Source organism: Vulpes lagopus, chromosome 10, assembly GCF_018345385.1.
Source record: "Vulpes lagopus strain Blue_001 chromosome 10, ASM1834538v1, whole genome shotgun sequence".
NCBI classification, from domain to species: domain Eukaryota; kingdom Metazoa; phylum Chordata; class Mammalia; order Carnivora; family Canidae; genus Vulpes; species Vulpes lagopus.
The window spans coordinates 67,512,719-67,743,117 of NC_054833.1; the positions used below are offsets into that span (position 1 = coordinate 67,512,719).

General features: G+C 47.7%; 7 protein-coding genes and 1 pseudogene across 23 annotated transcripts; 3 read left to right on the top strand and 5 right to left on the bottom strand.

The window, feature by feature from the left end:
- Positions 1-4,281: 4,281 nt before the first annotated feature.
- LOC121500916 lies at positions 4,282-4,995 on the bottom strand (annotated as a pseudogene).
- A 6,741-nt stretch (positions 4,996-11,736) lies between these two features.
- PRPSAP2 (phosphoribosyl pyrophosphate synthetase associated protein 2) lies at positions 11,737-63,276 on the bottom strand. 5 transcript variants are annotated; one of them, XR_005990451.1, is made up of 14 exons: positions 63,085-63,243; positions 57,560-57,655; positions 57,156-57,306; positions 56,106-56,158; positions 52,310-52,376; positions 48,264-48,436; positions 45,732-45,847; positions 36,514-36,569; positions 28,765-28,913; positions 21,263-21,333; positions 18,087-18,233; positions 14,510-14,621; positions 13,684-13,765; positions 11,737-12,670 (listed from the first exon to the last, which is right to left on the bottom strand). XR_005990451.1 is itself a non-coding variant. In XM_041772900.1 (13 exons), exons 3-13 carry the CDS (start codon positions 57,272-57,274, stop codon positions 13,749-13,751), a joined length of 1,080 nt encoding a protein of 359 aa, XP_041628834.1. In that variant the 5' UTR covers positions 57,275-57,306; positions 57,560-57,655; positions 63,085-63,243; the 3' UTR covers positions 13,314-13,748. The 5 variants fall into 5 exon arrangements, 4 of the variants coding, with proteins under 4 accessions (XP_041628834.1, XP_041628833.1, XP_041628831.1 ...); XM_041772900.1 differs by lacking the exon at positions 11,737-12,670 and having other exon boundaries at positions 13,314-13,765; XM_041772897.1 differs by lacking the exons at positions 11,737-12,670; positions 13,684-13,765 and having other exon boundaries at positions 13,889-14,621; positions 63,149-63,276.
- A 56,255-nt stretch (positions 63,277-119,531) lies between these two features.
- SHMT1 (serine hydroxymethyltransferase 1) lies at positions 119,532-146,621 on the top strand. 3 transcript variants are annotated; one of them, XM_041770465.1, is made up of 12 exons: positions 119,532-119,807; positions 126,771-126,885; positions 128,878-129,023; positions 133,301-133,416; positions 133,762-133,922; positions 138,210-138,291; positions 139,210-139,422; positions 140,836-140,952; positions 142,303-142,425; positions 144,585-144,701; positions 145,273-145,383; positions 145,728-146,621. In XM_041770465.1, the coding sequence occupies exons 2-12, from the start codon at positions 126,790-126,792 to the stop codon at positions 145,898-145,900; spliced, it is 1,455 nt and encodes a 484-aa protein (XP_041626399.1). In that variant the 5' UTR covers positions 119,532-119,807; positions 126,771-126,789; the 3' UTR covers positions 145,901-146,621. The 3 variants fall into 3 exon arrangements, with proteins under 3 accessions (XP_041626399.1, XP_041626401.1, XP_041626402.1); XM_041770467.1 differs by having other exon boundaries at positions 119,534-119,694; XM_041770468.1 differs by lacking the exon at positions 119,532-119,807 and adding an exon at positions 120,586-120,736.
- On the bottom strand, positions 146,575-159,645 carry SMCR8 (SMCR8-C9orf72 complex subunit). Its single transcript, XM_041770464.1, is given in 3 exon segments — positions 146,575-151,677; positions 156,952-158,566; positions 158,569-159,645. Coding segments are annotated over 3 exon segments (2,805 nt in total). The 5' UTR covers positions 159,305-159,645; the 3' UTR covers positions 146,575-151,223.
- Positions 159,646-160,032: 387 nt separating this feature from the next.
- TOP3A (DNA topoisomerase III alpha) lies at positions 160,033-187,360 on the top strand. 2 transcript variants are annotated; one of them, XM_041770462.1, is made up of 19 exons: positions 160,034-160,441; positions 164,898-164,957; positions 166,274-166,347; positions 167,161-167,236; positions 168,211-168,319; positions 169,481-169,624; positions 169,767-169,937; positions 170,427-170,527; positions 171,472-171,546; positions 173,091-173,173; positions 174,506-174,713; positions 176,401-176,586; positions 176,776-176,905; positions 179,558-179,671; positions 179,779-179,944; positions 181,722-181,865; positions 183,722-183,844; positions 184,691-185,331; positions 186,681-187,360. In XM_041770462.1, exons 1-19 carry the CDS (start codon positions 160,262-160,264, stop codon positions 186,857-186,859), a joined length of 2,964 nt encoding a protein of 987 aa, XP_041626396.1. In that variant the 5' UTR covers positions 160,034-160,261; the 3' UTR covers positions 186,860-187,360. The 2 variants fall into 2 exon arrangements, with proteins under 2 accessions (XP_041626397.1, XP_041626396.1); XM_041770463.1 differs by lacking the exon at positions 164,898-164,957 and having other exon boundaries at positions 160,033-160,441.
- A 5,036-nt stretch (positions 187,361-192,396) lies between these two features.
- MIEF2 (mitochondrial elongation factor 2) lies at positions 192,397-197,878 on the bottom strand. 7 transcript variants are annotated; one of them, XM_041770472.1, is made up of 7 exons: positions 197,670-197,803; positions 197,164-197,248; positions 196,661-196,994; positions 195,243-195,397; positions 194,871-195,051; positions 192,944-194,364; positions 192,397-192,853 (listed from the first exon to the last, which is right to left on the bottom strand). In XM_041770472.1, exons 4-6 carry the CDS (start codon positions 195,384-195,386, stop codon positions 193,310-193,312), a joined length of 1,380 nt encoding a protein of 459 aa, XP_041626406.1. In that variant the 5' UTR covers positions 195,387-195,397; positions 196,661-196,994; positions 197,164-197,248; positions 197,670-197,803; the 3' UTR covers positions 192,397-192,853; positions 192,944-193,309. The 7 variants fall into 7 exon arrangements, with proteins under 7 accessions (XP_041626406.1, XP_041626408.1, XP_041626409.1 ...); XM_041770474.1 differs by lacking the exon at positions 196,661-196,994; XM_041770475.1 differs by lacking the exons at positions 196,661-196,994; positions 197,164-197,248 and having other exon boundaries at positions 197,454-197,878.
- A 1,100-nt stretch (positions 197,879-198,978) lies between these two features.
- Positions 198,979-211,721, top strand: FLII (FLII actin remodeling protein). 2 transcript variants are annotated; one of them, XM_041770457.1, is made up of 30 exons: positions 198,979-199,133; positions 200,758-200,868; positions 201,183-201,254; positions 202,334-202,414; positions 202,730-202,815; positions 202,941-203,102; positions 203,278-203,381; positions 203,724-203,899; positions 203,991-204,148; positions 204,806-204,890; positions 205,292-205,439; positions 205,594-205,730; positions 205,929-206,141; positions 206,415-206,594; positions 207,194-207,276; positions 207,397-207,471; positions 207,707-207,790; positions 207,885-208,056; positions 208,572-208,676; positions 208,762-208,953; positions 209,211-209,399; positions 209,485-209,624; positions 209,740-209,986; positions 210,125-210,279; positions 210,361-210,421; positions 210,522-210,650; positions 210,736-210,842; positions 210,939-211,044; positions 211,134-211,199; positions 211,285-211,721. In XM_041770457.1, the coding sequence occupies exons 1-30, from the start codon at positions 199,071-199,073 to the stop codon at positions 211,417-211,419; spliced, it is 3,822 nt and encodes a 1,273-aa protein (XP_041626391.1). In that variant the 5' UTR covers positions 198,979-199,070; the 3' UTR covers positions 211,420-211,721. The 2 variants fall into 2 exon arrangements, with proteins under 2 accessions (XP_041626391.1, XP_041626392.1); XM_041770458.1 differs by having other exon boundaries at positions 205,597-205,730.
- Positions 211,683-229,510, bottom strand: LLGL1 (LLGL scribble cell polarity complex component 1). Of its 3 annotated transcripts, XM_041770459.1 has the most exons (23): positions 229,339-229,510; positions 225,870-225,967; positions 223,685-223,766; positions 223,462-223,592; positions 222,283-222,441; positions 222,042-222,204; positions 221,828-221,963; positions 221,445-221,499; positions 221,125-221,279; positions 220,827-221,050; positions 220,586-220,653; positions 219,366-219,519; positions 219,187-219,291; positions 218,178-218,470; positions 217,711-217,858; positions 217,330-217,483; positions 215,131-215,426; positions 214,341-214,605; positions 214,040-214,154; positions 213,771-213,883; positions 213,175-213,295; positions 212,938-213,017; positions 211,683-212,362 (listed from the first exon to the last, which is right to left on the bottom strand). In XM_041770459.1, the coding sequence occupies exons 1-22, from the start codon at positions 229,417-229,419 to the stop codon at positions 212,939-212,941; spliced, it is 3,195 nt and encodes a 1,064-aa protein (XP_041626393.1). In that variant the 5' UTR covers positions 229,420-229,510; the 3' UTR covers positions 211,683-212,362; position 212,938. The 3 variants fall into 3 exon arrangements, with proteins under 3 accessions (XP_041626393.1, XP_041626395.1, XP_041626394.1); XM_041770461.1 differs by lacking the exon at positions 211,683-212,362 and having other exon boundaries at positions 212,572-213,017; positions 223,462-223,560; positions 229,339-229,477; XM_041770460.1 differs by lacking the exon at positions 211,683-212,362 and having other exon boundaries at positions 212,572-213,017; positions 223,462-223,563; positions 229,339-229,477.
- Positions 229,511-230,399: the final 889 nt, after the last annotated feature.

Consider the following 230,399-nt stretch of genomic DNA (forward strand, 5'->3'; position numbering starts at 1 on the left):
AATGTCCTTTGTCTTGAAGCAATTTTTAACTTAAAGTCTATTTTGCCTGATATTTGTATAAGCCATTCCAATTGTTTTTGGATACTCTTTGCATCAAATATCTTTTTCCATCCTTTCATTTTCAACCTATTTGTGTCTTTGGAGATCAATTCTCTTGTAGACAGCTATAAATGGATCGTGATTTTTTAAAATCTAGTCTCCCGGGGCAGCCTGGGTGGCTCAGCAGTTTAGTGCCTGCCTTCAGTCCAGGGTGTGATCCTGGAGACCAGGGATCAAGTCGGGCTCTCCGCATGGAGCCTGCTTCTCCCTCTGCCTGTGTCTCTGCCTCTCTCTCTGTATGTGTCTCTCATGAATAAATAAATAAAATCTTTTAAAAACTAAAAATAAATAAATAAACCTAGTCTCCCAATTTCTCTGTCTTTTGATTGCAGAGTTTAATCCATTTACATTAATATAATTATTGATAAGGAAGCACTTGTGCCAATGTGCTATTTGTCTTCTATTTCATATCTTTTTTTTTTTTTTTAAGATTTTATTTATTTATTTGACAGAGAGAGTGAGAGAGCACAAGCAGGGGAAGAGCCAGAAGGCAGAGAGGCAGAGTCCCCGTTGAGCAGGGAGCCTGATGCAGGCTCAATCTAAGGACACTGGAATCATGACCTGAGCCAAAGGCAGATGCCTTAACCAACTGAGCCACCCAGGTGTCCTGTCATATCTTTCTTGAACCACAATTTCTCCACTAGTCCCTTCTTTTGTGTTGCATAGATATTTTCTAGTCTACCATTTTGATCTCCTTCTTCCTTTTGTTATGTATTTTTTACCTGTTTCTTTAGTGGTTTTCCTGGGGATTACAATTAAAATCCTAGTGTCATGGTTATTTTGTGAGTCAGCTTGCCTAGGTACCCAGTTTTTTCATCAAATCAGTCTAAACATTTTTGTGAAGTTTTTTTTTTTTAATTTTATAGGACATTTTTAGGTTAACAGCAATATAGTTTTAGATCTTTCTTTTTTGTTGTTATTTTTTATTTCGTGTCAGGGGCAGTTTGTTTTAAATGTGATTTCATTTACATTTATAAGCAGTTTTCCTTTTCTTTTATTTCTGTTTCTTTTTTCTTTTTTTTGGTGGGGGGAGAGAGAACAAAGGGGGAGGGGGTGGAGGAAGAAGGAGAGAGAGAATCCCATGCAAGCTCTACACCCAGCACAGAGCTGGGCTCAGTCTTATAACCCTGACATCACAACCTGAGCCAAAATCAAGTGTCAGCCCCTTAACCAACTGACCTTTACTTGGCAGGAATTGTGATTCATTAAGTTGCCTTCGGTTTTAAAACAAACTTCTGTTGCTTTCAAATTTAATGTGCTCTGTCCCCAACAGAACATATGAAAATATCAAAAAAAAAAAAAAAAAAGAAAATATCATTTAAAGCACAGTTTTCATGGACACAGTACAATATATTCACTATATATGGTATAGCAAAATATTCCTATCCTTCCCTGTTTAGTAATAGTGTCACAATGAATAAGTAAATAAAAATTGAATTTGCTTTATAGTTGAAATTTAACATGTACAATGATTATTTTATGACTGTTCTGCTTTTGAACTACTGATCTAATCTACAGTTTCTTGCACTAGAAGGAACAAAGCTAAATAATAATTGCTGGCCTAAAAATTTTTTTGGTCAATTGTAGGTAGATATGAAATAGCCAAGCAGGCCCTTTTTATGCACTAATTAGTTGCTTCTCATGTCTGAATCACCCTTTCAAACATAGAGGGTACACTGTATATTCAGAACCAAGACTACTCTTCAGAGATCTGAGGAAATTTTTAGAGGGTAGTCTTTATAAATACTTTATTTTTTAATATTTTATTTATTTATTCATGAGAATAGACAGAGAGGAGAGAGAGAGAGAGAGAGAGGCAGAGACACAGGCAGAGGGAGAAGCAGGCTCCATGCAGGGAGCCTGACGTCTTTATAAATACTTTAAAATATCTTATTAAGTGGTGCCTGGGTAGCACAGTTGGTTGAGCCTCTGACTTTTGGTTTCAGCTGATGTTGTGATCTCAGGGTTTTGAGATCAAGCCCTAAGTCAGCTCTGTGGTGACTCAGCATGGAGTCTGCCTAAGATTCTCTCTCTCCTTCTCCCTTTGCCCTTCCCGTTTATGCGCTCACTCTCTCTCTCTCTCAAATTAATAAATAAATATTTTTTTAAAAATCCCTCATTATGAGGGATTCACAACTTAAGAATATAGAGGCTTACCCATCTGGCCACCAGAATTGCCATTCTTTCAAACTGTCTGAAAAACTGAGGAAGGACACCTTCCCAGCTGTAAGATTTTCATCAAATGGGAAGATGGGAAGAAAGTTATTTTATAGGCAATTCTAGTTCACTTTTCACCAGTTTTGTAGGCAGTTAGCCATCTCAAAACAATTTTTATTGCATAATGAGACAACTGGTAAACTCTCATGTTTAAGGACTAGCACCTGGGAGAAAAGAACACTCAAGTCATGATGGTATTGTTGAAGAGAAAAACTTTAGAGTATGGCCTAGACGTGGATTACTCTAATGGGTCATATTAGCCACTCTTTGGGCACTTGCTGCAAGAAGCAGTTAATTGTCAGTAAGGCTCAATTTCATATTATGGCAAAATATTTCTAAAGCTAAGCAGATTATTTGCAAAGAGAATACAGCCCTCTATGATGTGATGGGAAAAGTACCTTTAAAAAAGTCTAAAAATAGGGATCCCTGGGTAGCGCAGCGGTTTAGCGCCTGCCTTTGGCCCAGGGCGCGATCCTGGAGACCCGGGATCGAATCCCACGTCGGGCTCCCGGTGCGTGGAGCCTGCTTCTCCCTCTGCCTGTGTCTCTGCCTCTCTCTCTCTCTCTCTCTCTCTCTCTCTCTCTCTCACTGTGTGCCTATCATAAATAAATAAAATAAAATAAAAATTTAAAAAAATAATAAAAAATAAAAAAGTCTAAAAATACAATGAGCATGAAGAAGAGGCAATAGAGGTCTTAACAAAAAACTCTCTTTGAAACGTGCTTGGGGGTGCCTGGGTGGCTCAGCAGTTTGGTGCCTGCCTTTGGCCCAGAGCATGATCTTGGAGACCCAGGATCAAGTCCCGTGTCAGGCAAGTCCCATGTCAGGCTCCCTGCATGGAGCCTGCTTCTCCCTCTGCCTGTGTCTCTGCCTCTCTTTGTGTCTCTCATGAATAAGTAAATAAAATATTTTTTTAAAAAAAATTAACATGCTTGGTATTTTAATTATTTGCAAGCCATGGGCTTCTTAGGGCAGCAGTTGAAAGAATTGGCAACACACACACACACACACACACACACACACAACATTAAATATGTTGGCAATAGAGAACTACAAAGTGCTTTAAAACTTTACCTAAAGATGAAGAATAAAGGTAAATTTCGCACACACAAAATTTGCACTTCAGTATTTCAAAGTGTTTCCTAAAAGATTTCAGAGAAAAACATTTTGCTAAACTGGTATCTTGGTCCACAAATATCATGAGGCATAAACTGAATCCTTTGCACCCAGAAGGCACTCATTGAATGTGTGTCGAATTAATGAGTGAACCAAATAGACTATTTTGTACAAAAAAGCCATTTATAACACTAAGATGATCAGATGGCAAGACTTTCAGTTTTTTAACCAGGGAAAGGATTCGCAAGATAATAATAAACACAGAAAACATATCTTTTATGAATGTTAGTTAGGCATTAAAATATTTTTAGTATATTATGTTAAGCATTCTTATTTATATTTCCATTACCTAAAGTCTTTTGGCTCACAAATACTAACTCCATTATGTAGGGCATGGTACCAAGTTTGATAATGAATGTATTGCTTTGGTTTTGAACATAGTGAGTTGATGTGTTGAAAACCAATCACATCACAATCTTGGGGGGAAATGAAATCTCGGTTCCAGCCCCTTCTCCCCGCAACTGATATCACTGCAACACAACTAAACAATATGCAATATGGCCTCAATTTTATTTTGTTTTTAGGGAAATATGCTAAATTGCCTAGAGCTTTTTCTGTTTAGCACCTTATATCAAAGTAATGAAAAATGGATATGATGATTACATGTTCAAATGTACAACATCATTAACTCTGCAAAGATAAATCATTGCAAAATTTCAAAAAAAAATTTAAAGCATACATTTCATTCTTTAAAGGGTTGCTGAATGCTTTCTGAGAGGCGGGGGGCTGGCTGTTTTCAAAATCAGCAACAGCTGGGTGAGGATTTCTTGGCAGAGTTAGGACCGCATGTTATTGCTGCAACTTCCTGATAATCTCAGCTGACATCTGTGGATGGAAATTGATTGTGTGGTGCCAAGGGTCCCGAGCTATCTTGTAACTCCTACCACAGGGTCCTTAGCATGGTACTTTATACCATTCACCTTGTATCTCTTTTTACATCCAGGAACCGGGCAGACAAAAGGCTTCTCTTCCTCTCTGTTTTTGTGCATGGAGCTGAGGATAGCTTCTGAGCTGATGGCACTCTCTGTGGTCCAGGCTCATCGCTGTCCCATTCCTCATAATCCACCTCCTCCCAGTGGTACTCACTGCCTGTTGGAGCATTGCTGCAGAATGAAGAGGATGGGATGTTGGGCAGAGTAATGGGGGGAGTAAGGCTTCCCCTGCTGTGGCATGGTGGAGTGGACACATTCCTTCAAGACACTGAGCTGGACAAGCTCATCAAGAGCTTTGGTTGAATCTTCTTTAGGGACTGGCTCTCACCAAGTGACAACCGTCATGAATCTATTCATGTAACTGAGGGCAACATAGGTTGGCTGCTATAATTCTTGTTCTAAAACGCTTGGATATGTATCACATTGTGTGAAACTGCTTGACGAGCATTGTCCCCCACCAGCAATTTTTGTTGACTTATTTTAAAAATTTAGGTATAATTAACATACAGTGTTCTATTAGTTTCAGGTGTACAGTATGCAACAGTGTTATACATTACACAGTGTGCATCATGTTTCACCCATCCCTTACCCAGCTCCTCTCTGGCAACCACCAGTTTATTCTCTATATTTAAGAGTCTGTTTTTTTTATTTGTTTCTTTTGTTTGTTCCTTAAATCCCACAAACATGCAAAATCACATGGCATTTGTCTTTCTTTGGCTGACTTGTTTCACTTAGCATTATACCCTGTAGATCCAACCATGTTGTTGCAAATGACAAGATTTCCTTCTTTTTATGGCTAATATTCCATTGTGTATATATATGTGTGTGTGTATATATATATGTATATATATATACAATGCACATATATATATATGCACACATTTCTATCACACATATATATACAATTCTCTACACAATGTGTGTGTATATATGTGTATATATATATATATATATATATATATATACACATTTCTATCTTCTTTATCCATTCATCTATTGTTGGACATGGGTTGCTTCCATATCTTGGCTATGATAAATGGTAAATAATGCTGCACTAAACATAGAGGAGCATATATCTTTTTGAATTAGTGTTTTCATTTCCTTTGGGTAAATACTCAGTAATGGAATTACTAGATCATATGGTAATTCTTTTCTTAATTTTTCAAGGAATCTCCATACTCTTATCCACTGTGGCTGCACCAGCTTGCATTCCCACCAACAGTGCACAAAGGTTCCTTTGCTCTACATCCTTGCCAAAATTTGTGTGTCTTCTGTTTTTAATTTTAGCCATTCTGACCAATGTGTGGTGATATCTCATTGTGATTTTGATTTGCATTTCCCTGATGATTAGTGATATTGAGCATCTTCTCATGTGTCTGTTGGCCAACTGTATGTCTTCTTGGAAAACTGTTCATGTCTTCTGCCCATTTTTAATTGGATTATTTGTTGGGGTTTGGTGTAGGTTCACAGCAATACTGAGTAGTAAGTATGGCAGGCCTTGAAGATGTTGTGAGATCAATTCCAGACAACTAAAATAAAGTGCATATTGTAATAAAGCAAGTCAAATGAATTTTTTGGTTTCCCAGTGCATATAAGTTATGTTTGGGGGCATCTGGGTGGCACACCCCATCTGGGTGGCACAGCCAGTTAAGCAACCAACTCTTGGTTTCAGCTCAGGTTGTGATCTCAGGATCATGAGATCAAGCCTGACATCATGCTCTGTGCTCAATGTGGTGTCTGCTTAAGACTGATGGCACTCTCTGTGGTTCAGGCTCATCGCTGTCCTGGACACCTGGGTGGCTCAGCAGTTGAGCATCTGCCTACAGCTCAGGGCATGACCCTGGGATCTGGGATCGGGTCCCATATCAGGCTCCTTGTGGGAAGCCTGCTTCTCCCTCTGTCTGTCTCTGCCTCTCTCTCTCTCTCATGAATAAATAAATAAAATCTTAAAAAAAAAAAAAGATTCTCTCTTCCCTGACCCTCTGCCTCCCTCCCCACTAAAATAAATAAATCAATCTTTTTAAAAATGTTACATTTGCACTAGCCTGTAATCTATTAAGTGCGTAATAGTATTATGTCTAAAACAATGCACATCTTAACTTAAATATGCTTTATTGCTAAAAAAAAAATGCTAACCATTATCTGAGCTTTCAGGAAGTCATAATCTTGTTACTCACAGAGTGTCTTACCTTAATGTTGATGGCTGCTGAAGGCTGGGGTGGCTGTGGCAATTTCCTAAAATAAAACAACAATAAGGTTTGCTGCATTGATTGGCTCTTCCTTTTATGAATGATTTCTCTGTACCACAAGATGCTGTTAGATAGCATTTTACCCACAGTAGAACTTCTTTCAGAGTTAGAGTCAATCTTCTCACACTCTGGTGTTGCTTTATCAACTAAGTTTATGGAACATTCTAAATCCTTTGTTGTCATTTCAATAATCTTCACAGCATCTTCCCCAGGAGCAGATTCCATCTCAAGAAACCACTTTCTTTGCTCATGCATAAGAAATAATTCATAATTTGTTGAAGTTTTATCATAATTGTAATGCTTCAGTCGCTTCTTCAGGCTCCACTCTAATTCTAGTTCTCTTGCTAATTCCACCCCATCTGCAGTTATCTCCCCTACTGAAGTCTTGAACCCCTCAGAGTCATCTGTAGGGTTGGAATCAACCTCCTCTAATCTCCTGTTACAGCTGACATTTTGACCTCTCCCATGAATCACAAATATCTTTAATGGCATCTAGAATGGTGAATCCTTTCCAGAAGGTCTTTAATTTACTTTGCCCACATCCTTCAGAGCAATCACTATCTATGGCAGCTATAGTTTTATGAAACATATTTTCTTAAATAAGAAGGCTTGGAAGTTAAAAATTAGTCAGTTAAAAATTAGTCTTTGATCCATGGATTGCAGAATGGATGTTACGTTAGCAGGCCTGAAAACAGCATTAATCTCACTGTACATCTCCATCAGAGCTCTTGGGTGACCAGGTGCACTGTCCTTTTGAAAGAAATCTTTTATTAAGCAGTAGGTCTCACCAGTGGACTTTAAATATTCAGTAAACCATGGTGGAAATAGATGTGCTGTCACACAGTTGTTTGTGTTTTTCCACTGATAGAGCATAGACAGAGTACATTTAGCATAGTTTTTTAAGAACCCTAAGATTTTCAAAATGGTAATAAAGCATTGCACTCAAGTTAAAGTCACCAGCCGCATTAACCCCCAAGAAAAGAGTCAGCCTGACCTTTGAAGCTTTGAAGCCAGGCACTGACTGCTCCTCTCCAGCTAAGTTCTAGATGGCATCTTCTTCCAAAAGAAAGTTGTCTCATCTACATTGAAGATCTGTTGTTAAGTGTAGCCATCTTCATTAAATATCTTAGCTCAATCTTCTGGAGAACTTGCTGTAGCTTCTACATCAGCTCTTGCTGCTTCACCCTGCATATTTATGTTATGAAGACAGCTTCTTTCCTTAAACTTCCAGAACCAACCTCTGCTAGCTTCAGACTATTCTCCTGTAGCTTCTTCATCTCTCAACCTTCACAGAATTGAACGAAGTCAGGGCCTTATTCTGGGTTAGACTTTGGCTTAAGGGAATATTGAGGCTGGTTTGGCTTTCTCTCCAGACCCCTAAACATTTCACATCAGTAATAAAGCTGTTTCACTTTCTTGTCATCCATATGTTTGCTTGAGTAGCACTCTTTGCTTCAAGAACTTTTTCTTTGCATTCCCAACTTGGCTACATGGTGCAAGAGGCCTAGCGTTCAGCTTGTCTCAGCTTCTGAGATGCTCAATGATTTATAGTTTTTTATTTCAAGTGAGACATGAGACTCTTCTTTCGCTTGAACACTTAGAAATTATTGTAAGGTTGTTAACTGGCCTAATTTGGATATTATTGTGTAGGGAAGTCTGAGGAGAGGGAGAAAAATGGGGAAACAGCCAGTCGGTGGAGCAGTGAGAACATACGCAACATTTATTTTGTTCATCATATTATATGGGCATGGTATGTGGTGCCCCAAAACAACTACAAGAGTAATCAATGATTACTGATCACAGATCATTATAATAATCATTACTGATCACAGATCATCGTAACAAATATAATAATAATAAAGTTTGAAATATTGTGAGAATTACCAAAATGTGACAAAGAGACACAAGGTGAGCAAATGCTGGTGGAAAAATATGGTGTTGATGCAGGGTTGCCCTAAATCTCAATTTGTAAAAAACACAGGATCTGCACAGCACAACGAAGTGAACTATGTCTGTACATTTATCACTAATCCAAGTCCACTTTCATATAAAAGTGTACTATGTTGGGGCATCCGTGTGTCTCAGTGGTTGAGCATCTGCCTTGGGCTCAGATCGTGATCCCGAGGTCCTGGGATCAAGTCCCACATTGGGATCCCCTCAGGGAGCCTGCTCCTCCCTCTGCCTGTGTGTCTCTGCTTCTCTGTGCATCTCTCATGAATAAATAAATAAAATCTTTTAAAAAAAGTGTACTGTGTCACAAATAGTGTGATTAACTTATAATAAAATAATCCCACTTCTTCTTTCCCATTCTTATATCATTGCTGTTATTCATTTCATTTATAGGCAAGCATACACAAAGCAAATACATTGTTGCTATTATCATTTTGAACAGTTACCTATTAGATCAATTAAAAATAAGACAAATAAGTTTTTTTTTTTTATTTATATTTATGATAGTCACAGACAGAGAGAGAGAGGCAGAGACACAGGCAGAGGGAGAAGCAGGCTCCATGCACCAGGAGCCCGATGTGGGATTCGATCCCGGGTCTCCAGGATCGCGCCCTGGGCCAAAGGCAGGCGCCAAACTGTTGCGCCACCCAGGGATCCCGACAAATAAGTTTTTATTTAACCTTCACTGATTCCTTTTTTGATGCTCTTCTGTTTATGTAAATCCGAGTTTCTGACCTATATTTTTCCCTTCTCTTTACAGAACTTCTTAAACATTTCTTGTATGGCCAATATATTGGCAACATATCCTTTCAATTTTTGTCAAAGAAAGTATTTCTTCTTTATTATTTTTTCATAGGGTACAGAATTCTAAATTGGTTAGTTTTATCTCTCAATGTCACTACACTCTCTTCTTGATTGCATAGTTTCCAAGGAGAAGCTGGATGTCATTCTTATATTTGTTCATCTATAGGTAAAATGTTTCCCTCCCGTCTGGTTTCTTTTAGTTTTTTTTTTAATCTTTGATTTTCTGTAGTTTGAAAATGGTATGCCTAGGTGTACTTTTTGGTATTTATCCTACTCAGTGTTTCTGACTTTTCTGAATCTATAATTTGGTGTCTGACACTAAGGAGAAATTATTATTATTTTGAATATTTCTATTTCTTCCCCTTTTGATATTATTACAGGCATGTTACACATTTTGTGGTTGTCCCATGCCCTTGGATATTCTTTTCCTTTTTTCCAATCTTTGTTATCTTTACTTTTATCTTTGGAGGTTTCTACTAATATATCCTCAAGTTTGGAGATTCTTTCCTTATCTGTGTTTAGTATTAATTATACCATCAAAGGCATTTATTTTTTTTGTTACAGTGTTTGTTTGTAGTATTTCTTTTTGGTTCTTTCTTAAGATTCCCATTTCTTGGGACACCTCGGTGGCTCAGTAATTGAGGCCCTTCCTTCAGCTCAGGTCATGATCCCAAGGTCCTGGGATTGAGTCCTGCATAAGGCTTCCCTCAAGGAGCCTGCTTCTCCCTCTACCTATGTCTCTGCCTCTGTGTGTCTATTTCTCATGAATAAATAAATAAAACCTTAAAAAAAATCTGCTGATAATCTTACTGAGAATCCCTTGTATGTGACTCATCTCTTCTCTTGCTATTTTCAAGATTCTCTCTTTGTCTGACTTTTAAAATTTTGATTATAATGTGTCTTGGTATGAGTGTCCCTGAATTCATCTTACTTGGAGTTTATTGAGCTTCTTGCATATTCATATTCATGTCTTTCATAAAATGTTGATGTTTTTCAGCCACTACTTATCAAATATTCTATCCTTTCCCTCTTTTCTTTAAGAAGGTATGCCACAATACGTATGATGATCCACTTAATAGAGTTGCACAGGTCCTTAGGCTCTGTTTCCCTTTCTTCAGTCTTTCCTCTTTCTGTTCCTCAGACTTAGTTCCATTTTCTTATCTTCAAGTTCATTGATTCTTTCTTTTGCCTGCTCAAATTTGCCTGAATCCTGCTAGGGAATTTTTTTATTTGTTATACTTTTCAGAATTTGTTTTGATTTCTTTTTAGCTTTTGTGTTTATTGATATCTCCGCTTTGTTCATACATTATTTTTTTATCCACAACTGTTTTCTTAGTTCTTTTGAGCATCTTTAAGACAGTTCTTTAAAGTCTGTCTAGTAGATATACCAGCAGGTTTTTCATAAAACACTTCTATTGATTTTACCCTTTGAATGGACTATACTTTCCTGTTTCTTTACATGCTTTTTTTTTTTTATTATTATTTAAAAGCTGGACCTTTGAATCTAATAATGTGGTAATTGGAAATCAGTTTCTCTCCCTTCTTCAGTATTTATAGTAGTAGTAGTAGTAGTAGTAGTAGTAGTAGTAGTAGTAGTAGTATTTGTTGTTGTTGTTGTTATTGTAGGCTGTCCCTATGCCAAGGATCAATCCAAGGGATAAGCTTAGGGTCTCTTCAGTTCTATTCTGAGCCTGCACACCCTCTGGGCTTGTGCAGTAACTTTCAGATTTTCCCTATATATGCAGTTGTTTTTAAATGTTTAAAATGTTTTTAAATGTTCTGTTTTTAAATCTTTTTCTTTTTTAAAAGATTTTATTTATTTATTCATGAGAGACAGAGAGAGAGAGAAGCAGAGATATAGGCAGAGGGAGAAGCAGGTTCCCTGCAGGGAGCCCGATGCAGGATTTGATCCCAGAACCCGGGATCATGCCTTGAGCCAAAGGCAGACACTCAACCACTAAGCCACTCAGGCATCCCCCAAGGATGGTTTCAATGAAGATTATTTTCTGTGTGTGGGCCCAACCCTGTTTGTTTACACATCTGAGTTTTTTTGTTGTTGTTGGAAATTGGGCATTTTTTATATTATAATGTGGGAAGTCTGGAAACCAAATTCTCCTTCCCTGGGGTTTATTGCAGCTTGTAGTTGTCTGTTTGGTGGCCTTTCTAAACTAGTTTTTGTAAAGTCTGTATTTTTCGTTGTGTAGGGGAACTGAAATCCCTGTTCAGTCAACTGAATGGTGAGTCATCACAGATTTCCTTAAGCCTGAAAAAAAAAAAGAAAAAAGAAAAAAAAAAGAGGAAGGATGTAAGGGAAGGAGGAAAAATAATCCAGTCTGCAGATGGGCTGTTTCTCGCAACTCCCCTTCAACACTCACTGCGCAGATTAGAAGTCTGCTTTAGCTTTCATTTCTTGGTTGCACAGAGCCTAAAGGTCTGACACAGCTGAGAGCTTAAAAGCTTTCTTGAGTCTTTTTTAAAGATTTTATTTATTCATGAGCGACACAGAGAGGCAGAAACATAAGCAGAGGGAGAAGCAGGCTCCATGCGGGGAGCCTGATGTGGGACTCAATCCCAGGACTATGGGATCACGACCTGAGCCCAAGGCAGACATTCAACCACTAAGCCACCCATGTGAATCTCTAGCCTTTTCTGAGCATGTGTAATCTCATGCCCATCATATCCAAGGAAGATGTGGAAGCTTTTCAAAGCCCTTTCCCCCTGAAGGATCTCATTCCCTACCCTCCGATCAAGCTTTTAATGGTCTCATTGTTTGCCCCAAGAAGGGTGGCTAATACATCTGCCTCTAAACTTTTTTGACCATTGTCCCTCTGGTTGGAAGAGTTCTCAGTTGCGTAAAATACAGGCAAGTCCTTTTGAACAGGTCCTTCAAGGAGCCAGTAGGCAGGTCCAAACAAATAACCGTAATCTTTTGAGAACAATATTCTACTCCCACTGGTACCAGGAACGCACACTATTGTCTTCAAGGCTGCCAGGAAGCACATAATGGAACCAAGTTGTTAAAGTGCCGCAAAGCAATCTTGTCAAGATTCAGCCATTTTTCTTTATTATTGCTGTTTGGGTTTTTTTGTTTTTGTTTTTACTATATCCTTGGTTGCTGTAAACTTTTGATTATTTCCTTGAGGCCCAATAACGTGGATTCTGTTTTTGCCAGTTTATTCGCTTTTACCGGAGGAAGAGACTTTTGGAGTTCCCCGTTCCACCAGCCTTGTAGACATCTGCCAGCTTATTCATTTTGAAGTAAAAGGAAAACTTGGGTTACTTTCAAGGGTTTCATAAAGCAAAGAGAAAAACCATGCTCACAACATATAAAGGAGAGAGCTTAAGGTCACACAGTTTTACACAAGAGTTAATGTCCCATGGTAACAGTGCAGACTTCTACTTTGAGTAGATCCTAGCATCAGTGTGCATTACTTTTGATAATTAACAAAATAGATTTTCCTTTCATGCACCGCAGGAGCACAACCATCACAGGGTGTCTGGCTGAGACATGTGTCAGGAGGGGCCTGGACACTGCTGGGGTGATGAGTACAGAGAGATACATGGGAGACCATCTGATACCCAGGGCAGCTCCCAGAAACTGGGCCCCAGAACCGCTTCAGGGCAAATCCCCAAGAGTCAGGCTGCTGTCTTGGAAGCACCAAGAAACCCCGATATGGCAAACAGTGAGTGACTAATCTTAATTTTGTGTCAACTGCTATTTTATTCCAGTTGCTAACACAGGTAGAAACCACAGGTTTAACTATTTTTTTGGGGAAAAAAATAATCCTGGGGCTCTTGGTGGGCTCACTCAGTAGAGCATGCGGCTCTTGATCTTGAGATCATGAGTTCGAGACCCACGCTGGGGGTGAGGTTTACTTGAAACAAAAAGAAGAAATAATCCTTTTCTTTGTGAGGATGTCTTAATTTTTTCCTCCATGCATTTGATGGGATTGCCATTACATGACCTTAGCAGGAGAGCATGCTGGCTTAACTCATTGGGACCCCCGTGTTCCAGAGCCTGGTAAAACTCTAATGTACAAGTTTTGAGTTCTGCACTCTGACCTGCAGGGCAGACAGTACTTAGAAGCCTGTCATTAACAAGGTCGTATCACTTGCCCTCTGTGGCCACCCCCCAGCATCTCATCTTCCAGGCCATGCAGGGGTGCATTTTGTTCAGAGAATGGCTGTGCTGTTACACGGGGAGCAGAACAAAGCCATGCCAAGATGCAGGTGGCAGCTCACGCCAACTCGCTGACCTGCCCCCCGTGGCTCACGGCCTGGGACTCGAATTCCTCTCCTGCCACAGCCAAGTGATTGTGCATCAGAAATGTGCAGGTCCTGGACAAACAGAACAGGAAACGTTACGTTCCTGAGAGGCTACTGAGTCACCATGACAAGCTGCAGAGGAGAAGACTCAACAAGCAGACGAACATTTCAACATCCACAGCCACGTATATTCAGCTTTCATTTTATTTTAGTTATAAAACGATTGCCAAAACACAAAGTTTAAAAAAACACACACAACGTAAGTTTTTATTCCTTCTTTTGTTGCAGAAAATAAATAATGGTTGTGTAATAATCATTCACATATGCTTGTCTATAAAAGCATTTCTAAAAACATCATTTGCTGGGATTCAACACTATAATCTTTTTTGGCTTTTCAATCATAGGTATTACACAGTATAGACCACTTGATTTCATTAACTTTTTTAAGCACTTGGGCGCCATCAAGTTTGGAAAAAGGCAGGGTCTGTGAGCTTAAAAATGTTATTCCAGGTTATTGGTGAAATAAACTACAAACCAGGTTGTTAATTCATTTAGGAAGAGAATATAGTTTTTCTTTTATAAAAATCGCCCCCAAAACTCACAAACACTTAAACCGACATAAAAAGTTGGTCTATCTTTGTAGGAATTAACAAAAAGGAAGGAACAAAGCACAAACGGCCCCTGGGAAGTACATCACGTCAGGCGTGACCCCTCACAGTACTCTCTGCTTCCAGTTTGGCCCTCAGGAGTTTTAAGAAAAGAAAGCTGTTCAGTCATCTAAACCTATGTTTCTGAAGAGGTAGGACATGGACTCCCCATTGTGAATCCGACGGATGGCTTCTGAAAGGATCATGCTAATATCCACGGTTTTAATTTTGGGGCACTGGAGCTTCTGGATTTCATGTGGAATCGTATTGGTAACCACCACCTGCAAGTCAAGAAGAAAAAACACCAAGAGCATCAGGAAAGCAGGAAGCTCCCTGGCTGGATCTGAAAATCCCACATGTTCTCAAATCTCTGCAGTTCTACCTGGCAGGACAAGTCTACTATCATCCCTTCAACGATGTTTTCAATGTGAACACTACCTGTGTTTCTTTCTTTTTTAAAGATTTACTTTATCTGAGAGAGAAAGAGAGAGTGTGCGCACAGAGGGAAGAGGCAGGGGGAGGGGGGAAAGAGTCTTAAGCAGACTCTGCTGACTGTGGAGCCCGATTTGGGCTCGACCTCAGGACCCAAGCTGAAGGCAAGAGCCAGATGCTTAACCGACTACACCACCCAGGTGTCCCCATACTTGTGTCTCTTAGGTCAAGTTCTGATATCCTGAGACCCACAAAGCCAACTACAGGCAAAAAAGACAGAGAGTCAGAACTACTGGTGAGGATGTGGGGAAACTGGAACCCTCATACGCTGCTGGTGGGGGTGTAACATGGTTTGGTTACTTTGGGGAGCAGTCTGGAAGTTCCTCAAAAGATTAGACAGAATTGCCATAGGACCCAAGAGAAAAAAAAAAAAAAAAAAAAAAGGACCCAAGAGAAACGAAAACACATCTCTGTTCCGAAACTTGTACGTAAATGTTTATGACACCATTATTTACAAGAGTCAAAACGTGGAAACCACTCAAATCTCCATAACCTTATGAATGAAAAGACAAAATGTGGTATCTCCACTGGATGAAATACTCAACAAACAGGAATGAAGTGTACTGATACCCTGCTCTGGCACGGATTAACTTGCAAACCACACACTAAGTGAAAGAAGCCAGACCCGAAAGGTCACAACATCATGTGATTTCATTTATATGAATTGCCCAGGGGCACCTGGGTGGCTCCATCAGAAAAGTGTCTGCCTTTGGCTCAGGTCATGATCTCAGGGTCCTAGGATTAAGCTTGACATTGGGCTCTGTGCTCAGCGGGGAGTCTGTTTCTGTCAATCCTGCTCTCTCTGCTCCTCCTCATGCTAATGTTCTCGCTCTCAAATAACTAACTAAAAATCTTAAAAAAAAAATGCCCAGATTCGGTAAATCTATAGAGACAGGAAGAAGGTTAGTAGATGCCTAAAGCTGAGTAGATAGAGAAGAAATACGGGGGGTGGCTGCTAATGAGAATTGGGGCTTCTTTCTGGGCAGATGAGAATGGGGGCTGCACAATTTTGTGACTACACTAAAAACCAGCAAATATATTTTAAATAGGTGAATTGCATGATATGTAAATTGTATCTCAATAAAGTTGTTTTTCTTAAAATTAAGATTTGATAAAAATCAAAGACAAGCACTTTTTTCAACAGCTACAAATGGAAAAAAAAAATAACCCTCAGCCTTCTTTAAAAAAAACAGGAGATGGGATGATTTTTAAATTATATTTATAATCTATACTCCCTATTTCTGAAATAAGCCTCAAGACCGCTCATAATAAAGATGCACACACACAATGAGATTGTTGAAATAGAGACGGACAGTCAGGGATAATTCAGAACCAGCACCAGGGGCATGAAAAGCTACCTCATCTGATTCTTGCTGACTCCTCATTTTGAATCTGATATTCCTGGCAACTGAGGCAAAAAATGGAAACACAAGGAGTCATAAAAGTACCATCACTGGAACCAAACACAGACCAGTCTGCACCTCTCACACGGTAGTGCTGCTGTGCCTGCACACCCTGCATGGTGCTCCTTTGTGGGCCTCAGCCCCTCACCAGTTATCACCCTCACTGGGAAATAGATCCTCCAAATTTATTTGAACCACTTTTCGCCAGTACCAGTTTTACTGAGATAATTCATGTACCATCCCATCAGCCCTGTGAAGTGTACATTCACTGGTTTTCACGACACTCACAGTTGGGTTTCTTATGTCTCCCGGAAACAAACCCTGCACGCCCTCGCTGTCAGTCCTCACCTCACCATTTCCCAAAGGCCTGGTGACCACTAATCTACTGTCTCTAGGGATGCCTACTCTGGACATTTCATTCAACTCTTTTAACTAAAACAAAGAAAACCACCTCAAATTTTGGTTTATCAACCCCAAGCAGGGTCTACTGGCTCCTGCTCCAAAAGATGAGGATGGCAGCCTCTCTCTCCAGCTCCTGACTTATGGATTCCGTCATCAATCTTGCACTGTTTATAATCTACTGTACGACCATGCTTTGTCTGGAAGTTTACACGAAAAACCTGAACTTCCCACCCCGTTCCTAACCTCGGAACCTGACTGAGCCACTAGCTACTGGCCTGACTCCCCTGTTCCGGGCATGGGTGACAAAGACCCCTCTCAGGACACAAGGGCGCCCATCAGCAGAGGCAGCCTCTCCCTCAAGACTCCTGCACCTGACTCAGGTGTACTTGTGTCCACTTCTGCTGCTTTTATGCCTCCTCTCCAAAGTCTGGTCTGCTCTAGGAGGCCTGGCCCCACACTCCTTTGGCTTGCTCTTTCAAATGTGCCACATGCAGCACCCGTGGGAACCATGTGGTTGGACCATGGCAGCTGAGGCCTGCCAGAGGCCTGAAGTCTTCTCAGTCTATGTAATATGTGAAGTCCGTGTTGGATTTGTCCTTTCATGTATTCTTGAGCCCTAGGGTGTCTGTCCAGCTGAGTAAGGAGGCTGGATCTGATCCAAGCCACACCAGCCTGGCCTCTAACTGTGCAGAGGCACCTAGAACCCATCAACACAGAGCCAGGCTCAGGAAGGTGTACTGCCAAAGAGTAAAAGTGTGGGATTCAGACAAGTAAAAGGAGTTTGACCAATGTAAGATTAATTTCCCAGGAATCTACAGGGCAAAACACCTCCATTTCTTAAAAGAATAAAAATGCAATTTATGCAGTGAAAGCAGACAAGGAGACAAGCCAGGGGACCTCGGGGGGGGGGGGGAGGGGGTGAACAAAGCAGGGGCAGTAAGCCATGACAGCCTCGCTTCAGCCTCATAGGAGCCACAGGTAGCCTGGGACAACAGCCCTGTTTGCCTTCCTCCCCCAATTTCATACCACAGGTGTCCATACCAGCAAGACAGCTGGGCTTTGGCAGCATGCAAGTTAAGGTCTGATCATAAATGCTCAGCCTACTAACTGTGTGACCTTAAGAAGTTACTTAACCTTTCCGATGCATGGCTTGTCTCTATAACAGGGATACCGACAGGGACCATGCAGGGCTGTGATGGGAGTTCAGGGGATGGAGTAGGGGGACTGTGCACAGCACCACACACTGCATGCTCCACTTATGAGTCAGTAAACTTATTAACTACTACTGTGGGCAGAAGAGCAAGGCTTTGGATCCATGAAATGCAAACACAACCCACATTGTGAATCCATTCTTAACCAGAGAATAACACCCTCGTCACCAACTCTCTATAACCAGGACCCGGAGGTACACAGGTGCCAGGGCATGCTGCCCAGAGTGCTGGCAGTTACCTCGTCGATGGCAGATTCTTCAATCAGCCGGGGAGCATCTGAGGACAACAAGCCGTGAGTGGCCATCACAAAGATCTTATACGCGCCCCTTTCCTTCAGGGTCTCAGCTGCAGCGAGGAAGCTGTCCACATCATCGATTATGTCATCCTGTCAAGTCACAGAGGGAGCATAGGGTATGTGAACATGGGCGCAAAGGTGGGTTTACACAACCAGGAAAAAGAAAGGGTGTGGACATGTCTGGGTGGCATGGTGAACTGGCCGCCGTGCCCCCACTGCATTCCCTGTACACTCCTGGGCCACACCCGAGGCTCCACATCATCCCTAGTGGGTCGGGAACTGCGCCCTCAGCTTGCAGGGGCTCTAGCAATGTTTGCTGAAGGGTTTTTGTTTTTTTGAAATGCAGAATAAAACTGGAGGTGCTTCACTCTAGCTAGCCCTTTCTTCCTTTCCTGTTGGTTTTTCTTATTTTCCATATTTTCTCCACTGGGCACAAGGGAAATATGCTTTCTATGTATGTTTTTATAATGGGAAAGACAGTAATAGTGTTTTAACAAAATACGCAGTCCATGGTTTCCTACCTATGCACCACAGGCTCCCAGTGTGATGGGGTAGAAAATATATAGAGGGGTCTCTGCCCCCAGTTTCTGGCACAGAGTTCCAAAAACCCTTGGAAATTCCTAAGTGATGAGAGCACCAGAAGCATCTTCTATTCTAAAGAGCTGAACCTCAGCAGGCTCCTGAATGGGGGCTGGTCACCAGAGAAACCATGCCATGAGAAGCCTGGGATTCCCAGCCGTCCATTCTCCAGAGAGTGGAGAGGGGCTGGAAATGGAGTTAATCCATCGTGCCTACGTGATGAAACCTCCATAACAATCTCAAAAGTGTAGGGTTTGGAGAGCTTCCAGATTGGTGAGTACACCCACACACTAGGAGGGTGAAGTACCCCAACTCCACAGGGCTCTGTGCTCTGGACCCTCCCAGGTCTTACCCTATGTATCCCTTCATCGGTATCCTTTATGACATCCTTTAATAAACTGGCCAATATTAATGTTTCCCTGAGTTCTGTGAGCCACTTTAGCAAATTAATCCAATTTGATAAGGGGTCACAGGAGCCTCTAATTTGTGGCCAGATTGTACAGAAGCTTGGACAACCAGGGCTGTACTTGCAATACTTGCAAACAGCATCTGAAGTAGGGTGGGGGCAGATTTGTGGGGCTGACCCTTCACCCGTGGGGCTCTGACGCTAGCTCTGGTAGAAACCATCAGAACGGAGTTAAACTGGGGTGCCCAGGTGGCTCAGTCGGTTAAACACCTGCCTTCATCTCAGGTCATGATCTTGGGGGGTCCTGGGATCAAGCCCCATGTTGGGCTCCCTGCTCAGCAGGGAGCCTGCTTCTCCTTCTCCCTCTGCCTTTCCCCCTGCTCCAACTTGTGCACTCTCTCTCAAATTTTTTAAAAAATCAAATAAATGAATAAATAAATAAATCACAGCATTTCTGCCTTAAAAAAAAAAAATCCTATATTTGCAATCACAATGCAACCCACCAATTGTACTTTCAAACATCTATCCCACAAGTAGAACTCCGTTCACACAAAAACTCATATACAAATGTTCATGGCAATTTTATTTCTAATAGCAGAAAAATGGCAACAATCCACATGTTAATGGGTAAGTGGTTCAATTGTGCTACTAACCTAGCAGAAAAATGGCAACAATCCACATGTTAATGGGTAAGTGGTTCAATTGTGCTACTAACCGGCACGGAAAACTGCTCAGCCTGAAAGTATGCATTTAACATACCTCAGAACTTGAGTGGCTCTCCAAAGAAGCACGCTAAGTGAAAAATATCAATCTTAAAGGCTGCCTGACTGTTTACTTCACTTATATGACTTTCTTGAAGTAACTATTATACAGAGGACGGATGAGTCACTGCCACAAGTTAGGGGTCAGGGGCACAGGAGAGGGGTGTGACGATAAAGGAGTAGCATGAAGGAGCTCTGTGGTGATGGAGTAGCTGACCGCGGTGGTGGTTATAGAAAGCTCCATGTGTGATAAGACTGCACACGTCTATATGCACACAGGTCACACTGGTGCTATCGGAAGCAGCTGTGTGGGTTGTAGTGATCTGAATTTCCAGATTATGTTACTGCATCACAGTTCAGCAAGGAGGAAGCTGGATAAAGAGAACAAGAGACTTCCCTATATAACTTGGGGGGGGGGGCTACTTCCCACCAATCAATAATTATTTCCAAATTAAAAGATTGTTTTTTTTAAAGATTTATTTATTTATGATAGACACACACACAGAGAGAGAGAGAGAGAGAGAGAGAGAGAGAGGCAGAGACACAGGCAGAGGGAGAAGCAGGCTCCATGCCGGGAGCCCAATGCGGGACTCGATCCGAGGACTCCATCATCACGCCCTGAGCCAAAGGCAGGTGCCGAACCGCTGAGCCACCCAGGAATCCCCAGATTGTTTTTTTTTTTTTTAATGCAGTTAGAAAGGGAGCAAAAGCATTACTGAATTCACAGCATCTTGTTACTACAGATTTTGTTAACTGAGGAATAAATTAATGAGTATTTATTAAAAGGGTGATATCAGAGATTCCATAATTCAGAAAAAACTTTATAATTCAGAAATTCATAAACAAAATTACAAGCATGGGGGAGCACGTGGGGCCCCCACTATGGAGTCTTGGTTAACTAGTGTGGCCACTTTGAGAACAGTTTGGCACCAGCCAGTAAAGCTAGAAATGTGTGTGCCTTCAGACGTAATGACCACACTCCCAGGCACCAAGAAAATCTTACATATATGCACCAGAAAATAGGCGCAAGATTGTTCAGAGCAGGGCACCTGGGTGGCTCAGTCAGTTAAACATCTGCCTTTGGCTTAGCTTATGATCTCAGGGTCCTGGAATGGAACCCCAGGTCAGGTGTCCTACTCAGCAGGGAGTCTACTTCCCCCTCTCTCTATTCAGTTAGTTAACTCAGTTAGTTAACATTTCTTAATAAACTAATGGTAACAATTTTCAGTTTTGGGACCAAAGTAAACATTTAGCACAAGGTATCAACTTAAATGAGATTTACCTGGCCACACTGCTATCCCGACACAATTCACAAATAACACAAGAGAATAACAATGGCAAATACAATGAATAATAATAAAAGGTCTACCTACCACAATGATGGCGATCCTTCCTCCCACGTCGCCTACAACTGTGATTGGAGGCTTCTCTTTGGGAATCAGCACTGGTCAGAATAAAAGACACACACACGTTTCTAGATTAGAGCCTTTAGAAAGGGAATGTCTCATGACAAAAAGTTCCAAAAAACTCGAAACAGATGGGAACCTCCGCAACCTGCAAGAGGGCAACCATGGAAAACTCACAGCTGACTTCATATTTAATGAAAGACTGAAAACTTTCCCCTAAGACTTGGATCAAGACAAGGATGCCTACTCTCACCATTGCTACTTGAGGTACTGGATGTGCTAGCCAGGGCAATTAGGCAAGAAAAAAAATAAAACATATCCAAATTGGACAGAAGGAAGTAAACTATCTTTATTAGCAAATGACATGATTCTACATATAAAAAATACCAAAGAATCCACATAGAACTACCAAAGCTAATACACTAATTCACCTAAGTTGCAAGGTAACACACAAAAATCAGCTGTTTCTATACACCAGCAACAAGCAATCTGAAGAACAAATGAAGAAAATTCCACTTGTAAAAGTACTGAAAAGGCTAAAATACCTAAAAATAAATGTAACCAATAAAGTGAAAGACGTGTACGCTCAAACTTACAAAACACAGCTGAAAGAAACTAAAAACACAAACGGAAAGACACCCCATGTTCATGGATCACAGCATTTATACTGTATAGATGGGAATGTGCTCCCAGAGTAAGCTAGAGATTCAATACAATCTTTATCAGAATTCCAACTGCTTTTCTGGAAGAAATGACCTGATCCTAAAATCCTAAAATATGGAAATATAAGGGACCCCGAATAGCCAGAACAATCCTAAAAAAGAAAGAATAAAGGTACAGAACTTGGGCAGCATGGGTGGCTCAGCGGTTTAGCACTGCCTTCAGCCCAGGGCTTGATCCTGGAGACCCAGGATCGAGTCCCACGTCGGGCTCCCTGCATGGAGCCTGCTTCACCCTCTGCCTGTGTCTCTACCTCTTTCTCTCTCTCTCTCTCTCTCTTTCTCTCTCACTCTGTGTCTCTCGTGAATAAATAAAATCTTAAAAAAGAAAAAAAAAGGTGCAGAACTCACATTTCCCTATTTGAGAACTTATTACAAAGCTGTATGACTCAAATGTGGTAGCAGCATAAGGTGGAGATACACAGATCAATGGAACAGAAATGAGTGTCCACAAATAAACCCAAACATCCATAGTCAATTGATTTTCCGCCAGCTTTTTTTGAGTTGTCACTGACATACAACATTGTGTAAGTTTAAGGTGTAAAACAATGATTTGAAACATGTACATACTGCAAAATGATTAGCACAGTAAGATTAGTTAACATGACCATTACCTTTACATGATTATGATTTTTTTTTGTATGTGACAAGAATCTTTAATATCTACTCCCTTAGTAACTTTCAAGTACGTAATACAGCATTATTAATTATAGTCACCATACTAGTAGATCACCAGAAGTTGTTCATCTTACAACTGGAAGTTTGTACCCTTTGACCAACATCTCATTTCCTCTGCCACCCCCAGGCCCTGGCAACTACCATTCTATTTTCTGTTTCTGAGTTCGACTTTTTCTTTAGATTCCACATATAAGTGCCATCACACAGTATTCGTCTTTCTCTGCCTGACTTATTTCACTAAGCACAATATCCTCAAAGTGCATCCATGTTGCCATAAATGGCAGTATTTCCTTTTTATGACTGAATAATAGTTTTTTTCATCCATTTTTTTTTATCCATTCAACCACTGAAGGACAACACTTAGAACTGATTTCTGACAAGGATGTCAAGGCCACTCATAAATAAAGAACAGACTTTTCAACAAGCGGTGCTGGGAAAACTCGATATCCACACATGAAAGAATGAAGCTGCACTCTTACCTCACACTATATCAAAAAATGAACTTGAAATGTATCAAAGATCTAAAAAATAAGAGCTAAAGGTATAAAACACTAGATAGAAAACATGAGAATAAATCTTCATGACCTTGGATTTGGCAAAGGATTCTAGCTATGACACCAAAAGATAAGCAATAAACTAAAAACTGGATGGATTTCATCAAAATTAAAACCTTCTGGGATCTCTGGGTGGCGCAGCGGTTTGGCGCCTGCCTTTGGCCCAGGGCGCGATCCTGGAGACCCAGGATCGAATCCCACATCGGGCTCCCGGTGCATGGAGCCTGCTTCTCCCTCTGCCTATGTCTCTGCCTCTCTCTCTCTCTCTCTGTATGACTATCATAAATAAATAATAAAAAAATAAAAAAAATAAAAAAATAAAACCTTCTGTGCATCAAAGGACACTATCAAGAAAGTGAAGATGACTTACACAATGAGAGAAAATATATGTATTTTCTATTGAGTCAAGTGTCTAGAATACACAAAGAACTCTTACAACTCAACAATAAAAGGACAAACAACCCAATTTAAAAATAAGCAAAAAATTTCAACAGACGTTCTCCAAAGAAGACACACAAATGGACAAGCCTATGAAAAGATACATCATTATCCATTAGGGAAACTCAGGTCAAAACTACAATGATGCAGCACTTCAACCCAGTAGGAAGATGATACTCAAAAAATCAGAAAATAAATGCTGGTAAGGATATGGAGAAATCAAAACCTTTAACCTTTGCTGGCAGGAATGTAAAATGGTACACCTGCTGTGGGAAACAGTTCGGTAGCTCCTCAAAAAGTTAAACATAAATTGCCATATGATCCAGCAATTGTAATCCTAGGGATAGACCCTGGAGAAATGAAATCCTATGTCTGGAAGAAACTTGCACATGAACATAACAGCCTTATAGCCAAAGGTAGAAGCATCTCCAGTGTCCATCAGTGCATGAAGGGATAAACACACTGTGGCATATCCATACACAATGGAGTATTATTCAGCCATCAAAAGGAACGGAGTCCTGGTCCATACAAAGACATGAATGAACAGCAAAGACATCATACTCAGTGAAAGAAACTAGACAGAAAAGGTCACAGATTGTAGGATTCCATTTATATGAAATGTCTAGAACAGGCAAATTCATAGGAACAGAAAGTAAATTAGTGGGGGGAGGGGGCGTGGGGAGTGATAATTTAATAGGTAAGGGTGTTTCTCTGGGGTGATGAAATGTTTGAAACTAGGAAGATACGGTGGTTGTACAGCACCGCACATGTACTCAATGCCTTTAAAACAGCTGATTCTGTGTTGTGTCCAATTTTTAAAGATAGATCAGTGTCACTAAAGAAAAAAAGTAGGAGTGCTTTAGATCAGGGATTCTCAACCTGGGCACCACTGATATTTTGGGTCAGATAATGCTTTGCGGTGGGAGCTGTCCTATGTGTTATGGGATGTTTATAGCATCATTGGCCTCTTCCCACTAGGTGACAGTAACAGGCCCCTCAATTTCAACCACCAAAAATGTATGCAGACACCTCCAACTGTGCTCAAGGGACAAACTCCATGCCACCCTCTCCCCGCAGCGGATAACCAATGCTGTGGATTAAAAGAGGCTAAAGACAGGACAAGAGAATGCAATGTGATCCTAGGTGGCAGGGGCGGGGGAGTGGGGATGGCAGAAATGTAAAACCAAACAAAGCAAGGTAAATCCCAAAACTGAAGTCGTTTTTTAAAATTTTCCACACTTGGCTTTCCCAGGCACCTGACCAACACTGGCAAAAGATACAACGTGGTGTATGTAGCCTTTAGGGAATCAACCTGACAAAAAGCCATATGAACAGGCTTACCTCTGGACTCCTAAGTCTCACTCTTAGAATCCTATCATGAATAAGCCCAGGTATAGACAAAGTGTTTACCCACATAGGTGCACTGCAACATTATATATAAAGACAAAGAACAGGCGAAAACATTGGGGTGCTTGCATGGCTCAGTTGAGTGAGCATGCAATTCTTGGTTTCAGCTCAGGTCATGATCTCAGGATTCTAAGATCAAGCCCTGTGTGGGGCTCTGTGCTCAACACAGAGTCTGCTGGAGATTCTCTGCCTCCTCTTCTGCTCCTCCCTCTCATCCCCACTCTCTCTAAAATAAAATCTTAAAAAAAGAAAAAAAACAGGCAAAAACAAATACCTGCTAGACCCTCGTTGGGCTTAGGTTTAAGTCACATCCATAGGGATCCCTGGATGGCTCAGCGGTTTAGCGCCTGCCTTCGGCCCAAGGCATGAACCTGGAGACCCAGGATCGAGTCCCACATTGGGCTCCCTGCATGGAGTCTGCTTCTCCCTCTGCCTGTGTCTCTGCCCCTCTCTCTGTCTTTCATGAATAAATAAAATCTTAAAAAAAAAAAAGTCACATCCCTAAGATGGGATATTCAACAGCCGTTAAAAATGCTCTTTCTACAAGTTTCCAATCACCTGGGAGAAGGTGTGCTATGGAGCAACATATGTATTCTGTACCGTATGCACTACAGCCCCATAACCCAAGGAAGGAAAACATGAAAAGAGGCTGACCAAAAGATGAAAGTGCTGTGTCTCTGGATTTCACACTGATGGCTTCCTTTATGCACTATATTTTAAAAATTTATATAATGTTTCATATTCTGGAAGAGTATTTTCTTTTTTTAGTTGGCATTTTTCGTGTCTAAAAAACACGAAAATAAAAAAAAAACACGAAAATACAAACTAATTTTTTTTCTTTTTTTTATTTTTAATTTTTTAAATCTAATGCTAAATATCAAAATCTTTGGATGTCATCACAATCTCAAAACATAGGTGTGAGATGCCATAGGAATAATGCTTTCTTTTGCTTTCATGTATCTATTTGCTACTAACTTAAACAAGTATTATCCATAGAGCATCAGGCTATGGAATGTACAAAAATGTTCAACATATAGGATCTGTGAAATTAAAATTCTGGCCAAGCCCCCCAAAATCCTCTATAGTGTCCACTACTTGACACTAGTTAAGTAGAGTCAAAACGTAAACACAGAAATGTTATAATTAAAATCGTGAATGAAACTAACTGAAACAGGGTCACCTGGGTGGCTCAGTGGTTGAGCATCTGCCTTCGGCTCAGGTCGTGATCCCAGGGTCCTGAGATTGAGTCCTACACTGGGCTCCCTGCAGGGAGCCTGCTTCTTCCTCTGCCTATGTCTCTGCCTCTCTCTGTGTGTCTCTCATGAACAAATAAATAAAGTTTTTAAAAAATAAAATTAAATTAACTATCACGGTGGGAGAGGACCATCTCCTAAGATGGAATGGGAGAACACAGGTTTTCCCATCCAATGAGCCCACTGCTAGATTCCCAGGGCAGTGATGTACATTAAGCCACAAATGGAAGCCACAGATGTAATTTTAAATTTTCTAGGAGCCACATAACAAAAGTACAAAGAAATAGGTGAAGCTAATTTTAATAATACATTTTACTGAATCCAGTATCTCAAAAATACCATTTCAACATAGACTCAATAAAAAATTAATAAAGATCTTTCACATTATGGTTTTCACATTGAGAGTTCCTGAGAGTTTCACATTCCCGGCATGTCCCATCTCCCACTCACCCCATTCCAGGGGGTGGACGGCCACTGGGTTGGACAGTACTGCCAAGCCCAGCACAGCCCTACATCAAAGCCCTCCCATGGTGCATTTCTGTAATTTCAATAGCCTCCCAAATCTGTCCTCCACATCTCTTGCCTCTCTTCCCTATAATCCATCCTAACATTCGATGCAAGCCTAGACATCCACCCCTTACTACCTGCTCCCATCTTGAGAACTCTGCTTTTTGTAATGCAAGTATATTAACTGGCATTTCTCCAGCAGACTCCTGCTATCTAACCCCCATCTTTTCCCTGAAGGACCTTCTAGCAGTCAGCATGGTATCCTTCCTGGTCACACCACGGCCAGACACAGGCCTCCCAGCTGCCTCCCTGGCACCCTGATTTAACCAGCACCTCCCTACCTCCACCTGCCGAGATCCACAGGCTCAGCCCCAATCTCAGCTTCCTCATGGCCAATGCAATACAGCTTTCCTTCTCTCTTGTCAAATGAACAAACTCCTGGGCAAAGCAAGAACCCGAAGGGATCCAGAATATGCCACAATGGTGTAAAAATGATTCTGAGCTGAAGGCACTGGAACTCCTGAAATCCTGATTGTCTAGAAGCAGAGACCCCAATAGAACTCAAAAGAATTCAAATGTCATAAATCCCCTGCTAGGAACAACCAGGGAAGATTACTAACCTCCCAGATAAGAAGTCAGCACCACACCTAAACAGACACAGTCACAAAACTATCCTACTCCCCTCTGTGCTAGGGGCCCCTTCATCTCTCAAGTCACTTGTTTTCTGGTTTCCCCTGTTAAGATGTCATAGATGTGCCCAATCTTAAACTCTGTCTTTTCTTGCACAAATCTATCTTGTGTGAGTTTTATTTGCAGGACCCTGAACTTAAAGAGGGCAGAGGAAATTTTTGCCTCTCCAACAGACTAAAGGGTAGTATTTTTTTTTTTTAAGATGTTAGTAAAGCACAAAGGAAGTTCTTTAAAAACAAAAGAAGAAAAAAAGCAAATTTACACATAACCGCCCCACCCTGTCATCAGTATTGGGATCTTTTGTATTCCCTCAGGGGCCTCACACAAGCAGAGGTACTCCCATATATTCAGATTTTTCTCTAGTATGCAGACAGTCTTAATTACTTTCAATGGGCTGCATGATTAGTTGTGCTGATGCAAGATAATTTATCAAGGCCTACCCTCTGCTCAGCCATTCAGACTTTTCTAATATTCTGCATTCAAAATAACACTATTGGGATCCCCAGGTGGCTCAGCAGTTTAGTGCCTGCCTTTGGCCCAGGGTGTGATCCTGGAGTCCCCTGATCGAGTCCCACATCCGGCTCCCTGCATGGAGCCTGCTTCTCCCTCTGCCTGTGTCTCTGCCTCTCTCTCTCTCTGTGTCTCTCATGAATAATAAATAAAATCTTTTAAAAAAAAAATAACACTATTAGTGAATAACTTACACAGAGTGTTTGTGTCAAACTTTTGTGTCAAACTTTTCTCCAAAATATATTACTGAGTGAATGAATGGAATTCTCTCAAATGGAAGAACTGAGCCTTTTCATAGTTCCTGCTATGATCACACAGACTGCTTCTAGAAGGCTCTACTGGGCAGCCTGGGTGGCTCAGCGGTTTAGCGCCACTTTCAGTCCAGGGCATGATCCTGGAGACCCAGGATCAAGTCCCACGTCGGGCTCCCTGCGTGGAGCCTGCTACTCCCTCTGCCTCTCTCTCTTTCTGGGTCTCTCATGAATAAATAAATAAATAAATAATCTTAAAAAAAATAATAATAATAGAAGGCTCTACTATCTACAGCACTACCAGAAATGCACTTGTTATGACCGGGCCAGAGAAGGTATTAGTCAATTTTTGGCAACTTAAAAAATCAAAGAGAGAAGAGGCAATTCTCAGTTGAAAAACAATACACGGAGTTAGCCCTAGAAGCAAAGAGTGAAGTGACAAAGAGGGGCCAGCCTACTTACTGGGGATCTCCAGGCTAGGGTGGATGGCAGCTACACTCCTGACCATGGGCGGGGAATGCCGTCCATCCACCAGGTCCGACTCGGCATCCTGCGCTTCTCCGTGAATCACCGCGATTCCCAGTCGCAGGCGCTCCGCGAAAGACTGTGCCCTGAGGGAGAGCATGAGACACAGTTCAGAAAGCACAGAGCCCCTGTCTCCTGATGTTCACAGCAGAAACATTCCAGAACACAAATCCAGTGTGGTTTCCAAAAGGATTAATGAAAAGAGACAGGAAATAATCTTCGCGTCTTCGGGTCCAGGACAAAGCATGGAGACCCCAGGTGATAAGCATGTCCCTCTGGCAATGGGCACCAGTGGCCCGGTGGCAGCTGGCCCGGTATGCATTCAGCCGGCCAGCTGAGCCTGTACTAGTTAACTCCACTAAGCCTAAACCACGGCTTCCTTGCTTGTAATCACTAAACCACCTTGCCACCTACCCAATAGTGACAACCAACCACGGGAGACAAAGCGCACTAAATACTCATCAAAGTCATAAGCATCAATGTTAATGTTTTACCAAGATATAAGTGAGACACAATAAATTGTACATATTTAAACCGTACAATCTCATAAGCTCTGATGGACGCATACATCCATGTCACCATTAGCACGATGAAGATGATCAAAATATTGATCACTGTCAGACGTGTCCTTGTAACCTCTCCTTCCAGCACCTGGCAACTCATAATCTGCTTTCTGTCACCAGAATTTGGCCTTTTCTAGAATTTCATTAGTGGCATCGGAGTATGTAGTCATTTCTTGTCTTACTTTGCTCACTAAGGATAACATTTTGGAGATTCATCCACATTATATGGCACATCAAAAGATTATCCCTCCACATTGCAACAGCCCACTATTTGGGGCCACCATAGTTTGTTCATTTATTCAATAAATTTCTGAGATGTTTCCAATATTGAACCATGACAAAACAGCTTTGAACACTTATGTGCAAATCTCCGCATGGACTCACTTTCTTTTCTCTTGGGTAAACACTAAGGAGTAGAATGGCTGGATCACAGGGTAGACATGTATCTAACTCTCTAAAAAAAAACCAAACTGTTTTTACAAAGTGGTTATACCTTTTACATCCCCCTGAGCCGCACACGGGGTTCCACTATTTTCATGTTCTCATTGACATGTGGTATGGCCCATCATTTCAAATGCTATCCATTCTCATGGGGTGTAGTGGCACCTCACTGTGGTTTCCATTTGAATTTTCCTCTTAAAAAATGGTGCTGAACATTTTTCATGTGCTTATTTGCCATTCGAATACATACTTTGGTCAAGGGTCTGCTTATTTTTTGCCAATTTTTTAGTTGGGTTGTTAGTTCTCTGAGTTTTGTGGGCTCCTGGGTGGCTTAGTTGGTTAAGCATCTGGCTTTGGCTCAAGTCATGATCTCACTCAGGATCCTGGGGTTGAGCCCCACGTTGGGCTCCCCACTGAGTGGGGAATCTGCTTATCTCTCTCTGTCTGTTCCTCCCATCCACTCATGTACACATGCTCCCCTCTCTAATAAATAAATAAAATCTTTTTTTTTTTTTAAACCCTAGGTTTGGGAATTCTTTATATATTCTGAATAGAAGTTCTCTTTTTTATTTATTTTTTTTTTAATTTTTTTTTAAATTTTATTTATTTATGATAGGCACACAGTGAGAGAGAGAGAAGCAGAGACATAGGCAGAGGGAGAAGCAGGCTCCATGCACCGGGAGCCCGACGTGGGATTCGATCCCGGGTCTCCAGGATCGCGCCCCGGGCCAAAGGCAGGCGCCAAACCGCTGCGCCACCCAGGGATCCCAGAAGTTCTCTTTTTTAAAGTTTATTTATTTATTTAAGATTTATATTTACTTATTCATGAGAGACACAGAGAGAGAGAGGCAGAGACACAGGCAGAGGGAGAAGCAGGCTCCCCAGGGGACTTGATTCCAGGACCCCTGGATCATGATCTGAGCCAAAGGCAGATGCTCAACCATAGTTTGGGGCCACCATAGGTGCCCCTAAGTTTATTTAATTTTTAAAGTGATCTCTCCATCCAATGTGGGGCTGGAACTCACGACCCCAAGATTGAGTTGCATGCTCCTACAGCTGAACCAGCCAGGAGCCCCTGAATATAAGTTCTTTATCAGATATGTGCTTTATAAATATTTTCTCCCCATCTATGCCTTCTCCTGTCATCCTCTTAGTAATGTCTTCTGAAGAGGAGTTTTACTTTTGATGATGTCTAATTTAATAATCTTTTTCCTTATAAAATGTACTTTTGGTGTCATATTTTAAAAATTTTTGTCCAACCAAAGTCACAAAGATTTTTCTCCCAAGTTTTCCTCTAGAAGTTTTAGTCTTAGGTTTTATATTTAGTTACAGGATTCATTTTTAGTTGATTTTTGTATATGATGTGAAATATGGCTCAAAAAATTATTTTGCACATGAACATCCAATCATTCCAAAATCATTCATGAAAAGGATTATTCTTTCTCACTGAATTGCTTTTGTACCTTTACTGGAAACCAGTATTCTAGATATGCATAGATCTGTTTTTGGAATCTATTCTGTTCCACTGATCTATTTTTTTCTATCTTTACTCCAATACTACGTAATCATGATTACTTTAGCTTTACAGCTAGTCCTGACTTCAGTGTTAGAGGTCCAACTTTGTTATTCTTTCTCAAAGTCTAAATAGCACTTACATATATACTCAGTGGATGGACAAGTCCACCTCAATCATATTTGGCCAACACTCAAATCCCATAATCACTGGTATGGAAAACATCCTAAGAAGTGACCAGTGGTTCTACTACCTTCCAGCAAACAACATATAGCTGAATCACCGTGGATCACTTTCTTCAACCCTTTCATCTGTGAGAGATAATAAATGTTGACCCCCAACCACAGAAGATCAAATGAGGTAACATAGATGTCTTAGTTTCCAGCTGCTATAACAATACCACAGACTGGAGGTGCTTAAACAACAGAAATGTATTTCTCACAGTTCTGGAGGCTAGCAGCCCAGAAGAGGGCACAAGAGAGCTGGCGCCTGGTGAGGGCCTGCTTCCCGGTTTGCAGACAGCCCTTGCCTCTCATGGTACCCTCACATGGCAGAGAGCAGAGAGCAGAGAGCAGAGAGCAGAGAGCAGAGAGACAGAGCACTATAGCACCAGACTTTCCTCATAAGGGCACTAATCCCAGACATGAGGGTTCCCACCTTCATAACCTAATCAGCCCCAAGGCTTCACCTCTTAATACCATTGTATTGGGGGTTAGGATTTCAAGATGAATTTTGGAGGGGACACAAATACAGTCCACCATAGTGACACTACACATAAGCTTCCTGAGGGAATCTTCTCAGGCCTCATCAGACCCGGCACAACAGCTTATCAATAAACATCTAAATGAAAAAAAAATGTTTAATAAAATAAAAATAAATATCTAAATGGAGAAATGACAAATGCTGTCATACAACTGACTCTTAAACAACACAGGTTTGAACTGCATGGGTCCACTTATAGGTAGATTTTTTTTCTAATAGTAAGAATAAAGTATGTAATACATATGCCATAAAAATATGTGTTAATCAGCTGTTTATGCTCTCAGTAAGGTTCCAGTCAACAGTAGCCCATTAGAAATAAGTTCTGGGGGATCAAAAGTTATGTGTGGATTTTTGAAGGATGGGAGATTGGCATCCCTAAGACCCATGTTGCTCAAGAGTCACAAATGCCAAAAAAACTGAGCCAAAGACTACCACAATGATAAAATCTCGTCAGCAAATGACATTAAATACAAACTGAGTATTACAGAGTTACTAGAAGACTATCCATCTGGGAGAGTCAAAAGAAAATTCATCATATTCTTTTGGTATTTGGTGGGGAAAAAATTTATCAAAATGCACTGCTGTTACTTCTGCTTCTGCTAAGATGGTGTACTCTTCCCACAAAGTAAAACTAAAACCGTGGATATTCTTTATGAAACAAACGTAAAAAGACTACAGGTGGAAAGGAGAAAACAGACTGACTGGGGATCTTGGGACTGCTGGAACAACAAAGTAGTTAGGTCCTCTGGTCTTTTTGTCTCATTATCACAGACTTGCAGCTGGAGAAGCAGGCAACCCAAAAATGCCAATAGGCACATACCCACCCCCCCACCCCCAAAAAAAGCCTGCTTTTTCTAACCAAAGGATTAAGAAAGCGGCAGCGTCTGAAGTCAGAAAACTTTAACATGGTAACTGCCCTACTCCAACCAACTGCCACAGAAAAAACTGCAGCTACCCACTCCCCAACATGAGCAAAGGTCAAGTACGGAGTCCACACCTCCTCCCTTGCTAAGCTATAATGACAAGCCCCAAGCCCTCCAATGGGGTGGTCTAAGAGAAAGCCAAGTAGGGAGCTGGGACTTTCATCCCTACCAAACGGTAATGATCTCCCAGTGCAGAGTGAACCCTGGACTTCCAACCCAACTCAACAGTAAAGAAGTGCCTTTCCCTCTCCCCTACGAGGTGGTGTCAGGGGAGGCCTAGTGGAATCAGGACTTTCACCAACAGTGGTAACAAGGCCACTCCCCACTTGGTGTCAGTAGAGGATTCACAGGGAGTGTTATTCTCACTTCTGTGTACTTGTGAGCATTTTGATCTGATTCTTACTACAAAGCTACAGTAATCAAAAGTGTGGTACTGACATACAGACGACAGAAGATCGGAGAGTCCAGAAATAAACACAAATATCTATGGCCAAATGACTTTTGACAAGAATGCCAAAGCCATTCAAGGAGGAAAGAACAGTCTTTTCAACAAATGGTGCTGGATGACCAGATAATTATAGGGAAAAGAAGCTGGACCCTGACACCTCCCTCCATATACAAAAATAAATTCAACATGAATCAACAACCCAAACATAAAAGCTAAAACTAAACCACTGGGCAAAAACACAGGGGTAAAACTTAATGACCTTGGATTTAGCAATGGCTTCCTACATATGATGCCAGAAGCAAAAGCAGTAACAATATAGCTAAACCAGACTTCATAAAAATTAAAAACTTCTGTGTATAGAAGGACATTATTAAGACAGGTAAAAGATAACCTACAGGATGGGGTAAAATATTTGCAAATCCCGTATCTGATAAGGATCTAGTATTCAGAATCCTGCAACTCAACCACAAAAAGATAACTCAATTAAAAAATGTGCAAAAGACCTAAACAGACATTTCTCTGAAGATATAACAATAGCCAATAAGCACGTGAAAAGATGCTCAACATCCTTCATCATTAGAGAAGTGCAAATCAAAACCACATTTAAAGACCACTTCACACTCACTAGGATGGCCATAATAACAATAAAACATAAAATAAGCACTGATAAGGATGCAGAGAGCCTGGAATCCTTATACATTCCTGGTGAGAATGTGAAATGATATAGCTGCTACAGTTTAGTGGTCCCTCAAAAATGTAAACAATAGAATTATCACATAGCCAGCACTTTCAAACCTTGGTATACACTGACACAGCAACTTGTACACCAATGTTCACAGCAGTACTACTCATAACAGCCAACAATTGGTGGCAACAATTCAAATGTTCTTCAATATACTAATGGATAAACAGTGCGGTATATCCACACAGTAGATAATATTCTGCTGTAAAAAAGGAATGAATGACTGACACATGTTACAGTGTGGATGAACCTTGAAAACACAATGTTAAGTGAAAAAAACCAGACCCAAAAGGCCACATATTGTATGATTCCATTTATACACAATGTCTAGAATAGGCAGAGATAGAAAGCCGGCTAGCAGTTGCCAGGGCCTGGGGAGAGAAGGGAATGAAGGGTGATTTCTTAATGGGTACAGGGTGTTCTTCTAGAGCGATGACAAAGCTTTGAAACTAGAGAGAGGTGGTGGTTGCACGACAATGTGAAGACACTAAATGCCAATGAACTGTATACTTTAAAGTGATTAATTAGGGGATCCCTGGGTGGCTCAGCGGTTTAGTGCCTGCCTTTGGCCCAGGGCGCGATCCTGGAGTCCCGGGATCGAGTCCTGCACCGGGCTCCCTCTGCCTGTGTCTCTGCCTCTCTCTCTCTCTATCATGAATGAATTAAAAAAAAAAAATCCTTAAAGCGATTATGTTAATCACATAATGTTACGTGATTTTTGCCTTAACAACAACTAAAAGCATGTGTACAAGAGAAAAACAAATTACTACAATAAAACTGATCCAGCACCAAAAGCGTTTGACATGTTTATACTCCAAAACCAATCACAGTTTACTACGGCTTAACCAAATAGACAATACAGGACCCCGATGATAGAGGATGTTAGAGCTTCTCGAAGGAAGGGTCGTGTGGGTGTAGCCCTGGCTGCACTGGACATGGCAACTTTGTGTTTTTACCACAAGTGCCAGCCTCATTTATTTAATATATTAAATGTCCTTCTTAACTTATAATGGAAAACTACTTACTGTAATACCTTTTAAATCACCAGCTTAATGTCTGCAAGCTCTCCCTCATCCTTCAATATCAACAGCTTTCAGGGTCCAGGACGGAGGCACTGATGCTTTCTTATATTCTGCAAGAGCTTCACAGGGATCCAGGGAGCAAAGGCATTCAATGGTAGGACATAATTTTAAAAGAGCTTTTTTTTTAAGATTCTATTTGTTTATTCATGATAGACAGAGAGGGAGAATGGCAGAGACACAGGCAGAGAGAGAAGCAGGCTCCATACAAAGAGCCCGATGTGGGACTCGATCCCAGGACTCCGGAATCACGCCCTGAGCTGAAAGCAGACATTCAACCACTGAGCCACCCAGGTGTCCCTTAAAAGAGCTTTTCTAGAGGCCCCTGGGTGGTTCATTTGGTTAAGCGTCTGACTCCTTTTTAATTTTTTTTATTTTTAAGCGACTTGATTTTTGGTTCAGGTCATGATCACAGGGTCATGAGATGAAGCCCCACACCAGGCCCTGTGTTGGGTGTGGAACCTGCTTAAGATTCTCTCTCTCCCTCTGCCTCTGCCCCTTGCTTCCAATCCTCTTTCTTTCTCAAAAAAAAAAAAAAAAAGCTTTTTCAGGAAAAAGCCTTTCTTCCTACATTTGCTTTTGTTCTCTCCCTTCCCAACAAAGTGGCTTCTCCACAAAACACTGGTATATGAAATCCTCTCAACCCCAAACCACTTTAAGTAACTGATTCATCAGTTACTCTAGGTTACATGGAACTCTCAGCAACCCTATCTGTGTGCCTCAGGGTGTTTTTGTTCTAAAAAATGTCACTTTTTTAAAAAATAAAAAATAAAAATAAAATGTCACTTTTTAACACATACTAGTAAGTGGTCTCTCAGCTGGATACAATTCTATTAATAAATTACTCAGTTCTTGTAATAAAAATAAACAACTACAAAGCATATCCACTGGTTATTTTAAACACCATGGATTTTAAACACCTTGGATTTGAAGATCCAGGAGAGGCTGCCAATCTAGAAGTGAGAAAAACACTAGGTCAGGTTTCTCTACACCTAAATATCTTTAACTGGTGGTTATATACTGGGACTGAAAAAAAGAGGAAAATAAATCATCATTTTTTAAAATGGAGTCAGCAGACAATCTCTTAAACTATCGCCCATAGAATAAAAATAAGGGACACCAATGAGAAGCACCGAGAATCCAGAAAGTCCAGGATCCGATTGGGGATGTGATTCTCCACGTGGACCCAAGGGGTAGTCAGGAGCTCCCACCTACCTCTTGGCTGAGGCTGGAGATTTGGCCACAATCACCGCATTCCTGTAATCTGGAATCTGTGACAGACAAGAGGTCAGGGATTACTCCTCTGTCTCCACAAGGCTACCAACACCCAACACTCACACCAACACCCAACAGTCAATAAAAAGGTTAACTGTCAAATTCCAAATCAGTGCAGTCCATAGAAATGACTACCCATGTCTCAGTCACAGCATATTGAAGACACCAATTTGTTAAAGGATGACCAGGATGGTGGGGTTAAATAAAGATATGAAGAACCCTTAAGAAAATAACAACAGTATCAGTCTCTACTTTGGAGTCTTCTACTGGTGGACATTTGAAGTGATCTGTGCTGGTGATGATCATTAATTGAAGATATACCCCTTATCAACTTCTAAGAGTTTAGAAGACTCTTAGAAGACAGAACTCTTTTTAAGCCATGCAGTAATTTGTTTCTGACTTCATCCTGGCCATATTTCCAAATTATGTTCCAGACACATAAACACTAAATTACCTGATTTTATTCAATATATCCTTATTGCTTTTCTCACAATTACTCTAGATCACTGAATTTCTATGTAAGCATTAATAACCTTTAGCACCTCATACAATGTCTAGTATGTATTAAATGATACTTAGTGAGTGAACAAAAGATTAATTTGAAGACAGCTCTAATACAGATATATCCAGCATAACTGCATGGATTGGATGTCTCTACAGGACAGCCTAATAATTCATCCAATACTATTAGGGAGTAAACTGGCAAAAAATATTCTAATTTAGGTGCTTTCCATATTTTTGCTGGAAGTCTGTCTAAACGGTTTTATGTACTTGTCTTACCAATATCATCAAACAGCACCAAACCCAGCCAAGAGAAGAAGTAACAACAAAGGAAACAGTTAATAAAGCAAATTAAAAGGAGGCTTTAAAAGAAAGGACTCTGAGGTGCCTGGGTGGCACAGGTGGTTGAGCATCTGACTCTTGGTTTCGGCTCAGGTCATGATCTCAGGGTCATGAGATCAAGTCCCACACTGCCTCCATACTGAGCATGAGGTCAGCTTGAGTGTCTCTCTCCCTCCCTCTCTGCCCCCTCCCTGACATGCTCCCTGCCTCTAAATAAATAAATCTTTTTTTTAAAGGACTTTTTAATAAAAACAAGTCCATTTGGGGGGCACCTGGCTGGTTCAGTTGGTAGAGTATATGACTCTTGATCTCAGGCTCTTGGGTTTGAGCCCCATATCGGGTATAAACTTAAAAAAAGAAAAAAAAAGAAAGGAAAAGAAAAGAAAACACATCTATTTTCTCATCAGGAGCTAAAAAGGGAAATCGTACCCATAAAGAATGAACTACTTGTTAAGAAAAAGAACCAAAAAGAAATATAGGAGGTTGGAATAATTACAGTCCAAATAAGAAAGTTAGCTGGCTGTCGGGGCCGGTAGAATGGACACAGGTGAACAAACTGAGATCAGGCCAAGAGATTTTCCCACAATGCTGTATAGAAGAATGCAAAACTTGAAAAAAAAAGTTAAACAACAGAAACTAGATCCAAAAATTTCAACATCTAATAGTTCCCAAAGGAAAGAATGAGAAAACAGAAGGGATAAGACACTCAAATCATAGAGGGAAAAAATGCCCAGCGAATGAAAGGGACCCAGTGAGTATCTACTGGAATGAATGGAAACATTCACCCCAGACACATCATGCTGAAATTTCAAAAACATAGCAGAATAATGAAACTCCACTAGATGGGGGAAATTCCTGCCCACCCCCAAAAACATACACAAGATGCCTGATCATACTAGAAATCGAGAAAGGAAAAAATTCAAATAACACAATATTGTTTTGGTCATTCGGTTTGCAAAATGAAGAGCCCAGGGCAAGATACTAGTATATGTACTGTTAGTGGGAGTATAAATTAATACAGCCCCTTAGGACAACTGAAATTTCCTATAACATTAAATTTTCAGGGAACTGTCATTTTTGCAATGTCCATTAAAATATTAAAGATAATAAATAAATAAATAAATAAATAAAGATAGTTTTCAATCAAGCAATTCCACTTCCTAGTATTTTTTCAGAAAAACACCCACATAAGTAATCAGAAAGGTAAGTACAAGAATTTTCAATGCAGTATTATGATACTTAAGTGTTCTCTACACCCATTGTGGGGATCGAACTCACAACCCCAAGATCAAGAGTTGCATGATCCTCTGACTGAGCTAGCCATGCATGCCTTATGATAATTTTCTTTAAATATTTCACTTAAAAGAGTAAAAAATTAGAACAATCAAGAGGAAAATAGTTGGAAAAAAAAAAAACCTGTGGCTCATTTAAACTTGCACACTAAGCAGTTAAACATGTAGCTATTTAAACTTAAATAAACTTAGAGAAGATGATTCGGCTCTCTGGTCACACTAGCCACATGCGCAATGAGCAGCTACCATACTGGACAATAGCTGGAACGTTTTCATGATCACAGAAAGCTCTACTGGACATTGCTGATCTAAACTTTGTACTACTATGTAGCAATTATCATCAAAGCAATAAACCTACATATCTTAGCATGGAAAGACCTCTACATACCAGCAGAGCAAATGAAAGAATAAGCTGCAGAACAAGGCTATAGATCAATTGTTTTTTAAAAAAAAGCATGCACAAATCGGGGGTGGGGGGGTGGCTGACTCAGTGGGTAGAGCATGCGACTCTTGATCTTGGGGTCATGACTTAGAGGGAAAAAAAAGCACACCCCCAACTCAACATCTATAACTATGTGTGTAGATGAGGAGGCAAAAATAAAGAGAAAGGTCAGAGAGTACAGAGGACACAAAGCAAGCTGGTAACAAGGGTTATCCCTGCAGAGAAGCCCAGAATCAGGCTGGGGGGCTAGGGAAGCCAGGGCTTTACCAACATTGTCAGAATTACTATAGATACACATGCACGTCCCTACACTGCGACTGTCAATGTAAAGTGTCATTTTTCATTTTTTAGAAGAGAACCCCTACTAACAAGTGGAGTGGGGAAAAAAACGCCATGTAAGCCAGCTTCCAAACTCTAAAATTTTCCCCTGCGCCATTAAGGGAAAACATCACCAGGACCACTATGGAATCATAAAGAATCAAATGGCGCTACATACGCCCCACGCTCCTTTGCTATACAGGCCTATCCTTGTCCCCTGGTTTCTCATTCCCTCCCGTATCTTGTTTCTGTGATGATAGTGGCTTGATACAAAGACATCCAGAAGAACATGGAGAAAAAACAACAGCAACTCAAGAATCAGAAACAAGATACTCTAGAAGCTCCTACTTAAAAATTAATGGGATGGGCTCTCTACACACACCATAGAAATATACTTGTAGCCCTCTTCTTCATCATTTTCTTAAAAACGCCTGGTGCAGATAGAGGCACCTGGGTGGCTCAGCTGGTTAAAGAGCAACTCAGTTTTGGCTCAGGTCAAGATCTCATGGGTCGTGGTGATCAAGCCCTATGTCAGGCTCCATGCTTAGCAGAGTCTGCTTGCAGATTCTCTCCCTCTGCCCTATATCTCTGCATCCATGCACAAGTGAAGTGCTCTCTAAAATAAATAAATAAATCTTAACAAAATATATACTTGTGGTCTTCCTCTTCATCATTTCCTTAAAAACTCCTGGTGCAGACCAATGATTCCTAGGACTATCACTGTCATACTTAATCATTTCTTAAAAACATGCACTGTATTTAATCAATACCTGGAACAATTTTGGTCATTTTAGTATCTCTATGATTTGTATTTAAAAAAAAAAAATTTGTTTATTTGACAAAGAGAGAGCGTGCACAATTAGGCAGAGTGGCAGGCAAACGGAAAGGGAGAAGGAGACTCTGCTGAGCAGGATCCCGGGATCATGACCAGAGCTGAAAGCAGATGGTTAACCGACTGAGCCACCTAGGTGCCCCGATTTAGATGTCTTGAACTCAGTAGTGTCTTATAGCTGCTGTCAGCCCCACAGCAGCTGTGATGTGCCTTTTTTATCTGGTATGGGTGAAGAAGGCCATGGCATTCTTATGGTTCTCATTTCAAATGAGCCACAGGCACTGCTGGTTCTATATGGGCTGGCTTTACCTGCCACTTAAAATGTCTCCAGCAAGAGTTCCCTATAATACAGCATTAAAATCAACAGTTACCACGCATGTCCACAGACCTGGCATATGGGCAGCAGGGTGTACATTTCACACTCATGAATCAGTCATCGCTGGAGGAAATGGCCTCAAGTCCATATCTTCCTGCAAGGTTTGCGGGACCTACCAATGAGGATCCACACCAGCAGGTGGAGGTTGGAAAGGACTGAACCTCAGATGATGCCTAGCACACGCACTGCAGCGTAACTGAGGGCAGGAGAAATTACCAAGCTCTCAGGAGAGAGCAGCAAAGCTACAAGGCAGTGAGCATCCAATTATCTGAACACTCCTTCCATGTGGCAGAAAGCACATAAATTCCAAGGATGACTTGAGAGAAACAGCGTGTGAGCTATCAAGTAGGAAGATGTCAGCATCAATCTTGCAGAACAGGATCACTAAATGACATGAAGGCACTGTGTTACACTATCATCCATAGTGTTTTCTTCTTTCCTGACAATCTAAATAACGTAAGCCTTAACTGGTGGCATCTTCAATTCTGTAAGACATGGTCTACTAAGACAAGTATGCAATAAAAGGCAAAACAAACAAAAATCCTTTCAAACAGTGAGCTCCCATATTGTATTTCATTTTCGACAGCCTGTATTGATTTATATTTAATTTATATTTATAAAATTTATAATATATGAATGAAGGACAGAGAATTTTAAAACCACATTTGGTGTTATCACTGATAGCTTGCCATCAAAAACAAAGAGCCATTTCCTTTGCTGAATCGTGAAAGGTATAAGAGAGAGTTCAACCCTGAGAGTTCAATTCTTTTCAATAATGAAGCCTAAAAAGGGATTTTCCTAGGGGAAGGCAGTCTTATACAGAGGTAGAGGCCTACACTTAGGGGCCACAACCAGGGCAGCTCAAGGAGACTGAAGCCTGGCCTCTGGACCAGCATCAATGCCGCAGTGCAGACTCAGTAGGCCAACCGGGCACCTCCCAAGAGGCATTACTGCCATTTGTGCCTCAATACGTGAGCACACAACATGCCTGTACCTTGAGTGGACACATCCTAAAAATTCGGAAGATGTAAACATTAGTCTATAAAAGTCTACACCAACTGCTCTATTTCTCCCAAAGCTGTAGGATCCTTCACATGGACAGTTCTTAACTGGACCATGTTCTCCCACATACCTAAGTCTGTCTCATCCTCTGGGGCTTCTCTCTGGATGGACCCACTTCCCTGCCCTATCAACACACTTGCTGTTGCTCTCCTATCCTTTCTTTTTTTTTTTTTAGATTTTATTTATTTATTCATGAGAGACAGAGAGAGAGAGGCACAGAGCCACAGGGAGAGGGAGAAGCAGGCTCCATGCAGGGAGCCCAATGTGGGACTCGATCCCAGGACTCCAGGATCACACCCTGGGCCAAAGGCAGGCGCTAAACCACTGTGCTACCCAGGGATCCCTCGCCTATCCTTTCTATCTCAACTGGGAATCATATTCAGGTAAATTCCATTCTGTATTGTTTCCTGGATTTTTTATAGTCTGTATGCTTCTTGTGTATAACTTTAAAGAAAATAGGCAAACTCTTTTATATTTCTATTTCAAAAATACTTAAATTTATTTTCATTACTGAGAGACAGGGTTAATTGTGGGAGGACAGATGCATAGACCAATGGAATGGAACTGAAGGACTAGAAATAAACACAAACGTATATGGACAATTTTTTTTTTTTTGACAAAGCCATTCAGTTGGGAAATAGCCTTTTCAACAAATGGTGTTAGAACCACTAGATACTATATCCAAAAAAACAAAGTTAGACTCCTACTTCACACCATATACTAAAATTAACTCCAAATGGATCAACCTAAATATAAGATCTAAAAATTATAAGACTCTCAGAAGAAAACACAGAGGTAAATCTTAATGGCTCTGGATTTGATGTTTTCTTAGGGCAAAACCATGAATAACGAAAAAAAAAGAGATAAACTGGACTTCATCAAAGTTAAAACATTTGGGCATCAAAAGACAGTATCAAGATAGTGAAGAGACAAACTACAGAATGGTGGGAAATATCTGTAAATCATATACCTGGTAAGAGTCTAGTGTCCAATATATAATAAGAACTAAATAAATACAATGGAATATTACTCAGCAATTAGAAACGACAAATACCCACCATTTGCTTCAACGTGGATGGAACTGGAGGGTATTACGCTGAGTGAAATAAGTCAATCGGAGAAGGACAAACAGTGTATGTTCTCATTCATTTGGGGAATATAAATAATAGTGAAAGGGAATATAAAGGAAGGGAAAAGAAATGTTGGGAAATATCAGGAAGGGAGACAGAACATAAAGACTCCTAACTCTGGGAAACGAACTAGGGGTGGTGGAAGGGGAGGAGGGTGGGGGGTGGAGGGGAATGGGTGACGGGCACTGAGGCGGACACTTGACGGGATGAGCACTGGGTGTTTTTCTGTATGTTGGTAAATTGAACACCAATAAAAATTAATTAAAAAATAAATAAATAAAATAAAAAAATAAAAATTAAAAAAAAAAGAACGAAATAAAATGGTAAACAGCCCAATTAAAAAATGGGCTCCTCAGTCCTTACAGCACGCAGCTCTTGATCTCAGGGTTGTGAGTTCAAGCCCCATGTTGGATGCAGAGGTTACTTAAATAAATAAACATTTTTAAAAAAGCATAAAGAAGATATGCAAATGGTCAATAAACACATGAAAAGATGCTCAACATCATTAGGGGAATACAACTATAATGAGATGCCACTTTATAACCACAATAACCACTAGAATACCTATAATCAAAATGTAAGTCAGTATGGATGTGAAGAAATTGCAAATCTTATATACTCCTGATTAGAATGTAAACTGCTGCAGGCACCATTGAAAATTGAAAACAGTTTGGCAGTTCCTCAAAAAGTTAAATGCAGAATTATCATATGACCATGTAATTCCAATACTAAGTATGTATCTGAGAAATGAAATATATGGCCACGATAAATGCCTATGTCCACTTAAAAACTTATACAAGAGGGGCGCCTGGGTGGTTCAGTCGGTTAAGCATCTGACTCTTGATTTCAGCTCAGATCATAATCTTAAAGTCGTGAGATCGAGTCCTGTGACTCCCAGAGTGGAGCCTCCTTGAGATTCTCCCTATTTTTCTGCCTCTTCCCCTCTTCCCCCCTGCTCACACATGCACATACTTGCTTGCTCAAGAAAGAAAAGAAAAGAAAAGAAAAGAAAAGAAAAGAAAAGAAAAGAAAAGAAAAGAAAAGAAAAGAAAAGAAAAGAAAGAAAGAAAGAAAGAAAGAAAGAAAGAAAGAAAGAAAGAAAGAAAGAAAGAAAGAAAGAAAAAAGCTTATACAAGAATGTTCACAGCAGCACTATTCACAATAGTCAAAAGGTGGCAACAACCCAAATGTTCATCAACACATGAATGGATAAACAAATAGTGGTATGTACATGCGGTGGAATATTATTCAGTCATCAAAAGGAATGAGGTCCTAATACACATTATTGCATTGATGAACCTCAAAAGCATTAAGCTAAGTGAATAAAGCCAAACACAAAAAGGTTGCATGCTGCATGATCCCAGGTACATGAAATGTCCAGTATAGGCAAATCCAGAGCCAAAGAGCACATGAGTAGCTGCCAGGATATAGGGGGAGGGAGAAATGGTTAAGTAGTTACTTAATGAGTACAGGGTGTTCTTCTGGAGTATGACAAAGTTTTGGAACTAGACAAAGGATACAGACAGTTATACAACACTGCCTGTACTAAATCCCACCAAATTGTCTTAAACTGGTTAATTTTATGTTACATGGATTTCACCTCAATGAAAAAAAACCTGAATACACACATAAAACCAGTGAAGAACAAAGCACATTAGCGCCTTTTCATAAAAAAGGAAATTATACAAAGAGATGTTCAACTTCTTACATCATAAGAGATCTATCCATCAAAGTGATGCCAAGACACCACAGTGCATTTAACTAGCAAATACTGTAAATTCTGGTAACCTAAGTGTTGAAACAAGACGGATCCACAGAGCATCTGATTTACTGCTGGGGGGGATGAAAGTTGGAGTAACTGCTTTGGGAAAAATCAAATACTCACATGCCATTTCACCTTGCAAAACTACAATAGGTATGTGACCGTGATATACTTCTGCTTGTGTGCCACAGGAGACACAGACAAGAGTGCTCACAGGAGCACAATCACAATGGCAACACCCTTACAAGTAAACTGTGGTAAAGCTGCACAGTGAGTAGTTCTCAGTAGTCCAAATGAATGCACTGTGACCCTCAACCTGAAAGAAGCTTACTAATGCAACATAAAGTGAAATATTCCCCCAAAATCGCACAATTTGATTATTTTTCTAATAAAATTAAAAAATATCTATCTTACATGTTTTTGCCTTGGAATAGTATCTCTATGTGTACAAACATATAAGATAAGACCATATATAAAGGAAATTAAAAGAGGAAACAAGATTCAAGATGGTAGCTCCCTCAGTGGGAGGAGGTAGGGGGGATGTGACACAAAAGAACCATCTAGTGGATATCAGTTATGATGCATCAAGTTTTCTTGCTGAGTGGTAAGATCCTGGATGCTGACCACTACAGACAGATGGACAGAGAGCAAGGAAGAGCAATAGATATGAAATGAGGGCCAGGTCTATACATGGACCAATGATGAGAGTTATGTGCCCTGATCACAACTAGTCTGGTCCTAGGCACCTGAGGCCCCAAAGAAAACACAGCAATTTTAAGAGCTTAGCAAAACAAAGAAACTATAGATTAGGAATTTTAAAATACACTGAATTATTTATTAAAGTAAATAGTACTTTATTATTTTATTACTATATTTTAAACAGGCTCCATGCGAGGCTCAGTGGAGCCCAACACGGGGCTTGAATTCATGATCCTGAGATCAAGAGTCAGATGTTAACCAACTGAGCCACTCAGGCATCCCAGGAAATATTCAAGCAGAATACACTAAGTTTTAATCCTTTACAGACTTCCCAGGGAAATGGAAATGTATCTTTTCAACCTTAAACAGAATGTTAAAATGCAGAAGTTTGAGCCAGCTCACCTCTTCTTGAATATACTGTAGTAAGAAGGGAGAAGCTCTTAAATTATCAACAGGAATATTGAAGAAGCCTTGAATTTCCTTCTGGTGTAAATCCATAGTAATGAGATGAGTTAGACCTTTGGAAACAAAGCAGACAAAAACACGAGTGGTCAAATAACCAGTCGATATGTACAAACTAAGCATATATAAAATACAATACTATATATAATAGCTATTTAAAAATTGCTTTCTCATCAAAAAGACTTAGTGTCTTTATTTCTCAGATGTTTTAGTTCAATAAGACGATGAGAATAGAAAACCTATATAGTGGTCTCTACCTGTGTCCCTAATACAGGGCTCTTAGCTAAAACCCTTGTAAATTCCTAAGTGATAAGGGCACCAAGAGAACCTTTTGTTCTAATGAGGGGACTCTGGGTGGGCTCTTGGATGGGGAGACCAAGAAAGACCACGCTGTGATTAAAGGTTTAGCATCAAAAAAAAAAAAAGGTTTAGCACTTCAGCCCCCACCTCCCATTCTCCAGAGACTGAAGAGGGGCTGGGAATGGAGTCAATGATTTATTGCGCCTAAGTGATGAGGCAGAGCCTTGGGAGGGGGGTGGCGCCAGGTTGGTGAACAGGTGGAGGCTCTAGGCAAGTGGTGCATGCTGAGAGTTCAAGGGCTCTGCAGCCCTCCCCACATCCTGTGCCCTCGCATCTCTTCCATCACTATTCTTTATCATATGCTTTTACAATAAAGTGGCAAACAGTGAGTGAGTAGTTCCCCGGAGTTCTGTGAGCTGCTCGAGCAAATTAATTGAATCCGACATGTGGGTCTTGGGAATCTGTGATTTAGAGCAGATTGGCCAGATGCAGAGGTGACAATCTGGCCTTGCAGCTAGCATGGGTGAGTGGGGCAGGGGCAGGTTGTGGGACTGAGCCCTTAACCTGTAGGATTTGACACTATCTCCAGAATTTAGTTGAATTGTAGGATACTCAGCCAGTGTCATGGAGAATTGCTAGGTGTAGGGAAAACCCCTACACCTTTGGTGACCGGAAGTGTCAGAAGCAATCCCCATTGTGTGTGAGTAGAAGAGACACACAGGAGGTGAACTGGGTTTTTCCTTACTCAGAAGGGAAAGAGAGGGTGGTTTTTCCACACACAGATACATGATTTTCACATCAATTTATAGTCTGAAAATAACAAAGATAATAGTAATGAAGAAATGTCTGATAATTCTATTAAAGCAAGTTATATTTCCATGAAGTTTCCTTAATAGGCATAGCAAAGCCATATTAAGATAGATACTTAAGACAAATATTGATCTTAAGACAAACTGCATGGGCCTGTCTCTGGACAAAATGAAAAACCTTCAAAAAAAAAAAAAAAAAAGAACCTTCATCCTCACTGGCTCCTTACAGGATACTTGAAATGATCTCCAGAATAAGGAAAGTCTAACTGGAAAAGTTTTTTAAAAAGCAAAACTTGGGCAGCCCTGGTGGCTCAGTGGTTTAGCGCCGCCTTCAGCCCAGGGCCTGATCCTGGAGACCCACATCGGGCTCCCTGCATGGAGCCTGGTTCTCCCTCTGCCTGTGTCTCTGCCCCCCTCTCTCTCTGTGTGTCTCTCATGAATGAATAAATAAAACATTAAAAAAAAAAAAAAAAAAAAGGCAAAACTTGCCCAGAAGAGAAAGAGAGTCAACCTGGCAGTCCAGCCAGGATCAAGGCCAAAAGAAAAGATGAGCAGAATCTTTCTGGAAGATCCAGTGAGCTAGCCTGCTCCCTTCAGCCAGCTTTTAAAACTCTGAAGACTGTTTAATACATTATACATTAAGGCAGCTGGGCTTCCGGTGTCATCAAATGATGACAAATTTGGGTGTGTGGGTTTTTGAGTGGGTAGGGTTTTTTTTTTTGGGGGGGGTTTTTTTTTTTTTTCGCCTTCTTTGGAATGCAAAAAAAATAGACACAAACTCTATTTCACAGTAAGTATCTGTGTTCAATGCAGTGATATGGGGCTGTTTTGTCCTTTCCCCTCTGTACCAGTGCTCTCAGATATGTGGCTTCTAGAGTTGCATACAAACACACACACACACGTAATAACTCTGAAGGTTATGAGAAGGTTATTTAGAAACAAGAGGGGATGCCTAGGATGTGACCTGAAAACGCACCACACAAAATAATGCACATGGTTTGCAAAATATGCCAATCCATCCTGGGAAGAGACTAAAATAAAAGTTGCCATGTTAAGAGTGCTCGGTTCTAAAATGCCCTTTTCCCCTTCAAAAACAACTTAAATGTGATTGTAAATTGTTGTTTTAATATAATTCTTTAAACAAAGAACTTAGGGAAAAATAAGTCACTCTCCTTAACTTTGTTTTAGGTTGTGGGGAACAGAAGAGAATTCTCTGTGTTTTCTCATTGTAACTTAGCAGTCTTTAAAAATGGTCTTTTTTCTGTTCCACATTCTAATTTAGTTAAGAAAATGGTTTACACTTTCCAAGGTAAACATAAAATGCCCTGGCCCCCAATAAATGTCATGTATCTGCCATTCTCACCAGCTTTACACATCATCGAAGCCAGCAATTTAGAAACAATGGAGCCTCTTTTTCTCATCTTGCACTGTTTGCTGTAAGGAAAGTAGGGAATCACGCCGATAATGCTTTTGGCACAAGAGGTCTTACACGCGTACACCATAATCAGGAGCTCCATGATGGTGGTGTTCACATCCCTGCATTTCAAGAAAGAAAATCCCAGCAAGGAACGTAAGACATGTGTTTAACATCTCCCTGTTCCCACAAAGTGGCAGCAATGTGCTATGTGTGCCTCTACAGACTTAAGGCTCGAGACACAGAAAAGGCACAAACAAATTCCACATTCCCCTCACAGCTACTGACCTACTTCCTTTTTCCCTATAAAAACTACTCAGTCAGAAGAGAGCCTTCCATGAGCTCCCACCCTCCAAGTTGGCCAGCCCTTCACTATCAGGCAGAGAAAACTTTCTACACCAGTTACTCTGCAATTAGGCCTCACAATGACACCCTAAGCACCCCTTGCCCTCCTCTCCACTCCTGCCTACTGGAAGATAGGCTCCAGTAATTCTCCCTCTTGCCTCTGCCATCAATTCTGTACACTCCCTGGGCTTGTACCCATCGGACTATAAACTCTGTTGTTGCATTAGAAACGACTGGTGACCACTCTTCCCACTGGCCTATTTCTTCCCTCCCCTGTGTATACATCTCAAGAGAGTTGTCTACACTCAGATATCTCCGGTTCACCTCATCTTGCCTCTTTCAAACGCATTCCAATCTGGGTCCTCAATGACCTCCATGCACCTAGATCCAAGGACAGTTCTCCTCTCACCTGAGTGTCCACAGCTGCTTGCCCGGCTTCACCCACTGGGCTTCTAGGACTTCCTTGCTGTTCACCTGGCTTCTTCTGCAGCTTCCCCTCCTCCCCACCTTCCTAACACTCATTCATTTGCACCTCTCTTCGACCTCCCCTCATCCCTTGGGCTTCTCATCTAATTTCACAGCTTCTAGAAGTTGGAAACTCAAGGTTACAGTCTCAGTCCAAGCTTCTCAACTCCAGTCTAGCAAATCCAACCACTACCTGACAATGGTGCCACTCAAGTGTCTGTTGAGACCCCTCAAAACTGAACTGCTCTTTGCCCCCCAAAGCCTGCTTCATCATAAAACCTTTTCCATAGTGGTAGATGGCGACACTCCTCCTTCAGTTTACTCAGGACAAAAACAGAGGTGCCCCCTTCACTGTTCTTGTCTCCAGAAGGTCACAGCATCTCCCCACTGTACTGCTGCACAGGGGCCAGGCCAGGTGTGCTCTGCATCAAGCAAGTGACAGGCGCAGTCTGCCACCACAGGCCTCCCTGTTCTTTAGCGGTCCCTCTGCTGCTTGTTCTCCTCAGGGTGGCTGGCTGGATCTTCAAGTGCAAGTCACATCACACACTCCTCTGCTCAAGATCCAGAAATGCTTTCCCATTTAGCCCACAGCCCCATGATGGCTCCCAAAGCCCCTCTATGATTTGCCCGACACCCCACCTCTCTGCTCCGCCCCTCTCATGTCCTCCGCCCCCCAGTCTGGTCACACTAGACATCATGTCAGTCCTCACTCACACTAAGACCCTTCACCCTTGGGGCTCTCCCCAACTGGAAAGTGCTCCTCCCTGGCTGGCCACCTGGCTTCTGCCCCTACCTTCTCCTGTCACCTCCTTGCTGAGCCCTGCCTGGCCTGCCCTCTCTCTACTCCCTCCCTACATCACTCCCAATCCCCTGCCACACTGTTGAGGTCTTTGTCAGCTTCTGACAAACTGGATGATCAGTAGATACTCAGTTACTAAGTCAGTAAGTATACAGTTAACTAATTGCATGTCTCAGAAAATAGACTCCATGAAGCCAAGGGTCTTTATCTGTTTTGTTTTTGTTTTTTTTAAGATTTTTATTTATTTATTCATGAGAGACACAGAGAAAGAGGCAAAGACAGGCAGAGAGAGAAGCAGGCTCCCTGTGGGGAAGCCCGATGCAGGACTCAATCCTAGGACGCCTGGATCATGACATGAGCCAAAGGCTGATGCCCAACCACTGAGCCACCCAGGTGCATCGGTCTTTATCTGTTTTAATCATTCACGCATCTTGAACACCTGAAATAGTGACTGGCATGCAGCTGACCTTCAATCAGTGTTTGTTAATGAATGAATGAGTGAAAGGAAACCCAGAACATGTGGGTGACTGGGTTATATGTTAATATCTGACCTGGTTTCACAAGAGTGAAAAGCAGACTTTCAGGAAAGCACTGTCTGTGAAAGTGTAGAAGGAGAGGACCCAACAGTGGGCACAGAATTACACCAAGGGCCCCACGCCATACCTACAAGGGCACCATTTTTCTGGAGCTGCTGACAGGCTTACCAGCACTAACCTCAAGTCATGAACTTGTCTGAATGACTGGATAAATGGAGCCAAGAGACAGCATTCTCTTCATTTAAAACTTTTCTGATACTTTTAGTGCCCACTGTTAATCTGTCCTAAAATGAAAGATAACACATATCTGACAACATCAAATCTCAACATTAACTATTTCATAAACACCCGATGTCCAGGCTCTCTGGCAAGATGAAGTGAGTTCACACAAGGTCATGGTTCGGAGCAATGAAAAATGAGACATGCAGACAGTTTTAGCTAAGGGAATAAGAAACCAACAAAAGGCAAGGGCAGAATAGTAAGTGTTGAAATAAACCAAATAGAAATAAAAGGACAGGAATGGATGGACCTGGAAACATGAAGGACTATATGAGTCATGCTGCTGAAGCCCTGAATTCTAAGTCCAATTTGGCCTATAAGGCTCACTTATCCCCTTGTATAACATAAGTGACTTCTCTGCATTCATCCAAATGGATTCACACGTGTCTGTGAGGAGATAAAAGCACTGCAGACAGCCAGGAGCAACCTAAGTCATTTTGTGCTCTGCGCTATCCCCACCCCAATGTCAGAAGAGGTAGGGTAGCTGTGGGCACAGGGAGTCCTCCACTAGCACCCCAGCCCTTCAGCCATCTGGGTAAAGAAGGTGGTGGTAGGGGTTCTGAGAACTGGGAGCTTCCTAGCCCAGGTCTGCCGAGAATGCTAAGTAGCACAGAAGAAATGAAAACAAGGGAACTTCGGCAAAGGCAAGCCACCCCCTCCCTTCAAGGCACACACACTCCTGGGAGGGCATGGGATGCAATGACAGGTCCCCTTCAACTCCTCTTCCTGGAAGAGCCAGGTGGCTACAAGATCTCATCCCCATGAACCAAAGACCTGGACAGATGTTCAAAATGTAGATGAAAGTATGTGTGTGCCAAATCTAAATTCTCCTGAAACTTGGCTCTTGTTCCCCTTCTTTGGTATTTATTATACATATAAACACGCAGCAAAATTAGAATCTCTAAGCTAAAAAATTATGCCCTATACAAACTGATCTCCAGACATTATTAAGAATCACTCTGAGTGAAGAACTTTCAAATACAGAGGCATCTGGGGATTTGTATGGACAGAGTGGTCTTTTAAAAAATGATGCAGACCAACCTCATTGCACTGACTCCTCTGCACTCAGATTATACACTTGCAGCCTCAACAATTTCCAGGACACATGTACGTCAAACACCACACCAAAGAGGAATACATATTCCTTCAATACATTCTTTTACCTTCTCAGCTCATTTATCTAAACATAAGAAATGGTGATCATTTTTAAATTACCTGCAGCCAGAGCTTTAAGAACCTCAAGTAAATACACAGCTCTCCTCCTACCTTTTTGGGGGGGAACTAGAAGAGCTTCCCTGGGAGTTTTACAAAATTCTGGTTGAGAGGCAATATAATGGGTTCTGTTCTCATTAAGAACCTCTACTCCAATACTTGGTTACTTCCACCATTCAAAAACATGGAACAAACACGTAAAAGTCAGCAGTTAGGTCAGAAAAATTAGCAAAATACGACACACCAATTTCCAAATGATCATAATTCTTCCTGTCTAGTCAGCTGCTATTATTTTAAACGCTCATGCTTAGAAAGAAAAACCCAGAGAACAACATCGTATCTATTGGATAAGGACTCACTTTGAGACAGTCTGGATGATGAAAACATCTTTTCCCCTCACGGATTCTTGAATCTGCACTCTTGTTTCTGGCAGGAAAAGGAAAGAAGTGAGGGGGGTAAAAAAAAGACACAATTTACATTTTTGAAAATATATACATCAAAAAATCTGCTTCATTCCTAATGTTATAAAATATGAAACTGGAACTGTTAAACTCATTAAACTCATGAGGCTTTAGATGCTATAAAGGATAATGACACACTGGAGTTAATCACACTTTTTTTTTTTTAACTTTTTTTAGAGAAAGGGAGAAAGGGAGGGGAGAGGGAGACAGAGAATCTCAAGCAGGTTCCACGCCCAGTGCAGTCTAACCCTGGGCTCGATCTCACAACCCTGAGATCACAACCTGAGACAAAATCAAGAGTCAGATGTTTAACCAACTGAGTCACCCAGGTGCCCCAACCACACTTTTAAAACATGTCGGGTTACATTACGTGCTTCAGAAAGAATTCAATTTCTTACTTGGAACAAGTAAAGCTACCCTTCTTACTTCTCTTATCCAGGCAGTAAGTGCTGTGCCACACTGAGCACAGTATCTCTATGGGAAATCACATATTCAGTCATAAAACCAGCAACAATTAAGAATTTATTAGACAATAAATGTTATAATAATGCTGTGACAGTAAAGACAAATAAGTTCCAATAACCCTACTCTCAAAAAACTTGCGATCAGCCACAATTAGACAAATACAGAATGAGACATTCTTCAAAGTCAATGTCCTGGGAAGGAAAGAACTGTTCTAGATTAGAATAAAAACCATTATTACTTGAGCCAAGAATCCTGGTTTGGAAAAAAAAAAAAAAAAGACAAAACAGCTATAAAAGGCTCTTCAGGACAACAAGGGAAATTTGAATACAGATTACTAGATATTAGATAATTAGAGAATGGTTGTTAATTTCTTTGAGTATGAGAACAACACCGTATTCATGCAGGAGAAAATGCTTATTCTTGAGAAGCATGGTCAAGCATTTGGGGCTTAAGTGACCTGACACCTGCAACTCACTTTCAAAAGGTTCCACACAGGGGTGCCTGGGTGGCTCAGCGGTCTGGTGCCTGCCTTCGGCCCAGGGCATGATCCTGGAGTCCTGGGATAGAGTCCCATATCGGGCTCCCTGCATGGAACTTGCTTCTCCCTCTGCCTGTGTCTCTGCCTCTTTCTCTGGGTCTCTCATGAATAAATAAATAAAATCTTAAAAAAAATAAAAAAAGGTTCCACACATATTCATATTGCAAAATGTTACCTGTTGAATCCAAGCAGCAGACATGCATATGGAGATTCACTGCACTATTCTTTCAACTTTTTTATAGGTCTGAATATTTTCATTAAAAATGTTGGAAAAAACAGGGCAGCCCAGGTGGCTCAGCGGTTTAGCGCCACCTTCCGCCCAGGGCGTGATCCTGGAGTCCTGGGATACAGTCCCGCATCGGGCTCCCTGCATGGAGCCTGCTTCTCCCTCTGCCTCTCTCTCTCTCTCTGTCTCTCATGAATAAATAAAATCTTTTTTTAAAAAGTTGGAAAAAACAAAATACATGTTTACAAAGGAATATGGTACCAAGGAAAGAAAATGAGCTTTAGAATCAGGGAGACCTGGGCTTAAACCCTGACTCTCCTACTTTGGGACCTCATATGTAACATCATCCCTCAATGCAGCAGTTCCTTAGTATCTGGTAACAGTGAGGAATGCACAAATGTCAGTTCCTGCCTTCCTTCGCAATAAACACCAACTACTTTCTCTGCCCTCATTCATGAACCTGGAGGGTGGGCCAACCTCCTCCTGGGCCTTCCACCACCAGCTCTCCCTTACCCCCTCTTCCCAGACTACACAAAGGACATCACGCAATCCTCTTCGGCAGTAGACCCTTCTCCAAACTCTCCCTGCAGGTTTTCTTTAATTACACATTTTTCCTATGGAAGCCACATGGGAGATCTTGGGAGACAGGAAAGAGAAGGCAGTAATGGAGAAATAAATACTGGAAAAAGAGTTTTGTGTCTTTTCATCAAAGTGTCTTTTAAATTCTCTATTTAAGTAATTGACAAAATCTTAGAGGCACCAGGCTGGTTCAGTTGGTGGAGTGTGCCACTCATGATTTGGGGACTGTGAGTTTGAGCCTCATGTTGGGTGTAGAGATTGTTTAAAAATAAAATCTAAGGGATCCCTGGGTGGCGCAGCGGTTTAGCGCCTGCCTTTGGCCCAGGGCGCGATCCTGGAGACCCGGGATCGAATCCCACATCAGGCTCCCGGTGCATGGAGCCTGCTTCTCCCTCTGCCTGTGTCTCTGCCTCTCTCTCTCTCTCTGTGACTATCATAAATAAATAAAAAATTTAAAAAAAAATTAAAAAAAAAAAAAAACTTAGGTCTAAGTTTAAAAAAAAATAATAAAATAAAATAAAATCTAAAAAAATAATAATAATAAATAAATAAATAAATAAAATCTAAAGGGATACCGAGGTGGCTCAGCTGGTTAAGAGCCTGACTTCAGCTCAGGTCATGATTTCAGGGTCTTGGGATCAAGCCCGTCAGACTCCATGCTCAGCAAAGAGTCTGCTTGTCCCTCTCCCTCTGCCCCTCCCCTTGCTTGTGCTCTCTCTTTCTCTCTCAAATAAATATTTTAAAAATTAAAAAATAAAAATAAAATCGAAAAAAAAAAATTAACCCGGAATCCCAGGATCGAGTCCCACATCAGGCTCCCTGCATGGAACCTGCTTCTCTCTCTGCCTATGTCTCTGCCTCTCTCTCTGTGTGTGTCTCCACAAATAAATAAAATCTTTAAATAAATAAATAAATAAATAAATATCGACAAAATCCTACAGTAGAGAACGAGAGGGAACCAGCATTTACTGAGCACCTACTATGTGCCAAGGACTTTGTATTAGGCACACAAATTATCACATTTAATCTTCAAAATAGCCCTAATCATTTGTAGTTTAGAAAAGTTAAATAACTTGCCAAGAATAAGAGGTCTGACCCTCAAGTCCATGCAAGCTTTCCATCGCTTTTCCTAGGGTAATTTCAAATATCCACCATTTCTAGAGAAATCACAAAGATTAAGTAACATATGCTTTCACAACTTGAGACGCTTATGTAGTAATATAAATCAATTAACAAAAGCATTTCCTAACAAGCATTTCATGAAGTCTTGTCCATGACAGCTTGAGGGAAATAAGAATCCAGCCAACTGAGGCACCTGGATGCTCAGTCAGGTTAGTGTTCAACTCTTGGTTTTGGCTCAGGTCATGATCTCAGGGTAGTGAGACTGAGACCTGCATCAGGCTCCATGCTTAGCACAAGGTCTGCTTGAGATTCTCTCTCCCTCTCCCCCTTCCCCTTCCACTTGTACTCTCTCTTCCAAATAAGTAAATAAATCTTAAAAAAAAAAAAAAGAGAGAGAGAAGAATTAACAACCAATTAATACTGTGGCCACACAGGGTTTTCTCAGCCTGCCCAAAGTGACATAAACTCATATGACTTCTGAGCAGTGTTTCCATTTAGGGTACAGGTTTCATGCATCTCTGCAGTTTTTATTAGAGGAAGTCTGAGAGCTGGAGTCCAAGCTCCCACGTACTCTATATACAGCTGGTATCAGTAGGAGCTAGATAGAGCACTACTCTCACCACCTTGCCCACCCAACTTCCTGCAGGCAGGACTAACCAGCCACTCGATCCAACTGTTTCAAGAGTGGAGGATGAAAGACAGAGCCAGCATGGCACATTCCACAAAAAAAAAAATCAATGCAGTGCATGTCTAAGATAGCTCACCTCTGTTAGGTTCCTGGTAAACCTGCACTTTGCCCATCTCCACCCCCAGCCGCCTAGAGAAGAGAAAGGGGGAGAAAAGTTGGAAAGGTAACAGAGATAGTATCTATCCAACACCTTAACTATTTAAGGATGCTTCATAAATTCATTAAAAAGAAGATAAGGCAAAATGAAATAGAGGCACTCTTTTTATAAAATTAAAGCAGATATGCTACTACTAAGTAAGTCACTCTGTTATCTAATCCCCCACCTGCCATCCCAGGCCTAACCCAAGAAGGCCTCTGGAGTCCTGCTCAGCCTGCCTCACCGACCATTCCTTGCGCCCTCTGCCCTCCTGCCATGCCCCTAGGCTATACCATCATGTCAGAGGTGCACACACCAGGGCCTTTGAACATTCTGTCCCCTTGACCCACAGGACTTCTCAATTCATATACCATACCCTGAGTTTAAAAGGTACCCGAGCAACCTGCCCAAATCATTCCTTTCACAGTGTTTTCTTCACACTACCTACCACTGCCTGAAATTTTGTTTTGTTGACTTCCTTCTTGTCTGGTTGTCTACTAAATATAAGAAGGAAGAATCTTGACTGGTTTGTTCACCATGAGTCCCCAATATCTAGATCAAGACTTAGTACACAGAAGGATGTTCAATATTTATCTTTTATTTTTTAATTTAAATTTTGTTAGTTAACATACAGTGCAATGTTGGTTTCTGGAGAATATTTAATAAATAACTAAAACTATACAGAACTATAACCTAGATAAACTAATTTCATACAGAATACACTCCGTTGTTCTCTATACTCAAGTAATTCTGTATATGTGTGGCACCTAACACAATCCCTGGCACTCCTCAAGACTCCCTAAGTGTCTGCTGAATGAACATGTAGGGAGTTACAACAGCTTACAAAAAGTTAGTCCTTAATATATAGATAATACGCAGGCTAACCACAAAATATCTGCTCTCAAGTTTAACAATCAGTGCTATTCTGATCATCAAATTTAAAACATCACATAATAAATATGGGTTTTAATAGAAATAATTATAACTCACTCAGCAATCTTCTTTGAGAGCTCCATACATGATGAATTAGAATTTGCTGAAAACAACACCAGACCTCCTTTGGTTATGTTCATCTTGGTTTCTAATTCAGGTGGCGCCACACAAAACATCAAAACCTTCTTGGTTTTCCAATTCTCAGAGCCTAGGAGGATTTAAAAGTATATTAAGAACTGCCACAGAATATTAAATTCACCTGAATGAACTTTTTTTTTTTTTTTAAATAGCAAATGACTTAAACTGAAGGAGATAAGTGTTCACCATCATGGAGTCTTTTATATTACATATATGTATGGATAAAGAAAAAGTTCGTTTGGGCTTTATGGCTCCAAATTTATGGAAATACGTTGTTATATGATTTAGTTTTCATGACCACTGGGAATAAATGATAAACTTACAAGAAAGGCGGAGCTGAAGAGCTCAGTGTTTTACTGTTTGCTGCTTAAAGTCAATTATGGACAACCTCCTTTTATTCTCTGACAACAAAATTCCTCCTGGATTAACACACAGAAAAATGGCAGAGCCATTAGCAAGGACATGGACTGATTGACCCTCAAAAATCATGAAGAAATAACCCACCTATGCCCAGCTTTTACTGTAGTCACTATTTATCCCAACACCTCCCCGGGGCCTGCCAGCTGACTCTCTGGGGCCCTGAGCCGGGTCTAAAAGGGACCTTGCCATCTGCATTTTCCTGAACTGAACATAAGGCAGACCAAACAATAACCCTGAGTGGAAGGGAAGTAAGCAGACCACCAATTGATGGGCAGGAGGGCACAAAGAGAAAAGCCCCTGGCCTCAAAATTGTCAGGGCTGAGGCCTTTCACGTGTCCTTCCACCTTCCGATCTCTGAGCTGTGTCCTTATCACCCAAGGACGGTGCAGGACTAGGTGTACCAGCAATAGTCTCGAGGACCATGAGGAACGGGGGCACCTTCCCAGCTAGCCCACTGCACTTCCTCGGTTGTAGCTTTACTTCGATGGCCCCCGCAAGGCCGGTGGAGACTAAGAATGAAGCTATGCGGATCTTTTCTGCTGTTCAATTTTAATTACACAAGTAATACACAAACACATTCTCCTTGGGGGAAAAAAAAACTGAAACATGATAGTTTAGGTTAAAGTCACTAGCCCCAATCCCGGGCTCCTTCCCACCCACCCTCCCGGAATGGACATTTTTATTAGTTTGATATGGGCACCATCAGACCTTTACACATTCATACATGATCCATCCCTCATAAGAAAATATGATAAGAATACACTTCTAACATAGAAAAAGAATCATCATACAAATTTATCATCTTTTTTGTTAAATTATATATTTTGACAACCCAGGGTTACAAAATATAGGTCCATCGTGTCTTTTCTTAACTGATGCCAGTACTCCATGATGCAGAGATGCCACATTTAGCTGGTCAACATCCTAAACAAGCTTCCTAGTGCACATGTAGGTCTCTCTCTGCAGTAACTGTAAAAAGATAACCACTGGGTCTTGGGGGTGGTGCAATTTACAGGTATGGACGCACCAGCAGGCTAGGAAAGCATGTTCCCCCACTGACTGCCTCTTATGGGGCATGTCACAAAGGGAAATATGGACTTCAATGAAATTTACCTACAGCCTAATAATTACAAATAAAAACACATACACACATGACCAAAGCCCTAAGGAGACCAAGGAGGACCAGAGATGCCTACCATGAAAAGCAGCTCAGAAGCAAGGATCGATCAGCCAACTACAGCCCATGGGCCAAACGAGATCCCTCCAAATGCTATTTCTGTACATAAAATTGTATTGGAACACAGCCACGTTCACTGTCTACAGTCTACAGATACAATGATAAGAGCTGAGCGTCGGCCATAAAGCCAAAAACACTGATTATCTGGCGCTCCACAGAAAGTCTGCTGACCCCTGCTTTATGGCATACTGTGGGGGCAGAGTGGCAGGTTACATGAAAAAAAAAAAATCCTCAATCCTCAAAGTTGGAAGAGATCTTAAGTATCTTCCAACGCCGTCTCTCAACCAATGTAGGTCAGTGTTTAAGAACACAGGGTACAAGTCTGGAAGAAGAAATTCATTCTCCTGTAATTTTAAGTACAACCTTTACAGTCAAAATCGTGTCTGCATCTTGGCTGCTACTTCCCCTTAGCTCACTGAGAGGCCCTGCAAAAATTAATCTCTCGGCCACTGTTCCCTCACCCATACAATATATAAACACAGCCCTTACAGGGTCACTGAAAAATTAATTCTGTACAGCACTTAAAGTGTTCCAAACAGAGGATCTGCTTGGTAAATGGAAGCTATTTAGGCATCAACTTTTAATATTTCAGTTTTCTACTGACCAAGCACAGTAATACACTTGGGGTAGACATCTTTTTACATCCTCCAAACTTCAAGTAAGAAGCTTCTTAAAGTACCATAGTGTCCTTGAGAAGGCTTGGAACACTCAGAATGAAAGCATCTGAGGGTAGAAAGAGCTCTTGCAGGTAAACCCGCCCATCTACAGGACTCCCGCCAAGAAGTCACAGCAGGCAGGTGCTTGAACAGCTCCAGAGCTAGATGCCCGTACCCGAAGGGCCCCTCCATTCCAAACACTTCCGTAGAACATGCTAAACTTTCTCTCCCTGCAGTCGCCACCCCCAGATCCTTGTCTTTTCCTTGGTAATCTACAGAAAATGTCAAATTCCCTTGCCACATATCTCTAGATGGCTCTCTTACTCCTGGGTACTCTCTGCTCCAGGATACTTCCTGGAGCCTTTCCTTACTGGTCAGTTAATTATTTCTTTTTATTTTTTTTTTTCCTGGTCAGTTTAAATGCCCTTCACCACTGACTGTGGTCTCTTTTGAGTCCGTCTTCAGATACCAGGTTTCTATAATTGAAACCTAACTTGAGACCACCCTCAGAATGGCATCAGAAGGGGAGTCCATTTGGAAATGGCTATCGATACAGTCAAGTCCTGTTCAAACCCAAGGGCTGTTGCTAGTTTGGGTTCTACTTTTCCCTACTGGAAATGCAAGTTGTGCTCTTTACCAAGCTTCAAGAAAAGTGAGCTTTAAAGACCATCCTCAGGGGATCCCTGGGTGGTGCAGCGGTTTGGCGCCTGCCTTTGGCCCAGGGCACAATCCTGGAGACCCGGGATCGAATCCCATGTCGGGCTCCCGGTGCATGGAGCCTGCCTGTGTCTCTGCCTCTCTCTGTGACTATCATAAATAAATAATTTTAAAAAATAAATAAATAAAGATCATCCTCAGGGATCCCTGGGTGGCGCAGCGGTTTGACGCCTGCCTTTGGCACAGGGCGCGATCCTGGAGACCCGGGATCGAATCCCACATCAGGCTCCCGGTGCATGGAGCCTGCTTCTCCCTCCGCCTGTGTCTCTGCCCCTCTCTCTCTCTGTGACTATCATAAATAAAAAAATAAATAAATTAAAAAAAAAAAAGATCATCCTCAAAAACATAATCACCAAGATGGAGCTAACAGAAGGCTCATTAGCATAAAGCTACAGGGTGAAGTGGAGCCTCTTAACTAGTTGTTTTTACGTTTATCCTAAATTTGCTCTAGAATGTGTGAGGATTATTTATAACGAGTATGACAACACACCCTTTCCAGAGAATCTCGGCACCTTTCTAAAAGCAAATCCTACGCCTCTCTGAATGAGATCTGACAACCTGTTAAGTCTCATGAATGATTCCACACTGAAAGACCATTTGGTTTGGATGTGGCCAGCAGTCTTTTCAAAACCACTTCCCCAGGGGCACCTGGGTGGCTCAGTGGTTGAGCATCTGCCTTTGGCTCAGCTCATGATCCAGGATCCTGGGTCCCTGAATAAAGTCCTGCATGGGGCTCCCCGCAGGGAGCCTGCCTCTCCCCCTGCCTGTGTCTCTGCCTCTCTCTCTGTGTCTCTCATGAATAAATAAGATCTTTACACAAATAAAATAAAATAAAATAAAATAAAATAAAATAAAATAAAATAAAATAAAATAAACCCACTTCCCTGGATTTTGGACAAGGAAGGCTTGCATTAAAGTGTGATGCTTTCCCTCCAAAGGGTCCACTGTACAAACACCTTTTTATCTAAAGATGGTGGAGTAGGAGTGTGAAGTCTTGGGTCTGCCTTCCACGTTACTAGCTACTGGTCCTCGGATAGGTCACTTGGCCTCATAGGGCCTGCGCGTCTTCCTTCCTGACAACAGAGATAGATGCTTGGTAAAATCAGCTTCCTCCAGCAGAATTAGGGGTCTGGGACAGCAGAGATTTTTTTTTTTCATTATGTCCTCCACTGTATAAACCAGTGCCTAGTACCTGGCACATGGAAGAAGCTCAGTATTTGTCAAACAACAAACATTTTTGAATAAAAGCCTGACCAGGTTGCAATGATTAATAAATGGAACTAAAAGGCATCATAAAGTACAAAGAATTACTATTTTTATTAGTGATGTACCTCACTTCAAAAAAAAATTGCTTTATATCTCACTGCTGAAGAGAATTAGTAGGGCAAAACCTAAAGCTGAATTAATCCTCCATGCCTCTGATCCCAGGGACTTTGCTCGTCTCTCTCCATCAGCATGTTTTCTTATGGGCTAACATCATTTTCTGAGTGCTCTAAATTTGGATGACAACTCAACAGAGCAGGGACCAGACAAGGATCCATTTTACACTCGGGGAAATGAGGCTCTGACACGGAAGAAACATGCTCAAGGCTGCATGGCCTCTAAGCTGCAGACATGAGCTCAGTTCCAGTCTGACTTGCAGCACAGACAGTTGTGGGGACAGCTCATCTCCCAACAGCACAAAAAATGCCTGGACTCCCCTGCTGATTCTGCATCACAGTGAGCAGGATCCGACATCCACATTTTGAAAAACATCTACCATAAACAGGCCTTGTTTGGAAAACAACTTATATCTGAGTGTTGAAGAAAGAACACAACACAGAACTTTCAGTATTTCCCCTTTTGGGAATTTACACCAAGAGGAAGAAAGAAAAAGCCACGTTTGTTCAATGATGGTCAGTCACTGCAAGATTTTTTTTTTTTTAAGAGCAACACTGGGCGTGAAGAAAGGATCGATAATTGGTAATTAAGTGAAATTCAGAATATATTCAAGACAATAGGAACGGTAAACGTCTGGGACAATGCAAAAGTGCTTATGTTAAGTGAATAAGAGCAGAATTTCGTCTCCTCCGATCAAAACTGGGTGACAATGGTTTAGACTGGGTCAGGATAGGAACACGGGCAGGAAGAAGGGTATGATTTAGTGGAGTTCAATAATGTGGCTGAATTATTTTTATTTGCGCATTGAAATCTTTTAAACATTAGAAATCACACTTCCTCGTGCCCCAAATCCCCATTCTGCATTTCCTTATTCTTTGCAAAAGCTACACAACCCAAACTGCGCCAGTATCAAAATAAGGGGTGGGGGGAATCCTCATCATCAATGTTAAGATACTAGGGGAAAACATTTTCTAGTAAAAGAATATCTAAAAATCAACATCACGGTCCTCACTCAACCTCCTCTAGGTGAGTTCTGGGTGGAATTAAAAAAAAAAAAAAAAAAGACACCAGGTTACGGGGTAAGAGAAGCGCCTGCGAGCAGCGAGGCCAGTCGACTTAAAATCAGGGGCCGCAGATGGCGGGGTTGGAGGCTGGTTTTCTGAGCCGCCCCGGCCGCCGGTCCCGGAATTAGGGCTCGACTCCCCACGGCGCCTGGAGCGGGGGAACCCCGGGACCGCGCGCCGGCCCGAGCCCCGCGGAGCCCGCGCGGGAGAGGAGGGACGAACAGAGGAGGAGGGAGGAGGGAGGAGGGAGGAGGGGGGAGGGGGCGGCGGCGGGCGCGAGGCCGGGGTCGCCCTGCTGTCCCCCCCAAGCTGCAGCCCCGGGACCGCGCGACCCGTCCGCCAGCCGGCGCCGGGGGGCTCCCCGCCCCTTGCACCTGCGCCCCGCACTGCCGGAGCCCGCCGGTCCGCGCCGCCGCTCGTCGCTGGCTCCCGCCCTACCTGGCCCCGACCCCAGCCCCGGCCCCGACGCAGCCTCGGCTGCCGAAGGAAGAAAGCGCCGTCTCTCCAGGCGGCTTCTCTAGGAGCAAAATGGCGACTCCATGCGCAAGAACGGCGTCCGCGGCGACTGCGAGGCCGTGGGCGGGGCCGAGGGCGGGGCCGGGAGCTGGGATTGCGGAGGCACCTGGCTCGGGGTCGTGGGCGTGGCCCGCCCGAGGGGAGGGGCGGGGAGGTGGGCGGGGCTGAGCCGCCTCGGGGTGGGGCGGGCCTTGCTCCGGGGTAGCCTTCAGGTGGCTGTGAAATTACAGATGTCTGGGCTCCAGTCCTTACCCGCCTGTAACCTTAGGCAAAGTCACTTCACCTCTGAGCCTCGATTTCCTCATCTGAAAAATGGAAATGATAGTAGCATCCACCTCACAGGGCTGTGAGGATTAAAGGACATAGCACCTGCAGGGCTTTTTTAGCTCAGTTCCCGGCATATAGTTAAATGCTCAGTTGTTCCTGTAATTATTTCCTTTCTTCTTTCATTATAAAGCAATCGGTGTTTTTGGTATCTATTGCCCGAATTCTTTAAGTATGTTTACCCTTTATTTTATATATATAACATAATAATAGTGACCACGTATGTAGGTAGCATTTACCATGTGTCAGGCTGAGTCCTCTTAAGTGCTTACCATGTATTAACTGTAATTTATTTAATGCTCACAAGAGTATGAAGTAGGCATTTTAATAGCCGTGGTATCTGAAACACCGACGCTGAATGGCTTGACATATGACTAAGCGGACGAGAATTGCAATCCAGGAAGCCTGGCACCAAACCCTGCACTACGCTGAACCGACACCACACTGCATCTCCAACTCTGCTTTGGATTTTTCACAAGCGTGAAATCATTCACTGAAGGTTGGGCACCTCTTATTTTACAATTGAGGAATACAAGCATACAATTTATGAGTTATAAATTGTGTGATAGTTCATGAAATGGAGTCATTTAAGACATCTCCTTTGCCTGACAACTTTACAGGGATATACTTCTGCAAAGAGCGAGGCCTTTGAGCCCACTGTTACGTTTTGGAACAAAACGGAATCTTCTCCAAACAGACCTTTGCTAGATTTTCTTCACTTCTGCACTGTGATCGACCACCTGCCTGCTTGGGCCAGAAGCATGGGATCCACCCTTCACGCCACTTGTTACCCAAGAATGGATCTGACCAATCAGGACAGCTCATCTCTCTCAGCTCGCTGATTGGCTCCAAGGATAGGCCGCTGAGCCAATGGGAGCCCAGGAGACACAATCTGCAGCTGCGTGGGGAACTGTGGCTGGATGCCTTGCATCTTGCCGCCTGTCAGGATACCTGCAGGGGAACCCCCAGAAGAGATGCTGAGAGAGGAAGAGAGGGGAGGGAATATAGAAGGGCCCCAACTATATGGGTTTAGTCTGCATCTGAAGTCAGTAGTTCCCTGGACATGTCAATACAGGAGCCAATAAATTTCTCCCCTCTACCCTCTTAAGCCAGTGTGAATTGGGTTTCTATCATTCACAGGGGGCGTGTTCTCCTCTACTTGCTTATTGTTCTTTCTCACCAGCCTGCTTCTCCATCTCTGAACTACAGGGCCTTTGCACATGCTGTTCCTGCCTCCTTGAATGTACTTCCTTCTGCAGTCATCTCCCCCATCAACTCCTACTGAAACTGTATCTCAGCTCAGTTGTCACTTTCAAGCCTTCCCTAAACCCTCCCCCCAATCTGCTTCATGTTCTTTTCTTTCATTAAACTTATCATGATTGATAATTATGTATTTACTTGGGTGATTATTTCATAAACATCCCCATCCCAGGCCCCATAGATTGTAAGCCTGTGAAAGCAAGCCCTTTGTCTCTTTTGCTGACTTCTATTTTCCAGTACCGAAAACAGTGTCTGGCACAAGTACAGTACTCAAGAAGTGTCTGTAAATTGGGTGACCTCAGATACACCCCCCCCCTTGGTGGAAAGGTGTGAAATAGCACAGAATTATATAATATTTGCACCACACAGAGAAAACGTTCTGGAAATTTTACAGATTGCCTCTCCTGAGCCAGTATGGCTTGGTCCCATATAGCTCTGCTTCCAGGATTCCAGTGAAATAACTAGTTTCTAATCAGTTTCCCCTCACTGCAGGCACATGGCTTCTAGTTTCCTTTGCTATGTTGGATCAAATACCACTTGTCCGTTTGCCTTCCATTCTCCAAATACTCTTTCGAAATTCCTAGATCTAGTGTCTCATCTCCCATTCTCATTATCCTCAGGGCTTAGGCCATGAGGATAAGCTGTGGTGGGCATCCAGCCCAGGTGACCCACCAGTGACCGCAGCCCCAGTGACCACCAACTGCAACTGGATGAGAGACCCCCAAGTGAGAATTGCACAGCTGAGCCCGTCAAACCACAGACCATTGAGAGATAATAAGTTTTTGGCTTAGATCACTGAGTTTGGAGATGTCTTGTTACACAGCTATGGGTAATGAGCAAGACAGGAACAGAACGAGGATTTAAAGGCTGTGGTCAGTTCCACTTTAATGCAATTTTGGATTAGTCTATTGCCAAGCTTGAGAATCCCTTGCATACTTGGAGGTTTACAGAGTCCTTATATATTCTGGAAATGATCAGTCTGCCTGCATCACATCACAGATCATATTCAAGAGCCAAACTGCTGTAAATAAAATATGAATCAAGACACCCAAGCCTAAGACATTCCCCTTCCACCTTTTTTTTTTTTTTTAAGGAAGAGCATCTTTGCTATAATTTTATAGAAGTTTTTCAGCAGGGCGGTATAGCAGACACCACAGACTTCTCCTTCAAATAAACATTGAAATGAAAACTCAGGGACTTGACTGTCAATCACTAGGACCAGAGTCAGCATCTCACCTCCTCATTGCAGAAATGACCTTAGACAGAGAGGTGAGGGCACCTCCCTGAGCTCCAGTCTCCTCACCTGAAAAATGGGTACTAAGATTAGCAGCTGTACGGGAATTCGGGGTAGGGAATGACCTTTTGTTGGAGTCCAGGAGGAAGCTGCTTTGCAGCTGCCTCTCCACCCTCACGTCTCTGGACATCAGGAATCAATGGCTTTAGGGATCCCTGGGTGGCTCAGCAGTTTGGTGCCTGCCTTTGGCCTGGGGTGTGATCCTGGAGACCCGGAATTGAGTCCCACATCGGGCTCCCTGCGTGGAGCCTGCTTCTCCCTCTGCCTGTGTCTCTGTCTCTGTCTCTGTGTCTCTCATGAATAAATAAATAAAATCTTTTTTAAAAAAGGAATCAATGGCTTTGTTTGTTTTCCAAGGGGAGGAGGATGGTAGCTGGTCTGGCCGTGGGAGGCAACCAGAGACCAGTGACCTGCTCACCAGTCAAGGAGGGGACCTTGGAAGTTTCCACCATCCAGCCCTTTCCCTTATCCTCTGATTTTCTCCCTTTTCTATCCCCTCCCCCCACCAAAAAAAAAAAGCTGCTTAATAGTCTTTCATGATTATTAATATTTACATGTAAAAAAGTGCAAACACGCAAGGAGAAAAAATTAAAAAGGTACTTGCCATTATCTCACCATGATAATATGCTTTTTTAAGATTTATTTATTTGAGACAGAGAGAGAGCGATCAGGGGAAGGAGCAGAGGGAGAGAATTTTTGAGCAGACTCCCTCCTAAGAACAGAGCCCAGCATGGGGCTTGATCCCATGACCCATGAGGTCACTACCTGAGCCAAAATCAAGAGTCAGATGCTTGGGTGGCCTGAACCACCCAGGCGCCCCACTCCTGATATTTTTTAACCTGCCAGGTGCCCTACTCCTAATATCTTTTTAACCTCCCTTCTCCACATCATAATTGATTACAGAGTTCACATTAATGAATTTAAGTCAAGGTCATCATCATGTGTATGGTGGACTAAACAGCACAGACCTTGGGAATCAGATGGCCTATGTCCAAATTCCTTCTGCCCTACTCACCGGCTGTATGACCTTTACGTTTCTGCAACTGCTTCCTCAGCCAAAGGAGGGGAATGACCACAGTGTCTATGTCGGAGGGTCTCATGATGACTAAGTGAATTATTACCTAGCACACACTTGCCAATCATTTTCTATTAGCCACACTTCCTATGAACTATGGTAATATGGATGGACTGTGATTTTTTTTTTAAGATTTTATTTATTCATGAAAGACACACAGAGAGAGGCAGAGTTTCCCATGAATAAATAAATAAAATTTTTTAAAAAAACCTCTAGGTAAACTGAAGAGTTTCAATTTTCCTTACCCCCACCCATCAAGCATAATCCTTTTTTTTTTTTTTTTTAATTTAGCCCACCAGATTGTCACTGTTTCCTGGGCTTGTTTTTTGTTGTTGTTGTTGTTGTTTGTTGGTTTCTTCTTTAATATTTTATGTATTTATTTATTCATGAGAGACACAGAGAGAGGCAGAGACACAGGCAGAGGGAGAAGCAGGCTCCATGCAAGGAGCCCGACATGGGACTTGATCCCAGGTCTCCAGGATCAGGCCCTGGGCTGAAGGCGGCACTAAACCGCTGAGCCACTGCAGCGGCCCTCTGGGCTTGTTAAAATTACTCGTTTGCATCGAGCTGCCTCTAGCTCCCCATGCCACCCTGCTAGCTGACCTTCAGATCTATTCATTCACTCAACAAATATTGATTATCTTTCATGTGCCAGGCCCAGTTAGAGAGCTGGGCAGAGAATGACAAAGCATCTACCTCATGAGATGACCAACAAGTGGGTGAGCCGCTACATGCTAAGTGGTTGGCAAGCACCAGCTTTAGCACCCAGGAAACAATACTATATAACTGAGACCTTCATAAATAAATATACATTTTGTATATGTAAATGATATTATAGCACTACATATAACATTTATTATCATTACATAATAAATTACATTACATACATAAAATGATAATATCAGGGAAGCCTGGGTGGCTCAGCAGTTGAGCGTCTGCCTTTGGCTCAGGACCTGATTCTGGGTTCCCAGGATGGAGTCCCACATCGGGCTCCTTGCAGGGAGCCTGCTTCTCCCTCCCTCTGCCTGTGTCTCTGCCTCTCTTTCTGTGTCCCTCATGAATAAATAAAGTATTTTTTAATGATAATATCAAATATTATCATCATTTTTGGCCATAAGACCTTATAAGTCACTTTTCTCAGGACACCTGGCTGGCTCAGTGGTTGAATGTCTGCCTTCAGCTCAGGGTGTGATTCTGGAGTTCCAGGGTCGAGTCCTGCATCGGGCTCTTTGTGTGGAGCCTGCTTCTCCCTCTCCCTGTGTCTCTGCCTCTTTCTGTGTCTCTCATGGATAAATAAATAAAATCTTAAAAAAAAAAAAAAAAAGAGGTCACTTCTCTCTGTCCCTCAATTTACTTATCTGTAAATGGGCTAATGCCCCCTACCACAGGGGACTGTCTGAGGAGGGGGGAACTATGTATTCACTGTGCTTGGCAGTAGTGGAAGCTACAGTGAGGTTGAGACTGCCTCCTCCTGCTGACAGCATCCAGCCAAGGGAATGTGAAATGGTGCAGCCACTCTGAAAAAACAGCTCGGCAGTTCCTCAAAAAGCTAGACACAGACTTCCTATATGACTCATCAGTTTTCCTCCCAGGTGTCTGCCCAACAGAATTGAAAACAGGCTTTCAAACAAATACTTGCATACATATGTGCATAGCAGTGGTTCTTAAACTTGAGTGCATAACTTAATCAGCTGGAGGGATTGTTAAAACAGAATGCTGGACCCAACCCCAGAGTTCCTGATTCAGAGAATCTGAGAATCTGAGAACCTGCATTTCTAACAAGTTCCCACGGATGCCACTGCTGCTGTCCAGTGGCCATGCTTTGAAAGCCACTCCCTGGGAGCTCTGAGGATGAAGGAGAAGAGTGGATGTTGATGAGCTACTAGCCATCTCCATCACAGACAAGGAGGGGTCCCAAGCCATGTCCCACAAAAGACCACTAACAGAATTAAGACCTTCTACCAAGAGCTTTGCCTTTGCATGCTCACCTCACATCCTCTATCAAATACATAAAAATGCACCCACCTAACAAAATATGAGACTCTTTGCCATAAAATAAAACTTGAAAGGATTTTTTATGATTCCATTTCTGAAATCATTTGGCCACAAGTGATTCACTCAACTTCTGACTGGCTGTGTTTTCTAAGTAATTAGTGTTCATCTTACTTTATGGGAAATTCTTACAAAGTGAGAAAACCTAAGCCACATGTTTTCCGCTGTCCTGAAAAAAGTGTATGAACATTAGATTCAGTGGTGAAGAAATTGAGTATAATGTTACATTTTGTGGGTCTTTAATTAAATGCTTATTAATATTGGCTTTGCAGGGTTTTAAAAACTTGGGGATGTAATTTTTAAAAATTAGGTCTCAAAAATAAATGAAGGCCCTGAAATAGTCCTAAGTCCTGGGTTTGGTGCCATAAAAGCTCGAAAAATAAAGTGGAAGCTCTTCCTGAAAACTCTGGACCCCTGAAGAGGTTTCTCCACCTAAAATCACTGCAGGGCTATCCCATGGGAGGGAGTGACTGGGCACTGTTCCTCACTGAGGCCCGAACTGGGGCCAGGGTAGAGGCTGCCAGGAAATAGCTTTCATCTTAGCTTCAGGAAGTTGGTCAGAGCTGCCAGCAGGAGGCCTGTCCTGTCCAGTGAATGGCAATAAAGATGCCCCTGTAAGTCAGGATGGGCTGGGTTCTGCTACAGTAACAAATGAGCCCCAGATTGCTGTTGGTTTTACCAGTAAACAATTCTTTCTTTCTTTTTTTAAAAAAATATTTTATTATTTATTTGAGAGAGAACACCAGAAAGAGTAGGGGGATGAGCAGAGGGAGAGGGGGAAACCAACTCCCAGCTGAACAGGAAGCCCAACACTGGACTCTATCCCAGGACCTGGAGATAGTGACCTGGCTGAAGACAGATGCTTCACTGACTGAGCCACCCAGGTGCCCCCAAAGAGTTCTTTCTAACACTATGTGTCCACTGTGGGTCATCTGGTCACTCTAATCCATATCATCCACACACTCGATGCCCCAGCATAGGAACAAGTCCTATGCGGGCCACTGTTTATCTCCCAAGAGACAGAAAAAAGACATCCATTGCTAATTATGCATCAATTGGAACAGCTTCTGCTGGGAAATGACATGTGTCACTTTTGCTCATATGAGACAAAGGAATCTCTCCTTGGCCAAACTCTACCCAGGTGCCTCTGAATTCTTTTTCAACTATGCCTTGACTTTTGAACTTCTGTGCTCATTTTTGCGTTATGTAGTTGAAGCAAGAACCTCATTAAGTCAGTTTAGCCAGCATCCCCCATCCTCCATAGAGGATCACCCTCCATACATAACAGATCACTCTCCATACCTTCCCCTCTGCTATCTTATCACCGTAGCCTACCTTCAGCAAAAATCTCATTTGGCCACAACCCACCCTGACATTTTCTTTCAATCCTTTTCCATCCACTGGCCCCCATCCTACACCTTGGTTACAAATTCCCACTGTTCTGTTCCAAGTTGAGCCCAATTTCTCTCCCAGACTGCAAAACCCCACTGCAGTGGTCCCTGATTGACTCCCTCGAATAAAGCTTGCTTTACAATTCTTTAACAGGTGTCACGATGAGTAATTGTCACTTTAACACACCCACAGGCCAGAGGAAGTCATGGGGCCAAGCCTGGTGTGAGGAGCAAGGGAGGAGAGTTCTCCAGCAAGTGGCACTGCAAGCTTGTGAATAATAATGCCATCCTCCACCATTTTCCTTTGAGAAACCTGAGGCAACTATCTGTAAAGCAGACCTCACCCAGAATGGTGGTCTTGTCCATCAGGTGTCATGCAACCTTGTATTGGAGAGAGGGAGGGATCATTCACTTGCCCGGAGGTCATAGAGCCAGGAAGTGGCAAAGCATGAGAAGTTCCCTTCTCCCTAATCTCTTCCTCCACAGTCCTAGCGGATGCAGGTGTGGTCATTTCTGATTTACATCCGTGTTCCTCTAGCCAACTTGGAAGGTCACCTGACTCTGACTCTGACTCAGCTGGGCTTGGGGGTAGGGGAGTCATAAAACCTCTGTTGGGACAGCCTATTTGTAGGGGATGAAGGTACTCAATCTCAGATTCAAAAGGTATTTTATGCAAGAATCTTGATTAACTCCTTTTTTTAAAAAAAAGATTTTATTCATCTATTCATGAGAGACAGAGAGAGAGGCAGAGACAGGAGAAGCAGGCTCTATGCAAGGAGCCTGAGGCGGGACTCGATCTTAGGACCCTGGGAACGTGCCCTGGGCGGAAGGCAGATGCTCAACCACTGAGCCACCCAGGCATCCCGATTAGCTCCTTTAGCTCCCTTTTAAAAAAAGATTGTATTTATTCATTTGAGGGAGAGAGAGAGAGAGAGAGAGAGAGAAAAGAGAGAGAGAGAGAGAGCGTGCACGGGAGCCAGGGAAGGGGCAGAGGGAGAGGGAGAAGCAAATCCCCCTTGGAGCAGGGAGCCTGATGTGGGGGCTCAATCCCAGGACCTGGGGATCATCACTTGAGTCAAAGGCAGTCGCTTAACTGACTTGAGTCACCCAGGCACCCAATTAACTCCTTTTTAAAAAATCATTTTACCACATCATTTATCTGTGAAGGAAATTTCAATTGATGGGGAACAAAGCTAGCTGAGGACTCAACTGCCTCAATGTTAATACTTTGCTAAGGGGAAAAGACAATCTTAGCCTGACCCCCAGGATTCTGTAAGTCTGCTTTAACATATAAAAATTCCTTTAGAAATTTCCTTTATCTCTACCCCCCAATATACATATGTTGCAATCATCCCCCAAGCACATGACCCACTGATAAATATCTGAAGGGTCTCATGACTCGGGTTTTATTAGACGGTAATAAGTGACCTTTTCCCAACAATAGTTAGCTCCCTCAAGGTCCTGGAAACCTTGCTTCCAAAATTCCTTAGAGAGTATGCTATCCTCAAACCCTTCCCAATTCCCAGGTATATAATCAGCCACCCCTCACAGGCCCCAGGGCAGCCGCTCTTCCTGCCCACGAGTCCTGTCCCCATGCTTTAATAAAACTACCATTTTGCACCATAGATATCTCAAGAATTCTTTCTTGGTTGTCAGCTCCAGACCTCACTTCACCGAACCTCACCTATATTCCAAAACTTCATCACAGTGGCTTCTAACTTCCAAGGTAGGAGATCTGATCTGAACTCACTGCCTCCTCTCCTAGCTGTACTGAAAGACTGCATCAATTTCCTTTTGGGGCATAAAAAATTGAGATCATATTAGGAAGGGAACAATGGGTACCAGGGAAGTGACCAGCAATAGCCATTAACATTTACCACTGTGACATGTTCTTTGTACAGTAAAAATAAAGCCTGGTTTTTAATAATACAAGTGCCCTCCTGGGCACTTGTAAATTACATTTCCCAGTTTCCTCGCAGCGAGTCTGTGTAACTGTGTTCTGGACACGAAATGTGAGCAGACGTGATTTACACTGCTTTGAGGCTTGGCCCATAAAAACTTCCCAATCTCAAAATGTCAGAGAAAACCAGAGCCTGCCAGTAGTTAAAGTAGAAAAACACATTCTACTTGGGAACTATTGCAATAGGGTGTTAGAAATATAACTTGGCTAAGTACATTTGAAAATGTAATGGGTTTGTTACAGGATTCATAAAATTGGGCAGCATCCCATCTAGCAAGTAGAGGGGAGCTCCAAGGAATATCACAGAATCAAAGGTTTTTATAGGAAGGAGGGTGGGGCAAGAAAGTTATTAGCAAAAGAAAGGGCTGTTCCAGGCAAGATGGAGTGGGGGTCAGGGGGTCTTAGGTGGGAAATGGAAAGAGCCCTTGTGACAGCTGACCTCTTTGGTGCTTATCAGAAAATTCCTGATTGACAGGTTAACACACATCCTTACATTTCTGGAGAAGGTTGAAACTGCAATTAGGTTAGGTACTAAGCCAGTTTGGTGAGTTGGCTTGGCCCAAGTGTTGCCACCTGGGGCCTGAGATTTTAATAAGACAGAAGAGACATCCCCCCCACCCCATTGGACTGGGCTCGACTCTGAATATGAAAAGGAAAAATCATAATTCACAGCCAAGGAGCAGGGTGTGTGTGTGTGGGGGGGTGTCAATGGATGGAAAATTATTAAAAGGAAATATCAGGGCTAAGAGAGAATTCTGGCTAAATAAAATGCTTGCTAAAAGCAGGCCAGGGTGATCAGCCATTACTTGAGGGATGGCAGGGGATTAAGAATTCCATCAGATATCCAGGGTGGGGGATCCCTGCGTAGCTCAGCGGTTTAGTGTCACCTTCAGCCCAGGGCCTGATCCTGGAGTCCCAGGATGGAGACCCACATCAGGCTCCCTGCATGGAGCCTGCTTCTCCCTCTGCCTGTGTCTCTGCCCCCCGCCCCCCACCGTGTCTCTCATGAATAAATAAATAAATAAATAAATAAATAAATAAATAAATAAATAAATAAATAAAATCTTAAAAAAAAAAATCCAGGGATCCCTGGGTCGCGCAGCAGTTTGGCGCCTGCCTTTGGCCCAGGGCGGGATCCTGGAGACCCAGGATCGAATCCCACATCAGGCTCCCGGTGCATGGAGCCTGCTTCTCCCTCTGCCTGTGTCTCTGCCTCTCTCTCTCTCTCTCACTGTGTGCCTATCATAAATAAATAAAAATTAAAAAAAAAAAAAATCCAGGGTGGGAGATTCTGGCTAAAATGACTTAGCAGTATTCTTGCTAAAATTCTTAGAGGGCAGCCCCGGTGGTGCACCGGTTTAGCGCCGCCTGAAGCCAGGGGTGTGATCCTGGAGACCTGGGATCAAATCCCACATCGGGCTTCTTGCATGGAACCTGCTTCTCCCTCTGCCTGTGTCCTACCGTGTCTCTGCCTTTCTCTCTCTCTCTCTGTGTCTCTCATGAATAAATAAATTTTTTAAAAACTCTAAAAAAATAAAAATAAATAAATAAATAAAATAAAATAAATAAATAAAATAAAATAAAATAAAATAAATAAAATTCTTAGAGGACATGCCCAAGGACAGGACCAAGTTAGGCTCAGAGGAGTTTGGTTAAGGAGAGAATCTTTGCCAATGATCTGCCAATGGATCCTTATGTTTAAACATCAGCTATAAAGAATATTTGGGGGACAGTTGAGAAAACTTGAAAAGGGACTGGATGTGAAATGGTATTCTAGAACTTTCAATGTTCTCATGCTTGCTTTGGCAGCACATATACTAAAATTAAATTTTCTTGCATGTGATAGTATCCCTGGGTTATGTAGGATATTCTTGGTTTTCTTTCTTTAAGATTTTATTTATTTATTCATGAGAGAGAGAGAGAGAGAGAGGCAGAGACACAGGCAGAGGGAGAAGCAGGCTTCCCACCAGGAGCGCAATATGGGACTTGATCCTGGATCCCAGGATCACGCCCTGAGCCGAAGGCAGGCGTGAGCCACCCAGGCGTCCCAGGTATTGTTTTAAGAGGTTCATCCTTGGGGATCCCTGGATGACACAGCGGTTTAGCGCCTTTGGCCCAGGGCGCAATCCTGGAGTCCCGGGATCAAGTCCCATGTCAGGCTCCGGGCATGGAGCCTGCTTCTCCTTCCTCCTGTGTCTCTGCCTCTCTCTCTCTCTCATAAATAAATAAATAAATAAATAAATAAATAAATAAATAAATAAATAAATCAATCTTAAAAAAAAAAAAAAAAGAGGCACATCCTTAAGTATCTAGGGGTGAAAAGTTAGCACAAGACCGCAGTAGTGGGTCTCAGGTTAAGAGTGACAATCAAATCCACAACCGTGGCTCACTCAGCACCTCATGTTCTTAGAAAGGATATGGGGCAGGAAATACAGCAGCCAGCTCCATAGAGAACTTGACTTACAGCTTTCCTTTTCCTTAAACTCTGCATATGGGGTATGTTCTAGCTGCAGGAGACTTCAACAAAGGAAGCCACTGGCTCTGGAATCCCCTGCTAGGTGAGTTGTACTGTAAAGGGAAGAGGCTACTTCCCATTCTTCAGCAAAGCCACAGACCATAAATTATAAGTTATACCAGGAATAACCCTACAAGCCAAGCACAGCAATTGAGGGGGCATTCTTGGGACAATCTAACAGCACAGGGCAGGGTTGCTCAGTGGTTGAGCATCTGCCTTTGGCTCAGGTCATGATCCCTGGTTTCTGGGATCCAGTCCCACATGGAGCTCCCCATGGGGAGCCTGCCTGCTTCTCCCTCTGCCTGTGTCTCTGCCTCTCTCTGTGTGTCTCTCATGAATAAATAAATAAAATCTTAAAAAAAAAAAAAAGTACAGGACAGGTCCTGCAGGAACTCCATCTAAATGTAGACCAAAAATCCATTCTTGAGGGAGTCACAGTTCAGCCCTGAAGGTTTTCCCTCTAGCTGTGATCTCTGCCATTTCTTTTGACTTGCTTTGATTTAAAAGAAACAAAAGAAGTAAATAGGACTAGATGCAAACAACTGTGAAAGTGTTTACCAACTATATGCTTCTGTGGTTGAACATGTTCTTTACAGGAAATCGAAAAAATAAAATCTAAAACGGAGGAGTTTACCCCTTGCTTTTATTTCCTGTGTGGTTTGCGAGTCAATTGTGCTTCTTTAAACCTTCCTGCTCTCATGTCACAGTGCAGAGCTCTATGATTTCACGTGGTCCCCCTGGAGCTCCCGACTACTGATTGTATCATAGTATCCCTCCCTCCCTCCAATGCACGTGCTAAGTCCCTCCAATGCAAGTGCTAATTCTTCTGGAAGCACAAGCCATCAGACTCTTTCTGTTGGCTTCCTTCAATTGCAGGGCACAAAAAAAAAAAAAAAAAAAAGCACTCACAGGGATTGCCTTAAACAAAAACAACAAAAAAAGGAAGCTTTCCCACATAACCAAATAGTCCTAGATTCCACTTCAGTCAGGTTTTATGCCAGAGGCCAGAGGATGAGGCCAGGCCCCCATTTCTCTCTCTCCATCACTGGCCCTTCATCCTCTCAGTGTTGCTGCCTCTGGTATACAGGTGCTTAGAAGGTGGTTTACAGCCTCGGGAGCTGTCTCCTTCCAGAGGAGCATTCAAGCTAAGGGGGTGGAGTCAGCATCAGCAGAGGGCCCGGGAGGGGCGGGGCCCGGGAGGGGCTAGATTCTGGAAGGTGAGCAGCACCTAACCTACTCTCAGAGTTGAGAGCAGAGAGGGAGGGGACTTGGTTGGTGACCTGGTCCTACCCCAGTTCAGAGGACATTTGGAGCTCAGTTGGTTCTCAGTGCTTTTTCAGCCTATAGGTCCCCACAGTGACTCTTTTGCACACTCTGAGGTCTTGGCTGGTTGGGGGGCTTTTTTCTTCTCCCAGAAGCGTTAATTAACCTGCTTTCCTCTCGCGCAGCACGTGGGGTGTAGTAGTTCACAAAGTGACCACGAGATGGAGATGGAGAGGCGAGAAACCAGGCTCCAGTCTCTGGGTTTTGTTTGTTTACTTTTTAGTGAGCTATGCTATAAATACAGAAAAGTGCGCCTTAAGGGCTCGGCTCAATGAATTCTCACAAACTGAACGAACCTGTGTGACCAGCATTCATTCATCTCCAGAGACCGAATATGATCAACACCTCAGGAGGCCCTCTCGTGCCCTCTTCCACTCACCCTCCCCTCCCCCTGCCAATATTACCCCTACCCTGACTCACAGAACCCTAGATTTACCAGTCTCTCTTGTTTTGTCATGTGCTCCTTGGGGTCTGGCTTTTTCACTCAATACTCAGTCGTGAGCTTTATCCATACTGTCCTGTGTAGCTGCTTTTTTAAAATTAAGTAAACATCAACCCCAAGATGGGGCTCGAAGTCACAACCCCAAGATCAAAAGTCACATGTGCCACTGACTGAGTCAGTCAGACGCCCCTGTAGTTGTATTTTCGAATGAACACAGTTTATTATGATTCTATGTTCCATTCTATTGTGCATGGGCATTTGGATGATTTCTGGTTCCAGGCCATTATGAATAGTGCTTTTATGAGTCTCACTTATCTTTTGGTGGAGATTATATATATTTTTGTTGTGTGTTTGCCTACCAATGAGACTGTTGGGCCATAGGTTATATATATTTGTTTGGCATTAGCAGCTCCTGCTTCCAACGCAGTTGAGCTGAGTTATACCACCAGTGGTGGTGCAACCAGGTTCCAATCTCACTGGGTGTTTTCTGTCTTTTCCATTTTAGCCATTCACATAGATTAGGCTTCTTTTTTTTAAGTTTATTTATTTATTTATTTATTTATTTAAGTTTATTTATTTATTTTAGTAATCTTGACACCAAATGTGGAGCTTGAACTCATAACTTCAAGATCAAGAGTCACATGCTTCTGAGACTGAGCCAGCCAGGGGTCTGGAGGCTTTTTTTTTTTTTTTTTTTTTTTATGATAGTCACAGAGATAGACAGAGGCAGAGACACAGGCAGAGGGAGAAGCAGGCTCCATGCACCGGGAGCCTGATGTGGGATTCGATCCCAGGTCTTCAGGATCGTGCCCTGGGCCAAAGGCAGGCGCCAAACCACTGTGCCACCCAGGGATCCCCCCCCCTTTTTTTTTAACAGCTTTATTAGATATAGTTTACATACTGTAAAATTCACCTGTTTTTATGTGTCCAATTCAATGATTTTTGGTAAATTTATGGAGTTGTGCAACCACCAACCATGAACCAATTGTAGAAAATTTCCATCACTCTAGAAAGATTTTTCATGCCCATTTTAGCTTCAGTTTTAACCCTCATTGTTTTCAGCACCTTTAGGTACTTCCTTGGTGCCTGGCCCCGTGCTAAGCAATTTCAGTGATTTAAAAAATCAGTAAGGGGTGCCTGGGTGGCTCAATGGTTTACCGCTGCCTTCATCTCAGGGCCTGATCCTAGAAACCCAGGATAGAGTCCCACATCAGACTCCCTGCATGGAGCCTGCTTATCCCTCTGCCTGTGTCTCTGCCTCTCTCTCTCTCTCTCTCTCACTGTATCTCTCATGAATAAATAAATAAAATCTTTTTAAAAAATCAGTAAGGGGCACCTGAGTGGCTCAGTCAGTTGGGCATCTGACTCTTGGTTTTGGCTCAAGTTATGATCTCTAGGGTGGTGAGATCAAGCTCCCTTTTGGGATCTGAACTCAGCATGGAATCTGCTTCAGATTCTCTCCCTCTCCCTCCTGCTCTCTCTCTCTCTATCTATCTATCTATCTATCTATCTATCTATCTCTATCTCAGGGAAATAAAATCTTTTTTTAAAAAATCAGTAAGACCTGGTCCTTGCAGAGGCCCTTGGTTGGCTCAGCAGTTGAGCATCTGCCTTCAGCTCAGGTCGTGATGCAGGGTCTTGGGATCAAGTCCCGCATCGGACTCCCCATAGGGAACCTGCTTCACCCTCTGCCTGTGTCTCTGCCTCTCTCTCTCTGTGTCTCTCATGAATAAATAAGTAAAATCTTAAAAAAAAAAAAAAAAAGACCTGGTCCTTGCAGCCTAGAGACAGACATGTAATCCAATTGCTATGATTCAGGAGAGGCACATAGCAGCATGGCATATGTGGTGACCCAGAAAGGGTTGAGGGTTTTGGAAGCTTTAATGGCATGTGGGGGGAATCACAGGGAAGGAGAATCAACTTTGGCCACCACCTGGAGAAAAATGTCCCTCCAAAGAAGAGCCCAGCTTTTAGGGCCTTGCTTGGAGAACTTTCCCAACCAGGGGCTTGATTAGGGAGTCTGTGTCCTTTATGTCCAGAACTTCCTGGACTCTAGTACAAGGTTGCCTCCCCCACTGGACAAGAGTTCTTAGCCGACTTTTTCACTGTGTCTCCAAGGCTGATACAGTATCTAGCACATAGTAGGTGCTTACATTAGCTTTGTGGACTGCCATAACAAAACACCACAAACCAGAGGGCCGAAAACAACAGAAATTTATTCTTCCACAGTTCTGGGGCTCAAAGTCAGAAGTCAGTGTGTAAGCAGGTCCTTCTCCCTATGAAGGATCCCTCATAGGATCCTTCTTTGCCTCCTCTGGCCTCTGGTTATCGCTGGCAATCCATCATGATCCTTGGCTTATATATACCATACTCCTCCAATTTCTGCCTGTCCTCACAGGGTATATTCATGTTTGTGTCTTTGCGTCACTTCTCTTCTTTTAAGGACACCAATCATGATGAATTTAGGGCTTACACTAACCCAGTATGACTTTATCTCAACTAAGAATACCTGTAAAGATACATCGTTTCCTTTTTTTTTTTTTTAATGATTTTATATATTTATTCATGAGAGACAGAGAGGCAGTGGTACAGGCAGAGGGAGAAGCAGGCTCCCCACAAAGAAGCCCTATATGGGACTCAATTCCATGACTCCAGGATCACGCCCTGAGCCGAAGGCAGACGCTCAACCGCTGAGCTGCCCAGCCGTCCCGATACACCATTTCCAAATAGAGTCATATTCTGAGCTTCTCAGGTGGACTTGAATTTGAATTTTGCGTGCACACCTGTGTGTGTGTGTGTGTGTGTGTGTGTAAGAGGAAACACTACTCAACCCAATACAGCATTCAATAGGAGTTTGCTGGAAAATGACTGCCATTCTGCATGCTCTGAGCTGGTGCTCACCCTGGACCCTGCTGCTGGCACTAGTGTGACAGCCACTTTAATGGGGTTGGGAGGGGGCTGTTCCAGGACATATGCTGGACCATATCTCCTACTTACAATGGTTTCCTGGGTGGTGGGTCTGTCTTCTTCTAGAACCAGCCCCCATGGATGCTTCCAGACCAGCTGCCCACCAAGGGGGCCAGGCCCTGGACGCAGTAAGTTACTACATCCCAATTCCCTCTCTTTTTTATTTCATACACTTAAAAAATATACAAATAATGCATGGTGATTTTTATACACTAAAAAAATTTTTTTTGTTACTTTCTTTATATATTTTAAGATTTTTAAATGTATTCATTTGAGAAAGAGAGAGCAATCAAGAGCATGGGCAGGGGGAAGGGTCGGAAGGAGAGGGTCAAGAGGGAGAAGGAGAAGCAGGCTCCTTGCTGAGCAGGAAGCCCAATGGATGCAGGTCTAGTCCAGGACCCCGGGCCAGGATCATGACCTGAGCCAAAGGCAGCTGCTTAACCGACTGAGCCACCCAGGCGCCCCTGCTGTTTTCCTTTTAATTTAAATGTTTCATTGTGTATTAACAAATAATGCATGATGATATTTTTATTTTTTTTTTTAAGATTTATTTATTCATTCATTCAGAGAGAGAGAGACAGGCAGAGAGAGAAGCGGGCTCCATGCAGGGATCCCGACGTGGGACTCGATCCCGGGTCTCCAGGATCACGCCCTGGGCTGCAGACAGCGCTAAACTGCTGCACCACCGGGACTGCCCGCAAGATGATATATATATATATATTTTTTATGATAGTCATCAGAGAGAGAGGCAGAGACACAGGCAGAGGGAAAAGCAGGCTCCATGCACCGGGAGCCCGACGTGGGACTCGATTCCAGGTCTCCAGGATCGCGCCCTGGGCCAAAGGCAGGCGCTAAACCGCTGCGCCACCCAGGGATCCCTCATGATGATATTTTTATTATTTTTTTTTATTATTTTTTTTATTTTATTTATTTATGATAGTCACACAGAGAGAAAGAGAGAGAGGCAGAGACACAGGCAGAGGGAGAAGCAGGCTCCATGCGCCGGGAGCCCTGACGTGGGATTCGATCCCGGGTCTCCAGGATCGCGCCCTGGGCCAAAGGCAGGCGCCAAACCGCTGCGCCACCCAGGGATCCCCTCATGATGATATTTTTAAACCGGTAAAACTTTTTTCTTTTCCCTTTTCATTTCAAATATTTTTAAAAATAGGGATCCCTGGGTGGCGCAGCGGTTTGGCGCCTGCCTTTGGCCCAGGGCGCGATCCTGGAGACCGGGGATCGAGTCCCACGTCGGGCTCCCGGTGCATGGAGCCTGCTTCTCCCTCTGCCTGTGTCTCTGCCTCTCTCTCTCTCTCTCTGTGACTATCATAAATAAAAAATTTAAAAAAAAAAAAAAACAACAACAAATATTTTTAAAAATACACAAATTAGGCATGGTGATTTCTAAAAATTTTTTTAATTTATAAAATGAAGACAAGAGCAAGGAAGTAACACAAAGAGTTAGCTAGTTGCTCACCCCGGTATCTGTTCTCTCCTTCTTAAATCTAATTTTCAGCCTATCAATGCGTCATCTGAAAGACACACTGTATTTCTCACCGTCCTGCTTCCCTGTGGTGAGGGTGGCCACGTGACTACATTCTGGCCAATGGGATGAAACCTCAGTGTTCTGACAGTTCCTGGGAGGTTTTCTCTAAAGACAGCTCAAGAGCATCCATCGTCCCTTTACTTAAAAATGGGCTGGTGTGCTGGAGTGCCTTCTTGGAGCATGAGAATAGGGACACACTCTTGCGATGGGAAGGCAGAAAACTAAATCAGCCTGAATTATCAGTGTGGAGACACTATAGCAGTCCTGGACTGTCCATACTCAGATTTTTATGTGTTTTATGTGTTTCTTTCTCTCTCTCTCTCTCTCTCTCTCTCTCTCTCTCTCTCTCGCTTTCCTTCTTTCTTTCTAGATTTTATTTCTAAGTAATCTCTAGAACCAAACGTGGGGCTTGAACTCATAACCCCAAGATCAAGAGTCACATGTTCTACTGACTGAGCCAGCAGGGACCCCGGAATTGTCAACTTCTGTTGTGTTCAAGCCATTTGCATTTGTTTCCTGTGGCTGCTGCAACAAATTCACACACATTGAGTGCTTAAAGCAAGGTATATTTATCATCTTGCAGGTCTGGAGGCTGGAAGTTTGAGATCAGTATGACTAGGCCAGAATCAAGGAGTCACCAGGACTTCAGTCCTTCCAGAAGCTTTTTTTTTTTTTTTTTTTTTTTTTAAGATTTATTGATTGATTGATTTTAGAGAGAGTGAGCATAAGTGGCAGGGGCAGAGAGAGAAGGAGAGAGAATCTCAAGCAGATTCCGAGCTCAGTCCAGACCCCTACCTGGGCCTTGATCTCAAAACCCTGAGATCATGACCTGAGCAGAAGCTGAGAGTCAGAGGCTTAAGTAACTGAGCCACCCAATCATCCCCACCTCCAGAAGCTTTAGAGGAGAATCTGCTCCTCACCTCTTCCAGCCTCTGGTGGCTGCCAGTGTTCCTCAGATTGCAGCTTGATCACTCTAATCTCTGCTTCCACCTACACACTACCTTCTCTGAGTGTGCATCAACTCTCCCTCTGCCTCCTCCTTCAAGGATACATATAACTGCATTTAGGGTCCACCCAGGTAATCCAGAAAAATCTCATTTCAAGATCCTTACCTTCAGGGGCTCCTGGGTGGCTCAGTTGGTTAAGTGTCTGCCTTTGGCTTAGGTCTTGATCTCAGGGTCTGGGGATCAAACCCCACGTTGGGCTCCATATTCAGTGGGGAGTCTGCTTCTCCCTCTGCTCCTCCCCATCCCACTCATGCCTCTTGGTCTTTCTCTCAAATAAATAAATAAAATCTGAAAAAAAAAAAAAAAAAAAGAAGATCCTTAGCTTCATCACATCTATGAGGACATTTTTTCCAAATAAGGTAATATTTATAGGTTCCAGGGATTAAGACTTGGTATTTCGGGGGCCACTGTCCAGCCTATTATGCCACTGTTATTCACATCTCTGTCACTCAGCAATGAAACAAAGTCCTAGTAAAAAGATAAGTAGGCACATAAAGGAATGTTCTGGGCACCATTATTTATTATAGCAAAAAAGATGGAAATGACCTCAATGATCAATTGATAGAGGAGAATGGACAAAGAAACTACGGCATGATATCATGGGATCTTACACAGTAATGAAGATGAATGAGCTCCTGCTACATTTATCAACATGGATAAATCAATGGCAAGAGTAGGTACTGAGCTCTAGTGTAGTTGCTTGGGGTTGAAGGTCAAGAGAAAAATTGGACCCAGACCTTTGCCCTAAGAGTCATCAGTCCAGTGATAGACACAGATCAAGAATTAATCATGACAGTGAAGTGTATGCGCGATAGCAGCATGCCCTGGGAACTTGGGTTGTGCTAGAGATGAGTCAACCCCACCTGGGAGCTCAAGAAAAGATTCACGGAGAAGGATATTGAATGATAACTAGGTTTGCACCAGGTGGGCATGAGGGAAGGGTGTTCAAAGTGGAGAGAGGCCAAATTCAAAGGCTCAGAGGTATGAGAAGAGTTAAGGGGAAAGAGAAAGCTGCGGTCAGGGTACTGTCAGGCTCAGGCAACAGAAATCCTAACAAGAGAGGGAACTTACAGACTCCAGCAAAATGAGTTTCAGGAGTGGTTTGATCAAGCTCTGCTTTTCTCTCAACTCAGCCCTTCTCCATATGTCAGGTTCTTCCCTGGAAGGACTTCTTTCCTGACTGCCAGCAGTCACCAGGGCAACCACTTTCCCTATTCAGTCCAGGGTGGGAGGGTGTTTCTGCAACCATTCTGAGCTTAGCATCAAGTGGACTACCTCTGTTTGCCTCTCTCCCTGCCCCTGTCATTCCCCATCCTTCTCTCTGCATTGTTCTGAGTCCTGGTAAATACAGAAGCCAGAGTGATCAGTTTTGGTTTTGTAACTCTTCTTCTTTTCATATCTGATTTAAAAGACAACCACACTGGGCTCAGCCAGAAGAGCGTGCGACTCTTGATCTCAGGGTCATGAGTTTGAGCCCCACGCTGGGCCTAGAATAAGTAAAAAATAAATATATACACCTTAAAAAAAGACAACTACATACAGCAATACTTATAAATCTATGTGGATGAGCACACAATGTGTATTTACTTTGGGATGATCACAGGGTAAAGGAGGGGAAGACAGGAGCCATACAACAGCGAAGGTATGGTGAGCTATGTATTGAAATGAACATTAACCTTGAAAGTATTACGTTAGGTGAAAGAAAGCAGATACAAAGGGCAACATAATCCAGGATTTTGTTTATGTGACACAGCCAGAATAGGCGAATCCCTAGAGATAGCAAGTAGATCAGTGGTTGCCAGAGGCAGGGGGTGGGGAGAACAAGTGAGAGAGGGGTGGGATGTGACTACTGACTCCTTTTGGGAGTGAAGAAAATATTCTGAAATTGGATGGTGGTGAGGGTGCCAGAACCTTGCAAATATACAAAAAACCACTGAAGTGTACACATCAAAGTACTGCATTTTATGATATGTGAGGTATATCTCAATTTTTTTAAGGTTTTATCTATTCAGTCATGAGAGACACAGAGAGAGAGGCAGAGACACAGGCAGAGGGATTAGCAGGTGCCCTGCAGGGAGCCTGATGCAAAACTCAATCCCAGGACTCCGGGATCACGCCCTGAGCCAAAGACAGACGCTCAACCAATGAGCTACCCCCCCCCCCCAGGTATATCTCAATTAAAATAAACAAACCCACCCTCCTGTGTGTTGCAGTAGGAATGTATTCAGGGCAAGTAACAGAAACAACAAACATCCAGAATGGCTTCACACAGGTGTTCACTCTGAGTGGCTGGAAGCATAAACAGTGGCTGGAGGGGTCGAGCTGCAGCCAGGGTTTAGCCCAAAAAATCTGAATTTCTAAAGATCAACCAGATGCTCCTACTGCTGCTGGTGGTCCTGCTTCCTGTAGCCAGGTCATCTGTGCTTATGTAACAATCCTTCACAAAGAATAGAGGCATAAAACAACATTTTTTTTTTTTAATATGTCATGGTTCTGTGAGTTGATGGGGCTGAGCTGGATGGTTTTCCCATAGGATCTCTCACAGAGTTGCAGTCAGATGGTGGCTGGGCCTGGGATTCTCCAGAGGCTATTTACCCTGGCTCACCTGTGTGGTATCTGGAAAAGGCTGGCTATAAACCGCCAGGAGCTGGCCAGGCTTCGACCTCTCTCCACGTAGCCTTTCCATGTGGCTAGCATGGGCTTCCTTGGAGTAGTCTGACTTCTACACTGGCAGCTAGCTCTCCCCAGAATGGGTTGTTAGGAAGTGAAAGCTGCAAGGTTCTTAAGGCCTGAGCCCTGAAATTGGCACATTATCATTTCCTGGTATTTTAGTAATCAAAGCAGCCATAGACCCCATGCCCTGTGGAAGGGAAGATAATGAGAGGGATTTTTCAAAGATTTGGGGCTATTTTTAATCCTCCAAGAAGATTCTGACAGATTCCCCAGGAAGGGCTCATAAGCACACTGCACTTCATGATAGTTTGAGTCCTTGTCTGCTGGTTTTGTTGTGGATCTAGTCAGTGAGATTTTGATGTGCTATCCTGGTTCAGCAGTTTTTATGTAGGAATTTGGGGATTTTGAAATACTATACCACCATCACCTCCACCATCATCCAAGTCTCTTCCCTCTAGGTTTTAATTTGGATCTGTGTATTTTCTTCATTCCTGAGGTGATACAGGTCATGACCCAACATGGGACCTGCAGGACTCCTAGAAACTGTACGAATGTTCTGACCAGTCAGCCCTCATCTGTATAACCTCAAGTAACTTGAACTTTCCAAGTTTCTTCATTAGTAAATAAAACACTCACTTTGAAAATATGCACTAAATGAGGCGCCTGGGTGGCTTAGTCAGATAAGTGTCTGATTCCCAGTTTCAGCTCAAGTCATGATCTCAGGGTCGTGTGATAGAGCCCTGAGTCAGGCTCCATGCTTGGTGCTGAGTCGGCTTCACATTCGCTCTCCCTCTCCCTCTGCCCCAGCCCCCGATCACACTCTCTTTCTCTCTCTCTCTTTTTAAGATTTTATTGATTTAATTAAAATTTTTAAAAATATTTTATTTATTTACTTATGAGAGACACACACACAGAGAGAGGCAGAGACACAGGCAGAGGGAGAAGCAGGCTCCCTGTAGGGAGCCCCACGAGGGTTTCCTTCCTGGATCTCCAGGATCACACCCTGGGCCAAAGGCGGCGCTAAACTGCTGGGCCACCGGGCTGCCCTCTTTCTCTCTCTCAATAAACAAACAAATAAATGAAATCTCTAAAAAAACAGCTCATATCTTTAAAAAAAAAAGATGCATTAAGAAATAGACAAAGCATTTGGCACATATTAGATACTCAGTAAAAGATAAAAATAACACAGTTGCTGACAGATTGAAGAGTAAAACAAAGATTGGAGGAGTGTGTGTGTCTTGTGTGTGTGTGTGTGTGTGTGTGTGTGTGAGACGGTGAATTAAGCCAATCGTTCTAGAGTGATTGGTAATATTTAACCAGAGCTGTACCACTGTTATTTTCTTTGGCCCAGAATTTCCTCATCTGGGAATAAATTCCAAGGAAATCCATTCACAAAAGGAAAACAGGTCATTTCTCTGCAGATGTGTTTAATAGCACCATCCATGGTAAGAAGTAACTGGAAACAAAACAACTGACTAATAAGAAAGAAAAGCTTGAGGGGTGCCTGGGTTAATCTGTTAAGCACGTGACTTTTGATTTTGGCTCAGATGATGATCTCAGGGTCATGAGGTTGAGCCCCATATTGGGTTCTGTGCTGGGCATGGAGGCTGCTTAAGATTCTCTCTCACCTTCTCTCTCTACTCCTCCCTCCAGCTCACACACTCTCTCTCTGAAAAAAAAAGAAAAGAAAAGAAAAAGAGAGAGACATCACATCTATGAGGACATTTTTTCCAAATAAGGTAATATTTATAGGTTCCAGGGATTAAGACTTGGTATTTCGGGGGCCACTGTCCAGCCTATTATGCCACTGTTATTCACATCTCTGTCACTCAGCAATGAAACAAAGTCCTAGTAAAAAGATAAGTAGGCACATAAAGGAATGTTCTGGGCACCATTATTTATTATAGCAAAAAAGATGGAAATGACCTCAATGATCAATTGATAGAGGAGAATGGACAAAGAAACTACGGCATGATATCATGGGATCTTACACAGTAATGAAGATGAATGAGCTCCTGCTACATTTATCAACATGGATAAATCAATGGCAAGAGTAGGTACTGAGCTCTAGTGTAGTTGCTTGGGGTTGAAGGTCAAGAGAAAAATTGGACCCAGACCTTTGCCCTAAGAGTCATCAGTCCAGTGATAGACACAGATCAAGAATTAATCATGACAGTGAAGTGTATGCGCGATAGCAGCATGCCCTGGGAACTTGGGTTGTGCTAGAGATGAGTCAACCCCACCTGGGAGCTCAAGAAAAGATTCACGGAGAAGGATATTGAATGATAACTAGGTTTGCACCAGGTGGGCATGAGGGAAGGGTGTTCAAAGTGGAGAGAGGCCAAATTCAAAGGCTCAGAGGTATGAGAAGAGTTAAGGGGAAAGAGAAAGCTGCGGTCAGGGTACTGTCAGGCTCAGGCAACAGAAATCCTAACAAGAGAGGGAACTTACAGACTCCAGCAAAATGAGTTTCAGGAGTGGTTTGATCAAGCTCTGCTTTTCTCTCAACTCAGCCCTTCTCCATATGTCAGGTTCTTCCCTGGAAGGACTTCTTTCCTGACTGCCAGCAGTCACCAGGGCAACCACTTTCCCTATTCAGTCCAGGGTGGGAGGGTGTTTCTGCAACCATTCTGAGCTTAGCATCAAGTGGACTACCTCTGTTTGCCTCTCTCCCTGCCCCTGTCATTCCCCATCCTTCTCTCTGCATTGTTCTGAGTCCTGGTAAATACAGAAGCCAGAGTGATCAGTTTTGGTTTTGTAACTCTTCTTCTTTTCATATCTGATTTAAAAGACAACCACACTGGGCTCAGCCAGAAGAGCGTGCGACTCTTGATCTCAGGGTCATGAGTTTGAGCCCCACGCTGGGCCTAGAATAAGTAAAAAATAAATATATACACCTTAAAAAAAGACAACTACATACAGCAATACTTATAAATCTATGTGGATGAGCACACAATGTGTATTTACTTTGGGATGATCACAGGGTAAAGGAGGGGAAGACAGGAGCCATACAACAGCGAAGGTATGGTGAGCTATGTATTTTTTTTTTTTTTTTGAGCTATGTATTGAAATGAACATTAACCTTGAAAGTATTACGTTAGGTGAAAGAAAGCAGATACAAAGGGCAACATAATCCAGGATTTTGTTTATGTGACACAGCCAGAATAGGCGAATCCCTAGAGATAGCAAGTAGATCAGTGGTTGCCAGAGGCAGGGGGTGGGGAGAACAAGTGAGAGAGGGGTGGGATGTGACTACTGACTCCTTTTGGGAGTGAAGAAAATATTCTGAAATTGGATGGTGGTGAGGGTGCCAGAACCTTGCAAATATACAAAAAACCACTGAAGTGTACACATCAAAGTACTGCATTTTATGATATGTGAGGTATATCTCAATTTTTTTAAGGTTTTATCTATTCAGTCATGAGAGACACAGAGAGAGAGGCAGAGACACAGGCAGAGGGATTAACAGGTGCCCTGCAGGGAGCCTGATGCAAAACTCAATCCCAGGACTCCGGGATCACGCCCTGAGCCAAAGACAGACGCTCAACCAATGAGCTACCCCCCCCCCCCAGGTATATCTCAATTAAAATAAACAAACCCACCCTCCTGTGTGTTGCAGTAGGAATGTATTCAGGGCAAGTAACAGAAACAACAAACATCCAGAATGGCTTCACACAGGTGTTCACTCTGAGTGGCTGGAAGCATAAACAGTGGCTGGAGGGGTCGAGCTGCAGCCAGGGTTTAGCCCAAAAAATCTGAATTTCTAAAGATCAACCAGATGCTCCTACTGCTGCTGGTGGTCCTGCTTCCTGTAGCCAGGTCATCTGTGCTTATGTAACAATCCTTCACAAAGAATAGAGGCATAAAACAACATTTTTTTTTTTTTTAATATGTCATGGTTCTGTGAGTTGATGGGGCTGAGCTGGATGGTTTTCCCATAGGATCTCTCACAGAGTTGCAGTCAGATGGTGGCTGGGCCTGGGATTCTCCAGAGGCTACTTACCCTGGCTCACCTGTGTGGTATCTGGAAAAGGCTGGCTATAAACCGCCAGGAGCTGGCCAGGCTTCGACCTCTCTCCACGTAGCCTTTCCATGTGGCTAGCATGGGCTTCCTTGGAGTAGTCTGACTTCTACACTGGCAGCTAGCTCTCCCCAGAATGGGTTGTTAGGAAGTGAAAGCTGCAAGGTTCTTAAGGCCTGAGCCCTGAAATTGGCACATTATCATTTCCTGGTATTTTAGTAATCAAAGCAGCCATAGACCCCATGCCCTGTGGAAGGGAAGATAATGAGAGGGATTTTTCAAAGATTTGGGGCTATTTTTAATCCTCCAAGAAGATTCTGACAGATTCCCCAGGAAGGGCTCATAAGCACACTGCACTTCATGATAGTTTGAGTCCTTGTCTGCTGGTTTTGTTGTGGATCTAGTCAGTGAGATTTTGATGTGCTATCCTGGTTCAGCAGTTTTTATGTAGGAATTTGGGGATTTTGAAATACTATACCACCATCACCTCCACCATCATCCAAGTCTCTTCCCTCTAGGTTTTAATTTGGATCTGTGTATTTTCTTCATTCCTGAGGTGATACAGGTCATGACCCAACATGGGACCTGCAGGACTCCTAGAAACTGTACGAATGTTCTGACCAGTCAGCCCTCATCTGTATAACCTCAAGTAACTTGAACTTTCCAAGTTTCTTCATTAGTAAATAAAACACTCACTTTGAAAATATGCACTAAATGAGGCGCCTGGGTGGCTTAGTCAGATAAGTGTCTGATTCCCAGTTTCAGCTCAAGTCATGATCTCAGGGTCGTGTGATAGAGCCCTGAGTCAGGCTCCATGCTTGGTGCTGAGTCGGCTTCACATTCGCTCTCCCTCTCCCTCTGCCCCAGCCCCCGATCACACTCTCTTTCTCTCTCTCTCTTTTTAAGATTTTATTGATTTAATTAAAATTTTTAAAAATATTTTATTTATTTACTTATGAGAGACACACACACAGAGAGAGGCAGAGACACAGGCAGAGGGAGAAGCAGGCTCCCTGTAGGGAGCCCCACGAGGGTTTCCTTCCTGGATCTCCAGGATCACACCCTGGGCCAAAGGCGGCGCTAAACTGCTGGGCCACCGGGCTGCCCTCTTTCTCTCTCTCAATAAACAAACAAATAAATGAAATCTCTAAAAAAACAGCTCATATCTTTAAAAAAAAAGATGCATTAAGAAATAGACAAAGCATTTGGCACATATTAGATACTCAGTAAAAGATAAAAATAACACAGTTGCTGACAGATTGAAGAGTAAAACAAAGATTGGAGGAGTGTGTGTGTCTTGTGTGTGTGTGTGTGTGTGTGTGTGTGTGAGACGGTGAATTAAGCCAATCGTTCTAGAGTGATTGGTAATATTTAACCAGAGCTGTACCACTGTTATTTTCTTTGGCCCAGAATTTCCTCATCTGGGAATAAATTCCAAGGAAATCCATTCACAAAAGGAAAACAGGTCATTTCTCTGCAGATGTGTTTAATAGCACCATCCATGGTAAGAAGTAACTGGAAACAAAACAACTGACTAATAAGAAAGAAAAGCTTGAGGGGTGCCTGGGTTAATCTGTTAAGCACGTGACTTTTGATTTTGGCTCAGATGATGATCTCAGGGTCATGAGGTTGAGCCCCATATTGGGTTCTGTGCTGGGCATGGAGGCTGCTTAAGATTCTCTCTCACCTTCTCTCTCTACTCCTCCCTCCAGCTCACACACTCTCTCTCTGAAAAAAAAAGAAAAGAAAAGAAAAAAAGAGAGAGAGAAAGAAAAAAAGAAAGAAGGAAAATTTTGAAAAAAGCGGAGGAAGAGAGCAAAATAGCAACAGAAAATAGAAGTATAGGAAGTCAAAGGGTCAGTCCCTCCACTGAAGCAACCATTAAGCAAAAACTGACAGATTCAACTTTTTCTGGAACTCTGGAATCTAATCAAGAGCTTACAGCAACCAGGGGTGCCTGGGTGGCTCAGTCAGTTAAGCATCTACCTTCTGTTTAGGTCATGATCTCAAGGTCCTGGGATCAACCCTGCACAGAGCTCTCTACTTAGCAGGGAGTCTGCTTCTCCCTCTCCTTCTGGCCCTCCTTCCTGCTCTCTTTTAAACAAACAAACTAAATAAATAAATAATTCTTATGAAATAATTTTATTTATTATTTTTAAAAATTTTTTAAAATTCTTATTTACTTATGATAGTCACAGAGAGAGAGAGAGAGGCAGAGACACAGGCAGAGGGAGAAGCAGGCTCCATGCACCGGGAGCCCCATGTGGGATTCGATCCCGGGTCTCCAGGATCGCGCCCTGGGCCAAAGGCAAGCGCCAAACCGCTGCACCACCCAGGGATCCCCTTATGAAATAATTAAAAAAAAAAAAGAGTTTACAGCAACCAGAAAGTGCTTAATGAAGGAAAAAAGTATTAAGTTTTAGTAAGAAAGGGTTGTGTCCATCAATAGATGAATGGATAAAGAAGACGTGGTATATATATACACAATAGAATATTATTCAGCCAAAAAAGAATGAAATATTGCCATTTGCAACAACATGGATGAACTAGACAAAATTATTCTAAGTGAAATAGGTCAATCAGAGACAGAGAAATACCATACCATCTCACTCATAGGCAGAATTTAAGAAACAAAACAAATGAGCAAAAGAAAAAAGCAGAGACAAACCAAGAAACAGATTCTTAGCTATAAAGAACAAACTGATGGTTACCAGAAGTCATGTGAGTAGGGGGATGGGTAAAATAAGAAAAGAAAAAGCAAAAAAAGATTGGATTTTTTCCTTCCTACCTACCATCACTCGTTTCTCTGGCTGTGGGGATGGCAGCCCATATTCTTGGTGTAACTTGCTAGACCAGGGACTTTGTTCTAAATACTGTGCTTGTATGTTTTGTCCAATTTGGCAGTTACTTAAGTAATGGTGCAAGGGTTTGCCTTGATCTTGCTCCCTCAGGCTGAATCAACTTCCCAGGTAGTAATTTTTCAAAACCATTAAAGGCATTGAATACCCATAGTCATCTGAGCCAGGGATAGTGGACAAGTACAGCAGCAGGTGGACTCAAAGGCCTGGGAAGTAAGGGAGATACTGGGAGGAATAAGAGCTTTGAGGGACTGTAGCATATACCAGGCTATTTGACTACAAAAGGAATGCCCAGGGCCAGATGCATACATAGAAAAGATCTGAGAGGATTCTAGGCTTGCATGTTTAGCTGATCCTTGGGCTCTGCACAAGAAGGAGATGAAGGCTAAGGCAGAGTTCTAGGTGGCCTGGTTAAGTATTGTAGGAGCACCCTAAGTCAGATCCAATTTGCAAAGACTAGGAAAAAGGTTTTGGGTTTTTTCTTTTTCCTTCTTCCTCCTCTTTTTGGCTCCAGGCAGTTATGGAAATCTTTGTCTCCTGAGATAACAGAACATGATGTTCAGTGATGATACATGATCAGGAATACAGTTTTGGCAAAATATTTTGGAAAAAATCTCTCTCCCCCTCTCTCTCTTCCATACACACACACACACACACACACACACACATAGAGAAAGAGAGAGAGAATATCAGCCCCCAACAATCAAAAACAACAGACCCTGGAGAAAGGGGAAAATCTGATTTTCAGAGTTACCATATTATAATATTCAAAATATTCAGTTTTCAACAAAAACAAACAAACAAAAAAAAGCAATGTAAAGAAACAAAAATAAGTGTCCCATTCACAGGGAAAAAATTAAGAGAAACTATCTTGAAAGAACCCAGGTATTAAACTTAATAGAGAAATACTTTAAACCAATTGTCGTAAATATGCTCAAAAAGCTAATGAAATAGAGGAGAACAATGTTTGAACAAATAGATATTTATAAAAATATAGAAATTATAAAAAGGAACCAAATCAAATACTGGAGCTGGAGAGTACAATAGCTGAAAGAAAATATTGACTAGGGGGGTTGAGAAACAGATTTGAGCAGGCCAAAGAAAGAATCCACACACAAAGAAAGAAAGAATGAATCCACAAACTTAAATATAGAACAACTGAAATTATCTAGTCTGAGGAGCATAGAGAAAAAATGATGAAAAATAGAGCTTAAGGGATATATGGAACATCATCAAATGTACCAATATATGCATAATGAGAATCACAAAAGAGAGAAAAAAAGAGGCACAATAATATCTGAAAAAAAGTGAAGGCAAAACACTTCCAAAATTTTATGAAATCATGAGTCTACATATCCAAGAACTCAAAGAACTACAAGTATTAAAAAATCCAGAAAGATCCATGAAAAGACATTACAATGAAATTTTCAAAAGTCAAATACAAAGGAGAGGATTTTGGAAAGATAGTGGAGTGGTAAGCATGAAACTCTGTCTCCCCACCTACACAAGAATTGTACCAGCAGAATCTGTCTTGTGTTACTATTTGGGAACTCTGGTGTCTATTAAAGGCTTGTAACTTCTAAGGAAAGCCTTAGACAGAAAAGAGTGATTAATCTCCGTCAATTTTAGGTTTTAGCAGAGCAGTAGTACCCAACCCCTCCCCCTCAGCACCATGGCAGGCAACTGTGCACATTTTCCAGAAGCAGCTTTTACACAGCTGGCAGGGGCTAGGGTGGGCAAAAAGGACCACGTCCTTCAAATGTTGGAGATAGTGCTCTAATCACTGATTGCTGCTTCTGATCACAGAAGTTCAGACAAAAAGACAGTGGCTATTGTTGCTGCTCCTCCCCCTCTGGCTGAAATGACTTCCAGGAAATTTAAAGGATTGGGATTTTTTTTTTTCATCCTTTCTTCTCTCTCTCTTTTTAAAAAGATTTTATTTATTTATTTATTCATGACACACACACACACACACAGACAGACACAGGCAGAGAGAGAAGCAATCTCCATGAAGGGAGCCCAGTGTGGGACTCGATCCCAGGACTCCAGGATCACTCCCTGGGCCAAAGGCAGGCAGGTGCTCAACCACTGAGCCACCCAGGCATCCCTAATCTTCTCTTTTCCCCATTTTTAGAGCCAGACATCGAAGAATAATACGTTCAGAAGCAAGCGCAATGCAAAGGAAATTAGAAAGTCATTGTGAATGTGAAGGATAGATGCAGACTCAAAAAACACCAGAAAAGGCTGTAAATATACACCTTAGGTAGATCCTCAGCAAAGAGATACCAACAACATTAAAAAATCAAAAATCAACGTCAAAAATCAAAACCAAATCCAGGAAGCTCTGGGAAAGGGAGAGAACCAGATTTCCAGAATTATTACAATATTAGATTCAAATGTCCAGTAGTGTTCAGAAAAAAAAATCCACAAGGCATAAAATCTTCTTTGTTGTTGTTATTTAAACTTTATTTCTTTATTCATGGGGGACACAGAGAAAGGCAGAGACACAGGCAAAAGGAGAAGCAGGCTCCCTGCAGGGAGCCCGACGAGGAACTGGATCCAGAATCCTGGGACCTTGATCCCAGAATCCTGGGACCATGACATGAGCTGAAGGCAGACTCCCAACCACTGAGTCCCCCGTGAGCTCCCTCACAAGGCATTAAAAAAAAAGGGTATGAAAAAAAAAAAAAAAGGAGAGGATGGTTCATCTAGAGAAAGACTATAAGCAAGGTAAAAAATTGCTGAAAAAGATTTGATGGCATATTTATGAGACAAAGACTTCAAAACTATCTTAACAATGCTCAAAAAGCAAAAGGAAGATGTGGACAAAGTCAAGAAAACAATGTATGAACAAAATGGAAATATCGATAAAGATGCAGGAAACCTAAAAAGAAAGGAAAAAATATTTTGATGTTGGAAAGTGTAATAACTAAAATGAAAAATTCAACAGAGTGGGGATCCCTGGGTGGCGCAGCGGTTTCGCGCCTGCCTTTGGCCCAGGGCGCGATCCTGGAGACCCAGGATCGAATCCCACGTCGGGCTCCCGGTGCATGGAGCCTGCTTATCCCTCTGCCTGTGTCTCTGCCTCTCTCTCTGTATGTGTGACTATCATAAATAAATAAAAATTTTTAAAAAATTTAACAGAGTGATTCAAAGGCAGATTTAAGCAAGCAGAAGAAAGAATCAGCAAATCTGAAGATAAGAAAAAGAAAAAGTATCATGTTTGAGCAACAGAAAGAAAAAAGATTGAAGGAAAGGGAATACAGCCTAAGAGACCAGTGGGACATCATTAAATGGACCATCATGCATATTGTGGGAGTCCAAGAGAAGAAGAGATAGATAAAGGGGTAGAGAGCATACTTAAGTAAATAATGGTAGGGGGAAAAATACCAATTTGATGAGAAACATCATTACAAACATCCAAGAATCTCAAAGAACTCCAACCTAGATAAACTCAAAGAGACCTATTACTGAGACAAATTAAAGTCAAGTTGTTGAGGGACATCTGGGTGGCTGGTTGAGAGTCTTCCTTTGGTTCAGGGCATGATCCCAGAGTCCTGGGATCGAGTGCCACATCGCGGTCCAAACCTGCTTCTCCCTCTGCCTATGTCTCTGCCTCTATCCATGTGTCTCTCATGAATAAATAAAATCTTTAAAAGAAAATAAAAATATAAAGTCAAGTTGTTGAAAGCCAAAGCCAAAGAAGGAATTTTGAAAAAAGGCAAGAGAGAAACAAATTATCATCCACAAAAAAATATTCCATAAGATTATTATGTCATAATATGTATATATTTATGTATAATTATAAGATTGCATTATATTCTTTTTTTTAAAAGAGGGAACTCTTCCCAACTCATTTTTTAAAAAGATTTATATATTTATTTATTAATGAGAGGCACAGAGAGAGAGAGAGAGTGCGGCACAGACACAGGCAGAGGGAGAAGCAGGCCCCATGCAAAGAGCCCAACGTTGGACTCCATCCTGGGTCCAGGATCATGCCCTGGGGCCAAAGGCGGCGCTAACGCCCCCCCCCACACACACACACACACTTGGGCTGCCCAAGACTGCATTATATTCAATCAGAAGTTTTGCAGGCCAGAGGCAATGGAATGATGTATTTCAAATATTCAGAGCTAAAAGAAAAAAATCTGTCTTACTCTCGTATCCAGCAAAAATATCCTTCAATAGTGAAGGAGAAATTGAGACATTCTCAGATACATACAGTACTCAGGAGTTACTTACCACTAGACCTGCCCTGCAACAAATGCTAAAGGATATCCTTGAGTTTAAAATGAAAGGCTACTAGACAACTCAAAGTATATGAAGAAGTAGAGATTTCAGTAAGTCTAAATATGTAGGCAATTGTAAAAGCTAGTATTGTTGTAACAATAGTGTGTAAGTCCACTTTTTGTTTTCTACATGATTTAAGAGACTAATACTTTTTAAAAAACACTTATTGGGACACCTGGTTGGCTCAGTGGTTGAGTGCCTGCCTTTGGCTCAGGGCATGATCCTGGAGTCCCCCACAGGGCTTCCTGCATGGAACCTGCTTCTCCCTCTGCCTATGTCTTTGCCTTTCTCTCTCTGCGTCTCTCGTGAATAAATAAATAAAATCTATAAAAACCCCACAAAACACTTATTACTCTAGAAGCTAGTATGGTTGTAATTTGGGTTTGTAATGTCACATTTTGTTTTCTACATGATTTAAGAGGCAAATGCATTTCAAAATTATTAGTTTATGTTTTGGACACACAATATATAAGGATATAATTTAGTGATATCAACAACTGAAAGGGGTGAAGACAGTTGTTAAAGGTGTAGTTTTGTATGTTATTGAAGTTAAGCTGGTAAAAATTCAAAGTAGAGTTTATTTCTTTAGGAATTTAAATGTATTTTTATGATAGCTAAAAAAGGAAATAGCTAAAGAATATACAATAAGAAAATGAGAAAAATTTAAATATTTAACCAAAGACAAAAGAAAAAAGTCATGTAGGAAATGAACAATAAAAGCTACAGGGTATGTAGAAAAAAATAGCAGAATGGCAGCAGTGAGTCCCCTTTTATCAGTAATTATTTTCAATGTAAATGGATTGAACTATTCAATCAAAAAACAGAGTTTGGTAGAGTGAATTTTTTTTTAAATTTTTTTTTTATTATTTATGATAGTCAGAGAGAGAGAGAGAGGCAGAGACACAGGCAGAGGGAGAAGCAGGCTCCATGCACCGGGAGCCCGACGTGGGATTCGATCCCGGGTCTCCAGGATCGCGCCCTGGGCCAAAGGCAGGCGCCAAACCGCTGCGCCATGCAGGGATCCCCGGTAGAGTGAATTTTTAAAATGATATAGCTATATGCTATCTTCAAGAGACTCACATTAGATCCAAAGACAAGTTAAAAATAAAAAGATGGAAAAGAGTATCCCATGAAAATAGTGACCACAAAAGAGCAAGGTTGACTATACCAATATCAGACAAAATAGACTTTAGATTTTAAAGTTGACAAGACAAAAGGCAGAACATTGTATATTTATAAAATGTTCAATACAGCAGGAAGATAAAATAATTATAAACAATTATGCACCTAATAACAGACTATAAAAATATAGAAAGAGGGATCCCTGGGTGGCGCAGCGGTTTGGCGCCTGCCTTTGGCCCAGGGCGCGATCCTGGAGACCCGGGATCGAATCCCACGTCGGGCTCCCGGTGCATGGAGCCTGCTTCTCCCTCTGCCTGTGTCTCTGCCTCTCTCTCTCTCTCTCTCTCTCTCTCTCTCTCTTTCTCTCTGTGATCTGTGACTATCATAAAATTAAAAAAAAAAAAACAACAACAAAAATATAGAAAGAAAAATTGAAACAATTGAAGGGAGAAAATAGACAATTCTACAAATATAGTTGGGGATTTCCATATCCAACTCTCAATAATGAATGGATGAACCAGAGAGAAGCTAAGCAAGGAATTAGAGAACTAGAAAAAAACACTTTGGCTCAGGTCATGGTCCCAGGATCCTGGGGTCGAGTTCTGCATCAGGCTCCCTGTGAGGAGCCTGCTTCTCCTTCTGCCTGTGTCTCTGTGTCTCTGCCCCTCTCTGTGTCTCTCATGAATAAATAAATAAAATCTTTTAAGAAAAAGAAAAGAGGGTAGCCCGGGTGGCTCAGAGGTTTGGCACCACCTTCAGGCCGGGATGTGATCCTGGAGACTTGATCGTGTCCCACGTCCGGCTCCCTGCAAGGAAGCCTGCTTCTTCTGTCTGTGTCTCTGCCTTTCTCTGTGTGTCTCTCATGAATAAATAAATAAAATCTTAAAAAAAAGAAAAGATGCTCAACATCACTAATCATTAAGGACTTGCAAGTCAAAACTACAATGAGATACTGCTTCACATTCATTAGGATGGCTACTATTAAAAAAAAGAAAAACCTCAAAAATAAAAAAAATAATATTGGTGAGAATGTGGGTGTGCACTGTTGGTGGGAATATAAAATGGTACAGCTGCTGTGGAAAACAGTATACTTCCATAAATAAAAACGTTTCCCCTAAGATCAGGAACAAGGCAAAAATGTCCACTTTCACCACTACTATTCAACCTCATACTGGATGTAAGTTCTAGCCAGAGTATTTAGGTAGAAAAAGAAACAAAGGTCATCTAAATTGTAAAAGAAGTAAACCTCTTTCAATTCACAGATACTATACATTGAACATCCTCCAAAGAACCCATTAAAAAATATTGTAGCTAATTTAGGGATCCCTGGGTGGTGCAGCGGTTTGGTGCCTGCCTTTGGCCCAGGGTGCGATCCTGGAGACCCGGGATCAAATCCCACGTCAGGCTCCCCGTACATGGAGCCTGCTTCTCCCTCTGCCTGTGTCTCTGCCTCTCTCTCTCTCTCTCTGTGACTATCATAAATAAATAAAAATTAAAAAAAAATAAAATAAAATATATTGTAGCTAATTTATTTATTTTTTTTTAATTTTTATTTATTTATGATAGTCACAGAGGGAGAGAGAGGCTCAGAGACACAGGCAGAGGGAGAAGCAGGCTCTATGCACCAGAGCCCGACGTGGGACTCGATCCCAGGTCTCCAGGATCGCGCCCTGGGCCAAAGGCAGGCGCCAAACCGCTGCACCACCCAGGGATCCCTGTAGCTAATTTAAAAATTCAGTTAAGGGGGATCCCTGGGTGGCCGGGGCCTGATCCTGGAGACTCGGGATTGAGTCCCGTGTTGGACTCCCTACATGGAGCCTGCTTCTCCCTCTGTCTCTCATGAATGAATAAATAAAATCTTAAAAAAATAAAAAATAAAAGAATCTTTTTTTAAAAAAAGAATTCCATTTACCACCATTACCTCCATCCAAAAGAATAAAATACATAGGAGTAAATTTGCACAAAAAGGTGCAACTTGTATAGTGAAAACTCTAAAACATTATTGAAAAAAATTTAAAGAAGACCTAAATAAATGGAAAGATATATCATGCTTATTGATTGGAAGACTTAGTATTGTTAAAATGGAATGATACAGAAGGCAATCTACAGATTTAACACAATCCCTTCAAAACCCAAAGGCTTTTCTTGCAAAAACAGAAAAACCAAATTCATATGGAATATGAAAGGGGACTCAAATAGTCAAAACAACCTTGAAAAAGAGGGACAAGCTGTAGGAATCACACTTCCAGCTTAGTACAAGGCTGTAGTAATCCGAACAATGTGGTACTGGCATAAGAATAGACATTTAGACCAATGTATAAAATTGAGTGTCCAGAGATAAACCCAAACATCATTGATGAATTGATTCTGATGAGTGTCAAGACCATGCAGTAGGGAAACATAACCTTGTTTCAACAAAAATTGCTGGAACATCTAGATATCCACATGGAAAACAATAAAATTCTGTATATCCACACACTATATGAAAAAAAAACCCCTCAAAATTGATCAATGATTTAAGAAGAAAACATAGATGGGATCCCTGGGTGGCGCAGCGGTTTGGTGCTTGCCTTTGGCCCAGGGCGTGATCCTGGAGTCCCGGGTCGAGTCCCGCGTCAGGCTCCCAGCATGGAGCCTGCTTCTCCCTCCTCCTGTGTCTCTGCCCCTCTCTCTCTCTCTCTCTATGTCTATCATAAATAAACAAATCTTTAAAAATAAATAAATAATTAATTAATTTAAAAAAGATTAAAGAAAAAAAAGAAAACATAGAAGTAGATCTTTATGACCTTGGATCAATGATTGCCAATGACCAATTGATTTGTAGATATGACATCAAAAACACAAGCACCAAAACCGAAGTTAACCTAAAGGGACTGTGGCAAGATTAAAAATTTAGTCCATAACAAAGGACAGCATCAAGAAAGTGAAAAAGACAGTTCAGAGAATGGGAGAGCATATTCATGAACCATCTATCTGTAAAGACCTAGTATCCAGAATATTTAAAGTACTCTTACAACTCCACAACAAAAAGACAAAAAACCCAATTAAAATATAAGCCAAGGGCTTGGACTGTAATTTCTCCAAAGAACGTACACGAATTGCCAAAATGCACATGAAAAGATATTTGACATCATTAGTCATTAGGGAAATGCAAATTAAAACCACAGTGAGATACCACTTCACAGACCAGGATGGTGATGAAAAAAAGAAAAAGAAAAAATATCAAGTGTCAGGAAAGAGGTAGAGAAATTGCAACCCTTGTACTTTCTGGTGGGGATATAAACATGGTGCAACCACTGTGGAAAACGGATTGGCTGTTCCTTCAAAAGTTAATCATACAGTTAGCATCTGACCAGCAATTTCCCTTTTAGGCATGTATCCAAAAGAAGTAATTCCATTTTCAGTTATATATCCAAAAGAATTTAAAGCAGGGAGTTGAATAGATATTTGTACATCAATATTCTTAGTATTAGGGCAGCCCGGGTGGCTCAGCGGTTTGCCATTGCCTTCAGCCCGGGGCGTGATCCTGGAGACCTGGGATTGAGTCCCGCGTTGGGCTCCCTCCATGGAGCCTGCTTCTCTCTCTGCCTGTGTCTCTGCCTCTCTCTCTCTCTGTGTCCCTCATGAATGAATAAATAAATCATCTTTAAAAAATATATTCTTAGTATTATTCACAATAGCCGAAAGGTGAATATAACAAAAGTGTCAATGAATGAATAGAAAAAGAAGATATGGTATATACAAATAATGGAATGTTATTTGGCCAAAAAGACTGAGGGGTGCCTGGCTGGCTCAGTTGGTGGAGCATGTGACTCTTGATCCCAAGGTCATAAGTTTAAGCCCCACTTTAGGCATGAAACCTATTGGAGCCTACAACATGGATGAACCTTGAAAACATTACGGTAAGTGAAATAAGCCAGACACAAAAGAACAAATATACCTTGAATCTACATATACAAAGTACCTGGAATAGTCAAATTCATAGACATAGATACACAGAAAGTAGAATGAGAATGGTTGTTACCAGAGCGTGGGCAGACATTCTACAGAATGTAAAGTGTATTTTATAATAAAAAATAAATTTTTGCACTTTGTCTTCAGTTTCTGACACAAAGTTCCTAAATCCCTTGGAATTTCCAGGTGATAGGAGCATCTTTTGTCCTAATGGAGCCACACTTAGTGGGCCCCTAGATAGCATCAGAGTGGGAGCCCGTTCCTTGAAAAACCAGGGCACTATTAAAGGGCTGGAGCTTTCAACCTTAACCCCCAATCTCCATGTAGGTGAGGAGGGCTAGAAACGGGGTTAATCACCAAGGCCAGTGATTTAATCAGCTATGCCTATGTAATGAAACCTCCAGAAAAAACCATAAACAATCTATACTGGAGAGTTTCTGAGTTGGTGCTGGAAGGGTGACATACCCAGATTGGGCAGGGGAAAGTCCATGAAACCTCCCACCCTCTTGCCATGCACCTCTTCTATTCGGCTGCTCCTGAGTTACATCCTTTTTTTTTTTTTTTAATTTTTTTTTTTTATTTATTTATGATAGTCACACAGAGAGAGAGAGAGAGAGAGAGAGAGGCAGAGACACAGGCAGAGGGAGAAGCAGGCTCCATGCACCGGGAGCCCGACGTGGGATTCGATCCCGGGTCTCCAGGATCGCGCCCTGGGCCAAAGGCAGGCGCCAAACCGCTGCGCCACCCAGGGATCCCCTGAGTTACATCCTTTATCACAAACTAGTGATAGTAGGTAAAGAGCCTTCCTAAGTTCTGTGAATCATTCTATCAAATCATTGAACCCGAGGCAAGGGTGGTGGGAACTCCTGGTTTAAAGCCAGTTGGTCAGAAGTATGTGTGACAAGCTTGATGTCACTAAACATACAGTTAAAAATGGTGGAAATGGGGTGGGGCACCTGGGTGGCTCAGTTGGTTCAGCGTCTGGCTTCAGCTCAGGTCATGATCCTCGGATCCTGGGATCGAGCCCTGCATAAGGCTCCCTGCTCGGCAAGGAGAGTCTGCTTCTCCCTCTGCCCCTCCCTCGGTTGGTGCTCCCTTTCCCTCTCTCTCAAATAAATAAATAAAATCTTTTTAAAAATGGTCAAAATGGCAAATTTTGTGTTCTGCATATTTTACCACAAGAAAAAAAGCGTTTAGAAAATCTGGGTATGATTGCTTATGAATAGAAAGAAAGAAGAGTAGCCCTGCAGTGGGGCAATCAGACAGCATTTGTACTGAAGTCATCAACATCAATGTCACTGACGAGCGACAGACAGGCATCCTGCATCTTCTAATGCGATGCCCCAGGAAGCACTCAGGATCACTCATGCAGGCATTCTGGCAGAGAAAGCCTAACCAGAATTTAATAATGAAGAAACAGACAAACACAAAAACACAAATCAAGGAACCTTCTATTTAAAAAAAGAAGCAAGGTCACACAAGTGAGGAAGTTGGGAAGGAGAGTGACTTCACAGTGGAGAAACCTCCCTCAACCAAGCCATCAAGGTCAATATCAACTGTAATAAGTCATCCCGAGGTCACAGACCCTTTGTACGATGTGATGAGAATGGTCTCACTTGGTCTTACCATGAGAAGATCATCAGGCAAACCCAAGTTGAGGGAGTTTCTACAAAATAGCTGACCAGTATTCCTCAAAACTGTGAAGTCACTGATAGGTTGGTTACCTGGGTGTCTCCGTGGGTTAAGTGGCTGACTCTTGGTTTTGGCTCAGGTCATGATCTCAAGGTCATGAGATCGAGCCCCAACACAGGAGCTTAACCAACTGAGCCACTCAGGTGCCCCATAAGAGAATTTCTTTTTTTTTAATTTTTATTTTATTTATTTATGATAGGCACACAGTGAGAGAGAGAGAGAGAGAGGCAGAGACATAGGCAGAGGGAGAAGCAGGCTCCATGCACCAGGAGCCTGACGTGGGATTCGATCCCGGGTCTCCAGGATCGCACCCTGGGCCTAAGGCAGGCACTAAACCGCTGCGCCACCCAGGGATCCCCCCCATAAGAGAATTTCTTAAGGAAATATACTAAATACTTAGGGATACAAGTCTTGATACATGGTGACCTTACACTCCAGTGATTCAGTAAAAATGTACAGTTGACCCTTGCACAACACAGGGGTTAAGGGTACCAACCTCCTGTGCAGTTGAAAAAATATGTGTCACTTTCAATTCCTCCCAAATTTAACCACTAATAGCCGACCATTGACAGGAAGCCTTACTGATAACATAAACAGTCGATTAACACATATTTTGTATATAGTATGTATTGTATTCTTATAATAAGGTAAGCTAGAGAAAAGGGAATGTTATTAAGAAAATCATAAGGGAGATAAAATACATTTATAGTACTGTACTGCATTTATTTAAATATTTTCTCCTTAAATAATTAATTTATTTATTTGAGAGAGAGAGAGAGAGAGAGAGTGCACAAGCAGGTAGAACAGTAGGCAGAGGGAGAGGGAGAAGCAGACTCCCACTGAACAGGGAGTCTGACTTGGGGTTCCATCCCAGGACCCAGAGATCATGACCTGAGCCAAAGGCAGACACTTAACTGACTGAGCCACCCAGGTGCCCCTAAAAATTTTTTAGAACTATGTAAGTGGACCCATGCTGTTCAAAGTCATATTGTTGGGCAGCCTGGGTGGCTCAGCGGTTTAGCGCCGCCTTCAGCCCAGGGCCTGATCCTGGAGTCCCAGGATCGAGTCCCACGTTGGGCTCCCTGGATAGAGCCTGCTTCTCCCTCTGCCTCTGTCTCTGCCTCTCTGTGTCTCTCATGAATAAATAAATAAAGTTAAAAAAAAACCAAAGTCATATTGTCAAGGTTTAACTATATATATAATTATCATATATTATAGCTATAAATTATACTATTAGAAGTAATATATTACATGTAATTACATATGTTTAGATTATAAAACTATATATAATTATAATACATGACATGATCATATATAATATGTGACTACATATAAGAATATATTATTATATTCATACATATACCTATATATTAAAGCTACAATATATACTAATATATAGTAGCTATATTATATACTAAAGCTATAATATATAATTATATATAACATATCCTATTATATATTATAAGATATAGTGTAATAATGATTATTATATGTCATCCTGTTAACATATATACTATTATTTATTATAGCTATATTATTATTTATTAAGCTAATGGGGCAAAATATTAGCAATATGAGACCTATGGGTAAAGGAAAGGGCACACAAATATTCTATCATTCTGATTCTCAGAAATTTTCTATAAATTTCAAATTATTTACAAACAAAATATTTTTATTATTTATTTGTTTTTGAGTAAACTCTACCCTCATCTTGGGGCTCGAACTCACTATCCTGGTATCAAGAGTTGCACACTATGCCACCTGAGCCAGCCAAGTGCCCCACAAATAAAATAGTTCTAAATTATCTGTGTACACGGATATAGTTGCAGGTGTTTGTCCATCCTCACTCATACAGTATGCGCTGAGTATGCCAGCCCCTGTGTCAGGTGCTAAGGATTCCACTGAACGGTCCCAGTTCCTGCCTTGGAGGACCATCACACCTCAGCAGATGTTAACACCACATGACATACCTAAGTGTCTTGGTGGCATTATGGTACATATGTGGCTGTTAGCTTGATTTTTCTTCCTGCTACATTTCTCCCACCCCAGCCTTCCAAAGCAAGAAGTAGTCTTTATCTTCTGTGGCTCGTGGTTAGGGGCTGCTGAACTGAAAGGGCTTGAAAATAACATCTTTCAGCATCTATACAAATTCTAATATAAGCCATATGAGGCGGTGTCAGTGTCAAGGTGAGTATAGAGAGGAGGAGCCAAAGTCTGCCCTAGACAGATGGAGTCCACTACCTATAAGAGAAAAACGTACCATAGGAGAGTTTCTCTCTCACATTGGGGTAGCCACTCCAGGACAGGTTCTGGCTTTTGACCCTCCTCCTATCAAAAGGTAAAATCTGATTCCACAGCGTCTGAGTCTGGATTGGCCTAAGTGACACACTTCTAATGAACAGAAAGCAACGGAAGTGATGTTGTGTGAATTTCGAGGTAAGGTTGTAAAAGGTAGCTGGCCCTCTCCATGGGACACTCACTGTTAGAACCCTGCCACCATGCTGTGAGGGAGGCCAGGCCACACACAGAGGCCACATGCTTATGTTCTGGCTGAAAGCCCACACTGAGGCCATGGCTCAGCCAGCATTGAGCATCAGACAGGTGAGTGAAGAAGCCTGCAGCCCCAGCAAGAAACCTGCTAACTGAGCCCAGTCAACCACCAGAACTGAGAGATATAATACAAAATCAGTTATAGCTGTTGCTTTATGGCATTAAGTTTGGAGTGATTTTTTCTGCAGCAACAGGTGATCAGAACACACGTGTCTGCTAGAGTTCTTTGAAAGGATTAAGACCCAATTACCCACAGCAGTAATTTACTTGATCCATACTCTTTGTTGGCTATATTCTCTGCCCTACTGGTTACTGATGTTTCTCTCTCTCACTCTTTTTTTTTAAATGTTTTTTTTTTTTTTTTGAGTGAGAGACAGCTCAGTCAACCAGGAGGAGCAGAGGGGGAGGGAGAGAGAATCTCAAACAGATTCCACATGCCCCCTTACTGATGTTCCTTAACATCATCTCCCAAATAAACTACTGTATCAAATCCCTAACTTGGGGTCGGCCTCTAGAGACCAGGGTATTACAGAGCAAGAACTCCATGACCACATGGACCAGGTTCAGGGTATGGCTGTAACATTTACCAGCTCTTGACCTTGGCTAAGTTACTATGACCTTCCTTTCTTTAAAATTTGTATTTTTGTATATTTTTTTATTGGAGGTCAATTTGCCAACATATAGTATAACATCCAGTGCTCATCCTGTCAAGTGCCCCCCTCGGTGCCTGTCACCCAGTCACCCCCCCGACCACCTCCCCTTCCACTACCCCTTATACATTTCCTAGAGTTAGGAATCTCTCATGTTCTGACTATGACCTTTCTATTTCAGTTTCCTCATCTGTAAACAGTGAATAAAAAAAGGCTTACCTCCTAAGGTTGTTAAAAGTTTAAATGATTTAATATAGTACAGTGCTTAAAACAGTTTCAGACACAAAATCAGCAGTATAAATATGTTCTTTAAAAAACAAAGGAGGGATGCCTGGGTGGCTCAGTGGTTGAGCTGAGTGGTTGAGCCTTTGGCTCAGGTCATGATCCCAGGGTCCTAGGATTGAATCCTGTATCGGGTTCCCCACAGGGAGCCTGCTTCTCCCTCTGGCTGTGTCTCTGCCTCTCTCTGTGTCTCATGAATAAATAAATAAAATCTTTTTAAAAAGGCAAACTGTTTTAAATAATGAAGAAAGAGCTGCCTGAGTGGCTCAGTTGGTTAGGGGTATGACTCTTGGTCAAGATCTCAGAGTCATGTGATCCAGCCCCATGTTGGGCTTCACACTCAGTGTTGGGTCTGCTTGAGATTTTGTCTCTCCCTCTCTCTCTCCCCCTCCCCACTCTTGCACTCTCTCTCTAAAATAAATACAAAAAAATAAAATAAAATAAGTACAAGAATCTTTAATAATAATAATAATAATAATAAAGAAAATGGGGATCCCTGGGTGGCGCAGCGGTTTGGCGCCTGCCTTTGGCCCAGGGCGCGATCCTGGAGACCCGGGATCGAATCCCACATCGGGCTCCCGGTGCATGGAGCCTGCTTCTCCCTCTGCCTGTGTCTCTGCTTCTCTCTCTCTCACTGTGTGCCTATCATAAATAAATAAAATTTAAAAAAAAAATTAAAAAATAATAAAGAAAATGTATTGGCTCAGGTAACTGGACAATGCCAGTGATCAAGAATGGACTGGTCAAGGCTTCCATTCTTTTGACATCATTCTTTCAGCTCTATCCCCTCCATGGTTGGCTTCATCCTCAGACTGGGTTCTTTCCTGGTAAGAAAAAGGAGAAGCAGAAGTTCCAGAACTTACATCTACCTAGAGGTAATGAAAAGAGAGAGAGAGAGAGAATTTCTGGTACCCCAACAATCTCTCAAAACTCTTGGGTTTATTCTGATTGAATCAATTTATCTCACGTGCTGTCCATAAATGGACCACTTGGAGCCCATCCCACAAGCTGGGGGCAGGGTCAGTCTCCAAACAACTTCCTGCCTCACAGTGTGGGCCGGAAGGCAATGACCTCTGTGTCAGAACTAGGGGACCACAGAGCTTTAAGCTTTAAGAGGTGAAACTCTGCTGCCTGGCATTTTGAAAACAAATCATTCTGCCACAGAGAACAGATGAGACAAGGACCAGAGTGACCAGGAAGGGCGCTTAGGAAATTGTTGTTATTAAGAGAAATTATCCACAACTTGGAGAATGACTCTGTGAACTTTCTGTGTTTTGCAGAGGTTTGTCTAACCAGCCTGGCTGAGGACAGAAGATTTTCTAGGGGAAAGGAAACTTGACTTGCCAAAGGATAGGAGCCAATGGATTTTGCAATCCTGTAAAACTAAGATGAGGTGCTTTTATTTTCTGTCCAGTGTAGAAGATGGCCCCGAGTGTTAGAGGATTGTTTCTCATTTTCGTCTTTTTTTAAAAATTTAATTTATTTATTGGACAGGGAGAGAGAGAGAGCACAAGTAGGCAGAGCAGCAGGCAGAGGGAGAGGGAGAAGCAGGCTCCCCACTGAGCAGGGAGCCCAATATGGGACTTGATTCCAGGACTCAGAGATCATGACCTGAGCTGAAGGCAGATGCCTAACTGACTGAGCCACCCAGGCGCCCCTTGTTTTTGTTTTTTGGTGGGTAAAACATTAACAAATTTTGTACTGAACACAGCACTCTCATCTTGCCCTTCCTTTTCTTCCCCCACTGATTATATGTTCCAGAGCACGAAGAATATAGTGTCCCCAAACTGAGAAGGCCCTTGGAGACTGAAAAAACAAAGCACCCAACTCCGTCTGGAATATGCAGTTTTATTTTGGAGTAACTCACTGACAGGGAGGATCTGGGGGATAAATATCCAAACAGCTGTGCAGCCAGTCTCAGCAAAAGTCCAGTTTTTAACTTACTGGTTTTACAGGAGAGGAGGATGTATAGGGGAGTGTTCTCATATACATGATTGACAACTAATGTTCAACAGATCTGTTGCCTCTGGAGGAGAGGCATGTTTGCCTCTGGAGGAGAAAACTGGATTGTGAGCCAACCGAAATCCAGAACAGACTCCCTAAACATTCTGGTCTTGGAATGTAAGCATGGAGTCTATACTAGGAGGCCTGTAACACGGAGGCCAAAGGGGTTATTAAGCAAACAACAATGAGATGGTAGGTCAAACGTGGAGTCAGTATAGCCAGCATTCCTACATTAGAAAAATCCTGGGTTTTCTTTTTTTTTCTTTAAGATTTTATTTACTTATTCATGAAAGACACAGAGAGAGAGAGGCAGAGACACAGGCAGAGGGAGAAGCAGGATCCCTGCGGGGAGCCTGATGCGGACCCAATCCTAGGATCTCAGAATCATGACCTGAGCTGAAGGTAGATGCTCAACCGCCAAGCCACCCAGGCATCCCAAAATCCCAGTTTTTCTTATGTTCCCTGTAACCATACCAAGTGTTGGTGATGATGTGGAGCAATTAGAACTTTCATAAATTTGTAGGGGAATCTGAAATGGTACAAAAACACTCAAAACCAGTTTGTCAATTTCTTATCCCTTTGTGGTTTGAATTTGCATTTCTCAAATGACGAATGGTGTTGAGCATTTTCTTATGTGTTTATTGGCCGTTGATATATCTTCTTTGGAGAAATGTCTATTCAGATCTTTTGGCCATTCTCTAATTGGGTTGTTTTTTGTTGTTGATTTGTGAAAGACTTTTATGTCTTCCAGGTACAAGTCTTTGGCAAATATAGGTATTGTAAATATTTTCTCACATTCTCCCATTTATCGTTTAATTTTCTCAAATGGATCTTTCAAAAAGTAGATATTTTAAATTTTGGTAAAGTCTAAGTTACACTTTTTTCTTTTGTAGTTCACACTGCTTGTGTACTAAGAAATCTTTGCCATTCCAGACTGAAAGTCTTCTTTTACGCATTTTTCCTAGGTACTGTTACAGTTTTAGCCTTTATGTCTAGGTCTCTTATCTATTTAAAGCAAATGTTTTTATATGGTGTGAGATAAAGGTCAAGGTTTATTTTTGCCCATGAGTATATTCAGCACCATTTCTTGAAAAGAATATCCTTTCCCCATTGGATTACACTGACCCTTATGTTGAAAATTAATTGATCATATCTGTGTGATTCTGTTTCTGGACTTCCTTCCTACTTATACATCTATTCTAATCAAAATACCACACTGACTTGGTTTCTTTACCTCCATTCTAGGTCTGGGCCCCTGGGTAGCACAGTTGGTTGTATGTCAGGCTCTTGGTTTCAGCTGAGGTTGTGATCTCAGGGTCATGAGACTGAGCCCTGTGTCAGGCTCTGTGCTCAGTGCAGAGTCTGCTTAAGGCTCTCTCTCCCTCTCATTCTGCCCCTTTACACTCTCTCAAGTAAACAAATAAATCTTTTTAAAAATTACAGGATTCTTTTAGGTTGATGAATATGAATATGTTCTGAAACTCTAGTTAGTGATGACTTTATAACATAGTAAATGTACTAAATGCCATTGAATTTTACGTTTAAAAATGGTTAAAATGGTTGATGTGTTATGTTCTGTGGATTTCACTACAATAAAAAAATTAGTACAGTGTTTCTCTATACTATTCTCCCAGCTTCCATGGTGATAACAAGTTGCAGTTCCCACAGTGCAATGATTAAAACTAGGAAATTAATATTGGTACATTACTATTAATTAAACTGCATGCTTTATTTGGACTTCACAAGTGTTTGCTCTAAGATTTATTTTTGTCTGTTTCAGTTTCCAATCCAGGATCTTGTGTTCCATTTAGATGTCATACCTCCCTTGTCTACTCCAGTCTATGACAGTTCCTCATTTCTTTCCTTGTCTTTCACAATCTTGACAATTTAAAGGAGTTCTAGCTTGATATTTTGTAGAATGCTCCTTAGTTTGGATTTATCTAGTGTTTTCTCCTGATACAATCAAGGCTATACATTTCAAGGAAGAAAAGCTGAGAGGTAATATGCCTTTCACAGTGTCTGATATGAAATCAACATATATTATTATTGGTGATAGTAACCTTGATCACATCGTTAACGTCATGTCTGCCAAGTGTCTCTACTGGAAAGGTATTGTTTTTCCCAGATAACTAATAAATTACATAGTCTGAGACTGCAAATACCCTGTTTCTCTTTAAAGTGCCAACCTTTTGTGTTAACATTCACTGGTGGATCTGACCTGAAGCAAAATTTTCTAGTGATGATTTTCTATTTCCTTTATTCCTCCTAAATGTATTCATTGGAATTCTTCTGAAAGGAAAAGTCTCTTCTTCATTTATGATCTATTGAATTATTTAGTTACATCAGATGGACTCACACTTGTATTTGTTTTATTCTTTAGGTTATAATCTAATACTATTCTAATATATTTTGTTCCTCAAATTGTTCCAATTTTGGTAATTGGAAACTATTTCAGTATGCCTCCTGTTCTTTTGACTGCCCCCCTCCATCATTTTGTAAGAAAAAAAAAACAAACTTTTTTTTTTTTTTTTTTTTTTAGCACTTCCTTCCTTTTGGCACCACGATACTCCAAGAGCCTTCTGTATTTTGCTTGTCTCAGCTCTGGAACCAACCACTTCTCCAAGATCCAAGAATCTAAGATCAGCACACTATATGTGCTCACTGCTACTGCTTCTCCATAGAAGGAGCTAAGAAATATATCTAGGTATACTACTCTCTGTGTATACATGCATTTATTTATTTATTTATTTATTTATTTATTTATTTATTTATGTATTTCTATGTGCATTTATTTCTTGAGCACCATAGGGTTCATTCTAACTTTCTCCCCTTTGCCTTGTTATAATTTCTCCTCCTCTCCAACAGTAAGGAATCTGGTTCTCACTACCTACAATAAGTTTTTTCCACCCTAGAGTACATATAATGCAGTTTCAGAAGTGCTGACCCATAACCCTGCCAGAAACAAATTTATCCTTAGAGTTTAATATTTGTCTGTAGTTCTTTTTGCCTTTAACTTGACAGTATCAAAATATTGTTTCCACATTTACTGAGGTCAGCTCCTTTTCTGCCCATTCCCTTCAGTGTGGGTATATAATTCGTTTGTGACAGTTGCATTTGTCTATCACAGTCCCCAATCAGCTGGCACTTAGTGCAGCTAAATCTCTGGAAGTGGTCACGGAAAGAGATAAAGAGAGCTCTTCCAAAACCAGTGTCCTCCCAAGGTGCCTCCCTTCCGTAGGAGCAACATCAGGGACTTCACATTGGAGGTGGGAGGGCACTGAATATAGACTTCATTAATCCTGCAAGTCACTAAAATAATTAAACAAGCAAGCAAATGACAACAGGCCCAGGAAAAGGGTGGTAGGGCCATAACTCAGGGTTGTTACAATATATTTTGTAAAATTTCCCATTTCCAGGATGCCTGGGTGGCTCAGCGGTTAAAGCGTCTGCCTTTGGTTCAGGATGTGATCCTGGGGTCCTGGGATCGAGTGCCACATTGGGCTCCCGGCATGGAGCCTACTTGTCCCTCTGCCTGTGTCTCTGACTCTCTCTCTCTCTCTCTGTGTGTCTCTCATGAATAAATAAATAAAATCTTGTTTAAAAAATAAAATAAAATTTCCCATTTCCAACAAAAAATTATAAGACAGGTAAAAAACAAAACAAAACAAAACAGAAAACAACAACCAAAAAACAAACCCCAACAGGGATGCCTGGGTGGCTCAGTGGTTGAGCATCTGTCTTTGGCTTAGGTCATGATCCCAGGGTCCTGGGATGGAGACCTGCATCAGACTCCCTGCATGGAGCCTGCTCTCCTTCTGCCTGTCTCTGCCTCTCTTTCTGTGTGTGTATCTCATGAATAAATAAATAAAATACTTAACCCCCCCCGCAAAAAAAAAAAAAAAAAAAACAGGAAAGAATAACCTGAACACAACAATTTCTGTTGCTTAAAAAAATAAGGCAACAGAAAATGACTCAGAGGGACTAAATGTTAAACTTTTAAAAATTTCAAAGTAGGTGTTACAAATATGATCAAAGAACTAAAGAAAGTCATAATTAAAGAAGCAAATGAAGGTGTGATGGCACTGTCACACCAAATAAATATTGTTTATAAAAAGATGGAAATTATAAAAAAAGACCCAAATGGAGGTTCTGGACTTGAAAAGTACAATAACTGAGATGAAAAATTCACTATTGATTCTCAACAGTAGATAGAAATGGCAGAAGGAAAAATAAGTGAACTTGAAGATAGATTGATAGAGATTATGCAATCCAAAGAATGGGAAGAAGAAGGAAAATGAATAATAGAGTCTCAGAGAAATTTGCAATACTATTAAATGCACCAACATATGTATAATGGAAGTACAAGAAGGAAAGGAGAGAGAGAAGGAAAAAATGTAAAAAAAAATAACGGCTGAAACAAGTGTATGCCAATAAATTGGATAACTAGATAAAATGGACAAATACCTAGAAACACAAACTACTGAAACTGATGGAAGAAAAAAAAATAGAGGATCCAAATAAACCAATAATAAGTAAGAGATTGAATTTTGTCATCAAAATTTCACCCACAAAGAAAAACCTAGGCCCAATGGCTTTACTGGGGAATTCGGCCAAATACTTAAAGAAGAATGAATAATTTCTCATAAACTTTTCCCAAAAATAGATGAGGAAGGAACCTTTCCAGCCCATTCTGTGAGCACACACATGCTCTCTCTCTCTCTCAAAAAAAAAAAAAAATCCAAAACACTGACAAAACCAAATCCTGTAGATCCCTCCTCATCCACCATTTTGCTTTCCATGGTTTCAGTTACCCAGGATCAACTGAGGTCCAGAAGCAGATGATTCTCCTTCTTATGCATCCTATCCTTCTTCTGATGTATAGTAGCCCTGACACTACATCACAATGCCTGTGTCATCCACCTCACTTCATCTCATCACACAGATGTGTTATCATCTCACATTGTCACAGGAAGAAGAGTGAATACAATGAGACATTTTGAGAGAGAGACTACTTTCACATTCACATAACTTTTATTACCATCCATTATTATAATTGTTCTACTTTATTATTAGTTGTTGTGGTTAATCTCTTACTGTGCCTGGTTTATAAATTAAACTTTATCATAGGTATATATGTTTAGGAAAAAATATAGTATATTTAGGGTGTGTACTATCCATGGTGAAGGCATCCACTGGGTCTTGGAACATATTCCATGGAGAGAAGGAGGAGACTACCATATGGATGAGAATGCGATACAACTATAACTCTCATACCTTATTTATGAAAGTGCAAATTTATATAACTACTTTGGAAACAGTGTTGGCAGTTAACTATAAAGTTACGCTTGCCATAGTAGCCATCCATCCATCCTAGATATTTACATAAGTGAAATGAAAAACTATGGCTACACAACAACCTGCACATGGATGTTTATAACAGCTTTACTCATAATAGTAAAGTACTTGGTACTACATCTGAGCAAATGCTATTTCTGCATTTATTGTGATGATCATATTTTTTCACCTTTATTCTATTAAATATGTGAATTGCATTGATTGATATTCAAAGTTGAAATAAACTTTGCATTTCTGGGATAAACTCCCATGATCAAATATATGATCATGTTTATTTTTTTCTGGATTTGGTTTGTTATTATTTTATTAAGGACTTTCATATCTCTGTTCACAAGGGATATTGGTCTGTAGTTTTCTTCTAATGATTTTTGTCTAGTTTTTGTAATAGTGATGCTGGGCTAATGAAATGTGTTGGAAGGTGTTTACTACTCTATTTTTCTGAAAGATTTTGTGTAGAATTGGCATTATTTCTTTCTTAAATATTTGATAGGTAAGAAAACTATATGGTTGTGGGAACCTTTTAAAAATATTAATTCAAGTTCTTTACTTGATATAAGATTATTTATAATTTCCTCCTAAGTGAGTTTTGGTAGTGTGTCTTTGTGGAAATTTGTCTATTCATTTAATGCTTTTACTCTTTCAGTGGTTTTATGGTATGTAGTTATGTCTACTTTTTCCATCCTAATATTAATAACTTATGTCTTCTCTTATCCTCTTGATTATTCTAGCTACAGTCTTATCAATTTTGTTGATCTTATTTGTTTATTAATTTGGGGGAGATAGAGGGAGGGTAGGGGCAGAGGGAGAAGCAGACTCCCCACTAAGCAGGGAGCCTGATGCAGAGCTTGATCCCAGGACCCTGGGATCACAACCCAAGCCGAAGGCAGCCACTCAGCTGCCACTGATTTTTTAGATTTTTTAAAAATTTATTTATGAGAGACACAAAGAGAGAGAGGCAGAGACACAGGCAGAGGGAAAAGTAGGCTCCATGCAGGGAGCCCGACGTGGGACTCGATCCCAGGTCTCCAGGATCACAGCCTGGGCCCAAGGCTGCAGTAAACCACCGAGCCACCCAGGCTGCCCTGCCCCTAATTTTTAAAGAGATTTATTCATTTATTTGAAAGAGAAAGGGAAAGGCAGAGGAAGAGAAAGAGAATCCCAAGGCAGACTCCCCACCTAGCACAGAGCCTGATGGGCTTGATCAAATGACCCTGACATCATGACCTGAGCCAAAATTAAGAGTGGGATGCTCAACAACTGAGCCACCCAGGTGCCACAATTTTGTTGATTTTTCTAAAGCTTTTGATTTCACTGATTTCCCTTCTCACTATATTCATATATATATCTGTAAATGGTTTAGCATGATTACAAAAGCTGTTTTGATGTTCTTATGTGCATGTTTCAACACCTCTATCATTTCTGTATCTGTTTCTATTCATTGATGTTTTCTCCTAGTTATGGGTCACATTTTTCTGCTTCTTGGCATGTCTACCAACTTTTGATTGGGTAGAGGTCACTGTGGATGTTATTTGTTGAGTAACTAGACTTTGTTGTCTTTTTTAAAGGTGCTGGACTTCATTCTGGATGACAGTTAAATTACCTGTGGATCTTTTTGATCTCTAAGACTTTTCCTAAAATGTCTTTTTATTTCAAAATAATTGTAATTCACAGGAAATTTCAAAGATAGTATAAAGAGGGCCTATGTACTTTTCACTCAGTTTCTTACATGGCGACACCTTCCATAACTGTGGTACAATATAAAAATCAGGAAATTTACATTGATAAAATATGTGTGTATAGTTCAATACCGTGTATAGATTTATGTAATTACCATCACAATCAAAACAATATGAAACTTTCCCACGAAGCTCTCTCTCCTATTACCCCTTTCTAGTTCATGCCCCAATTCTACCCCGTCAATGAGCAATTTATTCTCCATCTCTATAATTATGTCATTTCAAGAATGTAGCTTACTTTTTTCATATAGCTTACTTTTTTTTTTTTTAAGACAGAGAGTGAGAGAGAGCATATAGCTTACTTTTTTCATATAGCTTACTTTTTTTTTTTTTTAAGACAGAGAGTGAGAGAGAGCACAAGCAGCAGGTAACGGACAGAGGGAGAGGAAGAGAGAATCTCAAGTAGTCTCCAAACCCAGCATGGAGCTCGAAATGGGGTTCCATCTCATGACCCTGAGCCCAGGACCTGAGTTGAAATCAAGAGTCCAATGATTAATCAATTGAGCCACCCAGGAGCCCCAAGAATGTCATACAAATGGAATCATACAGTATATACCCTATGAGAGTGCCTTTTTTCATGCAGCATGATGCCCTTGAGATCCATCCAAATCGTTATGTGTATCAACAACTCAGTACTCTTTATTGCTGGCTGGTATTCCATGGTATAGATGTTTGTTTAACCACTTAAGCAAACCATAACTATATTTTTATTTAAAATTTTAAATTTTAAAATATTGGTGACAGGGGCACCTGAGCCTCTGCCTTTGGCTCAGGTCGTGATCCTAAGGTCCTGGGATTGAATCCCACATCGGGTTCCCCACAGGGAGCCTGCTTCTCCTTCTGCCTATATCTCTGCCTCTCTTTGTGTCTTTTAAATAAAATCTTAAAAAAAATTTTGGTGACAGTACAGGTTTTTTCTTACAAGTCTACCATTTAATCCCTCAGGATTAAAAAGAAGACAAGTATTAGGATTCTAAAGAATTACACAACAAAGGAATGTCAAGGGAAAGGCACAATTGCCCTGGGGGGGGGCACATTAGCTATTCCAGCTGAACACCTAGCTTCAAAACAAAATGAATTTTAATTTTTTCTAAGTGAAATAATGTACAATCTTTTCCTCTGAATTTATAACTTTCAAACACATAGCTTCATCTTAAACTTGGTTAAAAAAAAACTTTTAATAGGATAATGGCCTGCCTCAGTACGTAGTGTGTACCCTACCGGAAATTTTTACAATAATTATAACACAGGAATAATCCTATATTTTTAAAGATTTTATTTATTTATTCATGAGAGGCACAGAAGGGGGAGGGCAGAGACATAGACAGAGGGAGAAGCAGGCTCCATGCAAGGAGCCTGATGTGGGACTCGATCCTGGATCCCAGGGTCATACCCTGAATCAAAGGCAGCTGCTCAACCACGGAGCCACCCAGGTGACCCAGGAATAATACTATTAACAACAAAGTCCTCAATTTAGAATCTGGAACATCAGTCCTGTGAATCTCTCTCAAGATCTCCATCTCTTCTTTGCTCTTTTGTATTCTCTTTCTGGCAGTGAATTAGTACTTTGAGCCCAAAGTATTTTCATTACAGTAGATTACATGTTGTTTAGTGTTCAGAGTTTTTTTGTTTTTTTAAAGATTTTATGTATTTATTCATGAGAAACACACACACACACACACAGAGAGAGAGAGAGACAGAGACAGAGACAGAGAGAGAGAGAGAGAGGCAGAGACACAGGCAGAGGTAGAAGCAGGCTCCATGCAGGGCCTGATGTGGGACTGGATCCTGGGACTCCAGGATCATGCCCCAGGCCAAAGGCAGGTGCTAAACCGCCGAGCAACCCAGGGATCCCAGTTTTTTTGTTTTTTTAAGTAGGTTCCATGCTCAGCATGGAGCTCAACTCGGGGCTTAATATCACCACCCATGAGATGATGACCTGAGGCGAAACCAAGAGTCAGACACGCAACCGACTGAGCCACCCAGGCACCCCTCTTCTTTTTACCTTCTTGATCATCTCCTTCTTCTTTAAAATCAGGGGCTGATAGGACCCCTGTGTTAGCTGAAATGTTCCCTTTTGACTCAACTTTTGTGTTTCCCTTTTGTTTGTCTGGCTCTTCTCTTGGTTATCTCCTTCCTTCTGACCCCCTTCATCTTTTTAAAGAGCTACTTTTTAGGTTATCATATCACTCTCTGAAGGACAAGGCTGTTTTACCATTTTGGATCTGCCTCTTGGTTTTAGAATCTTGACTTCTGTGAACAGAGAATGGAAAAATAAAAAGCTCACGTAACAGTTGGTTTAACCATTCACCTAATGAAGGACATTTGAGTTGCTTCCAGTTTGAGGGTATTGCAAATAAATATGCTCTGAATGCTCATGTGGACTAAAATTTTCATTTCTCTGGGTAAATGCCTGGGAGTATGATTGCTAGGTAATATGGAAAGTGTATGTTTAGTTTGTTAAGACACTGACAAACTGGGCAGCCTGAGTGGCTCAGCAGTTTACTGCCGCCTTCAGCCTAGGGTGTGATCCTGGGGACCCTGGATCGAGTCCCACGTCAAGTTCCCTGCATGGAGCCTGCTTCTCCCTCTGCCTGTGTTTCTGCCTCTCTCTGTGTGTCTCTGTCATGAATAAATAAATAAAATCTTAAAAAAAAAAAAAAGACACTGACAAACTGTTTTCTAGAGTGGTTGTACCATTTTACATCTCTACCAGTGATATATGGGGGATCCAGTTTCTTAGCTTCTCCAGAATTTGTCATTAGCACTATTTTTAATTTTTAGCCATTCTGATTGCTATGGAATGAATTGTGTCATCCCCCTCATTCTTATGTTGGAGGCCGACCCCCTCAATTTGACTGTATTTGAAGATAGGGTCTTTAGGAGGTAATTAAGGTTAAGTGAAGGCACAAAGGTGGGGACTTGATCTGGTAGGATTAGTGTCCCTATAAGAAGAGACACCAGAGATCTTGCTGTCTCTCCCCTTGTGCACACACACACCAAGGAAAGGCCATGTGAGGGCATAGTGAGAGGCACCCATATAGAAGCCAGGAAGAGAGCCCTTACTAGAAACCAAATTTGCTGGATGGACGCTTGCAGGGTGGGGAGAGAGATGTAGCTGAACTCTGAATATAAGAAGGGCGATTGCGAATCTACAGCCAAGGAGCCAGGGTCAGTGGGTGGAAAATTAGTAAGAGCAAACACCAGGAGTAAGGGGATTCTGGCTAAACTGACCAGGCCAGGGGGATCTGACATCACCAAGGATGGTGGAGGACAAGGAATCCAATCAGATATGGGGGATTTCGGGGGGGGGTTCTGGTTAAAATGACTTAGCTGAATTCTTCCTAAAATTGGGCAAGCGTGAGTAGAGTTTGGTCCCTGAGAGAATCTTTGTCAGCTCTTTTTGTACACTGGGCAGACCCCTGGTTTTTAGGATTCTTAGCAAAGGCTAATATATGTTGAGTCCTTATAACATGTCAGTCAGACGTGATGTGAAGTGTCTCAGATATGTCTATTAGTCCTCCGGAGAGTCCTGTCAGGCAGATAAAAGTATCCCCAACTCAAAGTTGAGAAATATGAAACTCATATAGATAGGCCTCTACACAGAGTAATAGTGTCCGAATTCGAACCCAGGTTTGTCCTATGATCATGTGCTAAACTGTAAAAAGGACAATGCAAATGTCAAATATAAGCAACAAGATTCACCCCTAATTCCAAACGCGCTGGGACAGGCCCTCTGCGGACACCCCGGAACCCCCGCCCCTAGCCCGCGGGCGCCGCAGCGAAGGTCTAGCTCCGCAGCTGCACTGTGCAGCCTTACCCCGCGCCGCGCGGGGAGGGGGAAGCCCCGCCCACCGCTCCGCTGCAGCCAATAGCGCCCGCGCTTCGGGGGGCGGGGCGCCCTCTGATTGGGCGTCTCCGGGGGCGGGGCCCGGCTGCCCGCAGAGGGCACGGAGTGGAGCGCAAGAGCCGCTGCGCGCCAAGCTCTGGGTTCCCGACTCGCGCGGCAGGTGTCACGTGGCGGGCCCAGGGCCGGACGCGGGTCGGCGGGTCTCGGACTCTGCTCGCGGCGGCAGCAGCGTGGTCGGCGGGTCTCGGGGTCGCTGGGCTGTGCGGGACCCTGTGCCGGTAGGTGGGCTGCTTCGGGTGCCAGGACCTCGGTGCCCCCGGCGCTCTCGGGGCGCTTTGTGGTGTGCGCCTGGCAGCCGCGCTTCCCCCGCGGCTCTGAGAGGCCGGAAAAGGTGAGCGGAGGGAGGGCGGCGAGCCCGGATGCTCCGGCTTGGTCACGGGCCGGCCGGTGCGCTAGGGGATGAGGGTGGTTTTTGACTCAGACGCGAAGGCTGATTGCTGCTGGTAAGGTAGCTCTCCACTGAGCGCTTGTTTCGTAGAGCTTTTTTTTTTTTTTTTTTTTTTTAAGATTTTATTGATTTATTCACGAGAGACACAGATCGAGAGCCAGAGAAAGAAGCAGGCTCCCTGCAAAGAGCTCGATGCGGGACTCGATCCTGTGACTCCAGGAGGATTCTGTGACTCCAGAAGGCAGAGCCACCCAGGCGTCCCTTGTAGAGCATTTTAAATTTAAGTACACCCCTTCACCTGAGAATCCCCTGAGCAAAGCTACAGGCGGAGCGCTGTCGCGTAGCCGATTTTACAGATGGGGAAGGTGAGGCTCGGAGAGAAGAGCCGACTTGGGCGCGACCCTGCAGATGGCAAAATGGCAGAGCCCGGAATCAAACGGAAGCTCCCCAAGCCTGCACTGTCAACCACTGCTTACAGGGTCGCGCTACTTTTGGAGTGTGAACAGAGCCCTGCGGGGGCGGAGCTGCGCCTGTTGTCTGCAGTCTGTCCTCCGTCGCCGCCCTCCACCCCCCACCCCACCCCCCCGCCCTCCCGCCCTCCGCCCTCACTGTGCTGGGAGACAAACATTGCACTGTAGGGTTCTTGGCTCTACGCCCTGGCCTTCGAGGTCCTAGAAGCTAAGTGACCCTTGATCAGCTGGGGCCAGCACCAACATGTGTCTTTAATCAGGCAGTTGCTGGACTGGAAACACCAGTTCAGGTTCTTATGGAATCATTTTTTGAATTTCTTACCTGAGGGAACATGCACTGGAGGTGGGCAACCTGTGCTTTTATTTAGTGCAGTGTCGTGAGGATGTGGTTTGGAACTAAAGGTAAACTGGACTTCAGATTCTGACTCTTTGTTGTGGGACCTTAGATCACTTAGCTCCGTGAGCCTCGGGTTCCTCCTCTGTAAGCTAGATAATGAAAAATCTGTGTATGGGACAGACAGATGACATTCAATAGGGTGGTTCCCTCCGGAGACTTCTGGCTGGTTACGCTTGTGTGACAAAGTCCTGGGGAAGATTTGGGGCCATGGGGAGGTTGATGACCTTGGCAAGTAAATTCAGGTCTGTTTCCCTGGGGGGTTGAGGTGAGGATCATGCCACACGTGAGTGACATGTCCCCCCACAGAAATATCCAGCTTTAGAGGCACCTGGGTGGCTCAGTGGTTGAACTTCTTGTCTTTGGCTCAGGTCATTCCGGGGTCCTGGGATCGAGTCCTACATCAGGCTCCCCACAGGGAGCCTGCTTCTCCTGCCTATGTCTCTGCCTCTCTGTCTCTTATGAATAAATAAATACATTTAAAAAAAATATCCAGCATTATAATGATAATAATAGCTGCAGTGAGCTGTATGCTCCCGGGGTGCTCAGCCCAGGTTACTGAGTGGTAACAAAGATGGCCCAAAGTTCCCTCCATTTCTTTAATAACGGTACTAGATGATAGCTTTTGAGTACTTCCTCTGTGCCTGGCACTGTTCCAAGCACTCTGTGTATGTCCGGTAGCTCATTTGGCTCTCCCTGCCAGATCAGAACGGTCTTCGCTCCTGGGTTTTATATGAGGGGACTGAGAAACAGAGGTGTCAGTAGCTGAGCTGCACATTAGGAAGTAGAGAGGCTGGCTTTAGCACAGTTTCCTTGGGTGTGGTCTTCACTTTTGGGACATGAGAGAGTTGGAGGGGTCCAGCTTGGGAGATGTTCACCATCTGCTCTTTTACATAAGGGACCCTGGTCTTCCCCTGTTGGGTTTCTCTAGTTGTTAGTTTCAGATTTCACAGGCAGACTGAGAGGTGATTCAAGACCAAGGTTTCTAGAACATAGTTTGAAACTTTGTAAAATACATCCTGTCAAGGTGAAGAATCTGTTCTCCATCCCTGCTCTCACCCTTGGTCCTTCAGTGTCATTTCTTGTGCCTCTGCTTTGTTCTCCAAGCTTCAGGCATGAAGCCTGATTTCTGACTCTTGACAAGTCAAATTTCTTCCTATTTTAGGGTCTTTGCACTAAGGGCAATAAGGTGAGGAGCACCTTAGGAGGATAAGGTTTCAGCCCAGGTACTTTCGATTGTCTGGTCTAAAGAAGCCCTCTACCCGTTTATTGTCCTCATAGCAATCACCACCACCTGACATTACCTTCTGTATTTCTTATTTACTTGTTTGCTCCTCGTAAAAGCAAGGCCTCTGTCTTTTTTGACGTATATATTCTAGTAAGTTCCTTGCTCAGTGCGTAGGACATAGGAGCTCCTCAATAAATACTTGTTGCAGGAGTGAATGAATTCACTGTAGGCTGATAATAGAAGTAGAGTATAGATCTCCTAAATATCAAAAGCTTGTTTTGAACTAAATGTAGAATTACTATATGATCCTGCAATTCCACTTGGGGTCTTCACCCAGAGGACTGAAAACAAGGTATTTGTTCATCGTTGTGGCAGCATCACTTACAGTAGCCAAAAGGTGGGAGCAACCCACGTGTCGGTAATGGGTGGATGGATAAACAAAATACTGCATGGTGTCTCCATACAGTGGAATACTACCCAGACTTGAAAGGGAGGGAGATTCTGACAAGTCCTGCAATGTGGATGAACTCTGAAAACCTTATAGTACATGAAAGAAGCCAGAAACAATAGGGCAAGTGTGTGATTTTTATTTACAGGGGTACCTGAAATAGTCAAATTCATAGAAAGTAGAGTCTAGTTGTTAACTACCAGCCTGCCTGGAAGAAGGGAATGGAGGTGTTTAATGGGTACCCAGAATTGCAGTTTGGGGTGATGAGAAACTTCTGGAGACGGATGGTGGTAATGGTTGCACAATAGTATGTATGTATTTCATGCCCCGAATTGCACCTAAAGATGGTTAAAGTGGCAGAGAATGACAAAGACCATATTGGTTTCACTTATATGTGGAATTTAAGAAACAAATGAACAAGCAAAGAAAAAAAGAAAAAGTCCAGACTCCTAAATACAGAACAAACTGGTGGTTGCTAGAGGGAAGGAAGGGGGGGAATGGGTGAAATAGAAAAAAAAAAATTTTTAATAAAGATTATTTTTAATTTAAAAATGATTAAAATGGTAAATCTTATGTATATTTTATTACAGTTCAAAAAAAATGAGGACAAAGTTCAAGGCATGTTATTTTTCAGCCAAATTCCAAACCTCAAGAAAAGATGTGAAGTAGGTCTTCCCTAAATATAATATTAGCTAAAAATGATCTTCCCTCTGCATCTTAAAAGGTACACAGTGTCAAGATCTCTTTCTTGTTTTATCAGCTACTTGGTTATCTGTAAATCTGTTCAAGTTGACACATAAATTAGCTGTTTACATTCAAGGTCTTTGTCTTTTTTTTTTTTTAAGATTTACTTATGAGAGAGAGAGAGAGAGAGAGAGAGAGAGAGAGAAAGGCAGAGACACAGGAGGAGGGAGAAGCAGGCTTCATGCCGGGAGCCTGACACGGGACTAGGATCACACCCCCAGGCCAAAGGCAGGCGCTTAAGGGCTGAGCCACCCAGGGATCCCCTGTCTTTGTCTTTCTAAGTGTAATTCAGATTGCCCTGGGATGTGAGAGATCTAATTGACTTAATAGAGACAATAGATCATATCTGTAGTAGGTCTAATTGACTTAATTCAAGCAAGACAAAGAATCTTGAACTCTGTTTAAAGAATTGAAACTTCTTCACAGTTAAAACAAAAAGCTTCATCTGGACTCAAGAAGGCTATGGGTTTGGGATGCCTGGGTGGCTCGTGGTTGAGCGTCTGCCTTCGGCTTAAGGTCATGATCCTGGGGTCCTGGGGTCGAGTCCCACATTGGGCTACCTGAATGGAGCCTGCTTCTCCCTCTGCCTGTGTCTCTGCCTCTCTCTCTGTGTCTCTCATGAATAAATAAATAGAATCTTAAAAAAAAAAAAAAAAGAAGGGTATGGGTTTAATAAGGGTGTGTGTGGATTTAGTACTCCATGTGGGGGGAGAAGACTTGACCCTGAGTGGTTATAGGACACAGGGTAGAAAACTCTTCTGCGTGGGTGGGTCATGAGAGCAGCAGGCCCTAGCAGGGTCTCAGCCACCGTACAGCTCTCCCCTGGGGGGTCAGAGGTAACTGACTCAATTAGCATCTCGGGTAAGGAAAAAATTTGCAGCCAGGGTACAAAGTAGCAGGTGTTTTGCTGAAGGGAAGCCAGTGGGCACAGAGAAGCAGGTGGGGACTTTGTTCCTTGTCCTGAGCAGGGTGCAACTGGGCACCTTTCCCAGAATGATTGTGGATCTGACCTGCCTTGGAGGAGGAGGGCTTGAAATGGACTTTAATTATGTGGCATTTGAGCACTATCTTCTCGATGTTGCTTGCCACCCTCAAATCCTTTTTGAGTAATCAGTATTTAAAGGAAGCTTTGCTCCTCGAGATTCTAGGACCTGAGCAACCTGTTTCGGCTCTTGTGTTTTTAGGGTTTTGTTTTTTGTTTTTTGTTTCTTTTGGTGGGTTTACCACCTGCCAGGGCATGCGTGTTGGCTGATGCAGAGAGCCTTGGGTGTAACGGCCATTCTTGAGCACGGGGATCATCAACACAAAGAAGCCATGGGCACAGTGCCCAAACCATTTCCCGCCTCTCTCTCCCCCTGTAATGGCAACATGGTCTGGCCCGTCACCTCCGAGGCTGCCTGCCTGCGCTTGGCAAGGATAGTCCCACTGTTGCTGCAGAAGTCTACATTACACTGAAGTCAAACTGCTTGCAGACGTGGCTTATTACTAATCTTCTAGTGCTTGAGTTAAAATAATGGCTGCTTTGAAAGCCCCAGCTAGGAATTTCCTGGTTAAAGATTACTGACGGTTTCTTGCTAGCTCTACTGGAGGTTAAGGAGAATCACTGTGATTTGGGATTACTGGGCTGTTTTATTTAGTGGGTACGTTGGTTTGGCAAACGAGAGTGCGTGTGAGCTTGCATAGGAAAAACGACCCATGTTGCTGTGTGTCCCCTTTCCTCGTATTGCTACCACACTCGTGATGCTTCTAACACCAGATAACGTGGGTTTTCTACATGTCAATTCTGTGACACTGGCTGGGGGTCCTATAGTTCAATTAGATTCTGGTACTACTTGAAGTTAGCGCAGACCCCCCCAGATTAAGGGCTCAGTCCCACAAGACTGCCTCCCATTTCGTACACCAACAGCAAGTAATAGGTCTCCAGGTTACCCACAACTTCTGTATGACTTGGGTGCAAATTGGAGGTTCCCATGACCCATCTCCTTGGACTCAATTGTTTGCTTATGAGCTCATAGAACTCAGAGAAACATTTGCTTATCTTTATCAGTTTGTTATATAGTGAAAGAGGATAAAGATAAAGGATACAGATAAAGGAAGGATACAGATAAACAGCCATAAAGAGATACTTAGGGTGAGGTGTGGGAGGGTCCTACGTGCAGCAGCTTCTGTCCCCCTAGAGTGGGGGTGCACCACCCTCTGGGTACGTGGATGTATTCACCAACATGGAAGCTCCCCAAGGCCCACTTGATCACTTACACTTGATCAATTATTAATTCGATTTCTAGCACCTCTCCCCTCTCTGGAGAATGGGGAGTCAGATGGAACATTCCAAGATTCTGATCATGGCTTGGTCTTTGTGGTGACCAGCCAGGAGTCCACCCAGAGTGACCGAAGTAGAACAAAAGGCACTCTTCTCCCCTAGGAAATCACAAGGGTTTTAGGAGCGGAGACCAATCTATATTTCTTATTATTTCACAGTACTCATTGGGAGATAGGCTCTCTCCTGTTTGGCTCTTTCTCCATCTAGCTGTCCTCTGGATTTATGTCGTCTACTAGGCCCCTGACCCAGCTGTCCACGGTGAGCCCTGACCATGCCAGCATCCCGTTCTTGTCCCACATGCCACTTTCCTCATTTTGTCTAGCTGCATTGAGTGCACCTGTTTGCTCGGGGCTGTGCTTCCCCATGAGGGGAGCCATCTGTGTGCACAGTCCCAGTGCTGTGGCTGCCCCGGGGAAGGCCCTCGATAAATAGCTGGCTAATGAGTGAACTGAAATGAAAGCTTAGTAAGTTAACGGAAAAGTACTAGAAAGCTGCCAACTATTGATTAGAGGTGGCTGGTTCCTGTCAATATTTAAACTTTCACACTATTGGATATGCCGCTGTCCAGACATTCTCGTTCTCTGCGGAAACCTGGGTTAAGAATCTTGCATTTTCCACTCAGCTGTATTTTAACAGGATGCTGTTTTCTGATTAAAAAAAGACAGACGTGCGAATCTGACCTGCAGTTTTTACAGGAGGGTTTCTATTTAAGCAAAAGCGTGTGCCTTAACTCGCAGCCATGAGGAAGTCTGCGGAGGCACTCAGAATGTGTGTTTGAGTTTCTTGAGGGCGGCTTCTGTGGCCAACATGCTGTGCAGCCCTGAGCTGAGATACTTTTTCTTTTCACTTTTGTTACGTGAAAAATGGGAAGAGTGACACGGAAGTTTGTTTGTTCAGCCATTTGGCAAATACGTATGGCTGTGTTGGGGTTCTGTGTGGGATTTGAAAAAAAAAAAGTAACACTCAGTTCTTGCACTTAGTTTAGGTGGGGGCCTACCCTGGAGCCAGGAAAGGTTTAGTTGGGAAGAGGGGTACCTGGCTCTCTCAGGACTGGGCTGCCCTCATGGGGAGGGCAGGTAGTTCTCTGTACTCATGGGATCACAAGTGGATGTCTACAGTTCTGAAAGGAACCAGAAGTTCCTTCCACACGGTGGTTTTACAATAGAAGGCCTTCGTGTTTACCCAGCAGCTCTAAGAAAAAGGCCATAAAACATGTCAGTCCTTCAGCAACCTGAGTGAACCAACAGGTTGCCATGAGCTTTAACTAACTAAATTTAATGCTGGGAGCATTTCCATTTTTAGGTAACTTTGAACTGGTGCAATGATGACTCAAGTCAACAGGACTCACAAGGACACTGACCTGTGGTCCTCGCATGATAAAATGCTGGCGCAGCCCCTGAAAGACAATGACACTGAGGTGAGACGCTGTGGGGAGGGTCTGCTCAGATATTGTAAAGCGGAGACTCTTGTTTAAATTTCCAAGTTTGGAGATGCTTGGGTGGCTCAGCGGTTTGGTGCTTGCCTTCGGCCTGGGGCGTGATCCTGGAGTCCTGGGATCCAGTCTCACATCAGGCTCCCTGCATGGAGCCTGTTTCTCCCTCTGCCTATCTCTGCTTCTCTCTCTCTCTCTCTGTGTCTCTCATGAATAAATAAATAAAATATTTTTAAAAATAAATTAAAAAAGAAATAAATTGCCAGGTCTGGGGCAGCCTGGGTGGCTCAGCAGTTTAGCGCTACCTTCAGCCCAGGGCCTGATCCTGGAGACCTGGGATCAAGTCCCATGTCAGGCTCCCTGCATAGAGCCTGCTTCTCCCTCTGCCTGTGTCTTTGCCTGTGTCTCTGCCTCTCGTGCCCCCTCCCCCGTGTCTCTCATGAATAAGTAAATAAAATCTTTTAAAAAATAAAAATAAAAATAAATAAAAATAAATTGCCAGGTCTGGGATGCCTGGGTGGCTCAGCGGTTGAGTGTCTGCCTTCGGCCCAGGGTGTGATCCTGGGGTCCCTGGATCGAGTCCCACGTCGGGCTCCCTGCATGGAGCCTGCTTCTCTCTCTGCCTGTGTCTCTGCCTCTCTCCCTCTCTTGTCTTTCATGAATAAATAAAATCTTTAAAAATAAATAAATAAATAGCCAGGTCTACTCCTAAATAAGTCTTACTCGGGACAGCCTTGTGCTTAGAGTGCCAGATTTAGGGGCGGTGCATGACAAAGAGGCCAAAAGCCCTCTGTGCAGGACGCCTGGGTGGCTCGGTTGGTTGAGTGTCCGACTCTTGGTTTCAGCTCAGGTCATGATCTCAGGGTTGTGAGATCGAGAACCATGTCAGGCTCCACACTGAGCACAAAGCCTGCTTTAGATTCTCTCTCCTTCTGTCCCTCTCCCTGCTTGCTCACACATTCTCTCTCTCTCTCTCAAATAAATAAAAATTTAAAAATCTTTAAAAGGCCTCTGTGGGAAAATATAGATATTCCTGAGTTTCTACAAGTGCAGAACACTGTCCTGGCTGCTCCAGAGGAAAGGGGTATAGGAGGGTCCACTGAGGTCTGACCCTTTCCTGCCAGTTCAGAGGAGTGTATCTAGATACCAAGAAGCATCTTTTATTTATAAGGTTTTATAATAACTTTATATACAAGAGATCATTCACTTACCATACAAATCACCACTGAAAGTGCGCATGTCTGTGGTTTTTAGCATGTTCACAATCATTTTATTTTTATTTTTTATTTTTTAGAGATTTTATTTATTCATATGAAAGAGAGAAAACATGAGTAGGGGGAGTGGCAGAGGGAAAGGGAGAAGCAGGCTCCTGGCTGAGCACAGAGCCTGATGTGGGACTCGATCCCAGGACCCTGAGATCACACCCTGAGCCAAAGGCAGACACTTCATCAACCGAGCGACCCAGGCACCTCACAATCAATTTTAGAACATTTTTATGCCCCCAAAGGGAAACCTCAAACCCATGAGCAGTCACCTCATGCTACCCCCAACCCTCAGCTGCTACCAGCCTACTTTCTAACTGTGTGGGTTTACCAAAGCAACTTTTATTTTAAGGACGAAGAGCAAGGAATAAAGTTCAGGGAGGGAGAAACTCAAAGAAACAGGGATGAAAATAACAAGGTGGCACAAAATTAAAAATTAGGTGGGATACTTATTTGAAAGGTCATTTTCTCTTCAATTATTTATTTTCCTTAATTCATTGTCTTCTATTAATTCCTCCCTGAATGCTAAAATCTGAGGAAGATCTCTATTCTCTAAGTGCTACGGGAGTCTTCTCAGTTGGGTTATTTGGGCTATGGTCAGCTCTTACGGGCAAAATATGAATCTATCATAGTGTCTCTTCTCTTAGATAGGTTATGGCTTTGATCAGAGCAAAATGCTAAGCCAGACATTCACCATCCCTTTTCTTCTCATCAGGTTTACAACATCATCAAGAAGGAGAGTAACCGGCAGAGGGTCGGGTTGGAGCTGATCGCGTCAGAGAATTTCACCAGCCGGGCAGTTTTAGAGGCCCTCGGCTCTTGCTTAAATAACAAGTACTCTGAGGGGTACCCAGGCCAGAGGTATGTAAATGCCGTCAAAGGGCTGCTTCTGACATACTGATGGGAGCTACAGAGTCGGTATAGAGTCTATACCACGTGGGGATTTCTATTCTCTTCCCGTCCTGTCATAACTCATTTTCAATTCCCAGCGTGTGGCAGCACTGATGTTCTTGGAGCAGCTTTAGCAGTCCCTTTTGGGGCTTTCTAGAATAACAGGCTAGTCCCTAAGGAGTCTGGAGCTGCTGGGCCATTGTCGAACCTCTAGGAAAAGGTCAGTGCTCTGAATGATGCCATGGAAATTTGTTGCTCAGTGAGTAATCGAATTTGTATCAGTAGTGACCCAGAAGTGACAATTGAATCTGTCGTGGCTGCATTAGAAACGTTGGATTTGGTCAGTTCCTTCACCCCGAGAACCACAAGAGGTTCTATTCATTTTTGTTTTTTATAGTCATTATCAAAGATGATGATTATAGAATTTGACATATGGTTTTTGCAGATTTGTATATTTGTGTCAAAAGGACACGGCAAAAAGAAGGGTCACCCTCGAGTAGAACTGCCTGCCATTCTGCACTGAAAAGCCCCTGAAGCTCTCCGGAGAAAGGTCGAGAATCAAGTTGAAGGCATAATCTTTGTCCTGCCTTAAATAACTACCTTCTCTCTGCGCCTTCAAGGCTTCATCTGGTGTTTTCACAACCAGTAGCTCATTTGATCCTCGAGGCCACCCTATGGGGCCGGGGGTGCTATTTCTACCTTTGACAGATGAGGAAGCCAAGACCCACTGAGATTCAGTGACGGCTCAGGTTTGCACACAGGTAGACATTTTCATACTGTGGTCTTGTGAAAAATTAACATCTGGTCTTTATTGCTGGTTCCTGGCTCTGAGCTTCTAAAGCCTCTGAATTACCCGGTGGTAGCCGTGTCTTTCTTATTCTCAAGTGACCCTTTGTTGACCACACTTGAGTTTACACAAGGTGACTGTGGGTGGGGCCCCTAGATGCAGAAAGACCAGACAGGAGATTAGAGGGTCAGTGTTTTCAGCCCTCTCCCCGAGCCTCCAGGGCACACCAGGGCGCCAGAGGAGGCTAGACGCAGCAGGGCTTGTACCAGTTGAGGTGCTGGGAGGGTGGCGTGCCCTCCCATATACCTTGCCGTATGCACCTCTTCCTTTGGCCGTTCTTGGGTTGAATCTTCTCTCACAGACCAGTAATCATACGTAAAGGACTTTCTTGAGTTTTGTGAATTGTTCTGGCGAAATGATGAGCGTGAGAGGAGGTTGTAGGGACCCCCAAATTCGTGGCCAAGCAGGACAGTGGCATGGGTAGCATGGGGGCCCAGGACTTGTGGCTGGTGTGCAAAGTGGGGGCAGCCTTGTGAAACTGAGTCCTTAACCTGTGGCGTCTGTGCTAACTCTGGGTAGTTTGTGTCAGAATCGAATGGAATTGTTGGGACATCCAGTTGGTATCCAAGAATTGGTGGTTGGTATTGGAAAAACTACCCACATACTCCAAATTCCAAGCTGTCTCAGGGGTTCCATCATTTCTAAGTTGATCTTGTAAAAGAAACTTTGATGGGTCCCAGGGTTTCGTCCCCACCCAGTGGACACAGGGACTGCTCTATCTGTAGAGAGGTGAAGCTGGTGGTGATATTTGCCCCTCCATGGTGGTAAGAGTTACACTGTATTTACTACTGTGGTTTGAGGGCATCAGTTAAGCACTGGTAGGCATTTCTCCTCTGAGAGTCTTGTCCTGATACACATGAAGAGGATCCACTTTTTTTTTTTTTTTAATTTTTTATTTATTTATTTATGATAGTCACAGAGAGAGGCAGAGACACAGGCAGAGGGAGAAGCAGGCTCCATGCACCGGGAGCCCGATGTGGGATTCGATCCCGGGTCTCCAGGATCGCGCCCTGGGCCAAAGGCAGGCGCCAAACCGCTGCACCACCCAGGGATCCCAGGATCCACTTTCTTATAGGGGAAGTTCTTTTGAAGAACGCGGCCTAGATCCTAGGTCCATATCGGGCTTCCAAATCCCTTGTCCCGAGATGAATCTCTAGTCACTGCTGGGGACAGCAGCAGGGGACCATGCTGAGTCCTCGCTGACTTTCATCAACCCAGAGCACTTACTTTTTGACATTTTAACATCTCTGAAAATGGAATGGATCTCACAGATGCCAAGCCACCATTTCATTGAAAACACTTTTGTCTTTCTTGGAGATCAGTGAGATGACAGTGGCCTTGTCACTGAGGGTAAAACGTAGTGCTGTGTTCTAGGCATCAGGCCGAGTGTGACTACAGTCACCTTCATGTACACTGCAGCCTGACTGCAAAGTCAGAACTCTCACCCCCTTTCCCGATGAGGAGTCAGACTTGAGCAGGTGAAGGAGGCTGCTCCAACTCCCATAGTAAAGAACAGAACCAGGTTTGCATGCTTCAGATCCACATCTGTGTGGCAAATGCTTGGCAGGTGGCTTGGCTCCTCTGTCTGAGGCAAGGCAGATAGGGGCACTGGGGCCCCATCATGACCCTGAATCACTGTCCTGTGTTTACTCCCCTGAAAAATGGCAAAATGGCAAATTGCTACGTCCCCTTATAGCCCTGATGTTCCTGAAGCTCCATAATTGTTCCCCAGTCGGACTGCTCTCCTTCAAACCTGGGGAGACCACATACTTATTTGGTGATAAAGCAGAGAATGTGATGCTGGAAGGGAACTTCCAGATCACTCAGTGAAGCCCCTTTTGATTTCCAGACTTGTCCATTGCAGCATTATTCACAATAGCCAAGAGGTGAGAGCAACCCAAGTATCAGTGGGTGGATGAATGGATAAGAAAAATGTGCTCTATCCATATAATTGAACATCCTTCAGTCTTAAAAAAGAAAGAATTCCCATCACATGCTACATCGAAGATGAACCATGAGGACATTGTGACACCTGCAATAACCCAGTCTCAAAAATATGGGTGGTGTGTTGTGCTACAGTGAGCTGTCTAGAATTGTCAAGATCTTAGCGAAAAGGAGAATGATGGCTCCTAGCAGCTGTGGGGAGGGAGCGGGGAGCTGCTGCTCATAGGTGTAGAGTTTCAGTTCTGCAGGACAAGAAAGTTCTAGAGGTCTGTTGCACAAAATTGGGAATATACATTGCAGTGTGAAGTACTTAACACCACTAGACTATACTTGAAAAGATTAAGATGTCAATTCTATGTTACTTGGTCTTTACTAGGATGAAGAGTGTGTGTGTGTGTGTGTGTGTGTGTGTGTGTGTGTGTATACTTTTTAAAGATTTATTTATTTTAAGAGAGAGAGCAAGTATGTGCACGTACAGGGGCTAGGGGTGGGGAGCAGAGGGAGAGAGAGAAGCAGACTCCCCATTGAGCAGGGAGCCTAATGTGGTGCTGGATCCCAGGACCCTGAGATCATGACCTGAGCCCAAATCAAGAGTCAGACACTTGACTGACTGAGCTACCCGGTGCCCCAAAAAGAGTATATATACTTAAAATTTTTAAGATTTTCTCTGACCACAGGCACAGGTGTTAAAAACATCTACTGGGGATCCCTGGGTGGCTCAGTAGTCTGGCCCCTGCCTTCGGCCCAGGGCTTGATCCTGGAGACCCGGGATCAATTCCCACGCCAGGCTCCCTGCATGGAGCCTGCTTCTCCCTCTGCCTGTGTCTCTGCCTCTCTGCCTCTCTCCCTCTCTCTCTCTCTCTCTCTCTCTGTGTGTGTGTGTCTCTAATGAATAAATAAATAAAATCTTTAAAAAAATCTGAACTGAATTATTATGATTACTAATATACAGATATGACAAATATAAATTTTCACATGTAACTATTAAGTGAGTAAAAAAATTTTTTTAAAGATTTAAAGCCCTGAGCCACTATGGCTGCCCAAATGAGTAAAATTTTATTAGAACTGTAAAAACAAAACGCAGAAGAACTTTCCACTTCTCCCTTCCCCTAGGAACCCCTTTGCACATTCTGTCTCTGGAACTCTGCCCTTGGAACCTCATATAAGGGAAATCACACAGCTGTAACTGGCTTACTTCACTCAGCATAATGACTGTGTATCCTCAGAGTTCATGCACGCAGCCCACGTCAGACTTTTCCTTATAGATGAGGAGGTACTTCCTCGGACACACAGCCGACTTGGCACAAATGGAAGACGAGTGGCGTGAGGTTCAGGGTACTGGTTCTCACCGCTTCTCCGCTTTAATTCTTCCACCCCAGCCAGAAGCTTCTTTGGCCTCTGTAGGAAGCACAGAGGTTTGGAGCCAGAGGGGACCTAAGTCGGCTGTCTCCTGCAGGTATTATGGTGGGACCGAGTTCATCGATGAGCTGGAGATCCTTTGTCAGAAGCGAGCGCTGCAGGTCTATGGTCTGGATCCTGAGTGCTGGGGGGTCAACGTACAGCCCTACTCAGGTAGGTAACTGCCACATCCAGCCAGGTCTGGGCAGCCCCCTGCATTCTCTGAGAGGAGTCCCAAGAAGGACTTCCCATAAATGAGAGTGAAAAATAAGCTAAGCCTCTCCTGGGTCTGTGGGTCTCTTTCCATTGACCTTGGCTTGCCCCTGACTCACCCCTCCTTAACTCCTGTCCCTTGGTCTCGGGGTTTGCTGCAGGGGAACCTCCAGGGAACGGGGCTGCACAGTGGTGCCAGGCTTGTTCTGTCCACTCTTGGTGGATGGCCTGGTGGCCAAGCTCTGGGGTCCTGCTTGGGGCCTCACAGGCAGAAGTCATCATACTTCCTCTGGTCTGGCGTTCCAGGCTCCCCTGCCAACTTTGCAGTGTACACTGCCCTGGTGGAGCCCCACGGGCGCATCATGGGCCTGGACCTGCCCGATGGGGGCCACCTGACACACGGGTTCATGACAGACAAGAAGAAAATCTCTGCTACGTCCATCTTCTTTGAATCTATGCCCTATAAGGTAAGAGTGGGTTTCTGTCCGTGGCTCTGCAGTCCTTTTCCTCAGAAAGTCTCCAGGTCTGCCCTTGTAGGAATAGGTGGTCCTGTTCCTAAGGTGCAAGAGGAAGTGTCCCTACCTTTTGCCATCTGTCACCTCCCTGGCCTGGGGACTCCTCAGGCATTCAGAGCACACCAGGGGCAGCTGAAGCCTAGGGAGACAGGTCAGGGAGGCAGCAGAGGAGGTGGTGGGGGCTGCTCCAGAGCCAAGGGGCAACGCCAGCTGGGATGATGACTCTTGGCACCCAGGTCAGCTGCAGCCAGACCCCTGGGGATCAGGGACAGCCATGCTCGGAACTTCTGGGTCACCAGCTGCATCCCTAGCCCTGGCACCAGCAGCCCCACCATCAGCACACAGCCCACCAGGACAGCTGGCCCCTGCACCCCACCGCCCCTCACCGACCTATCAGCTAGCTGCAGCCTATATGAGCTGTGTGCCTGGCGTGGAGCCGGCACGTATTCCTGTGGGGCCCTTGTCATTATAAACAGTTTGGTGGAACAACGCACAGAAGACCCGTGGGCTCCCAGGGGGCATGGTAGCTGATGTGTAAAGGTGCTGCCAGTGCTGGGGACAAAGGCAGTAACCCTCACACTTGGCTATGGGGCAGTCCATGACCCTGGCAACCCTTTCTCACATCCAGAAACCATTTCTTCCTGGTGTTTTATATGCGGTGGGCCGTTCCAGGTTTGTTCACGTGTCCCACCACAAGCAGAGGTCACGGTGCATCATTGTGCTGGGCTGAGTGTCAGCCACGGGATTTTACTCTTTGGAGAAGGCCAAGCCAGTTTTCCCTCCTGGCATTCTGTGGTCTTTGCAGCCTCCCCTTGACTGTTCACCCGTTGTTAGCCTTCGGCTTGGTCCAGTGACCATGTGAGTGCTTCTGGTGTGCCAGTTCACTTCTTGTTAGGGAAAGCCCAGGCATTTCTGGCCACTAGTATCTTCGTTGGCCAGTGCTGACCTCGGAGATGGATTTTGAAACGTGATCCTAGCGGGACAATGCTCTGTCTTTGCACATAGAACACAAAACCTGGTTTCTACAGTTTCTTTCACTATGGAAAGAACGGTGGCGGAGAGGAATCACAGACTTGTTTTCTGATCTTAGGTGAGGCCTCGGGCAGCCTTACTCTTTAACGCAATGTCCTCCATTACCCCAGAGTCCTTTCTTTTTTTAAATTAATTAACTAATTAATTAAAGTAGGCTCCATGCCCAGCACAGAGCCCAATGTGGGGCTTGAACTCAAAACCCCGAGATCAAGACCTGAGCTGAGATCAAGAGTCGGATGCTTAACCAACAGAGATACCCAGCCCCCTGCACCCTACTACAAGAATCTCTTCTGGGTGTTAGCAAGCTTGGGGCCACATCCCAGTCTCCTTCAGCCGCCCTGCATCTCTGACACATATGCTGTGCAGGCTGCAGCCCCATGGGTGTAGGCTGGAGGCTCAGTGGTGGTAGGCCTGCAGGGATATGGAGTGGTGGGACCCTGGAGCTTGGCCAGCTTGGGCAGCAGGAAGCATAGCTCACCTGCCAGCGGGGTGCCTGTGAGCACCGGGCCTGGTGCAGAGAGGAGGACACAGACCTGACTGGCCTCCAGCAGCAGCTGCCTTGTTCCTCCTCTTTCCCAGCCTGCCTCCCTGCCCGGCCTCTCCCGGCCCCTGCCCTCTCTGTGGGGCTCTCTCACCCTCCAAGCAACTGCAGGCATGCAGAGCCAGGCATTTTATCCTCCTGGGAAACAGCAACTCGAACCTCCATCCCTCCCTCTCTCCCCTGTGTCCAACGAGTCCTCTCTCCAGAGGTCCCAAGTGACAGGGGAGGCCCCATTCCTGCCTCTCTACGCTCCTCTGGCCCCTCTGTGGTTTCTTACAAATACTCATGAATTTTCCCTGGAGCATCAGGCTTACTGTCGAATGTTTAGGATTTTTTTTTTTTTAAAGAGAAAAAAACTTAAAAAAAAAAAAATCCTATAAGTTTAAAAGCCAAAATGTAGAAGAGTAGGAGGAGCAACACATTTGGGGGGGGGTGTATAATGTCTTTAAAAACTTTTTTAGAATTATGGCCATGTTTTTGCTGTGGTCCAGCTGTTGTTTTTTTTCTTTTTTCTTTTTTTTTTTTTTAAGTTTTATTATTCATGAGAGACAGAGAGAGAGAGAGAGAGAGAGAGAGAGAGAGACAGGCAGAGGAAAGAGAAGCAGGCTCCATGCAGGGACCCCGATGTGGGACTCGATCCTGGGACCCTGGGATCATGCCCTGGGCCAAAGGCTCAACCACTGAGCCACCCAGGTGTCCCTGTTGGTTTTTCTCAAGGTAACAGTTTCCCTGCCAAGTTCAGGTGACTGAGAAAGAACCAGTCCATTCCCTCTGAAACAGAACCACAGGTGGTCCTCTGCCTGCCTTTCCAGATGATGTTGGTTGCACATGAGCTTCTGTGACCGTGTGGGATTGGAAGTGCTTCTTTTCATTCTGGAAGGGTAGCCACCACACCTGAGCGTTGCCCCAAGGAGGAAGGGGCTGTAGACCATGAGGCTCCTCCACTACTTCCTCCCCAGAGAGCTCCCATGCCTCACTCCACGAAAATCTTTTGCTTTGATTTTCACTTCCCCTTGGCACAGATGCTTTAACGCAGCTTTAATACGCTGAGTTTGCAAAGACATGCATTGCCCAAGAGGAAAACAAAATTGCTTTATGTTTCCCATGTAGATGGATCCATGGTCTACCTGGAATGATTTCTGTGGGGTGCAGTGGGGTGGGTGTCTATATAACACTGTTTTCCACTTGGACATCCAGCAGACCTGGTGCCACTTACTGGAAGACTATCCTTTCCCTGCAGCATTACCATTTAGCCATTGATCAGATGACCCTCTGTCACAAGGGGTCCTGTTTCTGGGTCTCTTCTGTTCTTTTCCTTCCACAAACATGTGCTGCTTAATCACTGTAACTTTTTGAATTTTTAAATTTCTCTCAGTAATGCTTTGTGTGTGGGCACCTGGGTGGCTCCTTGGTTAACCATCTGACTCTTGATTTCGGTTCAGGTCCTGATCTCAGGGACGTGAGATCGGGCCCCACAAGGGGCCCCACACTCAGCGAAGTTTTCTCTTCTCTTCTCTTCTCTTCTCTTCTCTTCTCTTCTCTTCTCTTCTCTTCTCTTCTCTTCTCTTCTCTTCTCTTCCTTCCCTTCCCTTCCCTTCCCTTCCCTTCCCTTCCCTTCCCTTCCCTTCCCTTCTCTTCTCTCTCTTCTCTTCTCTTCTCTTCTCTTCTCTTCTCTTCTCTTCTCTTCTCTTCTCTTCTTCTTTCTCTCCCCCCCACCCTACCCATCCCCCTACTTGCACACTGTCTCTAAAATAAGTAAGTCTTTTATTAGATATTTTATGGATTTTGAAACTAATGTAATATTAGTAGTATCGTTAAAATTTCATTTCCCTTGGGATGCCTGGGTGGCTTAGCGGTTGAGTGTCTGCCTTTGGCCCAGGGCGTGATCCTGGAGTCCCAGGATCGAGTCCTACATCGGGCTCCCTGCATGGTGCTTGCTTCTCCCTCTGTCTGTGTCTCTGCCTCTCTCTCTATCTATCAAGCATAAATAAATAAAATATTTTTTTAAAAATTTCATTTCCCATTTTTTGCTGCTTATATGCATGATGTAACTGGTTTTTGGCTTTTGACCCTGCATCCAGCGATCTTGCTAAACCTAGTTACTAATTCTAATAGTTTACCCCTAGAGGCTTGTATTTTCCAGGGACACTGTCATAGTGTCTGTAATGTCAGCTTTTTACGTCTTCTGATCTTATGTCTCTATTTCTTTTTCTTGCCTCTTTGTATTTGGACTAGAAGAGCTGAGGGCAGCATCTTGTCTCATTCCCAAAGGTAACAGCGTCTTAGCACCTGCATTGCAGGGGTGCATGTTTGTTGCTCCCATTTCATTCTGCAGTGGCTCTTGGGTTCCTTGTCCTCTGTGGTAGAGGCCCCAGGACAGGGGCTCACTTTTCCTCTGGGGACCCCTCAGGGCATCCTGCCTTCTTGAGCGATAACTTGGTTGTCCACACCACTTTTGTAGGCCAGATACACGGTACCCCATCTCACCCTCAAGTCGCACCCTTAGGACAGCTTTCCTGTGTTTGTGGTAGAGTGGAGCGAACAAGCTTTGGGCAGGTGGAGGAAGTCATCTTGGCCTTGGTAGCTGGCATGAGTTTGGGTGGGAAGGCAGGCACGGTGTGCTGGAAGATGCAGCCCGAACCTGCTGTCTCTGTGACATTCCACAGGTGAACCCAGAAACTGGCTACATCAACTACGATCAACTGGAGGAAAACGCACGCCTCTTCCACCCGAAGCTGATTATTGCAGGTGACGAGTCAGGGGTAAAGGAACTGTACCTGTCAGCAGCTCCCAGGCCTCTTACAAAATAATGATGTCTGGGGGACGCCTGGGTGGCTCAGCGGTTTGGTGCCTGCCTTTGGCCCAGGGCGTGATCCAGGAGACCCGGGATTGAGACCCACATTGGGCTCCCTACGTGGAGCCTGTTTCTCCCTCTGCCTGTGTCTCTGCCTCTCTCTCTCTCTCTCATGAATAAATAAATAAAATCTTAAAAAAAAAAGGTACCAATTAAAAAAAAAACCCCAAAATGATGATGTGGGGATGTTCTCTAGCTCACTGCTAGTCTCTGCCTCAAATAGCTGGGCCTCTTGGGTCTAAGTATATTATTTTCTTTCAGGACAAATATCTGTTTGCCCCCCACTTAGTACAAGGTGGAATAAGATCTGAGGCTGTTCTCAGAGAAGCATCTAGAAATGTTACCACTAACTAATTGATGGAGTTAATAATAGGGGCTGTCCCAACTGCCGTGAAGAGGCACCTGATGTGAAGAGGCAGTCTGAGTGGTTGCCTTTGGCACAAAGATGTTTTCTTTCTTTTTTTTTTTTTTTTAAAGATTTATTTATTTATGATAGACACAGATAGAGGCAGAGTCACAGACAGAGGAAGAAGCAGGCTCCATGCCGGGAGCCCGACGCGGGACTCGATCCCGGGACTCCAGGATTGCGCCCTGGGCCAAAGGCAGGCGCCGAACTGCTGAGCCACCCAGGGATCCCCACAAAGATGTTTTCTAAGGGTCTTTTTCACTTCTGTTCTCAGAGATGCTGAGGGAGAAATTTCCAAGCTTTCAAAGCTGCCTATCCAGAGGCACCTTTGCAGGTTTGCACTTCCGGTGACTCTCAGCTGGCTGTGGGTATCTCTGACTCGATTGTGTCACCTTTGCCATCTCAGGAACAAGCTGCTACTCCCGAAACCTGGACTACGCCCGACTGAGGAAGATCGCGGATGACAACGGGGCATATCTCATGGCCGACATGGCGCACATCAGCGGGCTGGTGGCTGCGGGCGTGGTGCCCTCTCCCTTTGAGCACTGCCACGTGGTGTCCACCACCACCCACAAAACCCTGAGAGGCTGCCGAGCCGGCATAATCTTCTACAGGAGAGGTACACTCTGGGATGTGGGGTACTGGCCAGGTGCTGGCATTGGTCTCCTCTGGGGTTCATGTTTAGTTTGGGAAACTGGGAAAATTCCTTGAAGTGTCCCTGAAAGGGCTACTTAGGAGGGGGCAATGATAAGTCTGCAGAAGAGATCTGGAGGGAAGTCCGGAGCACAGCTCTAGCCTCATTCCTTGGTGTCCAGGTCCTGGGAGAGGAGGAAAGTATGGTGCTGTGGGCCAACCAGTCCTCCCCACAAGACACAGGTGTCAGAGCCAAAGGAAGGTGTGCGTGGCTGGCCAGGGGCCACCAGAGGCCTCACTGTGCAACCTTCCTCTGGTGAACTTACTGTGGTCCAGCATGCCTCTCGCAGAGAGGACGACTCACAGTGATCAAACCACAAGACACTGATGTATAAACCTTAGTTACCACTGTAGTCCTTTTAGTGAGGATTCTCTGTTGAACACCATATCTAAGCACTCCCTTTATTTTGGGATTCCCACACCTGAGGAAGCCAGATTTGTGATCAGATCATCCAGCCCATGGTGAGATTAGATGTCCACACACTTGCAGAGAAACCAGCCCTCGGTGGTGGGGTCTCTCTCCCCTGCAGTCTCCTTGCCTGGCCCCCTGGCCAGGGCTCGACACACCCACATGCCCACTAGCCTCCTCAGTGCGCTGCTGTCTCTGAGGGTCTTCTTTAGTTGTATCGACGTTCTGAGACAGGCAGCCATTCCCAACTGCCTGGGAAATGTTTGTTGCTTCCCACCGAGTATGGCTAGCCCAGGCAGCTCCTGGTCTGCACTGTGTGATCCTGGGCTACTTGTACAGCCTCTCTGTGCCTCGTTTCCACACCTCCTGAGTGGGGATCATAATAATAGCACCTGTCCCTTCAGACTAGTGTTGGGAGCAGTAATTAATGTATATAAAGTGCCTAGAGAAGTTCCTGGCTCACAAGAAGCTCTGTAGACACATTAGTAACTACAACTGATTATTAACTTTTTTTTTTTTTTTTTTTGGAAAGGAATCCTAGTCCCCATTAGAGCCATTATTATATAATTAATATATTTCATTATACAAATGAGTCTTCTCTCCTTCAAAGTAATCATCTTGGAAGACTGCTCTCTTGGACACGTCTTTGAGGAAATACACCCAAGGCATACTCTTTGTTACAGTGTCGGTGGAGGGAAACTTTTATCCTTTGATTTCAACTACAAAAGAGTGGCCTGGCTCTTGCTCTGCCAGCAAGGGGCCCTGTGCTCTGCAGCATTATAGACCAGGTCTTGCCTCCAGGACTAGAGGCCAGGCTTGTGCTCAGCAGCCCATAGCCAGTCTGGATTTGAGTCTGGGTAGGGAGAAGACTGAGGGGACAGCCCATCTGGCCCATCTGCTGTTCCCATTTTATTATTTTCCTTTATCCAGGAGTGCGCAGCGTGGATCCCAAGACCGGCAAAGAGACCCTGTACAACCTGGAGTCGCTTATCAACTCTGCTGTGTTCCCAGGCCTGCAGGGAGGTCCCCACAACCATGCCATTGCTGGTAAAATGTCATCAGAGTCAGGCCAGAGCCCTCGGGTGGCACTTGGGGGTGCACCCTCACCCATGGCAGCCCCTGTGCCAGCTAGTGGTAGAAGTTCCTGCCTTTGCTCATCTGTGGCCCCTAATTCCCACCTCACCTGTCCACCAAATGTGTGCCAGGACTTGCACGTTGGGGAACAGCTAGAGCAAACTCTCTGTCTGGGAAGTGCTAACGAGGAAGAAAAGGGAATCTTGCAACTGCAGCCAGGCAGGAAGGAGGGGGATTGATGACCACTCTGCCCAAATGGCCGCCCCTGGCGCAAAACTGTCAGGCCATCTTCTGTAAAGTAGCTAGGGCCCTCTTTAAGAACCAGCGGGGAAGGAGTTTAACAATCGGAAGACGGCACGGCAAAGGGAGTGAGTGATGAGTGTCCAAGCCCTGCAAGGGCGAGTTGCTTGTGCCAACACCCTGACCCTCACACCGCTGACCGAGCTCACCCAGCAGTCTGTCAGTGGCATTCCTTCTGTATGCAAGTGGCTTGGGAAATCTGTGATCTCGGAGTTGCTCCAATGTCTTCTTTGGAACAAAGCAGTTTGGTAGAGGAGCCCAGGGTGAAGGTATCCAAGCTCCATCTGGAGAAGCACTGTGTTTTTGAGGAGGGAAGGGGGGCAGCAGGGAGTGGGTGAATCTTAGCCCCTGGGGGGAGTCAGGGGCAGGTCCCATTCCACCTTTACACCTCCAAACTCCATGTCTGGCTTCTTCAGCTCTTGGGGTGATGGGATCACCCGCTCTCCAGCCACTCTGGGCCTTTTCCAGTCATTTCCACCAACCCTGACGGGAGGCTTCTGTGCCCACATTTAGGCAGTGCTTATTTTGTCTTCTTCACTTTCTGTGCCCTGTTCAAGCAGCCCTTGGGATTGAACAAGGGGCTGAATGAGTCTAGATGTGCACGTAGAACAGGTCTACACCACTCTCCCGGCCTCAGGTTGGGAAGATGTGGATAATTTGGCACCAAAGCAGAAGCTTTCTATTGGGCAGTCGAGTTCTCATGTTCATATGCTGAGCTTAGAAAGGACGTAAAATCCATCCTGCAGAAGAGCAGCTTCCCTGTGTGATCTTACAGCACAGACTCCCATGCCCGGAGGAGACTACCTTAAAAGGTACCTTAAAAGCAGCTCCTTAAAAAGGAGAGGTCTGAGGTTTAGCCAAGTAATCTTAGGGTTAAAAATATATACCATCTGTGGGGAGGAGTTTAATCTACCCTGGGGGGGGGGGGACAAAGCAAGGAGCGGAAACCAGGGGCTTGGACTCCTGGTCCCCTCTGCCTTCCTGGTCCCCTCTGCCTTCCTGACCCCATCTCTCTCCCGCCAGGGGTCGCTGTGGCCCTGAAGCAAGCCATGACTCCGGAGTTCAGACTTTACCAGCACCAGGTGGTGGCCAACTGCCGAGTTCTGGCTGAGACCCTGATGGAGCTGGGCTACAAAGTGGTGACAGGTACCAGCAGAAACCCCAGGGAGGTGCCCCTGGCTCCTTGGGGTGGCATTGAAGCCTTGCCCTCGGACGCTGTGGCTACAGTGGCCCTGGGCGCTGTGGCAGCAGCCATGGACAGTTTGTCACTGGCACGGGAGACCAAAGGAGAGCTTTGTGGAAGGCGTACCTGAAGCTCACCTGAGGGAGGGCAGGTACCAGTGCTCACATGGCTCGTGGCCGGCAGAGCCATGATCTGGAATAGAGCAGGACCCCGGCACCTTCTCTACAGCAACACCTCATGCCATCCCGCGGGAGTGTCTCCAGGCACCCCTGAAGGTCAGGGGACAGCAGGCCCTCCCACCAGGAGTTCACAGGGAGTATGTTGTGCCCATGTTTGCTTTCATACAAAAGATAGTGGCGCTGAGTAACCTCCTGTGGGGTGGACTTTGCAGGTGAGGCCACTCAGGGTGCCGTCCACGTGCGTCACTGTAGGTTCACACAACCAGGATGGCATTCTTTTGGCCGACTTTGTGATCTTGAGGGACAGCTTCGTTCTTCTGCTCCAAGGCTGCTGTGTATGCTGCAAGTAGGGTGGTCTAGGGAGGTGGGTCCTGGCATTCCGCAGACTCGGGTGCCCACGCCCGGCCTGCTGCCCTTCATGGGGATTTCAGGCCCCAGTCTGAGGAGTGGGCTGCCCGCCAAACTGTTGGTGAGCAGCAGAGCTGGGACACACATTGGGTCCTCAGCAGTCCCAGGGGCGCCTGTTCTCTGGTTCACTTCCTTTTTTTCCCTTCTCTCCTTTCTCCTTCATCCTCCGTATCTTTTGGTAAGAAAGGCCTAGAAACCTCGGCATGGACTCCGACCTTCAAGGTCCCTTGGGTCACTCTTTGTCAAACTTGGCGGTGCACAGCAACCCCCCAGGCACCCTGTTAAAATGCAGGTCTTATTTGGCAGGTCTGGCTTGGCATCTGCATTCCATCCAGCTCCCAGGTGATGCCGGGTGTGGGAACCACACTTGGTCTTGGGAGAGGTTAGGCCAGACTCCCTCTGGTTACAGACAGCACATGGCAGCCCCGCAGCCTGGCTCTGAGGCCTCCCATGAGTCTCAGGAGAGAGGTCTCCACCTTCCTGAGCTCCCAGGCCTGCCCGCACCCCTAGTTCACTCTGCTCCGAGGACACACTGCAACTGGCGGAATTAGATACTGGTGACGGAGAGCCAGCATTTGTGATAACCCACTTTGTGCCCAGTCTGGGCAAAATGCCACAGATGGCACCATGTTGAGACATCACGGCAGCCTTGTGAATTATTGCTCTTATTTTATAAATGGACATCTGGGGTTCCAAGACGTTGAGCTGCCTAAAGCCATAGGAAGTAAGGGGGCACAGCTTCACTTCTAGGCTGTGGGGTCCAGAGCTAGGTGCTGACTGAGTCCAACTGCTGTCTTTGAAGTCACTGCTGTTGGTCAAGTTAATGGCCTGGGATTCATGAGATTTTGAAGCAGAAAGATGCAGGTGCTTGAAAGACCACTGCATGGCCTTGGGCCAGTTGCAGAAACTTTTTGGAGCTTCGATAGGCTCATGTGGACCACTTTGATAACATCTTAACCAGTGTTAACCTGGCAGGATTAGGGTAAGACACATGGCAGACCAGCAAAGCCTGGCACCTACCGTGTGCTCAGTGAATGCTGCAGTCAGCCACCATGACCGTGAATGCAGCCGCTGCCTGCCACTCTGACGCTGCCTTCGAGGGAGCCTTCCAGATGGATCTCGGAGGCACATGGGGGAACTCCCAAGTGATCATTAAGAGCCAACAAGAGCTACCAGGGGCACTGAACAAGCTGTCACTCCCCAGACAAGCTGCCAGGCCCTTTGCCGGCACCTGGTGCCATATCACCAGTGGGCAGCATGGGCTGGGAAAGCTCCCCCAGCCTCACGGTCCTCTGCCCATCTCCAGATACCCATTGTAAGCTACTGTCTTTTCTCACAATCCTGTGGCCCTGGGGCATCCTTTGTTTAGCAGAGGATTGAAGTCTTACAGGACCCACGGTAGGGGTGCTCACCTTCTGACCTTGTCTGCCTGAGCCTCCTTCAGCCCTACCCTCACTTCCTAGGGAGGGAGAGATACCTTCATTTGGCACGGAGTCAGTTTTCCACATTCCTACATGTCCAACTTGGTTTTCCAGGTGGTTCTGACAACCATTTGATCCTCGTGGATCTCCGCTCCAAAGGCACAGATGGTGGAAGGGCTGAGAAGGTTCTAGAAGCCTGTTCTATTGCCTGTAACAAGAATACCTGTCCAGGTAAGAATCCTTGCTGGTCTCTTCTTCTGTACCTCTCCTGACTTATTGCATTTCTTTTGGCCAAGGTTATAGCTGGTGGTAATTTGGCTCTGGGGACAGACACTACAGGATTTTGGAGGGGTGTGTACACCATCATGCAGCATGGGGCAAAATCATGGCTCTCTCCCATCCTGCTCCTTCCGACACAGCTGTAACTGTGCCAGGGACAGGAAGGAGGAACTGCGGAGGATTGCTCACAGGTGCCACAGGTGTGTGGATAAGGGAAGTGGGGCCTCTGGAACAGGCCGGGTTTCTCAGGGAGTTATAGGAAGAGCGTGGGTGATGCATCTAACACAGACGGATGCTAGCCTCACTTTGGGGAGCAAGAACCACACCACTGAAAGCAACCTCCTGTTTCAGTACCGTGACCCTAATGTGCTGCTCTCTCCCTTTGGGCATTTAAATCAGCAGCATGCAGCTTCCTAGATACAGCTGACACCCAAAGGCCACTTTTTTGGCCAAGCGTCTTAAATGCACGGCGGTCAGTGGTGAGTTGGGTGTGGCCCAGGGACAAAGCCTGTTTATCTTGAAGGTGACAAAAGTGCACTGCGGCCCAGCGGACTGCGTCTCGGGACTCCAGCGCTGACATCTCGAGGACTTTTGGAGAAAGAGTTCCAGAAAGTAGCCCAGTTTGTTCACAGAGGTAAGGATAAAGGTTTGGAAGTCAGACATCCCGAACTGTGTATGGATTTCTGATTGCGACTGAGCAGTTGACACCCAGCCACTGAAGGATGTTCCTGTTCCGGGCTGAGGGCTTGGGGACGACAAGAGATAGCAAAAATCACTTTACCAAACCATCTAGGCTGAGAGGTTTGTAAAGTGGTCGGGCCCAAAGAAGGGGGCACACCAGAATCGTTTCTGAGGTCAGCCTTAACACCTCTGGCTGTCCCGCGCCGGCTGCTGGGAACATACTGGCAGCTGAGCCTCGGGTGTGTCTCAGGTCCACTGAGCCGCAGCACGGACCCATTTTGTCTCTTGCCGGCACAGGGATAGAACTGACTCTGCAGATTCAGAACGACATCGGTGCCAGGGCCACCCTAAAGGAGTTCAGAGAGAAACTGGCAGGGGACGAGAAGCACCAAAGGGCCATCAGGGCTCTCAGGGAGGAAGTGGAGAGCTTCGCCTCTCTCTTCCCTCTGCCTGGCCTGCCTGACTTTTAGAGGAGCCGCACCTGCCCTCAGGCACCTGCCCAGGAACCACCTGCTCAAGGACCCGGTGCCCTTCTGAGAAGAGACAGGAGAGCTGCCCTACACGGGACCGACTGCATCGACTGCTTTGTGCCCCGAGGGGGTTTCTTTCTCCGCTTTCCTCATTCCTTCACAAATCAAAATTTGTTTTTAAGACCCATTGTTAATAATTCTGGGACAAGTTACTAAGGCATTTAAATTTTCCTTTCTCTTAGCTGTATAAAAAGTTCTTCTGGAAAAACTGGATCCAGGGCTGACGATTAGAAAGACCCCAGGAGGTGTACTTGCGCTTCTCTGAGTTACTGGCTTTTCCCCACACCCTGCGAGAGACAACCTCCCAAGTTCAGAGCTGCCATGAGCTGCCCCTTCACATCTTGTTAGGTGGAGGATTGCTAAAGGAAGAATGAGGATTGTCATAATTGAGGGAAATTTTGAAGCTTCTGGTGATTTCTATACAGGGTGCTGCCCACTATGGTGGGAGGTTCTCCACAGCAGCTCAGGACATCTTGGAAACGGTCTCTTTCATCCCCCACCCCTGGGGGCTGCCAGGTGTCATCAGGTGTGAGAACCAATGGCGGGGGGGGGGGGGGGGCCTTCCTGCCCTGTGCCAGGTAACCAACCCCCTCCTGTAATCAGGAAACCAAATGTCACCTTCCCAGAGAAACTTTATTTTTCACAAAGCCGAAGTGCAAAACATAGATGACCATTTTTAATAAGCACAATCAAATTTTTAACCACAGAATGTCTACAAGAATTATAGCTTTAAAAAATACAACCAATTTTTATATTTCAAAAATATCTGAACTCAAATAAATTAATTTCTTAAAAAGTACACTTCTCATACTATTTGTTTGGCATTTACTCTGGTTAGACTCTGATGCGGCCACACCCAAGAGCTGCTGTCACGCACGTGTTCGAGGTGTGCGTGCACTGCAATGCCTGCAGCTCCTGGGGTGGTTAGGACTCACATTCACACGCATGGACAGAAGGACATGCAGTAATAAAATAGCTTTCCAAAAATAACAGCTACGAATTCATCACAGACTATGCTTTTCACTGCAGCCTTAAAAGATGGCATGTTTTCAACCCAACCTGTATAGCCAGCCAGCAGTTGGGCAGTCAGTGGGCGAGGCACCCCGTGGTCCTGCCTGGAGGGTGCCCCTGGGGCCTGGGGTCCAGCATGTGATACTGGGGACTCCAGGGGGTGTGGGTGACATACCAGTCCCCAAATCTCTCTGCCTTAATTTTGGGAGCCATGATGTCACCAAGCTAGTCTTCCCTTCAGGGAGCCTGGCTCCTCCTTCAACTGAACACAAAAGGAGAGCCTCAAGACCCTTGCTGAACAATTACTCCCAGGAAGCTGGGGCTCCATGCCCCACAGCTGGATTCACTGCAAAGTGCTCGCTCTGCCCCCACCCCACCCCCACCCCGCTTCTTCCTTCCCCTGGCCGTCACCAAACCTTAACAGGTAGGATTAGATTAGGTCAATGCTCACAGCTTTCTCCTCTGAGGGCTCAGGAAAACTTGGTGTGCTCAGACCTTTTCAGCTGAGACTGGTTTTCTTTCCAGCCAGTAGAAATTTGATGCTTTTTCCTTCTTACAGTCTGTTAATACTGTTACCTCTTTTAAAGATTCCAGTTTTGTCACTTTCTATCACAGTATTGGGGAAAAGCCAGAAAGCTGGCTGGTTGGCTTCAAAGCACAAACCAAGGCACTTTCTTCTGAGCTTTCTAAGGAGATGAGAAATTAAAACTGGACTGCTGGCTTGGGAGACCAGTTCCTCTGAAGGTTGTCCATGCTTCCCCATGGGCTCCCCAGCAGCTGAGGGTTACCAGCTGTGCAGCAGCATGAGAAGCTGACCTGCTTGGCAACACCAGGTTCAGGGAGGTGGGGGCATGCGTCCAGCACTGCTAGAAGAGTGGGTGGTTGGTGTGCACGCGATCTCTTTAAGCCTCTGGAAACCTGTCACAGAGCTGTAGCAGCCTTGGCACTCAGGGTACCATCTGTTGGTCTTCCTAGGATTTGAACTGGGATGTTATTTGAGGTCGAAACCTACAAACAATACCTTGAATGTAGCAACAAAGAAGTTAAAAGCTTGATGGGAAATGACGAGGAAGCTATGACAATCCATTTCCAAATTCTGGTGCAATTAAGAGAATTTCAGCCATTGCGGTAAATTGTGGACAAGTCACAATTTTTAAACTCCAAGGATCCCACTAAAGGAGCAAGGTCCCCAAGGAAACAGGGAGGCGTGAGGCAACAGCTCAGGCTGGAGCGTCCCGAGGGCCAAGGTGCTACAAAGGCTTTGATTCCTCTCTTATACAGAGCTTCTGGAAAGCACGACCGCAGCACCGCTAGCCTCATCAGGCTGCTCTCAACCTGGACCTGCTGAAAGAGGGGTGGTTGGGGATAGGGGAGCGGTACCAGATTGGAAGTAAAGCTGAAATAAACGTTAGACACACTTTTGGTGTCTGGGCCTTCAGAGGGAGTGGGGACTGACAAATTAGTAAGAGGCACTGATGTCCTCTATTTTCTGCAAAGTGTTTTTTAAATGTTTGATTTGAGACAAACCTCAAAGGAGGCTGAGGCCCCACTGCAAAGAGATCAGCCCCACTGCATAGGACTCCCCACCCTTAAGATTTACAGGTGCGGGATTTCTAGTGGGTTCCAGTTCTCCAAAGTGGAGGGGGTCTGGGAAGGGCATCTCCACTGCCTCAAGTGCCTGCCCAAACTGGCTCAGTCCCAGGGCCACAATGAAATCCCTTTGGAAAGAAACATACTTGGCATCAAGCAATCCTTTGAAACGGCCACAGTGAAAAGTTAGACTTTAACCAAAATGTAAAACTTGGAGTCTACCCACTGGTCTGTGTAGCTAACTTCATTTCATGAATGAACGACTCCAGGGAGACACTCATTTGCTCTGAGGCTGGCCCTGGCACAAGGCACCCCTGTTCTGTTCACACCCGACTGGTCCCTTGCCTCTGAATCCTGGGGCCTCCAGAACCATCCCTGAGACAGAGCTTCCACACCAACCCCCTCCAGAGTGACTACTTTAGACCACAGCAGCCAATGGCTTTAGCTTCTGGAAGGCCAAGTATGACTGATCTCCTGCCTCGGTCAGTTTCCCAGGTGATGGCAGTGTTAACTGCAGAGTCCATGATGGTGTGAAACGAGAAGGGAAGCCGTGGTGGTGCCAAGGATCGCCTTCTCTGTCTTGTCCTCTGGACCCCAGAGGCCTTCCTGTGCCTTGGAGATAAAGCGTCATAAGGTCATGTCCCTGGAGGCCTAAGCAGACAGCAGTGAGCCTCCCAGGTAGAAAACACAGCAGCGTCTTGAACTCGAGACACCGAGGCAGCAACGGAGGGGGAAGCCCATGGAGCGCAACAGGCTTCCTGTGCAGCCTTCCCCACATGCAAACACACGTCACGTTTCCAAGCTGCCAAGACGTTCCTGGCAACTCTTCTGTGTGTGAACATATGCAATGGGCACAGATACAAAGAAAACCCATGAGATGTAGACATACCATCTGCCACAGAAGGTTCTTTCTCAGGCATAGCCTCAGAAGTGAACTCACACACCTGCCAGGACAGTGGGCTCTGACCAGGAGCCCATGGGCTGTACCCTCCTGCACAGGACCCAGGCCAGGAGGGGACCATAGGAGTGATGTGACACAAATCCTTCTTGGGCTCCCCTATGTGGCCTCAGTGCTGTGCCACAAAAGCGGACAGGTAGACAGGTCTCAACAGCAAGACCCCAAACTATGCAGTACACGGTGCCAGGAGATGCGTACACACATGCTCAGGAGCAACCGCTTTGTCGCTGCTTCGGGTCTGTTTTATCACAAATGTCTTAGAACAAATTAAAAAGCAGTAATGCTAAGAGTTCTCCCTACCTGGAGAAAAAAAAAGCAGCCGTAAAAAAAAAGTATAAAAAATTCAAGGTTGCAAGAAACCCTCCATTTACAAACCAACAGCAACTGTGTAAGGAGTGTCAGGGAGGTCAAGGTGGGTGACCCGGGGATCTTCTTCCCTGAAGGGAGGACTCACATGGGGCTGGGAGCGAGCTGTGGTGAGGTGCATGTGTTTGAGGGGATGGCATGGGGGGCGAGAGTGAGCAGTGATGAGTGTGTATCCCAGGCCCATGTGGGGCAGATCCATGAAGACAGCCACACAAGGTGGCATTCCTCATTCCTGAAGGAGACCCTGGCCGTAGGTTCTCACCAGACAAGCTGCCTCCCCAGACGGACCAGCTGAGCAAAACCCCACTGTCACTGTGCCCACGAGACCCTGTGAGAGGTAGTGAAGTGGTTGCAAAGATTTGCGGTGGGTGGAGGACTGGGGTGTGACCTCGGCCAAGTCCCAGCATGTCTGCAGACCTTCCCCAGGAGGACAGTTGGACTCAATACTGCCAGAAAGGCTGGTGGGCTGGGCCCCAGAGGCCTGCTGGTTCTTCATCACTTACACAGTGCTGATGACCTCGTGGCACCATGGCCCTGCCTGTCTCCTGGGCTCTCCAGCTGTGAGAGTGGTTCTCACGAACAAGGACTAGTGACTAACTCTAGCCACTCCTGCTGACCCAGGGGAACCAGCTGCAAAGCCCGCCACAGGCACTCTGTGCCTAGTGAGGACTCAAGGACCAGACAGGGTGCTCCTCGCTTCCCCTGCTGCCTGAGGGCCCAGAAAGTTCTGTGTTTGCCACCACCCAATGAGGCAGAGCTGCCTCCCCTCCATCTCACTCATTCAGGGGCCTCCTCCTGGGATGCTGGGCTGTAGGGTACTGAGTGAAGGACCCCAGCTGGGATCTGAATGAGGCAATGGATGTTCTATTGTCCTGCTTCCCACTAAACCATTCCAGTGAACGGGGTGCTTCACCCCTTGATTTGCTGCCCAAGTGTTTGGGAGCTAAACGTGCCGGCATATTCCTCCTGACTGGGCTTAACCTTTCTGCCCCTCATCCCACCACATCGAGAGAATGCTGACTCTCTCCTGGCCTGGTTACCAGTTCCCAGGAAGCCAAGTGGCTCCCTCCCAACCCCAGGGGCCACACCTCGCCAGGCCCAGTGACCTGTTACCATCCTTTCCAATGCCTTCAGAGAGCCAGGTGCTCGCCTCTGCCCAAGTCCAACTCCCAAACTGCCTGAAGCCACCCAGGAACCAGGGCTGCCATCTTGGTTTCCCTCCTACAGATGACAACGGAAGTCTAAACAGCTCAGAGGCCTGCTTGCTCATGCCCACCCCTCCCCTCCCCTCCCCATACCCTGAGTCCCAGGTCTCGGTCACAGTGGCTGGGGCTGACCTCAGATCTTGTACAAAAAGCTGGGGACGTAGTCGAACCTGAGTGTGGGGTGGCTGGTTCCAGGAGCCTCCTGTGTGTAGTGTAGCTTCAGCAGCTCAGCCAGGTACTGGACCACCTTAGCATCTTCGTTCACCAGGCCCAGGTTCAGCTTCAGGAAGCTCGCCTGGCGGCTGGCAACCAGTTCCTCTGTCTCCTTGTCATGGGCAGGCAGGTGCAGGTGGTGGCAAAAGGTGTAGAGGAAGGCCTTGGAGCAGAGCTGGGTGAGCATGCTCTGGACGTGCAGGTAGTAGGTGCTGCCCCGCTTGATCTGAGTGCGGTGGTCTGCCAGCCGGGGCACAAGGGTACCTCTGTAGAGGGGGCAGCGCAGGGCCCTGTTGTCCAGGTCCAGGACGCTTGTGTAGCGGCTGTAGCGGCTCAGGGCATGGAGGGTGCCGGCACTGGCAGGGGATGCCACTCTGAAACACATAGGCCAACGTCAGGAGGAAAGGCTGGGGGCGGGGCTTCCTGTCTCCAGGTAGCTCCAGCACACTCACTGGGCTCTTTCTGGAAGGCAAATTTGATCATGATGCTCTTCAAAGGGTGCCTTGCCACCCTCATGACAAAGTTCAAGTGCCTTGGCGTGTCCCACAGGCCCTGTGTGACCTGCTTCCTGCTGGCCTCTGAGGCCCCATGTTACCCCCATAATGACTTCCTTGCAGACATGCCAAGCTTTCAGTAGGGCCTCAAAATCACGGGCCTCTACACTCTGCCCAGAATACGCTTCCCTTCCATTTGGACTTGTTTCTATGCCAACTCAAACCTGACCTGGCTGTCCCCGATCCCCTCCCTCTGCTTCTCTGCTTTCTTGCTTGGTGACCTCAGCCAAGTTCCTTAATCCCTCTGAGCCCCAACTGTAAAACAGATACCAGGTCCTGCCTCATGTGGCTACTGCAGAGACAAAATTGGTCCTGTTTAGGACAGCATCTGGCCCTCACTATCATCAGCCTGGCACCAGTCAGTGTGCTGTCTCTGGTCTCCCGTCTCTCCCACAGTACAGAGCTTCTGCAGACTGGGGACTAGCAGATTTGGCCGCCTGACCCACCGCCCACTACCGTGCCCGTACAGCCAGGGCTGTACAGAGGCAGACAGGGCTTGCTCAATGAGGGAAGGGGTCAGGGTGATCAGCCCTAGAAAGCAACTCTTTAAAACCCTCTGGATCAGTTTTCCCAGAGCAGCCAGTCACCTTGCAGTCTGGCAAAGGTCTGGGCGACCAGAGATTTCACAGATGGACACACATCCGGAATTTAGGGCTTGTGTTAGGCCTAACGTATTGTGTACAGAGGATTGACAGGCACTTGGGACCACGGTAATCTCATTATATTTTTTCCTTCCGGGCTGCTGTTATCTTCTCATACAGTTACCAGCATCTACTATATACCAGGCAGTGACCGGGCCGTGGAACAGGCAGTGAAGAACGAGCCTGGTGGGGCTGGGAAGAAAAGACATGCACACAGTACACCAAGAGAAGGGAGGCCCGGGGCCACAAAAGTCCTGCAGGAATGGCCTCAAAGCTGGGCCTTACAGCAAAGGTGGGCTGAGAACCTCGGACAGCATCCAGACCACACGAGAGCAGGGTCACAGAGACAAGAAAACAGAGAGCTACAACAGGCCAGGTGTCCTTAAAACCATGAAGAGAGCAGAGGGCCGTGGACCCCATCACATGGGCAATGAGGAGGCAGGGCTGGCAGGTGGCTCACTGGCTTCTTGGGGACACAGGCCTCCTCAGTCAGCTCCCAAGACACCCCTGCCTTCCCCAGTCCCAATGCTGGGGTAAGCCTCTGGACAGGTGCCAACGCTGAGGACCAAAGAGGGGCTGTGCCTCATCTAAGGTCCCCCAGCTAGAAAGTGGCCGACCAGGGAAACACCCAGGGCCTCTGACCCCCCACTAGCACTTTCTCCCATCAGACAGTTCTGTCCAGGGCTTATTCCTGCAATGTGGTAAACAAATACAATTATCCTTCATTTTGATTGAAAATGATGGGAAACCAACATGAATATCTGCCCATCTCATACCCACAAGTGATGAATCCGACTCTTGAGCACCTCCAGGCAACAGAGGTTGCCTACCTTAGTGGAAAAAAAAATCAAGAGCCAATGAAAGTGGCAGTTGGAGGTGGGTGAGAGTCTTTAAATTAAAAACAGTTCATTGTCTGAGCTGGTTTTAGCCTGAGTCAAAGGACCTGAGATGGGACAGACCCTCCTGGGTCACAGTTCTGGGACTCCAGATTCACCCAGCACACGGCATCAACCCCCTCTAGAGCTGAGCTCCCCCAGGGGCAGGAAGTTCACGGCCACACAGAGGCCTTTCTCCTCCTCCTCCTACTCCTTATCCTCAGATGGGCCTCGGTTGCCTCCCAGTTGCAACACTGGTTCTGCCTGCTAGGGTGTCTCATCACCTATATCCACAGCTCTGAGCACTTCAAAGGGCAAGCATGGCGCGGGGATGTGACCCTTTCCTGCAGTGCCACACGGTGAGCATCCTAAGCCCTGCTCACAGGCGTGTTCAACAAGTTTTGTTGAATGAATGAGAGGAGAGGCGAGAACTGGTCCAAATCCACACGACAGATAGTGGGAACATCTGGACCAGAGCTTGCAGCACCCACTGTGCGCCTCCCCGACCGCCCCGGGGCCATGACTCCACAGCTTTTCATCTCAGGATACGTTCATGTCGTATTTGCTGCTTAGGTCCCAGGAATTCTTTGGGAGAGCTGTGGCAGATCCAGTCCCCACTCTGGGAGTGACACGCTCCCTTGGGAACAAGGCCTCCAACCTCTGCCCACGGTATTTCGCACCAGAACAGGACCCTTTGGGGGCAGACCTTGCCAGTAGCCAACATCTGTGCCCACCCAGGTTTGAGAAGGACAGCAATGAAAGACACTTCCCCAATCAGGGTCATCTGCAAAGCTCTCATCTGCCACTTCTTTTTTTTTTTTCTTTAATTTTTTTAAAATTTTTATTTATTTATGATAGTCACAGAGAGATAGAGAGAGAGGCAGAGACACAGGCAGAGGGAGAAGCAGGCTCCATGCACCAGGAGCCCGACGTGGGATTCGATCCCGGGTCTCCAGGATTGCGCCCTGGGCCAAAGGCAGGCGTCAAACCGCTGCGCCACCCAGGGATCCCTCATCTGCCACTTCTGATGGGTCTCTCACCTTCACAGAGGACTCTTATAGGGTCTAAGGCCCCACTGAGCGCCTGCTGCCTCAGCCTGCCTCCCTTGAGTCTGTGTGCATCCCTTTTAGGTTATCAGAGACGCACTCACACTGATCAGACCCAACCCAAATGCAATGGGCCTTTCCCCATCCACTCTCACGGGGCAGGTCTTAGCAGCTGCACCTGCAGATAGAAACAGCCTTGGAATCAAGCTGGCGCGGGGCCCCTAGGTGGCTCCATCAGTTAAGTGTCTGCTTTCGGCTCAGGTCATGATCCCGGGATCCTGGGATTGAGCCCCATGTCAAGCTCCCTGCCCAGCAGGAAGTCTGCTTCTCCCCCTGTCCTGCTCCCCGTGCTCCTCTCCCTCCCTCCCTTTGTCTCTCCTCAAATAAATAAATAAGTTGTCTTAATAAAAAATGAAATGTAGTTTTAAAAAAAAGGAATCAAGCTGGCAGAGCTGGAACTGGCATCAAGGACCCCCATGAAGACCATTCTTGCCTGTCACGGGGATGAACACTGGTAGGGCTGGCCCCAGATTCAGACCACCTCCCACCTCCTCTTCTGCCTCAGGGACGCCAGCTACCCACTTTTGCAGCCCCACACTTCATGAGCTGATCACAGCAGGCTTCCCAAGGCAGCCCAGCCTGGGCCTCGGAATCCTCCACACAGCACTCCAGCCAGGTACCCCACGGAGTCAAGCTGGCCTGAGAGATGACCACCTTCTGCCATCCCGGCACATTCTAAGGAGGGAATTTCAGGGAAAGCTTCTGGAAAGGGCTATGCCGTCCTGAGTCTAGCCCTGGATAAGCCAACTGACAACAGACAGATGTGCAATTTAGATTCTCCCTCTCTGGAGGAGAAAAAGGGAAAGGTCAAGGATTGGGGTGAGGGAGTTACCTGGAGGAGAGCTATGTGTGTGCCAGGGACACCGACCCCCTTATTCCACCAACATCAGCGCCAGAAGCTATCCCTGAAAAGCCCTTGCCTTCCTGGAACAGATGCGTTAAACCCAAGCAAAGAGCCGGCATCAGCAGAGGCTTGGGACCCTGGGAGGAAGGCCAAAGTCTGCAAGGACACCAGATGCTGTCTGTCACTTCCAAGCCTGCGTCTGCACCCAGAAGCAAGGACTCCACACGGTGGTTTCCTGTGTGGCCTGAGGAAGGGGCTTGTCCGGGTGACTTGGCCATGTCACACCAAATCCCCATGTCATCACTCTTCCCCTGGTAAGCTCACCCTCCTGGTGACTCAAGCCAAACACCCCAAGCCTTCCCCAGGCGCCCCACTCCCTCACTTCCCACACATCACTCAACCGCCCCCTTTGTTTTCTCAGCATGCACGATGCACCTGCTGTTGGAACCCTCCTACAGCAAGGCTCTGGTCCCCCATTTCCCCTCCTGAACTGTGGATTCTTCCAGGGTGGTGGGTTTGCTCATGTACCCCCAGATGGTACCCCAGCACCTGCCAACACCGCCAGTAAGCCAAGGCCTGATGTGGAAGTGACGCTTGCTTATGTGCCACCACCACGACCCTGAAGAAAGCCTAAGGCAGCAAGACTTAGAGCGGGAGCCCTGGGACAGACTCTGCAAAGGTGCAGACACAAGGTGACTTGGGACATGGGGACCTCACTATAGCAGATGCAAAAGGAAAGTCGGAAAATGGAAACAGTTGCTGATGGCAATGGGACAGAAATCCTTTTTCTCTCCCCCTGTAGCCCGGGAAGCTGTGTCAGCAAGTGCAAAGCGGGGTGCAGAGAAGGGGATGGGGAAACTGAACAGGGCTGTACCCTGAGGGAAAGAGGCCCTTGGGCTAGACCACCGGTCAAGCTGTATCTGAAAAAACAAAATGAGGCTCCGAAAACACAAGTAACACAAATGGGAAGATAAAGTAGAAAGCGTTCAAAGAGAGAAAGAATTGGCTCTTGCATTTCCTTATTAAAACAGACTTCTAGGGGGGGGAGAAAAGACAGCCTTCTAAGGAAAATAGGACAGTGGAGTAAAAGCCACGGGAGCCCTCAGATGTTCCCATCACCAAAGACAGCTGCCACCTTCTAGGACTACCAACAGTCCTTTCTCAGAAGCAGATCTCTCCTCGGTCATTTACACCATAGTATAAATTTGAGAATCAGAGAGAACCTGAGATCTAGAAGTTCCCCAAACTTTCCTGTATGCCAAACAGACTCCAGGTCTTACCCCAGACCAATTGAACCAGAATCTCTGGGGGATGGAACCCGGAAATCCATGATCTAAAAAATTCTCCTGAATAATTCTGACAGGGCAGATCACAGACCAGGGTTGGCAACCACTCTGGATAGGAACTGCAATCCTTCACTAGCAGGATGAGGAAACAGGCGGCCAGAGAAAGGAAATGATCTGCAAAAAGTTACAGAGTGGGCTGGTGTTGGGGGTCCTGTCTGGAAGCCAGGTCGCCCAATTCTGAGCCCACCACACAAACCTGGTTCACCACCCCCAGAGGAATTTACACATGAAGCCTCATCTCTAACTGGACAGGGCCCTTCCCCACCATAGGTGACCAGTTACCTCTGCAGGCCGATAAGCTTCCACTTCTGAAAATCTGTAATATGCAAAGGAGAGGAGATCCAGTGCTTCACAGGTTTGGCATGATGGCTGTGGTTAGGGACGAAGATTGACAGTGCCGTCACCAGCTTCCTCACTATGGCCTCGTCCTCTCCCAGGACCACAAGTGTCCTCCCACTGAGGAGAGAGTAGATGGCCGGGTGGGCAAAGGGGTATTGACGGATGAATTTTAAGGCGTTCTGGCCAGCCCTCTTTTTATGCCTCTCAGAAGAGGGGCCAGGGGGATAAGCAGAGGAGGGAGTCCTGTCTGAGCTGGTGGAGGCTATACTGCTCAGATTGCTGGTAGTGTCAGAGTTGTCCAGGCTGCTCTTGCTGACATCCCGGCTAGCCAGCAGGCGTTCTGGATCCAGCTCATAAGCAGGAAAGCCCTCAGAACTGTTGTCTTGGGAAGGGTTGGCATTTTCCACCGCAAAGTCTACGTGGAATCCCTGATCCTTCTGCCTGTAGCGCTGTGGGGGGATGCTCACAACTCCATCCTGATCCGAGGGGGTGTGGGCTGGGGTGGAAAGGGGCACCCGCAGACTCTCACTCTCCTTCCCAATGCAGCAGGACGAGTCTGCTTGTGACGAGGTGTTTTCTAAGCTGCCCTCCTCTGCCTCACCCAGCTCTGGTGGGCTGACACTTGCCTGGAAGTGGATGGCTCCCTCACTATCATCTGCATACGATTCTTCTTCGTTAATGGCACTTGGGTAGCTGGCCTTAAAATCGTCAGGGATGAGGGCTTCAGAGGGGCAAGTGCTGAGGACCTCAATACTGTCCTCGCTGATGGTCCTGTGGCTGACCACCTTGCTCCGGACCACCTGGGGGCTCAATGGCACGGTGAGGCTGGCCTGGCTGTCAGATTTAGCTAGCACAGAGGTGGACTTCTCCGTGCCCAGAACCTCGATGCTTTCGCCACTGCTGATGCTCCCTTTCATGTCCATATCTAGATAGTCCAAGCTTTCCTGGGGATCAAAACTGCTCATTTCTGTCACCTCCGATTCCCTGTACTCATCTCCAAGTTCCTGCTCCATCTTTATCGGCACAGACTCCACACTGGACTTGTAAGAACCAACGCTAATTAACACTTGAGGGATCGGACATTCTTCCAGAGACCTGGAAGGCGGCCTGCCTGGACTGGGTTTAGGGGGTGTGCTCTCTTGTTTCTCTACCACCCTGTCGTCAACCTCCACAAAATCTTCGAAGAGGAAGTTGGTTATGTGCTGTTGTTTTAGAAGTGCTCTGTCAATCTGGCTGGTCAGGAGGTAGCACAGGTCTCCTCTGAACATGTGCTCTATGTGGCTGAGCTGGGCCAGGGTCTGGGTAAAATACTCAGTGTCACAGAGCTCTTCCAAGGTCTTTAACTTTTTGTCAAAACACTTGGTGGACTTTGCTTTGATGAGTTTAGGGGTATAAGCAGGTCTGCAGGTGTAAAGGTCTGTGGCAGCAGACTCATCAGTGTTAGAGGTAGTGGCTGGCTGGCTGGCCTGATCCTGGGTGTGCTCCATCTCCCCAGAACACAGAGCAGACCCCTTCAACTTCCGATGAGGGTACGAGCGGATCTGCTTCAGCAGGTCTGATGTTCAATGATGGACTTCTCTACACTAGCCAGTTCGTTGGCTTTCTCAATTGCCTGAGATGAGTAAAAGCCTTTGTCGTTGGCCTTCTTCTGGATCTCCGTTTCTGTGTGCAGCACTGTCCTGGTGTAATCCAAGTCTTTCAGTTTTTTCTCAAGTTCTCCCGCAAATGCCTTCCTGTTGCCTGTCTTCAAGCACTCAGAAGCTTTGGAAAATTCAGCTGAGAGCTCCTGAAACTGCTGCATGATCTTGTGTTGGTCTGCTGAGATATAAGCCATGCAAAAGGGCCTCACAAAGCCCCGGGCCTCCAGGTCATACAGGGTAAGGTGGTGCACATATGCAAATGCTCCCTCCTTGGAATCTCCCAGCACCACCTTGGAGTCCTCCACAAAGTTCAGCTTGGGATAGGCAGAACCAGGGGGGTGGCCCACAAAGGAGGCCTGGTAATCCACAGACATGATCCGCAGGGAGAAGTAATTGAGATCAAAAGTACCAAAAACTTTGGTGTCATTGGGGATGGTCAGCAAGGGCTGGGGTCCCACCTGCTCAGAGAACTCGGAAATAAGGATGAAGTCCCTAGAGAACTTGGCCCCGGACAGTTTGGACCACGGGTTGGCTCCCTGGCTGGCGAAAGGGAAGAGCGGCACCGAGTACTCCTCGGGCAAGGCGGGCTCATTGTAAGGCTCCTCCTCGTACTCCTCCTCTTTGGTGAAGGCCACCACGTCAGGGGCGCTGATCATATTTCCAGATATACGGAGACAACATTGAGAGGAAGTGAGAAAGAAGGCGGGGGTAATCAACGCAGGGAAGCCAAGCCTCTGGAAGAGGAAGCAAAGTCCCTGCCGTCTTCTTGGCGCCCCCGGGGGTACTAGGCTGCCTCTCACACACTGGTAGACTCGAACTCCCACAGTCCCCTCAGAGGCCCGTGGACTCCGCAGGTCCAGAAGACCGGATAGGCCGGCTGTCCTCCTCTTCCTCCTCCTTCTCCTCCGGCGAGAGCGTCCGGCGCAGGACACCTGCAGCGAGATCGCCGGCACTCCCCCTAACCCACCGCGACAGCAACAGCCCGGCCCGGGACCGGTGTCTGACGCGGGGCTACGGGCCGCCGCAGGGCCCAGTCAAGCGTTGCCGGCCCGAGGGCAGAAACCGTCGCGGCTCCTCGGACGCCACAACCCAGAACCAGCTAACGCGGCGCCGCCATCTTGGTATCACATGACTCGCGGTGTCAGCGTCGCTTGACCCGGAAGCGTCCGCGTAGACTTCTGAGCGGGACAGCTGGAGTGAGCGAGCGACAAGTGTGGGCAGAACCCTCCAGCGGCCTCTCCCAAGGACCAACCGACTTACCAACCCCTGTGTGGAAAGAAAGGAAGTGGGGCGGAGGAGCGGAAACGTGCGAGGGGGCCAGGGCCGCGGGGCCGTCTGGGAGTTGTAGTTCGCGGTCCTGTGGGGCTCGCGCCCGGCGGATGTAGCCCGAGAAGGCGGGCGGAAGCGTGACCGCGCCTTAGGCGCGGGATTCTCGGGGCGGCCGCGGGTCCGAAGCTCGGCGGGCTCAGGGGAGGTGACCCGGCCGCGGAGGGTGGCGCTGGCGGCTCCGGAAGACCCCAGTTCCCTTAGGGCGAGCGCCGGCTGGACCTCCCCTCTGGCTTCTCCAGCATGCGTGGGCACCCGAGGGGCGGCTGCGGGCGCGGGGCCTAGGGATGATCTTCCCGGTCGCCCGCCGCGCGCTCCGCTGGCTGCTACGGCCGGGAGCCCGGACCTTGTCCCGTGCTGCCATGGAGGTGGCCTTCCGAGGTGTGCGCAAAATTCTCTGTGTGGCCGAGAAAAACGACGCGGCCAAGGGGATCGCCGACCTGCTGTCCAACGGCCGCATGAGGCGGGTAAGGAGGCGTATTTCCGATCAGCTGTGCGGTGAGGGAGCTGCGCCGATCACCCGGCGGGACTGGGGGACGGGCGCTGGGAACAGAGACGGAGGCCACTTCTCTCGCTTCTGGGCCCTCGCAGTGGCTTCCTGTCTTCTTTTCCGAGTGGTAGGCATGTAAAGACGTGGTTCGGACGCTTCACCCGTGTGCTCGAACACCTTGGCTCCTCTTTGTCCACGGCAGCGGTTCCCAGATTTGTCTGAGAATGGGGCGCCGAGTAACCCATATTTAACGCATATTTAAGTTTAACATTATTCCGTGTGATTCGAAAGCTAAGTTGTTTAAGGAAGCACTGACCAAAGTCCTTGGGCTTGGCGGTCAGGCCCTGAACGAGCACCCTCGGGTAACTAGCTGCCCTCATCTCTGCGCACCCCCTGCCTTAAGCAGCCCCACTGATTTCCCAATCTGTAACGGCGTGTCGACAGGGCAGTTACCGCCTGGGGTTTGCGATTAGAAGGAACATCAGCCAGTTACTTCTTCCTAGTACCAGCTCATTTCAAAGAATAGGCAAGTAAGAGATGAGAATGTGTCCTAGACACACTGGAGGTGCAAAGGAAGGGGAAGGTTGTGTAAAAGAGGTGGCAGAGAGGCAACAAGAACTGTTCAGGAAAATCTGTCATTAAAGCGGAATGTTTTCAGGAGGCCATTTGTAAGAGTAGGGGGCAGAAGTTCTCCTTTCAAGATCCCAAGGTCCCTAGGCCTCCGTTTCTAGCTCGTGGATAATGGGAGCAAGAGCAGAGGTTGTGTCTGTAGAGTTCAGGCCTTTGACCCCTCACAGAACTCCAGTAGCTTTCCCCCTGGCCTTTTCACTCTTCAAACTCTCCACTACCAAAGTGGCTTTATAAAATACCCATATGACCCCAGTAATCTCCCACTTAAAACCTACATTGCTGGGATCCCTGGGTGGCGCAGCGGTTTAGCGCCTGCCTTTGGCCCAGGGCGCGATCCTGGAGACCTGGGATTGAATCCCACGTCGGGCTCCTGGTGCATGGAGCCTGCTTCTCCCTCTGCCTGTGTCTCTGCCTCTCTCTCTCTCTCTCTCTCTCTATCATAAATAAATTAAAAAAACAAAAACCTACATTGCTTACCTCAATTGATGCAGAAAACACATGTGATAAAAATTAAATCTCTTAATGATAAAAGGCATTTATGAAAATCCCATCACTAACGCTACACCGAGGGTAAAAGACTGAAAGCTTTTTCTCTAAGGTCAGGAACAAGACAAGATTGCCTGCTTTCGCCATTGCTATCCAAGATTACTAGAAGTTCTAGCTAAAGCAATTAGGGAAAAAAAAGAAATCTAAATTGGAAAGGAAGGATTTAAAGTATGTCTAGTTGTTTGGGATGCCTGGGGTGGCTCAGCAGTTGAGCGTCTGCCTTTGGCTCAGGGCATGATCCCAGGGTCAGTCCCATATCGGGCTCCCCCTGGGGAGCCTGCTTCTCCCTCTGCCTATGTCTCTGCCTCTGTCTTGTGTCTCTCATGAATAAATAAATAAATAAAATCTTTTTAAAAAATAAAATATGTCTATTTGTGGACAACATGGCTTTGTAGAATAGAAATCTTGAAGCCACAAAAAAGACGTTAGTGCTAATAAATTCAACAAAGTTGTAAGATCAGTGCACACGAATGAGTAGCAATGAACAATCTGAAAAGAATATTAAGAAAACAATATCAGGGGCACCTGGGTGGCTCAGTTAAGTGTCCACCTTGGACTCAGGTCATGATCTCAGGGTCCTGGGATGGAGCCCCGTGCATGGGGCTCCCTGCTCAACAGGGAGTCTGCTTCCCTCTTTCCCTCTCCCCGTTGGTGCTTTCTCTTTCTCTCAAATAAATAAAATATTTTAAAACAATTGCATTTACAATAGCATTCAAAAACATGCTGAAAACTACAAGCTTCTACGTGTGTACAACTTTTTCATGGTTTTATTTATATATTCAGGGAGATAAATCTTTATTTTTTAAAAGACTTTATTTGAGAGAGAACACACTGCGCGCAAGAGGGAGAGGGGCAGAGGGAGAAGCAGACTTCTTTTTTTTTTTAAGATTTTTATTTATTTTTTCATGAGAGACACAGAGAGAGAGAGAGAGAGGCAGAGACACAGGCAGAGGGAGAAGCAGGCTCCATGCTGGGAGCTCTATGTGGGACTCAGTCCTGGGTCTCCAGGATCACGCCCTGGGCTGAAGGCGGCGCTAAACTGCTGAGCCACCTGGGCTGCCCTCCTGCTGAGCAGGGAGCCTGACTCAGGGCCTGATGCCAGGACCCTGAGACCACAACCCAAGCCAAAGGCAGACCCCAGCTGAGCCACCCAGGTGCCCTTTAGAAAGATAAATCTTAATGAATCCTGCTGTACATTTAGTGGCAACAATGTGACAGTTCCTACAGAGTGCTTAGAGAAGGGACTTGTATAATTTTTTTTTTTAATAGAGTGGAGAACACTGCAAAAGAGATTACAAAAGCTACATTCTTGTTCAATCTGCCAGGTTTTTTTCTTTCTCTAGGCTCCAAAACTACTCTAATTTGGGAGCATCCACTTTCCCTGAGCACCTCATCTGAATGTGGAATCACACATAATTGTGTGCCATCCTCAAATGGGAATTATAGGGGGGCAAGTTTGAAATGTCAGGAAAAACATTTCACATTCTCAAGACTATCTCTGGGAGAGGACACTGCCTGCAAGAGCCCTGGTTGTGGGGTCATATACGTTACCAGACAAGTCATTTACTTGGAGAGGATTAGAACAGTGATTTTCAGACTGTGTTCCCAAGAGACCTGAGGGATGATGAGTATGCACCTCAGGAGTCACTTGGGACTGGGCTGGGGAGAGGGTGAGTAAACAGACTTCACCCCTGTTGTATATCAGGGTACATTTAAGTGGGAAGGCTTCAGAGCTTTTTTTTTAAAGATTTTATTTATTGGGCAGCCCGAGTGGCCCAGCACCGCCTTCGGCCCAGGGCGTGATCCTGGAGACCCGGGATGGAGTCCCACGTCAGGCTCCCTGCTTCTCCCTCTGCCTGTGTCTCTGCCTCTCTCTCTCTCTTTCTGTTTCTCATGAATGAATAAATAAAAAATAATCTTTAAAAATAAATAAAAGGGCTTAACTATCAATTGGCGTTTGTAAAGGGGAGTTTCTTGGCGATATTGGCTACCAGTGAATTCTTAAGTATGAGATACTAAAATAAATTCCTTCTTAAAATTTGTCACTATGCCTCAAAGAGAATCTCGTATCCCACTCAGAAAAGTTGTCTGTGAGACTGAGGAAGAATCTTCTGAACACTGACCTTTCTTGGCCCTTGAACACATCTCCACTTACCAGCTGGCCATTTTCTTTTTCTTCTTTTTTATTTTTTTTTTTAAGATTTTATTTATTCATGAGAGAGACAGAGAGAGGCAGAGACATAGACAGAGGGAGAAGCAGGCTCCCCGGGGGGAGCCCGATATGGGACTGACCCTGGGATCATGCTCTGAGCCAAAGGCAGACGCTCAACCGCTCAGCCACCCAGGCATCCCCCCCAGCTGGCCATTTTCTTGTCTTCTGTGTAATGTTGGTGCAGAACTCACATGCAACTGCATTTAATGCCCCTGTAGAGGACGGTGGAATCTACTCAGAGAAGGTCTTATTCATCCATGATAGCAAGCTGAAGAATTGCTTTATAGACTGGATTCTAGTTCTGACTGGGGCTCATAGAGTTACTGAGTTTTAGAGCCAGAGGAGAACTTGGAGGTAACTTCATTCAAAAATAGATATTCACGGGATCCCTGGGTGGCTCAGCGGTTTAGCTCCTGCCTTAGGCTCAGGGCGTGATCCTGGCTGGGGTCCCGGGATCTAGTCCCACATCAGGCTCCCTGCATGGAGCCTGCTTCTCCCTCTGCCTGTGTCTCTGCCTCTCTCTCTGGGTCTCTCATGAATAAATAAATAAAATCTTAAAAAAAAAAAATTCCAGCCTCTGTACATCTCCTTCAAGGAACATCCAGATGAATAGTCAACTTTAAAAAAAAAAAAAATAGATGTTCGAAAAGTGAATGACTTGCCTGTGCCATTGACAGGTGCAATTGTACAGTCAGAAAGTAGTAGAAGTATAGGGTGAAGGAAGAAAACTATGTTGTAATCCTTTTTCTGCCTTTAATTTGTGATGTGACCTTGGACACATCCATTCTCATCTATGGGAGTTTATTAATATTAGCTGACCTTGAGGTTACCTTCCAGCATAAAAACTCCGTGGACTCTACCAATCACATGCTTATAAGTGTTTTGAGGAGCCACTCAGTAAATGGCCTCAGTAATGTAGCCTAGTTTTTGTCTTTAGAAAACACTATTACTTTTCAGTATTATCACTTACCACTGTTCTGTTTCATATTTAGACTGAGGAATTATTTGTTTTCAATGTAATTGATCTATTTTTGTTTTGTTATAGAGGGAAGGATTTTCAAAATTCAACAAGATCTATGAATTTGATTATCATCTATATGGCCAGGTAGGTGCTATAATATTTCTGTCATACAGCTAAAGTGTGCTTTTAGATCTGTGTGCCATTTTGGGGTATACTCCAGGAGTTTTTCGTTATGGCTGTGAAAAGAACAGCTGTTTACTACTACAGGTCATCCCTAAACTGCTTGTATCTTAAGAGGTATTTGATAAGTGGAGTGAGCCTGGCCACTGTAGAATAAGTTACAATATTTTAAGAGTAACGATTGTTAAGACGTAAAGATCCTTGATTACAGGTGACTTTTTTATAATTTGTAAGGAGATCACTTTTTCTTTCTAAGATTTTATTTATGAGAGAGAGAGAGAACACAAGCAGGGAGAAGGGCAGAGGGAGAGAGAATCAGACTCTCCGTTGAGCAGGGAGCCTGATGTGGGGCTCGATCCCAGGACTCCAGGATCATGACCTGAGCCAAAGGCTCAACCAACTGAGCCACCCAGGCGCCCTAAAGTGGTCACTTTATTTTTAAGATTTTGTTTATTCATAAAAGACACAGAGAGGGGGGCAGAGACATAGGCAGAGGAAAAAGCAGGCTCTTTTCGGTGAGCCTGATGCAGGACTCCATCTCAGGACCCCAGGATCACAACTTGAGCCAAAGGCAGACACTCAACCTCTGAGCCATCAGGTGCCCACGTGGTCACTTTTTAATTAAATGTGGTCCCATCTCTTTATAGCAAGAAAGACACTAATACCCAATAGTTTGAGAGAACTTTAAATCACATCACAGGCATCATGGTGCTAGAATTAGAACGGTGATTATATTACTTTCGCATTTGGCTTCAAAAAGATGTATTTATGTTCATTTCTTCCTAATTAACTAGGTTTTGTTTTGTTTTTTATAGACTTTATTTCTTTTAGAGCCATTTTAGGTTTTTAGAGCCAAGTAAGATGGCGATAGAGAGATGCCCTGTAGAACCCCTGGCCCTCCCCCCACCACCATATCCCACAGATACCACCCGCCCCATGATCAGCATCATTCACCAGAGTGATACATGTGTTATAGTCAAACCTAAACTGGCACATCATAAGCAATCAAAGTCCATAGTTTGCATTATGGTTTTCTCTTGGAGTTGTACATCTATGGATTTGGACAAAAAAAAAACATATATCCATCATTATAATACCATACAGAGTATTTCCACTGTCCCTGAAGCCCTTTGTGTTCTATCTATTCATTCTTCTCCACCTCCCTCCAAACCCTTGACAACCTCCTTTTTTTTTCTTTAATAGACGTTCCTACCTTTTATTTGGATGATCTGACAAAATGTAATTGCTAAAAGACTAACTCGAATTTTGTTATCATTCAGAATGTTACCATGGTAATGACTTCAGTTTCTGGACATTTGCTGGCTCACGATTTCCAGATGCAGTTTCGCAAATGGTCAGTACAATTCCTAGGGGATATTACAGTAAGTTGTGAAATGCTAGAGGAATTTTGAGGCCTGTTGATCTTACCGTAGAGCTTACGATACTGTCTTAGTCCATTCGGGCTGCTCTAATAAAATGTCATCAAGTTGAGGGACTTGATAAACAACAGAAATTTATTTTTCCCAGTTCTGGATGCTAAAAGTAGGAGAGCAGGGTGCCAGCACAGTCAAGTCAGGGGCCCTCTTCCCCATTGCACCCTGCTGACCCTTCACCACGTCCTCACCTGGTAGAAGGAGCTAGGGAGCTCTGTGGGGCTTCTTTAATAAGAGCTCAAATCCCATTCATGAGGTACCACTACCTTTATGACATAATCACCTCTGAGAGTCCCCACCTTCCAACAGCATCACATTGGTGTTAGAATCTCAACCTATGTGTTTTGAGGGAACAAAAACCATGGAACCCACAGCAGTGACCTAAGATCAACTGAACCATTGTGAATTTTTGCCATACATTTAGAATAAACCACCTTGAAGTATATTTCCCTTAAAATAGCCAGACCTATTTTACATAGTCACTGGATTAACTGATCCTATTGCAGACATTAATGAAAGAGTTCCAGAATTACTTCTTAGCTCCTCCTGTTGTCATAGAAAGCACTTAGTGCAGAGGATCATAGCCTTGCTTTTAATCCTCTGGCTTTTTAATGTGGGACCTTTTCTGTTTGAGTTCTATCCGTGAGCACACTGGAGCAATTTTTTCTCATTAAAATAGAGGACTTGTCATCTCTGCTGAGGTTGAATGTGTTGTGTTTTCATTTCTTTTCTAGGCAGAGCTGCAATCCCCTTGTCCTCTTTGAAGCAGAAATTGAAAAGTACTGCCCAGAGAATTTTGTAGACATCAAGGTAGGGTGTTTTGGAAGACGTGTGGCACTGGAGTTGAACAGTTCCTAAGTACAAAATAATTGAACTGTGATTTCTGCATTCTGAATGCATTAGAATTTAGAGATCCAGTTTCCCACCAAATTTAGTACCATGATTTTATTTTTTAACATACTTTTTAAAGATTTTATTTATTTGGGAGAGAGAGAGAAAGAGAATGTGAGTGGGGAAGGGGCAGAGGGACAGAGAGAATCCCTAGCAGACTCCCTGCTGAGTGTGGAGCCTGGCTTGGGCTCGATCCCACAACCCTGAGATCACAACCTGAGCTGAAACCAGGAGTCAGACACTTAACCGACTGAGTCACCCAGACACCCCAGTAACATTTTAAAAATTACTCCCACTCATATAAATGAGGCCACTTAAACTAAGTAGCCAAGGAACTAAAGTAAGCCTTTTTATATATACTACTTGTTTAAATCCTAGGAATAGTATTGTTAAATTATTAATTCTAGGCTCCAGCCCTAATTAGCACAGAGAGATGACAAAGTGTAAAAGGTCATTTGACAGCAAGTTATGAGTTTTCAAGCAGTCAGGGCACGTATAATTAGTTCACTGCTAATTGGGAAACCTTCTTGGGGGTAAAACTCAATTTAGGGATTTCTTTTTCTTTCTTTCTTTTTTTTTTTTTTTTTTAACCAGGATACTATCAGAGCCATGAGAGTTACGAGTATATGTTAGAACTGAATTTTAGGTTTTGTCACACTAGGGTAGTTGTATTAAAGCCTCAATCTAGAAGCTCATTTATGGGTCTTTGATTCTAAGTCGAAGGATTATACTAGTGGCCTTGGCATCCTTAGAGGCTTCCCCAGATCTCTCCCTTCTCTCCAATTTGCCATATTCCAAGAACGTCACTAAGGTTCAGTCAGATCTCTTTAGCGTAGAAGTGTCAAGTGATAGTGATTGTGTTCTCACTGCCCTTTCCCCACTGGGAATTTCAGAAAACTCTGCAGCGAGAGACTCAGCAATGCCAGGCCCTGGTGATCTGGACGGACTGTGATAGAGAAGGTGAAAATATCGGGTTTGAAATTATCCACGTATGCAGGGCTGGTAAGTGCTGTGACTTTTGAGTTTCTCCACTTTGGGACCACAGAAGTAGATGATTCCCCTGAGAGAGTGGGCTGTGGCTTAGTTTTTCCCTGGAGAGTCTCCTCTCTGGATCCATTTGTTCTTACCAGCTCTGTGTCTTTGGGAGCCCCAACTTTCAGGAAAGTCAGGCCAATCTGACAGTTGTTAGGGCTGCATCAGGACTAAATGAGTTAACCAGTGGCTCAGACCCTGTAGCCCATGGCTTGTTACATATTAGGTCCAAGTACATGGCCAGCTCCTTGAGAGCAAAGACTTTATGTATTATATTCCTTTATTTATTTATTTTTTAAAAGATTTTATTTATTCATAGGGATGCAGAGAGAGAGAGAAAGTCAGAGACACAGGCAGAGGGAGAAGCAGGCTCCATGCAGGGAGCCTGACGTGGGACTTGATCCAGGGTCTCCAGGATCACGCCCTGGGCTGCAGGCGGCACTAAACCGCTGTGCCACCGGGGCTGCCCCTATTTAATTCCTTTAAAGTTGCATTTTGAACACGTGCAAGAGAACATATATGCTGAATATACAGAACAAAGAATCATTCTGGAATGAGGTATTAATTTGCTGTATTCTTTGTACAAAGCCTGTTATTGAAACCAATTTAAATGCCTCGAACAAGGCTAATGATTTCAGGTAACTTTAAGGAAGTGATGCACAGTCCATTCTCAGGCTTCAGAGAGTGGATGGTTTCTATTTTCCCTAAATGTGTTTGTGCTGAAACTGTAATGACTCCTGGGAATTTAAGTACGTTAACTTTCAAGAAAGCGTAGGTGTCCCATGTTATTTCCATGTCAGGACGTGAAATTCCTCCTTTGGACCTTTTCATTGACAATGTTTTAATTTTTTCTAAAAGTCTGGGAGAGCAAGTGAGATATTAGGATCTTTTTTTTTTTTCTTTTTCTTTTTTTGAGATATTAGGATCTTGAGAGGCTCACCAAGAGAATAGCTGAAATTCACTTGAATTACTATTACTAAAACTCACACTGCTGTTATTTCTGACAATACTAAGTTTAGCGGTAATAATGACGTTTTCCTGTTAGGTGGTTACCATGCTGTCAGTTTAACCTAATCAGAAAATTGGGTGCAGCAATGTGGTTTGACTTTAACCTTGGTGACTGTTCCACAGTGAAGCCAAACCTGCAGGTGCTGAGAGCCCGTTTCTCTGAGATCACCCCCCGAGCTGTCCGAGTGGCCTGTGAAAACCTGACTGAGCCTGATCAGAGAGTGAGCGATGCCGTGGACGTGAGGCAGGAGTTGGACCTGAGGATTGGTGAGCAGCTGGCCAACTCCTTGTGGGGGTCCACATAGCAGAGTGGATGTTGGGCTGTGGCACCAAGATTTTTGTGTAAGTATGTGCAGGTAACTTTGATCTTACGATCCAGCATTTTCTCCTTTCCTTCCTCACATTCTAGGAGCTGCCTTCACTAGGTTCCAAACCCTGAGGCTTCAGAAGATTTTTCCTGAGGTGTTAGCAGAACAGCTGATCAGTTATGGCAGCTGCCAGTTCCCAACCCTGGGGTTCGTGGTGGAGAGGTTCAAAGCCATTCAGGCTTTTGTGCCAGAAATCTTCCACAAAATTAAAGGTAAAGCTGGGGGAATTGTTTATGGCATGGAGCCTAAGGGCAGGGGAAGAACCAGGAGCATAAATGGCACTAATTGGGGATCCCTGGGTGGCACAGCGGTTTAGCGCCTGCCTTTGGCCCAGGGCGCGATCCTGGAGACCCGGGATCGAATCCCACGTTGGGCTCCTGGTGCATGGAGCCTGCTTCTCCCCCTGCCTGTGTCTCTGCCTCTCTCTCTCTCTCACTGTGTGCCTATCATAAATAAATAAAAATTAAAAAAAAAAAATAAATGGCACTAATTAAATGTGTGAGGTTTTTTTATCCTTGCTGTCCTTCATCCCAGCCTATTATGATGTTCGGAACCCACTTACTTTCCTTGGTGACCCAAAGTATTCCCAAAGTAATGTTTCATGTGCTTTTGGACTTTCACTGCAATGTACTTTCTTCTCTCTGTCCTATCACATGGCTTCTGTGAGTCATGGCCTTCCTGTTTGTCTGTCCCCAATATAGTAACTCATGACCACAAAGATGGCATCGTAGAATTCAACTGGAAAAGGCATCGTCTCTTTAACCACACAGCTTGTCTTGTCCTCTATCAGCTGTGCATGGAGGTAGGAAAGATTTCAATTTTAATGAACTAGGAAAACTGTTCTGCAAGTTGCCAAGCCACTCCTTTTAGCAGAGGTGATCCTGTTCCATTTTCCTGCTGAACAGTAACTTTCAGCTTGCAAGTCAGGATATCACCACCCTTTGACCCTGGAGGTCACGCAACCACTTGGCAGGTCTGTGACACTGCACATTTATTGGTTCCGTAAGAGAGAGCTGTGATTTTTCTACTTTACCAGGATGTGGTGCAGGAAAACCTAGCAAGTTAGATACACTGAGCTCCTTGTAAAGAGCACCTGGAGTCCACTCTATTTGCAGAGAGAAATTTGGATTTTGAAATACAAATTTCCTCATTAACAAATCCATTAGGCTGAGTTCTTTGTTTATATAGTCTCTTAAGTGTGAAGTTTGGCAGAGTGCCTAGGTGGCTCAGTCAGTTAAGCATCTGACTCTTGCTTTCGGCTCAGGTCATAATCTCAGGGTGGTGAGAGTGAGTCCTGCATCAAGGTCCACACTGAGCATGGAATATGCTTAAGATTCTTGCCCTCTGCCCACTCCATTCTCTCTCCAAAAAAAAAAAAAAGTGTGTGAAGTCGATCTTAAGATTGAGTTCTCTAGCTTATAGTAATTTTTCCTATTTCTAACTTGGCATTACCCAGAATTTTTAAAAAAGTAATACTGTGCATGTGTAGATAGGAAACAGTTCTTAGGAGCTGCATAGGCTGTTGTTAGGGTTTATGAAGTCACCCCTCAAAGCCTTGGTTTGAGTGGGGAGGTGGTGATGTCTCCACTACACTGTGGGCGCTACGAGCTGACTTTACTTGAGGTCATGTCATGGTTGGAGCAGGGGCATTTGCTGCTCCAGAATGGTGAACAGAAGCTGCCACAGGAAAGATGGAGAAGATGCACCAACAGATTAATATGGCCTCTGCTTTTTCTGGCTTCCTAGGATCCCACGGCAACTGTGGTGGAGGTCAGGTCTAAGTCAAAGAGCAAATGGAGGCCTCAAGCGTTGGACACTGTGGTATGTTCCAGATGAGTGCGCCAGCTCTGACTTCCTGCCTTTGGGACCATACTTCTGCGGCAGACGGTGGCCCAGTGGCAGGAAGCATCACCTTTCACGGGGCCATGCAGGAAAGTGCTTGGAAAGAAGAGAAACCCCAAAACAGGGTGGAGGGTGGACCTGCTTAGCCTGCTTAGTCTTCTAATGCTTTTTTTTTTTTCTTTTTTTCTTTTTTAAAGTTAATAAATGCAATAGAGCTGCTTTGTGTGGGATTTGGGAAAAGAGGAATCACCCCTCACCTTGCTATCCTTACGTAATCTCTGATATAATCGGAGTGTCTTCCTATTTTTTTTTAATATTATTTATTTATTAGAGTTAGAGAGAGAGAAGCAGGCTCCATGCTGGGAGCCTGACGTGGGACTCGATCCCGGGTCTCCAGGATCACACCCTGTGCTGAAGGCGGTGCTAAACCGCTAAGCCACCGGGGCTACCCTCCTATTTTTTAATATGTGTGTGTTTTATATTATCGTTGGAATAGCTTTTTTCCACCCAAGCTTTTTTTTAATTTTCTAATGTTTCTGTATCATCTATATAAACATCATTTTTAAAAATCTGCATTAAGAGCCTATTTTAAAGGGAATAGGACTTCTCAAATGTTTAGACCCAGGAAGAGCCACCCCCGTTGGACACAGCTGGGAGTTAACTGCCTTAGAGGTGCCCCTTTCTAATCACCACTTTGCAGGAAAATTCAGGATGTAGTTACTGTCGGGATTCAGTCTGGAGATTGAACATAGAGAATGAACAAGCAGGCTAAGAAACATGCAGGGACTGGTGGGTGACGTGTATATATATGTGTGTGTATGTGTGTGTGTATATATTTTTAAGATTGTATTTATTAGAGACACGGGGAGAGAGAGAGAGAGAGGCAGAGATACAGGCAGAGGGAGAGGCATTGGGGCTGCCCATATATTTTTTATCTTGAGAGTGGCTTGGTCTGTTTGGTGTGTGTGGTAGCAATGACAAGGGGAGAGTTATTGATTTCCTGTAAAAGGCTTAACAGTGGTTGAATATGGCTTTGACATATAGCCAGCAGTGCCAGTGGAATGTGACCAAGGGGAAAGACAGCCGATTATCTCCCAGGAGTTCTTGAATACTGGTGTTCATCATCCAGGAGAAGTTACTAGGGACTCAGTGGTGTTCCCACAGTGTGGTTTCCAGACTGCCTGTATTAGAATCTGTGTATTAACATGCTTGTTACAAAATGCAGATTTCTGGCTTCTCTCCCAGCCCTCCTCTGTCAGAATCTGCAGTGCTCAGGGGAATCTTTTGGCTTCCCTGGTGATTCTTGGTTTGCACATCAGTGTCTGAGAAGCACCAGGTTGGGATCTGGCCCTGCTCCTGCCCCTGCCTGGCAGGCCCAGAAAGCTCTCCTCAGCACAGTCTTTTTCCCTGTGTGATAGTAGTTGGAGTGACCGGCCCCATGTTTGTGAAGATGAGTTGTGTGGCTGTATTGTGCCGTCTGACTCCTGCACTGCACCCTAACTTGCCTATGACACATTTAACAGGAGCTTGAGAAGCTGGCTTCTCGAAAGTTGAGAATAAATGCTAAAGAAACCATGAGGATTGCCGAAAAGCTCTACACTCAAGGGTAAATATTCCACATTTGGGAATGGAATTCAGTACATCTTTATAAGGGTGAAATATTTTATTTCATTTTATTTATTTTTAGAAAGGGGGACAGAGGGAGAGAGAAAATCTTAATTAGACTCCATGCCCACGATGGAGCCCAACACAGGTCTCCATCTTACCACCCTGCAACTATGATTTTTGCCAAAATCAATAGTCGGACACTTAACCGACCAAGAGTCGGACCACTTAACCCAGGTGCCCCATTTGATTTTTTTTTTTAATTTTTATTTATTTATGATAGTCACAGAGAGAGAGAGAGAGAGAGGCAGAGACACAGGCAGAGGGAGCCCGACGTGGAATTTGATCCCGGGTCTCCAGGATCGGGCCCTGGGCCAAAGGCAGGCGCTAAACCGCTGAACCACCCAGGGATCCCCCCATTTGATTTTCTTAAAGGATTTTATTTTTAAGGAATTTCTGCACCCAACATGGGACTTGAACTCACAACCCTGAGGTCAAGAGTCTCATTTTCTACCCACTGAGCCAGCCGGGCACCCCAGGGTAAACCATCTTAGAGCTTATGGGATAATCCAAACTGTCTAGATATCACCTGAGCTCTGAAGTAGAGGAATTTTAACATTGGCTTTTCTGATATGGAAAAGACATTTCAAAATCATTTCCTAAAATAAGAGCCAGTAGAATGAAAACACGTGCAACTGTTGACCTCTCAGCAGCTGCCTCCATGGCCCTGGCAGGGGACATGCAACGACCTTTGGTAGTCGTTTGCCGGCATAAATCATCCCACCTCCGGGATTGTGAACACCCCAGGGCCATCCAGTGACAGTGTGGTCCACGCTAACCTTGTGGCAGCCACGTGCTACAGGTGACCATTGAGCGCTTAAAATTTGGGTCATCCTAATAAAAAATGTTAAATTACTTGTAGGATCCACATTTTGGTTTATTAGGCAGCATGATTCTTCCTGTGCTGGAAGCAAATTCAGAAGCCTGCTCTGTTGCAGCTCTCAGGGCCACAGGGGTCCCTGGCAGACTGACTGTGTTCCGGGCCACACAGCTGCTGGCAGGCTGAGCAGTAGTGAGCCCCACCCTGTCAGTCCCTTTCACTTATCCTCTGGCTTCTTGGAGTGTTTCATCCAGCCAGCCTGCTGTTTCTCACCCTGTTGGGGGGATCCCACATGAGAATTCTTCTCAGCAGAGGGAAGCTAGGGTGCTTCAGTTGAGCCAGCCAAGGCAGATGGGGCATGGCAATTGTCTCTGGGTATTTCTAGTCTAACTCAGTTGTTTCTAGTGCCATTATCACAATTTTCTTTTCCTGTGTATTTGCCTTTGCTTTCAGGTACATCAGCTATCCTCGAACTGAAACAAACATTTTCCCCAAAGACTTAGACCTAACAGTGCTGGTGGAGCAGCAGACCCCGGATCCACGCTGGGGGGCCTTTGCCCAGAGCATTCTAGAGCGGGGTGGCCCCACTCCACGCAATGGGAACAAGTCTGACCAGGCTCACCCTCCCATCCACCCCACCAAATACACCAGCAGCTTGCAGGTAGGTTTCCCTGCCTCCTGGAACCCAAGAGGAAGTGAGAGATCAGTTAGCACTTGAATTTACTCTGCAGGCTCTTGCTTTAGGAACTAAGTGATTTCGAAAGAGCTATTCCATTTTAGCAAAGAGATGTCAGTGTCAAAATTCTCCTGCTTTGTGGTTTTGCTTGGCCTCTGTGAGCTGCCACCCTGCAGGGCAGGCTCTACTTTGTCCAGCTCCCCTTCCCCACTCTGTCAGACCCTCGGCATGCAGGCTAGGCCATTCCCCTTCCCCATGCCCTTGCACAGCTCATATGTTGCCCCTAAAGAACCACTTGGTTTCCTCAGCCCCTCCTTAACTGGAGAAATCCCCCCCTGCCCCTCCTCCCCTGGACTGGACCAGTTTCCATTCCTGTCCTGATGCTGTGACACTCAGACGCTGGCCTCCTGTTGAGGTCCAGTGGTGGCAGGGCTTTGAGGCAGCCCTGAAAACTCAGGTGTTTCACCTGTGCTTGGTAATGCTGGGCTACTTGGGCTTGTTTGACAAATGCAGGCTTATGGCAAAGCTAAGTCCCATTTGGTCTTTGTTTTCTTTTTTTATTAATACATACTGTTCTTCTCTGACTTTATTTATTTACTTCTTTCTTTCTTTCTTTCTTTCTTTCTTTCTTTCTTTCTTTCTATCTATCTATCTATCTGTCTATCTATCTATCTCATGAGAGACACAGAGAGAGAGGCAGAGACACAGGCAGAGGGAGAAGCAGGCTGCTGTTTTATCCTAATAAAAAATGTTAAATTACTTGTAGGATACACATTTTGGTTTATTAGGCAGCATGATTCTTCCTGTGCTGGAAGCAAATTCAGAAGCTTGTTTCTATCTACGCAGGGAGCCTGACGTGGGACTTGATCCCAATCCTGGGTCTCCAGGATCACACCCTGGGCTGAAGGCGGCGCTAAACTGCTGAGCCACCCAGGCTGCCCTGTTCTTCTCTGACTTTAAATGTATTCATTTTAGACAATTTAGAAAATTCAAAAGATTAGAAGGAAGAAACATTTGTCAGCTCCCTATATGCTAAAATATTTTCAAGTACAACACTTAAGGATTATATAGATGAACCATAATTGTATTTTGCCATATCTGTTTTTTAAGATTTAAGTTGCTTCCAACTTTTTGACACACGATAACAGTTAACATTTGTGTCAATATTTGTGTGGGCCTCTCCTTAGTTTTGAATACGTTCAGGAGGAGAATTACTGGCTATGAGTGTGAGTGTCTTAGGGGCTTCTGACAGAGCCTCACGAGGTCCTTGATTATTTCACTGGTAGAAAATCACCACAAACCCCATGAGCCTGGCCTGCTGGCTACAACCTTACTGCGTCTATATACAAGGGGTCTCTTGTTAGCTTGTTATGCTTTTGTCTCACCTTTTCCCTCGGTTGGGTCTGTGGCATAAGAATTGCTTCTCGGTCTGGAGGGCAAGATGCCTGCCTTGCTTCTCTTTGCCTGAATAAGGTAATACCTAAACCCACAGTGCATGGCAGGTTGGCGCAGCGCTCCATGCTGGTGCAGGGGCTACAGGAGCCATGTGTCCTCTTCTGCGCAGAATCTGAGACTAGAAGGTGGCCCAAAGCAGCCACACAACCAGTGAGTGTGTGGGCCTTGGACAGTAATATTCTGGAGGGAGTTGCATACTCTTCTCTCGTCTTCCTAGGGAGATGAGCAGCGGCTGTATGAGTTCATCGTGCGGCATTTCCTGGCTTGCTGCTCCCAGGATGCCCAGGGGCAGGAGACCACCGTGGAGATTGACATCGCTCAGGAACGCTTCGTGGCCCACGGCCTCATGATTTTGGCCCGAAACTATCTGGATGTGTACCCATACGACCGCTGGAGTGACAAGGTAATAAAGTGTAGGCCTGGTCAGAGGTCATGTCTCACCCCATGGGCCTCAGGGAGAGGGGAAGACAGTCGTGTTCCTCACCCTCAGTGCGGTCTGATGGATCAGGGCGATGGTTTTTGAAATGGCAGTTGTCTTTTGCCTCATTGCCTCGCCGAGTGATCGGATTGATGCTTCTACTGCTCCCTGTAGACCCTCCCTGTCTATGAGAGAGGCTCCCACTTTCAGCCCAGCACTGTGGAGATGGTGGACGGAGAGACCAGCCCACCCCAGCTGCTCACCGAAGCCGACCTCATTGCCCTCATGGAGAAGCACGGCATTGGTCAGTAGCTTGTGGTCACGGTAACCAGCATTTCTTGCGTACTCCCTGTGTGTTAGGCACCATATCTCTTCTGGTCTTCACAACCGCTCTCCCGTGAGTGTCCTATTCTTGACTTCTTTATAGCTAAAGTGAGGCTTAGAGAAGTTTAGAACTTGCCTAAGGCCGTGATGTGTGCAAGTTTTTGCTTTTTTTTTTAAAGATTCATTTTATTTATTTTAGAGCAAACATGGTGGGGGACAGGAGCCAGAGAGAGAGAATCCCAAGCAGACTCCATTCAGTGCAGAGCCAGATGCAGGGTTCTATCTTAGGGCCCTGAAATCCTGAGCCAAGCCAAAATCAAGAGTCTGGACACTCAACCCCACTGAGCCACCCAAGTGCCCCAATGTGCGAGTTATTAAAACCTCGGTCTGAATAAAGTCCACACTTAGGCTCTTAACCTCTGCTCTCCACCAGCCGAATCAGGACATCAATGTGTCCCAGAACTCGAGGGTCTAGACTGGGAGCACCCTGGCCAGGTCCTGTCCGTGGACTCAGGATTTGAGGCCTACACAGGGGTTTGTTTTTATTTTGAATACGGTATCCACATTTAAAACTTGAGAGATTCCACATAAACATCTGTGTGTTCATCCTGCAAAGTGCCAGGAGATCTGGCAGGCCAAGCCTTTGCTTCCCAGTGGGAACAGTTGGTTGAATTGGGGTGGCAGCTGTCTCTTCTCCATTGTTCACACTTGGCTTTGCTCTGTGTTCGCTCCCTGGTAGGCCCCTGTGGAGTCTGCATTTGCCACCCTGCCCTTAGCCACAGGTGGCTGTGCTCTGAGTGTTTGTTAAAGCATTTCCCGTAATCATTTAGGAACCAAGCTGAGGTTGGAAAAAAACTGGGCCAGACTGTTTTTCCCAGTAGGTCCCATGGCCCCAGGTTTGCAAGCAGGACCTCTGTGTCTGATCTGCCACCCCCTTGTCCATGTTTATCACAGTTCTGAGGATGTTCTCTGGCAAATCTAGCTCAGAAGGGCAGCGGCCTGATGGAGAAGGAGGTGGCGCTCTGGAAGCCAGCTGTTCCCCTGGGCCACAGCTGCCTTACTACCAGAGGCTTTTGTAGTTCTGTGACTTGGAAAGAAGTGTCCCTCCTGGAGTCCACTGGCCGTCGTTGTGCTATCCAGAAAGCCTGTAGGTTTAGGTAGAATTAAAGTTTACCCATCAGGATTTACTCATTAAAAATGTGAGGCTCACAAGAGTTAGACCTTGGTCTAGGTCCTGGGGACACAGGAATAAGGCCTAGGCATTCTGTTTCTTCAGAATGTCACCAGCTTTACTGAGACATGATTCACATAGCATATAATTCACTGACTGAACATGTACAATTCAGTGTTCAGTATATTCACAAAATTGTGCAACAATCACCTTAATTTTAGAACATTTTCATCATCTCAGAAAGAAACTCCATACCCCCTTGCCTTCCATCCCTTCAGCCCTGGGCAACCATTAATCTTTCTGGCTCGGCAGATTTGTCTGTTTCACACCTTTTGTACCTGTAGAATGATGAAGCACATGACCTCTTGTAACTGACTTCTTTCACTTCATGTGCTCCCAAGGCTCATCCATGTTGTAGCACGAGTCAGTTCTTCCTGCCTTTCCATGCCTTCTGTTGTGTGCAGAGACCACATTTTGTTTATCCATTCACCACTTGATGGACTTTTGGGTCGTTTCCGTTTTGGGGTGACTATGAATAGTGTTGCAGCGCAGAATTTGGATGCAGGTTTGTGTGTGGATGGGTTTGCGATTCTCTTGGGGAGATAACCAGGAATAGAATTGCTGGGTCCAGTGGTACTGTCTGTTGACCTTTTGAGGAACTTCTGGACCGATTTCCATGGCTGCTACACCATTTTTATGCCCCTCCAGCAACGTGCGAAAGTTGAGGTTTCTCCACATTCTCACCAGCATTTGTTCTCTATGCTTTTTGGTTATGCTTCCTACCGAGTGGGTGTGAAGTGGTAATTCTTTGCAGTTTCGATTTGCATCTCCTTGATGGCAGAGCTCCATTTTCAAAGATCCCTTTGGCCACAGCGGAAGAAATGGGTTGGGTGGAGGAAGCTAACAGAGAGGGGAGACTGAGCGTGTTGTACTGATGCAGATGACTTGATATGGGCTGCAGCCGTGGCTCTGTCACGTGGAACAGAGAAGGACTTAGAGGAGTTTCAAAGCCGGCATTGACAGCTTTGGGGAGTAAGTGGATGTGAGGGAGAGGTACTATTTCTGTGTGGGCCCAATGCAAATGAAGATTATTAGAGAATTAGAAGTCCAGGCAGAGGCAGTTCTCCCTGCTTGTGTGCGCTCACTTGCTCTCTCTCTCTCTCTCTCTCTGATAAAATCTTTTTTTATATATATTTTATTTATTTATTCATGAGAGACATACAGAGAGAGGCAGAGACACAGGCAGAGGGAGAAGCAGGCTCCATGCAGGGAGCCTGACGTGGGACTCGATCCCAGATCTCCTGGATCAGGCCCTGGGCTGAAGGCAGCGCTAAACCACTATGCCACCCGGGCTGCCCCAAATAAAATCTTTAAAAAAAAAAAGTCCAGGCAGAGGAAGGTGCCTGTGGAACATAGTGGGGAATGTCTACATTTCCCTGAGTAACTGGAAGTGGCTTTCAGGTACTGACGCCACTCATGCGGAGCACATCGAGACAATCAAAGCCCGGATGTATGTCGGGCTCACCGCAGACAAGCGGTTTCTCCCTGGACATCTGGGCATGGGGCTTGTGGAAGGTAAGCAGGGGGAGCTTGCAGGGGGTGGTTGCAGAGCTGTGCAGCTAAAGCCCCTCTTCCAGGGGTGCTGCCTGGGGCCATGCAGAACGCTGCTCTCTTACCCACAGGCTATGACTCCATGGGCTATGAGATGTCCAAGCCTGACCTCCGGGCCGAGCTAGAAGCTGATCTGAAGCTGATCTGTGAAGGCAAGAAGGACAAGTCAGTGGTTCTAAGGCAGCAAGTCCAGAAATACAAGCAGGTTTTCATTGAAGCTGTGGCCAAAGCAAAGAAGTAAGTCCAGACCCTTCTTGCCTGCACATGAGGTCATTTGACTCTGCCTTCTGGGCTGTAACCTTTCCCTGATCTATGGGAGGGGATGGGGGTGATTTAACAGAACCATTGCTCCTCGCAATGTGTGCCCTGCAGATGGTTAAATGTCCCCCAGGCTGCTGCTTCACCAATGGTGTTGTGCCTGACAGGGCAGTCCACATGCAGCTCCTCCCCCTTCGGGTCTTCCTCCTGAGTTCTGTTCCTTCCTGTAGAGCTTCCTCAGCATAGAAATAGTAACTAGGGCAACCTGAGTGGCTCACCAGTTTAGTGCCACCTTCAGCCCAGGGTGTAATCCTGGAGACCTGGGATCAAGTCCCATGTCAGGCTCCCTGCTGCTTCTCCCTCTGCCTGTGTCTCTGCCTTTTTCTCTCTGTGTCTCTCATGAATAAATAAATAAAAATCTTTAAAAAAAGAAAAGAAACAGTAACTAGAAAAATTTGCTTTAGTTATTCTAGGCTTTAGAGATGTCATTTGTCATTCTCTGGAGTTTAATTCTGTCTTGAGTTAACAGCAACATGATCTCGTGTCCATAAACTCAGTGCTGCGGTGTGACACGTTTGTTCTGTATTTGGAGGTGACCATGTAGCAAGCAGTATGTGTGCATGTTGCTAGGAAAATAGGCATTTTCTACCCTGTACCAACTTGGAAGAGAAATGAATGAACTGGGGTGCCTGGCTGGCTTAGTCGGTAGAGAGCACAACTCTAGATCTCAGGGTTGAGTTCAAGGCCCATGTTGGATGTAGAGCTTACTTAAAATCTTTTAAGGTTTTATTTATTTTTAGACAGCAAGAGTGCGTGTGACCACACACACAAGTTGGGGGAGGGATGGGGGAAAGGGGGAGAGAAAGAGAATCTCGAGCAGACTCCACACTGAGTGCAGAGACTGACCAGAGGCTCAGTCTTACAACCCTAGATCATGACCTGAGCTGAAATCAAGAGTGGGACACTCAACCAGCTGAGCCACCCAGGCACCCCAAAAATAAAATATTTAAAAAGAGGGAAATGATTGAACTAATTTTTTTTCTTAAGGTTTTATTTATTCACGAGAGACAGAGAGAGAGAGAGAGAGAGGCAGAGACATAGGCAGAAGGAGAAGCAGGCTCCATGCAGAAAGCCTGATGTGGGACTCAATCCCAGGAGTCCAGGATCACGCCCTGGGCTGAAGGCAGGCACTCAATCGCTAAGCCACCCAGGCATCCCGCAGTTGAGCTAGTTTAAATGTAAACCCAGACAAGCAGACACTTCTGGAATGCTTACAGGCCCTGTGCAGTTGTTTATTTGGTTGGTTGGTTGATTGGTTGGTTGGTTGGTTGGTTGGTTGGGTTTTTTTAATGTGAGGCCAGTAATATGTGGAAGTACCTACCTGTAGCTGGATCTGTCCTGGGAGCACCAGGAGCCAGACACAGCTCTGTCTGCCTCTGTTCTCTGCATCAAGCCTGTACTGAGCAGCCAGCTGGTGTCCCTGATTACACTCATATTGTGCGCACATGAGAATATCATGGGGCACCATGGGTGGTTCAAATAAACATCTGCCTTTGGCTCAGCTCATGATCTCAGGTCCTGGGATCAAGCCCTGTGTCTGGTTCCCTTCTCGGTGGGGACTCAGCTTCTCCCTCTTCTCATGCTTGTGTGCACACGTGTTCTCGTTCTCTCTCTCAAATAAAATCTTTTTTTTTTTTTTTAATAAAATCTTTAAAAAAAAAAAAACACTATTGTGATTGTTTTGCTCTTCCTTCAGATTGGACGAGGCCTTATCCCAGTACTTTGGGGAAGGGACAGAGGTGGCCCAGCAAGAAGCCATCTACCCGAGCATGCCAGAGCCCATCAAGAAGTGTCCGCAATGCAACAAGGATATGGTCCTCAAGACAAAGAAGAATGGCGGGTCAGTGCCCAACTCATGGCATACATCTGCTTACCCAGCACTTGCTGGGTTGGCTGGACACTCTTTGCAAGGCCCCATCATTGCATTTTTGTGTCGTTGTGTAAAGGTAGGCCTGCCGTTGGCCTGCCCCTGGACTAGGTATTGAAGGGTAGCTGACAGGGATCTGTCCTTGGAGGTGTGAAGTGCTCTGGGATTCAGAGGAAATGTGGGATAATGGCTCCACCACGTACCTTGTGCATAGGATATTGCCTACCCACTGTGTGGACAATGGTGGGAAAGCTTGAGCTGAGGATCCAGTTGGGTCTGAGTTCAAATCCCACCTCTGCCACATAACACACCCAAGTTTTGTGCCCCAAAGCAGGTTACTTAGCTGCTGAGCTCCAGTTTTCTTTTCCGTAAGCCTAGGGCCACGGTATCTACTGTGGGAAGGGTGAGGATTTGGTGAAATGGGCCTGAAGTCCAGTGTAGAGCCTGATGTGTCAGAGATACTCACCGACACTGCTTTGCTGCTTCTGATTTGGCTCTGGACTGGACCTGAGCATGCCGAGTCCCTCCTCCTCCTCAGCACCTCAGTGCAGGGTGGGCTGTGTATCCCAACACTACCTGGGCTAGCCCCTGGCCTCTGGGGAGGGTCCATGGCAGCAGTGGGGAACAGAGGTGACAGCTGTCATTTATCACATGCCATCCCTGTGCCTGGCTTGACGCATAGTTCTCCACAGATATTCTCGATTCCATAACCATGCTGCAGAGCAGCATTTTCACCCTGGTTTTCTCCGGAGGGAAGGCTGAGGCAGCTTGTCCCCAGCAGGCAGCTGGGAGTAGGGGGTGGAGGGCAGACAAGAAAGGCAGAATATGATCCCAGGTCCTCCTGGTCCATTATTTTTTCAACTCCCCTCGGGGTGCATCTGTATCACTACTGTGCTGCTACATGAGCAGGTGGTTTCCCCCAACTACTGATCTGTCACTGGCCCAGGCCGAGAGAAGGCCAGCCTGGCTCTCAGAAACCCGAGGTTACCCTGGGCCTGAGCTGGGAGCAAGGCTTGGGTTGCCTAGAAACACAGAAGCCAGCGCCAGGGTGGGCTGAGTGCGGTGCGGGATGGCTGCACGTAAGTGCCAGGCAGTGCCATGCTGTTAACTCAGGCTCTCCAAGCACTTGGGTCACCCGGGAGGGCCTAGCGAGTGTCCTATGGAATTCACCACTCCAGGGCTCATTTGACAGTTTACATTTCTCATTTCGTGGATTTGCCATTTGAATAAGTGGGGTTTTGGGTTTGGTTGGTAGGTTTTTCCCCTGGCCTAGTCCTACCCAGGCACACTCAAAGGACGCATCGTATTCACATTGGCTACTCCAGCCCTAGAGTTTCGTGAACTGGAAGCATAAGGATGTGTTGGCCGAGAACGGTGCGGTGCAGGTGTCAGGAGTAAAGACACTTTCATCATCAAACAGATCGGGTTCCATTTGCAGCTCCCCAGCTCACCACACGTGCATCCTTGGGCGGGTTTCCTGGCTGCACCCCCCACCCGTTTGTCCCACTGTGAACTGAGGGTGCTGCTGATCCCCATCAGACTTGTCATGTGGGGAAGTCAGGCAGCGTCGGCCTGGAGCCTGAGCAGAGCCCTTGGGACTGGGCCTTCCATGGCCCAGGTGATGGTCGGTGGGCTGTTTGTTTCCAAGTAGGAAGCAGAGTCAGCAATAGCAGTTTCTTTTGTTTAGGGAGATGGGGAATAAAAGCAGGCCAGTTTCTCTGTCATGAATCAGCCAGAGTAGTGTCCTTGCCAGACAGGCAGCTGCCCAGGAATGTATGTTCCCTGCAGTCCGGTGGCCCCTGCCCAACCCTGCTGCCTGTGCTCCCCAGGTTTTACCTCAGCTGCACCGGCTTCCCGGAATGTCGCTCAGCCGTGTGGTTCCCTGACTCTGTGCTGGAGGCCAGCAGGGATGACAGTGTGTGTCCGGTTTGTCAGCCTCACCCCGTTTACAGGTGAGCGGGGCCCCGCAAGGCTCAGGGGCCTTCCCTGCACTGGGCAGCAGCTGGGTCTGCAGTCCTAAGTTGGTTTGTGGCCTGTTCCTGCCTTTGTGGTGTGGAAGCCTGCCCTAGGGCAGGGTCCTGGGCTCTTGGGAGGAGCCCTCTGTGCATCTGAAGAGCCAGGAGGCACCCTTTCCCTGCCCTTTCCAGCTAGATTGCTGCCCAGTAGAGTATGAGGAAGTGAATCTGCACGGGTGTGTCAGGTATCATTTCCAAGCTCCTGCCAAAAGCTCAGAGCCCTTGTGTAGAATTGGTCATAGGCCCCCTTACACTCTTAAAAATCATCGAGGAAGGAACCCAGAGAGCTCTCATTGTGGGTTAAATTTGTCAATACTTATACCACATTCTAAAATAAAGTGAAGGCATTCAAAAAACTTCTTTGTTAATTTTACAGTAGATAACGCTGCATGGTAACATAATAGCATATTTTTATCTATATCCAAAGCAAAAAATAATAATAAGAAAGCACATATTTGTAAAGCAGAAAACAAAAGAAATGCATTGTTTTCCATTTCTGTAGGTGTAATGTCTGACTCAGTAGGAGACTTGGACTTTTGTGTCTGCTCCCAGTCAGTCCGGGGCTCATTGCGTGAGCTGCAGCCTCAGGCAAACTCCTGCTACAACATGAGCAGGATCTGTGTAACTTCTCAACCATGTTACAAAATAGTTCTCACCTCATCTTGAAAGGGCCCAAGAGCCTCCAGAGTCCCAAGAACTGCTGATTACAGGAAGTGAACCTTTCCGAAGTCTCTGTTTGGGTGATTAATCTGGGTGCTTTCTCTCATCTTCTGGTCTCGCTAGGTTGAAGTTAAAGTTTAAACGCGGCAGCCTCCCCCCGACCATGCCCCTAGAGTTTGTTGGCTGCATCGGTGGATGTGACGAGACACTGCGGGAAATCTTGGACCTGAGGTTCTCACAGGGCCCCCCCAGAGCTTCCCAGCCAGCCAGCCAGCCCTCTAACTACCTGCAAGCTAGCCAGTCCCAGAACAGAATGGACAGTGCCCCCCGGATGCTGCCCCCGCCCGCCGATGGGGAAAGTAATTCTGTGACCTGCAACTGTGGCCAGGAGGCCGTGCTGCTCACTGTGCGGAAGGAGGGTCCCAACCAGGGCCGGCAGTTCTATAAGTGTGGTGGCGGTGGCTGTGACTTCTTCCTGTGGGCTGATAGCAGCGCCCCAGAACCCAGGGGGCCTCCTGCCTCTGCACTGAGGCCTGCGGGCGGCTCGCTGGGCCACCCACCTGCCATGGGGGACCGCCGGGGTGGGTTTGGCAGACCCGGAGATGATGGTGGCAGGGGCATGGCCTGCCTGTGTAGCCAGCCCGTCGTCACCCGGACTGTGCAGAAGGATGGGCCCAACAAGGGCCGCCAGTTCCACACGTGTGCCAAGCCAAGAGAGCAACAGTGCGGCTTCTTTCAGTGGGTGGACGAGAATGTGGCCCCAGGTGAGGCGGGGTGCACTGCGGGGCGGCTGCTCCTGAGCTGGGTGTGGTGCCGAGGGCCTATAGATCCCCAGCCCAGGTCTGCATGGTGTTGTCTACCTTGGGGACAGAGGGAGGGAGGGAGGGCAGCAGTGGAGCTGGAGGTGCGCAGCACTGTGCCAGGTACACTGTCTTCGCCTTCATCAGCTGGGCACTGTGCTCACAACTGCACCGGTAGACAGCTGAGGCCCAGGTAAACGGCCTGCCCTTGCTTGGGGTCACACAGCCAGCCGGCCTGAGGTCTGCCTGGCCCTGCAGCCCCGGGCTCCCCTAGCTTCCGTATGCTCACGAGGTCCTTGTCAGCAGCTGCATATCCTGAGATGCTGAGCCTGGGGATGTCTGGGAATCTGCTGGGGTTACTCGGCTTGGGCCTCGTGTCCTGAAACCGGGGATAGTGAGAATTGCCACCCAGACATCAGAACAAGGGAGACAGTGCACCCAGAGGCACTTGGAAACGGTCCACACACACAGCAGAAGCTGCGTTCATGTAGGAGAATGGCCAGGAGGCCTGGTGGGAGCTCTGGTTGGGCAGAGCCGGGTCCCAAGCCTGGCTGGAACCAAAGGGCTCAGCCTCACAGTTTTCTCAATGAGATGGGCACTCTCCTGCCTTTCCTAGGGTTGCTGTCTTATAAAAGTTAGGTAGTCTCCAACTGATTCGGGCATACGTGTTGACAGCTCTGCATGGACACGACGAACTCAGAAGGCTCGGTAAGGCGTAGGGCTGGCTACCGGTGCCAGAGGGGGCCATGACAGGCTCACGTTCGAAGTATGTGAGAGGTGGTCTGGCCTTGCACACGCTCCAGACGTGCACGGGCCCCTTGTCCTCCTATTGGAAGGAAGCAGTGTGACCTCCTGGCCAGCTGATCAGTTGTCCTGGCTGACAGGGCAGCCAGAACTAAGGCCTAATTGAGGCCTAGAAGGATCCAGAGCTCAGTTAACTTGCATGGAAAATGGGGAGCAAGCTGTTGGTCCTGGGCCTGTGGGGTTTCGCTGCTTCTCCATGCAGCCCCAGGCCAGTTGGCTGAATCTCTGCTTCTGGAAAGAGGACATGCATAACGTGACAACAGTGCCCTTATCAGGATAGTGATTGTGGGTTGAGGTCTTTAAGGGCTTGGGGTTCTCAGGGAATGGCGTCAGGGCCACGGAAGGTGGGGACTCACCACGTTTTGACAGGAAGGAAGGGAGCCCGACCTGTGGGTGGATGTGACTGTGCAAAGCCTAGGGGTACACCCTCCACCAAACACTTGGTCCTGGACTTCCTGCCTCTTCATGTGTCTGTTCTGAACTCAGCCTTCCCCTGATTCTTCCCGCAGGGACTTTCAGAACCCCAACCTGGCCAAGAGGCAGAGGAAGAACTCAGGGGCCAGAGGCCAGAAGCAAAAGAGCCCGGGCCAGTTCCGCAGACATGGGGTCCACTCCCAAGAAACCCCGGAAATGCAGCCTTTGCCACCAGCCTGGACATACCCGTCCCTTCTGTCCTCAGAACAGCTGAGAGGCGGGGGTTGGGAGAGAAGGCTGCTTCCTCAGACCTACCCTTCTCATCTCATGAATAAGCTGTTTTCACTAGGAGCAGGGGGTCCTTCCCTGACCTGGAGGCCTTGAGGAAAGTGGTGGCTTTTGGAGTCTGACCCACTTGTGCTCTGGGGTCAGGATCCAGACCATCTCTGGTAGACAGTGAGCCTCGGCCTGGGGCATCTCACTCCTGGTGCTGTGGGGCATTTAGTGGCAGGGTCGATGCATCCCACGCTGTGGTGTCCAGGGCTTTCTTCCCTTCTGGAAAGGCCCCTTGAGGGACCAGCACTCTCGGCACAGGCTCCAGGCAGCCTGGAGGGGGCTTTGCGCATGGACATTCTGAGAAAGGAGGGTGTAATGTAAGAATGTGGCTCTTGTTCTAAAATTGTGTCGAAGAAGCTTTATTTTTTTTTTGTCTAGATGCCACTGTGGCCAAGACACCCCACAGTTCATGTGCCTTAATAAAGATTTCTGTCCCTCAGCTCTGGTGGGTGTGGTGCAGTGTCTGGTAGACAGTGGTGGAAGCAGCGAACAGACATCACCCAGTGCTCAAGGGACCTCTCGCCAACCTCTGGCCCTCTTGGCCTCTCCTCTCAGCCCCAGCCCTTCCTCCCTTTCCACACGGTAGGCGCGGCAAGCCCAGCCATGCCCAGCCCCATGAACAGCTTGCCCCGAAGAACAGAGTAGAGAGACCATACGAGATTCAGAATATTTCCACAGAGGTGGGCACATCCCCGCCTCTCTTTAAAAAAACCCATGAATGATACATCAGCGTATGGCTTTATTCTGCTCGTTAGTTGATAAGCAGAAATGGGTATGAGTTTCCCAGAGTCGCATTGCTGGTGGGTGAAGAAGTGAACTGTCCTCAGGTCTTGGACTCCTGGCCCTGTACCCTCACTTGGAACAATTGCTCTTAGAGCATCTGAACAGTGGGGTGGGTCATGACCCTGCCTTTTAGTCCCTTCCCCCAACCCTCGGCAACCACCAGTCTACTTTCTGTTTGGTGGCTTTACCGCTTCGGGACACTTGCTCCATATAAATGGAATCACAAGAGCATGTGATCTTCTGTTTGGCTTCTTTGACTTTGGTATTGTCTGTAAAGTACATCCACGAGCATGTGTCCATATGTGATTCCTGTTTGCGACTGAGTGATACTCCATGTGGATGAACCACATGATGTCCATCCGGTCAGAAGTTGATGGGCATTTGAGTTGTTCCCACATCTTGGCTATTGGGAGTGGTGTCACCAGAAACTCATGTACAAGATTTGAACACCCAAAAATTTTTGCTTTTTTGGGGTACGTACCTGGGACATAGCTGGCTCACGCGGTAATTGTGTGTGATCAGTTTTTCCCAGCAGCTGCCCGGTTTTATGATCCACCCCCCCACCCCACCCCACCCCACCCCACCCCACCCCACCCCCACTCCAGCCAACAAAGCACAAGGGTTCTCCACTTCATCGCCAATGCATATTTTCCTTAACTTTTGTTCTGGCCGTCCTGATGGGTGTGAAGTGTTACCTCATTGTGGTTTTGATTTGCATTTTCCTAATGACCATGGATGGACACCAAGCATCTTTTCACATGGTTATAGGCCACTTGTGTATCTTTGGAGAAATGCCTGTTCAAGTCTTTTGCCCAATTTTCATTTGGGTTTTGTTATTGAGTTATAGGAGTTATTAATAGATTCTGGATTTCAGGCAGATTTGTGTATTTTAATCTTTCCACAAGTAACTCCTACATGTGCAAGAACCGCTGGGGTGGACTACCAAGGTCTGACCTGGCCCAGGTCCTGACTCACCCCGCCTGCAGTGCCTCCCTGGGCTCGCACCTTAGCCCTGAGCCTGAGCGGCCCCGTTTGTAACCTGGTGGTGTTCCTCACCTGGAGGCTCTCTGGTGGAAGGTTACAGAAGGCTTGACTGCAGTGGGAACCTATCAGGTTTTTCCAGGTCTCTTGATGGCCTCAGCCTAGCAGCGTTCAGGCGACGAGAAGTTGAGCTTTCCCCACCTGTGACTAGAAAGGTGTGAACCCCAGTACTGGACCCCCATCTGCAGCTTGTGCCATCCAGGACCCAAGTGAGAAAAACCCCAGCTTACTGAGTGCGAGGCCAAGCGGGTCACACACCACATTTCTCATCTGCCTCCCTGCCTCCTCCGTCTGTGGGTGGAGCCCAGGCCTCACGGAGAAGCGCTTTGCCCCATAAACAGCCAAGCAGGGATTGGTCTGCCACCGTGCCTACACCTTGAAGCTCTGAGAGCATCCACATCTTTCTCCACGCTGAGGTGAGAGCCCACAGGCAGGGACGGAGCCACCTGCCATCCCTCCAAGAAGATGGGAGGGATGCCCCGCACCCCTGCCTGCCCCAGTCTGAAAGACTACAAGAAGGGGGCTGCCCCACACAGCGTTGGAGAGAAGCTGTCCCTGATGCATACTGCACCTGGAGCAGCTGGAAACTACAAATAAGCCCCATTCCCAGCCCCCCACCCTCACCACTCCACGAGGGCCAGGCCGTGTGCGTGCCAGCACGGCACCACATCGGGCACTGGCTCTTGGGCCAATGGGAGGAGAACCTTGCTGCCCTTTGTGATAAACTCACAGCCATCCTTCCTTCCATGGCCTGCCGCAACCCAAAACGTCAGCTGTTCAGACTCCAGGATCATAGTGTCCGAGTTCCCTGGACTAGAACACAAGGGTGGCACAGGTGCACCTAGCGTACCAGGTGGTACCACCCTTCACCCTTGGCTGTTCCTCCAAGGGACCAAGGCCTGCGCCCCATCCCTGCCTGAGACTGCCTGACTTGCTCGGAAGTGGTGCTCCAGGCTGAGAGGTCACAGTCCAACAAGCCTGAGAGTCTGGCCTTCCCACCAGCCTGAAGGCCCGGCCAAATGAACTATTGTCTCAGGAAATCGGTAGCCGTGCGGAAAGGACCCAAAACAGCATCCCCGGAGCCATTCCCGTTGGTGTTTGGAATACACTCTGGGCTTTGTCCACTACAGCCTTAGCTTCAGTGAATTGAACACAACCAAATTGTAATGTTGCTGGGGTTTCTTTTTTAATATCTTTATTTTTCTAATTACACAAGTGTCCTTTTGCAAAGGCCCTCATTCTAGGGGGAACAGGACAGAGGTGGAGCAGAGGCCTGGGACTGTCCCTGATGCATACTGCACCTGGAGCAGCTGGAAACTACAAATAAGCCCCATTTGTAGGTGTGAACCCCAGTACTGGACCCCCATCTGTGGACTACAGGCTGCCGGGGGGACCCGTTGCAACCCCCGCCCCTGCCCCAGGCCCAGCGCCTTCTGGGCCCTGCCACCCACATGAACGGCAGGCTAAATCGCCATCTGAAGGGGAAGGGCCTTTGTTCCCAACACCCAGGAAGTGCTTTCCTTGCACACCTCAGACACCAGAGCCACTTTGTTTTTTTTTTTTTGTTTGTTTGTTTTTAGCCACTTGCTTTTGAAGGCAGATTCTGGCCCCTGAAGTAACCAGGTGGCTCAGCTGACACCAAAGTGAGTTTTCCCACATTGCACTCCAGGTATGTGTGGCGAGCCACAGACGGCAGGCACAGCTCGGAGTGGGCAATTTCCATCATCCACCCCCAGCCATAAAGTCTGCGGAGGAGGTCAGGAGTCCGCAGGCCTGGGGCAGTGGGGCTGGGGTGGATGTGGATGTGCTCCCCGGGCTCCCGCCTCCCAGAGGCACCTGCTCACCCCTTCCTGCCTGCCTGCCAGGCTCAGCCTAGGGCTCTGGGCTGGTGACCAAAGTCCTTCCAGAATGCAGTTTGGCAGGATCATTCCGGGTCTGAATACTGAATGGTTCCCACTCCCAGGAATGTCCTATGCCATGGCCTGTGTGCACAGAGACTTTCTTCAGGGCCTGTCAGTTTAAATACAGTTGTCCCCCTGGTTATCTTTGGGGGGATATGTCCCAAGACCCCCCAGTGGATGCCAAAAACGACAGATAGTACCAAACACTATATACACTGTTTTACTATGGCTTTTGCTGTACCTACATACACAGGAGAAAGTTTAGAAATTAGGTACAGTAAGAAATTCACAATACATAATAATAGAATTATAACAATATATTGTAATAAAACTAACGTGAATGTGGTCTCTTCCTCTCACACCACCGTATTGTCCTGTACCCTGCCTTCTTGTGGGGCTGTGAGGTGGTACAATGGCTGCGGGATGAGGTCAGGTGAATGACGTGGGCGTTGTGACCCAGCATGAGGCTGCTGTGGACATGATACATTGGGAGGATCACGTGCTTCTGGTCTACAGTGACCACGCAGAACCGAAACCACAGATCAGGGAGGATTGCTGTAATAGCAAAGATTGGAAGAACTGGACAGGCCAACCCTAGGGAATGAGCAGTACCCCCACTTGGGACTATGCCACAGCTAAGTGCAGAGACGGGCCAGCGAGTGGGTTTATAGAAAGGAAACATTTTCTATATGATAAGATTTATTCTACAGTTAGTGTAGAAGAGAGAGCTTTGTGATACTGGTCAGCGGGGGGAGGCAGCCGGGGCCCACAGTTGGGTTCTGGGAGTGGTTTCCTTCGTGCCAGGCCCTGGGCTAACACTGCACACCAGCAGTTACTTCGTACAACCACCGAGAAGTTGGTATTCCATAATCCCCCATTTTACTGCCAAGAGTGCCAAGGCCGCCTCTGTCTGCCCAGGCCGGTGCCAACACTCGGCCGCCAGGGCAGCTGCTCAAGGCTCTCTGTGCACCAGTCCCCAGGCCAAGTGATCTGAATGGACCTCAGCTCAACCAGTCTCCTGCCCTTTGACCCTCCACACAGCCTGTGTGTGGAGCCATCCAGGCATCTGAATGCCCCTGGGGCAGAGCCCTCATGACCCCCAGGGGCAGCTCCTGGTCCTGCATCCAGAAGTACACATGTGCGTCTCATGTGTCCTGCGTGCTGGCCCTCAGACGAGGGAGGACATTGGTGCTGCTCGTGGTCCTGTGGTCACAGCTCAGGGCACAGGTTACCTCAGGAAACACGAGGGGATGGGAAGGAGAGAAGCAGGATGGGAAAAGCAACTGTGGTGACCGCTGAGCACTCGTGGCCCAAAGCCCTCCCCAGGGCCCACTTGTCATCTGTGGTGACAAAGGATATGAGCCCCCGCCATGGCTCCCATGGAGACGCTCAGATGCTCTTGCTTCCCTGAGGTCGTCCACCACGTGAGCCATGACAAGAGGCCAGGAGATACAAACGTGACATTTCTCTGGGTACTGACGTGCTGGCTGATGGGCTTGGGGTAGCCATGCCCACCAGAGAGCCAGCTGGGCCGTGAGAGCTTAGATTTTTCAGGGAAAAAAGGCCCTGACTAGCTGGTTTCCATCACTAAAGTGAAGTATCACACCCGGAATCTGGTAATATTATCTCTCCACAAAATCTACTTTTCCAATTAAGCCCTAACTCGTCCTGGTCGATCCCACAAGACCTGTGGCCAAGCTTCCAGAACTCCAAAGAGCCATGCATAAGAGCCCAGCACAAATCACACAGCCTCGTTTTTCCTTTTATTCACATTCCTAGAGGCACAGCTTTGCTTCAGCACGAAGGACACCAAAGATGGGAGGGATGCCCGGGAGGGGAGGCGGAATCCCATCCCCGAGCGGGCCTCAGTGTCGGCGGGGAGCGCTCATGGTGGCTCGGTGGAGACCGGGCCCAGCAGTAGCCGGTGGCACATCCTTGGCTCCAGGCAAAGCGGGGGGCACTGGGAGCCTTAGGTTCTCCAGGGGTCTCTGCCTCCCAAACAGAAAATCTGCCCTGTTGGAGAGAATGGGGCCTTCCCCTGAGGTACGAGGTGGGCCGCACGTCCGACGGAGCTCTGCTCCAGGCTAGAGGGGAGAGCTCAACAAGCTGGCTGGACACGCAGGTGACATGACTTGGGAGACACAGCCTTCAGATCAGCCCCAAAGTTGCAATCCGGGGCGCAGGCGGGTCCCGGGTGACTCTGGCCCCTGGGGGACGACACAAACACAGTGTTTACCACCCAGCACCAGAAGCCTCGAGATGCCTGGAGCTGGCACCCGAGGAAAACGCTAACTCACCCTCTCGACAGATAAACGGAGCTGCCTTTATCCCCCGCCTAGGAGAGCAGAAGCCGTGTCGTCCGTGCGTTCACTGCTGGTGACGACGGACCGAACCCACGGTCCCAGGGTCAGCCCAAGGCCAGATGGGGCCGGGGGAGTGGCTGGCGCTCCAGGCTGCCCCCGAGGTGGCCCAGCTGAGCTCTCCGGGCCCGGGGCCTCCCGCGACTGCTGCCCGTGTACATGCTAACCCGGGGGCTTACAGGGCAGCCCCCTCTTTTTATTCTGGCTAAAGCAAGAGACAGGGTGCTCTTCAGATTCCTGGAGGGGAGGCGCGCCCAGCTCACCCGCCGCCGAACGAGCGCCGGCCGCCCCGTCCCCACCCGGCTAGAGCAGCCACTCGGGGGCCTGCAGGCCGCAGAACAGCGCGAAGCCCAGGGCGTCAATCTCCTCGTCCCGCAGGCTCCCGAAGAGGTTCACACTGGGGTTGAGCTGGCAGGGCAGGCTGGCCCGCTCCAGGCTGTCAACGAGCGCCTCCAGGGCCTGCAGGAAGCGTGCCCCCAAGGCCGCCTCGGCCCAGTCGGCCTCGTGCTCCCCCAGGCGCAGAACCACCTGGGTCAGGTGGCGCCGGTCCAGCCGCCGCAGGGATGGGTGGCGGCGGCAGACCCCGCACAGCAGCCGCAGCAGCCGCCGGCGCGTCCCAGCGTCACGCTCGTCCAGGACCCGCAGCCTGGTGGCCTCCGCGGGGTACAAGTCCTGCAGCCAGAGGTTCCCAGCCAACCCCTCCAGGGGCCAGGCCAGGAGGAGGGGATCTTCGGGACCAGCGCCAGCGACCACCAGCAGCACGGCGACTGTGAGCTCGAGGCGCTCGTGCTGCACGTCGAGCAGCAGCTCCTCGGCGGCCACGCTGGGCCGGATCAGGCACCCGAGCAGGCTGCCGATGGCTGGCCAGTTGACGCAGGAGGCCAGCGCTTTGCGGAGCAGCTCCAGCAGGACGCGGGAAGACAGGTAGCCGCCCACCAGGAAGCGGTCCCAGGGGCTGCTCCCGCGGGGCCGGAACTCCAGCTGAGTCCTGCGCACGGCCCAGCAGCGAGGGTCCCTGGCCACGGTGTCCGCCCCCGGCACCAGGCTCCACAGGCCCGCCTCCAGCACCAGGGGGACCAGGATATGCACGCGCTCAGCCGCCCCTGCCTGCAGCCCGTCATAGAGCGGCCCACCGGGCACCAGTGCCCCAAAGGGCAGCTCCGGGAACTTGTTCCGCAGATAGGCCTGCAGCTCAAGGCCAATGTCACCGGTCAGCTGCTTGGCCAGGGCCACGTGGGCTGCGGGGATGGTCACGTGGGTCTGCTCAAACGCCAGCAGCTTCTCCTGGAACGTCAGGCACAGCGGCACCGGAGAGCTAAGCTGCAGTGACATCTCAGGACCCGTGTCTGTGGGCCCCTCTGCAGAACAAAGGGGTTGGGACCACATCAGGAAGCCCCGTCAGGAGCCAAGAGACCTCCACCCAATTACTAGCTGTGTGACAGCCTGGGCCTTATTTTGTTCAGCTGTAAAATGACCACCTGGGAGAGTGCTTAGCTCAAGTACTCACGTAAGGTGAGCACGGGTTGACAAATTCTCACTGCCCCCAGATCCCCGACACCCTAAAACAGCTTGGTGTAGGCTGAGAAGATAGACTCTGGGCCTCAGTTTCCCCATCTGGGGCCCCTCACCGTCACAACACTGCTGCCATGCTCTGGTACCGCTCTCTCAGTCCAGGTCCTGGGGGCACAACCCAGGAGGTTAGGAGGGCAGAGAAACCCTTAAACATGCAGGGAGGCTGCGGCCCTCGAGGGGCAGCAGGGACTTGCCTAGGTCCCAGGCTCAGTCAAAGGCAGAGCCTGGGTTGCATCTCCCAAAGTGACACCAGAGGGCCCAACCGAGTCAGAGGGGACGGGGTGCCACTCACCTGGGGCAGCCGGCGAGGGGTCAGGGGGTGACACGGGCTGGCTGAGGGCAGCAGGTGGGGGCCGGGGCTGTTGACGCGGTGTGGCCGTGAGCAGGTTCAGTTCCTTCCAGCTCTCCTCCAGACGTGTGGTGTCCCCCTTGGCGTCATCCTCATCTCGAGGGCTGGTGGCCCTGTCAATGAGCTGCCGGCAGAGTGACACGGATCAGAGCATCTGAAGCCTGGGTGGCCAGGCCAAGACCAGGGGCAACGCCAGCCAGGTTGCTGGGGTAGAGAAGCAGGTGCCAGCCTTGGGCACTTCCCCACCCCCTCCCCCTGTGGCCCCACTGTCCTCCTCGGGCAGCCCCGGCTCTGAGCGGCTCAACCTGGCCTTACCCGCTTCACAGCCAAGGTAGCAATTCCCAGCACGGCGGCTCCACCCACGCCCAGCACCAGGCGGGCATTGGCCAGGAGGAAGTCCACGGTGCTGCCCAGGACCTCATCACGCTGCTTCCCCCGTTTCTGGGAGAACTCGGCCATGGTCTGTCTGCCTGTAAGAGGATGTAGACAGCTCTGTGTGTGTGTGTGTGGGGGGGGGGGGCGACCAGGCTGGCAGTGGGGCCAACCCCATCATGCTGGGGCTGCCGTGAGTAGAGCTGACGAAGGGAGTTCCTGGGAGTTTCTCAGGAGAAACAGTTTCTTGGGAGGAGATGGGGCTGCCCAAACCCCCACCTCTACCACACTGCAAACCTGCAAATAGCCCACCCACTCCCTAGACAAGGAGCTCATTCATGTAGAAAGGCCCTGAGACTTGTGCCAGGTGAGAAAAGGAGGCCCATCTTCTCCATCCTATCCTCAAGGACCCCTGACATGACCTAAGACGGTGAGGTGAGTCTCATCATCGCTATTCCCATTTTAGAAAGAAATAGGCTGCCGAACCACACTGAGTGGTGGGGACCTGGACCCATCCTGCAAAGCGTCCTGACTCTGGCCCACCCCCAGAGTCCAGTCACTCTACTGGAGCCTACAGCCAGCTCCAAGAGGCTGCTTCGTCCTGCTTCTTAACCGGGGCTGGGCATAGGCAGGAGGGAACCCTGGCCTAAAGAAGACACAACCAGGGGTCCTAGCAGTCTGCCCTGCAGGGCCCTTCAGGCCTTTGAGGGGACCTCAGCAGAGGTCCCCCACCACCAGATCTCAATAGAGTAGCCCCCCGAAAAAGAGCTATCAAGTCAAAGGACGGGACGAGTGAGGTGGCCCAGGCTGCCCAGGGAGGCACATCAATGAAGGCTGAGGCCTGCCTGTGGGGGCAGCAAGCAGGGTAACTCCAAAGACCCCAAACAGGACATCTGGCTGGCTCCATCCGTGGAGCGTCTGAGTCTTGATCTCGGGGGATGTGAGTCCCAGCCTATGTTCGGTATAGATTACTTAAAAATAAAATCTTTAAAATAAGTAGGTAGGGATCCCTGGGCAGCTCAGTGGTTTAGCACCACCTTCAGTCCAGGGCATGATCCTGGAGACCCGGGATCGAGTCCCATGTCGGGCTCCCTGTGTGGAGCCTGCTTCTCCCTCTGCTTGTGTCTCTCTCTCTGTGTGTCGTGGCTCTCATGAATAAATAAATAAAATCTTTAAAAAAAAAGGTAAAAAATAAAGACCCCACCCCCCATCCCAAACAGAGAACTTGCCCAGTGCCTCTGGACAGGGGCCTCTCTGGGCCTCTCAAGTTTGAGACAATGCAGGGGCAGCAGGGGTGGGGGAGCAGCTGTCAAAGACTGGAAACCTAGGCAACAGAGAAGGGAAGATGAGGCTTTGTTCACCTGTAAAATGGCACAGGCGCGGTGAAGGTTTACACGTGGGGAACCCAGAACTGGGTTCCTGGGTACATAAGGCTGGGTAGGCCTAGGTACTTGGGAAATGGAGACAGAGATCCTGCCCAGGTCTAGGCCCCCATACTCCAACCTCTGGTTCTTCCGGGGCAATTCCTGCCCTCAGGCCCTGAGAGCAGAGGGGGGCGTGTGGCCGGGGTGCAAGCTGAGGCCCAGAGGACCAGTCAGACACCAGGCAGCGCTGTCTCTCTGCGGATGCCTGAACCAGATGACCGTAGGTTCGCAGCCAGCCCAGGCACCAAGGACTTCTGTCCTCTCGGATCCGCTGTGGGTGCCGAGGGGTCAGTTGCCAGGTGACGAGATGCCTGGAGCAGCTGAAGCCTGAATCACCACCGGAGTCAGCCCCAACCCCCGCCCCCCGATTTGCCCAGAGTAAAAATAGGACAGGAGGGTTCTGGGGCCTGGGCTGGTCAAAGGCTAGGGGAGTGACCCACCAAGGCCCTGCGGCCGCTTTTAGTTTCTTCCTCGATGATCAATACTGCAAGCCATCTCCAGCGGAGCCCAGAATCCACTTGCAAACTGTAAAAAGCTTTCAATACCTCCTGCCTGAACAGGACTCAGCCCAACCCCTGGCGGGGTCGCGCAGGCCGCAAACCGCAGCCTTCCAACTCCCGGAACGCGGAGAAGGCGCGGGTGGCTAAAAATAACCCGACTCCGCGCTGCCCGCCCGGCCCCCCCCCAGGCGCCGGGAGACGCCGCCCGCCCTTCCCCTCCTCCACCACACCTGCTGCCCGGGGCCGGGGCTGAGCCGAGCGCGCAGGTACCCCGGGGAGGGCCTGGGAGGGGCCCCTCCGCGGGGAGGGCACCAGGCCCCGAGAAGTGCACTGAGGCGCCCAACGCGTAAAGGGGCAGGCGACATTGGAACTCCGGCCCGGGGCGCAAAGCCCTTCCCTCCTTCCCGGGCCGTGACCGGGGCCCCAGCGGAGACCACGCCCCCGACCTGCGTCCGACGCACGCTCCACGCCCCGGTCTAGGGGACCCGCGCCGCCCAGCCGCACTCCTGCCGTACGGGCGTCGCGGCTTCGGCGCAGCGACCGCAGGACACAGCGGGTGCGATCGGGGTCCTGAGCCCGGCCCCGCCTGGGAATGGAACTCGGAGGACCCGGGAACCGAACCCCGAAGCCCCGGGGGCGGCCCCTGACCTCCGACGCAAGCAGACGAACAAGCCCCGGGTCCAATCGGAGCGCCCGAGGCCCCGCCCACGTTCCAAAATACTGCGCGGCTCAGCCAGTGAGGAGCAGGCCACGCCCCCTCGCTGACGAGCGCGGTCCCTCGGGGGCGGGCCTCCCGGACGCACTCGGGTTTAAAGGCGCAGGGCCGTGTGGCGACCGGGACCCGGGTCGGGATGAGCCGGACCCTTGGGCCTGCTGGGAAGGCGCGTGTGCTCGCATGGGAGGCTGCGGAGTAGACAAAACTGTCTGGGCTCGCGTTGTTTCCGGGGCCCGGCAAGCAGGTGGTACCTGGCCCCTGGCCCGAAGGCCCGCTTGCCTGACCCTTGAGGTCACCTCTGAGAGCGCAGTGTGGCTTTATTATTTTATGTTGGCGCGCCGGGCACACAGCGTGACCCAGGAGGCTAGCCCCGCCACCTGCGCCGTGTAACCCTGTGCGGGCCACTGCTCCATTCTGGCCTCAGTCTTCTCTCCGGTGAAGTGGGTATCACAAGGCCCCTCCTCCCCCGCGAAGGGTGACTGTGCATAGAACCTGTGGCTCACTCGGCGTTTATTTATTGGGGACCTATTATGTGCCGGCTGGTGGGGGCGCAAGGAAGTAAAGAGAGCCTGAATAATAACGTGCCTCTTATCGAGCGCCTGCTGTATGCTGCGACCTACACCTGAGTTTGTTTCCGCGACAACCTTAGGAAGCATTTCACAAATGAGAAAACTGAGGCTGGAGCAGACCTGGGGTTAGCCCAGAGCCCTAGGACCCAAGGCCCAGTGGTGGCCACGCAGGGCCCCGGGAGGTCCGTGCGCCCCCGGGCCTGGGTCCCTAATCTCTGCAGAGGTCACGGCCGGACTTCAGCGGCTGCGGCTGCCCCGGGGGCGGTGCCCGGGCCTGCAGGGTCAGCGACACCCCCCCGCCATAGGTCGCTGAAATCAGCGTGGAGGTTAGAAGCCTGCGGGAGCGGGGGGAGCCCGGACTTTTTCCGAGGGCCCTCGGGTCGGCGGACGGCGGGGGAAGCCGAGGCCCGGGGAGGCCCGGGGACGCGCGGGGCCGCGGCCGGGGCTCCGCCTGCCGCCGGGCCGGGCGGGGGCGGGTTAAAGGGGCGGGGCCGGCGTCGGCCCAGCCCCCGGCTCGCCCCGCCGCCCCCCGCGCCCGCCGGCCCGGCAGCGAGAGCGGCGCCATGGAGGCCACCGGGGTGCTGCCGTTCGTGCGCGGCGTGGACCTGAGCGGCAACGACTTCAAGGTGAGCGGGCCGTCAGGGCGCGGGGCCGGCCTCCCTCCAGGCGGTGTCTTCCGCCCGGGCCCGCGCCGCTCCCCGCTTCCTGTCCCGCCCGCGCCCGGCCCCGCGCCGCCCGGGACCGCGGGAGGGAAGGGGGGCTGCCCCGGTGCTCGCGGCCCCGCCCGGAACGGCCCCCCGACGCGTCCGCTGCGGCCCGCGCGGGAAGACACGGGCGGGAGGGGGCCGGGCGGGCGGCCGGGCGCGCAGCGGCGCGGGGAGTGTGGGCTGGGGGCCCCCGCGCGCCCCCCTCCGGGGGGCCGGGCCCCGCCCGCGCCGCAGACTGGCCTGGGGGGTCTGCGAGCTGCTCCCGCCCTCCGCGCCCTCCGTCCCCGCCCCTCTGAGGTCACACGCCCAGCCAGGCCCTGACTCAGGGCCGGCCTTGCTACCGGCTGTCGGTCGGGGGCGGGTCTGGAGCACACTCATCGCGGCCCCGAGCCTGCCGCCGCCACCCCATCCTGTGTAGTCTTGGGCAAGTCACTTCCCCTCTCGGAGCCCGGGTTTTCTCATCCGGTGGAGGGGGGGCTGCCTAGTAACCCCTTTGGGGACTCTGGGGCAGGTGCATGGCCTCGGCTGACGGTGGCCTGAGCAGCTGCGGGACTGGTAGACTAGGGCCACAGGGCAGGTGAGGCGGTTCTAGAGGGTCAGGAAGGAGCAGGGCAGTGCTGGTGACCAAAGGAGGCGGGGCAGCAGTGAAGTGAGAGGTGGCCCCGCCCAGGGAACGGCAGCCTGGGGGCAGGGTGGGCAGGGGAGCAGACGGGGGGGGGGGGGGGGGGGGGGGGCTCCTGGTAGTGTCCGGCTGCGTCTGCAGGGGTGGGGGCCGGGCCCTCACGGAGGAGGCAAGAAGGCCCTTCCTGCATTTCCCCACGTGTACACACACTTCTGACACTGTGCCCAGGTGGCCACACCACTCTCCTCTGTCCCCATCGCTGCCATCCTTACCTGGGGTCCCAATCGACCTCTCCAGAGTCACCAGCAGGGAATGTGGCTGTAGGGGGCCGGGGACACCAGCCAAAGGCGCCTCAAACTGCCCGTTGTAAGGCTAAGGGGACTGAGGGGGGCATTCAGAGGCTCACGAAGACACGAGTGAGGCAGTGCCTGTGCGGATGGGGAACTGGAGCCTCACACCAAGAATGGCTGGTATGCTGATGGCTGGGTGGGGCGGGGCCAGGGCCTTGGTGGAGGCTCAGGGGTACCCCATCTCTGGAGGCCTAGGTGGGGCCTGGAATGGCACACAAGGGCATTTGAGCCAAGCTAACCACACCTCCGGGCCCTGGGGATGTCCCCTGGAACAAGCCAGGTCCGACCTGGCCCCCTCAGGGCTCAGAATTCAATAAGAGACAGACATTAGGCCAACAGTCACCTTGATTATTAGTATGTCTTCACATTTTTGTCATGAGGGGCTTTTGTAAGCCCTGTTACATTGCTGAAGTTGAGGCACAGAGTGGCAAAGTGACCTGCCCAGGGGTGCACAGCTGGTGAGAGGTGGCTCTGTTGTTCTCCCAAGGCTCCCATGGGTATGGGGGCCACAGAGGGTAGTAGAGCAGGAGCGCCCGTTGCTCAGACCAGTCTCACTGTGACACACCCCCAGGGTGGCTACTTCCCTGAGAATGTCAAGGCCATGACCAGTCTGCGGTGGCTGAAGCTGAACCGCACCGGCCTCTGCTATCTGCCAGAGGAGTTGGCTGCCCTGCAGAAGCTGGTAAGGGGCTTTGGACAGTTGGGGAGGGTTCCTGTGGATGGGGCTGGGCCAGTTGGGCAGAGCTTGCATAGAAGGCAAATGACGTGAGAGAAGCCGCTGACAGCCATAAACAGAGCTAGCAGATAGGGAGGGAGCACCCTGTCCCAGGAGGTGTATAAGGAAAGACTGGCTGTGTGAGGGAGGGAGGCTGCAAGAGGGGGAGTGGGCCTATGTGGCTAAGGGCCCCCTGGATGGTGCAAGGTTTTGGTGGCAGATGGGGCCCCTGTAGGCACCCTACCCACACTGCTGAGCCTCTGCTCCCCTGTCTTACTCAGGAGCACTTGTCTGTGAGCCACAACAACCTGACCACGCTTCACGGGGAGCTGTCCAGCCTGCCGTCACTGAGGGTGAGTGCTACCACTGGCCGTTGAGCTTGGGGGTGTGAGGGCAGGGCCAGACCCTAGGCAGGGCCAGCATCTCTGCCCATCCTGCCTCAGACTCAGGGCCCCGTGCTTTTTTTTTTTTTTTTTTTTTTTTTAAAGATTTTATTTATTGAGAGAGGCACAGACACAGGCAGAGGGAGAAGCAGGCTCCATGCTTGGGAGCCCGATGTGGGACTCGATCCCGGGACTCCAGGATCACGCCCTGGGCCAAAGGCAGGCGCTAAACCGCTGAGCCACCCAGGGATCCCCTCAGGGCCCTGTTCCTAAAGGGGAGGGGATACCATAATGCCCTGCGGTGAGTAATGCATGGGGACAGCGGGTAAAAAACCCAAACTCTCACCTGTTTTTAGACAACAGGTACTGTAATAACAGTTGATACCAGCCGAGCTGGTATCCAACTCTTCCTCGTGGGTTTTTCCATAGAATCCAGACCCTTACCAAGTTCCCAGATGAAGACACTAGGCCATAGAGCTAGGTCACTGGTCCAAGGTTACTTGCCCGAGGCAGGCAGTGGTAGAACTGGGGTAGAGTGGAGTTTGGCCCTGTAGATAGGTGGTCAGGGTGGTCCTGTTGCCCCTCTGTGGTTGGCACTGCACAGATGGCAGCAGCCGTGTTGGTGCTTGCAGTCGTGGCACTGTGGCCTGTCCTCTCTGCCCCTGAGACTTTCCGCACTTCTATAGCCTGACATGCCAGCCCTGAGAGGATAGAAAACAGACTTGCCCTATGTCCATACTGTGTCTCAGAGCTGCCCCCTTATCTTGCCCTCTGGAATTGGGAAGAGGAGGGATTATTTGGTCAGAACAGGTTCCTTGGGGATCCTGTGCTGGTCCCTGGGGCACATTTGAGCTGGGCTTTGAGGTATGAATAGGATCTCATCAGGAAACCAGGAAGAGCTTGCCAGGTGGAGGGACAGTGAGCAAAGGCCAGGAAGGGACAGCCCTTGGTCTTCTGTTGGGCTTCCTGAGGCGGTATCCTTCCCTCATCTCTCTGCTGCTCCCAGGGGTGGAAGCCAGAAATCATGGGCCCCCATGGTTTATTCACAGGCCATCGTGGCTCGAGCCAACAGCCTGAAGAATTCCGGAGTCCCCGATGACATCTTCAAGCTAGACGACCTCTCAGTTCTGGTTAGTGGTTACCCATGCATCTGGCCTACCTGTCAGCCTTCATCTATCATGGTGGTCCCCGCAGCCACCGTTATACCATGTCATGTTGCAGATGGAGAAACTGAGGTGCAATGTGCCTCACCCAAGGTCACTCACGAAGTCAGATCCCTAACTTAGGCATCCCTTCTCTTAGGGTCTTGGCTTTCTCCCTTTGGCTCTGAAACCCCTTCCTCCACTCCTTGCTCAGTGCTCCACCTGATCCCCAAGGCCAGCGGAGGCCTGGCAGGCTGGCACTGGCCCCAATACCCCTGACTTGGCCTCCCTGTTTCTACCCAGGATTTGAGCTACAACCAGCTGACAGAGTGCCCGCGGGAGCTGGAGAATGCCAAGAACATGCTGGTGCTGAACCTCAGCCACAACAGGTACCTGTGCGCGGGGGCAGGGGCGAGGGGGTACGGGTTGCAATATGGTGGGTGGGGTACTGGGCCTGGGAGCCTTGCATCTGGCACCCAGAACCCCTGCCTGCCTCACTCCCATCCACCCGCAGCATCGACACCATCCCCAACCAGCTCTTCATCAACCTCACTGACCTGCTGTACCTGGACCTCAGCGAGAACCGCCTGGAGAGCTTGCCCCCACAGATGCGCCGCCTGGTGCACCTGCAGACGCTTGTGCTCAATGGGAACCCGCTGCTGCACGCACAGCTCCGGTGGGCCTCCCTGGGGCATCTGGCCCAGTCCCTCAATTCCCCCAGAGTTCCGGCCCTCCACAATGCCCCAACACTCCTGTGTGGGCCGTGGCCACCCTGACCCCATCCCCTTGGCCCCTCTCAGCCCTGTGCTCTCAGGCCCGCCTCTGGCCTGAGCGCCCACGTCTCCCCACAGGCAGCTCCCGGCTCTCATGGCCCTGCAGACCCTACACCTGAGGAACACGCAGCGTACCCAAAGCAACCTCCCCACCAGCCTGGAGGGCCTGAGCAACCTCGCAGGTTGGCAGTCCCAGGGTGGCATCCTGGGCTTTGGTTCCTTGGGGTTCCTTGTTTCTGGTCCTGACCACCTCCCAGAGGGGAAAGGATGCAGTTACATGACGGTTATTTCTTTCATCGTGACAACTAGTGCTGACACCCACTTACGAGCTTTGGCTTTATGCCCAGACCCACCAGTGTGAGGAAGTTTTTCCAAATGGAGAAACTGAGGTTCAGAGATTAAGTCACTTGCTTAAGGCCACAGAGCCCAAAGACAGTAGAGGAGGGGCTCACATTAGGATTCCTGCTCCTGGACCTGACTATGGGGGCCCCTGCTCATGCATGTGCCCCTTCCCTGTATCCCAGATGTGGACCTGTCCTGCAATGACCTGACACGGGTGCCCGAGTGCCTGTACACCCTCCCCAGCCTGCGGCGCCTCAACCTCAGCAGCAACCAGATCTCGGAGCTGTCCCTATGCATTGACCAGTGGGTGCACGTGGAGACACTGAACCTATCCCGTAACCAGCTCACCTCGCTGCCTGTATGTCCAGGCAACCCGCCCCCCGGGAGGGGGAGGGGGATGAGCCACCCGGCTCCTGCCCCTGACTCCCACACCCCTGTCTCGCCTCTAGTCTGCCATTTGCAAGCTAACCAAGCTGAAGAAGCTGTACCTGAACTCCAACAAGCTGGATTTCGATGGGCTGCCTTCAGGCATCGGCAAGCTGGCCAGCTTGGAGGAATTCATGGCCGCCAACAACAACCTGGAGCTGATCCCTGAGAGCCTGTGCAGGTGCTGAGGCGAGTGGGGGCGGGTGGTGGGGGCTTACGGTACTGAAGACCCCAGCATCGTAGCCACAACCCACCTTGCGACCTCTGCATGTCGTGCAAGATGGATGGGTTAACTTGGTTTTGTGGCTAAAGCTCACACAGTGTGTGACAGCAATTCCCAGGGTGGGTACCCCGCGTCTTCCCACACGTGGATGGGGATGAGGCTAGAGGGGTCCCACTGCCACATGAATTTGGGACATGGCACCATCTGCATCTCCCTCTGGAGGCCACAGTGTCCACTGGCATGGCCTCCTCAAGACTCTGAGAAGTCCTTCAGGCAGAGCACAGAGGATCCCTCCGTCACTGGCTTCCAGGCTAATTAGAGGACAGAATGTTTAGGGTCTTGTAGTTCATATCCAGGGACCTTTATTTCTGCAGGTAGCCCCTTTGAAAAACATTCCCTAGAAGTCACTAAAAGTCCTTCCCACATGCTTCGCTGTGAGGAGCCCCCTGTTGTAGCTGTTGCAGCCTCTCCTGCCTTTCTCGGCCTGTCTGAACCCACTGGGGCCTTAATGAGCTGGGTGCCTCAGTTCCTCTGGCCCCACCTGCTCCCCATCTCCAAGACTGGAAGTCTCCCTGCTTCCTCCCTCCCCCCACCTGACCTCATCTGTCCTCACAGATGCACAAAGCTGAGGAAACTCGTCCTGAACAAGAACCGCCTGGTGACCCTGCCGGAGGCCATCCACTTCCTGACAGAGATCGAGGTCCGGACAGGCCAGGGCCAGCGTGCAGGGAGTGGGTGGGCCTGGTGGGGAGGCTGGAGGTGACCACGGCCTCTCAGGAAAAACCAAACAAAGCAGTGTCAATGGAGTAGGGGGGGGGGGGGGACCCAGCAGAGCCCCCTGGAGGGGTGCCAGTGCCACAGAAGGAAGAAGGCCAACCACTTCCCATGTCCAGACCATGCTCAACAGCATCATTCAAGCCCCACACCCGGCCTGCAAGATCACACTTCACAGGGGGAAAAGAAAACTGAAGCCCTCTGGGGTGGCTGCAGAGCCGGGATAAGAGCCTAGGAGCCTGGTTGCAAAGAGCAAGAAACCCGGGTTGGGGTGATTGGGGGGTAGATCCTGGGCTCACTGCCTCTTCTGCTTGCCGCACGAGGCAGGTCCTGGACGTGCGGGAGAACCCCAGCCTGGTCATGCCTCCCAAGCCCGCGGACCGTGCAGCCGAGTGGTACAACATCGACTTCTCGCTGCAGAACCAGCTGCGGCTGGCAGGTGCTTCTCCTGCTACAGTGGCTGCGGCAGCAGCTGGTAAGCAGAGCAAGTCTGGCTGGGGTGCTTGGGGCCTCAGCTTAGCCATCTGTAAATGGAGTGCGAAACACAGCTTCTGGATCCTGGGGCGCTGGGTTGGCCCCTGGTTGGCTGGACGCCCGACCAGGGCCCAACCATTTACTCCATCCCCAAGCAGGAAGTGGGCCCAAGGACCCCCTGGCTCGCAAGATGCGGCTCCGGAGGCGTAAGGACTCAGCCCAGGATGACCAGGCTAAGCAGGTGCTGAAGGGCATGTCAGACGTGGCCCAGGAGAAGAACAAAAAGCAGGAGGTAAGCCAGGCAGGGGCTGGGACGGGCAAATGTCCCTGGACTCTGCTTACGACAGATTGTGTGACCCAGGCCAAGAGGGAGAGTGGATCCCGGGTAGTGAGAATAGCCCATGCAAAGGCCCTGAGGTGGGTAGCAAATAAAGAGGCCAGACTGAGTGGCCACGTAGAGGCAAGCCATGCTTTGTGACTGTGACTCCAGGAGAGTACTGACGCCCGAGCCCCTGGGGGCAAGACACGGCGCTGGGACCAGGGCCTGGAGAAGCCGCGCCTTGACTACTCTGAGTTTTTCACGGAGGATGTGGGCCAGCTGCCTGGTCTGACCATCTGGCAGATCGAGAACTTTGTGCCTGTGCTGGTGGAGGAAGCCTTCCATGGCAAGTTCTATGAGGCTGACTGCTACATTGTGCTCAAGGTGAGGATCGGTGTGTTGTTGGGGGCTACATGACCCCCAGTGACCTTATCTTAGATGGCTCAGGACCCCCAACTCCACACTTCTGTTCACTGAGGCGAGGTGGGAAGGAGAGGACCGTGCAGAGGAGGCGGGATGGGGTGGCCCAGGCAGAGGTGAAGCAGTGCAACCCGCCCTGGGGTTGGGGTCTGTGGCAGTTCCAGGGTCCTCTCTGGGGTGAGCTGGGAAGCCAGGATGCCCTGGCAAGAGCTGACATGGCCTGTGCCCCGCCCCCAGACCTTTCTGGATGACAGCGGCTCTCTGAACTGGGAGATCTACTACTGGATTGGTGGGGAGGCCACCCTGGACAAGAAGGCTTGCTCTGCCATCCATGCCGTGAACCTGCGCAACTACCTGGGGGCCGAGTGCCGCACTGTGCGGGAGGAGATGGGCGATGAGAGCGAGGAGTTCCTGCAGGTGCCCGCGGGAAGGGGGGCGGGGCGGGGCCCCTGCGGGGGGCGGGGCTAAGACCGCTGGCATACCAGGCTGAGGCCAAAGGTGGCAGGGGTTGAGACCTAAGGCAGACAGCAGGGTCAGGAGAGCTAGACACGGCCAAAGGTGGGGAGCCCAAAGGGAGATGGAGGAGCTGGGACCAATAGCGCCTAGGGGGTGGGGCCGCCAACTGGGTGCCAAGGGGCAGGGCCCACGGAGTGCCCAGGTAGCAAGCTGTGCTGACATCTCTGGCCAGCTGGTTTTGTAGACAGCCATCCACACTAGATTTTACTGAATCACTCCTTGCCCTCTTGCATAAACCTGCTTGGTCCCATGCCCTGATGTGCACATATTTAGACATGCTGTATGTGTATCTAAACCTTAACAAGAGTAATGGGCATTTTTGTACATTCTAACACGTGTTTGTTTATAGACACAGGTCTCATTCTTTTTTTTTTTTTTTTTCATAACTCCATCACAGATTTGTAGCACTTGATGCATCTGTCCACAACTCTATCCTGACAGGTGGTATCTGGTGGGGGGAGGGGTAGCACACTGATGAAGGCCCGCACCCTCACACACAGGTATTTGACAATGACATCTCCTACATTGAGGGTGGAACAGCCAGTGGCTTCTACACTGTGGAGGACACACACTATGTCACCAGGTGAGGGGGCTTTTGGGTGGTGGTCCTGACCTGGACTCAACTAGGAAGGATTGGAGGAACCAGCCCCTTGGTGATCCTGCCCGATGTCCCTGCCCCATTCACTCTTGATCTCGCCCCCAGGATGTACCGTGTGTATGGAAAAAAGAACATCAAGTTGGAGCCTGTGCCTCTCAAGGGGGCCTCCCTGGACCCAAGGTAGCCCCCATGACTAGAGGCGGGGGAGGGCTTGAGCCCACACTTCCTCCCTACTAGTGGGGGACAGGTTTGGGTTCAAGAAGAGGCCTTCCAGCAACCCTTTTAACCCCGTCTCGAGCATGGAAAGACCACCAAGGGGGCTGAAACCCATAATGAGGGATTTAGGGCAGGGTCATAGGCACAAGGGCAGTCGCTGCCCGTGTCCATTGCTGCCCCTCCTGCCCCTCCTGTCCAGGTTTGTCTTCCTGCTGGATCGAGGGCTGGACATTTATGTGTGGCGGGGGGCCCAGGCCACGCTGAGTAGCACTACCAAGGCCAGGTATGAGGACACGGTGGGGTATTTTATGCACACACTGTTACCTAAGAAGAGACATGGGAACTCATTAAGGGCTTTGCATACCCTTCCCCCCAAGGCTCTTTGCGGAGAAAATTAACAAGAATGAACGGAAAGGGAAAGCAGAGATCACCCTGCTGGTGCAAGGTCAGGAGCCTCCAGAGTTCTGGGAGGCACTGGGCGGGGAGCCCTCTGAGATCAAGAAGCACGTGCCTGATGACTTCTGGCCACCTCAGCCCAAGCTGTACAAGGTGAGCTGTGGTGTTGGTGGCAGTGCTCCTTGCCTGGATTCTGGTGGGGAGCGGGTGCCCCCTTCTGGACAGAAAATCGCCAGAGCCGCGGTCTAGAGGCTCTAAGTGCTCTGAGAAGGCCGAGAGAAGTCCTGCTAGAATGTGTGTTCCCAGGAGGGAGGCTGCAAAGTGCCTGGGTGCCAGGCCTGAGAAGCTGACCTTAATTCTGTAGGTGACAGGAATCCCCCAAGGGTGTTGCAAGCAAGAAAGGGACAGTTAAAGAGTTAGAAATGACAGTAAGGATCTGGAGAGGGTAGGCAGGGAAAGAAAGCCTCATTTAAAATCCTTTCCACTGACAGTGTCCTTAAAACATTGGTGGAAGGAGGAAACTGAGGTCCAAAGGGGAGCAGGCAGTGGTCCTGAGCACACACAGCAGGGAAAGGGCCAGACTCTGGGGTAGAGGGGGGCTGGTGGGGGGGGCTCCTGTCCCCCCCCCCAGGCCTTCCCCTGGCACGCCTACCCATTCCTGCTGCCAGGTGGGCCTGGGCCTGGGCTATCTGGAGCTGCCACAGATCAACTACAAGCTCTCTGTGGAACATAAGACCCGTCCCAAGGTGGAACTGCTGCCGAGGATGAGGCTGGTAAGGCACACGGAGGGAGGCGGGGGCCGGGGGTCCTCCCGTGGGGTCCGGGCATCAGCGTTGACCTCTAGTCTTTTCCTCACAGCTGCAGAGCCTACTGGACACGCGCTGCGTATACATCCTGGACTGTTGGTCCGACGTGTTCATCTGGCTGGGCCGTAAGTCCCCACGCCTGGTGCGCGCCGCTGCCCTCAAGCTGGGCCAGGAGCTGTGTGGGATGCTGCACAGGCCCCGCCACGCCTCGGTCAGCCGCAGTCTCGAGGGCACAGAGGCGCAGGTGCGGAGTGCGGCCTCCCCTACACGGGCCGGTCCCCAGGTCCCCAGCCCGGTCCCAGCTGCCATTAGGCCGGCCCTGGGTGCCAGGCCAGGCCCTGCCCCCGCCCCCGCCCCGCCCCGCCCCCTTGGCCACTAGGCCCGCCCCTGGGCTCTTCCCCTCAGCCAGTCAGGCCCCGCCCCCTCTGGCACTAGGCTCCGCCCTGCACCTCCAGGCCCCGCCCCAAGCCTTTCTGGGTATCATTTCCTCCCTCTGGGCAGGTATTCAAGGCCAAGTTCAAGAACTGGGACGATGTGTTGACAGTGGACTATACACGCAACGCGGAGGCTGTGCTGCAGGGCCCGGGACTCACTGGGAAGGTGAAGCGAGACGCTGAGAAGAAAGATCAGATGAAGGCTGACCTCACCGCGCTGTTCCTGCCACGACAGCCGCCCATGGCGCTGGCGGAGGTAGGGGGGGGCCCGGGACGAGGCGGGAGGGGGACTCCTGAGGGTCCCTGCCCTCTGCCCTCTGACTAGAGGCTGTCACATGCAGGCCGAGCAGCTGATGGAGGAGTGGAACGAGGATCTGGACGGCATGGAGGGCTTTGTGCTGGAGGGCAAGAAGTTCGCAAGGCTGCCGGAGGAGGAGTTCGGCCACTTCTACACACAAGACTGCTACGTCTTCCTCTGCAGGTGCCACCACAGAGCACCTGTCACCCAGCCCAACCCCTGAGGCTAGTGGGCTCTAGTCGTGTCCCCACACACACACACCCCCCAACCCCCTGCTTACTGCCCTCTAACCCCCCAGGTACTGGGTCCCTGTGGAGTATGAGGAGGAGGAGGAGAAAAAGGAAGAGAAGGAGGAGGAAAAAGCAGGAGCAGAGGGCAAAGAAGGTGAGGAGGCAGCAGCTGAGGCAGAGGAGAAGCAGCCCGAGGAGGATTTCCAGTGCATCGTGTACTTCTGGCAGGGCCGGGAAGCCTCCAACATGGGCTGGCTCACCTTCACCTTCAGCCTGCAGAAGAAGTTTGAGAGCCTCTTCCCCGGCAAGCTAGAGGTGTGCCTGCCATGCCCCGCCCAGCTTCAGGCCATGCCTCCACCACCTCTGGCGAGGGACCCAGACCTGGGGGAGGTGTGGCCCAAGGGGCAGGGGGTCTAGTCCAGGGAGGGGCCCCTAACATCTCCATACCCACAGGTGGTGCGCATGACACAGCAGCAGGAGAATCCCAAGTTCCTGTCCCATTTCAAGAGAAAGTTCATCATCCATCGGGGCAAGAGGAAGGCGGCTCAGGGCACCTTGCAACCCAGTCTCTACCAGATTCGCACCAATGGCAGCGCCCTCTGCACCCGGTGCCTAGCTTGGGGAGGGGGGCAGATGGGGTTGGGGGCAATGGCCAGCAGTGACTCCTTGCTGACACTCCCACTCCCCAGGTGCATCCAGATCAACACTGATTCCGGCCTCCTCAACTCCGAGTTCTGTTTCATTCTCAAGGTGAAGTTGTGGGTGTGGCCAGGGACTGTGGAGCAGGGTGGTGGGTTGTGGGCTGTGGGCAATGGGCTGGCCAGTACTGAACCCCCGGCTCTCCGGTCAGGTTCCCTTTGAGAGCGAAGACAACCAGGGCATCGTATATGCGTGGGTGGGCCGGGCGTCGGACCCAGACGAGGCCAAGCTGGCGGAAGATATCCTGAACACCATGTTTGACACCTCCTACAGCAAGCAGGTGACCAGGGCAGGTGGTAGGTAGGTGGGCAGTCACTGGGCAGGGGCAGACCAGGGCCCTGAGCCTGACAGACCCTTTCCTGCAGGTCATCAATGAAGGCGAGGAGCCCGAGAACTTCTTTTGGGTAGGCATTGGGGCACAGAAGCCTTATGACGATGACGCCGAGTACATGAAGCATACGCGGCTCTTCCGGTGAGGCGGGGGCCCAGACCCTTTCCCCGCACTTCCTCCTGGGTCCCGGCACCCGTGTGTGACACTCATAGCCTCTCCCTGCCCCTCGACCTCCAGGTGCTCCAACGAGAAGGGCTACTTCGCAGTGACGGAGAAGTGCTCAGACTTCTGCCAGGATGACCTGGCAGATGATGACATCATGCTGCTGGACAATGGCCAAGAGGTGAGGCTCCTCCCTGTTCAGGGAGCCCACCCCCCAGCAGATGGGGAGCTGAGGCCCCCTTGAGACCATCTGCCCTGCTGTCCCCATAGGTCTACATGTGGGTGGGGACCCAGACAAGCCAGGTGGAGATCAAACTGAGTCTAAAGGCCTGCCAGGTGAGCCGGGTGGTGAGGAGGGCCAAGGCTGGGTCTGGTGGGCCGCAAAGACTGCCCTTGGCTCACGCCTCATCCCACTGGCCAGGTATACATCCAGCACATGCGATCCAAAGAGCACGAACAACCCCGCCGCCTGCGCCTGGTCCGCAAGGGCAACGAGCAGCACGCCTTCACCCGCTGCTTCCATGCCTGGAGCACCTTCCGCAAATCTCTGGCCTAGGGCAGCCACTGCCTGCCTGCGGTGTCCCTGACGCAGCCCTGAGCTCGGGGCAAGAGCGAGGAGGGGCCTCGGTTCCTCCACGGCCCTGCTCTGGCCACCCCCCCTAACCCCCAGTGCCACAGTCCCCAGCAGCACAGCCCAAGCAGCACCAGCGGGGAGACCCTGACCCATGCCCTCCAGGGTCTGGGCAGTTGGGAGTCCCTCCAGGGTAAGCTTATGTGTGATGCCCCATCCAACGAGAGAGAAAGCAATGTGGTTGCTTTTAAAGAGATATTAAATGCTTTTATTTTCAATATTAAAAATCAGTATTTTTAATATTAAAACAGCGCTAATTTTAACAAAATGACAGGAAAAAAAAACTCAAGGTACAGTCTACAGGGAAACCAATCCTGACTGACCCCCCCCAACACACACACACACACACACACACACACACACTCTCTCACTCTCACACATACCTGACTGGACCCCAGTCATGGATGCCCAGCAGAGCTCCCAGTCACATACGCACACACACGTGCATTCATGCAACAGACTGGGGGGTGGGGGTGGGTGCTGGCCCAGGAACAAGTACCAAAATAGTTTTAGAAATGCCTGTCCAGCCTGGCTCAGGCGTTAGAAAAATATTCTTTGCAAAGAGAGTGGGGAAGGACGGTGTGTTGAGTGGGAGGTGGCATGGGCTTGCCAGCCCCAGCTGTCCTCTCCCAGTGGCACCTGGCCTCTAGGTAGCCAACTGCCTATAGGAGGGGCCATTGTGAATCTGTCCCAGAGGCTCAGGGCTGAGTCCCAGGCTCACGGGCCGGCCCCGGCCCGCCCTGGGGTCAGGGTGGGAAGGTCCCGCTGGAGGCCAAAGATTAGCAGGTGTGGGTCTATGCGAAGGGGCCAGGGGTCCTGGGTCCCAGCTCTGAGCAGGGCATCTGGTAGCCAAATAGTTTTGGCCTTCCTGGTAAAGGAGGAGAGGAGGGGTCGGAGAAAGCCAGGAGGCCCAAATGGGCAGATAGCCTGGCTGCAGGGGTGCCACCACTCTGCTTCCACCCTTTCAGGGGCAAGGGTCCTGCAGTGACAGCCAGAGGCGGGCTTTCAGAATCTAGGCACTGACCACATTTCAGCCCACTGAGATTAGGGCATGGCCCAGGAAGACAAAGCAGGAGCTGGGGTGCCTGAGCTCCGTGCAGGGCCAGGCTGCATGGGTAGGAGCACCAGACAGCCAAAAAATAGTGGAGCAGACCTATGGGCCCCAGATGCAGACCCCAGATCCAGGCCCCACTTCCTGGGCTCACCTGGCCAGACCTGACCACCGGAGCCTGGGTGATCTCTGCAAAATGGGCTAGCCAAACCAGCCCCCCGCCCCAAGCTGCTGCCACTTCTAAGTGGTTTGCTCTGGCCTGATTCCAACCACCACCCGTGATACCCAGAGGCTGACAGGCCAGCCTTGTTTTTCTAAGACTCAAGTATGAAAATCAAGGCTGTCGAACAGTAAGGACCAGGTAGATCCAGAGCCCCTAAATCGTGCAGCACCTCATTTGATCAGGATGGCGCAAGCTCGAGCCTCATCCTCTGCCAGATTCCTCAGATTCTTCTCTGATTCCTCTGAAGAGCTAGGGGGTGGGGGGCAGTGATCAGAGGGTCCGGTAATGTGGCCTTCCCTCAGGCCTCCATGCCCAGCTCCAACGGAAGGAAGGCCAGAGGGTGTGAGAGGGAGGCTGGGAAGCCAGGGGAGCCCCTCCTGTGGACCCGCCCGTCCACCTGCCTCACCCCAAGAAATCCTTCACGTCCTCCACTGTGACGTCCCCTGTCGTATCCAGTGTGGTGTCGGCACTGGTGGCCGAGTCAACGGACATGGGCGAGAGCATGGCCTCAGGTGGCTCTGGGGTGTCTGCACAGAGGAAGTGGTTAGGCCCCTGCCCAGACCCCTAGGCACCCTGTGCCCTTCACCTCCCGCCCCTGGCGACCTGAGGCTCCGGACCCAAACCTAGCCCACCGTGAGGTTTGGGATGACAACCTGACCTCCGGCCCTCTCCCACCTGGCCTGCCCTACCCAGGGCTTCCAGCCGTGGTAGGGCTGCTGCCTTTTTTTTTTTTTTAAAGGTTTATTTATTTATTTATGATAGACACAGAGAGAGAGAGGCAGAGACACAGGCAGAGGGAGAAGCAGGCTCCATGCCGAGAGCCCGAAGCGGGACTCAATCCCGGGACTCCAGGATCGCGCCCTAGACCAAAGGCAGGCGCCAAACCGTGGAGCCACCCAGGGATCCCCGGGCTGCTGCCTCCTAACAGAGCCTTGCCCCATGTCTGTGGGTGGAGCTGTGTGGGTGTCCTGCCGCCTTCCTCTCCCACCCAGTCCCCCTTACCAGCTCTCCTGCTGTGGCCAGGATCTGGGCTTCCATTGCGGCTCTGTGGGGCCAGGACGATGCCTGGGGTCCCATTAGCCTGGCTCAGCTTGGGTGACTCTCGGAGCCTATAGCTGCAGAGACATGACCATTATGGGGGCCACAGGAGTGCCAGAACCTGCCCACCCTCTCCCAGGCCCCAGGATCAGAGAGGAGTGCAAGCAGGGAGGTTGGGCCTGGGGATATGACCAGCCCTAGAGACAGGCCTTTGGGCTGCACCCGCCATGCACCTGGCGCGGGTGGTATCTCGAGGCCAGCTAATGTCCAGAGAGCAGAGCGGCTCTGTGATATTCCGGGCACTCAGAGAGAAGCGTTCAAACTCCGACGGAGAAATCAGGTAAAAACCTGGGTTGGCAAACAAGGAGTGGGGTGCAGTGAAGAGGTGGGCTCCAACCACAGCCTCCAGCGGCCTGTTCCTGGGCCTAGGCCAGCCAGTCCCACACCCGCCTGAGGGGCCCCCTCCCCACTGACATGCCCTAGCAGCTCTCCCAGTCCCTCTGAGGCCCCCACCCCAGGAAGGCTGCGCCTCACCCTGGCCGTGGCGCGTGAAGACGCAAGAGGCGATGCCACTAATGTCCTCCTTCCGAATGCAGGCATAGTGCACCTGGGGCCGCAGGCCAGGCACTGAGAACACATGCACGTCGCCCAGGTTCGTGAGGCAGGCCAGGCAGGTCTCAGCATAGTCCTCGCAGGCCACGCTGGCAAACGTGGCAAGCGCCACCTTGCGTACGCGACAGCCCTCGTGGGCCGTCAGCTTGAACTTGGTCTTGGCGCTCACCTTAGGTAGTGTGAATACCTGGCAGCAGGAGAGGCCAGTGAGCGGAGCCTGGCAGAGGCTATTCTGGACGCAAGCAGCAGCCTCCACCCTGAACCCAGCCTGCCAGGTGGGCCTGCACCCCTGGCCACATGGCTGCCTCTGCCCGGGCACCCTCCCGCCCCGAGCCACCCTTTCCTCACAGTCCACCTAGCATTCATGCTGCTCCCAGAAACCTCTCAGGGCCCCACCAGCTGTGGCCAAACCAGTCACACTGGGTTTTAAGGGTGAGGTGGATGGTATCCATTCAGAGCATGACAGGAATCAGGCAGAGCCCTGCGGAGCGCTCAGAGGGCCCTGGTGGGGACTCAGGGAGGCAGGAGGGTCCCGAGGATATGCAGCCAGCTGAGGGAGCATTGGGATTCTCCAGGGGGCATTTCGGCTAGCTAGGGGTGTCTGGGGGTGGGAGGGAGGGGTCTCAGCACGTAGGGGATATAAACAGGGCACTTTCTAGAGGGTCCCATGGCCTCCGAAGGGGGAGCCTGCAGGGTCTCCACGATGGCTTACCTTGAACTGCTCCTCAGATGCGATGAGCACAGCATGACCACCTTGCATGTCAGGGGCCTGTGCCAGATCCCGAGAGGCCTCATAGGGCTCAGGCAGCGGGCGGCCACGCCCATCCAGCACAGCGATGGCCACCACGGGCGCACGGTGCATCAGCTGCACCTCCTTGCCCAGCACGGCCTCCACTGCCCTCTCAGCTCGCTTCTCGCCCCCCGCCGCTGCCGCCGGCACTTCCAGAGCGTAGGCAAACACAGAGCCCGAGTTGGTGCCTGCCCACATGGTGGGGCCATGGTGGGCCGCTGTGGGACAACGGCAGGTGAGGCAGGCTGTCAGCCACATGACACCCGTTCCTCCCCTCCATTCCTGATGCTCCAGAACCACTCTCCCAGCCCATGCCTTCCTAGAACCTCGGCCAGCCTTGGGCCCTGAGGCACCTTCTCTATGGATACAGCCCTCTGGCAGAAGAGGGAAGGGCCTCCAGGACATCTCGAAGATGTCAACAGGCACCCCAGTTATACCTTGACCTCTCCAAGCCCATCCTGCTGCACCCTCAACCCCCAACTTGGTTACAGGGGTCTGTCACACAGCCCTAACTCCTGCCCCCTCTATCAGGTGCCATCGCCAGTTCACTGACCAACTGGGAACCACCTTCACCCTGTAGATGTGCTCTAGCGGCCACGGCCCACACCTAAGGATGCTTCCCACCTTGCGGCCAGACATGGAGCCCTTGGGCCTGGGCTGAAATGACCTGAGGCCTGATGCTGTCTGGTCAGCTTTCCCTGTGTGAGCTGAAACTTGGGGTAGGTCCTTCAATGCAGAATCAGAACTGAATGCGAGGGAGCCATTAGTCAGTGCTGCGTGTGCCCTTGATAAACTGACAGCCATAGCAACAACCGTCAGGGGGAGCCAAACCCCAGGGAAGAGTCAGCAACTCATCATGCCGCCTGGACCCATGACAGGCAGCCACCTGGGAAGCTGCACCCCATCAGCCTTTTTGCAGGGACAGTGGACCAAGGTAAAGGCCTAGGGCTACCAAGTCTAGCTGGTGAGAAGATCCACTGGACAGAGGATCCCCAAGATACAAATAAACCAGGAGGAGGGTGTGCCCCTCTCAGACTCAGGGACTGGAAGTTGTTGTCTCAGTGAGGTCAAGGGCCACCTGACTAGATGCTGACCCGACATCTACTATAAAAAGGCATTTAATAAAAATTTTTAAAAGATTTTTATTTATATTCATAGAGACACACACACAGAGAGAGGCAGAGACACAGGCAGAGGGAGAAGCAGGCTCCATGCAGGGAATCTGATGTGGGACTCAATCCTGGATCTCCAGGATCATACCCCGGGCTGCAGGCAGTGCTAAACCGCTGCGCCACCAGGGCTGCCCTAAAAAGGCATTTTTGAGACGAATGGAGAAAGCCACCGTGGACAAAGCAGGACTGGGATCAACATTGGTTCCACGAGGTAACGATGTGGGTGCCCTGGCTGTGGATTATGCCTATTGGACACACACTCAAGTCCTCAAAGGTTTTCATTTAAAATACTCCAGCAAGGGATGCCTGGGTGGCTCAGTGATTGAGCATCTGCCTTCGGCTTAGGGCGTGAACCCAGGGTCCTGAGATCGAGTCCCAAAGGGAGCTTGTTTCTCCCTCTGCCTGTGTCTCTGCCTCTCTCTCTGTGTCTCTCATGAATAAATAAATAAAATCTATACAACACTCCAGCAAGATAGACAATGGAGCATGAGGTGGGGATGGTGTGACAGTAGCAGATGGCTGGGGGCATCAGGCCGGATGTGCAGGGTGATGGACTCCTATTTTTGAGTATGGCTGAAATTCTGTTACACAAGTTAAAAACTGATCAGCGAATCAGTCAATAAACCAGGCCACAGCAGTCTATAGAGGACCCTGCGGAGGCTCCCAGCCCTCAGGGGCAAAGCCGGTTCCTCAGTGAGGCTGACCCTTGCATGCCCCTCCCTCAGATCTTGGGCTCCCTCTCCCTCTTCAGATCTCAGAGGCCCACCAGGCTCCCTCACCAGCCCCACACACATGGTAATTCTGGGGGTCAGGGACTATTTGGGGAGCCAGTTCAGTGTGGCATGTGGAGGCTTCCCTACCCTCCCATAAGGCCCGGTCCCACCCCCTCCCCGTATCTCCTAGATGGCCAACCAAGGCTCATCTCCCCAGTGCATCCTCCCCATCTCACCATCTCGAAGAAACGTGTCAGCGAAGTAGAGGCAGCGGACGACGCCAGAGAGGGAGTCGTCGGCGGAGCGGGGCTCAATGCGGCGCTGCACTGGGGTCATCTCCACATCGTGGGGGCAGGCCTGCTCAGCCAGCTGCGCATTGGCCTCCTGCAACTGGAGAGGCAGTGGCCTCCAGGACGCCGCCTTCCCAACACCTTGCCTGCGCCCATGCAACCTGGTGCCCAGCAGCCCGGCACCCTCTTGATCAGCCTGGCCAGAGCAACTATGGGGAGTGGACACCAGGCTTGGGGCCAAGGCCAGGGCCGGTGCCCAGCTCTGTTGCTCTGCCCAGCCCTGAGAGGTAGACAGGCGGCACCCGGGGCAGGCTGGCCCCAGCTCACCTTGCTGGTGGCACTAGTGGCCCGCTTCTTGCCCGAGACTCGGCTTTTGCGGATGCGCCGGAAAGACTGGCGCAAAGACTTCTTGAGGGACTTCACCCGAGACAGTGGCCCCTCCATGGCCAGGGAGTCGTTGGGGTGTAGTGTGCACCTGTGGGCAGGAAGGTACCAGCTGGGCCACAGAGCAGACTCCTGGAGCAGCCACTGTGCTCCCGTTGGCCCCATGGTTCAGGAACCAGAGGTCCTGTGTGGCTGTCCTGCAACCCAGCAGCTTGGCAGGGGTGGGGTGGGGGAGGGGTTTAAAACTCTACCAGTGACACTTCCCATAAGGACGGAGCCGCCAAGGGGGAAGGGGGCTTCAGGTCACCCTATCTTTACCATATGAGAGCTTAGAAGGGGAGATCGAGGCCCCAACAGTTGCAGGGAAACACCAGGGTTCCCACAGAAGGCTGGGCCCGTCCCCCACACACCTGGCCAGCACAGGGCTCCTGCGCTGATAGTCAAAGAGGCCAAAGCCATGACTGGTGCCAAAGGCCACGAGGCTCCACTCGGCATGGAGCGTGACGGCTGTCACAGCAGCCGGTGGCAGGCACTGAACCAGCACCCGGGGCTGGAAGCCAGCAGGCCACGGCAGCGGCCCCGTGCGTGGACTCAGCCGCTCATGGCCCTTCCACGTGAAGCCCTCTCGGTCCTGGAGGAGGTCCACACTGGCCACGCTGACTGCCTGCTCCGATGGCACATCACTTAGCTCCAGCACCAGCACCTGAGCCCATGGTGGGGTGGGGTAGGGGCAGGGTCAGCAAGGAGGACGATGGTATTAGACCACCTAGGCCCTACCTCATACTGCAAAGTCCTTGCCAGGGTGGTCCCAGTACGGTCTCCAGTTCATCTGCTTAAAAAGCACTTATTGGCTGCCTACTGTATACTAGGGTCTTCACTAAGCACTGGGAAACACGGTAACCAAGACCCACTGCTTTGCCGTCTAGCAGCAAAATATGCCCCCTACCCCCATGCCTGTCTTCATTTAGTAATAAGCAGACACTGAGCACCTCCTGTATAATGCACAAGTGCCAGTGGCACAGCAGTAACCAAGGCCCATTGGCCTCTGAAGCAAAGGACTCCCCGTTAGCCTGCCTCACAACTAACGATGAGTCCCTACTGAGCACCTATGTACCATGTGAGTGCTGGAAGCATAGCAGTGACCCCACTTCCCCAAAGCTCACCTAATATTTGGGCTCTCAACTCCAGCCCCAACCCTCCATGGTTCCCTAACAACCAGAGTCTAGCCCTCAAGACCCCCTAGTAGGTTCCACCTCCCTGGCTGGCCTCACCCCAGCCATCCCCACCTGGAGCCCCATTTCCATCTCTGGGCTTTTGGCCATGATGGTCCCCCTCCTGCTCCACCAGACCATCTGGGTCAGGCCCACTTCCTCCAGAAAGCTCTCTGAGACCCCAACCTGGATGACACCTCCACCTTACCTGGCCTGCAGTGCCAGCTACCACCATCTGGGCCGTGTACTTGCAGAGTGCCACCTTCTGCACCCCAAGCCGAGGATCGTCACTATAGGGGTCGAAGCAGCCCACCTGGGGGGCGGGATGGGGAGATGACACGGGGCAGAGCTGGGGCCAGACTCCCCAGGGCTAGGGGAGGGGCCCACCTTGCGAAAGGGCGGCCAGTCATCCTCGGTGGCCTGGGCCAGGCTGTCGGCGTGCTCGCAATCTGTCTGGAAGAGGCCAGCTGTGCTTAACTTGTAGAGTGGCCGCAGTGCCACACCTGAGGCATCCCAGAACCGCACGGTGCCATCCTCATGGCTGCAGGAAAGGTGATGTTAGGCCCAGTCTGGGGCCCCTTGCACCCCACATCCACTCATCCAACAACCACTCACTGAGCACCTACTGCAGATGCCAAGCACGGACCAGACTCCCACTGCACACAGCAAACAGGAGGCATCTACTGTAAAGAGCAAACACACACCGAGCGCCTACTGTATGCCAGACCACATGCACCTGGGCCTCTCAAACAGGGTGAAAAGGTGGAAATAATCACCAGTGTGACGAGCAGAAGATGGTAGAAGAGATAATGCAGGGAAGAGAGGACTACAGGCGCATCCAGAAAAGGTGATCGGGAGTTAGCCACAGAGCAGAAGGATCAGCTGGGGCATGAGGCAGCCATGTAGGCAGAGCAGCAGGAAGCCTGGGGAGGCTGGGAGGAAGCAGGGAGGGGAAGTGGGGGGCAGGAGCAGACAAATCTGGGGGTGCAGCCTCAGGACACAGCTGCAGAGCCCACGTCAGAGGCCTTTGGGCGGTAGTGGAAGCCCAGAGCCAGCGTGTGAAAAGGTGCATGAGTCTCTGGGGCTGGTTGGGACACCTCCAGAAGCACTGGAAGCCATGATTAGGATTTCTCCAGCAAGGGAGGGGACACTGGAGTCAGAGGCCTGAGGGTCCCGGCACAGGCAGGCAGCAGGGGCAGGGCAGGGCAGGAAGTCAGGGCCTGAGTCACTGGGGCACGTCAGCGCCCGCCAGGCCCAGGATGGGCTCTCCAGCACCTGCCCTGGGCAGATCAGCGTGGGCCAGCCCAGATTTTCCGGTCCCAGGGCAGGCTGGGTGGGTGGAGCTCAATTTTAGACCAAAAGGCAGGGCAGGGCGGGGCCTTATTAACCCAGGGCCCAGGGCGGCTTCATCCCAATCCACCCTGCAGGAGAGGGATGGCCTGACCCCACCAGGGGCAGGGCCCGAGTCACTGGGCAGGGCAGTACCCATCAGGCCCAGAATGGGCTCTCCCGCACCTGTGCAGGCCGCATCAGGCCCCATCTGCCCACACACACACACACACACACGTCACACCTGTGCTCGCCACGGAGCACACGTGTCTGCCTACCCGGTCAGCAGTAGCCCTCGCTGTGATGGCTCCTGGGCCAGGTTCCGGCCCCCAGTGATGGGCCAGCTCTGGGCAGATACACAGAAGTGGAAGGTCAGGACAAATGCCTTTTCCTCACCCTGGACTTGGCACCCAGGGCCCAAAGTGCTTCTGAAACCCCACCTCTGGGCCTGTGCCTGGGCGCTGCCAGGGCCATCCTCCCTCCCCAGGCCCCGGCCCTGCAGGGGACCCTGGCACATACCAAGGTGCTGGAGGCAGGCTGTGGACTCTGCTGCTCGCCAGCACTCACAATGCGGGCCCACAGCTTGGCGGGGACGTTGGCAACGTGTGCCGAGCAGGTGATGGCAGACGAGTGCAGTGGGGCTAGGTATGGAGCAGGCACGGCAGGCCAGCCAGGCGTCTGCAGGTCGAGCACCACCAGCTCCTCCTCAAGCAGCACGGCCAGGGCTTGGGGTTCGTCAAACTCTGCGGGATGAGAACTAGGTGAGCCCAGCTGCAGGAGGCACGGGGCACAGGGCAGGGAGGGACAGGGCACACACCGTCCTCAGGCCGTGTGCTGTGCACTGTGAAGAAGTCAATGATGCGGGAGGTAAAGTCCAGCGTCACCAGAGTCTCGGCTCGGAGCACGCTCACGCAGTGGCGGTCCCCATAGCTGGCACGGGGCATGCCGCCACTGAAGATGATGAAGTGGTCCCTGCATGGCAGGTAATGGAGCCATGTGAACCCCCCCAGGCCCCAGGTGCCCACTACCTAACCCAGGGTGGGTAACGCAGGACAGCCCTGTGTCCCAGAGCCCCCCCCCCCCCCCCCCGTAGACATGACCTCCCAACCCGTACCTGAGAACCGGCTCCCCACCTACCCAGATTCACAGTTTCGCCACAGAATCTTGTTAATGGCTTTGCAGGGGAAGGGGCCTGGAGGAGTGGGACAGTGTCAGGCTCACTCGTTCACCAGTACCAAGAGGGCCCCGTGTCCCATTCCTTCAAGGTTTTCCCGTTCCTATTCTGCCTCCATCACTTCCCACCTCACAGCTGCTTCCTGAGTCCCCAAGGGGAAGGCCCACTGACCCACCGTGAACCCCCAGCAGTCTCACCTTTGAGGATCCGGTGGCACTGCCCCCTTCCACAAGTCCTCCTGGACACCCCCACCAGGGCCAGGCAGCCCCAAGTGCCTGAGCTTGGGGGGACCAGTCAGCCTCATGCTCAGGTGGCAGCGGCTGCCCTCGGACTCTCTGGCACTCACCGTAGGGTGTGGTGGCTACTGTGGGCTGTGTCATCGGGGAGTCGCCGGCGTCTACTGACCAGACGGCGTAGCTGCCGTCGCTGTGCGAGCTGACCAGTGTGCGGCCACTGCGTTCCCAGCACAGGCTTTCCAGCTGCTGCAGGGCAGAGGGGGTGAGTGTGAGCAGGGGCAGGAGCAGGGGGCCTCGGCTACCATGCTGGCCTCCTCCATGTACCTGGTTGCCCAGGAAGACTCGGTCTGCGCACTGCGCCGCCTGGTTCCAGATGACCAGCAGGCCCCGGCTGTAGCCGATGAGGATCCTGGTGGGGTCCTGCAGATGTCCTTGGAGTGACTCCACAGGGCCCAGTGCCTTTCCACACCGGTAGTCATCTGGCACGCTGCAGAGGGGCTCAGGTTAGCTGGCAGGGCACCACCCAGGCACCAAGTGGCTGCTGGGAAGTCCACCTGCCTCTCACCTTCGAAGAACCTCATCCGGGGCAAGAGTCTGCCCCTCAAGCAGCGTCAAGGTGGGAACGTCCAGGAAGAAGATGCTGCCGCCCTCGGTGCCCAGGGCTGCCATGTCACCAGCCGCCACCAGCAGGACCACTGTGACACGGGCGAGGCTGAGCGGACCACTGCAGAGGATGAGGGGAGGCAGGTGAGGGCCCAAGCCCATCCACCTGCTGAGGAGTGGTGGAGGGGGCTGGGCTGCTTCTGGTAGCTCCTTAGGGCCCCTGCGTGCTCACAGAGGCCCAATGATCAAGTGGGCTGGCGCACCAGAAAGGCAATGGTGGCGGCTACGGGCATCGTAATTAGCTCACTCAATTATTCATCAGGATGTTGGGAAGTAGAGGGATAAAAATAGGTTCCCCAGGTCTTGGAGACAGGCTCCCAAGCCCCTCCCACGCACCAGAAGGGGAAGGCAGGAACTAGGCCAGTGCCTGGGCCAGGATCACGGGCACCAGGACACACATGACCCTCCCGAGTCCCACCCAGGAACCCCAGTCACCAGCCCACGGAGGACTCCCTGATTTTGCAGGAGGGCTCAACTGACCCTGAATGCAGATGCTGAAAGAGCAGCCCTGGGGCAGGAGTGGGCGCAGCACCCCTGGCTGAGTCCACCCCCCCCCGGCCGTGAGAGCTGGATGTGTGGGGGGGTATCACCCAGCCCCCAGCAGGGACAGGACAAGCCTCCCACTGAGGCCGTACAGAAATCCGGAAGCTACTCTGACCGCTTTGGCAAGGGCCAGCAGGGCCAGGGACATGCCCATCGGGGGGCCAGGCCCACTCCACTCCCCTACAGTGTCCTGCTGGCACCTTCACAGCCTGGTGGGACCCTCCTTGCCCCCAAACCTGCCCATCCAGCTACACACACTATGGCCTGTTGCCCCAGCCCCAACTGTTAAAAGGCCCCAGTGGTCACTGGAGCATGGACACTACATGCTCACCTCAGACTCAGCCAGAGCCCCCTATTTAACACCCGCCACATCCATGTGGCACATTTCTCCAAGATCAGGCCCAGCTCAATGTACTCTTCACCCTGAACTCTAGCACAGGGGCAGCTTTGTGTGCCCACGGTGCCTCTGCAAGGCTGACTCCAACCACGTCCACACCCCCATGCCCGGCAGCAGGTCCCCAGTCAAGTCCTCCAGTACCTGGCACTGTCAAAGCCCGGCCGACTAGGTGGCTGGAAGCTGAGTGCTTCCTCCAGGTGGGCGCAGCCATGGTGGTGGACAATCTCCCAGAGGTGAAGGCTGCTATCATCCAACAGAGTTAGCAGGCGGCCCTGGGGGATGAGCAGAGACCGAGCCTGGGCTGGGCTGGGCTGGGGTGGGGAGGGTGTGGGGGCTGTGGGAGTGGGCAAGGGTAGAGGCTCACCTGGCCGGGTAGGAAGTGCATCTGGGTGACGGTGGCTGTGTCCCGGTGTAGGCCAGTGAACTCCACACCAGGTGCACCATAGCTGCATGCACAGGTCAAGGACAGAAGCAGACACCGGAGATCCTCCTTCCCAAGAGCCATTCCAACAGGTCCCAGCCAGCCCAGCCCTCTGAGGTCCAGATGGGACCCCTCCTCCAGAAAGCACTGCCTTGTACCCACAAGATATCCTCAGGCCCTAAGCGCAGGCTTTGCTCTGCTCCTGCAAGTTGGTGCTGCTGTGTGACCTTCACTTCCTCATCTGTAGGATAGGCTGGTGAGCCCCACTCTCACCTTGTAGGACTGATGCAGGGCAAGTGAGAATAAAAACAGCTAGCACACTTGGCCCAGGCCTGGCACATGGTCAGTGTCCTGCTCTGTGTCAGCCTAGTATGTCTCCAATGTGCATAAGAGCTAGGCCCCACAGGTTGGGAGCACACAGGCAGAGGGGCCAGGCCAGGCCTGGGCACAGAAGCCTGGGGCAGAGGAGAGTCCAGGCTGCCTCCAGTTATGGACAAGGAAACCAACCTCCCTCCAGGGCAGGCAGCCAGTGGCCCCCACTGTGACCGGGGAGAGGCTTCGGCCTGCCCATTTCACAGACAATACACAGAGGCTTGGAAAGGGTGGGTGAGCTGCCTCAAGTGCCAGGTGCCAGCACCAGAGTCACAGCAGCTCCAGGGTGGACAGTGGTCAGGCAGGGGGCCTCGGGAGGGAGGGCTGGGAGGGGTCAGCGTTGCCCGGCAACAACACAGGAGACCTTGCTTCCAGCCAGAGTTGGGATTCCCTGCAGGAGCCAGGAGAACACAGAAGAGGGGACAAAAGAGAGGGCAGGAGCTGCTGGGCGGGAACCAAGGTTGCCAAGGAGACGGGCTGTCCCTGAGGGGGAGGGGTGGCTTCTGGGGCCAGCCTCAGTTTCCCAACCCAAGGCTCCAGGCTAGGGTAGTTTGGGGGAAGAAACGAGGGGAGAGAGGAGAGCCCCAGCCTCCTCCTCTGAGGCTGTCTCCTGGTCAGTACATCAGGTTCTTTGTGAGCACAAGGAGCACGGAGGGATGGCGCCAGTGACTAACGGAGTTGCAGGGCGGCGCAGAGCACTGAGCAGCCACTGACAGGGAGAAAGGGGCTTCAGGAACACGATATACACACGAGTGAGCAGGACTGCAGCGTGGGGGCGGGCAGAGGCCAGGCAATGCACGCCCCCCAGGGCCAGTGGGGGCTCAGGGGCGGGGGTCTAGGCCCTGTCCCTCCCCACCCCACTCCCTGCTCCGCTGGGGCCTCAGGGGCCCATGGGAGTGGAGGGGCATCCCTGCCCAGCCACGCTCCCCAGAGAAGGCAAACTCAAACCCCAGGCCCCGGCACCCACCCCTCCCGGGCCACCTTGCCCTGGAGAGGGAAGACCCCAGGCACTGACTCATTTTGCTGCCAACCAGTGTCCCTGGCGAGGGTAACTGAGAGCCAGAGGAGGAGTGAGGGAGAGCACCCCTCACCCAGCAGCCCCCAACCAGGCCCTCCACCTGGGTTTTCCCACCCAAGGGGCTTCATGGAGAGCAGCAGGGGTGGGGTTCTCCACTGCAGGCAGGGAGGCATTCAGCTGCCTGCTTGCCCCTCCAGCACCCCCCCCACCCTGTGCCTGCAGGAAAATGCCCGCTTTGTGTGGCTCACACGGCCCATTGTGCAGCCGCCAGCACCCAGGTGGGGGCCGCGCCGCGCTCACCATGCTGAGCCTGGCACGGCCCCCAGCCTCTCGGCTCAACACATGTGTCTTCACACTCGCACACACATGAGTGTCTGGTCACTGGAGCCAGGCACACTGTGAGACCCTGGCCCACCCGCCACCCTTGCAGGGGTACAGTGTATGGCCAGTGTCCTGGCCCAGCATCCCCAGTCAGTTGCTGGGACGATGGCAGGGTCGCCTAGGTAACTGGCTAGCTGAAATGCAGCTAGGGACAGCTGTGACCACCGCCAGCTGACCCCTCCCCCACAAACACTTCTGTAAGGAAGAGGCTCAGGGCAGAGGCCACACCAACCTCCACCAGAACCCCTGCGCCGACTGCGGCCTCCAGGGCTGGGCCGGGCCCAAAGGGCCTATGCACAGGGGGCTGCAAGCAGGAGGTCCTGATGGGCCCTGAAGGCCATGGTTCGAAAAGGATACATCTTGACGGCCCCGGACCTTGTGCCGATGGCCATGATGCGAAGCTCTGGGTCGAAGGCCAGGGCGCTGGGCTGGTTGGGGAAGCCATGCTCCACAGTCTGCAGGGGACGGGAGGGCATTGGCACAGGCACTACCCCCCTCCCCCGCCCACCTGAGGCCCACCCCAAGGCAGCCTCCACACTAGCAGAGCTGCACAATAGCCCCGTGCCTCAGTGTTCTCAGCTCTAAAACAGGCGATCACACCTCTAATCCACAGGGCAGAGGCCTGCCCCAGGCCAAGGCTTTGTCCTTCACACCTGTGTCCGGCCTGCTGTGTGCAGGGCTCTGGCAACAGAGAGAAGCAGGACCCACAAGGTACCAGCAGAGTCAGCCCTACCCATCCCACGGAGTAGGGGTCTGCACCCTGCTCCGGGAGGAGAGGTGCCATGCCCTCTGAGGCCCACCAGCCCCACATGGAGATGGGAGGGCAACACCCAGGATCAGCTAGGTCAAGGCTCTTGACCCTCTCCCTCCCCCAGGGCCCCTCCTCCTGGTAGGGCCAGCCATAGGGCAGACCCCTGCCCACCAGGTTCTTGCTCCTTCCTTCCGGAAACTCACTACCTGCTCGTGCTTTCCTTAGTTTTCCCACAACCACCAAGGAACTCCTACTCATCCCCAGATGCCAGACTGGAGCACCCCCTACCCCACCCCCATCCTCGACACCAATGTGGGACATGACACATGGGTCCAGCTATCTCCTGACCAGTGCCTCAGGAAGACATACATTTCAAAAGAAAACTGTGGTCCCCAGGCCTGTTGGCCCAGCCTCCCTCCTGCCTCAACTAATCCAGGAAGGGACTGAGCTCTCTCTGCAGCCTGCTTGGTTGGATTCAGGCTAGTCAAAACATTCTCGACACCTCAGTGTCCCATGTGCTCACTAGGGGCAGTGAGCCCACCTGAGGACAGAGTAGCCCATTTGGCTGGGGGTGCAGGGGGAGAGCTTCCCACGCTCATACCAGAGCTGACCAGGTCTAGCCAATCCCATCTTCTGCTCAGGACCCTCTTGGGGCTCCCACCTCACCACCTGGCCCCTATCTGCCCTCCTCCTCCCTCGCTCCCTCCCCTAGCTTGACTGCTGGGCCAATGCCCTTCTGCTCTCCTCCAATTTACTAGGCAGGCTCCTGCCTCAGGACCTTTGCATCTACTGTCCCTCTACCTGGACACCCAGCAGTGCCCAAAGAGGGCTCCTCTCCATTACTCAGCTCTCAGCTCAGGAGTCAACTCCTCAAAGCCCTCCCTAAACCACCCTGCTCTAGCAGCCTCCCTGTTCCTATACTCCTTACCCTCACCCCACTTTACTGTAACCACAGCACTGGTCATCATCCAAACTGCTGCACATTTTACTCTTTTGCTGTGGCTTTTTACTATATCCCCCATAAGTATATCAGCACCCCAAAGAGGCATTTGTCTCTCTTGGTCACTGTAGTGTCCCCAATACCTAGAAGGGAGCCCCTCACACAGTAGGAGCTCAAGATTGTTAAACTGACATAGAGTGGACATCCCACAGGCAAGCTGTGGGCAGGACAGAGATTCGGATGCAAGACGGTACAAGGTCCATGCTTGCTTCTGACCCTTCCCACCACTCGGGAATCTGGGATCTATTTGTTCTCTAGTGATCACCTATCTCCTCGTGTGAGCAAGCCCCTACCCCAAGCCTCACCCTTCCCACCAATGCCACCTACTCAGAATAGGGCCTCACTGGCTTCTAAGGCTTCAGAACCCTTGGCTTCTGCTGACCCAAGGCCAGCCAGGAGGAGCCCAGCCTCCCCACCATCTATCTCCACTTCACACCCCGACTCACTGGCTGATGAAGTGACACCTGCCCCCAGCATCCTTCTCCTCTCACCTCACAGGGGCTCTTGCTCACAGCCACCCAGCATATGAAAGAGACCAGCTGGGATACCCCAGGCACCAGCCACCCCTCTGGGCCTCCCAGGCCCCTGCAAGTTCTCAGCCACCATGTCTTAAGGCCCCAGCAGCCGCCATCACCAGGAAACCCTGCCTGCCCCAAAGGACATTTCCACCTCGACCACTTCAGATCCAGCCATCCTAGAGCTTTCTCTTAAACAAGAGTCTCCTGGAGTCTGGCTCAGGACTACAGCAGCCCTTCCAAAAACCCCTGCACCTCAAAGCTAAAGTCAAACCTCATAGACAAGGGTCCACGAGGACAGAGTGCCCCGACTCGCTCTCTGACTCTGGGCAAGTCGTCATCCCTCTCTGAATCTCCATTTTCTCACCTGTATGATGGGGATAGTAACTCTAATCCCCAAGAGCAGTGAGGGGCTGTGCAATCAGAGGTCTGGAGTAAAACTGAGCCCGGAAGCAACACCCCAGAAGTTAGCAAGGGAAAGGCTGGGGCCTGGATCAACCACACATGGGTGCAAAGGTGGAGGGGAGGAGGGAGTGGAAGGTAGCCCCAGTACTGTGGCCCCTCTTGCCCTACCCAGGAAAAGAAAGGAAGTAGCAACCATCTCCACGTTGGCCCAAAGGATAGGTCAGCAGGCCCATGTGATACAGGGAGCCAGAGCAGGGAAAAAGGTGGCCCCGTTTTATAGCAAGGAAAACTGAGGCCCCAGGAGTGTATTCATCTACACAGCCAGGCATCTTCTCTGGAGCCCCCAGCAAAACAGGGCAGGGCAGAGCCCCCAAGGCAGAGCCCCGGGCCTTGGGGGTGAGGAGGAAAGAAACAGGGAAAGGATTTCCCAGCCCCACCCCCCAACATCTGCCTCCATTCCTCACCCCTCCCCACTGGCCTGGGTGCGAAAGCAAAACAAACTGGGGCCCTGGGCTGCCCCAAGGGCTGAGCAGGGGCTCTGAGGGCCCCCAGAGGAAGAGAGATAAAGAGACAGAGACCGAGAGCCAGAGTGAGAGTTCCAGACACCTTACAGAGACACATGGAGGTGGAGAGACACGCAAAGACTCAGAGATGAAGAGACAGAGAGACGAAGAAAGAGAAGGGATACGCAGAGACACACAGGGGCAGAGGCAGACACCCCCTCCCCAGACACAGGCATAGGATAGGCTAGGACAGGAGGTGATCACAGACCGAGACGGGGCAGAGACCCAGGACATGTAAAGAGTCGCACAGGGACAGAGAGAGACACCGACCCAGGGACACGGAGACCCGCAGAGCCAGGGCCAGCGAGGCCCACAGGGACCCGGGGGAGCGGACTCGGAAAGTCAGCGAGGGACCCAGACCCACCCAGAGTCCGAGAGTGGAGCCGGAGCCGAGGAGGAGGCGAGAAGTGGGGCCCGCCGACGGGCGCGCGACCCGGCCCCCGCGCCGCGCCTCGGCTGGGCGCCCCCTCCCCCCGGGCCCGACGTGGCTCCGGCCCCCGCGCCCCCGGCTCGGGCCCCGGGCTCGGGCCCCCGGCCCGCCCCGTCCCGCCCCGTCCCGCCCCCTCCCTCTGCCCGAACCGCCGCGCCGCACCTTGTTGAAGGCGAAGAGCTCCTGCTTGAGCTTCTCGCGCTGCGGGTCAGCGCCCTGCCGCCGGAACCGAAACTTCATCATCTTGCGTCCGGCTGCCGGCGCCGCGCCCGCCGCCGCCGCCGCCCGCAGGATGCGCCGCGCGGCCCCGCGGGTCCTGAGGCGCGGGCGGGGCGCCAGGCGGCCCGGACGCGGGCGCACGGGGCGGGGCCTGCACGGGGGCGGACGCAGAGCGCGACTGACGTACAACCCGACCAATGGGTGTGCCCCGGTGCCGCTCGCCCCGCCCCTGTCGGCCAGACAATGGGGGAAGACTGGGCCCCCGGGCTCGGCCGGGCTCGCGAAGGTGCTCCCGCCGAGCATGCGCCGCGGCGCGGGTCCTGCCGGGATTGTAGTCCGCGAGCCAGGCTTCCTGCGTGGGCGGCTGGGGACAAGCTTTGGAGGGGGCTGACGGGTGTTCCCGAACTTGGAGGAGGCCTTTCCTTCCTCCAGGGAGGAGCGGCGTGCCTATTCAGGTAATGAGGCGGACCTGCCCCGAGAGCCGGGAGAGTTCTGACAGATCCAACTTCTCGGCCCCTCAGCCTCAGTTTCCCCACCTACATTACGGCCCAGTGATTGCCAAGGTATACAGTTCCACGGGGCAGCGCTTTGTTCGCAAGTGTGCCAGAACGCCTCCCACCACCGCGCTTTTGCTCCACTGGTGGTCAGTCAGGAATGCCCTCCCCAGTCCCTAGCCCCTGGGAATCTCCTACACATCCTTCAGGGTCCATCGTAAAAGGCTACGCGTAGCAGCACGGGATTCACGGGCCATCCAGCTAAAGAGAGGGGCAGGTAAGAGGCCCTGCCTCCGGAGGTGGCGTTTGGGGCGAACCGAGATTGGATCTGGGCTCTTCCAGGGTGGGGGAAGGGCCTCCCCTGCACGCAACACTATATAAACAAAGCTGCACCCCGCCTCCACTCTCCGAGGGACTATCGGCCTGTCCCCACCCACCTCAAAGGCCGCCTTTTCTTTTCTGGACCGTGGCCTCAAGGCCGAACCTTTCCTTCCAAGGCTGAGGATAGGC

Excerpts from the sequence above, each read along its gene's own strand:
- PRPSAP2 (XM_041772899.1), bottom strand. The coding sequence starts at position 57,274 with ATGTTTTGTGTGGCGCCACCTGAATTAGAAACCAAGATGAACATAACC. Across the intron at positions 36,570-45,731 it reads TACAGTATATTCAAGAAGAG|ATTCCAGATTACAGGAATGC; the intron begins GTGAGCTGGCTC and ends TGTCTGTCACAG. Across the intron at positions 18,234-21,262 it reads GAAGGATCGCCATCATTGTG|GATGACATAATCGATGATGT; the intron begins GTAGGTAGACCT and ends GTGACTTGACAG.
- SHMT1 (XM_041770465.1), top strand. The coding sequence starts at position 126,790 with ATGATGACTCAAGTCAACAGGACTCACAAGGACACTGACCTGTGGTCC. Across the intron at positions 138,292-139,209 it reads CCCGAAGCTGATTATTGCAG|GAACAAGCTGCTACTCCCGA; the intron begins GTGACGAGTCAG and ends TTGCCATCTCAG. Across the intron at positions 144,702-145,272 it reads TAACAAGAATACCTGTCCAG|GTGACAAAAGTGCACTGCGG; the intron begins GTAAGAATCCTT and ends TTTATCTTGAAG.
- TOP3A (XM_041770462.1), top strand. The coding sequence starts at position 160,262 with ATGATCTTCCCGGTCGCCCGCCGCGCGCTCCGCTGGCTGCTACGGCCG. Across the intron at positions 170,528-171,471 it reads TCTATCAGCTGTGCATGGAG|GATCCCACGGCAACTGTGGT; the intron begins GTAGGAAAGATT and ends CTGGCTTCCTAG. Across the intron at positions 174,714-176,400 it reads AATACACCAGCAGCTTGCAG|GGAGATGAGCAGCGGCTGTA; the intron begins GTAGGTTTCCCT and ends TCGTCTTCCTAG.
- MIEF2 (XM_041770475.1), bottom strand. The coding sequence starts at position 195,386 with ATGGCCGAGTTCTCCCAGAAACGGGGGAAGCAGCGTGATGAGGTCCTG. Across the intron at positions 195,052-195,242 it reads CTACCTTGGCTGTGAAGCGG|CTCATTGACAGGGCCACCAG; the intron begins GTAAGGCCAGGT and ends CTCTGCCGGCAG. Across the intron at positions 194,365-194,870 it reads CCCCTCGCCGGCTGCCCCAG|AGGGGCCCACAGACACGGGT; the intron begins GTGAGTGGCACC and ends TTTGTTCTGCAG.
- FLII (XM_041770457.1), top strand. The coding sequence starts at position 199,071 with ATGGAGGCCACCGGGGTGCTGCCGTTCGTGCGCGGCGTGGACCTGAGC. Across the intron at positions 202,816-202,940 it reads CTGAACCTCAGCCACAACAG|CATCGACACCATCCCCAACC; the intron begins GTACCTGTGCGC and ends ATCCACCCGCAG. Across the intron at positions 209,987-210,124 it reads TCTTCCCCGGCAAGCTAGAG|GTGGTGCGCATGACACAGCA; the intron begins GTGTGCCTGCCA and ends CCATACCCACAG.
- LLGL1 (XM_041770459.1), bottom strand. The coding sequence starts at position 229,419 with ATGATGAAGTTTCGGTTCCGGCGGCAGGGCGCTGACCCGCAGCGCGAG. Across the intron at positions 222,442-223,461 it reads CCGGGCTTTGACAGTGCCAG|TGGTCCGCTCAGCCTCGCCC; the intron begins GTACTGGAGGAC and ends CATCCTCTGCAG. Across the intron at positions 221,051-221,124 it reads CAGCACACGGCCTGAGGACG|AGTTTGACGAACCCCAAGCC; the intron begins GTGTGTGCCCTG and ends CTCATCCCGCAG.